This window comes from Pleurodeles waltl, chromosome 12 (genome assembly GCF_031143425.1).
Source record: "Pleurodeles waltl isolate 20211129_DDA chromosome 12, aPleWal1.hap1.20221129, whole genome shotgun sequence".
Lineage (NCBI taxonomy): Eukaryota > Metazoa > Chordata > Amphibia > Caudata > Salamandridae > Pleurodeles > Pleurodeles waltl.
This window is the reverse complement of record NC_090451.1, coordinates 679,970,581-680,258,938: the sequence shown is the minus strand read 5'-3', so window position 1 is coordinate 680,258,938 and position 288,358 is coordinate 679,970,581. Positions and strand designations below refer to the sequence as shown.

At 47.0% G+C, this 288,358-nt stretch overlaps 2 protein-coding genes across 2 annotated transcripts; both read right to left on the bottom strand.

Annotated features, from left to right (window-relative positions):
• Positions 1–91,537: 91,537 nt before the first annotated feature.
• LOC138267260 (extracellular calcium-sensing receptor-like) lies at positions 91,538–148,727 on the bottom strand. The gene is made up of 6 exons (XM_069216118.1): positions 148,630–148,727; positions 123,105–123,399; positions 103,595–104,422; positions 97,715–97,942; positions 93,813–93,936; positions 91,538–92,451 (listed from the first exon to the last, which is right to left on the bottom strand). Exons 1-6 carry the CDS (start codon positions 148,725–148,727, stop codon positions 91,538–91,540), a joined length of 2,487 nt encoding a protein of 828 aa, XP_069072219.1.
• A 12,009-nt stretch (positions 148,728–160,736) lies between these two features.
• On the bottom strand, positions 160,737–230,006 carry LOC138267259 (extracellular calcium-sensing receptor-like). Its single transcript, XM_069216117.1, has 6 exons — positions 229,746–230,006; positions 226,306–227,133; positions 194,678–195,229; positions 181,296–181,523; positions 162,775–162,898; positions 160,737–161,671 (listed from the first exon to the last, which is right to left on the bottom strand). The coding sequence occupies exons 1-6, from the start codon at positions 230,004–230,006 to the stop codon at positions 160,758–160,760; spliced, it is 2,907 nt and encodes a 968-aa protein (XP_069072218.1). The 3' UTR covers positions 160,737–160,757.
• Between the last annotated feature and the right edge of the window lie 58,352 nt (positions 230,007–288,358).

Genomic DNA, 288,358 nt, shown 5'->3' with positions numbered 1-288,358 from the left:
TCCTTCCCCCCTTTGGGCCAGCGAACATCAAGGTTAGCTTTAGAAAAGCTTTGAAGCCTCATTTGTTTTGTTAAGTGTGTTGACTTTATTTGGTCATTATTTTTCTCCTCTGCTCCATTTATTTTTCTCATCTGGTCCATTTATTTTTCTTCTCTGCTCCTTGTGATTTTGTTAAGACAATGAAATATTTTCTTTCTAAAAGTGTGCTCTACGACTAACGTAGTAAAACCAATATTGACAATGAAAAAAATAATAATGGGACTGCCACTATTCAGATTCCATTCTCTTTACACAACAGACCACACATTCCACAATTGCTCCAAAATATGAACACAAGATCAAATAAAAAAGGGAACAAATGAAAACAAAGCAAATGGAAACAAATGAAAAATGCAGCAACATTTATTTATGCATCTTCTTTAAGAGAAATAATTTAAAACTTAGTTATCATATTTTCTTTGTCTTTTTCACACCCTTGTTTTGGAATTACTCTTCCACTGAGCAGAATAATTCAAACTTTGTCTCCATTCTCGCCTGCTACTTCGTCTGTTCCTAAAGTTCTAATAAAAACTACCATCCCTCCCATCCCAACACAAATGTTATGTTATATTAAAGCATGGGTACTCGCAAACATTTCCCCGGGGGCAAAAAAACACTGTCTGTGGCATGCCCGAGGGCTGCACTGATGCCAGTAGGCCGAGAGTGGGGGTGATGGAAGGTGGGCACAAGGGCGGGGGGTGCAAAGTAAGGTAAAACGCTCATGCATTTATACACTTTTTTGAAGTGTGTTGACAGTTTATCATGTTCTTACATGTCTAGTGCAAGATATCTTTAAAACTAAATGTGTTCCTAAAGATAGGTTGTCTAGGCCACTCAGTTCATGTGCAAATAAAGTATGCCCATTTCACAGCTTTCTGAACTTTTCTGCTTTTGTCAAGTGAACAGGAACCCAGTGCTGCTGTTCACGAGGAGGCCGCAATTAAAGGTCAGGAGGGCCGCATGTGGCCCCCGGGCCGTACTTTGAGTATCTGTGTATTAGAGGTTTATTTAGTCAGCTGTGATACACCAACGTGAGTTTCATGGTCTATAAGGAGATAGCAAAATCCCCTACAATCAATAACCTACACCCAATGGGAGAACAGCCAGGTTTTTAAGACTTTAAGGAATATAAAGCGCTCTTGAGTGTCTTTCCTAGAGTGGGAAAGGAATTCCGCAGGGTAGGTGCCAAGCCAGAGAGAGAAGAGCCACCCAACCACTGACGCTGATAGTGAGGGGTGACTTGAAGACCTGCTTTACTTAAATGTATTATTTGTTTGGCTGTTTCTCCAACCCGACTCATGCTGAACAGCATGCAGGTGATGGTAGCAATTCATGGACAATCTGGTCATTTTGCTGCAGCTTTCTCCACAGCAGGTGCAAGAATGTGCAGTTGAGAACTTGTGATCAGCCCACAGTGCTAACCCCTTGAAAATATGGAGGAGAGGATGGCACATAGTCACCCTTGTTGGAATTTTTAATGTCATGTTTATTAATATGTTTGGTTGCTGGATACATAAAACCAGATTGAGTCATCTAGATATATATAATTAAGGAATGTTAAGAGAACATGAAGGAAGCCAACATACATGATTGTCAGATACACTGAATATTTGGTCACTGGACTCGGGCAATCTAGTGCTCCCATGTGTAGATCAGCACCAACAGTGAGTCCCACTGACACAACACCAGAGGGTGGGTGCCCATGCATATGTGGAATGAAGAGATCACAGCCAAACATAAGCTAAACCATACTCCTCGACAACTGAATAGTTGTTGTAGGAAGTTGGCCTGGTGTGGTGGACACCTGTGGTTTATCACCCAATACCAGGTCCAGGTATTCCATATCAGTGAGTGCAGGAAGTGCCTAGGAAGCCAGGGCTCTCTAGAGATAGCTGTGGATAAGCAGCCAAGACTTATCTAGGAGACATGCAAAGCTTATGCAATACCAATACAGTCACACAGCACTTACCTAGGTCCAGTTCAAGTTGGAGTGTTCGGTTGTGGCAGGAGCCACTACCCACCCTTCTGGAGATGCAGGACCAGGTCAACGGTCGATGAAGAAAGTCAGCAGCGCAGCACCGGAGTAGGTGAAGAGTTCCAGAAATAATGCAAGTTAACTCCCACGTCGGCAGTCGAGTTGCAGTCGGTTAGTGGTGCTGGAAGACCACCATCAAACCTTGGCAAACGTAGAAATCAAAGAAGAAGGTTTGCAAGGCTGAAGAGGACCAGCAAGGTCCAGGGTGGCCCTCAGCAGCTGGAAGAGTCACCAGAAAAGGAGGCAGCCCCCACAGGCAACCCACTGGCAGCAGGCATAGGAGTCACAGTGAGGCCCACTCAGCACACATGGAGAAGTGTCCCACGTCGCTGGAGGAGTAGACAGGAAACTTTGCATTGCAGGAAGAAGTGTGGGAGGCTGGGGCTACACAGAGCCTGAGGATTCCTTGAAGGAGGAGCAAGCAAGCCTTGGTAGCCTCAAGAGTCGCTGTGCACAGGGGTACTGTCCTGCAAGGAGAGGCAAGGACTCACCATCCTGCAAGTTGGACAGCTGGTTGAGAGGACCAAGGAGACCACTCCAAACCACCACCTGTGATGCCGGATTCATGCAGTTCCGGAGGAGAGAGGATCTACGCAGCCGGTCGCCATTGCAGTTGGTGCCTGCAGATGCTGGGGAGAGACTTCTTCACTCCAACAGAGATTTCTTCTTGCTTCTTGTGCATTCTGAAGGCTTGCTGCCCTCAGAGGATGCACAGCTGGGAACATGTTGCAGATGCTGGAAGGAGCTGGGGAAACAATGTTGCAGAGCAAAGTCATCTTAGGAGCTGCAGATTGTTGGTTCCTGAAGAGTCCAGTTGTGGTTCCAGTAGCCAGAAGATTAAATAAATGATGCAGAGGAGTGCTGGTGAAAGATTGCACATCAAATCTGAGGACCCACCTGTAGGAAGTTGGCTCTGTATGTACTATTTCAAAGTAAGAAATAGCATGCACAGAGTCCAAGGGTTCCCCTTAGAGGTAAGATAGTGGCAAAAAGAGATAATTCTAATGCTCTATTTTGTGTTAGTGTGGTCGAGAAGTAGGCTTATCAGAGGGTAGTGTTAAGCATTTGTTGTACACACACAGGCAATAAATGAGGAACACACACTCAGAGACAATTCCAGGCCAATAGGTTTTTGTATAGAAAAAATATATTTTCTTAGTTTATTTTAAGAACCACAGGTTCAAGATTTACAAACAATACTTTAAATGAAAGGTACTTCACATAGGAACTTTAGGAACTTTAAATTAGCAAAATAGCATATACAGGTTTCACACAAATGGCATATAGGTATTTTAAAACTAGACAGTGCAATTTTCCACAGTTCCTGGGGGAGGTAAGTGTTTGTTAGTTTTTGCAGGTAAGTAAACCACCTACGGGGTTCAAATATGGGTCCAAGGTAGCCCACGTTGGGGGTTCAGGGTAACCCCAAAGTTACCACACTAGCAGCTCAGGGCCGGTCAGGTGCAGAGGTCAAAGTGGTGCCCAAAACGCATAGGCTTCAATGGAGAAGGGGGTGCCCCGGTTCCAGTCTGCCAGCAGGTAAGTACCCGCGTCTTCGGAGGGCAGACCAGGGGGTTTTGTAGGGCACCGGGGGGGCACAAGTCAGCACAAAAAGTACACATTCAGCGGCACGGGGGCGGCCGGGTGCAGTGTGCAAACAAGCGTCGGGTTCGCAATAGGTTTCAATGGGAGACCAAGGGGTCTCTTCAGCGATGCAGGCAGGCAAGGGGGGGGGGTTCCTCGGGGTAGCCACCACCTGGGCAAGGGAGAGGGCCACCTGGGGGTCGCTCCTGCACTGGAGGTCGGATCCTTCAGGTCCTGGGGGCTGCGGATGCAGTGTCTTTACCAGGTGTCGGGTCTTTGAAGCAGGCAGTCGCGGTCAGGGGGAGCCTCGGGATTCCCTCTGCAGGCGTTGCTTTGGGTGTTCAGGGGGGTCAATTCTGGCTACTCACAGTCTCGTAGTTGCTGGGGAGTCCTCCCTGTGGTGTTTGTTCTCCACAAGTCGAGCCAGGGGCGTCGGGTGCAGAGTGCAAAGTCTCACGCTTCCGGCAGTAAACGTGTGTTGTTTCAAAGTTGCTTCTTTGTTGCAAAGTTGCAGTCTTTGTGGAACAGAGCCGCTGTTGTCGGGAATTCTTGGTCCTTCTAGATGCAGGGCAGTCCTCTTAGGCTTCAGAGGTCGCTGGTCCCTGTGGAACGCATCGCTGGAGCAGTGTCTTTAGAAGTGGGGAGACAGGCCGGTAGAGCTGGGGCCAAAGCAGTTGGTGTCTCCATCTTCTCTGCAGGTTTTTCAGCTCAGCAGTCCTTCTTTGTCTTAGGTTGCAGGAATCTATCTTGCTGTGTTCTGGGAGCCCCTAAATACTCAATTTATGGGTGTGTTTAGGTCTGGGGGTTAGTAGCCAATGGCTACTAGCCCTGAGGGTGGCTACACCCTCTTTGTGCCTCCTCCCTGAGGGGAGGGGGGCACATTCCTATCCCTATTGGGGGAATCCTCCCTCTGCAAGATGGAGGATTTCTAAAAGTCAGAGTCACCTCAGCTCAGGACACCTTAGGGGCTGTCCTGACTGGCCAGTGACTCCTCCTTGTTTTTCTCATTATCTCCTACAGCAGTGGGGCCGTGGCCGGAGGGGGCGGGCAACTCCACTAGCTGGAGTGCGCTGGGGTGCTGTAACAAAGGGGGTGAGCCTTTGAGGCTCACCGCCAGGTGTTACAGTTCCTCCAGGGGGAGGCGAGAAGCACCTCCACCCAGTACAGGCTTTGTTACTAGCCACAGAGTGACAAAGGCATTCTCCCCATGTGGCCAGCAACATGTCTGGTGTGTGGCAGGCTGCTAAAACTAGTCAGCCCACACTGGGAGTCGGTTAAGGTTTCAGGGGGCACCTCTAAGGTGCCCTCTGGGGTGTATGTTACAATAAAATGTACACTGGCATCAGTGTGCATTTATTGTGCTGAGAAGTTTGATACCAAACTTCACAGTTTTCAGTGTAGCCATTATGGTGCTGTGGAGTTTGTGCATGGCAGACTCCCAGACCATATACTCTTATGGCTACCCTGCACTTACAATGTCTAAGGTTTTGCTTAGACACTGTAGGGGCATAGTGCTCATGCACTTATGCCCTCACCTATGGTATAGTGCACCCTGCCTTAGGGCTGTAAGGCCTGCTAGAGGGGTGACTGATCTATACCTATAGGCAGTGTGAGGTTGGCATGGCACCCTGAGGGGAGTGCCATGTCGACTTAGTCTTTTTATCCCCACTAGCACACACAAGCTGGCAAGCAGTGTGTCTGTGCTGAGTGAGGGGTCCCCAGGGTGGCATAAGTCATGCTGCAGCCCTTAAAGACCTTCCCTGGCAGAGGTACCAGTTACAAGGGACTTACCTGGATGCCAAGGTGTGCCAATTGTGGAAACAAAAGTACAGGTTAGGGAAAGAACACTGGTGCTGGGGCCTGATTAGCAGGCCTCAGCACACTTTCAAATCATAACTTGGCATCAGCAAAGGCAAAAAGTCAGGGGGTAACCTTGCCAAGGAGGCATTTCCTTACACAAACCCCCCCCAAACGAAAGAGGATGAGACTAACCTTTCCCAAGAGAGTCTTCATTTTCTAAGTGGAAGAACCTGGAAAGGCCATCTGCATTGGCATGGGCAGTCCCAGGTCTGTGTTCCACTATAAAGTCCATTCCCTGTAGGGAGATGGACCACCTCAACAGTTTTGGATTTTCACCTTTCATTTGCATTAGCCATCTGAGAGGTCTGTGGTCAGTCTGAACTACAAAGTGAGTACCAAAGAGGTATGGTCTCAGCTTCTTCAGGGACCAAACCACAGCAAAGGCCTCCCTCTCAATGGCGCTCCAACGCTGCTCCCTGGGGAGTAACCTCCTGCCAATGAAAGCAACAGGCTGGTCAAGGCCATCATCATTTGTTTGGGACAAAACTGCCCCTATCCCATGTTCAGAGGCATCAGTCTGCACAATGAACTGCTTGGAGTAACCTGGAGCTTTGAGAACTGGTGCTGTGCACATTGCTTGTTTCAGGGTGTCAAAGGCCTGTTGGCATTCTACAGTCCAGTTTACCTTCTTGGGCAATTTCTTGGAGGTAAGTTCTGTGAGGGGTGTCACTATGGATCCATATCCCTTCACAAACCTCCTGTAGTACCCATTCAAGCCAAGGAATGCCCTGACTTGAGTCTGGATTTTTGGAGCTGCCCAGTCCAGAATAGTCTGGATCTTAGGCTGGAGTGGCTGAACTTGGCCTCCACCTACAAGGTGTCCCAAGTAAACCACAGTACCCTGCCCTATCTGGCATTTGGATGCCTTGATAGAGAGGCCTGCTGCTTGCAGAGCCTTCAAAACCTTCTTCAGGTGGACCAGGTGATCCTGCCAGCTGGAGCTAAAGACAACAATATCGTCAAGATAAGCTGCACTAAAAGACTCCAAGCCAGCAAGGACTTGATTCACCAACCTTTGGAAGGTGGCAGGGGCATTCTTTAAACCAAAGGTCATAACAGTAAACTGATACTGCCCATCAGGTGTGGAGAATGCTGTCTTTTCTTTTGCTCCTGGTGCCATTTTGATTTGCCAGTACCCTGCTGTCAAGTCAAAGGTACTTAAGTATCTGGCAGCACCTAGCTTATCAATCAATTCATCTCCCCTTGGAATGGGATGAGCATCTGTCTTGGTGACAGAATTAAGGGTCAGATGTAGCAAAACTAGGTTTTGCGACTCGGAAATTGCGACTCCGATCGACTCGCAATTTCCGAGTTGCAAAACCATATGCAGAAAGGTGTCTCAGACATCTTCTGCGAGTCGCTATGGGGTTGCAAAGACCCACCTCATTAATATTAATCAGGTGGGTCGCAATTTGCGCCCCCATAGCGACTCTGGGCACTCACGGGGATGGAGGCCTGCTGGGAACAGCAGACCTCCATGTCCGTGACTGCTTTTAAATAAAGCAGTTTTTTTTTTTCCAAGTGTAGCCCGTTTTCCTTAAAGGAAAACGAGCTGCACTTAGAAAAAAAAAACGAAACCTTTAGTTTCGGATTTTTTCAGGGCAGGTAGTGGTCCCTTGGACCACTGCCTGCCCTGAAAAAATAATTTTGGGTCCAGTCACAAAGGGGAAGGGGTCCCCTGGGGACCCCTTCCCGTTTGCGAGTGGGTTACCATCCACTTCAAGTGGATGGTAACTGCGACTCCATTTGCGACCGGGACGCGGTCGCAAATGGAATTGCATACCACTGCGACTCGCAAATAGGAAGGGAACACCCCTTCCTATTTGCGACTCGGAAATGCATTTTGCGAGTCGGTTCCGACTCGCAAAATGCATTTCTGCATTGCAAACACGCGTTTGCGACTCACAAACGGCGATTTTCGCTGTTTGCGAGTCGCAAACAGTTTGCTACATCTGGCCCTAAGTCCTCTGTAGTCCACACAAAACCTCATCTCTCTCTTTCCATCTTTGGTGTGAGGTTTGGGGATTAAGACCACTGGGCTAGCCCAGGGGCTGTCAGAGTGCTCAATGACTCCCAATTCCAGCATCTTGTGGACTTCCACCTTGATGGTTTCCTTAACTTGGTCAGACTGTTTGAAAATTTAGTTTTTGACAGGCATGCTGTCTCCTGTGTCCACATCATGGGTACACAGGTGTGTCTGACCAGGGGTTAGGGAAAAGAGCTCGGCAAACTGTTGCAGGACCTCCCTACAGTCAGATTGCTGTTGGCCAGAGAGGGTGTCTGAATAGATCACTCCATCAACTGAGCCATCTTTAGGGTCTGTGGAGAGGAGATCAGGGAGAGGTTCACTCTCAGCTTCCTGGTCCTCATCTGTTACCATCAACAGATTCACATCTGCCCTGTCATGGAAGAGTTTGAGGCGGTTCACATGGATCACCCTTTTGGGGGTCCTGCTAGTGCCTAGGTCCACCAGGTAGGTGACCTGACCCTTCTTTTCTAGCACTGGGTAAGGGCCACTACATCTGTCCTGAAGTGCCCTGGGAGCCACAGGCTCCAGAACCCAGACTTTCTGCCCTGGATGAAATTCAACCATAGCAGCCTTTTGGTCATACCAAAACCTCTGGAGCTGTTGGCTGGCCTCAAGGTTTTTACTTGCCTTTTCCATATACTCTGCCATCCTTGAACGTAGGCCTAATACATAGTCCACTATATCTTGCTTAGGCTCATGAAGAGGTCTCTCCCAGCCTTCTTTCACAAGAGCTAGTGGTCCCCTTACAGGATGGCAAAACAGAAGTTCAAAGGGGGAAAACCCTATTCCCTTCTGAGGCACCTCTCTGTAGGCGAAAAGCAGACATGGCAAGAGGACATCCCATCTCCTTTTGAGTTTTTCAGGGAGCCCCATGATCATGCCTTTCAATGTCTTGTTGAATCTTTCTACAAGTCCATTGGTTTGTGGATGGTATGGTGTGGTGAATTTGAAGTCACCCCACACTCATTCCACATATGTTTCAGGTATGCTGACATAAAGTTGGTACCTCTGTCAGACACCACCTCCTTAGGAAAACCCACTCTGGTAAAAATACCAATGAGTGCTTTGGCTACTGCAGGGGCAGTATTCGACCTAAGGGGAATTGCTTCAGGGTATCTAGTAGCATGATCCACTACTATTAGTATGTATTGGTTCCCTGAGGCTGTGGGAGGTTCAAGTGGACCCACTATGTCCACACCCACTCTTTCAAAGGGGACCCCCACCACTGGAAGTAGAATGAGGGGGGCCTTTGGGTGTCCACCTGTCTTATCACTGGCTTGACAGGTGGCATAGGAGACACAAAACTCCTTGACCTTCTGAGACATGTTGGGCCAATATAAGTGGTTGACTAATCTCTCCCACGTCTTGGTCTGTCCCAAATGCCCAGCAAGAGGAATATCAGGAGCTAAGGTCAGAATGAACTCCCTAAACTCCTGAGGCACCACCACTCTCCTAGTGGCACCAGGTTTGGGATCTCTTGCCTCAGTGTAAAGGAGTCCATCTTCCCAATAGACTCTATGTGTTCCTGTTATTTTTCCTTTGGACTCTTCAGCAGCTTGCTGCCTAAGGCCTTCAAGAGAGGGACAGGTTTCTTGCCCCTTACACAACTGCTCCCTTGAGGGTCCCCCTGGGCCTAGGAGCTCAACCTGATAAGGTTCTAACTCCAGGGGCTCAGTTCCCTCAGAGGGCAGAACTTCTTCCTGAGAACAGAGGTTCTCTTTTTCTTGTTGTGTTGAAACTGGTCCCCCAGATTTCTTTCCTTTTCTCTTGGAGGGTTGGGCCCTTTTTCCAGGCTCCAACACCACTTTTTCACCCTGAGCCTTGCACTGTGCCCTTGTCTTGACACACACCAGTTCAGGGATACCCAGCATGGCTGCATGGGTTTTGAGTTCTACCTCATCCCATGCTGAGGACTCCAGGTCATTTACAAGCAAACAGTCTACAGGGATATTTGAGGAGACCACCACCTGTTCAGGCCATTGACCTCTCCCCACTCTAAAGTTACCATAGCCATGGGATGTACTTTAGTCTGACTGTCAGCGTTGGTGACTGGATAAGTTTGTCCAGCCAGGTACTGACCAGGGGAAACCAGTTTCTCTGTCACCATGGTGACACTGGCACCTGTATCCCTCAGGCCTTCTACACTTGTCCCATTAATTAAGAGCTGCTGTCTGTATTTTTGCATATTAGGGGGCCAGACAGCCAGTGTGGCTAAATCCACCCCACCCTCAGAGACTAATGTAGCTTCAGTGTGAACCCTGATTTGCTCTGGGCACACTGTTGATCCCACTTGGAGACTGGCCATTCCAGTGTTAGCTGGAGTAGAGTTAGAAGTGGAACCTTTCTTGGGACAGGCCTTGTCTCCAGTTTGATGTCCTGGCTGATTACAGCTACGACACCAGGCCTTTTTGGGATCAAAGTTTTTACCCTTGTACCCAAAATTGGATTGTGAAGAGGCTCTGGGCCCTCCCTCCTGAGCAGGTTTTTGGGGCCCTATAGAAGACTCTTTACTTTTTCCCTTGGATGTCTCAACACTCTTCCCCTGGGGAGTCTTTGTGACCCCTTTCTTTTGGTCACCCCCTGTGGAAGTCTTGGTCACCCTAGACTTGACCCCATGGTCCGCCTTCTTTCCCAATTCTTGGGGAGAAATTGGTCCTAGGTCTACCAGATGCTGATGCAGTTTATCATTGAAACAATTACGTAACAGGTGTTCTTTCACAAATAAATTGTACAGCCCATCATAATAATTTACACCACTGCCTTGAATCCAACCATCCAGTGTTTTCACTGAGTAGTCAACAAAATCAACCCAGGTCTGGCTCGAGGATTTTTGAGCCCCCCTGAACCTAATTCTACTGTATACTCCTCAGTGAAGAATCCAAAGCGCTCAATCAGGGTAGCCTTCATGAGGTCATAGGATTCTGCATCTTTTCCAGAGAGTGTGAGGAGTCTATCCCTACACTTTCCAGTGACCATTTCCCAAAGGAGAGCACCCCAGTGAGATCTATTTACTTTTCTGGTTGCACAAGCCCTCTCAAAAGCTGTGAACCATTTGGTGATGTCAGCACCATCTTCATATTTAGTTACAATCCCTTTAGGGATTTTCAACATGTCAGGAGAATCTCTGACCCTATTTATGTTGCTGCCACCATTGATGGGACCAAAACCCATCTCTTGTCTTTCCCTTTCTCTGGCTAGGAGCTGTCTCTCTAAAGCCAATCTTTTGACCATCCTGGCTAACAGTAGGTCATCTTCACTGAGGCTGTCCTCAGTGATCCCAGAGGTGCTGGACTCTCCTGTGAGAGAAACAGCATCTCTGACTATCACATTTGGAGTCAGGGTTTGAGGAGCCCTGGCCTCCCTAACTAGGACGGGAGGTGGGAATTCCTCCACTTCACTAGCTCCCCCCTCTGGGAGGTCATCCTCAGAGGGGTTGTTTTTGGCAAACTCTGCCAAAAGCTCCTGGAGCTGTACTTTGGTAGGGTTTGAACCAGTTCTAATCTTTTTGGTTTTGCAGAGAGACCTTAACTCTGACATCCTAAGATTCAGGTAAGGGGTGATGTCGAGTTCCATCACATTCTCTCCTGCATTAGACATTATGGGGGTCATTCTGACCCTGGCGGCCGGTGGCCGCCAGGGCCACTGACCACGGGAGCACCGCCAACAGGCTGGCGGTGCTCCCGAGGGCATTCTGACCGCGGCGGTTCAGCCGCGGTCAGAAAGGGTAAACCGGCGGTCTCCCGCCGGTTTACCACTGCCCTTCAGAATCCTCCATGGCTGCGGAGCGCGCTCCGCAGCCATGGGGATTCTGACACCCCCTACCGCCATCCTGTTCCTGGTGGGTCTCCCGCCAGGAACAGGATGACGGTAGGGGGTGCCGCGGGGCCCCTGGGGGCCCCTGCAGTGCCCATGCCTATGGCATGGGCACTGCAGGGGCCCCCGTAAGAGGGCCCCGCAAAGTATTTCAGTGTCTGCTAAGCAGACACTGAAATACGCGACGGGTGCAACTGCACCCGTCGCACCCCTGCAACTACGCCGGCTCAATTCTGAGCCGGCGTCCTCGTTGCAGGGGCATTTCCTCTGGGCCGGCGGGCGCTCTTTTGGAGAGCGCCCGCCGGCCCAGAGGAAATGTCTGAATGGCTGCCGCGGTCTTTTGACCGCGGTGCGGTCATTCAGCGGCGGTACCTGCTATGTTTCAAAAAGTTGGAATACTTTTTAAGAATCTAAAACTATCTCTAGAACTTAATTCAAACTTTTACAAAACTTTTAAACTCTAAAAGAAATGCTAACAGGGACTAACACAAGGCCCTAGCAGGACTTTTAAAAATTTAGAAAAATAGCTTGGATTTCAAAAATCAGTTTCTAATGACAATTTTTGGAATTTAGTCGTGTGATCAGGTATTGGCTGAGTAGTCCAGCAAATGCAAAGTCTTGTACCCCACCGCTGATCCACCAATGTAGGACGTTGGCTCTGTATGTACTATTTCAAAGTAAGAAATAGCATGCACAGAGTCCAAGGGTTCCCCTTAGAGGTAAGATAGTGGCAAAAAGAGATAATTCTAATGCTCTATTTTGTGGTAGTGTGGTTGAGCAGTAGGCTTATCAGAGGGTAGTGTTAAGCATTTGTTGTACAGACACAGGCAATAAATGAGGAACACACACTGAGAGACAATTCCAGGCCAATAGGTTTTTGTATAGAAAAAATATATTTTCTTAGTTTATTTTAAGAACCACAGGTTCAAGATTTACAAACAATACTTTAAATGAAAGGTACTTCACTTAGGAACTTTAGGAACTTTGAATTAGCAAAATAGCATATACAGTTTTCACACAAATGGCATATAGCTATTTTAAAACTAGACAGTGCAATTTTCAACAGTTCCTGGGGGAGGTAAGTGTTTGTTAGTTTTTGCAGGTAAGTAAACCACCTACGGGGTTCAAAGTTGGGTCCAAGGTAGCCCACCGTTGGGGGTTCAGGGTAACCCCAAAGTTACCACATCAGCAGCTCAGGGCCGGTCAGGTGCAGAGGTCAAAGTGGTGCCCAAAACGCATAGGCTTCAATGGAGAAGGGGGTGCCCCGGTTCCAGTCTGCCAGCAGGTAAGTACCCGCGTCTTCGGCGGGCAGACCAGGGGGGTTTTGTAGGGCCCTAGGGGGGCACAAGTCAGCACAAAAAGTACACCCTCAGCGGCACGGGGGCGGCCGGGTGCAGTGTGCAAACAAGCGTCGGGTTCGCAATAGTTTTCAATGGGAGACCAAGGGGTCTCTTCAGCGATGCAGGCAGGCAAGGGGGGGGGTTCCCCGGGGTAGCCACCACCTGGGCAAGGGAGAGGGCCACCTGGGGGTCGCTCCTGCACTGGAGGTCGGATCCTTCAGGTACTGGGGGCTGCGGATGCAGTGTCTTTACCAGGTGTCGGGTCTTTGAAGCAGGCAGTCGCGGTCAGGGGGAGCCTCGGGATTCCCTCTGCAGGCGTCGCTATGGGGGCTTAGGGGGGTCAACTCTGGCTACTCACGGTCTCGTAGTCACCGGGGAGTCCTCCCTGTGGTGTTTGCTCTCCACAAGTCGAGCCGGGGGCGTCGGGTGCAGAGTACAAAGTCTCACGCTTCCGGCGGGAAACGTGTGTTGTTTCAGAGTTGCTTCTTTGTTGCAAAGTTGCAGTCTTTGTGGAACAGAGCCACTGTCCTCTGGAGTTCTTGGTCCTTCTAGATGCAGGGCAGTCCTCTGAGGCTTCAGAGGTCGCTGGTCCCTGTGGAACGCGTCGCTGGAGCATTGTCTTTAGAAGTGGGGAGACAGGCCGGTAGAGCTGGGGCCAAAGCAGTTGGTGTCTCCGTCTTCTCTGCAGGTTTTTCAGCTCAGCAGTCCTTCTTCGTCTTAGGTTGCAGGAATCTATCTTGCTGTTTTCTGGGAGCCCCTAAATACTCGATTTAGGGGTGTGTTTGGGTCTGGGGGTTAGTAGCCAATGGCTACTAGCCCTGAGGGTGGCTACACCCTCTTTGTGCCTCCTCCCTGAGGGGAGGGGGGCACATTCCTATCCCTAAGGGGGGAATCCTCCATCTGCAAGATGGAGGATTTCTAAAAGTCAGAGTCACCTCAGCTCAGGACACCTTGGGGGCTGTCCTGACTGGCCAGTGACTCCTCCTTGTTTTTGGCATTATCTCCTCCAGCCTTGCTGACAAAAGTGGGGCCGAGGCCGGAGAGGGCGGGCAACTCCACTAGCTGGAGTGCCCTGGGGTGCTGTAACAAAGGGGGCGAGCCTTTGAGGCTCACCGCCAGGTGTTACAGTTCCTGCAGGGGAGGTGAGAAGCACCTCCACCCAGTAGAGGCTTTGTTACTAGCCACAGAGTGACAAAGGCACTCTCCCCATGTGGGCAGCAACCTGTCTGGTGTGTGGCAGGCTGCTAAAACTAGTCAGCCCACACTGGTAGTCGGTTAAGGTTTCATGGGGCACCTCTAAGATGCCCTCTGGGGTGTATGTTACAATAAAATGTACACTGGCATCAGTGTGCATTTATTGTGCTGAGACGTTTGATACCAAATGTCACAGTTTTCAGTGTAGCCATTATGGTGCTGTGGAGTTCATGCAGGACAGACTCCCAGACCATATACTCTTATGGCTACCCTGCACTTACAATGTCTAAGGTTTTGCTTAGACACTGTAGGGGCATAGTGCTCATGCACTTATGCCCTCATCTATGGTATAGTGCACCCTGCCTTAGGGCTGTAAGTCCTGCTAGAGGGGTGACTGATCTATACCTATAGGCAGTGTGAGGTTGGCATGGCACCCTGAGGGGAGTGCCATGTCGACTTAGTCTTTTTATCCCCACTAGCACACACAAGCTGGCAAGCAGTGTGTCCGTGCTGAGTGAGGGGTCCCCAAGGTGGCATAAGACATGCTGCAGCCCTTAGAGACCTTCCCTGGCATCAGGGCCCTTGGTACCAGAGGTACCAGTTACAAGGGACTTACCTGGATGCCAGGGTGTGCCAATTGTGGAAACAAAAGTACAGGTTAGGGAAAGAACACTGGTTCTGGGGCCTGATTAGCAGGCCTCAGCACACTTTCAAATCATAACTTGGCATCAGCAAAGGCAAAAAGTCAGGGGGTAACCATGCCAAGGAGGCATTTCCTTACACCACCCAAGAGGGAGACCCTAAATAGGCCAGGAAGGGGTATTGGTCACCTAGCAGGGAGACCCCATATCAGGACGGGGCTATAATGTCACCTGTCTGACCAGGCCACTCAGATGCTCTCAGGGGCCTCTGCCCACCTTGGATTGAAGATGGAAGAATTAAGGGGCCACCTGGAGAAGCTCTGGGCACCACCCCTTGGGTCATGATGGACAGGGGAGTGATTACTCCCCTTTCCATTGTCCACTTTCAAGCCAAAGAAGACTCTGGGAGTCACTGAACTGGTGCAAACCGGTTTAAGCAAGGTGGGCACCAAATGTGCCCTTCAAAGCATACCAGTGATTTGGGGAGGCTACCCCTCCCAAGTCATGTAACACCTATTTCCAAGGGAGAGCGTGTTACCTCCCTTTCCCACAGAAAATCCTTTGTTCTGCCTTCCTCTGCCTGAGCTGGTCAAGGAGCAGGAGGGCAGAAACCTGTCTGAGTTGTGGCAGCAGCACGGGCTGCCTGGAAAACCCAAGAAGACTAGTAGGAGCAATGCTGGGGGTCCTCTAAGGAGCCCCTAGAGTGCATGGAATCATATAACTAATACTAGCAACAGTATTGGGTATGATTCTGACATGTTTGAAACCAAAAATGCTGGGGTTCGGAGATACCATTATGTAGCTGGACACAGGTAGTGTCCAGTACACGGGCAAAATGGCTTCCCCACAGTTACAAAGTCTAGGGAAATGGAGTTGGAGTTTGTAGGGGCACCTCTGCTTATGCAGTGGTGCCCGCACACACAGATACCTGCACCCTGCCCTCTCGGCTAGGAGGGCCTGCCATAGGGGTGACTTACAGTGACCTGGTGCAGTGTCATGTAGTGAAAGGGTGCATGCACCTTTTTATGCAGGCTGGAATGGCAGGCCTGCAGACACATTGTGCGTGGACTCCCATAAGTGGCACAATACGTGCTGCAGCCCATGGGGAACCCCTGGTGCCCCAATGCCCTGGGTACCTAAGTACCATGTGCTAGGGACTTATATGTGGGCATCAGTATGCCAATTGTGGGTGTAAAAAGGTTACCAGCAACCACATTTGGAAGTGAGAGCACAGTCACTGGGCTCCTTGTTAGCAGGATCCCAGTGAACACAGTCAAAACAAACTGACAGCAGGCAAAAAGTGAGGGTAACCAAGCCAAGAAGAGTGTACTTTCCTACAGTTGTGTTTAGCTGTCTGCCAGGGTATACTCCTTAAAGCCCACATACCTTCATCATAATCATACTGTTGTGTAGCCATTTTAGTTATAGCTCCATGCACGTTATTTTATCATACTAGGCCTGCCGCTGTGCACTTTAACCTAGATATATTTTATTCAGCTTAATTTTATTATTGTTACAGTAGCCACTTTTACGGTCTTGTTTTATTTTCTCTACCTGTTTCTTGCCTAGGCCAGTACTCTGTTCTTAAACAAGACATTCTTGCTCACTCTGTGGTTCTTCAAAGGCTGCAGCAAGATAGGTTGCCGATGAACGTGGTATGAAGTTTTGTCTCTGAGATTCATAGAAAACACACATCCTTACTTAGGGACATTTTCTCAGAACATCAGCTGTTTTATTATAAAAACACTTCCTTGTCCCTTAGACGTTAGAGGGAGATTCCAGCAAGAAAACCACGACTGAATGCTGATTGCTGAATGCTTCGGTACAGCTGCTTATGCAGACTCAAGGCCTTTACTCAGGTATGGGGATGATGTCTTCCCAGGGGAACCTGAAGGGCAGAATTAGAGCTTAACACGCTGTGCTCTATTATAGCCTAGGTAGGAATTAGTCTGTTGACTGCAGTGACAATATGGTAGCGTTATTTCTATGCTTCACTCTCCTTGTCATAATTTTAAGTTTGTCATGCTGTATTGTCCTGGTTATTGCAGCCCACGCTTTGCTACCTAAGATGCAGTCACTTCATTAAAATCATTATTGAAACATATACTGCCTTTGTTTGTCATTGTATATATGAGACTAATGTAACTGAGAGAAACGGATGGGACCTGAGTGACCACGGCTTCCTAGAGAAACCAGTTATATCATGCGCTTGTCTGCCCAATCACCCAAGCCCTTGGGTAGAGGGAGGCACGGCTAGTTAGCTGGAGCAAAACCTAGATTGGAGCGACAGGTGTCACCTGTAGTGGGTCAGACTCAGTCTCCCGCACCACAGGTGATTCTGTAGCTCAAAATCCAGTAGTCTTATTAGAATAATAAGAGCCTATGCAACAATACTATTACAATAATATTGTAAGCAGAGTGGGAGTCACACCAATGCCAGCATTTACCTCATACAACCATGAACCAGATGTACTAAATACTCAAATTGTGACTGTAAAAATGCGTATCTGATAGAGACTTCTAGCTGCAGCTTCCTTACCTTAGAATTCCCTGGCGTCAGCTTCGAATCTGGAGTTTTTTCTGAGCAGTACCCTGCGCACGCGCCGTTGGACGGCATCGTTCCGATCTGCGTGCGTCGACCAGCTCCGCGTGCGTCGTCAGCGTCGTTGGAGTCGTCTATGACGTCACGGTTGTAAATATAGACGCCGTCTTGGTGCGCGTACGTCAGTTCTTTTCCTTCCGCACCTGTTAAGCGCAGTTTTAGAAAGAGCTACCCTGCTTCGACGGTTTGTCGACGCTTTTTTGACTGTTTGGAGTCATGTCTTCGAGAAAGACAGGATTCAAGCCGTGTGGTGCGTGTCATCGCACCATGTCGGTGACGGATCCGCACTGAGTTTGCCTTTGGTGCCTGGACAAGGACCACAATTCCACCTCGTGCGCCGATTGTCGGGCCATGGCGCCGAAGGCCTTCAGGGAGAGATCCCTTAAGCTTCTTGCGGCCCGACATTCGTCTTCGGTTGGCGCGACTCCGCGGAGGTCACGGTCTCGCAGTAGGAGGAGGTCGCGGCACCGCTCCCAGAGCCCCAAGTCCTCTTCCTCGCATTCGAGGTCATCGGAAGGTAAGAGACACAAGAAGAAGAAGAAGTCCAAGCGGACTTCATCTTCGCCACGCCCGTTGACCGACGAGGCGTCTAGGGAACGTCGACGTTCCGAGCGCGGTTCTGCGGAGCCGTCACCAGGGTCGAATCCGCGTCTTCCCCCCTTTCCAGGGACCGGATCGACCCCGCTCAAATAAAAGAATTCCACGAGGCCATGCGTCTCGTCTTTGAGCGGGCTGTACCCTCAGGTGGGTCTTCAGGCCCCGCGGGGTCAGCAGGGGCCCCTTCGGATTCGACGCCGGCGACTTCGGCCTCGGCGCCGTTGGGGACCTCAGGATCCAATAACGGATCTGGACCGGCACCGGTCTCTCACAGTCGACCTCCTTCGGCGCCGGGTCTGACATCGACGATTCCGCCACCGGCGCCCACCGGTGGCAGCCCCATCCTTATTCCGGATGATCCGGAGCCGGAGCGACGTCGTACAACGTCGACTCCAACTTCGACGGAGCTGATTCGGCCCAGATCATTGTCTGAGCATTATTTGGAACAGCCAGACGCAGGAGAGGAATGGTAGGGGTCTGAGGACCCTTTAGAATCAGGATTGCAGCAGGACTGGTATGTGGATCTAGGGGAGGCCAGTGGACTGGACACATCTCCAGATACTGGTATGCTCTCTCCTCCTAATGTGGCTACGGAGGAGGGGGCTTCTTTCGCTATGGTGGTGCGTAGGGCAGCTGAGGTCTTGAACCTAGATTTGCCTACGGTGCCAGTCAGGACGAATATCCTGACAGAAGTGCTTCAGCCGGGGGTGTCAATATCGGAGCCGTTGTTGCCCTTCAATGAGGCTCTTACAGCCGTCCTTCTGGGTACGTGGTCCAAACCCAGCACAGGGGCTCCTGTGAATAGGACGGTCGGCCGCCGCCATAGACCCGCTCCCAGCGACCCTCGTTTCCTGACACAGCACCCCACTCCTGAGAGCTTGGTTGTTGAAGCCTCTACTTCCTGTGGTGCCTTCCCTTCCGCTCCCCCGGATAGGGAATCCAAGAGGCTGGATCAGCTTGGGAAGAAGATGTTTTCTTCCTCCAGCCTGGCATTGAGGTCTGTAAACACCTCTTGCCTATTGGGCTGTTATTCCCATACTTTACGGGATACGGTGGCGCATGTGCTGCCCCAGGTCGCGGAGAGCGTACGGGACACTCTCACCCAGGCTGTAAAGGATGGGAGAGATGCAGCCAAGTTTACAATCCGGTGTGGCTTGGACACGACCGACTCGCTGGGCAGAGCGATTTCATCGTCAGTGGCCCTACGTCGCCACACCTGGCTACGTTCTACTGGTTTTTCAGGGGATGTCCAGTCCTGCTTGATGGACATGCCCTTTGATGGCTCTCGCCTTTTTGGCGAAAAGGCAGACTCGGCTCTTGAAAGGTTCAAGGATTCTCGAGCCACGGCCAGATCCTTGGGCCTTTCAACGCTGGCACGACAGCAGTCTGTCTTTCGCCCCTTCCGAGGCTTCGGGAGGGGCGTGGTACCACGCCAGCCACAGTTTAGCCACCGTCCTCAGGCTTCACAGCATCCCAGAAGAGGACGTGGTCGTGATACCATCAGACCCAGAGGGTCTGGCCAGAGGTCGGCCGCCACACAGCCCCCCTCCACTGCGCCCAAGCCTTCCTAGTGTGGTTCTGCAGGATCACGTCCGTCCAGTTGGAGGGAGGATTAGTTTTCATCTCCCTCACTGGCTTTCCATCACCACGGACAAGTGGGTCCTGCAGATCATACGGAAGGGCTACTCCCTTCCCTTCCAGTGTTTCCCTCCTTCTATCCCTCCGACAAAGGAATGGCTGATGGAGGACCATTTAGCTTTGCTCCGCGAGGAAGTTACAGCTCTTTTGGCCAAGGGAGCCATAGAAAGAGTACCGATATCAGAAGTAGACAGTGGTTGTTATTCCCGCTACTTTCTGATTCCCAAAAAGAAAAAAGGCCTTCACCCTATTTTGGATTTAAGGGACGTCAATCTCTTCCTCAAGAAGGAGAAATTCAAGATGCTCACTCTTGCTCAGGTTTTGTCTGCCCTAGACCAAGGAGACTGGATGGTAGCGCTGGATTTGCAGGATGCGTATTTCCATATTCCTGTCCTGCCAAGCCTCAGGCGTTACCTGCGGTTCAAGGTGGGCCACGAGCACTTTCAGTTTACCGTGCTTCCTTTCGGTCTCACCAGTGCCCCTCAGGTGTTCACAAAGGTGATGACGGTGGTGGCAGCTCATTTGCGCAGGTCTGGGATTTCAGTCTTCCCCTACCTGGACGATTGGCTTTTGAAGGCTCCAAAGCCCCAGGCTCTCGTCACCCACCTCCAGATGACAGCGAACCTCTTGCATTCGCTGGGGTTCACTATAAATGTGCCGAAGTCACACCTGACTCCCTCTCAGAAGCTCTCTTTCATCTGAGCTGTTCTGGACACACTGCAGTATCGGGCTTATCCTCCCGATCAGCGGGTTCAGGATATTCAGGTTATGATTCCGATGTTTCGGCCTCTATCCTGGATTTCGGTGAGACACACTTTGAGGCTGCTGAGACTCATGGCTTCCTGCATCCTGTTGGTCAAGCATGCCAGATGGCGCATGAGGGCTCTGCAGTGGGACCTTAAGTTCCAATGGGCACAGCATCAGGGAAATCTTACCGACGTGGTTCAGATCTCGGAGAGGACTGCGCAAGGTCTGCAGTGGTGGTTAGTGAACTGCGAATGGGTCAAGGGCAGACCCCTCTCCCTTCCCCAACCAGATCTAACGGTAGTGACAGATGCATCCCTTCTGGGATGGGGCGGCCATCTCGGGGAGGTGGAGATCAGAGGTCACTGGTCTCCGGCGGAATCTGGGCTCCACATCAACTTGTTGGAGCTTCGGGCAATCCGGCTAGCATTAAAAGCATTTCTTCCTGTTGTGAAAGGGAAGGTGGTGCAGGTGTTCACAGACAACACTACCGCAATGTAGTACTGCAACAAGCAGGGCGGTGTGGGGCGTGGACCCTTTGTCAAGAGGCTTTACGCCTCTGGACATGGCTGTAACAGCAGGGCATGACCCTGGTGGTTCAACACCTGGCATGTTCTCTGAACTCCAGAGCAGACAAACTCAGCCGAAAATGCTTAGAGGATCACGAATGGTGTCTCCATCCGGAGGTGGCGCAAGGACTCTTTCAGCAGTGGGGAGAGCCTTGGTTAGATCTGTTTGCCTCCGCAGAGAACGCGCAATGTCAGCAGTTTTGCGCGTTGGAGTTTCCAAGGGGGCTATCGCTAGGCAACGCTTTTCGTCACAAGTGGAGTTCAGGCCTCCTGTACGCCTTTCCGCCTATACCACTTCTGCCCAGAGTTCTCAAGAAAATCAAGAACGACCGGGCCCAAGTAATCCTTGTGGCTCCGGATTGGGCACGGAGAGTTTGGTATCCAGAGCTTCTCAAAATGAGCATCGGTCCTCCAATCAGGCTGCCTCTTCGGGAGGATCTTCTGTCGCAGCAGCAGGGGAAGGTTCTCCACCCGAACCTATCAACTCTGCGCCTTCATGCGTGGAGATTGAGCGGCGACAGTTGATGTTTTATGACCTCCCTTCCGAGGTCTGTGATGTCATTCTGGCAGCCAGGCGTCCCTCAACTAAGTCGATCTATGTCTGCCGTTGGAAACGTTTTGTTTCTTATTGTTCAGAGAGGTCTATTGATCCTCTTTCTTCTTCTCTGTCTAACATCCTTTTGTTTATTTTGTCTCTCGCCCAGCAGGGTTCCTCCTTGGGGACTCTTAATGGCTATCTTGCAGCCTTATCGGCTTTTCTTCAGCTTCCTGATCAACCATCTCTGTTTAAATCACCTATAGTACAGAAGTTTTTGAAAGGGCTTGTACATCTGTTCCCGCCTGTGCCTTTCGTTATGCCCCAGTGGATCTTAATCTGGTTCTTACCTTCCTTATGTGTGCTCCTTTCGAGCCCTTGCATAACTGTCCTCTCCGGCTGCTCACTATTAAGACAGCCTTTTTGGTGGCAATTACATCTGCCAGGAGAGTGAGTGAGCTGCAGGCTTTATCTTCTAAACCTCCTTATCTCATGATATATCCTGACAAGGTGGTGTTAAGAACTCGTGCCTCTTTCCTCCCCAAGGTGGTGACCCCTTTCCATCTGGGTCAAAATATCACCCTGCCCACCTTCTTTGCACCACCGCATCCCTCTAAGGAAGAGGGGCGTCTCCATCGACTGGACCCAAAAAGAGCGTTATCGTTCTACCTTGACCGCACTAAAGAGTTCCGGGTGGACGACCAACTCTTTGTGGGGTACGTTGGTGCAAAGAAGGGTCGGGCAGTACAGAAACAATCCATTTCGCCCTGGGTCGTTCTCTGTATAAAAATATGCCACGCTTTGGTGAAGAAGCAGCCTCCTGAGGGCTTGAGAGCTCATTCCACTAGGGGGAAAGCTGCTACCTCTGCGTTAGCAAGTGGCGTACCGGTGGTGGACATATGTCAGGCTGCAACGTGGGCTTCTTTACACATGTTTGCGAAACACTACTGCCTGGATAGCCAGGTGAGAAGAGAGGGGCATTTTGCCCGTTCTGTCTTGCAGGACTTCCTTATATATATAAAAAAAAAAAAATTCTCCTTCAGACCCACCACCATGGGTAATAGCTTGGGTATCTATTCTAAGGTAAGGAAGCTGCAGCTAGAAGTCTCTATCAGATGAACAAGTTACTTACCTTCGGTAACAAGGTATCTGGTAGAGACTCTATCTAGCTGCAGATTCCTTACACCCGCCCAAGCCTCCCCGCTCTGGGGACATTTTTTCTCAAGTGGATATGTGTAGATATATATGTATATATGTTTCTAGGTGTACATATGTATATGTTTTGATTTTGGCAACTTTTGCCTTTCTTACAGGCATGAAAGTGTTTTTCTCCAAACAGTCAAAGAGGTTAAAAGTGTATTGGTTGGTTCTTCCATGACTCTGTGCTTCTGGCGTGGGAAGTTGTGGAAAAGAACTGACTTACGCGTGCCGAGATGGCATCTATATAGACAACCGTGACGTCATAGACGACTCCAACGACGCTGACGACGCACGCGGAGCTGGTCGACGCACGCGGATCCGAACGACGCCGTCCGACGGCACGCACGCAGGGTACTGCTCAGAAAAAACTCCGGATTCGAAGCTGACACCAAGGAATTCTAATGTAAGGAATCTGCAGCTAGATAGAGTCTCTACCAGATACTTTGTTACCGAAGGTAAGTAACTTGTTCTTTAAGATGTACTAATCCTATTTTAGGAGTCAGGAAAGTTTTTCTGACTCCTAAAAAGTGACTGTGAATGGACCAATGTGTTATCTGGAAGGGGTGAATTTTAGGCATCCCTTCCAAATACCAAATCTGAATGCTACATATCAATGTTTTGAGACCAAAATCTGTGATCCCTTCATCTTTATGAATTAAAAAACATTTTGTTGAGGAATAGGCAGGGGTCTATTGGACCACTGCAAATTCTCAAGCAAACAAAACAAACGCATCTGATAGAGACTTCTAGCTGCAGCTTCCTTACCTTAGAATTCCCTGGTGTCAGCTTCGAATCTGGAATTTTTCGGGTGAGCAGTACCCTACGCGCGCCGTCGGGCGACTTTGTTCGGATCCGCGTGTGTCGACCAGCTCGGTGTGCGTCGTCAGCATCGTTGGAGCCATCTATGACATGACGGTTGTCTATATAGACGCCGTCTCTGCGCACGCACCTCAGTTCTTTTCCTTCCACGCCGGTTAAGTGCAGTTCCGTAAAGAGCTACCCTTCTTCGATGGTTTGTCAAGGCTTTTTTGACTGTTTGAAGTCATGTCTTCGAGAAAGACAGGGTTCAAGCCGTGTGGTGTGTGTCATCGCACCATGTCGGTGACGGACCCGCACCGTGTTTGTCTTTGGTGCCTGGAGAAGGACCACGACTCCACCTCATGCTCCGACTGTCGGGCAATGGCTCCGAAGGCCTTGAGGGAGAGATCCCTCAAGCTTCTTGCGGCCCGACATATGTCATCGGTCGGCGCGATTCCGCGGAGGTCACGGTCCCGCAGTAGGAGGAGGTTGCGGCCCCAAGTCCTCTTTCTCACATTCGAGGTCATCTGAAGGTAAGAGGCACAAGAAGAAGTCCAAGCAGACTTCTACTTCGCCATGCCCGTCGGCCTAAGAGATGTCTGTGGAACGTCATCGTTCAGAGCGCGGTTCTGCAGAGCCGTCGCCAGGGCCGACTCTGTGTCTTCCCCCTTTTCCAGAGACCGGAACGACCCCCGCTCAGATTAAAGAATTTTGCTAGGCCATGCGTCTCGTTTTTGAGCGGGCTGCACCCTTGGATGGGTCTTTGGGTCCCGCGGGGTCAGCAGGGGCACCTTCGGATTCGACGTCGGGGGCTCCGGCCTTGGCACCGTTGGGGACCCCAGGATCCGATATCGGTGGTAGCCCAATCCTTATTCCGGATCATCCGGAGCCGGAGCAACGTTGTACGACGTCGACTTTGACGGAGCCAATTCGACCCAGATTATTGTCTGAGCATTATTTAGATCAGCCAGAAGCAGGAGAGGAATGGGAGGGGTCTGAGGACCCTTTAGAATGTGGCTTGCAGCAGGACTGGTATGAGGATCTAGGGGAGGCCAGTGGACTGGACATGTCTCTAGATGCTGGTATGCTCTCTCCTCCTAATGTGGCTACGGAGGAGGGTGCTTCATTTGCTATGGTGGTGCGTAGGGCAGCTGAGGTCTTGGACCTAGATTTGCCTACGTTGCCAGTCAGGACAAATATCCTGACAGAAGTGCTTCAACTGGGGGTAACAACATCAGAGCCGATGTTGCCCTTCAATGAGGCTCTTACAGACGTCCTTCTGGGTACATGGTCCAAACCCAGCACAGGGGCTCCTGTGAATAGGACGGTCGGCCGCCACCATATACCTGCTCCGAGCGACCCTAGTTTCCTGACTCAAAACTCCACTCCTGAGAGCTTGGTTGTCCAAGCCTCTACTTCCTGTGGTGCCTTCCCTTCCGCTCCCCCGGATAGGGAATCCAAGAGGCTGGACCAGCTTGGGAAGAAGATGTTTCTTCCACCAGCCTGGGATTGAGGTCCATAAACACCTCTTGCCAATTGGGCCATTATTCCCATACTTTATGGGATACGGTGGCACAGGTGCTGCCCCAGGTCCCGGAGGGCATACAGGACACTCTCACCCAGGCTGTCAAGGATGGAAGAGATGCAGCCAAGTTTATGATCAGGTGTGGTTTGGACATGACCGACTCGCTGGGCAGAGCGATTTCATCGTCAGTGGCCCTACGTCGCCACGCGGGGCTACGTTCAACTGGTTTCTCAGGGGATGTCCAGTCAAGCTTGATGGACATGCCCTTTGATGGCTCTTGCCTTTTTGGCGAAAAGGCAGACTCTGCGCTTGAGAGGTTCAAGGATTCTCAAGCTACGGCCAGATCCTTGGGCCTTTCTGCGCCAGCAACAGCAGTCTGTCATTCGGCCCTTTCGAGGCTTCGGAAGGGCTGTGGTGCCACGCCAGCCACAGTTTAGCCACCGTCCTCAGGCTTCACAACATCCCGGAAGAGGACGTGGCCGTGGTACCAGAGGTCGGCCGCCACACAGCCCCCCTCCACTGCGCCCAAGCCCTCTTAGTATGGTTCTGCAGGATCACGTCCATCCAGTTGGAGGGAGGATTCATTTTCATCTCCCTCACTTGCTTTCCATCACAACGGACAAGTGGGTCCTGCAGATCATATGGAAGGGCTACTCCCTTCCCTTCCAGTCTTTCCCTCCTTCTATCCCTCCGACAAAGGAACGGCTGATGGAGGACCATCTGGTTTTGCTCCGCAAGGAAGTTACGGCTCTCTTGGCCAAGGGAGCCATAGAAAGTCCCGATATCAGAAGTAGGCAGTGGTTGTTATTCTCGCTACTTTCTGATTCCCAAAAAGAACAAAGGCCTTCACCCTATCTTGGATTTAAGGGACGTCAGTCTCTTCCTCAAGAAGGAGACATTCAAAATGCTCACTCTTGCTCAGGTTTTGTCTGCCCTAGACCAAGGAGACTGGATGGTAGCGTTGGATTTGCAGGATGCGTATTTCCATATTCATATCCTGCCAGCCCACTTTCAGTTTACCATGCTTCCTTTCGGTCTTACCAGTGCCCCTCGGGTGTTCACAAAGGTGATGGCGGTGGTGGCAGCTCACCTGCACAGGTCAGGGATTCAGTCTTCCCCTACCTAGACGATTGGCTGCTGAAGGCTCCAAAGCCCCAGGCTCTCGTCACCCACCTCCAGACGACGGCGGACCTCCTGCATTAGCTGGGGTCCACTATAAATGTGCCAAAGTCACACCTGACTCCCTCTCAGAAGCTCACTTTCATCGAAGCTGTTCTGGACACAGTGCAGTATCGGTCCTATCCTCCCGAACAGCGGGTCCAGGATATTCAGGTTATGATACCGATGTTTCGGCGTCTATCCTGGATTTCGGTGAGAGAGACTCTGAGGCTGTTGGGACTCATGGCTTCCTGCATCCTATTGGTCAATTATGGCAGATGGCGCATGAGGGCTCTGCAGTGGGACCTGAAGTTCCCATGGGCACAGCATCAGGGAAATCTTACCGACGTGGTTCAGATCTCGGAGGGGACGGCAAAGGATCTGCAGTGGTGGTTAGTGAACTGCGATTGGGTCAAAGACAGACTCCTCTCCCTTCCCCAACCAGATCTCACAGTAGTGACAGATGCGTCACTGGGATGGGGCGGCCATCTGGGAGAGGTGGAGATCAGAGGTCACTGGTCTCTGGCGGAATCTGGGTTCCACATCAACTTGCTGGAGCTTCGGGCGATCCGACTAGCATTGAAAGCATTTCTTCCTGTTGTGAAAGGGAAGGTAGTGCAGGTGTTCACGGACAACACTACCGCAATGTGGTACTGCAACAAGCAGGGCGGTGTGGGGTCGTGGACCGTTTGTCAAGAGGCTTTACGCCTCTGGACATGGCTGGAACAGCAGGGCATGACCCTGGTGGTTCAACACCTGGCAGGTTCTCTGAACACCAGGACGGACGAGTTCAGCCGAAAATGCTTAGATGATCACGAATGGTGTCTCCATCCGGAGGTGACGCAAGGACTCTTTCAGCAGTGGGGAGAGCCTTGGTTAGATCTGTTCGCCTCCGTAGAGAATGCGCAATGTGAGCAGTTTTGCGCGTTGGAGTTGCCAAGGGAGCTATTGCTAGGCAACGCTTTTTGTCGTGAGTGGAGTTCAGGCCTCCTGTACGCCTTTCCGCCTATACCACTTCTGCCCAGAGTTCTCAAGAAAATCAAGAACGACCGGACCCAAGTAATCCTAGTGGCTCCGGATTGGGCATGGAGAGTTTGGTATCCAGAGATTCTCAAAATGAGCATCGTCCTCCAATCAGGCTGCCTCTTCGGGAAGATCTTCTGTTGCAGCAGCAGGGGAAGGTTCTCCACCCGAACCTGTCAACTCTGCGCCTTCATGCGTGGAGATTGAGCAGCGACAGTTGATGGTTTATGACCTCCCTCCCGAGGCCTGTGATGTCTTTCTGGCAGCCAGGCGTCCCTCTACTAAGTCGATCTACGCCTGCCGTTGGAAACATTTTGTTTCATATTGTACAGAGAGGTCTATTGATCCTCTTTCTTCTTCTCTGTCTAATATCCTTTTGTTTATATTATCTCTCGCCCAACAGGGTTCGTCCTTAGGGACTCTCAAGGGCTATCTTGCAGCCTTATCGGCCTTTCTTCGGTTGCCCGATCAATCATCTTTGTTTAAATCACCTATAATACAGAGATTTTTGAGAGGGCTTGTGTATTTGTTCCTGCCTGTACCTTTTGTTATGCCCCAGTGGGACCTTAATCTGGTTCTTACTTTCCTTATGTGTGCTCCCTTTGAGCCCTTACATAACTGTGCTCTTCGGCTGCTCACTATTAAGACAGCCTTTTTGGTGGCAATTACATCTGCCAGAAGAGTATGTGAGCGTGAGCTACAGGCTTTATCATCAAAACTGCTGTATCTCACAATCTTTCTTGAAAAAGTGGTTCTCAGAACTCATGCCTCTTTCCTCCCCAAGGTGGTGACCCCTTTCTATCTGGGTCAAAATATCACCCTGCACCACCGCATCCCTCTAAGGAAGAGGAGGTTCTCCATCGGCTGGACCCAAAAAGAGCGTTATCGTTCTATCTTGATCGCTCTAAAGAGTTCTGGGTAGATGACCAACTATTTGTGGGGTACGTTGGTGCAAAGAAGGGTCGGGCAGCACAGAAACGATCCATTTTGTGCTGGGTCGTTCTCTGTATAAAGATCTGCTACGCTTTGGCAAAGAAGCAGCCTCCCGAGGGCTTGAAAGCTCACTCTACTAGGGGGAAAGCTGCTACCACTGCGTTAGCACGTGGTGTACCTGTGGTGGACATCTGTCAGGCTGCAGCGTGGGTTTCCTTGCACACGTTTGCAAAATACTCCTGCCTGGATAGCCAGGTGAGAAGAGAGGGGCATTTTGCCCGTTCTGTCTTGCAGGACTTCCTGGTATAAAAATCTACTTCAGACCCACCGCCATGGGTTATAGCTTGGGTATCTATTCCAAGGTAAGGAAGTTGCAGCTAGAAGTCTCTATCAGATGAACAAGGTACTTACCTTCGGTGACGAGGTATCTGGTAGAGACTCTAATATCTATCTGCAGATTCCTTACACCCACCCAAACCTCCCCGCTCTGCGGATATTTTTATACAAATGTGTATATATATATATATATACATATATATATATATATATATATATATATGTATATATATATATATATATGACTTTGGCATTTTGGCATTTTTGCCTTTCTTGGCATGTAAGAATTTTTACTTCAAACAGTCAAAAAAAGAGATAAAATCCATAACTGTTGGTTCTCCCATGACTCTGCGCTTCTGGCGTGAAAAGTTGTGGGAAAAGAACTGACATACGCGTGCTGAGACAGTGTCTATATAAACAACCGTGACGTCATAGACGGCTCCAACGATGCTGACGACGCACGCGGAGCTGGTCGACACACGCGGATCCGAACGATGCCGCCCAACGAGTACTGCTCAGCAGAAAAATTCAGGATTTGAAGCTGACCCCAGGGAATTCTAAGGTAAGGAATCTGCAGCTTGATAGAGTCTCTACCAGATACCTTGTTACCGAAGGTAAGTAACTTGTTCTTCTCGTTTTAAACACAGGCTGGTTTCATTTAAGAAAAATGGGCTGCATTTGAAAGAAAATTGCTTTATTTAAAAGCAATCAGTCAGTCAATCCTTTATTCAATTTTGATTAAAAATCACAAAATTATATATAAACAACAGATACATCATAAAAGTGTTAAAAATATAAAAATGTCTTAAGCGACACAATGTAGAACGAAATATCAGTTTACATGATAAAACAATATTATATACTGGTTGCAGGACCTAACTAGCAATCAAGCAATCAAAGACGTGAGGTCTACTGACCCCAGCAGGACACTATTCCTTTGATGGCCTCCAATCATAGTGAGTCACAATTTAAGGCCTACCTCAATATTATGGATGAGGCAGGTCGGATTGTGACCCACTATGGGATGTTTGCCTGGAGAACCGACAGAAGACAGGAACCAACTTGCCAAGTCAAACCGACTAAGGTGTGACTTGGTCTCACTTGACAACTTGCCCGTGGTTCATATTTTGTGCTATTTGGCACTAAAAAGTCATTCGAACTTTAAAAATTAATGTCTCTGCTTCCCCTTATTGGGTGCTTGACTTTTTGGTGTCTATTTGTTCATTACAATTTTCTTTATTTTTATAAATATGACTGCAATTTTTATTGTGTGTGTTTTTTACTTTTTAACTGTTTTGGTACTGGCAAATGTTTTACACATTTCTCCAAAGTTAATCCTGTCTATTCTGTGCTACAGAGACTAAAGCCTGATTATGAGTTCGGCGGACGGTTTACATCGTCTGCCATACGAGGAGGTTGCCGACATACTGGCTACCTCCCCGCTGGGCCCATTAAGAGTTTCCTGCTAGGTCAGCGAGCCGAAACCTGAGTTTACGCCCACTAGCCTAGTGGGAAACAGCCTACAGCATTGTGTCCAGCTCGGAATCGAGCCAGCAGCAATGCTGTAGAATGCATGGTGCAGCAACACCCTTGCAATATTCACTGTCAAAGCAGACAGTGAACATTGCGGGGTGCTGACCGGGGGAGCCCTGCATTCATTCTACGCCAGCCTTGTCATGGCAGTGCTACTGCCATGGAATGGCTGGCAGAGATAGACGTTGTAATCCCCAGAGCAGTACTGCCACCTACCACAAGACCGCCGGGATCCCTGATCCTGGCAGTGCTTGCGGTCCCACTGCGCCCCAACCGCCAGGGTCGAAATATGGCACATGGACTGCTGCATTGGCGGTGATCCAACTACTGTCCACGAGTCTGGCAGTCTAGTGATCGCCAGACTCAATAATGAGGGCCTCAGGATTGAGATCTGGTTTAAATTATTGGAACTGTACCTAGTACAGGAATGTGTCATAAATACTTAGTGAGGACTCAAATCCCCTCCAACTAATAATCCATTTTCTCACAAGTGGAGAGTAGATGAGTGTAAATTCAATAAGGTTCTGGTCTCTTTCATGTAACTTTTGTTAAAAACAACAGAGGCATATAGAGGTTAGGCGTTAAGGACTTTGAGCAATTGGTCAATGGCTCCTCCATCAATTTCGGGAAATCTTTGTTTCGATATCACTACAATGTTAACCTTCTTTTGCTTTTTTGAAATGTAAGCAGACCTAGCTAATTTGTTGTCCACTCTCAAGCTTAGATACTCATATTAACTTGCTTCTTCAATATGATTGCCATGAATTTTCCATTTCAGTTGGCTTTCGGGCTAGCCAAAGGCCATCATTTGGGTTGTCCCCGTGTTCGTCTTTCAGCCATTAACTCTTTTGTATTCTTGAGTTTTGATAGCTGGGGTTGCAGGCCGGTTGGAGTTAGTCAAATAAATCACAATGCCATTGTGACCAGTTATTTGCAGTCACTTATTCATACATCTGGCTCTGTCTCTTTATTACCTTATTTCAGGCAACGTCTGATACCAACTGTTTTCTACAATTTGTGTACAAAACTACAGAAGCCCATGGATGATCTTGGTTGATTTGAGTGTTTCATGTTTGGCTCCCGTGTCATAGCTTGTATTAAATTACTCTTTGTTTAACAACTTTTTTAATACCAGCTACTTAAGCGTTCCATATGCATAAATTGATGTGGTTGGACCCAGCTATGTCTGCTCTTAAAATCAATCTATAATTCTAGAACACGCTTCTGTCAGTAAAAAACTCTTGCCGATCCAGTTGGCAATCCTCTACATTGAACAGCCTCTTCCATAGCTCTGAAGACTTTCATTGCTCTGGAGTGAAGGCAAAATATCGCTAGTGGTTTACCTGTAAACCCAGGCCCGTATTTATACGTTTTTAGCGCTGCATTTGCGCTGCTTTTTGACACAAAAGCCGCGCAAAGTTACAAAATACAATTGTATTTTGTAAGTTTGCGCCACTTTTGCATCAAAAAGCAGCACAAATGCAGCGCTAAAAAAGTATAAATATGGGCCCCAGTTTGTTAAAAAACGTGCATATCCATGGTGAATAGCATCTTGATAGAGGAAAGGCATCTGCAGTAATTGTGCCTAATTAGAAATCATTAGGTCAGCACACAGCCTTTAACATTCCTTTGGTTTTAGTTATGGCAACTGGGGAAAACCTCTCTCCTCGCTGTCGATTTTAACCTTTTGCCCAACTGCTTACCCTATGTGGATCCCTGCTTCAACCTGACCATGCACCTACAAACATTATACTCTACTCTAAAGCTTTCCTTAAAACCTCTTTGTACATCTCTAGCAACATATCACAGCTATGTTAATGAAAATGTAATGTTTACTCAGGGCTACATTAATCTAAAACTATTCATTTTCATTTTCTCCAATGTGCCAGACCTGAAATGGAAAGAGTTTGTTTGCCATAACACCTCTGACATATATGTAATGAGCTCACAGGTTGATGAGCCATCCCATTTACTTTGCCTACCAAACATACTATGTGGATTGCTTGTGGAACTGTGGAATAATCTTAAAACATGGTGGATCAAAGCCATTGTTTCCCCAAGTATCCCTAGTCATCATCAGCATCCTATTATCCCTGTCTCCAGTGTCTTTCTTCACTGTTTCTTCCAAATTAACCACCACACTTAACCTAACTCCAACAATTCTAAGCAAGTGACCCCTTCTATGACAAGCTCTGATTTTTGCCTGATGCTCAGTGCTGCATGAGGGAAGGAATGTAACCTCAGCTAGAAACAATATTAATTAACGGCATGCAATAACCCACACCCTGCCCAATCTCTCCTTCCTTATATTTGTCTTTCATCTTAACAGTTGTTTGCAGACTTTTGGATTATTTGCCTCTAAGTTAGAGTTTAGCACACTATGATTGGTCAAACCTTTTTAAAGACTTAGGCCCTCATTACAACCCTGGCGGTCGGTGTTAAAGCGGCGGTAAGACCGCCAACAGGCCGGCGGTAAAAAAAATGGAATCACGACCATGGTGGAAACCGCCAACATAGACAGCCACTTTAACACTCCAACCGCCACGGCAGTACAAACAAACAGCATGGTGGTCACCTCCAACAGACAGGCGGAAGACAATGTCCCACCCACACTATTATGACAGGCCAATCCGCCACCTTTTCTGGGGCAGATTCAACGCGAACAAAAACATGGCAGAAACAGGACTTGGAAGGGGAAACACTCACCTGTACACAACCCACGAGGAACCAGGATGCCATGGAGCCAGAACTCCAAATACTTCCTGCGATAGTATTCCTGCTCCTCTACCAGGAGCACGAAAGACGGCAGCGACGACCACGGTGAGCACTGCACCTACAACACAGGGGAGGGGGGGAGGGGGAGAGGGAAAGAGAGTGACACACACACGCAACACCCTCACCCTCACCCACAACAACATACACACAAATACATGCTGCAACATTACATTTACACCCCCCAACTCCCCCTGGAAGAATGCAATGACAAAAGGAAATGATTGTAACAATTGTAATCAATAAAAATCCATTAGTCAAAACTTTAAATACAGTATAAACAATTATGTACACCAACTATTCAAGTACGGGTAGTGCACCATTCATAGTCCGTGGAGCACTGGGCCCAAAATGCATGGGCGAGGCCCACACTCGATACCAGACTCGAAACGGAGAGAACACTGCTGGGGCATCAGATCGAAATGAAAGAGGCATCTCAGGGGGAAGGGAAGGGGGGCACCTCAGCCGGATGAGTGCACAACGCCAGCTCCACGAGGGGGCTCCATGCCCATTGATGTAACCCGGGGAATGCAAAGCCACAGTTTCTCAAGTCTTTTGAGTGGGTGGGTTGCCCACTGCTTTATCCTGGGGAGTGCAAAGCCGCTGTATCTCAAGTCTTTTCAGTGGGTGGGTTGCCCACTGCTTTATCCTGGGGAGTGCAAAGCCACAGTCTCTCAACTGGATAACAGTCTCTACTGGTTCCGGAAGGGGCTTTGTGCCCAGAGTGCTTCATCCTGCCAAGGACTGAGGTGGTGGATGCCTTTCTCCACTGGTTCTGGAGGGGGCTTTCTGCCCAGAGTGCTTCATCCTGCCAAGGACTGAGGTAGTGGATGTGATACTCCACTGGTTCTGGAGGGAGCTTTGTGCCCAGAGTGCTGCATCCTGACAAGGACTGAGGTAGTGGATGTATCTCTCCAATGGTTCTGGAGGGGGCTTTGTGCCCAGAGTGCTTCATCCTGCCAAGGACTGAGGTAATGGATGCCTTTCTCCACTGGTTCTGGAGGGGGCTTTGTGCCCAGAGTGCTTCATCCTGCCAAGGACTGCGGTAGTGGATGTATCTCTCCACTGGTTCTGGAGGGGGCTTTGTGCCCAGAGTGCTTCATCCTGCCAAGGATTGAGGTAGTGGATGTCTTTCTCCACTGGTTCTGGAGGGGGCTTTGTGCCCAGAGTGCTTCATCCTGCCAAGGACTGAGGTAGTAGATGTGATACTCCACTGGTTCTGGAGGGGGCTTTGTGCCCAGAAAGCTTCATCCTGCAAAGGACTGAGGTAGTGGATGTCTTTCTCCACTGGTTCTGGAGGGGGCTTTGTGCCCAGAGTGCTTCATCCTGCCAAGGACTGAGGTAGTGGATGTAATCCTCCACTGGTTCTGGAGGGGGCTTTGTGCCCAGAGTGCTTCATCCTGCCAAGGACTGGGGTAGTGGATGTGACACTCCACTGACAGTGGTGCAACATGCAAGCAGCCTAGGCTCCTGGAACTGGCCACCAGCCTTGTACGACTGACCATTGGGGATGGCAGCCATGTCTGCGGTGGTGCCACTGGCTCAGGATGTTGCGGAGCCACTGGCGGTGCTGGCGGCGGGGTCAGTAGCGGCGGTGCTTGCAACGGGCTCTGTGTCATCGGTGCTGGCCTTTGTGGTCTTTGTGGTCTTTGTGGCGGCGGTGCTGGTGGCGGCCTCACTGACTGCAGTGCTGGTGGCGGCCTCACTGAGTGCGGTGCTGGTGGCGGCCTCAATGAGTGCGGTGCTTGCGGCGGGCTCACTAACTGCGGTGCTGGCGGCGGTGTCAGTAGCGGCGGTGCTGGAGGCGGGCTCACTGACTGCAGTGCTGGCGGTAGTGTCAGTAGCGGCGGTGCAGGTGGCGGGCTCACTGACTGCGGTGCTTTAGAAGGGCACAGTGTCTGCGGTGCTGGTGAAGGGCTCAGTGTCCGGGGTGCTGGTGGCGGTGTGTGTGGCGGCGGTGCAGGTGGCGGTGCCGGTGGCGGTCTTGTCCGCTGTGCAGGTTGGCGTCGACGCGGACCTGCCTTTGATTTTCAGGCTCTTCCCCACCTTGGATGGTGGCGCAGCTGTCTTGCCACTTTCAACTTTTGTCTTGCCTGAGCCCTTGGTGGCAGGTGTTTTCACCTTCTCCCTCCGGGATGTGGGCAACGTTTTCAGTTTTGGAGGTGGCGGAATGTCCTTGCCCTCGCTCCTTGGCACACTGGCAGCCCTGTTGCTTGGCGCACTCCAAAATCCCGCTATTGCTGGCACCACTGTGCCCGGTGAGTGGTGGCTCAGGTGCTGGGTTGGGACCTGGAAAGGCGGGCCCTAGGGGACAGACGGGGGGAGGTGTAGGGAAGAGGTCAACATTACATAGGAAAAGCTTTTTAGACACACTGGGATGGGTAGATGGATGGGGTTTGGGAGTGGAGGAAGAGGTAATGGTTGTAGAAGGTGTTCGTTTGGTGACTTTGGGTGAAGGTGCATGGGCTGTAGGCTGTTGTGAGGTGGATGGCTGTTGGGTGGGTGTGTGACTGCGTTTGTGTACTTTGGGAGGAGGGCTCACAGACACACTGGTAGAGGACACAGGGAATGTGTGAATGGTAGTGGGGTGGTGATTGCAGTGAGCGGTGTGTGGTGTGTGGTGATGGGCGTGCTGGTGATGGAGGAAGTGGCTGAAGATGTTATGCATGCAGGTGTGAGTGGAGACGTGACAGGGAGGGAGGAGGGAGATGTGGAGGAGGGGGACCGAGTGGAGGCAGTGGATGTTGGTATGTGGGCATGGGTATGATGCTTGTGTGAGTGCCTGTGGGATGTGTTGTGCTTATGTTTGCCTGAGCCACCCTTGTGTGTTGATGTGTGTGCATGCTGGTCTGATGGTGTGCTTGGGGTAGGCTGAGGTACGGGGGATTGGGTCTGGGTGGAGGAAGTTGGAGGGGGGAGGCTGGACACATGGACAATGGCTGCCATCAGTGCAGAGGCCAGATCCTGAAATGCTCGCTGTTGGGCTGTGGCCAGAATGAATGCCCTCCAGGTATGCAGTTGTTTGTTGCAACTGCTTCTCTAGACCCTGGATGGCTTTCAGAATTGTAGACTGCCCAACAGTGAGAGATCTCAAGAGGTCAATAGCCTCCTCACTGAGGGCAGCAGGGCTGACTGGGACAGGGCCTGAGGTGCCTGGGGCGAAGGAGATGCCCACCCTCCTGGGTGAGCAGCCACAGGACACACGCTGAGGGGCTGCTGGGAGGGCGGTGCTGGTAAGGGGGTGGCGGCTGTACCTGTAGATGCGGTGGGCACAGAGGGGCCCGCCACCGCAAGGGAGCTCCCATCAGAGGAGGAGTCGGTGTCGCTGGTCTCTGCTCCTGTACCCACCGTGGAGCTCCCCTCACCCTCTGTCCCACTGGTGGCTTCAGACTCCGTTGTCTCGCCCTCCAGGGCCATGTGGGATGCAGCCCCCTCCTGCTCCGGTGGCACTGCTCCTCCACCTGATGATGCTAATGCACACAAGAACAGGGAGACCACAAAAGGGGGGGGGGGAGAAAGAAGAAAGACATGTTCAGTGCATGCAATACCGCTACCGTTGGCGGACACTACAGACCCTCTGCACTACGCCATGCACTTAAAGTTCCCTAATTATTCACAGGGACATGGGGTACAAGGCCTAATTGCTGGACACATGGAAGTCACAGGAGCCTGACTAGGTGTAGATGGCTCTTACCACTGGTGGGGTTGAGGTGCCACATAGCCTGTCTCACAAAGGGTCCTGGCCTACAAAGCTTGCCCTGGCCCAGGGTAACCCACTGCCCACCTCCCCCAACCAGACACCTTGTAATGCACGCAGTGTCAGATGGATGTGACAGTACTCACCCCCTTGTGGCTGCTGTGATGCCCTCAAGCGCCCATCCAACTCTGGATACGCCACTGCCAGGATCCGGAACATCAGGGGGGTCATGGTGCGACGGGCACCCCTCCCGCGTTGGGAGGCCATGCCCAGCTGGGCCTCCGCCATCTTCTTGCTCCAGCGGCGAATGTCCTCCCATCTTTTACGGCAGTGGGCGCTCTGTCTGTGGTGGACCCCCAGGGTCCGGACGTCTTTGGCGATGGCACGCCAAATATCCTTCTTCTGGTGGGTGCTGACCTAGAGGAATAGTACAGGGGAAAAGGAAAAACTTTAACCGTCAGGACCGTCACAGTCATTGTCCCACATTCCCACCCTTGCCCTGACGCACATACACTCACCGTCCGCTCATGCAGGCCTTAGTCTCCCACCCCCGTATCTTCCATCCGCGCCACTCCAAACAGGCATTGCTCATACAGCATGCTCACAGTGTACTCCCCTGTTTGTCTGGAGGACCATAGAGTAGCGTGTACTGTGGGAGGACCCCATCCACTAACTTCTCCAACTCCTCCGAAATGAAGGCAGGGACCCTTTCCCCAGACACATGAGCCATTGTCGCTTCCAGACACAGGTCACAGCAGCACTTGAAGTGTAGGTCCTCTCCTGTCGGTCAGGTATCAAGTGAGTGAACAGATAGAAAATGGCGGTCACGTCTGCGGCGGTGCGTACAGTCACCGCCGGCGTACATCGTCATTGGCTCCTGGGACCCATAGGGCCCAATGTTAACCAATGCAGGATTGCGCCGCGGTCTTCGAGTGCCTACCGCAACTGTGTACAACGCCAGCGCAGTTACCTCATATACCCTTTTCCCACATTACAGGTCAGGCAGCCGCCATTTCAGGGGGCCACATGGCATTATTTTTAAATGCGTCACACATATCTAGGCCTTGCATATACACAGAGACAGGCACATAGCGGATTGACAAATGTGTGCAATAAATTATTTTTTTACTACCTCAGTGTTGGCTGACTCTGTGCTCGCTGTTCTCGTCCATAGGGCACGTCCGCTGGGGCAGGTGAGGAGATGGCGGCATCCTCCGGTGTACAGACCGCTAGTGGACCTGTCCACAATGGAAGAGAGACATGTAATAGTCACCTACAGACTTGATCGTGCCACAATCCAGGAACTGTGTGCCTAGTTGGAGCCAGACCTGATGTCAGCTATCCGCCATCCCACAGGAATCCCCCCTCTAGTGCAGGTCCTGTCTCAGTACTTCATTTCCTGGCAAGTGGGTCTTTTCAAACAATAGTGGCCATTGCATCAGGGATGTCCCAGCCTATGTTCTCAAACGTGTTGTCCAGAGTGTTGTCTGCCCTGCTGAAACACATGCGAAGCTACATCGTTTTCCCTCAGGTGGAAGATTTTCCCACAGTGAAAGGGGACTTTTATGCCCTGGGACATATCCCCAACATCATAGGTGCCATTGCTGGGACACATGTTGCCTTGGTACCCCCCCCCGCAGAAGTGAACAGGTGTACAGAAACCGGAAGAGCTACCATTCAATGAATGTGCAGATGGTGTGTTTGGCCGACCAGTATATCTCCCATATGAACGCCAAGCTTCCTGGCTCAGAGCATGACGTTTACATGCTGAGGAACAGCAGCATCCCTTATGTGATGGGGCAACTCCAGAGGCACCGTGTGTGGGTAATAGGTGAGGACAAGGATCCTATACCCTGTGAATAGTTGTCTGGGTCTGGGCTTGTCCCTACGGGTTAGTGTGTGTCTAACAGTTGTCCCTCGACATTTGCAGGTGACTCTGGGTACCCCAACCTATCATGGCTACTGACCCCAGTGAGAAATCCCAGGAGAAGGGCAGAGGAACGCTACAATGAGGCACATGGGCGAAGGATATCGGCAACAGAAACAACATGATCCAGCAATACTTCCAGTGAGACACAGATAAGAAGACATCTCTGCCTCCTACATCTCATACAATTGTTAGACCTATCATATGTCTGTCTCTTTCACCCAGTGTATGGACCCTGAACTTGCACTTTGCCTTTCCATTTCACAGATGTGGGTCCCACTGTGTGACCTCTGCTATGTTACCTTATGGACTAGAGCTGTGTGACATAGACATAGGTATGTTGACATTACAATGGACATTGCTATTTTTGTTAGTTATAGCAAATACACATTTGTGAAAGCACAGACTGACTCCAGATTGTTTTGTGATTCAAGGGTGTTTATTTAAGTGCAAATTATTGGAGGGGGTTGTAAAATGGTAGGAGGTGATGGTGGAGGAATGTCCATGGCAGAGTTCAGTTATTTGTCTCACAGGTGCCTTGTCCAAATGGGCATAGGAAGTGGAGCTAGGGCAGTTTAAGGATGGACAGGGTGACGAAGTGGGACAGAAGGATGACATTCAGGGTGGTCTCATTTCTTGGCGGGGGTCTTGGCATTGTTCTCTGTCTTTGTCCTGGATCCCAGGGACCGTTTGCAGGGTGGTTCTCCGTCTGCAGGGGGTGGGGTGCTGGTGTCGTGGTCCTGTGGTGGTGCCTCCTGTCCACTAGCACCGGCGGAGGTGGTGGGCAGTTCATCATCGAGGCTAGTGTCAGGGGCCCCTTGTTGTGCAACAGTGTCCCTCCTGGTGCTAGTAACGTTCTTCAGCACCCCTACACTGGTGACCAGGGTGGTGTTGATGGACTTGAGTTCCTCCCTGATCCCCAAATACTGTTCCTCCTGCAGCCGCTGGGTCTCCTGAAACTTGGCCAGTACCGTTGCCATCGTCTCCTGGGAATGATGTTACACTCCCATGATGTTGGAGAGGTGCTCGTGGAGAGTGGGTTCCCTGGGCCTGTCCTCCCCCTGTCGCACAGCAGTCCTCCCAGTTCCTCTGTTTTCCTGTGCCTCTGTGTCCTGAACCGTGTGCCCACTGCCACTGCCCCCAGGTCCCTGATGTTCTTGGGTTTGTGGGTTTGCCTGGGTTTCCTGTAGTGGTGGACACACTGCTGCTTGACGTGTCCTGGGGACAGTGGGTGTGTGTTTTATATTGTATTGGGTGTGTGGGAGTGGTGTGTGTATGTGTATCAGGTGTGTGTATTTCGAATTGTCCAATTTGGTTGTGTTTTGTAAATGTGTGTGTATTTTGAGCGCGGCGGTGTGTACCGCCAATGGAATACCGCGGTTGAAAGATCGCCGCATGGATTCGTGGTTCGTGATAGTGTGGGCGTATTCCTGTTGGCGTGACGGTGGAGGTTTTGTTATCGCCAGTTTATCACTGACCTTTGGTGTGGCAGACTTGTGTGGGTGTCTAGATTTTAGCAGATTCCGAGCTGTGGGTCGTAATAGCTGCAGCGGAATTCCGGCGCCGCAGCAGTGTGTTGGCGGTCTACTGCACGGCGGTAAGTGGGATTTACCACCAATGTTGTAATGAGGGCCTCAGAGCCTGATTTAGAACTCGGCGGAAGGGTTACTCCATCACAACGTTGACGGCCATTATGTTCAATGGGATTTAGATTTCAGCGAATGAGATATCCATCATTGTGACGAAGTAAACCATCCACCGAATTCTAAATCAGGCCCTGAATTAGCAACCAAAAAGAAGGGTTCTCTCGTAGGGGATTTCCATGTATAGTCATAAGCACTGAATAGTTCCGCGCGCCTGCGGGGACCCCGGAGCACTGTTGTGAAGTATATTCTTAAGTGCAATCATCAGCCCCTTGACAAAAAAGGTCTGTGAAAAACACTTAAGAATAACAATGTGCAGCCTATGTGAACAGCTACACAGGCCAAATTGTTAGAAGAAAAAACAGTTGTAGTGTAAATTCACGTTTAAACCTCTATTTATTCTATAAATACATAAATAAATACATTCTCATATTTTATTTACACCTCTCATGAGAATAAAACAATGTAGGGCAGTGTAGCCCATAGGCTGCCATTATACAGAATGAAAATAGAGCTGTGCCTTTAAGAAAGTAAAGTCTTCCTGTTTCCCATCATGCACAGCAAAAGGCAGTTGCCTCAGTTCTTTTTTCCGGCTCCTTTCTGACAGGACCCTGAAGCATTGCGCTCTACCTCACAAAATCCTTTTGTGACAGAAATTCATTTAAAATCTTTTGAATTTCAATTTCACTCGAAGTTTTTAACATTGAGTGATCACTTTTTGCTTTTTTCTGTTGAATTCTGACAGAATTTTGAGGTTTTTCTACTTCAGAAATGTCTTCACTGTTTGACAAATGCCCTTCTTGTGGCAGAAAAAAGGCCAAAACAGATCCACATCGGATCTGTATAATTTGTCTTCCATCCAGCCACAAACTGGAGTCGTGTGACATCTGCAAAACTTTCTCCAGAAGGACCCTTCGTGACAGGGAGAAAATCCGACTCCAGGCGAAAGAGGACAGGAGGAAAAGTGGTCATTCTACCACAGAGCGAGGAGAAGGTCAGTCTTCTACCAGGGCTCACCCTGTTTCCTCTATAACTCCGACCAGACCTCCTCAAAAATGGCACAGGTCTCCGACGACGTCGAGGGCGTCGACGTCGAGACAAGGAACGGCGCCAACATGCTCGCCGTCGAGGAGTGGTTCGCCGGCGAGAAAGAGACATCGCTCGCCGTCGACAACTATTTCGCCGTCGAGAAGACGTGGACTCTCGCCGTCGAGATCTGGGTCGCCGTCGACACGGCGAGGACGTTCCACGTCGAGGAGATCTGAGTCCGGCTCGCTGTCGACACGGCGAGGGCGATCAACGTCGAGGGGGAGTGCTCGGCGTCGTAGATGTTCACCGTCACCACGGCGACGTCGAGGGTCGTCGTCAAGAGATTCTCAACGGCGAGAAGAATCGACGTCGAAGGGCACTCGCCGTCACCGTACTTCGACGTCGAGGAGTGTGTCGACGTCGAGACGACAATCAAAAAGGCCTAGAAGGGTTTATACAACGTCAGAATCCTCGGCCTCACTCATCCTACTTCCAGCGTCTCCACAACTCTCTCCTCGACAATCGCCATTGCCACAGACGCCGGTAACACCTACGGCGCCTCTTCCGGCTCCTCCATCAGAGTCTGTTTTGAGGACTCCAACGCGGTCTGTAAGACGTTCTGGACATTCCTCTAGACGCTCATCTTCCTCTCTGCACCACCGTCATGATTCACAGAGATCTCAGCATTCACATCACAGGCGTTCTTCTTCGTCTACACGGGACTACTCTCCAACCCTATCGGACTCACCGTCCCTGAGAGTGTCCCCCATAGATGATGTGAATACGTTCCAGGAGGTCTTAGTACGAGGGGCGACCAAGCTGAACATCCCGCTGGCGGTAACTGCCCCATCGACGTCAGTGATCTTCGAGACCTTACATCACAGGACATCTTCCAGACCTTTACTTCCACTGGTTCCAGGTCTCCTTGAACCAGCAATGGATATTTTCCTTGCACCGGCCGCAACAAAGTCTGCTCCCTCCAGACTTATTAAAAAATATCGTCCACCAGAACAAGATCCTCTATTCTTGAGGTCGGACCCAGCACCGGATTCGGTTGTCATAGTAGCGGCAAAGAAACTGCATTCAACTTCACCGTCTTCTTCTTCGCCCCCAGATAAAGAGAGCAGGAAGATAGATGCTGCAGGACGAAAAGTATGTTCTACTGCAGCCGTCACGATGAAGGCAGCCAGCGCTACTGTGTTATTAGGGCGATACGACCGGGCCCTCGTGGACTCTTTAATGCAGTTTGCGGAACATCTTCCTAAGGACAAAAGGGAAGATTTCCTGGAGGTCGTGGGTGAGGGAGCCATGGTTTCTAACCAAGTTATAAGTGCTGCAGCTGACTCTTCGGTGCTATCCGCACACAATTATGCTCACGGGATAGCTCTCAGAAGGCATGCATGGTTGAGACTTACATCACTCAAACCTGAAGCACAGCAGAGAATACAGAATTTACCTTTCTCGGGCTCCACCTTGTTCGGTTCTCATGCCGATGACGAGATGGCTAGAATGAAGGCTGAACTAGATACCCTGAAAGCGGTAGGCATGGAAAGACCGAAAGAACAAAGAAAGGTATTCCGGCCATATCAACGACGACTTTTCACCCACCGGTATCAGTCGCCACACTGGATGTCTTCGCGCCCCCAGCAGCAGCAACAACAGCAACATCAAAGGGGTTTCTCCACACAGCGAAGGTCGACAAGGGGTCGTTCAACACCCCAAACTCAGACAACTCGACAGGCTCCCACGTCTAAGCCCTGAATCTTTGCTTCCCCCTCCTCCGTTATCCACTCCGGTAGGGGGAAGTATCTCAAATCATCTGGACGAGTGGCTACGCATCACATCAGACGCCTGGGTATTGAATATTGTGAGACATGGTTACGCTCTCATATTCACCAGTTCTCCACCATCTGTTCCACCCAAAACAGCCAACCGCCATCTCGAAGCTCTTCAGTTAGGGGTCAATATCCTATTGCAAAAAAGAGCCATAGAACCCGTTCCGATCAGCCAGCAAGGGAAGGGGATTTATTCGAGATATTTCCTTGTACCGAAAAAAGACAAACAAGAGTTTCGTCCCATTTTAGATCTGAGGACAGCAAACAAATGGATTCGCAAAGAAAAATTCAGGATGTTAGCCTTGCACCAAATTTACCCACATCTACGTCAGGGCGACTGGCTCTGTGCAATAGACCTTTGCGACGCTTACTTCCATATCCCGGTGACCAAGAAACATCGAAAATTCCTAAGGTTCACCGTCGGAAAACGTCATTTCCAATTTGCAGTTCTACCTTTCGGCCTAAAATCAGCGCCGAGAACTTTTTCCAAATGCATGGCGGTAGTAGCCGCCCACTTGAGGAAACAGCGAATATTCGTCTACCCCTATCTAGACGATTGGCTCATAAAGGCCTCCAGTTATCTCGAGGCGCAACAACATTTCAAATGGACTCTACAACTGTTGCAGAAACTTGGTCTTCAAGTCAATCTCCTGAAATCTACAGCAACACCGGTTCAGAGGTTGCATTACTTAGGGGCCATTGTAGATACCAAGCTAGGAAAGGTGTTTCCTTCGGAGGAACGACGATTATCGATTCTCCAAAAGTGCAAACAACTGCAGGAAAGACCTCAAGCCACTGCAAGACTAATAGCTTCTCTACTGGGCTCGATGGCGTCTTGTATCCATCTTGTTCCCAATGCTCGCCTCCATATGAGACCATTGCAGGAAAATCTGGAGGATCAGTGGTGTCAACTGAGGGACGATTGGGAGAACAAAGTCCTTCTTTCCCCTCACACTCTACAATCCCTCAAGTGGTGGTGTTTACCCAGCAATCTCTTGGTGGGGGTTCCGTTCCAACAACTGCCTCCATCTCAAACCATCGTAACAGATGCGTCACTGCTCGGATGGGGGGCGCACATGGAACATCTTCGAGTCCAAGGCGAGTGGTCACAGAGAGAGAGTCTCTATCACATCAACCTGCTGGAACTTCACGCAGTCCAGCTTGCGCTCAAAGCCTTCCTTCCCTCTCTGAGAACAGAAACTCTCCTTCTCCAGACAGACAACGTGGCCACTATGTACTACGTGAACAAACAAGGAGGCACCAGGTCCAGAATTTTATCCAGAGAGGCTCAGACAATCTGGCATTGGCTTCTAGCCAGGAACCTGTCGCTAGTGGCAACTCACCTGCCCGGCATCCAGAATGTTCAAGCGGATGCCCTCAGTCGGGTAATGGACGAGAACCACGAATGGGTACTACACGACGACGTCGTTCATTCCATTTTCGCACTCTGGGGTACCCCCTCTATAGACCTATTTGCAACCCCAGAAAACAAAAAATGCCAAAACTTCGCCTCCAGATATTACCATCCAGGGACACTGGGGAATGCCCTGTGGATAAGCTGGTCAGGAGCATTTCTTTACGCCTTTCCACCGCTTCCCCTGATTCCGGCGGTCCTCCAGAAGCTGTCCAATGCTCAGACCAAAATTATCCTAATTGCTCCGGAGTGGCCACGCCAGTGGTGGTTCCCAGACCTTCTTCACCGGTCACTCAAACCACACATCAGGCTACCATATCGTCCGGACCTGCTCACGAAGTTCAGAGGGCAGATATCTCATCCCAACCCCTCATCGTTGAGTTTGGCAGCATGGCTCCTGAGATAGTGCAATATGGACACTTGAACCTACCTCAGGACTGTATGGAAATTCTGAAAGAAGCAAAGCGCCCTTCCACACGATCAGCCTATGCAAGCAAGTGGAAGAGATTCTGCATTTGGTGTTTACACAACAACATTGACCCGGTTTCCTGTGGAGAACAATCGATCCTGCCATACTTGTTAAGTTTGGCAAAATCGGGCTTTCAACTGTCATCAATAAAAGTTCACTTGGCGGCTGTAACGGCATACAGAAAGAGTCCTTCACAAACTTCCTTTTTTCGGATTCCGATTATTAAGGACTTCCTAGAAGGTTTAAAAAAGTTTTTTCCCCCCATTAGAAAGCCTTCTCCTCCATGGGAACTGAACGTTGTCTTATCACGTCTGATGCTGCCTCCATTCGAGCCGATACATAAGGCATCGCTGCAGCATCTCACATGGAAAGCTGCTTTTCTGGTGGCAATCACTTCAGCGCGTAGGGTCAGCGAAATCCAGGCCCTTTGCGCTCAGGAACCCTACACGGTTTTTCATTCTGCGAAAGTGGTAATGAGAACTCATCCAAAATTTTTACCTAAGGTAGTCTCCGACTTCCATGTGAACCAAACAATTTCATTACCGACTTTCTTTCAGAATCCAGCTACTCCTGCTGAGAGAACTCTGCACTCTCTGGATGTAAAGAGAGTCTTGAAATTTTACTTGGACAGGACAAAAAGCTTACGAAAATCACAACAGCTTTTTATTAACTATGGCCCAATCAGAACAGGTTTGGGCACGTCTAAACAATCTTTATCCAGGTGGATTGTTTCATGTATAATGTTATGTTATCAGTTAGCAAACAAATCCCTTGGTGGTAGGCCAAAAGCCCACTCTACCAGAGGGAAGGCAGCTACTGCAGCCTTGATGAGAAATGTCCCTTTGGCAGAAATATGCAAGGCTGCCACTTGGAAGTCGGTCCATACCTTTACTAAGCATTACTGCCTTGATACAGACGCTAGGGCAGATGCGCAGGGTGGACAGGCCTTGCTCAAGAATTTATTTGCATGATTCATGTTTTCTCAGTACTCTTCTGTCTACTCCACCGCGGTTATGGGGATGGGCTTGCTACTCCATTCAGTGCTTATGACTATACATGGAAATCCCCTACGAGAGGATTACCTGTAACTCCAGTTCTCTCGTAGGGGTATTTCCATGATAGTCATAAGCAACCCTCCCTCCTCCCCGGTGGAGTTGACATAGAACATGAGTATTATTGAGGTTGGTACTCCAACAAATGTTTTTTGTTTCTTCATGTCAGGTTACTAGCCTCCAAAAAAGAACTGAGGCAACTGCCTTTTGCTGTGCATGATGGGAAACAGGAAGACTTTACTTTCTTAAAGGCACAGCTCTATTTTCATTCTGTATAATGGCAGCCTATGGGCTACACTGCCCTACATTGTTTTATTCTCATGAGAGGTGTAAATAAAATATGAGAATGTATTTATTTATGTATTTATAGAATAAATAGAGGTTTAAACGTGAATTTACACTACAACTGTTTTTTCTTCTAACAATTTGGCCTGTGTAGCTGTTCACATAGGCTGCACATTGTTATTCTTAAGTGTTTTTCACAGACCTTTTTTGTCAAGGGGCTGATGATTGCACTTAAGAATATACTTCACAACAGTGCTCCGGGGTCCCCGCAGGCGCGCGGAACTATTCAGTGCTTATGACTATCATGGAAATACCCCTACGAGAGAACTGGAGTTACAGGTAAGAAACCATTCCTTATTGCTAATCCCCGTTGCTCTTGGATTTACCTCATGCCCCAGTTAATTATTTATAATTGTGAGTCTGTGTTTCCACACATGTCACAACATTCATAATTCAAGGTAAGCAACATTGACATCGCTACAGGTGTTTCTATAGACTGTGAGCCTCTGGGTAGAATGCATGTCTCCCTGTTTACAGTAACGTGTTTGGTTCCATAAACAGCAGCCACCCCTGCTTCTCCCTCATTCACATTGCTCATGGCATTCCTGGTGATTCTGGCAAATGATTAAACACTCTGTGTTCGCTGCGTCAGTGCTAAGGACATATACCAGCAGAAGTTTGTAACCAGTTCTCTCTGCTGCTTTCAAGAAACTGGAGGGTTGACAGGGCACTGTTCAAAGAAACGTGCTCCCTCTGTGTATCTGCACTTAGAAATACAACAATTACACATATGTTTCTGGATAAAATTGCAAGCAAATACATTATTATTCACACAGTCCATCTGGTATTCAGAAAAACATTACAACATACCTTAACATAGGAGGTTTTAGTACCCTATTTTAGCCTCCTTCTTAGGGCACCACATGCTGCTGTCCATCTTACACCACTGAGTTGGTTCTACGCTGTGCTGTAAGCCTCAGAATTTACTTCCCTGTTCTCAAACATGCTGTGTTCCTCCTTTCGTACACAATGTGCATGCATCATTACTAGGCAACCAGTAATTTTCTAGTTGTCCAGCAGCACTGGCCAGGTTCCTATTGAATTAATCTCAACCACCTGTATTGACCCTGGGACTCATTCCAGCCCAGCATTTAGCTCAGTGCTGAATATGATCCAGTGATTGCAGGTGGGGTCCACCAACACTCATTTTTGACCAGCACTTATTTTTCCTCAACTGACATTTCTTTGAAAAAGAGAGAAAAACACAAAAGAGAGAAAGGAGGAGGAAGAGAAAGATGGAAAACAGCAATGATTAAAAAGAATTTGGAAGATTGGGATAGAGAAGTGGGCAGTATATGCTGATGAAATAGAGGCAGGAGGTGGAATGAAGAGGACACAGCCTTGGTATTTGGCTTCCCTTCCTTCAATGGCAACCACCATGGGCCTCTGAACAAAACTTTGGACCCTGGCACTTATTATTTTTGCAAATTAAGCACTGCTTTACCTGACTGTAGTTTCACTGCGGACAGAGACCAGCTGCAGCCAAATCATCCTTGGCCATCCCTCCAAGGGACAATCAAGCCTAAACTGCTGTTCCACTTATACTTTCTGTACAGGAACACATGCAACACTTGTTTTGCGCTCATCAGTGTGTTGTCTGCCTTAAAATGCAACTAACTTGACAGGTATTATCTTGTCAGTTAGACCATCAGTCACAGTCCTACCACACTTTTACCTTCTTATTAAGGACTAGACGTGTCCAAATTTAGTCTGAGATATTTTGAAGATATATACATGTTTGTGTGCGTGTGTGTCTGTGTGTTTGTATAATACACAAATCAGGCAGGAAACAATTAAAATACCAACTAATTACATTTCAAAATATTCTTCAAACTTACAGAATTCTATAAAGAGTAACTTTTTTTCCAATCAAGTGTTATCAAACCAAACAATTTCACATCAATCAATGCAAATTTTAAAATCGATTATATCACAACAGTCCATTTGAGGTATCAGTGTTGATTAACATATCACACAGTCTTTTAATTGGATGTGTCAGCCATCCATTTCAACGTTGGCAGTTAATTTCAGTATTGATACCCAATTACGAAGTAAGCAGCCAACATGTGTTTCACAGAAAACTTTGCTTCTTCAGGGCCGCAAAATATTGACAATAATTCTCTCAAAGCTCTATGTACCTTTTTTTAGCATTTTTCTTCATTTGCCGGTTCCCTTTTCATTCCCAACACTCATCACTCCCTTATATTTCTTCACAATAGCTCCAGGTAATCCATCTATTTCATATTGAAGTCCATTTTCATGCACAGCATTGTCATATGTGTAATCCACAGGAAATGTTGTGTAGTGAAATAGAGGTTTCATTAATTCGAACAAATACCCATTACAATATCGGTGAGCACATCTTAACAATGTATCAACATCTAAGGACATGCTAAAGGGTGGCACATGCCGATATCTTTTGAAGAATGAGGGAAATGTCCATCTCACTACACAACCTATACTGTGGAAATACACATATGATTATGCTGTGCATGAATATGGGCTTCAGTTTGAAATAGATGGATTACCTAGAGTCATGCTTAAATATGCCTCTAGAAAACCAGTCATCAGCAACTTAGAAATAACGCCTGCCATCGCTATACCTGACAGGACCCATAGTGACCAATTTACAGGACAGCATGAAGATGGAGCTGGCAGTGCCCACATGAGCATTGCTGTATTCCTTTATGTGTATGATCTTCAAGATCCACTAGAACAAGTCTTACTCTGCACTGGGCACATATAACCTGCATATTTCACGAGGGACGTTCTTTGGGCAGTCATTGGTTACTAGGCAGTATCTGTGGTGGGTGCTGTCATTTACCACTGGTGTCTCAAGGGCTCTGCATTTGAACATGAATAGACAAGTTACAATTTTGAAAACTTGGCTGCCATAGGGCAGCAAGTCAAGCAGTCAAACAAAAAGATTGCTTTATTTAAAAGGAATCACAGACATGGTGGTCTGCTGACCCCAGCAGGCCACCATCCCTGTGATTTTTGCCATTCCCAATGGGTCGACCTACCTCATGAATATTTATGAGGTCGGTGTATTTGCTACCCACTGGAAATTGCAAAAAGCATCAAACACACTTCTGTGCATACGTGTTTGCAATTACCAAATAGCGAATTGCAAAAAAAAATTATTTGGTAATCGCAGACACTAACTTTTGCACATCTGGCCCAATGTCTCGAAACCGGTGGGGTGCATTAAAGTGTTTCTGTTTTCAGGAGCATATACAGAACTGAGGAGATCATCTAGCTCCAGCCAGTCGCCATTTGCAACTGGTGAATTGTCATTTCGGCTTAGGGTTAAACTGCAGATTTAGTATATAATCACTCAAGAACCATAAGGACTGCAATTTCATTTCAGTGCCTCTGTTAACAGGGTGGGTGAACCTGCTGGAATTCAAACCTATAAACATGTGACAAAAAAAGATCCCTGGAGCGGAAGCATTACTCCACTGAGCATCAGGCTTACTCGAAGAGACCTCTGTGGAGACTTGTGGTGGGGTATTTGCTGTTTTCCCTTTCTGGAATGATGCCTATTCCACAAAATGAGCAGCTGGGGTAGCAGTAAGCAGGCTGCCATGGACACAAAGACATACAGAGACAATCTTCACTGGAACCACTGTTTTGAACGCACAATCACTGTGCTCGCCAAAGGACACAATTCACCCTGCATAGGCTTAGAATCACACATTATGCTACAACAGGAAGAAAAAGAACAAGAATTTAATTGAGTGCATCCGGGTGCACAGGATGGGCCTAAACCTTCCTTTCTTGGGTCGCTCTTCTACTGAAGGTGTGATACGTTGAAGGCATGTTGCAAAACCTTTATTTTTCAGGTGTTTTCTAAACTGAAATTAACCATCTTTGGAGTTGAGGATAAAGGATGTTCAATGGTTAGTGCACAGTAGCCCCCAAGGCCCTCCACCAGGCTGTCAGCAAAAAAACAAGTAGTCAGATGCTACAAAGTAAAGTAAACAGCCATGTTTTCAATTTCAGCTTTATTTCGGTAAAACAATACCATAAAAGCATACCGACACAATTCATACATTTCTAAAAGAAAACAAAAGCAATTTGGTTTAAAACAGTAAAACCAGACCCATCATAAGATTAAAAAAAATAAAATCCAGGACTCCCCCAAGGTCATACAGTACAGTTAGATAAAAGAAAAGAATAAGCAATTGATCGATTAAAACACTGTAGAAATACACAGTACACATCACTTTACAAAACACCAAGAATATTATAGAATATCCATAAATACAATCTGTGTGCACAAAACAAATGGGATTGATATCTGACTGTTAATAGCAATGGCTGTGTACTGGCAAGAAAGTTCACTTGGTCTCTAGAACTATAAGTAAGCACAAATAATGACCATTGTAAAAATAGAATTTCGTGCTTCTTTTGTAAGACATATGTCCCTAGCATACCAAAGTGCCTCTAAGAATCTTGGCAATGTGCCTACCACCATCACATGTGGTCTTGTTTTGCTAGTTTTTAAGAGCTTAGTGAGAATCTCTAATGCCCAACGATTTCTTTTTCCCATACATGCCTATATTCGGCTGAAGGCCAAAAAAGGCAAACAATCAAGTATTACAAAAGACACATTATTCCAACAACAATTAATATTCATTTAGCTAGTAAAACCGACTGTCTGGATAAAAGCAAATATTAATCTTAAAAGCTATAAATAAGAATCAATTACAGTATTACATTTTTATAAAGCCCTTAGAATTTGCCTCCAGTGCCAAAAGGCACTTATTTTGCTTTGGTAGGGGAGGACTATTTAAAATAAAATGAATAAATAACTGAATCCTAGAGCCTTAGGCCCGCCTTGTCTCTAATAAATGAAATTGCTAGTAAAAACCGGCTTAAACCAAAAACAACATATGGTATCGTACTAGATCTCAAGAATCTTGCTGCTTCATTATAGTTCCTGATTCCAACGTTCCTGCAAATAGGTCGAAGCCATTTCCTCCTTGGTTTATCATAGGCATTGCAGTTTAAAAGGACATGGTCCGCCGTTTCAGGAGTCTCCATATTACACAGCCCACAAATCACCTCTTGTCTTCTCCCATTGGAGGGGCCCCATTTAGAAGTAAAAGCCTTAACCTGGAGAGTCCCATATCGAAGCTTCATAAATAAAACTTTTGCTCGTCTAGGTTGGATAGTATCTATCCATTCCTCAGCATACGGTAATGGTTTAATATCCAGGAAACTTAAAGTAAGTCTGCCTAGATCCTTGCTGTAGAGAGAGCTGTTAAGGGTAAAGTCCCCAAATACTTGTTTTAGTTGAATCTTAGATTGTTTTGTTAGTGTATGTGGTTCTTCCCAGTAAAATTTTAGGCCAAGAGTGTAAAAGCATTGTCTTATATAATGGAGCCACGGGAGGGAAATTGCCTTGTCCAAATCTATAATCTCAATTAGCGCTTGCCTATAATGGATTAATTCAGGGGTAGACCAGAGTCTACACCAATAAAGCAAGGGCCTCAAGGCTGCCAATTTACCTATTTGTTTCATGTTAATATCATAGGTTAAAGGAATCAGTGGAGTAGATGGAGGGAGACCCAGTACCCCCCTCATAAAATTATTTTCCTGGGTAACCAATGGGGTTAGATTTATGAATCCCCAGACTTCAGCACCATATAGGGCAGCAACCTGTGCTTTGCACCTATAGATCTCAAATACTGGTGAAACAATACTAGACCTTGAACATTTATAATTTTTGCTAATTGCCATGGAGCTATGCGCTAAGGAAATAGCAGCTTTGTTAACATGCGGTGCCCATGACAATTTAGCATCAAGGAGTATCCCTAGATAGTTGAAATTTGTTACTCGTTCCAATGCCTGCCCTCTAATCCCAATGTTTCTCTTGAGTGCTTTATGAGGGTTAACAGTCAGGTATTTGGTCTTGTTTGTATTGATTTCTAATCCCTTCCGGCTGCAGTACTCGCTAAATTTATCTAATAGAGTTTGCAAGCCCATGGGAGTTTGAGATAATAGGATGGTATCATCTGCAAAGAGGAGGGCGGGGACAGGATCACCGTTCAATCTTGGTGAGTCATGGTTGCTTTGCTTCAGATAGTGAACCAGATCATTAATGTATAGTGAGAAGAGGGTTGGGGCAAGCACACAACCCTGTCTCACCCCCCTCTTAATAGGTATTGGGTCTGTCAACTCACCCTTTGGCCCCCACCGAACCTTTGCAAATGTATTTTCATGTAGTCTCTCTAGCTGGCTCAAGAGGTTCCCTGGCATACCCTGTTTCCCTAGTGCAGCCCATAAGGAGTCTCTTGGCACTAGATCAAAGGCTGCGCGCAGATCCACAAATGCGATATAGAGATGGCCTTTCGTTAGTCTAGTATATTTCCACATTATCGTCAATAGCCTAAAGGCCTGATCGACTGTGCTCGTCTGCTGTCTAAAGCCAGCTTGGTATATAGTCAGTATGCTGTTTCCATCTATCCAGCTGTTAATCCTATTCAGCAGCTGTCTAGCATATACTTTTTGCGTGACATCTAAGAGGCTAATAGGTCTATAGTTCCCTGGTTCATCCCTGGAACCTTTTTTGAAGACTGGGATTATTTCTGCCCCTTTCCATGTCTCGGGCACAAGACCTCCCCTTGATATAGCGTTACTTAAAAGATTTAGATAAGGTGCCCAAATTTCTAAACTATGTTTGAACAGGTCCCCCGGGATCTTGTCCAAACCGGGGGCTTTCCCCAGCTTGATTGCTTCAATGGCGTTCACCGTCTCCTCCAGGCTAAATTGTAACTCGGGTAAGATGCCCTGAGTGGCTAATGTTTTATGTCTTGAGGGATAGAAATCAAGGCTGGGGGGATCAGAATAAAGGTGTGTAAAATAGTTAACCCATGTATTGGGATCTATATGATGATCAGTAGAAATTTTCCCCTCTTTGCTACCATGGGTAACTATTTTCCAGAAGATCCTAGCATCACTGGTTTTTGCTGCTTCCAGGAGATCTTGCCATTTTTTATCCTCCCAGTTACTTTGGGCAGTTGCCAGTGTTTTCTTATAACTGGCCCTTGCCTGCTGTATGGCCAATTGGTTCTTTTGCTTTAGAGCCTCTATCAGCTCTCTTTTCCTCTCCCTACATTTGGTAGTGTACCATGGGCTGCTTGGGGTGATCTGCACCTTCTCCTTTTTGGGCTTGTACCGTGGCTGTTTGGTCAGGAAGGGTCTTAGTGCAATACTCATTGATTGGTGGATGGCCGTGATGGGGATATCAGTAAGTTCATTTTCAACATAAGGCTCTAGGAGATTAGAATATGTATGGTAAATATTTGTCATAGTCTCCAGATTGCCTATTATTGCAGGCCATTTTATATCCCGTCTGTTGTTACTGAGGAAGGGTTGTAACTCCACCTTATTATGTTCTACATATTCCAAATCCAAATCTAGGAGGTGGGCGCTAAGTTCAATTATTAACGGGAAGTGGTCGCTTTCCCTTCTTTTATCTATTTTAAAAGTCATTAATCTTCCCCATGTACTTATACTATGTAAAATATAATCTATTTTCGAGGTAGAGTTGCCTCTCTGGAAGGTATCCAAATTAAGGCCTCCTTCACCCACTCTACCATTACATGCCCTCAGTCCATGTTTTAATGTAAGGCCCATAAGTTGCAATGCAGCCACTGTGCCTGGGACAGTTTTTTCTATTGTTAAATAAGGAATTGCTCTGGCTCGATCTTCTTCTTCTGCTAAATGTTCAAATCCAGTTATGGGTTCATAATTGCAATTAAGGTCACCCCCTATCATAATTGTCTCTCCTCCTGGGATCTTTTTAAGCAGGTCGTCTAATAGAGTTATTTCAGGCGACTCCAAGTTTGTCCTTCTAGGTCTTATATATACATTGAACAAGTGGGATATTATCTTATTTTTTCCCCCCATTACCAACCATAAAATGTCATCTGACTCTGTGGCTTGCATACGTATCTCAACATTTAGTGAGATTTTCACCCAAACAACCAGTCCCCCCGACGGTCTCCCTCTAGCAGCTGAAATTGCACTAATAAAGTAGGTTTTATATCCTAGCTTATACGGCGGGTCTTTAAGCCAAGTCTCTTGGAAGAGACAGACATGGTATTGATCAATATAGTCCTGCCATTCCGGGTCTGTAAGCTTATTTTTTAAGCCTGCTACATTCCAGGAGATCATAGTGATAGGACCCCTCCCGTTTGGGGTTGTAACATTAGAAGTAGGGCTCAAATATGCTGTCGAGTCTTTCCTACGGGGCAAAGACTCCACTATATTCCCTGCCCCTGTAACATGAGGATCAGACCCAATGAGGGGCTCACCTACTGTTGTGTTCCCAATTAGTCCCACTTGTGCCTGATCAATCTGGAGTAGTCAATCTACTCTTTCAAGATTGGAATCACAGTTTCTCTTTTGCGATCCCTCCATGACATTATACTTAGGCCTCGGGACTAGGGGTTTGGTAATGTAAGGATCCGAACTGAACCTCATGGCATTGATCGTGGGGACGGCGGTTCTCTGTTCCATGTCAATCAGGCCTCTGGATAAGCTTCCATCCTTAAATGTTAATGCAATAACATCATGTTGCCCCATCCCTCCTGAGATTCTTTCTGCCCTCTTTATATCTGAATGAATTATGGATAGACAGTGTCTTTTAGTCCTAATCCAATGTGTAAGCTTATTCTTTAGGGAATCTTCGTCTTCACTACTATCTATGGCCAATTTTGGGACATTTAACAGATAAACAACATTGGTCCTAATGGGAAACCTATCCCCCACAGAATGTCTATTCCATGTAGTATAATGGTTACGGTCATGAGATGCTTGGGGATGGGTGATCTGAGTAAGCTCCACATTCCCCTTTTGGGGCCCTTTTACCAAGCGGGATTCTCTTCGTGGATTCCCTATTTTTTGCCATAGATCACTAGCATTACTTCTAGGGTAATTGCGTGGACCAGTATTTTCCCCGTTTACCCCTCTCGTATATCCCTGCGGTTGCTGTAAAATCTTGGCTATAGCTGGGGTAGGGTTGGGGTTAGTATTTAAATTTTGAGAACGTGTGGATCTACCTTGTGGCTGAAATGATATAAGGGGGGTCTCCTTTTCGCACTGAGCTTTGTGGGTACCCCTACCCCCCTCCTTTTCCACAATATCTGATAGGGTTCTTACTTCAAGTTTCAGGTCCTTAACTTCCTGTATTAATCCAGAGAGTAGGTCATAGAGGTCTGCTATAGTTCTTGTTTTATGTTTTGGAGGATTCATTGGTTCTAAGTTGCATGGAGAGATCCTCTCTCTAGGTAACTGTACAATTGGAATAGTTGGGTATAACTCATTCAGCAATTCCCCCTCTTGTGTATTCTGTACTTTATTACTATCAAGTTCTGCCAAGACTGCATATTTATTGGAACATACAACTTCACACTCCTGCTTGTGGCCCTTCTTCCTAGTACTATCTAGGGTGCATGGATGTCTGGATCGAGTTGTAGCATCCTTAGGGCTACCAGTCCTAATATCGGGTGATACCTCCCCCTCTTGCTGACTAATAGTCTCTGTCACTATATCTTTCTCTAGTTTAACTTTTTTTGTGTAGTAAGAGGTGATCTTTTTATCAGGTCCCTCCCGGACAGTGGCCCTACTACATAATAATGACTCTACCTCCTCAATAAGATCATCAATTTCGTCTATAGTGCAATTCTCGCCCGCATTCCTGAGTTTTTTTGTAGATTTCTCTTTCCCCCTTGGGGGTTCTGATGCCTTACGTTTTCCCATGCTTTGGGCCACCTATATGATACTTCAGCTCTAATGAAACCAGAGCACAAATATGTATTTATGGACAAGAATAGAAGTAGGTCTAGTGGGGGTAAGCCTAAATGATAAATACTGACAATGAATATGACAAGTATTTAAATAAAAGTTTTTCACTCAAAAATTACAAGTAAACTTCTTGCAATAAAGTAGAGAGGCAACGACCCGGCCCGGCCCCACTTCAAATCTAGCAGGTAATAATGAGAGAAGCACTATGCTGGGAAAGGGTGAGTTCCGTCCTAAGGCCCTCTATAAAAGGACCTTTTTTAGGGGTAGGTATTGGCACAGTACCTTCAGGCGGCCAGCTACTTGTGAGCTGCCTAAACCGAGCGTCTTGATGTGAAAGTTAGGGGGGTGGCCCTGCCCTGCCTCTTCCTGGCAATGACGGGCAAGGACGGGCCCGCCCTTGGCCCGGGCTTCGCCCGGGCGCCGCCCGCGCGCGTCCCGCGACGGCGGGAGCGCTGTAGAAATTTAAAGGGCTCCTGCCCCCGGACACACCTCTCAATGCGCTTCCCGCGACGGCGGGAGCGCTGTAGAAATTTAAAGGGCTCCTGCCCCCGGACACACCTCTCAACGCGCTTCCATGTTTTCAGCTATCACAGAGATGAACAAAGTAAGCTGAGGTACAAATAGAAAGGGGCATAGAAGTCCAAAGTTTCTCTGCCACCTTCGAGAAGAACTAGCCACCATGCCTGACACGGTGTTTTGTAGCTAAGGAGAAAAGCACCCAAGAGAACTACAGAGCGAAGGGGGTTTCCAGTGATGTATTACCCCCCCTTCTTCAGGTCGTAATTTGGGATAATCACATTTTTGCAACCTACTACGCCTCTGTGGTTCCCAGTGCCATTTGAACCAGTGTATGCAACTCACTGCTTTCTAGTGCCACAGCTTTCTGCCGAGAGTCATTCTTTGGTATCTGGTACAGTCAGAATTTGCTGCTGCAAATGACACTCTAGTACCAATTCTCTCATGGCCCATTCAGTGAGTCTTCAACGGATCGCATGTATCTTTACCGTTTGGCTCAATCCACAATAGCACCTATTAACATGTTATACTACCTGGCAGAGGTCTATGCTATGTACACTAAAGGCATAGCTGGTGAAATCCTATTCTGCCTGCTGCAAGGTATACTAACTTGTGCCATTGTATAGATATCTAATATACTTCTACATTGGGTCCCTCAGTGCTGTCCTTTGATAGCCAGCACTACTGGAAATTAAAACAAATATATGTGTTTGTTCATTCCAGTCGATTCATACATAAGATATTTTCCTCACCTCAACCATTCAAAACTAAGATAGTTTATGTCAATATCGATATGATATTCCAAAATCACACAGACTTTTAATTCTAGGCATTTATGTAATTTGAAATTCGAACATTGTTAAAATTCACAAAGCTTTGAAACCCCAACCATAATCATCCATTTTTTTGTACATTTCTTGCTCGGTATTATCACCTGAAAGCTAGTGGAACAAGGCAGTGCAAAATACAAGAATATGTAATTTACCCTTAGTCTAATTTAGTGACAGTGCTAAAACTGAGGCATTACTATGAGCACTATTTTGGGACTACCATTGGAATGTTGTGGCGCCCACTGGTGTTCTATATGTAGTGCCCTCTATAGATTCTGTACAGAACAGTATGCTGTGCTCCTGGCTTCTTACTCTTTTGTGCCCCTACTGCCTTTTCCCCGTGATACATGATGATTATCCTCTTACCCTAATATCCCCCAACAAAATAGGAGGGGCAGAATTTGCTGGTGCATTATGTGGCTTCCAGGACCCTCTGGCCCTCATTATGAACATGGCGGTCCAGACTGCCATGCCGGCGGTGGCGGCAGAAATTACTGCCACCGGCATGGCGGTCTGGGCCGCCATATAATGAACAAGGGAGGGCCGCCACAAGCGGCCCTCGGCCACTGCCGGGCAACCGCCGACAGGCAGCCTGACAATGGCTGAATACTTTATCCGACAGGGCAGTGCTGCAAGCAGCGCTGCCCTGCGGATAAAGAACCCTTGTTCCTCCAGCCTTTCCCTGGCAGGGGGCTGGCATAAGGAGTGCTCTGGGCCCCCCTGGGGCCCTCTGCACTGCCCATGCACTTGGCTGTGTTCATAATGAATGACCCCCTCTGTGTGTGTTCCAAATCTTCTCCATCACTGTCCATACTCCTTATAGGGCGCAGGAGTGCAACCATTCCAGCATGCCCAAAGCCACCATCTTTGGGAGACAATGGACCTGAACATGTGTCTACTGTCTGGTTGCACAAAACACTGAAATCAAAGTGGAAGGAATTTCCCACAACACACTTTTGTCCTTCCAACACCTTCAATGGTGACAAATACTAGTGTAATCTAATACCTGTCAGACAGTCCTCTCACCTGGGGCAGCCTGTAGAGTCCTAATAGTTGGGCCATAGCCACTGTCTGGGCCATGCCAGCATCTCCGATGATAGCCAACAGCCTAGACTGAGAGTGCCGACATTGGTAGTTGACATCACCCTTCTCTTTCCTTGACGTCAGCTGTGTGATGCCCTGCAGTGCTCTTCTCACAATGTTGCACGAGTCGATGATCCCGAATCCCAGGGTGAGATTGGGCAAGAGAGCCGGATTATGGTTGATCTCGTTTATGGTGAAGAGCATGGAGAGGACCCAGCGATAGGACCTGAAGCCAAAGCTAAGAGTAGAACACAATGGTGTGTCAACATCGGGTGACATAAAAGTGTGCATGCAGAAGTAGACTGTTATTAAACAAGAAACAGCTCCTAAAAGAATTAATGCCTTATTTAGAGTTTGGCAGGCACGTACACCGTCACAAACATTACACATGTCCCTTATTACAAATGCCATTGACTATAGTGCACTTGTAATTTGGTGGATGAGACAGTCACCATGTTTGCGATGGAGGCCCATTGATATCACAAGCGGGTGCCCCGCAGTTAACACTGATGTAAGAAAGCCTAGCACTCTGTCATTACGCGTCAATGTTTGTAAAGACTTCCAACAACCAACAAGAGAGACATTGGGAGGATAGTGTGTAGCTGTTTACTTCTGTGCCATTTCTAAGCCTCTCTGTATTGCTGGTTTATCATTGGTCCCACTAGCTCTTCCCCACCTCTCTCCTTCTCTATCTCTGTTTCTCCCACAATGTCTCTTCCTTTCCGTTTCTGTCTCTGTACATGTCTTACAGTCTCATTCTCCATTCTTCCTCTCTCTGCTTTTCCCCCTCAACCTTTTGCGATCTTCTCCTTCTCCATCACTCATTCATTCCCTTTATCTCTGAATGCCTCTCTGTTCCACAATCTCTCTTCCTCCCTCTTTCTCTCTCTCTGTTTCCCTGTCTTACTCTGCGTGTCTCCCTTTCTCTCGGTCTGTGCCTTTTCCCCTCTCTACGTCTTTCCATCACTCTTGATTTCTCTTTATCGCTGTCTCCCTCTCTGTTTCATCATAACTCTCCCCTTTCTGCTCCCTGGTTCTCCCTCTATCTCTCTTCTGTTGTTACACTCTTGGGCCCATATTTATACTTTTTTAGCGCCACAATTGCGTCATTTTTTGCGCCGCTTTTGCGTCAAAAAGCGGCGCAAACGCGGCGCTAAAAAAGTATAAATATGGGCCTTGGTGTCTCATACTTTTAACACCTGGGCCCGTATTTATACTTTTTGACGCTAAACTGCGCTAACGCAGTTTAGCGTAAAAAAAATTTGCGCCGGCTAACGCCATTCCGAAGCACCATGCGGGCGCCGTATTTATTGAATGGCGTTAGCCGGCGCAAGCAGACCGGCGCTGCATGGTGTGCGTGGAAAAAAAACACGTACACCAGGCAGCGCCGGCGTAGGGAAAAATGGCGTTAGGGCGTCTTAAAAATGGTGCAAGTCAGGTTGACGCAAAAAATCGCCTCCACCCGATTTGCGCCATTTTTAACGACGCCCAGACGCCATTTACATGACTCCTGTCTTAGTAAAGACAGGAGTCATGCCCCCTTGCCCAATGGCCATGCCCAGGGGACTTATGTCCCCTGGGCATGGCCATTGGGCATTGAGGCATGTAGGGGGGCACAAATCAGGCCCCCCTATGCCAAAAAAAAAATATAAAAAAATATATATATATACTTACCTGGACTTACCTGAATGTCCCTGGGGTGGGTCCCTCCATCCTTGGGTGTCCTCCTGGGGTGGGCAAGGGTGGCAGGGGGGGTCCCTGGGGGCATGGGAGGGCAGCTGTGGGCTCATTTTGAGCCCAGAGGTCCCTTAACGCCTGCCCTGACCAGGCGTTAAAAAGAGGCGCAAATGCGGGGTTTTTTGCCCCGGCCACTCCCGGGCGTGATTCTTGCCCGGGAGTATAAATACGACGCATTTGCGGCGCAGTCATTTTTTTTTACGGGAACGCCTACCTTGCATCTCATTAACGCAAGGAAGGCGTTCACGCAAAAAAATGACGCTCTTTACTCATACTTTGGCGCTAGACACGTCTAACGCCAAAGTATAAATATGGCGTTAGTTTTGCGCCGAATTTGCGTTAAAAAAAACGACGCAAATTTGGCGCAAACGGAGTATAAATATGCCCCCTGATGCCTGTCTCTGGCCTCAAGAACCTTATGTCGCTCTAATGACAAAACATCTGAAGTCTCTCTGTTGGGCACAAATAGAAATTGAATAGGTTAGATATGTACAAGTCGGAAAAGATCTAGAACCAATGAGGCGGAAAGAGCTTGCAGATTTATGAGGCACATGTTTGTCAAACCCTTCACACACAGATTCATATCGTCTTAGACTCAACAGGAAATCCCATCTGTTGCAGGTCTCTGCCATATTTGCCGGCATAAGAAAGCTGGAGAGAAACTAAACCTCGTACCTACATGAGGAAAAAGCAGGAAATTGGTTGTGCCAAGGGGGGCTACTGCATGTCTAAACTAGAAGAACAGGCAGTGGATTCCAGCATGAAAATGATTTATTCATTTTTATGTGAAAGTTCAAGCACAAGTCAGGAAATTCCACCTGTATGTGGTTCCAAAAGTCACACAAAGGCCTTGGCATGGCTTAGTGCTGGCACTGTTGTCTGTATGTTTCTTCGCTAGCTGAATTAGTGAGACCACAACCGATGCACGGACTTTATAGCCTGATTGTGTAGGTGTTAATATGCTATCCATGTCTGGTTTATTGCTCCTGTCACTCTTTCACTAGGTGTTTCATTATATCGTTCAGTTTTCCTCTCTTTGAACAACTTTTGAGTCTTCTCCCACCTCTCTTTCATTACTTTGAAATAAGTTAATTTTCACCACAGTTGTGTTTCTTTCTCATTTCTTTTCTCCTCTTTCTCTACGTGTTTGTTTGCTCTTGGTCAGTACCTTTCGACTGCTGATATGTTTGCAGGTTAATGTTTTGAATGGAATCTGAAATCCGCTCAATAAATTGATTAATCCAGTGGTTTCGATTCATTTTATGGAGAAATGTGCCCTGTAGATTCAGTGGCTTATGAAAAAACACAGAATTCGCACGTCTGGCTGGACTAGGCAAGTCTTTAGTTTACATCTTGCAGATTTGCCACAAAGAAACAGTACAGAACCCACTCAAACTATTGCCAGATGTATACATTGAAGAACCACATAGAATTCATACTACTTTGGAAGCTAAAATATGTGGAGTAGAACGTCTTGCTTACATCTGGCAAACTGGTCTCTCTGGAGGTTCGGTGAAGAGAACCTTTGTCAACACTGTGCTGTAATGGATGGGGAAAATCCCACCCAGGATAATGTCTCCATCTTGAAAGAACCCCTCAACTCCTAGCGGTGGCAGGAGGCATCCAGGCGTGGACGCTGACGCTGGCGGTATGGACACAAGGAGCAGGAGGAAGCTGCACAGATACCAGGCCATCTACTGTGTCTAGTTAGTCCTGCAGGACCTCTGGGAGTAGATCTGTGAGGGACACAAGGAAAACTTTTAAACAGAAGGTGAGGCAATACAAGTAGTCCAAACTGTCTCAGGCCAATGAACTCAAAGATGATGGAAGAGAACACTGATCACCCAGACATGTTATAGGCACAAGTACTGGTTGGATTTCCGGGCTCATGTGCATGTCATAGGAACCCACGTTTCCCCTCAAATCTCATATGTGACGTTACAACACTGGGGTCTCTAAGGAAAGGCCAGGAACTTTGCTAAGTTATTTAATTACAGAATAAAATACAAAAGTGGTTTTAGCATTCTCACTGCTTCAGGTAACATTCGGATAACATTGGCTAGAAACAAGTGTTGCCTATTTAAGGACAAATAATGAATGGCTGAATAAACACTCATGGACTATTTTTCGTAAAGTTCCCACAATCACCAACTTTGTTCTGCAAGTTGATTTTAATTTTGTTTTATTCATGTAGAGCTCTCAAGTTTCCTAGGTCTTTGCGTGAGTATGTCAGCCAGTCCAGGTGTATTTTGGTACACATAGTTAAAATTATAATCTTACAAAAATAACTACAAGTACCTGAATAAAATCAAAACCCTTGGCTCCAGAGTAATTCAGAAAAAAGTGAATAAACATTGTTTGAATAGAAGGTTCAGATTGCAAAATATATTCAGGATTCCTGAAGAGGATAGATTCATGAATGTTATGGAGAGCAAGTGAGACATTAGGGGGGATTAAATAACATTAAATAACATTCAATACATATGCAAGAATGTAGAACAGTCCATGGTTTGGTCACCTGGTGAGATACAGTATAAAAATATGATAGACCGCAAGAGGTCTGCAAGGTTGTTCATGCACTAAGAACATCCTCTCAGAGTTAATTTAAAGAAATACATTTAAGATGTAGAAACGAAGGAGCCAATTGATGCACAAACGATAACACTGTGCAGAGAAAATGGAACTTGGCACAAAATATCGTGTCCAAACTATCGAGGACGAAATATTGAAACATAAGTAAACAGAGACTTTCTATACCTAATGTGGCATAGCTGTACTTTGACGATAAGTACATCTTCGAAGTGCATAGATGTGGAGTTAACAATAGTAAATCTATACTTTATATGCAATTACCGTTCAATATTGTGTCCACGATATTCTGAAACCCCGATATTCCTATGCTCCACCTTCCATAGAACAGTCGCTGTAACAGATAGTGAGGCGTTTGAGACGAGTCAAATAAGGGTGAAAATGAGAGGAACATGAATAAAAAGCTTGTTGACAGAGACACGTACAAAGAGCAGACACTAAAGACGAGAATAAGCAGGAAGTCAGATTGGTTTGTGAGGTTGAGTAGAAGAAAAAACAAACAAGATACTGAATGAGGTGACTCAACAAGAGGCCATGTGCAAAGTGAAGACCAGAAGTATGAATCCCAAACCTGGTGGACAGGCGAGGTGGTGAGAAAGAAACAGCAAGCGGTGTGGAGTGTTTGGAGACTCATTGGCTGAAGAACTAATTTCCATTACTTTAAAACGGTAAATAAATAGTGAGTATGTATACAGACACCAGCACAGAGACACTTGACAATAGAATCCAAGAATGAAGTAAGTTAACTACAGATTGTTGCTTCATCAGCATAAAATCGAGAGTGAAACCCAGGTGATGAAATTCTCGTGGAAAGTGGAATAATGCAAATAGAAAAGTGGCCCAGAGGTGGACCCCTGAGGAACCCTGCATGACAGAGTGAGGGGAGGAAAAGACGTACCCTTCCAAGAATTAGAAGCAGAATGTAATGAAATGTATGATAGAAAGTGGGCAGGGACAGCCCCAGTAATGAATGCCAATGGGCTGGCGGATCAGAGGTATCAAAAGCCGCAGATAAATCAAATTGGGCTAAGATAGGGGAAAGTGCACATTTCTGAGCTTTGTGTATATGCTGAGAGACAGCTGGAAAGGGGGTTTCAGAAGACTGGCCTGCATGGTATCCTGACTGCAGCGATTGAACTGGATCCTCAGAACTAAGAAATGTCAATTGCTGGAAGCGAAAAATCATGTGCAAGGACTTAAAAAACTAGGCGGTGGTGTTAGCCGGTTAATTAGATGGAATATAAGTGGTTGGTAGATGGAAGTGAATGATCAAGTAATTGACATTTTCAGAAGAGGAGGGTTATACATTTGAAAGATGTAGGGTGAGTTCCAGAATAAAAGGACGAGATAAACAGGCATGGACTCCAAGGGGGTAAATAATCGATAAATTGATTTAGCAATAGAGAGAGGCGATCTGTATAAGCAGTCGGGGGATAGGTATACGTGCTTTGTTTGTTATCAAGGGAAATGATCAGACTCAGAAACAGAATGAAAGAGGTCAGAGAAGGAGCAGCCCTTAAGAGTAAACTTGGAGGACTGAGGGAAAAAGTCACACATCATCTTCATTTTAGCCATAAAGCAAGAAAATTGTCCTTCGCAGACCGTGTGGTCACACTGATAGGTCAGGTAGAAAGGGAGACAGTACCCCAGATAGTTTTCTGTTTACTTTTTAACAAAAAAGACAAATGTCCTGTTCTAAAACTCATGCAGGCACATCTTATATTTCTATCAGAAATAAAACTTGTAGGAGTGTCCTCTTGGGCTCATTTTCTCAAAAGCGCAGGGTTTACAGTAGCTTATCATTAAATAATTACCCGCCCAATTTGAGAAAGGATTCCTCTGTTGTGAGATTAGCCTTTTAGCCTTTTAACTTTGAATTTAGTATTTATCTAATGGCCCCATAACCCTTGAATTTTAGGTTCGTGTGTTTCCCACACTTGTTATAGCATAGATTTTTTAAATTGAAAGGAACACTACTGAAAAATTATTTCATGCAGTAATTTTTTGATTTGAAATGATCTCAAGACGAGCGACATAGCTTCACACGTTTATTTGTTTTCATTTTTATAGAGGGGATGAAATTCTTTGATTGTTGAGAAACACGTATGAACCACGTGACTGTTACACTTGAAACCCCTCAAAGTCCACAGAGGTGAGTTCTTCCGATAACTAGCGCAATACAGCGTGACTGTCCTCTTCCATCTCGAGTGGACAACTGACCTGGATTGTCTGACTTCAATCGCAGCTTAGGAGACCCAACTGTCCAAACACACCGTGTGTGAGTTGATGTAAGTCCACCTTGTCCAACATCAGGAAGCCATGATGGCCAATGCCCTTGCACCATAACTTTTGTTATTATGATAGTGATGCTGCAGAAGATGCCGGAAACTGACATTAAAGTCGACCTTGCTTGATATGTACATGTTACTGGAGGTATATTTTTTGTGGTTAGGCTTTGAAACCACAGCTGGCACACTCACTGAAAACAAATTATGACCCCCATAAAATTAAAACGAATTTACAAAAAGAAGAATGTCCATGCAACAGTGAGGTGTGCCTTACCTGGTAGCCTGAGTGGATCACCATGGAGTCGGATTTTAAGCATACAGTCATTCTGCTTTTATCTATCTTCTCTTCTCAGCCGCTCCCAGTGGACTACTCAGCAGAGGTCCCCAGTGCACCTTCCTCTAGATCCCCATCTGTGCATGTATGCTTGTCTGCATGCTTGTGCGGGTAAATTGTCTTCGTGAACTGGATGGGCTGTCAGTCACAGATGAACCATACATTAATGGGAATCCTACTTTGGTTTGTCATAGACAGAAGTGGTAAGGATAATTAAAAGCTCCTGAAACAACCTGTGGAGCTGTGTGCAGAAAATACTGTCCAATTTCTGCACCCCAAGCATGCCCACATTGTTAAGGATAAAAAGTTGTGTCTTTCTCAAAAAACATTTCCCAAACCTACTGCTTTAACGTGCCATAGATGGACACTAAACAAAGGGCTTGACTTACATCTTGGTGGAATAGATACTCCATCGCAAAGGCCAAGACCTATTTAAACACAGGAGGACCTTGGGTTTAATCAGGACATACACTACTCCATCTCACCCGTAACTGAACCCCTCCAACAGCCTAATGGGGTAAGGGCCAATAAAGGTTGACCTTAAAATCTGATAGAGACTTCTAGTTGCAGATTCCTTTCCTTTGAATTTCCCCAGACGTCACACTGGATCTGGAGATTTTTCTTTGAGTAGTACCTCTGCGTGCCATCAGGGTGTTGGTCAACACCGCGGGTGTCATTGGCGTTGTGTTCACCGTGATGACATCATGCCACCCAGGTGCGCTGAGGTCAGTTATTTTCTTTCCGCGCCCACGCAGATCTGGAGAGAGCTACCTCAGTCATTTTTTTACTACAACAACACTTTTGTCGAAATCTTTTTGACAAGGTCGTGGATGTGTCGAGGGATATCCCGCAAGACTGGTTGTAAGCACTGTGACTCCTATCACCGAACGATGTCAGTGACGGATCCGCACCTCGCATGACTTTGGTGCCTGGTGTGCAATTATGATCCGAAGTTGTGGTCCGAGTGTCGGGCCATGAACCCGAAAGCTTTGAGGGAGCGGTCCCTAAAGCCAATGGTGGTCCGACACTCGCCTCCGCGGCGCTAGTGGTCTCGGTCGAGAGGAAAGCCTCGAGACCGGCCGCAGAGTCACCACCACTCTTCGTCCTCAACGTCATCCGGACATTCTGGTCACAAGAAGAAGAAGTCGAAGAAGGACAGTTCTTCGACTTCACCCCATCGCTCGGATGATACGGCGCGGGAAGAGCATCGATGCTCTAGGCCTCCTTCCTCGGAGCCTTCATCTGGGTCGGCCCGCGCTTCCCCGATTTCCGTGGAGCCGGAGCCACCCCTGCCCAGCTCAAAGAATTTTTATAAGGCAATGCGTCTCATTTTTGGGCAGACCGACCCGCCTTCAGTGCCCTCGGGCACAGGTGAGTTAGTGGGGGCCCCCTTGGGTTCAAAGTCGTGGGATTCGGCCATGGCTCCGGAGGGCTCCTCCAGATCTAATCGTGGATCCATCCCGACGTCGGTCGTGCCACAGAGACCTTCCCCGGCATCGGGTCAGATGTTGACGCTCCCAATGTCGGTTGGGCCCACAATCAACATGATCCTATTCTCATACCCGATGACCCGGAGCCGTAAAAACGTCGCTTAGTGCCAATTCTGTTCTCTATGGGCTCTCCTGGGCCCAGAATTTGGAGGGAACAGTCACCTCCCCTGACACTGGTATGCTCTCTCCTCCTACCGGGACTATTGAGGAGGGTGCCTCATACTCCATGGTGGTGAGAAGGGCGGCTGAGGTCTTGGACCTCGAGCTTCCTTCTGTGGAGGTTAGGCCTAATATCCTAACCGGCGTGCTTTATCTGGGGTCTACCTTTTCCAAACCCCTTCTTCCCTTTAATGAGGCACTGACGGACGTCCTTTTGGGTCTTGATCCAGACCCAGCACAGGGGGCTCCTGTGAATAAGACGATTGCCCGCCGCCATCGGCCTGCGCCAACAGATCCAAAATTCCTCTCACCCAACACCCCACGCCTCAGAGCCTTGTCACCCAGGCTTCCTCTTCATCTGGCGCATTCCCTGCCGCACCCCCGGATAGGGAATCAAAAAGACTGGACAACTTGGGGAAAAAGTTGTTTCCTTCCAACAGTCTAGCGCTGCGGTACGTGAACACCCCATGCCTTTTGGGGCGCTATTCCCAAGCTCTCTGGGATATGGTTGCGCAAATGCTGCCTAGAGTTCCGGAGGAGGCCCGGACTATCCTTTCCCAAGCCATAACAGATGGGAGGGATGCAGCGAAGTTCACGATTCGTTGTGGACTGGATATGACCGACTCTCTGAGCAGATCGGTTCCATCGATGGTGGCATTCAGACGCCATGCCTGGCTGAGAACATCTGGCTTGTCAAGGGATGTCCAGCAATCCTTGATGGACATGCCGTTTGATGGCACACGTCTTTTCGGAGACAAGGCGGACTCAGCGCTCGAGCGCTTTAAATATTTCTGAGACACGGCCCTGTCCCTTGGCATTGTGCCCGCTTCTAGACCCCAGCAGTCCGCTTTTCACTCCTTTCATGGCTATGGAAGGGGCACCCAACGGCGTCCTTTCCCCACTAGCCATCGACCTGCGCATGCTGTACAGCCCTTGTGCGGCGTCGGGATCCCATGCCCTTGGAGATCAGGGAGCCAGCGGGTCGCCCAGTCCACCCCAGTGCCCGCTTCAGCCTCCAAACCTTCCTAGTCTGGGGGTACACCAGGAACCAGTTGGTGGCAGGTTTCGCCATCACCTGCCCCAATGGCAATCCATTACCTCAGACAGGTGGGTCCTCCAGATTGTCCGAAGGTGCTATTCCCTCCCCTTCGAGACACCTCCTCCAGCCATGCCACCTTCATACAATCGAATATCGGAGGATCATATGGCGCTTTTCTGCAAGGAAGTCCAAGCCCTTTTGCCAAAGAAGCTATAGAGAGGGTTCTGTTGCCAGAAGTAGGTCGTGGTTGCTATTCCAGCTACTTTCTGGTGCTAAAAAAGGACAAGGATTTTCGTCCTATATTAGATTTTTGGTCCTTCAACCTCTTCCTCAAAAAGAAGAAGTTAAAAATTTTGACATTGGCTCAGGTCCTATCTGCCCTGGATCCCGGAGACTGGATGGTAGCGTTGGACTTGCAAGATGCATACTTCCACATTCCCGTCTTCCCGACCCACAGACGTTACCTACAATTCGTGATAAGTCACAAGCACTTTCCGTTTACCGTGCTCCCTTTTGGCCTTACCAGTGCCTCTTGGGTGATGGTAGTGGTGGCAGCTCATCTGCTTAGGTTAGGGGACCCAGTCTTCCCCTACCCCGACAATTGGCTGTTGAAGGTGAACTCACCCCAGACAGTCGTCTCCCACCTCTAGATTACAGCAAACCTTTTGCATTCGCTGGGGTTCACTATCAACGTGCCAAAGTCACACCTGACTCCTTCTCAGACGCTCCCTTTCATCAGAGCTGTTCTGGATACAGTGCAGTTTCGGGCATATCCTCCTGAAAAGCGAGTCCAGGATATTTGTGCTATGATAACAATGTTTCAGCCTCTGTCCTGGATTTCGGTGAGAATGACTCTGAGGCTGCTGGGCCTCATGGCCTCCTGCATCCTGCTAGTTCAAAAGGCCAGATGGCAAATGCGGGCTCTGCAGTAAGACCTGAAGTTCCAGTTGGCGCAGCATCAGGGGAATCTCTCCGACAAGGTCCAGATCTCGGAAGCAACTGTGAGAGACCTGCAGTGGTGGTTAACGAATCAGGATTGGGTCAAAGGCAGATTCCTCTCCTTTCCCCAACCAGATCTTACAGTCGTGACAGATGCGTCACTCCTGGCATGGGGCGGCCACATGGGAGAGGCAGAGATCAGAGGCCTCTGGTCTCCGGTGGAATTCAGGCCTCCTGTACGTCTTTCTGTCCATACCACTTCTGCCCAGAGTTCTGAAGAAGATCTGGAAAGACCGGGCCCAAGTTATACTGGTGGCTCCGGACTGGGCATAGCTCCTCCGATCAGACTGCCTCTTCGGGAGGATCTTCTGTCACAGCAGCAGGGGAGGGTCCTCTATCCGAACCTGTCCACCCTCTGCCTCCTTCTGTGGAGATTGAGCGGCAACAGTTGACATCTTTTGACCTGCCACCTGATGTCTGTAACGTTATATTGGCAGCCAGGCGTCCCTCAACCAAAACCGTATACGCCTGTCATTGGAAGAAATTTGTGGCATGGTGCATCAACAAATATGTCAATCCTCTATCTGCTCCTCTTTCTCAAGTCCTCCTCTTTATTCTTTCCCTTGCCCAGCAGGGTTCTACCCTGGGCAGTCTTAAGGGATATCTTTCTGCTATCTCTGCTTTCTTGAGATTATCAGATCAGCCTTACTTATTTAAATCTCCTATTGTTGGGAGGTTTTTTAAAGGTCTCACACATCTCTTTCCTCCTATCCAATTCATCATGCCCCAATGGGATCTAAACCTGGTATTAACATACCTTATGTGTGCCCCGTTCGAGCCGCTTCACAACTGCCCTTTACGGCTCTTAATCATCAAGACTGTCTTCTTAGTTGCCAATACCTCCCCCCGCAGAGTAAGTGAGCTCCAGGGTCTGTCATCTAAGCCACCTTTCCTGGCCATACATCCTGACAAAGTGGTACTTTGCACAAGGGCTTGTTTCCTACCTAAAGTAGTGACACCCTTCCATGTCGGACAGTCCATCACCTTGCCTACCTTTTATGCACCCCCACATCCCTCTCATAAGGAGGAGAGACTCCACCGTTTGGATCCGAAAAGAGCGTTGGCGTTCTACCTGGATCGTACCAAAGACTTACCGGTGGACGATCAACTCTTAGTGGGATATGTGGGAGCAAAGAAGGGGAAGGCGGTGCAGAAGAGAACCATTCCACAATGGGTGCTCTTATGCATCAAAATGTGCTATGCTCTGGCTAAGAAGCAACCTCCTGAAGGTTTGCGAGCTCACTCCACCAGAGCTACTGCTGCTACCACAACGCTAGCACGGGGCGTTCCAGTCCTGGACATCTGTCAGGCAGTGACGTGGGCATCTCTGCACACTTTTACCAAACACTACTGCCTGGACAGTCAGGTCCGAAGGGACGACTACTTTGGCCGTTTGGTCCTGCAGGACTTATTGGTGTGATCTTGGGTCGCAGCCCAACACCGGGGATGGAATTGCTCGGGTATCTATTCAAAGGTAAGGAATCTGCAACTAGAATTCTTCATCAGATGCACAGGTTTCTTACCTTTGGTAACAATATATCTGGTAGAGATATATTCTAGTTGCAGATTCCTTACCGACCCTCCCATCCTCCCCGCACTGCGAACTGATTTCTAGGGACAGGACCTTCCCCTAAAGGGCCCTAGTTTTGGCGCACCAATCTCAGTGTTCTTCATGGCTCTGTGCTACTGGCGTGGAAAGTCGTGAAAAGAAACTGACGTCAGTGCACCAGGGTGGCACCTATATACGACTGCAACATCATCACAGCAAACACAACGCCAACGACGCCCGCAGAGTCGACCGCGCAGAGGTACTGCTCGAAGAAAAATCTCCGGATCCAGTCTGATGCCTGGGGAAATTCAAAGGTAAAGAATCTACAACTAGAATATGTCTCTACCAGATATATCGTTACCGAAGGTAAGTAACTTGTACTTTTGGCAACCTAATTTAAATGGGCTGAATTGGAGGTCAGTTTTAACTACAAACTGCCCTTCTCACCATGGAGAGGACTCCCATGGCAAGGATGACTCCTCTGGGGAGGGGAGCATTGCCTTTTTATTTTCAAAAAGAACATCCCACTTCTAGATTTTCTTTTTTTAAATAAAAAAGAAAACAGTTTGATGTCTGGAACCACTTTGAAATTACTGCTGGCTTAGACGTCATTTCATAATTTGGCAGGCAGAGATGCAGTCAAGATGAATGAGCAAATTGCTCTGACTGCCAAACCGGCATCTGTCACATTATAAATCAGCACCAAATAATCAGTTTGCTCACAGAGAGCTACCACATCTTGTAACAACATCTGATATTCTTGAAATATACAAAGAAATTTCCCTAGTACTAATGGGAAACTGTGACCATTGCAGCTTCTTACGAGTATTGCCATGCATAAACGTTTGGAGTGTAGCAAATCGACTGATGTGTCAATGAAATGAAATTGTGCATTTACACTTCCTAACTTTTTTACTTTATCCAATGCAAAATATTTTCACTGAGGTAAAACCTAATATCCAGACACTCCTAGCAGTTTTGGGAGTGTTTCCTCCCAATTGCTTCCTTGAACACATTTATTTTTACCCCCAACGGGAGTAATCCTGTAACCTCTTTGAGAGTGGGAAACTCACTTCAGGTTTGTGAACACCCACAAATCTATATGTTTGTGGGACCACCTCCTTCTGGAGATGTCCACATGCTAAAACATTAAGTACAGAAGAACTATCCCTGGAAACTCCCCTCTGACTATCTGTGCGATTGTGTGTACATCTATCAGTGTGTAAGCATGTGATTGTGTATGATAGAGTCTGATTGTGCCATAATGAGGTACTAGTTGTAGGAAAGTGGCATGGTTACCTCCATTTTCTGCCTGTTGTCAGTGTGTTTGACTGTGTTCACTGGGATCCTGCCATCCAGGACCCCAGTGATTATGGTCTCTCCTCTAAATGTGGTTGCTAGTAACCTTTCCTTCCCACAATTGACATACTGGGTACCTAGGGAATTGGGGGTTCAGGAGATCCCTATGTACTGCAGCAGTTATTCTGCCACCCATAGGGAGCCCATGCAAAGTGTTCTGTAGGCCTATCATTGTAGTCTGTGTGAACCCAGTGCACGGTTTCACTACAGGTCACTGCACCAGGTCACTGTAAGTCACCCTTATGGTTGGCCCTCTCAGCCCAGAGGGCAGGGTGCAGGTACCTGTGTGTGAGGGCACCCCTGCACTAGTAGAGTTTCCCCCATGAACTCCAGCCCCATTTTACTGGACTTCGTGAGTGTGGGGATGCCATTTTATATATGTACTGGACATAGGTTACTATCTATGTCCAGCTACATAATGGTAACTCCAAACCTGGGCATGTTTGGTATCAAACATGTTGGAGTCATACACCAAAACTGTTGCAAGTATGATTCCATGCACACTGGGGGCTCCGCAGAGGACCCCCAGCATTGCTACCACCAGTCTTACAGGGTTGTCTGGGCAGCCCAGCTGCTGCCACCCCTCAGACAGGTTTCTGCCCTCCTGCTGCTTGATCTGATCAAGCCCAGGAAGGCAGAACAAAGGATTTCCTTTGGGAGAGGGAGGTAAGGCCCTCTCCCTTTGGAAATAGGTGTGACTGGCTTGGGAGTGGTAGCCTCCCCAAGCCACTGGTTTTCCTTTGAAGGACACATTTGGTGCCCTCCATGCATAAATCAGTCCACACCAATTCAGGGACCCCCAGTCCCTGCTCTGGTGTGAAACTGGACAATGGAAAGGGGAGTGACCACTCCCCTGTCCATCACCACCCCAGGGGTGGTGCCCAGAACTCCTCCAGAGAGTCCCTGGGTTCTGCCATCTTGATTCCAAGGTTGGCAGGGAAGGGAACTCTGGGAGCATCTGAGTGGCCAGGCCAGACAGGTGACGTCAGAGGCACCCTCTGATAGGTAGTTATCTGGTTAGGTGACCAAGCCCCCTCTTTGGGGTATATGGGGTCTTCCTCTGGGGTGGGTCCTCAGATTCGACTTGCAAGATTCCAGCAGGACTCTTCTGTTCTCCGGAACCCCGACTGGACCCTCCAGGAACCTACAAGCTGCAGAGCTACGAGGATGACTCTTCTGCAACATTGTATCCAGGGCTCCTGCCAGCTTTGCAACAGTTTCCTCGCCGTGCATCCTCAGAAGACTGCTACTCTTCAGCCTGCACAAGAAGAAGAAGGAATCTCCCTTGTGGTGAAGGCATCACTCCCCTGCAACTGCAAGTACCTGGCTGCACCGATGACCAGCTGCGTGGGTCTCCCTTTATCCTGAGTGGTGGTGATCCTGTATCATGGGTGGTGCTCCAGAGTGGTCCCCTTGGTCATCTCTACCAACTGTCACACTTTGGTGGTGGTAAGTTCTTTCCACCCCACGCAAGACAGTGCCCCCATGCACTGCATCCTTTGCAGCTGCCAAGGCTTGTTTGCTTTACCTCCAAGGAGAAGTGTAGCTTCAGCCCCCAGCCCCTCCTGCAACTCCTGGGCCTCTGCATGGTCCTCTGGCGACGTGGGAGCAACTTCTGTGGTGCTGCGTGGGCTGCTTCAGCAACTTCTGTGTCCCTGTTCTGTGAGACACCTGTGAGTGCTGCCTCTGCTCCTGTGCACCTTCTGCTATGTCGAGGGTCCCCTGTGACTCCCCGTTCTGGATAGAGTCCTCCTAGGCCTTGCTGGTCCCCGGCAGCACCTCTTTTCCTCCAACTGCAAATTTGCATTTGCTAAGGCTTGTTGGTGGAAATCCTTCACCGACGCCCATGTGCAGTCCAGCTTCTAGCGTGGGACACCTTTTGCATGCATCAGGAACTCTTCTCCAGCTTCTATGCTGCAGTGCTGAACTGTCTTTCTTTTACATCTACCAACTCCAAAAGGTACCTCTGGGTAGGTAGTATCTCTTACTCACCCTGGACGCCACAGGTCTCCATCTTCGGTAATCCACTGCTGATTTCTTGTAGGCTGTTCTGGGTGTCTTTTTTTCCTTCTTTTCATCCTCTGGGGTGGTTTTGGGGAAATCCAGTGTTTTACTCCTGCATTCCTGGTCGCTAGGGGGAACCGCATTTCTTACCTGTGTGGTTTCCTAGTACTCCCAGCTCCCCTCTACACAATTTACTTACCTAGGTAGAGGCTCTGTGTTCGCATTCCATTTTCTTAGTATATGATTTGGGCTCCCCCTGGGGCTACTATTGCTTATTGCTATTTTACACTGTTTTCTAACCTTTTATGCCTCTAGCTGTTTATTAGTGTGTATGTGTATATATATATATATATATATATATATTGCATTTACTTACCTCCTATTGGAGGGTTGCCTCTCTAGTATTTTCTGATACTGTGTTCCAAAATTAAAGTACCTTATTTTTGTACAACCAAGTGTTTTCTTTCTTGTGTGTAACTACTGTTTGACTGTTTGAATGAGCTTTGCATGTTTCCAAGATAAGTCGCCTTGGCTGCTCACCCACAGCTATCTCTAGAGAGCTTGACTTCTAGACACTGCTTACACGTCTCTGAGAGGGGACACCTGGACCTGTTTTAAGGTGTAAGTACCATAGGTACCCACCACACACCAGGCCAGCTTCCTACACTAGTGTTCATAGATGTTGCGTGTGTGTGATGTGTGTTTTGGACATATGTGTCCTTGTAATGTGTATTGGTGTTGTGTTGTGTACAATGGTGTGTGTGTTACTATAACTGTATATTTGTGCATGTATTTGGCACCTGTAGCCTGTGGGCATTTGATGTGCTGGTGAGTTTGCGTGGAAGAATTATAATTTATTATGTAAAGCTTCAAAACATTTTTTCTTGTTCTATTTAAAGCATTCTGATGGCCCCTGGATATAACTACCCTCAAGTTAAGGAATACATTATGTGATATTAAATATCTATAAGAGATATCGATCTTCTTTGGATGTTAAAGTCACGTAAACTACCACATCACACGAGTGTTTATATTCAAAAGTGTAACATGCACAAGAGTTGTCAATGCAAATGACCACTGACATTTTCTTTCCCTTCTCCAATGGAGAAAGATGCAAGAGCAAACACCGTAATAACTCTGCTTCGCACTGATGAAAATGTTTGAGTAATATGGCCTTCCTCAAAATGATCCAGTAGAATAAACATATGGAATCACTTCTTGTTGGCTGATAAGCTGAGGTAAAAAAATTAACTTGAAATAGAAGCACTGGCAATCAGCGTTATGGAATTCGTGAATATTTAACTGTGTTGCTCTCTTCCTAGCTGCATTTACTTTCTATTTTGCATATTTAAACTCTGTGCATTAAGCACCTGCTTCATCTGCATAATAAAAGAAACAACAGGTAAAACATTCATTTTTCAGCTTATCAAAAGTTCATGCAGAGCCAGAGGCAATTGAAATACCAAGCATCGCCATATAACCTCCATCTGTCTACTAGTCATGCTCAACACATTTCTCGTTGTTGGGTTGGAAGAGTCCTCTCATACACCCCTGCCCTGAGCACCCACCGTGACTGATGTCTGGATCCCTAATGCTGTTTTTGGTTGTCATATGGTCGTCTCATGGATTGTAGTCTTGTTGGACAGAGAGGGGCGCAGTGTGGTGATCAGTAGGGATGAACAGGTGCTTTTCACTAGTGTTAGTGGAGTGGGACATGCAGGCTCACTCATTTGCAAAGTTTTGCTGCTGTGTGTTCAACTCACCCTTGACCTACATGGTTTGTTGTGAAGTGCTGTGCAGAGCATAAGCAGTGTATCTGCATCGGATGTATGTGTGCCTGGTAAGGATACAATACAGGGATAATGCAGTACTGATCAGTGTGTGCATGTGCTGGATACGTGGATGCCTTTGAGTGGTACAATACACGAAGGGCTGTGCAGTGCAAGTACAGTGAATTCATGTACTGGTCCTATGTGTACCTATGAGTAGTACAGTATATGAAGAATACTGTGCTGTGCTGTTCGTGCATGGTCAATGCATGTGCTGGGTGTATGTGTACCTCGGAGCAGTACAGTACATGGAGTGTGATTAGCTATGTACCTGCACTGGTAGTATCAGTGCCTGTGGAGGGTACAATATATGAAGGTGCCTGGTTTCCATTTCGTTAGACCCAGGCCTGCATGGTGAAACATTAAGAGAAATAGAGAGCTCTCCCAAGACAGATTTGTGTATTACTGCATTCCTGTAAGCTGGGTGTAACACTCACTGGAGACAGGAGAGTCAGGCTTCCCCTGAACACTTCAAAGGGTGCTCCTTGTTTATTGAGAAGTCACAAGGAAGGTGCCTTGCCACTTCTCAGGAAGGAGGCAGAGTTGATAAGAAGATCAAAAAGAGTAGAGTTGGGGGCCATAGGCTAACCTTTTGATGCACATATCATTGTGGCTGACATCCAGCTAAGAACTCTAGTCACTCCCATAGCCTGTGGTGTGAGGCTATCCGTGTTAGGGACATTCTTGCTGTGGCAAAATGATTAAATGATTTTCAGATGAAGATAAGCAGAGAAGTGAACACTTCAAAAGAAACAGACTCCCAACAAACAACTTCAAAGACTGAGACCCTAAATCACAGTTGGGGCCATTTTTACAAGAAACTATCGCATAAGTGCTGATGCGCCATTTTTTTTGCGGCGCCCCTCCCCCACCTAACGACACCATGTGTACCACGTATTTACAATACGGCGCAACATGGCACATGTTAGGCCAATAGCGTCAACATTTTTGACAATACTGTGGCGCTTTGCTACACTAGCCTGGAGGCCTATTGATTACAATGATTGCATTACTTTAACGCCTGCTTTGAGCAGGCATTAAAATGACCCCAAAATTGGCACAATGAAATCTTGTAGATTTCACTGCGCCATTTTTGCAGGCCTCCTAATGCTGGAACGCCCGCTTGCATTTATTATGCCTGACGCAGGTGGTGCAAGGGGTTGCAATGTGGCGCAATGCATGCATTGCGCCACTTTGTATATATGGCGTGGCAAAAATGACTCGTTGAGACACATCAGCATAAAAAAATTTACACTAGTGTGGCGCAAGGAAGCACTAAGGCCTTGTAAATCTGGCCCTTGGTGTCTGGAAATGGACTATATGAAGGGGAGTTTGAGACCTCAAAAATGTCATCAGCCAAGCAGCCAGACGGCTTTGTGAGGAAGAGAAGCTCTGCAAGACTTTTGCCTGTGACCAGGATTATGGGCCAAGGCCTGCTAGTCTATTGACTGGGTGAAGGAATATCAGCCAGGGAATCCAAGATCACCTGCCCTAGAGCCTGGGGCACCAGCGCCTTTCTGCTTGCCAAGAACAGTGTGCCCTGTGAGGAAGACAAGGATGCTGGAGGAAGCAAGGTCCAATGGGGAGCCATGCCATGTGGCTTCCGTTTATGAGGTGTGAGGAAACTGCTGCTGCACATAAATGGTCATCGCCTGTGGGCAAGATAGAATTGGCGACACCCGTATGCCAGGGGAAGTCCACCATGAAGTGAACTGTGTGCTGCACTGTGCCAATCGGGCCAAAGCCTGTGTGTAATACGGAGTTGGACGCCCTGTAAGTCAAGAGGGGCCACCGTGAAAAAGACTGCCATGTGGTAAGGGCCGTTACCTTGTGCAGTGACAGGCCACAACCCCATATGTGAGAAGAGGCTGCTGCCAAAGACTTCATCATGCCAATCGGGATGGACCTGTGAATTATAAGATACAGTGACTAGGTATTCCAGGGGGGTAACTCGGAGCATCAAGAGCTGCGTTCTGTAGGAAGTTGGCTCTGTATATACTATCTCAAAGTGAGAGATAGGGTGCACAGAGTCCAATGGTTCCCCTTAGAGGTTGATGGTGGCAAAATTAGATAATACTAATGCTCTATTTTGTGGTAGTGTGGTCCAGCAGTAGGCTTATCAAAGGGTAGTGATAAGCATTTGTTGTACACCCACAGGCAATAAATGAGAACACACACTCAAAGACTTAACTCCAAGCCAATAGGTTTTTATATAGAAAAATATTATTTTCTTAATTTATTTTAGAACCACAAGATTCAGAATTCAAGTAAGTACATAAATTGTAAGGTACCTGGCATAGGTAAATATGGAACTTTGAATTACAACAGTGATGTACACAGTTGTGGCAAAAATGGCAATAAGCTATTTTAAAAGTGGACACTGCAAAAATCAACAGTTCCTGGGGGAGGTAAGTATTGGTTAGTTTTTCAGGTAAGTAAAGCACTTACAAGTTCAGTCTCCGGGGCATAGGCAGCCCATCATTGGGGGTTCAAGTTAACCCCAAACACCCAGCACCAGCAACACAGGGCCGGTCAGGTGCAGAAGTCAAAGTAGGGCACAAATAGCATAGGCACCTATGGAGAATAGGGGTGCTCCAGTCCCAGTCTGCTAGTAGGTAAGTACCTGCGTCCACGGGGAGCAGACCACAGGGGTTTGTAGAGCATGGGGGGGGGGGGGTCACAAACAGGCACACAAAATACACCCTCAGCGGCACAGGGGGCGGCTGAATGCAGTGTGCAAAGTAGGTGTCGGGTTGTAGATAGGAATCAATGGAGAGACCCGGGGGTCACTCTGGTGTTGCAGGCAGGGCACAGGGGGGCTTCTCCGGCCAGCCACCGACTGCAGGGAGGTCGTCTCAGAGTGTCCACATTGTGGGAGTCGCCTGGGGGTCTTCTCTGCAGTGTTGGTTCTTCTGGACACAAACCGGGGGCGTCAGGGGCAGAGTGTTGGGGACTCACGCTTCCACAGTGAGGCTGGAGTCCCTTTAAACATGATTGTTTCTTGGTTTCTTGGACAGAGCCGCTGTCCACAGGAGTTTCTTGGTCCATTGGGTGCAGGTCAGTCCTCTGTGTCCTCAGAGGTTGCTGGTCCCGCTGGATGCATCGCTGTGCAGGTTCTTTGAGTCTGGAGACAGGCCGGTAGGGCTGGGGCCAAATCAGTTGTCGTCTCCATCATCCGTGCAGGGCTTTCAGGTCAGCAGTCCTTCTTCTTGTTTCAGGTTGCAGGAATCTGATTTCCTGGGTTCAGGGTCGCCCCTAAATACTCAATTTAGGGGTGTGTTTAGGTCTGGGGGGAACTAGCCAATGGCTACTGTCCTTGAGGGTGTCTACACATTCTTTGTGCCTCCTCCCTGTGGGGAGGGGGCACATCCCTAATCCTATTGGGGGGAATCCTCTACAACAAGATGGAGGATTTCCTAAGGCAGGGGTCACTTCAGCTCAGGACACCTTAGGGGCTGTCCTGGCTGGAGGGTGACTCCTCCTTGTTTTTCTCATTATCTCCTCCGGACTTGCAGCCAAAAGTTGGGCTGTGTCCGGGGGGCGGGCATCTCCACTAGCTGGAGTGCCCTGGGGCAATGTAACACAAAGCCTGAACCTTTGAGGCTCACTGCTATGTGTTACAGTTCCTGCAGGTGGGAGGTGTGTAACACCGCCACCCAGTGAAGGCTTTGTTTCTGGCCTCAGAGAGCACAATGGCTCTCACCCCAGGGGGTCAGAAACACATCTCAGTGGCAGGCTGGCACAGACCAGTCAATCCTGCACTGAAGGATTGGGTAAAATACAGAGGACATCTCTAAGATGCCCTCTGTGTGCATTTTTTTAATAAATCCAACACTGGCATCAGAGTGGGTTTATTATTCTGAGAAGTTTGATACTAAACTTGCCAGCGTTCAATGTAGCCATTATGGAACTGTGGAGTTTGTTTTGACAAACTCCCAGACCATATACTTAATATGGCCACACTGCACTTAAAATGTCTAAGAATGGACTTAGACACTGTAGGGGCATATTGCTCACACAGCTATGCTCTCACCTGTGGTATAGTGCACCCTGCCTTAGGTTTTTAAGGCCTGCTAGAAGGGTGACTTACCTATGCCACGGGCAGTATTTTGTGTGCATGGCATCCTGAGGGGGATGCCATGTCGACTTTGCCTTTTTCTCCCCACCAACACACACAATCTGCCATGACTGTGTGCCTCTGTTAGGTGAGGTGTCCCTTAGGGTGGCACAACACATGCTGCATCCCTTGGGGAAGTTCCCTGGTCACAGGGCCCTTGGTACCACTGGTACCTTTTACAAGTGACCTATCTGTGTGCCAGGGGTGTGCCAATTGTGGAAACAATGGTAAATTTTTAGTGAAAGAACACTGGTGCTGGGGCCTGGTTAGCAGGGTCCAAGCACACTTCTTAGTCAAGTCAGCATCAATATCAGGCGAAAAGTGGGAGGGGGGCACTGCAACACGGGGCCATTTTCCTACAGACCTGATCTGCCACTCCTGCAGGAGAAGTGAGGACACTGTGGAAGCACATGCCCACCCTCACCAAGGTGACTAAGAGTGAGGGACTCTGCATCCGCAGAGTGCAGCTGCCTGGGCCATGTGCGGCAGACTCACCTGAACTCAACCTCAGTTGCTTTGAGCGCCTGCAGATGGGGAACACTCAGGAACTCCAGACGCTCCACACCATCTGGTATGGGTAATAACGTGTCGCTAGTTAGCACGGTAACGCTGGAACACTATTGACTTTAAATTAGATTTAAAGTAGACTTTTGAGACTTGGATTGATACTGAGACACACCCTGGATGTTACTAATAGTGTATGACCATGATTGTAACATGAGGAGGGTTTGAGGCAGGGAATTGCCAAAGGCACACTAGAGCCCCAATCTTTGTGCTGGTAGTTGAGAAAACAAAATACTTCTCTTTTTTTTTAAAGCGGAGAAGAGAAGTCTGGTGAAAGTACTTACCAACATAGACACCTGTAGAACTTTGTTTCACACTTACACCAGCATTTTCTGAGAGAAATAAGCAGAAAGCAGCATGATGCTGCTCAAATAATTTGATGCGATTAGATAAGTACAAATCAGCTTTGGAAGCCTTGCTTGGTTGAGATATGATGAGGAATTTATGGCGAGGAAGGGGTCACAGCAAGTAGTAAACAAGTTTGGCTTCAGCAGATGACTTCAACTCGGCTCATCCCAAGAGTATGTACTGCCAGTAGCTTACTGCTCTGGTATGCACCCCTTCTGGGTCTGGGTCATTTCAGATTCAGGATAGGAGTAATGTGAAGAAACGCCCCCACAGTGCAGTGATTCAACAAGCAGGAAAGTGATACAGGCCCGGGGGAAGAGGAATGCTGGGTAGAAGCCACTACACCAGTCAATGGTATGGAGAAAGCATTATGGTTGATATATGCTGCACAGCTGCTGCATGAAGGATTACATTAGGTATCTGATAGAGGCTTCTAGCTGTAGATTCCTTTCCTTTGAATTCCCTGGCGTCAGCTTAAAATCAATAATTTTTTGCTGTGCAGTACCCTGTCATTCGGATCCACTTGCGTCATTCAGCTCCGCGTGGCGTTGTCAGCATCCTTGGAGCCGTTTATGACGTCACGATCACCTATAAAGGCACCACCCCGGCGCGTGTATGTCAGTTCTTTTCCTTCTGTGCCGGTTAAGCCCAACTCCGGGATCAAGCTACCCTTTTGTCAAAGATTTTTCGTCTGTGTGAGATGTCATCGAGGAAGATGGGGTTCAAGCCATGTGGTGCCTGTCATCACACCATGTCAGTGATGGACCCTCACCAGGTATGTCTCTGCTGCCTTGACAGAGACCACGACTCGAAGTCGTGCTGCGACTGCCAGGCCATGGGCCCAAGAGCTTTGTGAGAGCGGTCTCTGAAGCTCATGGTGGCCCGGCAGTCGACGTCAGTAGGTGCGACTCCTAGGATGTCACGGTCCCGCTCGAGTAGGTGGTCGCGGGATGGCTCCAGGAGCTCCAAGTTCTCTTCTTCTCATTTGAGGTTCTCCGAACACTCAGGAAAAAGTCACAAAAAGAAGAAGTCTAAGCGGACTTTGACTTTGTCATGGCCGACGAGGTATCACAGGAATGTTGACGTTCTGAGCACAGTTCTGCAGAGACGATGCCAGGGCTTACTTCATGACTCCCCCCCTATCTAGGAGCCAGAGTGATCACCGCTCAATTTAAAGATTTTTACAAAGCCGTGCGCCTTGTATTTGAGCGGTCTGCCCACGTGGGTGGATCTTTCTGCCCTGCAGGATCTGCAGAGGCCCCATCGGGTTTGGAGCCGGTGGCTTTGGCCCCAGCGCCAGTTCCACACAGTGAGCCTCCTCTGGCATCGGTCCCAACATCGATGCTCCCCCTACTGCCGGCGCCCACTGGTGGTGATAGATCCAACCTCATTCCGGATGATCCAGAGCTGGAAACATGTCGTACGACACCAATTCCGACTTCGATGACGCGGACATGGCCCTGATCAGTGCCTGAGGCTTATATCAAACAGCCAGGCACAGGTCAGGAATGGAAGGGGTCTGAGGACCCTTTAGAGTATGGTTTGGAACAGGACTGGTATGAGGATCAAGACAAAGCCAGTGGACTGGATACTTCTCCAGATACTGGCATGCTCTCACTTCCTTCTGTGGCTAGAGAGGAGGGAGCTTCAAATGGCGTGGTGGTGTGTAGAGCAGCTGAGGTCTTGGACCTAGAGTTGTCTACGGTGATGGTCAGGACTAACATCCTGACAGAGGTGCTTCAGCCGGGGGTTGGTACATCAGAGCCGATGTTACCCTTCAACAAAGCCCTTACTGATGTCCTGCTGGGGATATGGTCCACACCCAGCACAGGCGCTCCTGTAAATAGGACAATCAGCTGCCGCCATCGACCAGCTCCTATTAACTCTAATGTCCTCATCCAACACTCCACCACGGAGAGCTTGGTGGTCCAAGCCTCCACTTCTCATGATGCTTTCCCTTCCACTCCCCCTGATAGGGAATCCAAGAGGCTGGACCAACTTGGGAAGAAGATGTTTTCTTCCTCCAGCCTAGCATTGAGGTCTGTAAATACTTCATGCCTATTGGGCTGTTTTCCCCATAGTTAATGGGATACGGTGGCACAGGTGCTGCCCCAGGTCCCGGAGACGTACGGGACACTCTCACTCAAGCTGTCAAAGATGGGAGAGATGCAGACAAGTTTATGATTCGGTATGGTTTGGACACGACCGACTCGCTGGGCAGGGTGATTTCATCAACAGTGGCCCTTCGTCGCCACGCCTGGATTTGTACCACTGGCTTTTCAGGCAAACCTGATGGACATGCCCTTCGATGGCTCACTTATTTTTGGTAAAAAGCAAACTTCGCGCTAGAGCGGTTCAAGGACTCTCGAGCTACGGACAGATTCTTGGGCCTCTCGTCTCCTGCTCGCCAGCAGTCTTCCTTTCACCTCTTTTGAGGCCTTGGAAGGGCATGGTACCATGCCACTCACGGGACAGCCACCATCCTCCATCATCACAGCATCCCGTGCGAGGACGAGGTTGTGGTACTTTCAGACCCAGGGGGTCTAGCCAGAGGTCAGCCACTACCCAGCCCCCCTATTCCACAGCGCCCAAGCCCTCCTAGAATGATTCTGCAAGACCATGTTCGTCCAGTTGGAAGGAGGATTCAGTTTCAACACCCTCACTGGTGGTCTATGACATCGGATAAATGGGTCTTGCAGATCATACAGAAGGGCTATTCCCTCCCCTTCCAGTCTTTTCCTGCCTCTGTCCCTCCATTGAAAGAATGTCTGATGGGGGATCATATAATCTTGCTCCGTGTGGAAGCTATGGCTTTCTTGGCCAAGGGAGCCATAGAAAGGGTCCCGATGTTAGAAGTAGATAGTGGTCGTTATTCCCGCTACTTTCCGATTTGCCCTAGCTTGGATTTAAGGGACGTCAATCTCTTCCTCAAAAATGAGAAATTCAGGACGCTTTCTCTTGCTCAGGTCTTGTCTGCCCTAGACCAAGGAGACTGGATGTTAGCGTTGGACCTGCAGGATGCCTATTTTCACATCTCCATCCTGCCCGCACAGAGGCGTTACTTGTGGTTCAAGGTGGGCCACGAGCACTTTCAGTTTACCGTGCTCCCCTTCGGTCTCACCAGTGCCCCTCGGGTGTTCACCAAGGTGATGGCAGTGGTAGCAGATCATCAGCGCAGGTTAAGGGTTTCAGTCTTCCCCTACCTCGACGACTGGCTGTTGAAGGCTCGTATGCCCCAGGCTCTCGTCCGCCACCTTAATACGATGGCGAACCTCTTGCATTCACTGGGGTTCACTATAAACATGCCAATATCACACCTGACACCCTCTCCTAAGCTCCCTTTCATCAGAGCGGTTCTGGACACAATGCAGTTTCGGCTTTATTCTCTAGAGCAGCGAGACCACTATATTCTGGGTATGATACAGATGTTTCAGCCTCTATCCTGGATTTCGGTGAGACAGACTCTGAGGCTGTTGGGACTCATGGCCTCCTGCATCCTGTTAGTCAAACATGCCAGATGGCATATGTGTGGTCTGCAGTGGAACCTGAAGTTCTAGTGGGCGCAGCATCAGGGAAATCTTACCTACACGGTTCAGATCTCGGAGGGAACTGCAAAAGACCTGCAGTGGTGGTTTGTGAACTTCGATTGGGTCAGAGGTAGACTCTTCTCCCTTACCCAGCCAGATCTCACAGTAGTGACAGATGCATCACTTCTAGGTAGGGTGGCCATCTGGGAGAGCAGAGGCCTCTGGTCTCTGGCAAAATCCGGACTCCATATCAACTTATTGGAGCTCCGGGCGATCCGACTGATATTGAAAGCATTTCCTCCTGTTAAAAAAGGGAAGATAGTTCAGGTGTTCATGGACAACACCATTGCAAGATGGTACTGCAACAAGCAGGGCGGTGTGGGGTCATGGACCCTTTGTCAAGAGGCTCTGTGTCTCTGGACATGGCTGGGACAGCAGGGCATAACCCTGGTGGATCAACACCTGGCAGTTTCTCTAAACACCAGGGCTGACGAACTCAGCCATCAATGCCTAGCGGATAATGAATGGTATCGCAATCCGGAGGTGGCGCAAGGTCTCTTTCAGCAGTGGGGAGAGCCTTGTTTAGATCTGTGCGTCCCCGCAGAGAACGTGCAATGTATTGCACGTTGGAGTTTCAAAGGCGGCAATCCACTCGGTGACGCTTTTCGTCATGAATGGAGTTCAGGCCTCCTGTACTCTTTTCCGCCCATACCACTTCTTCCCAGTGCTCTCAAGAAGATCAAGAACAACCGGCCCAAGTCATCCTAGTGGCTCCGGTTTGGGCACGGAGAGTCTGGTATCCTGAGCTTCTCAAAAGGCTGCCCCTTCGGGAGGATCTTCTGTCGCCTTAGCAGGGGAGGGTTCTCCTTCTGATCCTGTCAACACTGCACCTTCATGCGTGGAGATTGAGGGGGGGCAGTTGATGGCTTTTGACCTTCCTCCCAAAGTTTGTAAAGTTATTTTGGCAGACAGGCATCCCTCCACTAAAACGGTATACACCTGCCTTTGAAAATGCTTTGTATATTATTGCACAGAAAGGTCTATTGATCCCCTTCCTGCTTCTCTTTCTGATATCCTTCTCTTTATACTATCCCTTGCCTAGCAGAGTTCTGCCTTGGGTACTCTCAAGGGCTATCTATCTGCCTTATCGGCATTCCTTTGGCTGCCTGACCAGCCTTCACTTTTCAAATGCCCCATTGTACATAGCTTCCTCAAAGGGCTTGTACATATGTGTAGGAAAGTAGCCTCTTTCTAGCTTGGTTACCCCCACTTTTTACCTATTTGTCAGAATGTTTGACTGTGTTCACTGGAATCTGGCTAACCCTGGTTAGGTGACCAATCCCCCTTTCAGGGTTATTTAGCATCTCTCTCTTGGGTGGGTCCTCAGATTCAGCTTGCCAGATTCTAGCAGGACTCCTCTACAACCTTCACTTCGACTTCTGGCCTCCAGAACTGCGTCTGGAACCTCTAGGACTCGAAAAGCTGCTTCAAAGAAGAAAGGACTCTTCAGCAACATTGTTTCCAGGGCTCCTGCCAGCTTTGCAACAATTTCCTCACTGTGCATCCTCAGAAGACTGCAACTCCTCAGCCTGTACAAGAAGAAGACGGAATTTCCCTTAGAGTGAAGGAGTCACTCCCCTGCAACTGCAGGCACCTACCTGCTGGTCCCCGGTAGCACTCCTTTTTCACTACACACGAGTTTGCCTTTGCCAAAGCTTGTTAGTGGAAATCCTGCACCAACACCCATCTGCAAACCTCATTCTGCTGTGGGACATCTTCTGCATCCATCAGGAACTCTTCTCCGTCTCCAGGGCTGCAGTGCTGACCTGTTCTTCAGTACCGTCAACCAACTCCTGCATCCACAGCTGGGTGGGTAGTACCTCCTACTCCTCCTGGACTCCACTGTGACTCTTGGACTTAGTCCCCTTTGGGTTGTTTGGGGAAAATCCAGGTTTTTACTCCTGCATTCCTGGCCACTGGGAGGTGCCAGGTTACTTACCTTTGTGGTTCACTTGTGCTCCCAGCTCCCCTCTATACATTTTACTTACCTAGGTTGGGGTACCTTGATCACATTCCATTTTTTTAGTATATGGTTTGTGCTCCCCCTAGGGATACTATTGGTTGCACTGTTTTCAAACCTTTACTATGCCTATTTCTGATTTCTAGTGTATATATTCAGTGTATTACTTACCTCCTAAGGGTGACTTGTCTAGTATTTTTGTGGTGACGTGCCAAAAATAAAGTACCTTTATTTTTGTGCAACTGAGTGTTTTCTTTCATGTGTGTAAGTGCTGTGTGACTACAGTGGTATTGCATGAACTTTGCATGTCTCCTAAATAAACCTTGGCTGCTCATCCACAGCTACCTCTAGAGAGCCTGGCTTCCATACACTGCCTACACTTCACTAAGAGGGCATACCTGGACCTGGTATAAGGTGTAAGTACCATAGGTACAATCACACACCAGGCCAGCTTCATACAATATGTTACGCCCTACGCCCTTTGTTATGCCGCAATGGGACTTAAATCTGGTCCTAACATTTCTTATGTGTGCTCCCTTCAAGCCTTTACAAAACTGTCCCCTCCGATTGCTCACCATCAAGACAGCCTTCTTAGTGGCAATAACATCTGCCAGGAGGGTGAGTGAGATGCAAGTTCTATCATCAAAGCCACCTTTTATCACTATTTATCCAGACAAGGTGGTACTCGGAACTGATGCCTCTTTCTTCCCCAAGGTGGTGACCCCATTTCGCCTGGGTCAGAACATCACCCTGCCCACCTTCTTTGCTCCACTGTATCCCTCTAAGGAAGAGGAGCGACTCCACCGACTGGACCCAAAAAGAGTGTTGTAGTTCTACCTTGACCGCACAAAAGAGTTCCGGGTGGATGAACAACTCTTTGTGGGGTACGTTGGAGCAAAGAAGGATCAAACCATTTTGCTCTAAGTCGTTCTCTGCCTTCTGAGGCCTTGAGGTTCATTATGCCATGGGCTAAGCTGCGCTAGCTCGGGTGTTCCAGTCCTGGAGATTTGTCAGGCAGCAACATGGGCATCTTTGCACACGTTTGAAAGACATTACTGCCTGGACAGTCAGGTACGGAGAGATGTACTCTTTGCCCGTTCAGTCCTACATGACATTTTAGTGTAGTAGAGGTATCCGCAGCCCACTGCCAGGAGGTTATGACATGGTATCTATTCAAAGGTAAGGAATCTGCAGCTAGAAGTCTCTATCAGATGCACAAGTTACTTACCTTTGGTAACGCATTATCTGGTAGAGACTCTATCTAGCTGCAGATTCCTTACACCCACCCATGACTTCCCCTTTCTGTGGATATTTCTAGTAGGGTTAGGGTTTATCCCTTTCAGGGCCCTAGTTTTGAACAAACAAACTGCTGGCTCTCTCAATGACTCTGCGCTTCTGGCGTGGAAGTTTGTGGGTAAAAGAACTGACATATGCGCACCGGGGTGGGGTCTTTATAGGTGACCCTGACGTCACAGACGGCTCCAACGATGCTGATAACACGACTCAGAGCTGAACGATGCACACGGATCTGAATGATGCCACCCGACGGCACGCAAAGGGTATTGCTCAGCAAAAAATCTCTGGATTCGAAGCTGACGCCAGGGAATTCAAAGGTAAAGAATCTGCAGCTAGATAAATACTCTACCAGATAATGGGGGTCATTCTGACCCTGGCGGCCGGTGACCGCCAGGGTCACCGACCACGGGAGCACCGCCAACAGTCTGGCGGTGCTCCCTCGAGCATTCTGACCGCGGCGGTTCAGCCGCGGTCAGAAACGGAAAGTCGGCGGTCTCCCGCCGACTTTCCGCTGCTCGGGTAAATCCTCCATGGCTGCGGAGCGCGCTCCGCAGCCATGGGGATTCTGACACCCCCTACCGCCATCCTGTTCCTGGCGAGTCTCCCGCCAGGAACAGGATGGCGGTAGGGGGTGCCGCGGGGCCCCTGGGGGCCCCTGCAGTGCCCATGCCCATGGCATGGGCACTGCAGGGGCCCCCGTAAGAGGGCCCCACTGTGTATTTCAGTGTCTGCAAAGCAGACACTGAAATACGAGACGGGTGCAACTGCACCCGTCGCACCTTCCCACTACGCCGGCTCCATTCGGAGCCGGCGTCCTCGTGGGAAGGTAGATTTGCCCTGGGCTGGCAGGCGGCCTTTTGGCGGCCGCCCGCCAGCCCAGGGCAAATTTCAAAATACCCTCAGCGGTCTTGTGACCGCGGAGCGGTATTTTGACATGGGAACATTGGCGGGCGGCCTCCGCCGCCCGCCAATGTTAGAATCACTCCCAATGTGTTACCGAAGGTAAGTAACTTGTTCTTTAGGATACCATTCAAGGGTCCATAGGTGAGCCGTTGAGCAGAAAGTAGGAAATCAGTTAAGGATTTTACAAATTTAGTATAGGACAATGTAGGAAAGTGCCACTGTTGGCATGGTTACCCCCCACACACACTTTTTGCCTAGTGTTGATGCCAACTTTGATTGAGAGTGTACTGGGATACTGCTAACCAGGCCCCTGTGTTTGTTCCCTAAAACTGTACCTTTGTTTCCACAATTGGCACACCCTTAGGACACAGTTAAGTCCCTTGTAAAAGGTACCCATGGTCAGGGAAGGTTTCTAAGGGTTGCAGCATGTATTATGCCACCCTGGGGACCCCTCACTCAGCCCATGCACACTACCTTGCAGCTTGTGTGTGCTGGTGGGGAGAAAAAGGCAAAGCCGACATGGCACCCCTCTCACGGTGCCATACCCACAAGCCACTGCCTTTGGCATAAGTAAGTCGCCTCTCTAGCAGGCCTTACAGCCCTAAGGCAGGGTGCACTATACCACAGGTGAGGGCATAGCTGCATGAGCAACATGCCCCTGCAGTTTCTAAGTCCATTCTTAGACATTGTAGGTGCTGTGTAGCCATATTAGGTATATGGTCTGGGAGTTTGTCATTACGAACCCCAGCGCACCACAATGGATGCACTGAATACTGGGAAGTTTGGTATCAAACGTCTCAGCACAATAAACCCACCCTGATGCCAGTGTGGGATGTATTGAAAAATGCACACAGAGGGCATCTTAGAGATGCCCCCTGTATGTTAGCCCAACTGCTAGTGTTGGACTCACCAGTCTGTGCCAGTCTTTTTCTTTCAGACGAGTTACTGACCACATGGGGTGAGTGCCTTTGTGCACTCTCTGGTCATAAACAAAGCCGTTCCTGGGTGGAGGTGCTTCAGACCTCCCCCTGCAGGAACTGCAAAACCTGGCAGTGAGCCTCAAAGGCTCAAGCCTCGGGTTACAGTGCCCTAGGGCACTCCTGCTAGCGGAGATAACCGCCCTCGGGACATAGCCGACCTTTGGCGGCAAGTCCGGTAGGAAAAGTAGGGAAAACAGGGAGGAGTGACACCCCAGCCAGGACCACCCCTAAGGTGTCCAGAGCTCAAGTTACCCCCTCCCTGAAGAATCCTCCATCTTGGGTCGGAGGACAGGGACCAATATGGATAGGAATGTGTCCCCTTCCCCAAAGGGAGTGGGCACAAGGAGGGTGTAGCCACCCACAGGGACAGTAGCCATTAGCTGGTGCCCTCTGACCCCTAAAACACCCCTAAATCTTGTATTTAAGGGCTCCCTGAACCAATCTAGAGAGATTCCTGGTAACCTACAAAGAGAAGAAGGACTGCTAAGCTGAAAACCCCCACAGAGAAGAAGGAAGACAACAACTGCTTTGGCACCAGCCCTACTGGTCTGTCTCCTTCTTCAAAGAACCTGCAAGAAGAATATCAACGCATCCAGCCAGCCAAGTGACCTCTGACAACTCCAGAGGACTGCCTGTACCCCAAAGGACCAAGCACTCCCGAGGGCAGTGGCACTGTCCAAAATAAACTTTCAACCAAGGACTCCCACCTCACTCCAGATGCGTGTGTCCTGACCCCTGTGCACCCAACGTCTACGGCCCGTGTCCAGGTGGTCCACCCTGCAAGAAAGGTCCCCTACGCGATTGGGAGCAAGAGCCCACCCGGGGTTGAACCCTCTAAATCTCCACGCCGCCGCCTGCAGAGAGAATCCAGAGGACCCCCATGAACACGAGCTCCAGACAAAGATATCCGACGCCTAAAGGACCCACTGCACCGCAGCCCCCAGGCCTTGGAGAACCAGTCCACATGTGCAGCATCGACCAGCAGGTGACCCTCTTACCTGTCCGACCTGTGGTGTGCCGGAGACACCCACCAGGCCTCGCCTGCAGCCTCTAAGTGACCCACGGGGTCCCCTCTTAGAGTTGCATTGGAAACCCAACACCCTGGTTTCACCCTGCACCCGGCCGCCCTAGTGCAGCTGAGGGTGTGTGTTTTGTGCCTACTTGGGGCCCCTCCAGTCCTCTCTTGAACCCCACTGGTCTGCCCTGCAAGTCACGGGTACCTATCTGCTAGCTGACTGGATTCCGAGTGCCCCCATCTTCATAGGAGCCCACGTTAACTTGGCTCTCCTTTGACCTCCGCACCCGACCAGCCCCGTGTTGCTGGTGGTGGGTGTTTGGGTGTTGAACCCCCAACGACGGACTACCTAAAAGCCGGAGATAAGAACTGTAAGTTGAACACATACCTGTAAAACTGTACAACCTTTTCTTCCCACAGGAACTGTTGAAAATTGCAGTTGGTCTATTTTTAAATAGCTTTTTGCCATTTTAAAGAAAGCTGTATACACTGTTGATTCCATCCAAACTTCTAAGTATAACTATGCAAAGTACCTTACATTTTATGTATTTACCTACATACTGAACCTTGTGGTTCTAGAACTAAACAAACAAAATATATTTTTCTATATAAAATCCTATTGGTCTGGAGTTAAGTCATCACATGTGTGTTTCTTCTATTGCTTGTGGGTGTACAACAAATGCTTTATTAGACCCTCTGATAAGCGTAACTGCTCAACCACACTACCACAAATAGAGCATTAGTTTTATCTATTATTGCCTCGGTCAAGCCTCTGGGGAACCCCTGGACTCTGTGCACACTATATCTCACTTTGATATAGTATATACAGAGCCAGCTTCCTACACCAACCATTCCTTTTGAATTGAGAAGTATTGTGTACCTAGGCATCACTAAACAGTTTCATGCAGTGGCTTTCCTGTTTTGTTATCTTGTTCCATTGGTTGTGACAGCACTGTAGAAACTGTATCAGAATCTGTGTATTTGCTGACTGCCAACATGAAGTCACCCTGTTGGGGTGCTAATTAAAACTTTTAACAGGGAAGTCAATCTGAAAGTGCTATTATTTTGTAAACTCTTACACATTAACCAGTATCAAGATCAATTCCAACAACAATTTTTTGTATACCCTTGGGAAGGAATGTTCTCTACTGCTGCAGTTTACCAAACATCAACTCAGAATTCACAAGATGGTTTGTTTTATTCTCTACAGTCTGTGAGCAACTCTTTTATTGTTTTATCTCTTCTTGAAGATTTTGCTTCCCAGGAGATACTCTCTGGTGTTCATGTCTGGTCTCAGTAGGATGATGTAGCATTTTGGAACAAACATGCACATGACCAAGCCGGTGCTTGATGCCAAGATAGCAAATATCTCTACAGCAACCATATGCTTCCCACGCGTGCTTAGGTAGGCCGGTATGAAAGAGATCCATACACTTCCACACACCAACATGCTGAAAGTGATATATTTGGCCTCATTAAAACTGTCAGGCAGCTTCCGGGCTAAAAAGGCAATCACAAAGCTAATCCCTGCAAGTAGGCACATGTACCCCAGCATGCACCAGAAAGCTTTTGTTGATCCTTCATTGCATTCGATGATGATCTTTCCCAGCTGAGATGTTATATTCTTTTCTGGGAATGGTGGCCAGCAAGCCAACCATGATATACAGAGCATCACTTGAAGAAGGGTGCTGAGGAGGACCACACTATTTGGCAGCTTGGGGCCAACACATCGCTTTAGTTGGCTATTCGGTTTTGTGGCTTTAAATGCAAAGACCACGACAGTGGTTTTGGCCAGTATGCAAGAGAGGCTGAATGTAAACATGATTCCAAAAGCAGCTTGACGCAACATGCAGTTCCAGATACTTGGCTGTCCAATGAAAATCAAGGAGCAGAGGTAGCAGGCAGCAAGAGCCAGAAGAAGGACATAGCTGAGAGTTCTATGGTTAGCTTTTACGATGGGTGTGTCCTGGTGCTTGATGAAGATCAGCAAGATGGTAACCGGTAACAGCGAGCCAGTGACAGCCACACTTGCTAACAAGGCACCCATTGGTTCAGAGAATATGAGGAATTCAATTTCCTTTGGTACACATTTATCTCGGCTATGATTGGGCCATTGGTCCTCTGGGCATTTCTCACAGTCTGTTGAATCTGAAAGATTAAAAATGAAAACATTATTTAGTTTTGATGAAGACTAGTTCTTTTCACAGCCGTGACAGTACAAACAAGTGTGCCAAGTTACCGATTTCAGCATGGATAGACATTAGTGAATTGTAGTCTTGTTTTCTTTATGAGGTTTTTTCACGCATTTGTAGTGTAGTATTTGCTGTAGTGCCCTTATTATGAGCATTACGTGGAATAGTCTTTTCTGTTATGAGCATTAATGATGCAGGATTCTGTGAATCCTACTAAATGTGTTTTTTGTGCTCCACAATGCTAAGATTGGGTTTGCAAAATCACTTACTGCTTTGTGACCTGACCTTTGATATATCTGGTCAATTAGGTGCTCACTGCATTTGTGCTCAAGAACCTCCATCACACCCCACACATCATAAAATACTGCAGTTCTGAGTGCTCATCCAAATAATGTTCCTGGAAAAATTGTCCTACTAGGATTATTGCAACAAAGGGACACAAATATTGCAGCAACAGGTTTTAGTAGACCATATTATCTTTATTCATAATAAATGGAGGTGTATAGACCTAGAACCAGTGTGTGTTCACAATATGGATTCAGGTCAGCGGTATTGAGTGGGAACCAGAAGCATAATGGTAAAACATCTCGGGGGTTGCTAGCGGGTTGGCCAGAAAAACACAAGAGTGATGTGGTGAGTCTCAAACTATTGTGAAATAAGTGAAAGATATTTTCCAGTCCAACCACAAGATGGTTTCATCATCCCAGTTAGTGGCTGACTAAAGCCTGACCTGAGAAAGACTTGCGGATTGAAAAGCAAGGATGCTATTCATTTAAGTTGGGGTTTGAATATGGCAGGCAATTCTTCTAAATGTCAACGGATGCACATGTCTAGAAACACTGAAGCTCTTTCGATCAAATCCTAAAGGCCATAACTGGACAACTTGAACAACACCTTTGTGCTGATGGTTGATGGTCCCCGCCTATGACTTTTCCATTGGTCTTACCTGGGGCACTGGAACTGTCAGTGCCAGGAATTTCAGGGATTAACCCTGGGAAAAGCATATTAGGAAAACTACATCTTCCTTTCATTACAAGAATATATACAGAAAAAGAATGCATTATTACAGACCATAGAATCCATTGTAATTATCTCACCTGGGAAATATATGATGGACAAAACAAAGACATCTTCTTTCCACAAAACTCAATCGATCTTGCTTCAAAAAATGGGCACCCAGGGATCACTCTACAGAGTGCCATAAATGATTCAATGGAAACACCCTTTTGATTGCGACATTTATCTGAAGCCATTAAGAACTTATGACTCATCTGGTTTGAGTTTCTATCACACAACAGATTTCAGAAAACAACTCACCGGATTGGTTGGCAATTTCTCCAGCCGAGCACGGGAGGCAGTCGAAGCAACAGGCTGGTTCTCCTCGACGCTCAACTTTCCTGTATCCGGGACTGCAGCTTTCAGTGCACACAGAGCGTGTGAGCTGCAGGGAAAAGCAAAAGGCACACTGTAAGCACTGGGATGGTATACGAAAACACTGTGGAAGATTGGAACTGCATCGTATTTTACCCATGCATGCGTTTCATGAAAGAATCCCCGGTAAAAGAAGGTATATTAATCATCTTGTCTCAAAATTAGGATTGTTATTTCATTGTATTGATTTCAAGTGCAGCCATACCCACAATTACACACACCCACAACAGCAATCACGTTTAAAGTAGCCAATACAATTTATAGGAGGAAAATCGGATTGCTTTTAGCAGAAACCTTCACTGTTCCCTGTGAGTACTAGAATGCTAAATAGGAGACATTTCATACTCTAGAGCATGGGTACTCACGAACTTTTTCTTGGGGGCCAAAATTGCAGTATGGTTTGCGGCCGAGGGCCGCACTGAAGTGACAGCGGGGGTGGGAGGGGGCGGGGCTTATAGGGGGGCACAACCACCCGCCCCCTTTTTCAAAACATTGCTAAACAATGCTGCATTTTGAATCCAGGTATAACTACAAACCTACCCCAGTAACACACACAGTGCACACACACACACACAGCGCCATCTGCACACAGCGTCTTCTGCTCTCACCCCTACCCCAGTAACACACACAGCGAGATCTGCACACAGCGCCATCTGCTCTCACCCCTACCCCAGTAACACACACAGCGCACACACAGCGCCATCTGCTCTCACCCCTACCCCAGTATCACACATAGCGCCATCTGCACACAGCGTCTTCCGCTCTCACCCCTACCCCAGTAACACACACAGCGCCATACACACACAGCGCCATCTGCTCTCACCCCTACCCCAGTAACACACACAGCGCGCACACACAGCGCCATCTGCTCTCACCCCTACCCCAGTAACACACACAGTGCACACACACAGTGGCATCTGCTCTCACCCCTATCCCAGTATCACACACAGCGCCATCTGCACACAGCGTCTTCTGCTCTCACCCCTACCCCAGTAACACACACAGTGCCATACACACACAGCGCCATCTGCACCCAGCGCCATCTGCTCTCACCCCTACCCCAGTAACACACACAGCGCACACACACAGCGCCATCTGCTCTCACCCCTACCCCAGTAACACACACACAGCGCCATCTGCTCTCACCCCTACCCCAGTAACACACACACAGCGCACACACACTGTGTCATCTGCTCTCACCCCTACCCCAGTAACACACACACAGCGCACACACACTGCGCCATCTGCTCTCACCACTACCCCAGTAACACACACACTACATTAAAAACAAATAAATAAATAATCAAAGAGCCTTACCTGCCTTAACAAAAGAACTGTAAAGATGCCACAAATGTACAACGGCACGGCAGGCGGGTGGCAGACGTGGAGACGGTGACAGGAAGCAGACAAAAAAGCCCCGTAAAAGTTAGCTGCAAGCGCTAACTTTTAAGGGGCTTTGGCTTCCCACCACTAGCCAGGATCGTCATGGAAACGCCATAACTAATGGCCGACGTAGGTAAACATAGAGGAGGGCCGCGGGAGCATGCGCGAAGTAGCCACTATTGCGCATGCTCCTGCGGCCCTCTTCTATGTTTATGCACTGTGGCCATTATTATATGGCGTTTCTCTGACGTCCGCGGGCCGCCAAGATAGATCCGTGGGGCCGCTGGCGGCCCGCGGGCCGTACTTTAAGTAACGTCGCTCTAGAGTCTGAACTAAAATTGCCCTACCTCTACAAACTATCTTAAATCCCTGCTCAATATTGCCATCGTGTTTACAAAAACAGAGTGTGAGAGCAAGAATCTATAAATTAAAAACAATTTGTGTTCTGCATTATGGACTTCTTTCATCTCTATATCCTTAGAGCATTGGGAGGGGGGCCTTATTTACAAGCCCTGAGTCCCGCGGAACGTCACTTTTTTGATGCTCCTGTGGTGCACACTGCAGCGCCATATCTATGAGGCCACGTAAAGCCACCCTTCATGGCTTTTCATGGCCTTGCAGCTAAGGAAAGAGGAAACGCAGCACAAGTCGTTGTGGTGCATGATACTGCGACAGGGAGGCGTTCCATGGGCACTCATGGCATTTGACAGATTCACAGATTTACAAGCTTTTGGCTTTTGACCATTGGGAATGCATCAAAAGCTGAGGCATAAGGGAAGGGCAATGAGGAGAAATAACTTTATTTCTCCTGGTTTTTCCTCGTTTCCTCGTTTTCCCTTTTTTCTATGTGTACTGCATTGTGCAGCACACATAGAAGGAGGACAAGGTATCCATTGATTGTTTTTTTGGAGTAAGGTGCCCCTTCCTGCACAAAAACAATCATTTCTACAATCCAGACAGCCTTGCACCATGGTGCAAGGGTGCCTGCGTTGGCACATGGCAGCCCATTTTACGCCAAAATATCTTTTGGTGCAGGGCAGCACAGCAGCAATCCTTGCAACGCTGTTCTGCTCCAAAATCCCATAAATGAAGCCGTGGGGTTCTAAATATTAAAGAGCTGTGTTACATGTAGAAGAATTTACATGCACTTACTAACTTAACGTAAATGAAACCTGTTTCTGCCATGCTCATGCTAGCTTGCTATTACCACTTGAGCCTCATATGTCCTGAGTTCTGGCACAAGAGATGCAAACATTTGGAACCAGCTTACTCAGCTGAACTATTTACATTTTTATTACTTTTGAAGACATATTTCTCGGGAGTTCACCTAAGTACATGTTTATTTTTATCATGTGACTGATAATAAACCTGTGTGTACAGTAGAGTACATGCTGGGGTTCTATCTTGTTTTGGGGAGCTGTGCTTCATTGTTGGTGTATTGGAAGTACCTGATCAGCAAACTCTGTCACTATTAATTTTAGTGCATATGCCTCTGGACAATGAGGCTGGAGAACTACTGTTATTGTTAGGTACCACTCCCTTTTCTCTGTACCTGGCAACACCCCTTCTGAGAAGGCCACTAACCAGTCCCTCGATCAAGGGGTGACTCAGTCATGCTGTCTGGGGTCTGCTTTGGAGGTTGCTCTAATCATTCCAGGGCGGGGAAGCAGGAGGTACAAGTGGACCCCTGATCTACAACTGCCCCCCAGTAGCCTGTCTCCAGATTAAGGGTCTTATCACAAATAATGGTTTGTCAGCTCACACCTCTAATGCAGACAATGCTTTTCAAAATAACTGATGTGAAGCATGAAATACACCTCCCTGAAAAACCAACATTCCGAGAGAGAGTTGTGTACTCAGTGGCAGAATGCAGCATGTAGGAAGCTGGCCTGGTGTGTGGTGAACACCTATGGTGTTATCACCCTATACCAGGCCAGGTATCCCCTATTAGTAAGGTGTAGTCAGTGTCTAGGAAGCCAGGTTTCCTAGAGGTAGCTGTGGATGAGCAGCCAAGGCTTATCTAGGAAACATGCAATGATCATGCAACACCACATACAGTCACACAGCACTGACACACATGAAAGAACCACTCAGGTACTTTATTTTAGTGACACAAATACTAAAATACTATATAGGCAATACTCTACTAGCAGGTGAGTAAACACACTATTATAAACATCTCAGTTGTTAGGAATGAGCATAGAAAGTAATAGAAAACAGTGCAATTTGCTTTGCATTGTGTTACTCTAGATTTGTCAAGGCGCATAGGGTCATGCAAGGTGGCCTTGTGTGGCCTGACAGCCTAACTTAGCAGTTGTGTTGCCCTTGTGCCCCCTTGTGTGGCGCAAGGGCGACACAACTCAATGATAAATTTGCCCCTCATTTTCTCATTAAATTCTACTAACCTGGTGGCTGCCACCCTTCCACAAGATGGCACTGTCATTGATAACAAGATCCAGGCCTCGAGGGGCTGAGGTGTCGAAGGAGCCCACTTTGATGAAGTTTACCAATCCATTTGGCTTTACTTGCCAGTTGATCACATCATAAATGGGTGGTGTATAGCCGTTGGCATCAAAAAAGATGTCCTCTTGGATGTTGGCCTGGAATTGGACCTGCCTAACATAGTGAAGAAGCTGGGTGGGAAGAAACAAGAACAGCTGGTTATGACCTACATACATCTGTTGACTGACAGCAGATACTTTCTACTGGCACTTTCCATAGCTGTACATTGAAACACATGAGTTATTGTTCCTAGTGCAATTAATCAAGGTGTTTGGTTATAAGGGAAGGTAAGCACTGTTGCTGATCTTTAACTGTGCCCTCCCACAGAAATAGGACTTTGTCATGGTGGAGATTTAGTATAGTACCAAATTCTATACATGGGTTGATGAGCATATTATGCAAATGTTCTCGACATGTTGATTGTTTAGCTATATCAGACCCACACAGTGGAGATATAGGCCCTCATTATGAACATGGCGGTCTGGGCTGCAGTGCTGGTGGTGGCGATAATTACCACCGCTGGCATGGCGGCCCAGACTGCCAAATAATATATGTGGCAGAACCACCATTATTGTAACTCCGCCACCGCCAGGGTTCCGCTGCCAGATAGCCTGCCGATGACAGAGTTACACATCTGACAGGGCAGCGCTGCAAACAGCGCTGCCCGCCGGATAATGAGGCAATTTCCACCAGCTTTTCCCTGGCGGTTTACCCCCCCAGGGAAAGGCTGGCTGAATGGGTGCCTCAGGGCCCCCCTGGGTTTTACTGCTCGATTTACGGGCAGTGAAATGTGCGATGGGTGCTGCTGCACCTGCCCCACTGCTACATTGCCACCGGCTCCTATGGGCACCGGCGTCAATGTTCAGGCCCTGCATTCAGCTGGGCCGGCTGGCAGAAACACTTTTTCCGCCCCCCGGCCCAGCTGAATGTACATTATGTGGCCGGGGGCTTCTGCGTGCTGGAGGTCTTTTGTTGACCACCAGCACCAAACTCATAATGACCCCCATAGTGTGCACAGATTCCAGGGGCGCCCCAGAGGCTTGATAGAGGCAATAATAGATAATACTAATGCTCCATTTGTGTTATTGTGGTCAAGCAGTTAGGCTTATCAGAGGGTAGTGTTAAGCATTTGTTGTACACACACAAGCAATAGAAGAAACACACACTTAATGACTTAACTCCAGACCAATAGTCCTTTAGATAGAAAAATAGGTTTTGTTAATTTATTTCAAGAACCACAAGATTCAGTTTGCAGGTAAGTACATAAAATGTAAGGTACTTTGCATAGTTATAATCAGAACTTTGAAGAGAATCAACAATGTATACAGTTTTCTTTAAAATGGTAAAAAGCTGTTTTAAAAGTGGACACTGTGCAATTTTCATCAGTTCCCGGGGGAAGAAAAGATTGTACAGTTCTACAGGTAAGTATTCAACTTACAGTTCATATCTCTGGGTTCTAGGTAGTCCGTCATTGGGGGTTTCGGTTAACCCCAAACACCCACCACCAGCAACAAGGGCCGGTCGGGTGCAAAGGTCAAAGAGGCACCAAATTAACATGGGCTCCTATGGAGACAGGGGGTACTCGGAATCTGGTCAGGCAGCAGGTAAGTACCCGTGACTCAGAGGGCAGACCAGGGCGGTTCAGGAGAGCACTGTAGGCACCAAACACACACCCTGAGCGGCACTAGGGTGGCCGGGTGCAGGGTGAAACAGGGTGTCGGGTTCTCTATGCAACTCTATGAGGAGACCCCGGGGCTCACTCTGAGGCTGCAGATAAGGTCCAGGGGGGCTTCTTGGGCAAACCACCTGCTGGTCAGTGCTGCACTGGGGGTCAGGTTCTCCAAGGCCTGGGGGCTGCGGGTGCAGTGTGTTCTTTAGGAATCCGATATCTTCGCCGGGGGTTCGCAGTCAGGGGGGTCCTCTCAATTCCCTCTGCAGGCGTCATCATGGAGGTTTGGAGAGGTCAACCCAGAGTGGGCTCTTGCTCCCAATCGCCTGGGGACCCTTTCTTGCTGTGTGGACCACCTGGACACGAGCCGTGGGCGTTGGGTGCACAGGGGTCAGGACTCACGCATCTGGAGTGGGGTGGGAGTCCTTAGTTGTAGGTTTCTTTTGGACAGGGTCGCTGTGCTCTGGAGTTCTTGGTCCTTTTGGGTGCAGGGCAGTCCTCTGGAGTTGGCAGAGGTCGCTGGGCCCACTGGACGCATTGCTGGTTTTCTTGCAGGTTTTTTGAAGCAGGAGACAGGCCAGTAGGGCTGGGGCCAAAGCAGTTGTCATCTTCCTTCTTCTCTGTTGGGGGTTTTCATCTTAGCAGTCCATCTTCTTCTTGTAGGTCGCCAAGAAACTGGTGAACTGGGTTGAGGGAGGCCCTTAAATCCTAGATTTAGGGGTGTGTTAGGGGTCAAAGGGCAGTAGCCAATGGCTTCTGTCCCCGAGGGTGGCTACACCCTCCTTGTGCCCATTCCCTTTGGGGAGGGGAGCACATTCCTGTCCCTATTGGTCCCTGTCCCCCAAACCAAGATGGAGGATTCTGCGGGGAGGGGGTCACCTCAGCTTTGGACACCTTCTGATTGGTCCTGGCTGGGGTGGTCACTTCTCCCTGTTTTCCCTAATTTTCCTGCCTGACGTGCAGCCAAAAGTGGGGCTTAGTCCGATGGCGGGCATCTGCACTAGCTAGAGTGCACTGGGGCACTGTAACCTGAGGCTTGAACCTTTGAGGCTCACCACAAGGTGTTACAGTTTCTTCAGGGGGAGGTGTGAAGCACCTCCACCCAGGACAGGCTTTGTTTCTGACCACAGAGTGCACAAAGGTACTCACCCCATGTGGTCAGAAACTCGTCTGAAAGTGGCAGGCTGGCACAGACCGGTCAGTCCTACACTAGCAGTTGGGCGAATATACATGGGGATCTCTAAGATGCCCTCTGTGTGCATTTTTCAATAAATCCCACACTGGCATCAGTGTGGGTTTATTGTGCTGAGAAGTTTGATACCAAACTTCCCAGTATTCAGTGAAGCCATTATGGTGCTGTGGAGTTCGTAATGACAAACTCCCAGACCATGTACTCAATATGGCTACACTGCACTTACAGTGACTAAGAATGGACTTAAACACTGTAGGGGCATATTGCTCATGCAGCTATTTCCTCACCTGTGGTATAGTGCATCCTGCCTTAGGGCTGTAAGGCCTGCTAGAGGGGTGACTTACCTATGCCACAGGCAGTGGTTTGTTCGCATGGCACCCTGAGAGGGGTGCCCTGTTGACTTTGCCTTTTTCTCCCCACCAGCACACACAAGCTGCCAGGCAGTGTGCATGTGCTGAGCGAGGGGTCCTCTAGGATGGTGCCCTTAGAAATCTTCCCTGGATACAGGGCCCTTGGTACCATGGGTACCTTTTACAAGGGACTTAACTGTGTGCCAGGGCTGTGCCAATTGTGGAACCAAAGGTACACTGATGCTGGGGCCGGGTTAGCAGGATCCCAGCACACTTTCAATCAAAGTTAGCATCAACACTAGGCAAAAGGTGGGGGGGCACCTTCCTACAGGCATGCAAACAAAGCATTTATAGTGTGGATAGATGCCTTAGACCAAAGCTTGTATTGATATGGTGCATAGTGATTATCTTGAGCATTGAATGTGATAGTGTGGAGGTGTGCCCAACAACAGCTGTTCTCTTACATGTTTTACAAAACTATGCAGTCAGCACAGAACAAAATAGTTGTGCATCAGGCAGGAGCCAGAGTATGCCACATTGAACCAAAACATAAATTCCACTGTGACATGTGGCCCAGTTTTCTACATTCCATGGGGCATCATATTCAGTGCTAGACAATGGAAGCAAAACTATTGTTGAGGAGATATTTTCCACGTGTGGAATAGAATCCGGATGTCAATACATCAGAAGTGAGACTGAGGGTGGACATAGCGAATGCATTATGAAGCTGAAATTTCCACAAGTAGCAGCAGTGGAAAGATGTAAATCAACGTGCGTTTACTAGACCGGGATGGGAAACAGTGGCAGCTGATAACTGTGGCAAAGCCTTCGATGTTGTGCACATTGTGCAGGAAATGAGGCTGACCAAAGTGGCGCCAGACACTGATTTTGACAAACTCACTGGGAAGAAGATGAAATGGGAAATGGTGGGGAGTGTTGGGCAGAGCAGAGAAACTTTGTAAACCTGGTAATAGAGGCACCATACATGCCATGATGAACAAGCATTTGCCATGCAACAGGTCTCGCGTTTGCTCGTGTTAAAGCTATTAGTGTGGTAAACGCCTAACCAGACTTTTCTTGCCACATAAACCAGTGCTTAATTTGTGCTTATTGTTTCCGGTGCTAAGCACCAGAACTTATTTGTGAGGGCCGGGGCTTATTCTTATGCCTCAAGCATTTGCTGCGAGCAAAAGACACATATGTGAAAGATGGAAGAAGGAAAAACGAAAAAGCGTCATAAAGGGAGAAAGTAGAAAGTTGCAGGATGAGCTGAAGGGGCAGGGGTGGCCGTAAATGGATTGAAGAGGCCTGAGACGGCTTCAGGATTACACTGCCTCCGTATTCAGTGCTTGCAGATTTAATTACAGCAGCCTTGTGTTTAAGAGAAACGCTTTGAGCACTGGCACCTCCTAATTTACAAATTAAGCACTGACATAAACTAATAATGAAAAGTAAAACAGTTTCACATATGCGAGCCGATGGTCGCCGTGAGGAGACACAGAAAAGAAAACAGAAGTTACCTCGCAGTGAAATGTATCGGCAAAAGTGCAATTATCCATGTTACTGGCAAAAGTGCAATTATCCATGCAAGCAGCAAAAGTGCAATTATCCATGTAACAGGGTCGATGTCATGCAAAGCGCTCGACTACTGCCCAGCAAGATCGCGCTGCGCAGGAAATGGAAACATAAAGTAGTAAAGAAAGCAGCTGAAAACACAGAGCCTCGTATGTTTTCAGTCCTTTACCGGTGCGCTCGAGGAGGGCTAAACACCTGAAAAGGCAGGACGTATGCATGCCTTTCACAAATGGAATCAATTGATTTTTAAAAGGCAAGCACACGATCTAATGAAAGTGATGGGCGTGAAATGGACATGGTTAGAAGCCCACAGAGAGATTACAAGATGGTCCACAGCGCTTGCGTGCGCTCGACCCTAAACAAAATGAGGCATGAATGGTCATTAACTTAACATGGACTCCTAATTAGAGTCAGTATTCATTATTTTGGGTGATAATTGTTACAAATTTCTCAGGTCACCCTGAAGGTATGAAGGACTAATTCTGGTTATAGGTAATGATCTCACCTGAAAGTAATGTCAATTTTAGTTATCTAAATTGAACAAAAAAGTGTGGCAAATAATTGTCAAAACGTCTTTGGAAGAGGTGAAATATTAATTAACATTAATTACTTTATGGTCGATCCATGCTGTTGAGAATGTATGACGTTTTTTTTCATATTCTAATAAAATAAATGAATTTTTGTACTTTGATATCAACCTGTCTGCTACCTGTCTGCTTCCCAGATTGACAAAGTGAAAACTTCAGGCTAGGGAACAGCAACAGTTTTCTTTGTGCTGTTCTAGACAGCGATTCTGTGGTTTCTGATGCCTTATTTTGTCTTTGAGATGAGGAGAGACATTTTACAGCGATTACAAGTACCTATGCTTCTTTGTGTTAATCTCAAGACTCAGTGAGATTGGGTGAATTGTCTGAGATCACATAGTCAGGAAACAGTGACAGTTAGTTCTTCTAAGCATGTATCAATGAAGACATAAGCATGAAGACACTTTTCCTACCTGCCATGACTTATACTTGTCAGAGCTGGCACATGACCCATCAGCAAATGGACCGTGTCCTGGATGACATGAAAGCATGTTATGCAGCGCATGAGCTGCAGCATAGGCAGACTTGTAGACATTGTAGGTCACTCTCAGGTCATCAATGTCAGAATAGATTCCTGTGTCACTCAGGTTCTCCATCCCTGAGCATGGTGAAGGTTTACCTTCTGTGCTACCATTTACTAATAATTGTCCTCCAGAAAACTCAGTCCATTGGCAAGCAAATACCTCCTCCCAAAACAGTTTTATGTAGGGGTCCTCTGAAAACCTGGATGGCTTCAGGCTGAAAACAAATTCTTTGAACCCTGGCATTTTTCCATTCCGGATCACTAGGCCTAGAGTACCATCCAGTGCTTTTATAAGGTTCTTGCTGGAAACACTTGGTGCCTCTAAAGCTATCCAAATCTTCCCCTTGAGATCCAGCTCAGCAAGAACTTCCATGAAGGGGTTGACATAGACATCAAATGACAAAATTGCGATCACCTTGGCTGAAGAAAATTTTACCGCTTTCAGAATTTGATCAGTCCTGGCCTTGGAGAAGGTGGTCGGGATTATTTCTGAGAAGGCCACACAAGCCCCACTATCCACTATCTCCTCCTTGAAGATCTGGGTGCTCAGCCTTCCATAGTCACCTTCTTGACTGAGTATTCCCACCCAGGTCCATCCAAAGTAAGCGACCAGACGTGCCAGTCCATAGGCCTGCAGATAGTCTGCAGGGGCAATGCTGAAGAAGGATGGGAAGAGATGCTTGCCATTTGAGATGGGTATTGCTGTGAAGTAGCTGACCTGTATAAAATTAGATTTGTTTCATTGAAGTAATTGTTTTGTGTGGTATTACATTTGTTTTTCTCCTCTTAGATTGACCTTCAATGCTTTCTAGCACTCCAGACACATGCTTTAATTATAAGACACTCCCGTCCGGTATGCTTTGTCCACATCCAATTTATCAGTGTATATTGCTTCTGTTCTACTGCAAAGTGGTGAGAGGGGAGAACCTAGCCAAAGTTGAGTTTGTCTTATCAAACCTTATCACAGCTTCAGTCAGGTAGTAGATCGAGATTCTAGGGAAATGAACACCTACGGGTAACAGTATCTTTTAGGGCTCATTTTAGCAAGGTATATATTTTTGGCATATTTGTGAGCGTACAGAGATAGGTGATTAGTTACTATGGGCATGCTAGGAAAAGGATCTGCGTTACGGCTTTCAGATCACCAGCCTATTGTATCCAGTGCAGTGTTTTCAGCCCTCTATATTTCGTGCCCATTCCAGTGCTTAATTTGACCCTGTAGTGTCATGTGGCGCCTACCAGCACTTATTTTTAGGGGACCGCTACTTATTTTTTGCTCAAGGAACTTTCAACCACAGCAAGAAAGAGAAAAACACAAAACGGGAAAAGGAGGATGTAGGAAGCTGGCCTGGTGTGTGGTGAGTACCTAAGGTGTTACCTTATACCAGGTCCAGGCATCCCCTATTAGTGAGGTGTAGTCAGTGTCTAAGAAGCGAGGCTCTCTAGAGGTAGCTTTGGATGAGCAGCCAAGGCTAATCTAGGAGACATGCAATACCACTGTAGTCACGCAGCACTTACACACATGAAAGAAACACTCACTGTTATTAAAATAAAGGTTATTTATTACAGAAACACGATTACTAAAACACTAGATAGGCAATACTCCAATAGGAGGTAAGTAATCACACTATATATGTACAATAACAGTCAGGAATATGCATAAAAAGCAGTGGAAAACAGTGAAAAGTAATAGGCAATACTGAAGACCTAGGGGAAGACCACACCATGTACTAAGAAAGTAGAATGCAAAGGTTGGGTCCCCACCCAAAGAAGTGGAATCAGTAGAGGGGAGCTGGAAGTACTAGGAAACACCAAATGTAAGTACCAGAGTGACCCCAGCGACCAGGAGAAAAAAGGTAAGTTACTGGTTCTCCCCAAACCCACCCAAAGGACTTCAGAAAAGAATATTGCAAGATCCAGACAAGACTGCAAGAAACCAAATGTGGATCATGGAAGAGGAAGACCTGGAAAAGAATGGGACTAAGTCCAGTTTGCATTGGAGTATCCAGTGGTGGCAGAAGCCACTACCCTCCGATCAGTGGATGCAGGAGTTGGTCAACGGTAAAACGAATACGGTCAGCAATGAAGCACTGGAGCAGATTAAGAGTTCCTGGGTGATGCAGTCCACACCCCAATCCAGATGAAGGATTGCAGTCAGTCTGTGGTGTGGATAAACCACCAACAAGCCTTGACAAAGGCAAATGTTGCAGTAGGTGGAAAAGTGGAGCTACCGGGGACCAGAAAGTTCCAGAGGGACTCAGCCCATAGGGGGGAGTCCCAGGCGACCCTCAGCAGTACAGAGAGTCTGAAGAAAAAGAGGCAGCCTCCACAGAAGACCCACAGGCAAGAAGCCAAGGAGTTGCAGAGATGCCCATGCAGCACACCTGAAGAGAGGTCGCAGGAGAAGCATGCAGAGGGCTGTGCATCGCAGGTAGGAGTGCTGGTAGTTGGGGGTACACGGAGGCTGAAGATCCCTTGAAGGAGATGCCGACAAGCCTTGGTAGCTATAAGAGATGCAGTGCATGGGGGTACTGTCCTACGTGGGAAGTTAAGGGCCTACCTTCACCAAAGTTGGACAGGTGGCAGAGAGGAACAAGGGGACCACTCCAGACCATCACCCTCGATGCAGGATCCTCGCAACTCGGAGTCTTTAATGTTATCGCACTTTTTGCTGAAAGTGTAGACTCTCAATTATTAAGGTTGCAACCTTACTCAACACATAGAGGAAGCCAATTGGGGAGAAGTCACTACAAAAAACCATGCCATTCTCAACAGCATAATTGATCGATATGAGGGGGACCTAATTCAAAGAAAAAATCGTAAGTTCAGAAGGGATCTCTATGATTATCAACATGGGAGAGTCTACACTTTCAGCAAAAAGTACGATAACATTAAAGACTCCAACCTTTCTTTGGATATACAAAATTGTCCAGATACCCTCCCGTAGTCAGAAATTGAATCCTCTGATGACTCTGAAAGAAGTCTATCAAGTAGACCCCAAGTAAATTTTTCAGAAGAGGCAAGACGTTATCGCCTGGGAACTCTAAAAGACATACAAGCAAAACCACCAGATACTTCAATGGAAGTACCAAGTACATCAGGCATACAAATGAGAGCTTGCAGAAAACCCACCAGACCATGACATATGACGAACAATTGATAGTTAATCTCTCTGATCATGAACTTTCCTCAACTGACCAATCGATTTTGAACCGAGGTCTTTCCTTCTGTCCCACCAATCACTGGAATATCACCCAAACAAAAACTGACTTATTTAAATGTATATGTCACCTAAAACTCAAATCTTTCTTTTCTACCATTTCCCCTCTTTCCACTCCATCATCACTCGCTCAAAGCTCGAGTGACTTTTCTGTTCAGGACCTAGAAGACATTGCTCTTTTATGTAATCTATCCAACACTGTTGAACCAGACCTCCCACTTTCTTCAATAGCTCAAGAACTTGATCTTGACACTAATCAATATCACCCCTTTGATTTAAGACCTAAATCCATCTTCACCCCCATCCTCCCGGCAGGTAATTTTGCTGACCTATTTTCAACAGCTGTTCTGAGGGACCTTGAGCGAGAATATAAACGGTACTGTGATAAACGAAAATACCTACCTTCCAACACCAACAGAAATCAAGCACTGGCTATATCACAACTGAGCAAAAATAGTCATATTATTATCAAAGAGGTTGACAAAGGCGGGAATATTGTTATTCTCAATACCCATGACTATCTGCAGGGAGCCTATCGACATCTTCAGGACACGAACTGCTATAAAAAACTTTCATATAATCCAACAGCTGAAATTCAACAAAGGCTGTCTGACCTTCTGGAGTACTGGTACTCTTGTCAAACCCTCTCAAGTAAAGAAAAAAATGTTCTCCTTCTTCAGTTTCCCACCATCCCTATACTATGGGGGTCATTCCGACCTTGGCGGTCATGGACCGCCAGGGCCGGGGACGGAGGAAGCACCGCCAACAGGCTGGCGGTGCTTCTGGGGCAATTCTGACCGCGGCGGTAAAGCCGCGGTCAGAAAAGGGAAACCAGCGGTTTCCCGCCGGTTTTCCCCTGCCCCAGGGAATCCTCCACGGCGGCGCTGCAAGCAGTGCCGCCATGGGGATTCCGACCCCCTTCCCGCCAGCCTGTTCCTGGTGGTTTACACCGCCAGGAAGAGGCTGGCGGGAACGGGTGTCGTGGGGCCCCTGGGGGCCCCTGCAGTGCCCATGCCACTGGCATGGGCACTGCAGGGGCCCCCTAACAGGGCCCCATTAAGATTTTCAGTGTCTGCAAAGCAGACACTGAAAATCGCGACGGGTGCCACTGCACCCGTCGCACACCAGCAACTCCGCCGGCTCCATTCGGAGCCGGCTTCATCGTTGCTGGGGCTTTCCCGCTGGGCGGGCGTGCGGCCTTTTGGCGGTCGCCCGCCTGCCCAGTGGGAAAGTCAGAATGACCGCCGCAGTCATTTGACCGCGGTACGGTCTTTTGGCGGGCGGCGCCCGCCCCCCGCCGGGGTCGGAATGACCCCCTATATCTCTTACCCAAAATTCACAAAAAAGGCCACCCACCAAAGGGCAAACCGATATTATCAGGCATTAACTCCACGTGTTCCAATCTGGGCACTTTAATTGATAAGGAGCTACAGCCTTTTATGACAAACTTACCCTCCTTCGTCAGAGATACCAAAGACATCTTACAAAAGTTACAAAATATCGATTGGCAACCTGATTACTTTCTTGTTACCACTGATGTAGTCAGCCTCTACACATCTATAAAATACAGCGATGGTTTAGAAGCCGTCCGAAAATGTCTTTTACCAAATCCGTGAAATACATGGCACGCAACTCTATGATATTGGAGATGTTGAAATTTTGTCTAGAAAACAATTATTTTCTCTTTGACTGTCAATACTATCTACAACTTCAAGGGACAGCGATGGGGGCGAAATTTGCACCACCGTATGCCTGCATCTTGATGGGAGCAGTGGAAAACTCCTGGCTTTGGAATGACCAAACTGAGCATCTTTCACAGCATATAATCTTTTAGGGACGTTATATTGATGACATTTTGCTAATTTGGCAAGGCCAGAAGGATCTTCTCAACCAATTCTTACAGATACTAACACCCAATAGATGGGGCATTTAGATCACATATCAAATCTCCAAATCCTCAGTGGAATACCTTGATCTCTTGATTTTCATTCAAGATAACAAACTACAGACCAGGTTTTTCCGGAAAAAAACAGCGGCCAATTCAATTCTTCACGCTACCAGTTGTCATCCTCCCAGCACCATCCGTAATATCCCTCAAGGTGAATACAGGAGAGCGAGACTGAACTGTACCAACACATCCGATTATGAAATCACTTCCACTCAAATGACTGAGAGACTGACAGCCAGGAGTTACAACCGCATTTCACTTAATATCACGAAGGACAAACTGAGAGACATGGATCGTAACAAGTTGCTAAATAAACCCCATCAGACCAGTAAGAATTCGGTCATTCAGTTCATTACAGAGTTTCACAATGGCAATCACCTCATTCGAAAACATTTGAGAAAACACTGGTACTTGCTACAGAATAATCCTTCCATTAACCAACATATAACCAATTATCCATAAATAGGTTTTAGACGGGCTCCCAACCTAAGAGACAAACTATGCTCATCTTTCTTCCACGTGAAGTCACCTACTACATTTCTACCCCCAAAACCAAAAGGTTTCTACACCTGCGGCAAATGTTCTATTTGTAAACTGGGTCTCTCCAAATCTAGAACAGTCATCATAAATAATCATAGCCACCATATTAATGACTTTATAAATTGTGAAAGTTCTAATGTTGTCTACGCAATCTGGTGCTCCTGTAATCAAGCCTACATCGGCAGCACTACCCGTTCACTCAAAACTAGGACCCAAGAACATTACCGTAACATACAGAAACTGGATATGAAGGCCCCACTAGTAGAACATTTTTCTGAATTTCATCCTCATCAACGTATCTTTACTTTCAGTGGTCTTCGACGAATTACAGCATCCCCAAGAGGTGGCAACTTACTTGTACGACTGCGCCAGGAGGAAAGACGTCTGATAATTCAATATGATACAGTAAATAATGGACTTAACAAAGATCATGAGTGGCATTTTTGGCTAATGTAAAATGTTTGTTATGCATTGTTATCTTTTGGTGATTTTTCTTGCCAGACAGGACTACTTTTCCATTTCCTCCTTCTAATAATATACTTTTGTTGCTGTCGTTTTTCTTTATGTTTACATCAATTAGTCATTAGGCATCAACAACTCTGATGTACTTTGCCCATTGTATTACATTAGTGTTTCTTCAAATTACCAGGTTGTTTTCAGACCTGGTTTCAACCTAAGAGGTAGTATAATTATTATTATTGACTTTTATTATATATATCTCTTTTACCCACATCTTTTCTTAATACTCTTACTGTTCACTCTCCCTTCATTTCCTTTCTTTCTCATCAATTTTCTCATAAATTTTTTCATTTCCTTTTTCCTTTTTTCTCCGTCCGCTCCTCGGACGAAGGTAAACACCAGAAACAAGATGGTGCCGCCCATTACCTAAACTCAAGATGGCGCCGCTTATTATTGCTGTAGACAGTCCTTTTTCTTTGTCCACACCTCATCGTCAACACTGAGGTAGGACTTTCAGTATATTGAAACACATTTAAGATGCGGAACCAGGTAGACGCGTCAGCCTCCGGTTTAAAAATTAAGGCAACGGACGCGATTGCCTCAATATTTAACTGCACCGAATTTACACAGGTGAGACTGGGGCTCCGATCCAGTGCCCCCTTTTGTCTAACTCTATGTAGCCATTATTAGTCTCATGTCGGGTTAGTCTCGACATTCCAATTCTTACTATATTGTTATTACTTACCGACTTCGCATAGTTATTAGCTTCCCAAAAAGGAGCAACTCATGCTTTCCCTCGAGTGACGTCGTGTTACTTTTGCGTTTTGTTAAGACTCTCGCATCTCCCATAGCAATATACTACATCATTCTAATTAAGGCTGCTAATATGAGGTGTCACTTCCTTGTCTGCTTTTCAATAATGATATTTTTCGTTGACCTTTCACAATATTGTTCAACTTTACTGTAAATGTTACATGTCGACTTTATTTATTTATCTTGCAGATAAGCAGAATGGAATAATGCTTATACAATTGTTTGTTTTGCAAGCTGCATATTGTATATATGGTATGTTTATAGTTACATGTTGAGTTATAAACTTTTTTGACAAAGTCATTCTTCTCTAGTGTAACACCAATTAGTATACTTATCTCCACTCTCCCTTCCCCAATTTATACACGGTAATAGGCACTACTAACCTTCCTTTCAAGATAATTATTTGTTGTTTTCTCTGTCCATATTCCCTTTAATAACTAGCAGGTGACTTTTTCATGCCTCCTCTCTTATCACATTCTTTTAATTCACATCTCTCTTAGCTTGTAAGGATACAAGCATAAGCACTTGTAACTACCATCCTGATTTAATTGTTCACTCTCCAATTCTCTTGCATTCTTCACCCTTTTCGGACCACCACTTATTTGGTTAAAGTGTTTTTGAGAACAAAATTTTGCTGCACGATCTCGGGCTTCTAAATCCTGGTGTTGCTTTCTCTTATCATCTTCTCCTTTTTTAAAACAACCGTATTATATCTTCTCTAGTCACAAATTGTTTTTCCTCTTTTCCAGCCTTGAGAAAGCCTTGGTGTAGGCGTCTGTGGGGCGAAACACGTGTTGGCTGACCCTCGGTTTCTTCTAAAGAACACATCCTGTTTTATCTCAACTGGGTGTCACATATCTACTGAAATAAAAATTCTCATTGGAGCAACAAAGAGTTTTGGCGTAATCTCGTACATCAAATTTACTGAACTTATGGCATATTGACTTTAAAAAGACTGTTTAAGTGGGACCTTACCTTCTCTTTATCAGTGTATTTCGTTTGGAGGACTTGGGTCCATGTCCTCTGGTCAAGCTCCCACGTTATTAATAAGGCATTCTACACAGGAAGTTTGTGTCTTTGGACCCTCTCCTTTTTGGAGTACCTCTTTGTTATTAAGCAACAGGAGGACATAAACTTGTCTGTCTGAGAGGTGGCAGGAGTGTGGGCAGCCCGGAACACCTCAGAAATCTGGGAGGAGCAATGCTGCTGAGTGCATGGAATCATACAACCAATACTAGCAAGAGTATTGGGGAATGATTCCGGTACCATTGATACCAATTATGCCAAGGTTCGGATTTACCATTATGTAACTGAACATACGTAGTGGCCTATGTTCAGTACATGCATAAAATGGCATCCCCACACTCACGATGCCCAGAAAAATTGAGCTGTAGTTCGTTGGGGCACCTCTGCTCATACAGGTGCACCCTCACACACAGGTACCTGCACCTTTCCCTCTGGGCTAGGAGGGCCTACCATGGGGGTGACTTACAGTGACCTGGTGCAGTGACCTGAAGTGAAAGGGTGCATGCACCTTTTCACGCAGGCTGCATTGGCAGGTCTGCAGACACATTTTCCATGGGCTCCCATGGGTGGCATAAGACATGCTGCAGCCCATCGAGAACCCCTGGTGCCCCAATGCCCTGGGTACCGGGGTACCGTATACTAGGGACTTAGACGGGGGCACCAGTATGCCAAATGTGGGGTGTTTGTGGTCCAAGCAACCAAGTTTAAAAGGGAGAGAGCACAGTCACTGGGGCCCTTTTTAGCAGGATCCCAGTGCACACAGTCAAAACATACTGACAACAGGTAAAAAGTTGGTACTTTCTTACACAACTCCCCCCCAAATGAGGGACAATAAGGCTAATCTTGCCCAGGTGAGTCTTCATTGTCTAAGTGAAAATATCTGGGGAGCCCCTCTGCATTGGAATGGTTACTTCCCGGTCTATGTTGCACTGTATAGTCCATTCCTTGAATGGATATGGACCACCTCAACAATTTCGGATTTTCACCTTTCCTCTGTTTTAGCCAAAGAAGGGGCTTGTGGTCTGTTTGAACAAGGAAGTGAATGCCAAATAATTATGGCCTCAGCTTCTTGAAAGCCTAAACCACAGCAAGGGCCTCCCTTTCTATGGCTGGCCAACACTTTTCCCTGGGGGGTCAGCCTTCTGCTTATAAAAGCTACATGTTGGTCCTGGCCCTCTGTATTACGTTGTGACAGTACTTCCCCAACCCCTGCCTCAGAAGCATATGTCTGTACTATGAATTGCTTGGTGTAGTCAGGGCTTCTTAGAATAGGTGCAGAGCACCTGGCCTGTTCTAGATCAGCAAAAGGTTTTTGGCAGCTAGCTGTCCATAAAACTTTCTTGGGCATCCTTTTTGAGGTGAGTTCATTAAGAGGGGCTACAATGGGGACATAGTTCTTAATGAACCTCCTGTAGTATCCTGCGAGGCTAAAAAGGTTTTAACCTGGGTCTGGATAGAAGGGGGAGTCCAATCCAAAATGGTTTGGATCTTCCCCTGCAGTGGCTGAATCTGGCCTCTATCTACCCGGTGGCCCAAATATACCACTTTCCCCTGCCCTATCTGGCACTTAGAGGCCTTGATAGTGAGGCCTACTTTTTACAGGGCCTCTGAAACATTCCACAGGTGGACCAGGTGATCCTCCTAGGTGGAGCTAAAAACAGCTATATCATCAAGATAAGCGGAACTATAGTCTTCCAATCCTTGGAGAACTGGATTTACCAGCCTTTGGAATGTGGCAGGTGCATTTTTCAGTCCAAAGGGCATCACTGTGAAGTGATAGTGCTTTCCAGTGGTAGGAAATGCTGTTTGGGCTTTAGCATCATTTGGTGTCAGTGAAAACATTTCTGAGAACTGTCCCAGGAGATTTCTGAAGTCCTCTTTCTGGGACTCAGAGAGGCAGTCAGCAAGTACTACCCCATCAATTGAGCCATTATCTGCAGTGTGCGAGAAGAGGTCAGGTAGAGGGTCACTCTCTTCTTCCTGTCCCTCATCAATTGCCATGAGTAGGGTCAGATTAGCCCTGTCATAGTAGGGCTTAAGGTGACTTACATGAAACACCCTAAGGGGGCTTCAGGAAGTGCCAAGATCTACCAGGTAGGTAACCTCACCCTTTTTCTCCAAAATGGTGTGGGGACCACTCAACTTGTCTTGGAGTTCCCTGGTAGCCACAGGCTCCAGGGCCCACACATTCTGTCCTGTCTGGTACACAGTCAGCACAGCCTTCTGGTCATGCAATTGTTTCTGCAACTGTTGGCTGGCCTGAAGGTTTTTAGTGGCCCTCTTCATATACTCAGTCATCCTTGATCTGAGCCCAAGTACATAGTCCACTATGTCTTGCTTGGGAGGCTTGGGAGGTTGCTCCCAGCCTTCTCTAACAAGAGCAAGGGGACCCCTAACAGGGTGCCGAAACAGAAGTTTAAATGGGCTGTAGCCCATACCCTTCTGAGGGACCTCCCTATAGGCAAAGAGGAGGCATGGTAATAGGACATCCCACCTCCTTCTGAGCTTCTCAGAGAGTCCCATGTTTCTACCTTTGAGAGATTTGTTGAACTTGTCTACCAAACCATTGGTTTGGAGGTGGTACGGGGTGGTGAACTTATAAGTAACACCACACTCCTTTCACACTGCTTTCAGGTATGCAGACATGAAGTTTGTACCTCTGTTTGATACCACCTCTTTAGGAAAACCCACTCTTGAAAAGATTCCAAGAAGGGCTTTGACCACTGCAGGAGCTGTAGTAGTCCTAAGAGGAATAGCTTCTGGGTACCTGGTGGCATGGTCCACCATTACCAGTAGACATCTGTTCCCAGAGGCTGTGGGAGGGTTTAGGGGGGCAACAATATCCACCCAAACCCAGTCAAATGGTACCCCAACCACTGGAAGTGGAATCAAGGGTGGCTTTGGGGTGCCACTCGTCTTGCCACTGGCTTGACTGGTGACACAGGAGCGACAATACTCCTTTATGTCTTCTGGCATGTGGGACCAGTGAAAGTGAGGGACAAGCTTGTCCCATGTTTTGCTTTGCCCCAGGTGACCTGCCAGGGGAATGTCATGTGCCAAGGATAACAGGAATTCCCTATACTTCGTAGAGACCACCAATCTCCTGGTAGCACCGGGTTTGGGGTCCCTTGGCTCTGAGTAGAGGAGACTTTCTTCCCAGTACACCTTTTGAGTGCCACTGACATCCCCTGCCTCTTGAGTGACAGATTGATGCCTCAAGCCCTCCAGTGTGGGACAGGTCCTCTGTTAACTACTGAACTCCTCCCTGGCAGGCCCCCTGCACCCAAGAGCTCAGCTGTGTCAGCTTGCAGCTCCTCTGGTGTAGGTTTTCCCAAGGAAGTGAATTCTTCCCCTTCTGGGGTTGAATCCTCACTGGAGATTGGGGTAGGGGGCACTTTCTTACCCTTCCTACTCTTGGGTTTGGATAGATATTGGGCCATTGTTCCAGGCTCTTTCTGCTTTTTGGCCTGTGCTCTTGTAAGGGCAACAATATGCCATGGGATGCCCAGCATTGCTGCATGGGCTTCCAACTCCACTTCAGCATAAGCTGAACCCTCCAAGTCATTCCCTAGTAGACATTCTACAGGTAGGTCTGTAGACACTACAACCTTTTTAGTGCCAGTAACCCTCCAAATGTTAATCAATAACTGCCCTGGAGTGGCACCAGTGCTTAATTTGTAAATAAAAAGGTGCTGGTGCCTAAAACCCTCCTCTTAAACACGGGCTTGCTGCATTTAAATGTGCGAGCACGGAATTCTGAGGCAGCATAATTCTGAAGCCATCTCGGGCCTCTTCAATCCATTCAAAGACACTTCCTGCACCTTCAGCTCACTCTTGCAGCTTTCTGCTTTCTCCCATGGTGACTATTTTTCTCTTCCTCCACCTTTCCCATGTGTCTTTTGCTCGCAGCATATGCTTGAGGCAGAAGAATAAGCCCCGTCCCTCAAAAATAAGTGCTGGTGCTCAGCACCAGAAACAATAAGCACAAATTAAGCACTGGGTAGCACACAGTGGTATTGTGAGCATCCCTCCTTTGGTGCTGGTGACCAAGTAGGTTTTGCTCAGGAGACACTAGTTTTTCAGTCACCATTGTGACACTGGCACCTGTGTCCCTGTAGGCCTCAGCCTCAACATCATTTACCAGAGGATGCTGCCTGTACTTACCCATGTTAAGGGGACAGACAGCAAGAGTGGCAAGTACGATGGCCCCATCAAAGACTAACTCTGCCTCAGTGCTCTCTCTAACCAACCCAGCCCCTACTACAGTCCCTAAGGTGAGCCCAGCTACACCCCTGGACTCACTACTGTTAGTAGTCCCCCCACTATTGCTATTGCTAGGGGCATTAGGAGTGGGAGTGGGATTAGAAGTGGTGGTTGGCTTGGTGCCTTTCTTAGAGCAGGAGCTGTCTCCTGGAATATGGCCTTTGTTTTTACTCATATAGCTCTGAGGCTTTTTGAATCTGGGGAAAGAGGATTTGTCCCCACCCCATAGGAATTTTGTGGGCCTGATGAAGACTCTTTAGATTTTTCTTTGTCCCTACCCTTCTCCTGATGCTTACCTGTCTCTCTTTTTGTGGCCACCCCGTGTGAGTTTTCCTACTCACCCTGGTGCGGACCCATTTGTCTGCCTTCTTCCCCAATTCTTGGGGAGAGGTCAGATCAGAATGCACCAGGTAGTGATGCAACAAGTCAGACATACAGTTATTCAAAATGTGCTCTCTCAAGATTACGTTGTACAAGTCCTGATAATCACTGACTTTGCTCCAATGCAACCAGCCTTCCAGAGCCTTTACAGAACAGTCCACAGAATCTACTCAATCTTGGGAGGATGCTTTCCTGGTTTTTCTGAACTTGATCCTGTACTGTTCCATTGTGAGACCAAACCCATTTAAAAGTGCTGTTTTCAGAACTGAGTAGTGGTGTGCATCCTCTTCCCTGACAGTAAGGAGTCTGTCCCTCCCCTTGTCAGAGAAGGAGAGCCACAAAATAGCTGCCCACTGCTTTTGGGGGGACCCTCTGTACTTTACAGGCCCTCTCCAAAGCAGTGAGCCATTTGCAAATGTCATCCCCCACTTTGTAAGGGGAACTACCTAGTTCAGGTTCCTGGAATCAAAAGAGTCCTCCCTGACCCTAGTGTCCCGGAAACCAAAACTGCTGCCACCATGGGGTGCTAACCCCATACCCTGCCTCTCTCTCTCCACTGCCAAGGCCTCCATATCTTGGGCTAGCTGTTGCTGTTGCAGCCTCAGCCTGGCCTCCTGCAGTCTCAGTTGCCTGAGTTCCCTATATAGGGAGTCCTCACCTGAAGTTGAGCAGCGTGTCCCCTCAGATACTGAGGAGACATGAGAGTGGGCAGAGGAGGATATGTTCCTATTCTTGGTCACCCTCTCAACCAACCTTCTGGGCACAAAGGGGGGCCTACTTGTATGGCTTCCCCTCCCACTACTAGTAGTGCTCCCAGCATGGCTAGGGGGTGTTCCTAGGTAGTATCTAATCCTCCTAGGGACCCTCTTGACCCTCCTCAGTGTCTAAATCTACTCTTTCCAACACTGGGGAGTCAGACTCCATATCTTTCTCCTCCTTGCTGTCAGCATTGTCCTGGTCAGCCTGGTGGTGCAAGTCCAGATGCAGACTCTTGTTAGGGTTCCCCCCTGTCTTCAGTTTCCTATCAGAACACAACTCCCTCAACTCTTGAAAAATGAGGCCCACATATGTTGAGTCCAGGGCTTGAGATGTGTTCTCCACTGAAGACATGGTGTCTAGCTAGAGCGGTATAGGTGTCCCTAACTACTCTAACTACTAGGCTCCCTAAAGAAGTTTGAAGCACGAGCTATGCCAGGCCCCCAGCTTACCCAAATTTAAGAGACTAGATCCCTGATACTACTTACAGTGTGTACCCCTAGTTAGCAAGTGGTCTTTCCTGTGGAAAGTACCAAGTGACAGAGTGGTAAGTGCTTGTCCCACCACTGCACCATCAATGTAGGAATCTGGCCTTGTGTTTGGTGAGTACCTAAGGTGTTATCACCTTATACCAGGTCCAGATATCCCCTATTAGTGAGGTGTAGTCAGTGTCTAGGAAGCCAGGCTCTCTAGAGGTAGCTATGGATGAGGAGCCAAGGCTTTTCTAGGAGACATGCAAAGCCAATACAATACCACTGTAGTCACACAGCACTTACACACATGAAAGAAACACTTAGTGTTACGAAAATAAAGGCTCTTTATTACCGTAACACAATTACAAAAAAAAAACACTAGATAGGCAATACTCCAATAGGAGGTGTGTAATCACACTATATATGTACAATAGCAAGCAGGTGTAGGCATAAAAAGTAATGGAAAACAGTGAAAAGTAATAGGCAACACTGAAGGCTTAAGAGGAGACCAAACCATATACTAAGAAAGTGGAATGTGAAGGTCAGGTCCCTACCCAAGGAAGTGGAATTGGTAGAGGGGAGCTGGAGGTAGTAGGAAACCCCAAAGGTAAATACCAGAGTGCCCCCAGCGACCAGGAGAAAAGAGGTAACTTACTGGTTCTCCCCATCCCACCCAAAGGACTTCAGAAAAGAATATTGCAAGATCCAAGACTGCAAGAAACCAAAGGTGGATCCTGGAAGAGGATGACCTAGAAAAGAAGGGGACCAAGTCCAGTCCACTAGCCACCTGTCTGTGGATGCTGGAGTTAGTCGACGGTGAGACGAAGACGGTAAGCAATGCAGAACTGGAGCAGGTGAAGAGTTCCTGGGTGATGCAGTCGACATCCCAGGCCAGATAAAGGATTGCAGTGAGTCTGTGATGTGGAAAAAACACCAACAAGCCTTGGCAAAGGCAAATGTTGCGGTAGGTGGAAAAGTGGGGCTGCAGAGACCAGCAAGTTCCAGAGGGACTCAACCCATGGTGGGAGTCCCAGGTGACCCTCAGCAGTGCAGAGTCGGAAGAAGAAGAGGCAGCCTCCACGGAAGACCCACAGGCACGGAGCCAAGGAGCAGCAGAGAGGCCCACTCAGCACACCTGAAGAGAGAACCCACTTTGCAGGAGAAGCACACAGAGGGCTGTGCATCGCAGGGAGGAGTGGTGGGAGCTGGGGCTACACGAATGCTGAAGGTCCCTTGGAGGAGATGCCAGCAAGCCTTCGTAGCTGTAAGAGATACGGTGCATGGGAGTACTGTCCTGCGTGGGAAGGTAAGGGCCTACCTTCACCAAATTTGGACAGCTGGCAGAGAGGACCAATGGGACCACTCCAGGCCACCACCTGTGATGCAGGACCCACACAGCTCAGGATGAGAGGAGATCCACGCAGCCAGTCGTCATTGCAGTTGGTGCCTGCAGATGCAGGGAAGTGACTCCTTCACTCCAAGGGAAATTCCTTCTTGCTTCTTGTGCAGACTGAGGACTTGCCACCCTCGGAGGATGCACAGCTGGGAAAATGTTGCAGTTGCTGGAAGAAGCCTGGGAAACAATGTTGCAGGTCGAAGTCGTTGCTGGAGCTGCAGATTGTAAGTTCCTGTGAAGTCCAGATACAGTTTCAGTGGCAATAAGTCAAATTAAACAGTGCAGAGGAGTCCTGCTGGAATCTTGCACGTCGAATCTGAGGACCCACCCAAGAGGGAGACCCTAAATAGCCCTGGAAGGGAGATTGGTCACTTAGCCAGGTGATCAGCCATCAGGATGGAGCTGTGACATCACCTGCCTGACCTGGCCACTTAGATGCTCCCAGAGGCCTCTGCCCACCTTGGATTTAAGATGGCAGAATCAAAGGGCTATCTGGAGGAGCTCTTGGCACCACCACTGGAGTGGTGGAGGACAGGGGAGTGGTTACTCCCCTTTCCATTGTCCAGTTTTACACCAGAGCAGGGACTGGAGGTCCCTGAATGGGTGCAGACTGGTTTGTGCAAGGAGGGCACCAAATGTGCCCTTCAAAGCATACCAGTGGCTTGGCAAGGCTATCCCTCCCAAGCCATGTAACACCTATTTCCAAAGGGAGAGGGTGTTACCCCCATCTCCCAAAGGAAATCCTTTGTTCTGCCTTCCTCGCCTTGAGCTGGTCAAGCAGCAGGAGGGCAGAAACCTGTCTGATGGATGGCAACAGTTTGCGGTGCCCAGAAAACCCCAGAAAGCTGGTAGGAGCAATGCTGGGGGTCCTCTAAGGAACCCCCACAGTGCATGGATTCATACAACCAATACTAGCAACAGTATTGGGGTATGATTCTGACATGTTGGATACCAAACATGCCCAGGTTCAGATTTACCATTATATAGCTGGACATAGGTAGTGACCCATGTCCAGTACACTTGTAAAATGGCGTTCCCCCACTTTTGAAGTCTAGGAAAATGGAGCTGGAGTTCGTGGGGGCAACTCTGCTCATGCAGGAGTGCCCCCACACACAGGTACCTGCACCCTGCCCTCTGGGCTAGGAGGGCCTACCATAGGGGTGACTTACAGTGACCTGGTGCAGTGACCTGAAGTGAAAGGGTGCATATACCTTTTCACGCAGGCTGCAATGGCTGATGTGCTGACACATTTTACATGGGCTCCCATGGGTGGCATAATACATGCTGCAGCCCATGGGGAACGCCTGGTGCCCCAATGCCTTGAGTACCTGAGTACCATAAACCAGGGATTTATAGGGGGCACCAGTATGCCAACTGTGGGGTGTTTTTGGTCCTAGCAACCAAGTTTAAAAGGTAGAGAGCACAGTCACTGGGGTCCTGGTTAGCAGGATCCCAGTGCACACGGTCAAAACATACTGACAAGAGGCAAAAAGTGGGGGTAACAATGCCAAAGGTTACTGTCCTACAGAGGAAGAGAAAGAAAACAAATACAGGGACAAAGTAGGAAAGCAGGGATGAAAAAACCTGCAAGAATGGGAAAAAGGGACAGAGAATGTCTCTTGGTGGATTAAAGAGGCGTGAGTTGTAATCAGGACTATACAGCGTTAGTATATTGCTTCCCAGATATGTGATAGTGCTGGCTGCGGGCTTCTGAGTGAAACTTTGGACACATGCTCTTACTCTTTTACAAATTAAACACTGGCCCTTTCACAGTGGAAATTAAGTTGATTGGTTTCTTTTGACTTTATGGTAGTATTTCACATCCATTTAATTGTCTTATGCCTACTTCCCTACTGAGCATCTTAGTTCCTATTCCACAGGGACTCTTATGAGATGCCTAAAAGTGACATTGACTTCCAGAACCTCAGTCACAAGGATAGTCACCATCATGATCACACCTGCAGCAGATCTGATTGCAAAGTCTGAAATATTTGACCCTATGCTCAGGACAAGGGCTATGTTTGGATATTTGATATCTAGATAATCCAAATAACAAAACTGATAATTGAACAATTACCTTGTTAATTCTAGGATTGTCTCTGAGATCAGCCAGAATTATGTGGTCGTATTGAGATGTTTCAAGAATGTGCAACAAAATGGAATAATACATATCCATGAGTATAAAAATGGAAAAGAAACTGAAATACAAGAATTTTCAAAATAAATTCTAAATCATTCAAGAAGAAGATTACAACATTACATGATCAGGTCAAAACATGAGTCTGTCACTTTCTGTTTATTAGACATGCAGGTCTCAGAAAGAGGCTTTGGTCATCATCATGTGCCATAATGAATTATATTGAATCTTATGTTGGGTTTTTCCTAGTGTTATTAGGTTTGTACCAGACATTTGTTATAGTAAGTAACCACATGTTTGTTATACCTTGCATTGTATAATATTTGATTTTGCGGTCAAGCTTTATTTTGCCTGTAGAGTGCTATTACTACATATTCATATATTTATTATTTTAAGATATTTGAACGGTGGAAACCTAACCATGGGTGCAATATACTGCTTTACAAGTATAAGGCTGACAAAGTGATTTTAGAGGTGGCGTTTTAGATCAACAAATTATAGCAGAATTATTCATGCAACAGTTTATCAGGCTTGTTTAAAACAAAACAGTGCCATGGATCCCTATTTTTTTTCAGATTTCCCAGACTGATGGTCCATTCTTCCCAACCAGGCTTTCTGAGTGAGTATAGAAGAGCAAGCATATGTTCCCCTTTTTTCTATTGTATGCTGGATAGTGCTAGCTGTTATGTTTTTGTGTTACCCACTTACAATTTGGGAGTGTGTGTTCTCTTGTTCCTCATTCTTAGTTTTTTCCAAATTTTGTTACCTATTGCTTCGTATCTTAAAGTTCCACCATTAATGTTCTTTTGCTTCAATTCTCAGGGTTCTCTATTGTGCACTCTATTTTGCTCTTTTGTTCTTTCAACCTTACCCTCAAGTGATGCTATCCATGAAGACATTGTTATCCCTGTTGCACTTGTTTATTGCTGTTTCTTCTGCATCATGGCTGTTCCTCCTCTCTATAGCAGAACCACATTACTGGAGAACTTTATGTGTGGTAGAATGGAATTTTTCATCTTAGTCTTGGGATTTCCTCAACAAAGGTGGTGAATACTAGTCTTACTTCCTCTGTCAAATGCCCTCTGCACCTTTCCGTGTCATTAAAGCGTGTTGGCCCTATTCCGGAAAGTAACTTTGATCATAAACATAAGCTACCATTTTCACACCTGCTTGGAATCCACAACGGATGCAGGATTTATTACTGCGCAGAAATACACAATAGTAAATCCCACTCAAGGGGCAGCTAATGTCAAGGCATGGTTTTCCTTGGAAGTTTTGGAACACTCACAAACATGTACATTTGTCTCCATTCTAAATTCCTCTCCAACCCCATCCCCTTTGTACCCTGAAAATGGTAGATGATTTACTACCCTTCTAGGATGGGAGACTTGCTGGGGTGTAAGGGAAAGGACTTTCTAGACAGGGGAAAATGTTTTCTCCTTGAAGAAATAAAACTGCACTTCCACAGATGGCTCCATTTTTCGAGAGCAGTGTCCTCGGCTAATGAGAATTTCACTCACAGGCAATGTAGCCCTTTCAAAAAGTCACATAACATTTTTAGAATTATGCCTGGAAACCAGTACCAGGTTTACATCTGGGAATGTTTGTGAGCAGAACAAAGATGTAAAAATAAGGTCCCATAAAGATGTAACTCTCTGCCTGTACTTTACAGCATTTGTTATGCATAAGGTCTGATGTGTTTAGGTAGCAAGAAATAGGTGAACATGCCAAACATTATTGTTTCAGCAAAGCATGCCATCTATTTTTCTGTGCCCAAAATGTTCCACCCTCCACCAAACAGTAGACCGGTTCACATCAGAGATCTCTTCCAGATATTTCTTCCTGAACAAAGTTCTATTTCATTACAGCACAGTAGTCCAACAATTCTTGACATTGCGAGTGAAAGTAATTTCACAAAACACTTGATCCATACAGAGGCCAATGAATAAGTAAAGTTATAAATCAGTGGCCCCTACCATCAATCCTACCTGTGGTATCCTGTAAATTCCAAGGTGCTGGGCCATAGCTACTGTCTGTGTCATGCCAGCATCTCCTAAAACGCCCAGCAATCTGGAAGGAGAGTCACAGTACTCATAGTTTAGGATGGTGTTCTCCTTCCCTGTGGTCAGACGTATGATGCCCTCCAGTGCCCCTACCACCGTATTGCAAGAGTCGATGATCCCAAATCCTAGCGTGAGGTTGGGCAACATGGCCAGATTGTTGTTGATCTCACCAATGGTGAAGAGCATGGAGAGGACCCAGCGATATGCTCGGAAGCTGAAACTAAGGGATGTCAAAATGGTATATTTTAAGAATAATCCATAGATTCATTAATTCATGCACAACTGTACTACTCTCTAAGGGAATCTTTGCATATTTCAGAACACAATACAATAAAAATCTAAATTAGACTGCAGCCAAGATTATGATGATGATTGCAGTGACATTTTTTAAGGAAATATCTTGCTTACGTCTCACAGGTCAGTCTTCCTGGAGGTTCGGTGAAAGAGATATCCCGGAACACTGCCTTGTAGTGAATGGGGAACATCCCACCAAGTATAACATCTCCATTTTGGAAGGCCCCACCCACTCCTAGCTGCTCCAGGTGGCAACCTGACATTGATGTCCAAGCTGTGGTGATGGGGAGCAGAAGCAGGAGCAGTAAGCGGCTGGGCATACACCACGCCATATGCTGCACATATCCAGCACTGCAGAACCGATAGAAATAGATCTCTGTGTACAACATAAAGCAACCACTGAACAGAGACAATGCAAAAACTATTACACCTCGTACACACCTCTAAGCAACCCTTTCTGGCATGTTTTCAACATGTTTTCACCAACATATAACATGTGCATTTCTGAATTAAATCTGCTTTATACCCTATACCAAAAAAAGCAATGCTTTCAGGCTAAAAAGTTACAATGATCATGTAGACAAAAATACATAAATAAAAAGTTATACGCACTTAGACATTAAAAAAATGAATAGATATTCCATCTTCTGAACACTCAAAGGAATCCAAGGCACTTTTGAACAGAGAGGATCTTAGTTCTCTCCTGACACAGATAAGCAAGGGAAATAATTGTCATTTGATGGAGAAAGAGTTCTTGAGTTCAAGTAATCACAGAGAACGCACGGCTACAAAGAAACATTGTGTATCGCTAAACAGAGGAAGTTCTCTCACTGTGTCACAGAAGACCCTCTAACAAACTCTACTTTGACTGATGGAGGTTTTTACTAATTTTGAGATTTTGAAATTGGAGTAACTCTATCAGACCTCCTTTTACTTGGTATTAAATTGGTTCTAAGCTGAAGACAATATTGAAATGCATCAAACCAAGAGATTGATACAAAAAGTGTAATCACCACAAACAAGTTGTTGTATAGTTTGTGAGAAAATACACGATTGCACTGGTCTTATGAAGCCTAATCAGCCCTATGAGTTCTGAAATGCCCAAAACAGATTGCCTCATGTACACTTTTGAAACGTACATATTAAAAAAATTAAACAAATTGAAGGTCTTGCTTAATTCCTCTTTCACCAAATATCTAACCAGTTGATGTGAACTGTCAAATGATTAGAAGTCTAAGGAGGTGATTTAGAGTTTGACAGGGTACTCTTTGAGAAATGCAACAAACTACCCTGCCCATTAAACTGACAATCTGCCCACCCCATTTAGAGCAGAAAGACTATCAGTTTTCCTTTGACAGAAAGCTACCACCGTCTGCACGATGGATAAAGGGTCTTTGGAGTAGTCACCACTCCTTCCTTCTATTTAGACTGGATTGTCTGATTTATTTTCCGTCTGTCACTCCCAGGGAAAATCTGGTGATGATGGACAGTAAAAAAATAATCACCACCACACCCTGGGAAGAAGCCTCCGGGGTAGGAAAGGCAGTTATTAGTGTTTTCATTTTCCAATAATGACCACTTTGGGAGTTTTTATAGAAAAACAAAAAATGTCAAAAATGTGATGGAACGCCATCCACCAAACATTTTTCATCCTTGAAGGGGACCGCTGTGATGGCGATTGCTTTCAACTTGCTTTCAAGGTATAGAGATGACCCCTTGGCTGCTTGTCATCTCTAAATACGACGTATTATTGTCCATAGGGTGGGGGTGTTAAGTTTTCTACGCCTCTGATAGATGTTAATCCATTCGTCAGAGTCTAAATCGGGCCTCAAATCTTCAAATAAAAGTTAAAATCAGATATGTAGGGAGCTGAAAATGTCTGCATAGTGAGAGGCATCTTAGGTCACATATTGATGATAGGCGGTTATCGTCATGGTATCCAGAGGGCTATCATGCACACTGAAAAGGTTTGTCAATTACATTCTAAAACTGACAAAGTAGGAGAATCACTTAATAAGCCTTCTTTCTTTTCACTTTTAAAACCCCAACAACGAAATAATTCGGGCAGTGAACAGCATGGACTTACATAACGAAGTACTGTACAAAGCATTTATAGCCCTGGCTGACATTCTTTTGGCACAGCATTGACAATGGACTGGAAGTTTATGTTTTACTTCTTAGAGTCACGATTCTACAGGAATGAGCTCTACCTAATTTTCATTTTATTTCACCAACTTGAGTGAGGTTACTTGATGAAACTTAACGCCATCTGTCATGTTGTGTTATTATTTAAATCCTGCTTCCATTTTCATGAGGAATTTCCAATTTTTGTCATTTTTCTTCTCAGCCACTGTATCTTCCTTGTTTGTGAATGCCTTTGTGAAACAAGACAAAAAACTAGACAAAGGTCGGCATGCCCTTTGCATCCAGGGTCTACCTGACAGCCAGACAGAACAGGATACCCAGTATCTCAGCAAACACCCAGGAGGGCATTAAAAGAATTGGAATGTGACTTAGGGAACATGTGTCTAAAGTGCCTGTGTCAGATCAGATGGTCTGCAGCTCGAGGAGAAGTCTGGGGACCCATTACCTCAATCCAAGTTCTGTCTGAAACCACATAGGGCCCAGTCCAGAGATATTCAGAGTGAAGAGAACACAGCACTGAAATACTCAGGGCCTGATTTATGAAATTTTAGCTCCGCCTTTATGTTATTTTTTTACACAAAAGCTGCGCAAACTTACAAAATATAGTAAGTTTGCCCCGCTTTTGCATAAGAAAATGACATAAAGGCGGTGCATACTTTTCATAAATCGGGCCCTAAGTGTCAAAACACCCATAGCCAAGCATGTGCTGGGTGTCTTGCCAACATTGAGGTACTCAATGTCAAGCAGGATGACAATGAGAAAATTACAGCCTCTTGTTAGACAGCAAGCCTTTGACGCTGGAGCGTTCTCCTCGAGGGACATGCTTTTGCAGCCCAGGACATTAGGATCATGGGTGTCAGGTGAAAACCAATCAGTCATTTTGACATCAATCTGGTCACCTTTTTCACCAAGACCATAGAAAAAAGACACTTCTACTATGTGGAGTGGAGTTCTGTGCCTGCACAAGAGACAAGGCATTACCCAATGCTTCCACAAGAAGCACAGGGGAATGGACCTGAAGACTTTAGTAGAAGAAAAATGGGGTTCCACACCCACACCAGTGTGAAGGTGCATCCCAGTTCTTCCACAACAAACACAAGAGGGTGAACCTAGAAGCTCTCAGCAAAGCAGACTGGTGTTCGACACTAGCACCGGGGTGAAGGGACTTGTCGATGGTTCCACAAGAAACAGAGGCGGATGGACCTTTGCTGATTACATACAATCACTGGATATGTCTAACAGCTTGCATGATTACAGCCAGTCTTCCAGAGAATGACCTTCTATTTTCAAGTCAGCCCACCATAGTAATACTTACAGTCTTCAGGAAGTGCCACCCTTCTTTCAGACATTTACTGAAACTGAACACGAAACGTCACAAAAATATTCCCTACATGGGATATTCTGTGGGTTCTCAGTCACTATGATGAAGCTGCCAAGCTCAATAGTGCTCTTGTATTGGTATGATTTGCCTTGCAGGAAATTGTGCAGAGACTTGCTAAAAATGTGCTTAAAGACAAAATTAACGAAGCAGTTGACTTAAATGAAGCAATGCTGGTCTCCAACCAAATTATAACACATCAGTTGATGTGACAGATTCAATCACCCATGGATAATGCAACAAAATGCGTAATAAAGCATCTGATCAATATTTGGTCCTGTGATAGGTTACTCCTCAGAATTAGTAATAGTGGAGGCCTTGATATCACCAGAAGCGGAATCCTTCAAGGTGAAGAAGAGTTCAGCAGCCATCAGTCCTAGCTAGGAAGCCCTGTGAAATAGTAAACAATGAGTGCTCAATTTCACCATCACTGTTGTCCACTCTGATAAGAGGAAACATTGTTAATTACCTCGGAACGGTGGGGGGGTGGGGGTAGACAACAAATAGTTGTCTCTATTGTGACAAGTTTCAAAAATACACAAGGATACAACTCAGCTGTGCAAATATGACAACACAGCAAAAACGATGCAGATTCTGGGATTGCACATCACCTTTGACAAATGAACAGCCTTTAAAGTGCAAACGGTCCATTATTTAGCATAGTTTAGCAACCTCTGCGCATAGTCTACGAAGATGTTGGCAATGTAGCCTTCTTTGCCATGGGGTGTGGCTTCCACTATCCATAGGTGTTTGTAGATCCAGCCTCTGTTGAGCTGGTAGCTTCATCGTGTGCTAATAGTTTGTCCTGTTGCAGGGGAACACATTCCTGGAGTGGCCCTTGGGGAACAGGTGAATGATGTTATGGGGGGAGTGACCATTTTGAGGTGGACACAGCAGTATTTTATGTGAATTAGGCTGATCACCTTTACTCACAAATAAGGCACTGTAGCAGACATCTTGATGTAGATACCACATTAACAATATAATCCTCATTGAATAATTGGGAGCACATGGGACGTGGAATCGCAATTGATCTCCACAATGTATAGCTGAATGTGAATATGCTGCACTTTTGAGAAACATGGCTCAGCTCCATTGAACTCAGTACTAGGCATCTCAAAGCAATGACATTGGGCTTACTAGAGGAGGGATGACTGGATGTGATGACTGATGCACTAGTGCGTGCATGCAATGTTGATGGGCACCCTGCGCTGCATCAATCCTATATGTGTAACCAGTATCACTACAGGTGATTATTCCTACACTGATGAGGTAATAACCCTACTTGACAACACCACGTTTCTGGCATTGGTGTGCATGGCTCTCTGCTCCTTCTGGAGACTGTGAAAACAGTATTTAGAAGCAGATGATGGGGAGGCATCACAGGGCAGGTGGGGATGTAGGCTGAGCTTTGACCTGTCCGAGCAGAGCTTTACCAAGGACGATCAATCAGCACAAGACTGGTGCCTCTGCAAAAGTAAATCAGTACAGACATCAGACTTATCCAATCTCATCAAGAAACAGCTCATAATAGAGAGCAACAAGTATACTAAAAACTACAAAAGCTAATCCTCAAAAAAACAATAATGTGTCCAGACACTCATAAGCTTTGTGTCAGGGCAGTGTAGAGTATGAAACAAATATCAAATGAAACACAAAATGTGTGCTGTCATATAGAAGGGCCATCTCTAAAATGCAGTGAAGCAAAGTAACTTGGAGGACAGATATTACAGAAACATTGTTAGAATACTTGGTCTCACAACTAGAACTGAAAAAGCATTATGGGATGGTTCCTGTCATAATTCTCACATTGTTGCTCACAAATTCAGAACCCTTGTTGGACATCTTTGTGTATCTATGACAAAGGGTCTTTACACAGAAACAACCCCTGGGAGCAACCTCCAAAATAATAAAGATCCACTTGCAAAGTAATTGAGATAAGACTTTGTCAGGAGCACATAAAGAAGGTAATATTATTAGCTGTCATCCTCCTATACATTTACCCTGACGTGGGGCTGAGACACAGATGTTGATGAAATCTTATGTTGAGGTTGCAGGAAAGGCTGAGGGAGGGAGCCTCACTTCTCTGCCACCTCCCTAAACTGAAGGTTGATTTGATTTCAGTGGTAAACATCATTTATTTGCCTCCTCATCCAAATCCATGTTGTTAATTGAATCCTGCTGTTGGCTTCTCATATATGACGGTTCGTGTGGTTGATTAAGATGCATAGGCTAAACAGCTGGGTGGATGCAACCTTGATTATTAATTTAGTGGCTTTACAACATGGTGATTGTTCCTTGTTTTTTAGGGGAGGATGCTGTACCCCTGAATGATCATTCAGGTCTAGGCAATACTCGACTGTCATTCGAGACACTGCTTCCAGTGAAGATGCACCTGATTATAGATTCTCTGTTGTTCATTTGTGTGTAAGGAGGGCTCACTGAGAAGCAGTGCATTATTTTCAACTGTGCTACCATTGCTGCAGAGTTAGAAGAAGGTACATCACCGTGTGAGCGGGGGCGAGGGAGCTATAACAACGTATGTTACAGTTACATCGTGGGCCTCCATTGAGATGGTTTTGAAGTCAAAGAAGCAATGAATTGGTGCGGCAACTGCAAAACGATTGTATCAGATGGAGTGTGCGGTTGCTGTGTGCATCATAAATATATGAAAACAAAAGCAAATTAAAATGTAGGTTAGTCTCAAATAGCAGGAAATAAAAGATAGCTAAAAAATGTGATAGAAGACTATCCATATTGTTTGGGATGGGATATTAGTAGGCATGGCGAGATGGAAACGGTTGTAAAAATGCCCTAAATCCAAAGTTTCGTTTTCCATGATCCCAAAAATAATTCGAAATAATTTAAAATGTTAAACAATTTAAAAAGCACTAATGAATCGATGCAAAAATGTCTCTGGGGCACAATTAAACCCACATTGAACTACCAAATATAAACGATTCTATCAAAATCTCAGGAAAGTGGATAATGCCCCGGACACATGTTCTCTTGTGGAGTGCTGTGGGACTTCTCTTGCAAGTGGAACTGTTCGGTCTTCAGGTACACGGTGAAGAGTCTCACGATGCAAAAATACATTTCCTTTGTTTTTGCCAAACAGACTGGTCGTCTTTCTTTCGGACTACGAGGCACTGGAGGCACTGGAGGCCGTACATCATCCCACGAGTCTAACCTGTATCTTGTAGTTAAACACAGAACACTACAGCAGATCCATCAGCCACTGAACTAGGTTACTTGCTGCTCCGACCGTCTTTTAGAGGAGAGGGAGGAGCCTGATTAGTGTTCTAGTAATATACAGTGCGGTGTTCCACCCCCATGTTGTAAATCCGGCAGATTTAACACTGCTCACCCATAAGGAACAATCCAACCAGATAAGTGTGCTACCAAAAATACCACCCAACAGAAAGCAATTGTTAAATATATTAGGGGCATGATGTGGGGTTTTCTCAAATAAAATTCCATTCCACCAAATGATTATACTACTTCGGCGACTGTGCTTTTCCTCAGCAAACTAAGGTGGGACACCGAGGAACAGAACTGCAGACCAGCATCCCAAACCAAGCAGCTAAAAAGTGCGGCTCAGACGGAATGTGCACTGCCCTCACTGACACGTTGTGCTGCTCAGATTGTGCACTGCCGTCACTGACGGGTTCTGCTGCTCAGAATGTGCACTGACAGGATGCGCGGCCGTATAACGACTGGCCATCCCAGTGCAAGCGGAAATACCACAGTATTGCAACACATGCTTTTGCAAACAGTTTACTACCGCGATGGCGGTAAACTATAAACACAGCTATATTTACACACCTCGAGACTCAAAACTTTGTACGACAGCCTATTTTACACGGTCTAGCCATTTTAAACAGCCTCTGGTTTCACCCAAGTGCCCAGAAACGAATCATTGTTCACTTTGCACTATGCAAGTAAGATCCTCCAAATCCTTATTATTTAATTATCAGCAATAATACATTTACCCGTTCAGAATATACCAATACAAAAGTAAATATACAGTAACATATGCACATGAAAAAATAAGTAGCATTGACACTTTCAAAACAAGACAAAAAATAGCATTTCTGGAATCAAGAACTCCCTTCTTCTTCTAGTTACCTACAACAAAGAAAGCATACGAATGTAAATCTTAATTACTCCTTCGTTAATAGCTAAAAGCATTTTTAAACACGTCTCAAAAAGCCTGGTGAAAAATGTTACTGATCTATTCTGCCACTTCTATTTATACCGGTCACATCACAATTATATACACATTTTAATAATTATCGGAAGCTTACTTGGCGAAAAACCTATCTCCAAACCATAACCTGCAAATTATTGAAGCATTATATCAAATAACAATCCTCTGCATCCTCCAATACATGTACTATTGCTGTACACAATAGTTTAAAGGGGTTAGGTAGAGGATGTAAAGGCAAATATATGGGTGAAAGTACTTCCTGTTGTCATTATAAGGATATTGCAAGTCACTGAGGTGTTCACTGGCCCTACAAAAAAATGAGCCTGAAGGCCTAATTCCTTTATAGAGTCATGGTAGTCTGAGTTGAACTTCAAAATCTTTTTATTGTATGGAAGAGGGTGTTTTATTCCTTATAATACATGGTCACACCATCAACCTTATCACAAACAACTTAAAAACTTGGGTTCAGATTTATGAGGGCCTAGCACCATTCCAATACTACATTGTGTCACTTTTTTTACGCAAATGTGGCGTTAGAAGGCCAAAAATGCCGTGCCGTATTTACAAAGTGGCGCAATGTTTGCATTGCACCACTTTGTAACCCTTTGCGCCACATTATGCCTGCACCTAGCATAATGTATGCAGGGGGGCATTCTGGCGCTAGGGGCCAGAAAAATGGCAAAAAGAAATCTAAGAGATTTTTTTGGTGTCATTTTTAATCTGCATTTTTAATGCCTGCTAAGAGCAAGCATTAAAAAGAGGCTCCCATTGTTTTCAATGGGCCTCTGGGTGCTTTGTAGGATTAGCGTCAACATTTTTTACACTAATCCTGCAAAGCACTGGACTAGCGTGAAAAATTATGACGCTAGTTCCCCTAACTACCACCATGGTGCGCCGTATTTTAAATATGGTGCACACATGGTGGCCTTAGGGGGCGCTAAGGTGTGCAGGAAAAGTGGCACTGCACTAGGTGCAGCACCACTTTTCATAAATCTGGCCCTTGGTGTCTTGCTTGCTCTTTCATGTGTGTTTCAGACAAGAAGAATAAAAACAGAATATGTACTGCAAAATTAAAAGCACCAAAAAGCGGTTAATCATTTTTTTAAAAGATATTAGAATAGGTTTAATGAAAATCAAATGACAATGCTGTTACTCAAATTGTATGGAAACATGCAGAGATTCTGTTATTCTGATAATGACCTATGGCATGAAAAAAATGTCGTGCAACTCCAAGGTGACTTGCATCATCCTTATGTATGACAGAGAAAATTCCTTATTAAAAGGGGTCACACCATTATCCTTCCTTGTTTCGCAGGAAAGAAATAGATTGTTTTCAGACATGAAGACTAAAATAATCTATAGTACAAAATTAAACACACCAAAAAGCAGTTAGATACTTGTTGCAAAATACATTAGAATCAGTGTAATAATACAAGTCAGATTATTAAAACAAAACGCTGAAGCTCAGAATGTGTAGAAACATACAGAGAGATTCTATTGTTCATGTAATTACCCAAATCATGCAAAAAATAAACATGTTGCCATAAATATCTCCATCCTGTTAATCACTGTTTATCTAGAAAAACAGAGACGAAAAGGGAAAAGCATGTCCCCGTTTTTTGTTGTTTAAACTGAAGCTTTACTTATACTTTGTGTCCTACCTTTCATTCTGGCTGCTGGGCCTGGCAGCTGACATTATGACATCAGAACTCAAGTGTTATGTTATTATAGTTGAACAGATATGTCATGTTTTTATTACAGAAAACTAGAGTTGCCACAAGTTGTCTGTAAAAAGAAAATGAGTGACAGACAATTATACAGAGATTGCAAGCTCCCACTGTATTACATATGGGATAACGTACCCCCTTCTGTACATTATAAAAACATGGCAAGTCTCTGAGGAGTTCCATCACCACAGAAAGGAACGAGGGTGAAGACTGAGTTTCCTAATGAGGTAATGGATCTCTGAGGTGACTTTAATATCTTTGTGATGTACAGCAGAGGGTATATCACTCCTTAAAATACCCAGTCACACCATCACCCGTAGCACAAATCTAGTAAATCCTTGGGCTCTTGTTCATCCATGTTCATTTCAGACACAAAGAATAGAAGCAGAATCTGAACTGTAAAATTAAACAGTTCAAATAGCAGCTAGTATTTTTTGCAAAAATGTATTGACGTAAATCATATAAATAAAATGATGTTTCTTGGATTGTGTAGAAACATGCAGACATTAGTTTTTTCTAGTAATGACCTGTGGAATGGAAACAAACTAACTTGTTGCCATAACTATCTCCCTTCTACTGATCATTTTTTTTTCTTTTTAGAAAACACAAATTCCCATTTTTCATGCTTTAAGTGCAGCGCTTAATGAGGTTTCAAAACCTGCCTTTCACTTTGGCTGCTGACCCTGGCATCACGCATTGTGATGTCAGAACTCAACTATAACAACGTATTACATTTCACAAGTGCTGGTCTGTCCCTGGCAGTCACCCGGTGACCTGATAAAACCATAATCCCTCCCTGTTGCTTAGTCTTATTAGGAAATATTTGACATTTTATGTTGTGCAGTGGATGTTTCTGGACATTTTTCTGGGTGTGCATTATGCTGGACAGTTATTTTCTCTTGCCTACCCATGCATGAGCATAGACCTCACCAAGTTTATGAATTTTGGAATTTTAAATTCTTTCTGGCTATAGTTTGTGGTGGTCATTTAATATTAAGTGTATGTTGTACTGGTCACATCAGTGGCTTCGAAAGCTTCACACCCACTGACTTGACAATGTTTCGTCTTGTGAGGGAATCGAGCACCAGTACATGTTTTATTATTAACTGCAGCATTGCTGTGCACCTCTTCTACTTCCGGGTCCCAGTTTATTAATGCACATTGCCTTTCGATATGGTTCTTATTTTCTTTTGCACCATGTTCCTCCACGCAGTCCTATGGCAGGTTCCTTTCTTCCTCCTTGGGGTCAGTACATGTGTAGGGGGCTTCGCAGGGACCCCTCTGTCCTTAAACCCAGATGCCCATGCTCCTTTTTCAGTGAGGCCATCACAAGGCCTTTTTGAAAGGCTAAAGTCAAACGTTGACACCTAGTTGGTTTGACCACTTAAATTTAGAAACTGGCTAAGTACTAGGCGCTATAAATATAAAACCTGAAATTTGCACTTAATTTCATTTAACTCTAAATCCACTCCCTACGCAAATGGATACAAAATTCAATTATTTGCACCAAGGGTAGGCTGTACCTTACCTGGCAGCACTTGTGGAGCGTCATGGAGCCTGTGTGCCCATGTTCACCTGCTCTGCTTTTATGCATCCCTCTCCAGCCTCACTCCCTTCTGGATCTCATCAGAAGTCCCCGGTGGAGCTTGTAAATGAGCCCCACATGACTGTGTGGTGCATGCTCTGCTTGGATATCTCCCTCCCACATCACTTCCAGAGGAACATCTACCACTGGAAAATTGGAGCTTGGGGATCTGTACTGAGTCCACATACAGTGGCAGGTCTCCACGCTGTTATGTGCATCAAATCTCCTCATGAGCACTTATTTGTCATGGGTGGAAATGCCCCCGTAGGGGACCTGAGCACATTTGATACCAAAATGTAAGCCCTGTGGCCAAGAGTTACTCTATTTTTGCTCAGAAGCTTATATGATGTTAAGTTGCATAAAAATACAACAGTGATCATCTTGTCATGCAAAAGGCCACTTGACTCCTGTTAATTTATGCAAAGTAGGGTTAATGTTGCGCGGAACTGCACACCACCTCCAGATCAAACAAAGTCAGACACAAATGTGAGACCTGGCTATGCTTGGAAGAGAAAATTGTGTGGTATCTTTATCTACATATGTACTAGGTTTAATTTTCATGCAAATTACTCACGTTATGTGATGCACCCCTGGCTAGTTGTCAGCGCAGAGACAATTGTACTGCAGGATGTGCTTCGAGTAAAACACACTGTGTAAAGCGCCTCTTGCTCTCGTTGGCGCAGCAAAGCATCGCTAAGTCGGCACTCAGTATATTGTAAATACGATGCAACACATTTTTTGTTGTTCGCGCAAGGGAAGGTTGTAGATATTCTACACAAACTAACATTGGTAGATTTACGCCAAAGTGTCTATTATGACCAAGCATTGTTTTTTTGTGTGGTAATCTTTGTGATGCAAACCCAGTTTTACAAATCATCCTCGTTCTCCTGTCTAATGATGCCAAACAAAAAGATATGTTTTGTAAAACACAGGAACCACCACGATAAGAGTTCGTTGCAGTGGACAAATTGCAGTGCCTTAAACAGGGGTCGACCAGAGGGCTCCCGAAGCTAGACAAAGCCTAATTCCTGAATTGTCTTAAAAAGTAGAAAATATCCCAAATGGGCTTTAAAAAGGTTAATGTTTATCTGTAGTTCGCAAAATCAAAATATATAGGGCCAGATGTATCAAACGTTTTTGCGTTCGCAAACGGTGCGAATCGCAAAATTCGCCCGTTTGCGAATGCGAAAATGCCTTTCACAATGTATGAAAGGCATTCGTAGTTAAATTTTAAGGAATTGCAAAAATAGCGATTCCATAAAATTGTGACCCCATTTAGAGAATCGCAAATTGTGATTCTCTAAATAGGAAATGGCAAATAAGGAATTCATATTTGCGATTTCCAAAGCACATGTATCAAGCATTTCCTAAATGCGAATTGGGCATTTAGGAAATGCAAATACAACAAACTCGAGTTTGATGGTAAGCATGTGCAATTTTTAAAAATGCATTATAAATGCTTCACATGTCTTCAAATATTTTTTGTGGGTGCATCAGAGGGGGCCTTAGGCCCCCAGCACCCTGGGGTTTGCATTACCTAATTTGCGAATTCCTAACTGGAATTCACAAATTGGGAAATGGAAAGCCATTCGCACTTATGGGCCTACAGGAACATAGGGATGAATGGAGTTGCAATCTCTATTTGCGATTCGGTAATAGCGTTTGTGAATTTTAAGAAATCGCTATTACCGAATTGCACATTTCATACATCCCATTTCGCATTTCTTAAATAGCGATTTCTTAAAATTAGCTATTTAAGAAATGTAAAACGGATCTTTGATACATCTGGCCATGATTTCCTACATACACTGGAATGAAATGAACAATTAAGAACTTGTAGCCTCAGGGTGCCATGCCTACAACCCACTGACTGTGGCATAGGTAAGTCACCTCTCTAGCGGGCCTTACAGCCCTAAGGCAGGGTGCACTATACCACAGGTGAGGGCATAGCTGCATCAGCACTATGCCCCTACAGTGTCTAAGCCAATTCTTAGACATTGTAAGTGCAGGGTAGTCATAAAGAGTATACGGTCTGGGAGTTTGTCAAATACGAACTCCAAAGTTCCATAATGGCTACACTGAATACTGAGAAGTTTGGTATCAAACTTCTCAGCACACTAAATCCACACTGATGACAGTGTGGGATTCCTTGCGAAATGCACACAGAGGGCATCGTAGAGATGCCCCCTGTATACCAGCACAACTACTAGTGCTAGGATGACCGGTTTCTGCTAGCCTGCCACATCCAGACAGGTTTCTGGCCACATGGGGTGAGTGCCTTTGTGCACTCTGTGACCAGGAACAAAGGCTGTACTGAGTGGAGATGCTTCACACCTCCCCCTGCAGGAACTGTAACACCTGGCGGTGAGCCTCAAAGGCTCCAGCCTGGTGTCACAGCGCCCCAGGGCACTCCAGCTAGTGGAGATGCCTGCCCCCCAGACACAGCCCCCACTTTTGGTGGCAAGTCCGGAGGAGATAATGAGAAAAACAAGTAGGAGTCACCCACCAGCCAGGACAGCCCCTAGGGTGTACTGAGCTGAGGTGACCCTTGCCCTAGGAAATCCTCCATCCTGCTTTGGAGGATTCCCCCCAGTAGGATTAGGGAGGAGGCACAAGGAGTGTGTAGCCACCCTCAGGGACAGTAGTCATTGGCTACTTCCCTCCAGCCCTAAACACACCCTTAAATTGAGTATTTAGGGGCGACCCTGAACCCAGGAAAACTGATTCCTGATGACCTGAAACAAGAAGAAGGACTGCTGACCTGAAAGCCCCGCAGAGACGACAGCGACAACAACTGATTTGGCCTCAGCCCTACCAGCCTGTCTCCAGACCCAAAGAACCTGCAACAGTGACGCATCTAGCGGGAACAGCAACCTCTGCCGACTCAGAGGACTGTCCTGCAGCCCAAAGTACCAACAAACTCCCATGGATAGCGGCTCTGTCTAATCTACAAAGAAGAAACCATCTTTAAAGGGACTCCAGCCTCACTCCGGAAGCATGAGTCCCCAACACTCTGCACCGACACCCCCGCTTCGTGTCGAAAAGAACCAACACTGCAGCGAGGACCCCCAGGCGACTCCTACAACGTGGACACCCTGAGACGACCTCCCTGAACCCTCACAGCGATGCCTGCATAAAGAATCCAGAGGCTCCCCCTGACCGCGACTGCCCTGTAACAAAAACACGCCCCCTGGAAGAAGCACTGCACCCGCAGCCCCCATGCCCAAAAGAAACTAACCACCAGTGCAGGAGTGACCAGCAGGTGGCCCTCATCATTTCCCAGTCAGTGGCTGGCCCGAGAAGCCCCCCTGTGCCCTACCTGCATCACCAGAGTGACCCCCGGATCTCTCCATTGATTCCTATCTAAAACCCGACACCTACTTTGCACATTGCATCCGGCCGCCCCTGTGCCGCTGACAGTGTTTTTTGTGTGCCTGTTTGTGACCCCCCTGTGGTCTACAAAACCCACCTGGTCTTCTCCCCCGAGGACGCAGGTACTTACTTGCTAGCAGCCTGGAACCGCAGCCACCCTAGTCTCCATAGGAGCCTATGTTATTTGGGCCCTACTTTGACCTCTGCACCTGACCGGCCCTGTATTGCTGGTGCTGGGTGTTTGGGGTTGACTTGAACCCCCAACAGTGGGCTGCCTATGCCCCGGAGAATGAACTTGTAAGTACTTTACTTACCTGATTAACTAACTTGTTCTTATCTCCCTCAGGAACTGTTGATTTTTGCAGTGTCCACTTTTAAAATAGCTTATTGCCATTTTTGACAAAACTGTGTACATTACTGTTTTAATTCAAAGTTCCATATTTACCTATGCAAAGTACCTTACAATTTATGTATTTACTTGAATTCTGAATCTTGTGGTTCTAAAATAAATTAAGAAAATAATATGTTTCTATATAAAAACCTATTGGTCTGGAGTTAAATCTTTGAGTGTGTGTTCTCATTTATTGCCTGTGTGTGTACAACAAATGCTTAACACCACGATAAGCCTACTGCTCGACCACACTACCACAAAATAGAGCATTAGAATTATCTAATTTTTCCACTATCTTACCTCTAAGGGGGAACCCTTGGACTGTCTCAAAATGTGAAGAGGGTGACGATATCACCAACTGGTTCACAGCTTTTGAGAGGGCTTGTGCAACCAGGAAGTTAAACAGATCTCACTGGGGAGCTCTCCTTTGGGAAATGTTCACTGGTAAGTGTAGGGATAGACTCCTAACACTCTCTGGAAAAGATGCAGAATCCTATGACCTCATGATGGCTACCCTGAGTGAGGGCTTTGGATTCACTACTCAGAAGTATAGAATTAGTTTCAGGGTGGCTCACAAAACCTCAAGCCAGACCTGGGTTGATTTTGTTGACTACTCAGTGAAAATACTAGATGGTTGGATAACTGGCAGTGGAGTGCATGACTATGATGGGCATTATAATTTGTTTATGAAGGAACACCTGTTAAGTAACTGCTTCAATGACAAGCTACATCAACATCTGGTAGACCTAGGTCCAATTTCTCCCCAAGAATTAGGAAAGAAGGCAGGCCATTGGGTCAAGACTAGGGTGACCAAGACTTCCACAGGGGGTGACAAGAAGAAAGGGGTCACAAAGCCTCCCCAGGGGAAGGGTGGTGAGACATCCAAGGACAAAAACAAAGAGTCTTCTCAAGGGCCCCAAAACTCTGCTCAGGAGGGTGGGCCCTAGCCTCTCCACAGTCCTCAAATGGGTATAATGGTAAGATCTTTGATCCCAAAAAGGCCTAGTGTCACAACTATAACAGCATGGACACCAAACTGGAGACATGGCCTGTCCCAAGAAACATCCCACTAGCACTACTCCAGTTCACATGGCCTGTCCCAAGAAACATCCCACTAGCACTACTCCAGTTCACACTGGAATAGCCAGTCTCCAGGTGGGATCAAAAGTGTACCTAGAGCAAATCAGGGTTCACACTGAAGCTACTTTAGTCTGGGTGGGTTGGATATAGCTACAGTAGCTGCCTGGCCGCTTAACATGGAAAAATAAAAGCAGCAGCTCTTGATAAATGGGACAAATGTAGAAGCCCTGAGGGATACAGGTGCCAGTGTCACCATGGTGACAGAGACACTGGTTTCCCCAAGACAGTATTTGGCTGGACAAACTTATCCAGTTACCAATGCTTACAATGTGACTAAGGTCCACCCCATGGCTATGGTGACTTTAGAATGGGGAGGGGTTACTGGCCTGAAACAGGCAGTGGTCTCTTCTGCAATCCCAGTAGAATGTTTGCTAGGGAATGATTTGGAGTCCTCAGCATGGGCTGAGGTAGAACTGAAACCCCATGCAGCCATGCTGGGTATCCCTCAAATGGTGTGTGTGATTACCAGAGCACAGAGCAGAGCACAGGGTGAAAAATAAGTATTGGAGCCTGGAATAGTGGCCCAACCTTCCAAGAGAAAAGGTAAGAGGACTGGGGGGCCAGCCTCTGAACAGCAAAAGAAGGAAGACCTCTCTTCTCAGGAAGATGTCTTCTCCCCTGAGGGAACTGAATCCATAGAGCTGGAAACTTACCAGGCGGAGCTCTTGGGCCCAGGGGGACCCACAAGGAAACAGCTGTGCCGGGGGCAGAAGACTTGCCCCACTCTTAAAGGCATGAGACAGCAAGCTGCTGAACAGGAAAAGGGAGATGTCAGTGGCTCCCATAGGGCCTATTGGGAGGATGGAGTCATTTACACTGAGGCCAGAGATCCCAAACCTGGTGCCACTAGGAAAGTGGTAGTGCCTCAAGAGTTTAGAGAGTTTATCCTCACATTGGCCCATGGCATCCCCCTAGCTGGTTATTTGGGACAGACCAAGACCTGGGACAGACCATTTCTATTGGCCCAACATGTCCCAGAAAGTAAGGGAGTTTTGTAGCTCCTGTGTCACCTGTCAATCAAGTGGCAAGACCGGTGGCCATCCAAAGGCCCCCTCAACCATTTCCAGTGGTGGGGTACCCTTTGAGAGGGTTGGTGTGGACATTGTGTGTCCACTTGAACCTCTGACAGCCTCAGGGAACCAATATATACTGGTAGAAGTGGATAATGCTACCAGATACCCTGAAGCAATTCCCCTTAGGTCCATTACTGCTCCTGCAGTAGCCAAAGCCCTGATTGGTATTTTTACCATCGTTGGTTTCCCTAAGGAGGTGGTTTCTGACAGAGGTACCAACTTCATGTCATCTTATCTGAAACACATGTGGAATGAGTGTGGGGTGACTTATGAGTTCACCACACCATACCATCCACAAACCAATGGACTTGTTGAGAGATTCAACAAGACATTTAAATGCATGATCATGTGGCTCCCTGAAAAACTTAAAAGGAGATGGGATGTCCTCCTGCCATGCTTGCTTTTTGCCGACAGAGAGGTGCCTCAGAAGGGAGTAGGGTTTTCACCTTTGAACTTCAGTTGGTATTTTTACCAGAGGGGTTTCCCTAAGGAGGTGGTTTCTGATAGAGGTACAAACCTCATGTCAGCTTACCTAACACACATGTGGAATGAGTGTGGGGTGACTTATAAGTTCACCACACCATATCATCCACAAACCAATGGACCTGTTGAGAAACTTAACAAGACATTGAAGGGCATGATTATGGGGCTCCCTGAAAAACTAAAAAGGAGATTAGATGTCCTCCTGCTCCTGCCATGCTTGTTTTTCGTCTACAGAGAGGTGCCTCAGAAGGGCTTAGGGTTTTCCCCCTTTGAACTTCTGTTTGGCCATCCTATAAGGGGGCCAATGGCACTTTTGAAAGAAGGCTGGGAGAGACCTCTCCATGAGCCTAAACAAGATGTGGTGGACTATGTTCTTGGCCTCCAATCTGGGATGGCTGAGTACATAGAAAAGGCATCCAAAAACCTTGAGGCCAGCCTACAACTCCAGAAGTTGTGGTATGACCAAAAGGCTGCAATGGTTGAATTCCAGTCAGGGCAGAAAGTCTGGGTTCTGGAGCCTGCGGCTCCCAGGGCACTTCAAGACAGATGGAGTTACTCATACCCAGTCCTAGAGAAAAAGAGTCAGGTCTCTTACTTAGAGAACCTGGGCACTAGCAGGATACCCAAGAGGGTGATCCTGTTAACTGCCTGAAACTCTACAGTAATAGGGCAGAAATAACCATGCTGATTGATCAGGAAGCAGAGAGTGAACCATTCACTTACCTCCTCTCAACTGACCCTAAAGATGGATCAGTAGATGGAGCTGTCTATTCAGACAACCTCTCTGCGTAACAGCAAGCTGACTACAGGCAAGTCCTACCGCAGTTTTCTGAGCTCTTCTCTATGACCCTTGGTCAGACACACAACTGTGTACCCATGATGTGGACACAGGAGGCAGTTTACCTTTCAAGAACAAAATCTATAGCCAGTCTGACCAAGTCAAAGAGAGCATCAAAGTAGAAGTCCACAAGATGCTGGAATTAGGGGTAATAGAGCACTGTGACAGTCCCTGGGCTAGCCTAGTGCTCTTAGTCCCCGAACCTCATACCAAAGATCGCAAGAGAGAAATTAGGTTCTGTGTGGACTACAGAGGACTCAATTCTGTCACTAAGACAGATGCACACCCAATACCCAGAGCAGATTAACTAATTGACATGTTAGGTGCAGCCACATTTCTAAGTACCTTTGAGTTAACTGCAGGGTACTGGCAAATTAGATTGGCACTTGGAGCCAAAGAAAAGACAGCATTCTCTACACCTATCAGTTCACTGTTATGCCCTTTGACTTAAAGAATGCCTGTGCCACCTTCCAAAGATTGGTGAATCAAGTCCTTGCTGGTTTGGTGTCCTTTAGTGCAGCATATCTAGATGACATTGCTGTCTTTAGCTCCAGCTGGCAGGATCACCTGGTCCACCTGAGGAAGGTTTAGCAGGCCTTGCAAGCATCAGGCCTCTCTATCAATGCATCTAAATGGCAGACAGAGCAGGGCACAGTTGTTAACTTGAACCACCTAGTAGGTGGAGGCCAAGTGCAACCTTTACAACACAAGATCCAGACAATTCTGGACTGGGAGGCTCCAAAAACCCAGACTCAAGTCAAGGCATTCCTTGGCTTGACCGGGTACTACAGGAGGTTTGTGAAGGGATATGGGTCCATTGTGACTCCCCTCACTGAACTGACCTCAAAGAAGATGCCAACGACGGTAAACTGGACCCTTGACTGTCAAGGCCTTTGACACCCTGAAAGAAGCAATGTGCTCAGCACCAGTTCTAAAAGCTCCAAATTATTCCAAACAATTAATTGTGCAGACAGATGCCTCTGAACATGGGATAGGAGCAATCCTATCCCAAACCAGTGATGATGGCCTTCACTAGCCTGTTGCTTTCATTAGCAGTAGGTTACTCCCTAGGGAGCAGTGTTAGAGTGCCATTGAGAGGGAGGCCTTTGCTGTGGTTTGGTCCCTGAAAAAAAGCTGAGGCCATACTTGTTTGGCACTCAGTTTGTTGTCCAAACTGACCACTGACCTCTCAAATGGCTTATGCAAATGAAAAGTGAGAACCCTAAACTTTTGAGGTGGCCCGTATCCCTACAGATAATGGACTTTGTAGTGGAACACAGACCTGGGGCTGCCCATGCCAATATAGATGGACTTTCCATGTTCTTCCACTTAGGCTATGAAGACTCTCTTGAGAAAGGTTAGTCTCATCCTCTTTCGTTGCGGGGGGGTTGTGTAGAAAAGTGCCACTGTTGGCATGCTTACCCCACCACACCTTTTGCCTAGTGTTGATGCCAACTTTGATTGAAAGTGTAACCCCCTCCCTGCAGAATCCTCCATCTTGGTTTGGAGACAGGGACCAATGGGGATAGGAATATGCCCCCCTCCCCAAAGGGAGTGGGCACAAGGAGGATGTAGCCACCTCCAGGGACAGTAGCCATTAGCTACTGCCCTCTGGCCCCTAACATGCCCCTAAATCTAGGATTTAAGGTCCTCCCTGAACCCAGCTCACTAGATTCCTGGCGACCTACAAGAAGAAGAAGCACTGCTAAGCTGAAAACCCCAGCAGAGAAGAAGGAAGACGACAACTGCTTTGGCCCCAGCCCTGCCGTCCTGTCCCCTGCTTCAAAGAACCTGCAAGAAAACCAGCGACTCGTCCAGCGGGCCCAGCAACCTCTGCCAACTCCAGAGGACTGGCCTGCACCCAAAAGGACCAAGAACTCCTGAGGACATAGGCTCTGTCACAAAGAAACCTTCAGCAAGGGACTCATACCTCACCCCGGATGCGTGATTCCTGACCCCTTTGCACTTGACACCCACGGCCCTATCCATGTGGTCCACCCAGCAAAAAAGGGTCCCCAGGTGATTGGGAGCAAGAGCCCATTCTGGGTTGAACCCTCCAAAGCTCCCCGACAACGCCTGCAGAGAGAATCCAGAGGACTCCCCTGACCGTGAGCTCCGGACGAATACATCTGACACCTAAAGGACCCACTGCACCTGCAGTTCCCAGGCCTTGGAGAACCTGATCCCTGGTGCAGTATTAACCAGCAGGCAGCCCTCTTCTCTGTCCGACCAGTGGTGTGCCTGAGACACCTCCCACCCCTGGACCTCGCCTGCAGCGTCTGAGTTAGTCCTGGGGTCTCCTCATATATCTGCATTGGAAACTCGATGTCCCATTTGCACCCTGCACCCAGCCACCCCTGTGCCGCTCAGGGTGTGTGTTTGGTGCCTACCTGTGGCTCCTCCAGTGCTCTTCTAATCCCCCTGGTCTGCCCACCGAGTAGCAGGCCTGCTAGCTGACCGATAGGAAAGACAAAATGAGGCCCCCCACACTTTAACACTTATAAATTGGTATGTGTGTAAAGTAGATTAAATATCAGTTCATTCCACATCAGACAAAATTCCAAAAACGTCCGGTACAATCCAGTGATTAATTGAATTAAATCTTCACATCAAGCAGCCATTGATCCAAAGAAAATTGCAATTCCAGCCAACACGTGTTTTGTCTTGGGAAATTCTGCATCTCAAACGACTTCTTCAGGGCTTATTTATTCATCAAGATACAACATAAATGGGTATTTTTGTCCATCCAGATGTATCCGTTATCACACTGCGTTATATATCAATCAGATTATCCACATCCCGTTTGAAAGGCTCGTACCAGAAGATGGACGGCGTCTCCGTGTTAGGATGCCAATATGCGAGTACGCTCACCGATAGGAGCCCATGTTAACTTGGCTCTCCTTTGACCTCTGCACCCGACCGGCCCTGTGTTGCTGGTGGTGGGTGATTGGAATTAACTTGAACCCCCAACAATGGACTACCTAAACCCCGGAGATAGGAACTGTAAGTCGAATATATACCTGTAAAACTGTACAATCTTTTCTTTCCCCAGGAACTGTTGAAAATTACAGTGTCCACTTTTAAAATCCTTTTTGCCATTTTAAAGAAAACTGAACACATTGTTGATTCCATTCAAAGTTCTGATTATACCTATGCAAAGTACCTTTAATTTTATGTACTTACCTGTAAACTGAATCTTGTGGTTCTAGAAATAATTTAACAAAATATTTTTTTCTATATAAAATCCTATTGGTCTGGAGTTAAGTCATTAATTGTGTGTTTCTTCTGTTGCTTGTGTGTGTACAACAAATGCTTAATACTACCCTCTGATAAGCCTGCTCGACCACACTACCACAATTAGAGCATTAGTATTATCTATTTTTGCCTCTTTCAGGCCTCTGCGAAACCCCTGGACTCTGTCCACACTATGGGCCAGATGGATCAAGGTTTTTTGCATTCGCAAACGGTGCGAGTGCCCCTTTTGCGAATGCAAAAAGCCAGTTCAGAATGTATGAAAGACATTCTGAACGCAATTTTAAGGAATCACAAAAATAGCGATTCCTTAAAATTGCAACTGTGTTTAGAGAGTCGCAAACTGCGACTCTCTAAATAAGAAATCGCAAATAAGGATTCCTTATTTGCGATTTCTTAGCACATGTATAAAGCCATTCCTAAATGCGATTTGGGCATTTAGGAATCGCTATTTACCACCAGGTTGAACCTGTTGGTAACCATGTGCAAAATTTAAAAATGCATTTTTAAAATGTACATGTAAAGCACACATGCCATTTTGGCATGTGTGCACCTTACATGTCCCAAAAACTAATTTTGGGGTGCAGCAGAGGGGGCCTTAGGCCCCCAGCACCCTGGGGTTTTCATGTTCCAAAATTGCGATTTCTGGTTAAGAAATCGCAATTTTGGAAATGCAAAAAATTTGCAGATATGGGCCAACAGACCCATAGGTGCGAATGGGGACAGATTCTCTATTTGTGATTCGGTAATAGCATTTGCGATTTTTAAGAAATCGCTATTACCGAATCGCAAAAATCATACATACCTTTTTGCATTTCTGAAATAGCGATTTCTTAAAAATCGCTATTTGAGAATCGCAAATCGGTTGTATGATACATCTGGCCCTATATCTCATTTTGATATAGTATATACAGAGCCAGCTTTCTACAATGTCCAACTATTTGTAGGGTATGTGGGAGCAAGGAAATGACGGGCAGTGCAAAAGCGAACCATTTCGCGCTGGGTCATTTTCTGTATCAAGATCTGCTACGCATTGGCCAAGATGCAGCCTCCTGAGGGCTTGAGGCTCATTCTATCAGGGGCAGAGCTGCTACCACTGCATTAGCACAGGGTGTTCCAGTCCCAGATATCTGTCAGGCAGGAATGTGGGCATCCTTGCACATGTTTGCAAAACACTACTGCCTGGACAATCAGGTACGGAGAGACAGACATTTTGCCAGTTCGGTCCTATAGGACTTTTTAGTGTAAGTAGATTTATTCGCAGCCCACCGCCAGGAGGAGATGGCTTGGGTATCAATTCAAAGGTGAGGAATCTGCAGCTAGAAGTCTCTATCAGATGAACAAGTTACTTACCTTCCGTAACACATTATCTGGTAGAGACTCTATCTAGCTGCAGATTCCTTACACCTATCTATGCCTCCCCACTCTGCGGATATGTCTAATATGGTTAGGGATTGTCCCTTTCAGGGCCCTCGTTTTTTGCACAGGCGAACTGTTAGTTCCATTCATGGCTCTGCACTTCTGATGTGGAAGTTCTGGTAAAAAGAACTGACGTGCGCATGCCTGGGTGATGCCTTTATAGGCGACCATGACATCACAGACGGCTTCAACGACCCTATACGGATCCAAACAATGTCACCCGACGGCACACAAAGGGTATTTCTCATCAAACATTCCGGATTCCAAGCTGACGCCAGGAAATTCAAATGTAAGGAATCTGCAGCTAGAGTCTCTACCAGATAATGCGTTACCGAAGGAAAGTAACTTGTTCATTAATCCTTGTTACACATGCTCATGCTTACCTCCATCTTCTCATTAAACCAGGGACAGAAGTTGGCTTGTTTTGAGTCGCCTCGTTCATGAACCACCACCGGGTTTAATGAGGAATTAATCGGTATGTAGGGAGTTCATTACCCAAGGCCTGGAACAATAGAAGCCTGCAGCATTGGGAGGGTGGCAGGGTGTTATTGCTTAATTAAAAACAATTGAAGATCTCTCTCCTCCTCTCTCTCTTGCGCTCTCTCTCTCTCTATATCTATATATATATATATATATATATATATATATATATAGAATTATATATATATATATATATATATATATATATATACACTTAGTTAAAAAAAAACAAAGGTTACAGGGACGTAGGAAATAGAATTAAAATAACCATAGAAATTCACTGAAAAAACAAGTTACAAAGTTACAGGGACGTGATAGATAGGTTCTGAATTTACTTGTACAAAACCATAGAAATTCACCTGTTATAGTTAGAGTTATGTAAAGTAACAATAACTGGTGCCCTAAGGTAACTATAACTCACGCCCTGCAATGCATGGGCATCTGAATAATAAGTTTACTGCAGATGTTACAGTGACTTTATCAATAGTGTTATTAAAGATGTCATGAGTGCTGTAAAGCAGTGCATGGTCAGGGTGCGTGTTAAAATTGCCTTAGGGCAACAAAACTTTTTTCACACACCCTTCATCTCGGCCCCCTCTTGATGGATCACCCCTAAACTTTCCATGTGCAACACCTTTTTTATTGGAATATGTTGTTAAGATTCGTCAAAGAGTGCCAAAGATATAGGCAAGTGAAATAAAACTTTTTAAATGGAAACATGGCCCTAACTACAACCACCTACATATATATGTAATGTTGTCACAAGTCCTCTCAGCATATATATATATATATATATATATATATATATATATATATATATATAGATATAGATATATATAGATGTGTTTGTGTGTGTATGTTTGTGTGTGTTTATATATATATATCTGTTAGAGACTTCTACCTGCAGATTCCTTACCTTAGAATCCCCTTTCGTCAGCTTCGCATCCATCATTTTTCTGCTGAGCAGTACCCTGCTCCGTCTTGATCCGCATGGCATCATCAGCGTTGTTAGAGCCGTCTGTGATGTCACGGCCTTCTATATAGCACCACCCCGGCACGCATACCTTAGTTATTTTCTTTCCGCGCCAGTTAAGCGCAGATCCAGAAAGAGCTACCCTTTTTTTTTTCAACATTTTTGTCGAGGATTTTTCGATTGTCTGAGCGATGTCTTCGAGAAAGACTGGATTTAAACAGTGTGGTGCATGTCATCACACCATGTCAGTTACAGATCCACACCAGGTGTGTCTCTGGTGCCTTGAAAAGGACCACGATTCGAAGTTGTGTTCCGACTGTCAGTCCATGGTTCCAAAGGCCTTGAGAGAGGTATCTTTCACACTTTCTGGCAGCCGTCTTCAGTTAGTGCGACTCCAAGGAGGTCACGGTCCCGCTCTAGGAGGAGGTCGCGGCAACGCTACAGGAGCCCCAAGTTGATTTCCTCACATTCTAGGTCTTCAGGGCATTCAGGTAAGAGGAACAAAAAGAAGAAGACTTCTAAGCGGACTTCGACTTCGCACATCTGTCAGCTGATGAGGCGTCTACGGAACGTTGCCGTTCCAAGCGCGGCTCCATGGAGCCGTAGCCAGGGCCGACTCCGCGTCTTCCCCCCTTTCCTGGAACCGGAGCGACCCACGCTCAAATTAAAGAATTTTACGAATCTATGCACCTTGTTTTTGAGTGGGCTGCACCCTCGTATTTGTCTTCGAGCCCCGTGAGGTCAGCAGGGGCCCCATCGGATTCAACGTGGGCAGCTTCGGCCTGCATGCCGTTGGGGACCCCGGGGTCCGATAGCAGATCTGGACTGGCGCCGGTTTCTCACAGTCGACCTCCTTCGGCGGCGGGACCGACATCGACGCTCCCTCCACCACTGGCGTCCACGGGTGGTGGTAGCCCCATCTTTATTCAGGATGATCTGGAGCCGAAACAACGTCATACGACGCCGATTCTGACTTCGACTTTATGGGATACTGTGGCACAAGTGCTGCCCCATGTCCCGGAGGGAGTACGGTACACTCTCACCCAAGCTGTCAAGGATGGAAGAGATGCAGCCAAGTTTACCATCAGGTGTGGCTTGGACACGACTGACTCGCTGGGCAGGGCGATTTCTTCGATAGTGGCCCTCCGTCTCCATGCCTGGCTACATTCTACTGGCTTTTCGGGGGATATCCAGTCGAGTTTGATGGACATGCCTTTTGATTGCTCTCGCCTTTTTGATGAGAAGGCGGACTCTGCGCTTGAGAGGTTGAAGGATTCTCGAGCTGCGGACAGATCCTTGGGCCTTTCAGCGTCGGTTCGTCAGTAGTCTGTCTTTCGTCCCTTTCAAGGCTTTGGAAGGGGCGTGGTACCACGCCAGCCACAGGTTAGCCACCGTCCTCCGGCTTCACAGCATCCTGTGCAAGGACGAGGTTGTGGTACCGTCAGACCCAGAGGATCTGGCCAGAGGTCGGCCACCACACAGCCCCCCTCTTCCCCAGTGCCCAAGCCCTCCTAGTATGGTTCTCCAAGACCGTGTCCGTCCAGTTGGAGGGAGGATTCAATTTTATCTCCCTCACTGGCAGTCCATAACATCGGACAAATGGGTCTTGCAGATCATACAGTAGGGCTATTCCCTCCCCTTTCAGTCTTTCCCTCCCTCTAGCCCTCTGGTAAAAGAATGGCTGATGGAGAATCATTTGATCTTACTCTGTGAGGAAGTTACGGCTCTCTTGGCCAAGGCAGCCATAGAAAGGGTTGTGATGTCAGAAGTAGGCAGTGGTTGTTATTCCCACTACTTTCTGAATCCCAAAAAGAACAACGGCCTTCGCCCTATCCTGGATTTAAGGGACGCCAATCTCTTCCTCAAGAAGGAGAAATTCAAGATGCTTACTCTTGCTCAGGTCTTGTCTGCCCTCGACCAAGGAGACTGGATGGTAGCATTGGACTTGCAGGATGCGTATTTTTACATCCCCATTCTGCCCACCCATAGGCGCTACTTGCGGTTCAAGGTGGACCACAAGCACTTTCAGTTTACCATGCTCCCCTTTGGTCTCACTAGTGCCGCTCGGGTGTTCACCAAAGTGAAGGCGGTGGTGGCAGCTCATTTGCGCTGGTTAGGGATTTCAGTCTTCCCTTATCTAGACGACTAGCTGTTGAAGGCTCCGACACCCCAGACTCTTGTCACCCACCTACAGACTACGGTGGACCTCTTGCATTCGCTGGGGATCACTATAAACGTGCCGAAATCACACCTTATTCCATCTCAGAAGCTCCCTTTCATCTGAGCTGTTCTGGATACAGTGCAGTCTCGGGCCTATCCTCCCAAGCAGCGAGTCCAGGATTTTCAGGTTATGATACTGATTTTTCGGCCTCTACCCTGGATTTCGATGAGACAGATTCTGAGGCTGTTGGAACTCCTGGCTTCCTGCATCCTATTAGTCAAACATGCCAGATGGCATATGAGGGCTCTGCAGTGGGACCTGAAGTTCCAATGAGCACAGCATCAGGGAAATCTTACCGACATGGTTCAGATCTCGGAGGGAACTGCAAAGGATCTGCAGTGGTTGTTAGTGAACTGCGATTGGGTGAAAGGCAGACTCCTCTCCCTTCCCCAACCAGATCTTACAGTAGTGACGGATGCGTCACTTCTGTGATGCGGCGGCCATCTGGGAGAGGTGGAGATCAGGGGCCTCTGGTCTCTGACGGAATCCGGGTTCCATATCAACTTATTGGAGCTCCGGGCTATCCGGCTAGCATTAAAGGCATTTCTTCCTGTTGTGAAAGGGAAGATAGTGCAGGTGTTCACAGACAACACTACCGCAATGTGGTACTGCAACAAGCAGGGCGGGGTGGGGTCGTGGATCCTTTGTCAAGAGGCGTTATTTCTCTGTACATGGCTAGAACAGAAGGGCATAACCCTGGTGGTTCAACACCTGGCAGATTCTCTGAACGCCAGAGCGGACAAATTCAGCTGGCGATGCTTAGCATATCACGAATGGTGTCTCCATTCGGAGGTGGTGCAAGGACTCTTTCAGCAGTGGGGAGAGCCTTGGTTAGAACTGTTCACCTGCGCATTGGCGATTCCAAGGTGGCTATCATTAGGCGGCGCTTTTTGTTGCAAGTGGAGTTCAGGCCTCCTGTACGCTTTCCGCCCATACCACTTCTGCCCAGAGTTCTAAAAAAAATCAAGAACAACTGGGCCCAAGTAAACCTAGTGGCTCCGGATTGGGCACGAAGACTCTGGTATCCAGAGTTTCTCAAAAAGCGCATCTATCCTCCAATCAGGTTGCCTCTTCTGAGGAATCTTCTGTCGCAACAGCAAGGAAAGGTTCTCCACCCAAACCTGTCAACTCTGCGGCTTCATGCATGGAAATTGAGCGGCAGCAGTTGATGGTTTATGACCTCCCTTCCAAAGTCTATAATGTCATTCTGGCAGCCAGGCATCCCTGTACTAAGACGGTTTACACCTGCCGTTGGAAACGTTTTGTATTATATTGTACAGAGAGGTCTATTGATCCTCTTTCTTCTTCTCTTTCTAATATCCTCCTTTTCATTCTGTCACTCACCCAACAGGGTTCCTCCTTTGGGACTGTTAAGGGCTATTGTTCTGCCTTATTGACTTTTCTTTGATTGCCTGATCTACAGTCTTTGTTTAAGTCTCCTATTGTACAGAGATTCCTAAAAGGACTTGTACATATGTTTCCACCTACGCCTTTTGTTATGCCCCAGTGGGACCTTAATCTGGTGCTCACTTTTCTTATGTGTGTTCCTTTTGAGCCTTTACATGATTGTCCTCTCTGGCTGCTCACTATCAAAACAGCCTTCTTAGTGGCAATCACATCTGCCAGGAGAATAAGTGAGATGCAGGCTTTATCATCAAAACCCCCGTATCTCACAATACATCCTGATAAGGCAGTCCTCAGAATTCATGCCTCTTTCCTCCCCAAGGTGGTGACCCCCTTCCATCTGGGTCAGAACTTCACCCTGCCCATCTTTTTTACTCCCATGCATCCCTCTAAAGAAGAGGAGCGTCCCCACCGTCTGGACTCAAAAAAGCAGTGTTGTTCTACCTTGACCGCACAAAAGAGTTCCGGATGGGTGACCAACTCATGTGGGGTACGTTGGAGCAAAGAAGGGCTGGGCAGTCCAGAAACGAACCATTTCGCGCTGGGTCATTTTTTGTATTAAAATCGGCTACGCATTGACTAAGAAGCAGCCTCCTGAGGGCTTGAGAGCTCACTCTACAAGGGGGAAAGCTGCTACCTCGGCGTTAGCTCAAGGCATGCCGGTTCTAGACATCTGCCAGGCGGCAACGTGGGCTTCCTTGCACACGTTCACAAGACACTACTACCTGGATAGCTAGGTGAGAAGAGAGGGGCATTTTGCTCACTCGGTCCTACAGGACTTCCTTGTGTAGAGTATATGTTAGCAGCCTACTGCCTGGAGGTTATGGCTTGGGTATCTATTCTAAGGTAAGGAATCTGCAGTTAGAAGAGTCTCTATCAGATGAACAAGTTACTTACCTTTGGTAATGAATTATCTGGTAGAGACTCTATCTAGCTTGCAGATTCCTTACACCCACACAGGCCTCCCCGCCCTGCGGATATTTTCTATGACTTTTCAGATTTTTACCCTTTCTCCAGGGCATGTCATTATGCTCAGACAATCAGAAAAAAGTTGGTTCATCCATGACTCTGCGCTTCAGGCGTGGGAAGTTGTTGAAAAGAACTGACGTTCGTGCGCCGAGGTGGTGCCCATATAGAAGGCTGTGACATCACAGACGGCTCCAACAACGCTGCCGGACGATGCACGTTGAGCCGAACAATGCCACCTAATGCCGCGTGCAGGGTACTGCTCAGCAGAAAAATTACGGATTCGAAGCTGACGCCACAGAATTCTAAGGTAAGGAATCTGCAGGTAGATAGAGTCTCTGCCAGATAATTTGTTACCGAAGGTAAGTAACTTGTTCATTTTTTTAAATTAAAAAAAACTGAAATTCACTAGTTATATTTATGTCAAGTAACTATAATGTGTACTCTACAATTACTTTACCTCACAACCTTGCCATGCACATTGTTGTTAACAATGATGCCATTTCAGATGTCATGAAGGATGTTATCAATGCAGTGTTTGAACATGTCATGAGTGATGTAATATGCAAGGTAGAAGCCACTTTACACATTTGTTTTGGCAAGAAGAGATTTACTGCAATATTCAAAATGCTGAACTCAGGATTCAAACTATTAAAAGTGAGAGTTTTTAAACAGGGACACATTCCTGCCCTGCACTGATGAGAATGCCATTAGTGAACAAAAAGGCAAGTTAATTGTCATGGGTACCCTGTTTGTGGCCCAGAGTCTTATTATGTGCTAATGCACAAAAAGAGAGGCTTGTTGAAATAACGTATTTGTCTAGCATCACACAATTAGGTCAAGCACGGAAGCTGGGATGGATCCCATATTTTCCTACAGTGCAATTCAGCCACTAGATGGGTATCTCTTTGTCGCATCATATGATAATGCTTTATTCTTAAATCTTGGAGGGTGGGATTGGTGCATGGCTGTCAGCCAGAATCCACATTTTTTTTGTAGTTTCACATAGAGCTAACCATGCCCAAGGACATAAGAGAACATCACAAAAGAAACATATTACATGTCCATTTTTATCCTCACAGGGAGATTTGCTAGGATTTACAGGATGCTAAGTCTCAGATTCAAACGTCGATCCCCATGTTAGACGGATTGCAGCTGTAGCCACATGGCCACATTGTCGCCAGTGAAAACTCGGTTTCTTTTGGGTTCAGCTAGAGCTGATTCAGAGTCTGGCTGAAACTTTGAATGGCTCACCCACCACTACATGTGCATATTATGGTGTTGCTCTCTCTCCCTCTCTGTTCAGCAGTGTGCTATCTGTGCAGGTCTCCTCAATCAATCAATCAATCAATCAAGGATTTATAGAGCGCACTAATCACCCGTTAGGGTCTCAAGGCGCTGGGGGGGAGCTACTGGTCGTAGATCCATGTCTTGAGGCGTTTCCTGAATGTCAAGAGGACTTGGGTCTGGTGAAGGTGGAACTGTAGGGAGTTCCAGGTCTTGGCGGCTAGGTGAGAGAAGGATCTTCCTCCGGCGGTGGTGCGGCGGATGCGGGGGATGGAGGCGAGGGCGAGGCTGGCGCAGCGAAGATTGGGGGTGTGGAAGGTGAGTCTGTCGTTGAGGTAGGCTGGGCCTGTGTTGTGGAGGGCCTTGTGTGCGTGGATGAGGAGTTTGAAAGTGATCCTCTTTGATACTGGTAGCCAGTGAAGGTCTCTGAGGTGGGAGGAAACGTGGTCACGGCATGGGATGTCCAGTATGAGGCGGGCGGATGCGTTCTGGATTCTTTGCAGTTTTGTTAAGAGTTTGGTTGTTATTCCTGCATATAGGGCGTTTCCGTAGTCCAATACACTGCTGACCAGGGCGTGGGTGACAGTTTTCCTGGTTTCGACAGGAATCCACTTAAAGATTTTGCGGAGCATGCGGAGAGTGTTGTAGCAGGAAGAGGAGGTGGCATTGGCCTGCTGAGTCATGCTGAGTGTGGAGTCCAAGATGAAGCCTAGGTTGCGTGCATGGGTGGTGGGTGAGGGCGCGGTTCCTAGGGAGGTGGGCCACCAGGAGTCATTCCAAGTTGAGGGGTTGGTGCCAAAGATGAGGATTTCTATCTTTTCTGTGTTTAACTTGCGGTGGCTTGATTCCATCCAGCAGGCGATGGCGTGAAGTCCGTTGTGGAGGTTGTTCTTTGCAGTTGTAGGGCCTTTCGTGAGGGAGAGGATGAGCTGAGTGTTGTCTGCGTAGGAAACTATGTTGATGTGGTGGGTTCGTGCGATGTTGGCGAGGGGGGCCATGTAAACGTTGAAGAGCGTGGGGCTGAGCGAAGATCCTTGGGGAACGCCACAGATGATTCCGGAGGCTTCTGACAGGAACGGTGGGAGGCGGACTCTCTGGGTTCTGCCTGAGAGAAATGATGAGATCCAGTCGAGTACCTTGTCGCGGATTCCAGCATTGTGGAGGCGTGTGCGGAGAGTGTGATGACATACCATGTCGAAAGCTGCGGAGAAGTCCAGGAGGATGAGTGCTGCTGTTTCTCCTTCGTCGAGCATGGTCCTAATGTCGTCTGTGGCAGCAATGACTGCAGTCTCAGTGCTGTAGTTTCTGCGGAATCCGGATTGGGAGGTGTCGAGTACCTTGCTGTCTTCCAGGAACCGGGATAGTTGGCTGTTTACAATTTTTTCGATGACCTTGGCTGGGAAGGGGAGGAGGGAGATCGGCCGGTAGTTCTTGGGGTCGTCTGGGTCTGCCTTTGGTTTCTTTAGCAGGGCGTTGATTTCTGCGTGCTTCAATCTTTCTGGGAAGGTGGCTGACTCGAAGGAGCTGTTGATGGTTTTGCAGAGGTGGGGGGTGATGATGATGTTTGCCTTATTGAAGATATGGTGTGGGCAGGGGTCCGATGGTGATCCGGAGTGGATGGGGGCCATGGTGGTGGTGGTGTCCTCTGTGTTGATGGGGGTCCAGGTGTTGAGGAGGTGGGTGTTGCTTGGAGCATTGGGTTCTTGGGTGTTTGTAGTCAGCTGGTGGGTCTGGGGTTTGAAGCTATTGTGGATTTCTTCTATCTTTCGACGGAAGTGGGTTGCCAGTGAGTTGCAGAACTCCTTTGATGGCGGGGGTTCATTGGAGCAGGTCCTGGGGGTGGAGAGCTCATTGAAATGCCGAAGAGCTCTTTACTGTTGTGAGCGTTGGCGTCAATGCGGTTATTGAAGTGGGTACTTTTGGTGGTGGGGATCAGTTGGTGATGTTTGCGTAGGGCATCCTTGAAAGCGATGTGGTTGGAGTTGGTAGGGTCAAGGTGCCAGGTTTTTTCCATTCTGCGACATAGCCGTTTGGATTCCTGTAGTTCTGGGGTGAACCAGCTGGCATTGATTCTGTGGGAGGTGTCTGTTTTTTTTTTTAGCAGTGCGAGGGTGTTGGCGCAATCTTCTATCCAGCGATGCAGGTTGGTGGTGGCTATGTTGGGGTCCGGGGTCCCAGGGGGTGGGGCCCGTGCGAGAGTGGAGATCAGTTGATCCGTTGATATTTTGCTCCAGTTGCGTCATGGGGGTTGTGTGCGGTGGTGGCGAGTGACTGGTTTTTGGTAGGAGAAGTGGATGCAGCGGTGGTCTGTCCAAATGAGTTCGGTGGTGTGGCTGAAAGAGACGTGGTTGCTGGCTGAGAAGATGGGGTCGAGTGTGTGGCCTGCGGAGTGGGTGGGTGTAGTGACGAGTTGCTTGAGGCCGAAGTTGGCGAGGTTGTCGATTAGGTTGGTGGTGTTGATATTGTTGTTATTTTCTAGGTGGAAGTTTAGGTCACCAAGGAGGATGTAGTCTGTTGAGGCGAGGGCTTGGGAGCTGATGGCGTCGGCGATGTCGTCACAGAACTGCGGTCTGGGTCCAGGGGGTCTGTAGACCAGTGTTCCTCTGAGTGTGTTGTTGGCGTTGATGTGAATTTTGAAGTGGAGGTGCTTGGCGGAGTTGATGGTGTTGTGGGAGTTGGTGGAGACTCTTATGGTGTTTTTGTGGACTACGGCGATTCCTCCTCCTGGTCTGTTGGTTCGGTCTCTTCTGGTGATCTTGTAGTTTTCTGGTATGGCTATGGCTACGTCTGGTTCTGAGGCCGAATTCTTCCAGGTTTCGGTGAGGAATGCGACGTCGGGCGAGTATGTGGTCAGGAGGTCCCAGAGTTCAATTGCATGTTTGTGGACGGAGCGGGTGTTAAGTAGGATGCATCTTAGGCGGTTTTTTGTTTTGATTTGGAGTTTGGAGGTTAGGTTGCAGGTGAAATTGCAGGCTTTGCAGGAGAAGGGTCCTTTGGTGCGCGTCGGTGTGGACTGGAAGCAGATGGAGGAGCGTCCTGGATTAAGGGCGTGGAGTTCGTTGGCAGTGTAAAGGTGTTTGGTGGTGCGGGAGGCGTGTTGGCCAGGGGGTCTGGCGCTGGGCGCGGTCTTGGCGCGGACAGGCGCAGACGGGCTTGCCTTTGACGCGCCTTCGGTGCGCCAGCGGCGCGTCCGCACTGTGACCGGCATAAGAGGGGAGGTGGGAGGGAGTGGCAGCTGGGAGGGAAACCTCCAATGGCAGTGCGGGGGGCGGGTGCAGCAGGAGTCAGGAGCAGGAAGAGCTCCGAGGAGGAGGGAGGGGGGGGCGGGGCCTTCCGGGAGAGGAGAAGCCAAGAAGCCCAAACAAGCCCAAACAAGCCCAGACAAGCCCAGACAAGCCCAAACAAGCCCAAAACAATGGCAGCACTTACCGGAGCAGTGGTGAGGCGGAAGCGACCTCAGAATGTACTGCCTTCTCCCTGCACCAGGTCCATAGTCACCTGGTCATGGAACGGGAAGAAGAAACATTCCAGGAGAATAGAAGCTAGATTGTGGCAGGAGAAAAAGACAGCCACCCCGGAAAGACTGCAGTACCTCAGCTGTGAACTAGTGCACGCTGTAACTTGTTGATGTGCTTTTCAGTGACATGGAGGGCAGCTGTACAGTTTAACCAGGGAGGACCTTGAATATGCAAATTAAAAATTACATCTCACTTGCCCATTCTTATTTATGGCACCTTGTGTCCCTACCCACTACAAATCACTTCCAGAGACGTCACTGGGTACTGAACCACCATTTAATTTCCTCTGTGGTTCACGATTCCCCTCTGAGTATGTCCCTGATGCTATGGTGTATATCCAGGTAAGAAGGGACTCTTTAGAAGTCATTTTGGGCTTGTAAAACGGACCATGGAAACCGTCTTGTGGAGTTGAACATAGATGCAACATGTGGCTGACCGGATGCTCTTTATCATTGATTTAACTGACTTGCCATTCTTTAGTAGCACAATAAAATCCAAGCGCATGTTTGTGGTCGGGAGAGGGGTTGGGGGTTGGATTGAAGGGAATAAAAATCTCCTGGGAATGAGTAAGCACAGAATCCAGATGGCTCCGATGCGCATGGCTATCATAATCATGGCAAGATCTGGAAGCCACGCAAAAGACCTCCTGAGCATAACTAGCAGCCTGATTTATATATTGGTGATAAGCATAATCTGTCGTAACGGAGACGGAGCACTATTACCACCAATATAATCACCGTCATCTGAATGTATATGAGGGGGGACCACAGTTTTGACAATGATAGAATTATATCTTTTATATTGTTAAACAATTACTTTGGATGCTTTTAATTCACTGAACCATCACCCACCCTGAACACCATCCATCCCTGCCCCTAAAAATGACTCTTTATATATAAACTATACCCAAACCCTAAAAGACTTTTCTAACCCTAAACTCCACCCATCCCTGAACTCCAGAAAACCCTCACCACACCTAAAGTCAAACCATCTCTGACACCTAAACTCCACCCATCCCTGAACCCTTAAAGCCCTTTCTACTCCTAAACTCTACCCATTGGGCAAAAACACCTTCACTATCCCTATACTCCACCCATTCCTGAACCATGAAACCACCTTTTTATGCCTAAGCTATATCCATCCCTTAAAGTCCTGCACCACCCCTAAACTCCTCTCATTGCTATACCCTAAAAAAAAAACTCATAACCCATGAAAAACACCTATTCATGACCCCTAAAACACCTAACCTTCACCATCCCTGAACCATAAAAACCCTTGCTACATATAAACTTAGCCTATCCCTGACCCATTTAAATCCCACACCACCCTAAACTCCACCCATTCGTGAACACTAAAAATCCTTCACCACCTCAAAACTTTATCTATCACTGAACATTAAAAGCACTCACCAGCCCTAACCTCCACCTATCCATAAAACCTAAAAAACCTCAACATCCTTACATGCCACTAGTCCCTAAACCCTAAACAACCCTCACTACCCATGACTCTACTCATCCGTGAACCCTAAAATCCCCTAAAACCCCTCATCAACTCTACATATTACCCAACCCTCAACCCCAAAAACCTTCAGTGTCCAACCCTGAACCCAAAAAAACTTCACTGCCCCTATTCTTTCATCCAAGTGTGTGATTATGGATGTTTCCTTTAAATTATCTTTAAGATGTTTCCTTTAATGTTAGATTTATTTGTATTTCCTTAAAGATGTCTTTCCTTAAAATTGGTTTTCCATCATTTGGTTTCCTCACCTGAAGCAGTTGTGGATTCTCTTTTGACATAAGTGAACAGGCAGACAGGCACAGTCCCCATCTCACAAAGCTCAACATCTATCTTGATTTGTTTACTTGAGCAAGTTATTTTCCACTTTTGCTCCATTCTTTAGCTGAAGCTCCTTCCTCTCTTTCCTTTGTTTTTTCATTTTTTTTTTCCTCTTATCCCCTTTAACTTACAGTGAGCCTTTACTAAATGCCACTGCGAGCGCGCACAAAATCCTAGCTATTATCAATACTGAATAGTGGATCCTGCGCTTGAGGACAATGGATCGAAGCAACATAGGTTTGAGGGGATGTCACCAATGGGAGGTGTGAGGACCATCAATATCAACAACATTCAATACCATAGAGCTTCAGTCAATAACTACACCAGTTTAGTAGTAAGAATTCATAGATTTATTTCCCTATATTAACAATGCTAATAACTCTCAAACACAAATGATAAGATCAATAGAGGTTGGTTAAAACGACGGATGTATCTCAATTTGAATAATACAATTAAACAAATTATCTCAAAGAGAATCACACTTATTAATAATACAAAATACTGGTAATAATGGCAGAGTATACATTAATTCAGCATCTAATGATCTCAAAACAAACCATAAGCATATCAAGATTAATTCCCTATCTAACCACAAATTACCATTAAAATGTTGGGCTGCATGTGAAAATAATTTAGTAACACAAATTTAGAAAACGTCTAACTTGATTATAATATAAAAAAAAACTATTAATTTGCAGCAGTAAAATCATTAGTTGCAGCTGGTACCTGGAAAGCAAAAGAGACACAATTCACATTTAATAACATACATTACCACAAAGGTAGTAACAGCAAATGACCTGCTTCAGCTTGACGACACCATCAGTTATATCATCAGAAGATTTGGGCCTAACAACAGCTAATCTCGAACCATCAAACTCAAACCTCGTCTGCTCTCCAACTCAATGACTAAACACTAGAAGAAGAAGTGCGTCTAACAAGAAGAACCTTCTCCTAATCACTCTACCCAGGTTGTTATACTAAATTCTAATTAACTCCTGATTGATCAGGCTATTGGGTGGTTTCATTTCAGCCAATCGACAACTAAATTGATGACCTGAACTCAACAAATCTACGCTAACTATAACATTTTCTTTTGTTGTATCTCTGCTTCTCTGTCTCATCTCTAACTCCATTTTATCATCACCTCTCGTGTATCTTGTTCTCAGGAAGAAACTTTTACTGTTTTTTTTACTTCCATCCTCGAGGAAAGACCAGATATTAGTAACATTCTCAAACAATAGGACCTTTCAACTTATGCAATGCTTGGTTAATACAGGACCTTGTAAGACATAACACTGCAACCCACTAGGGGTAGCTGTGGATACGTCTACACAAACTTCGAAAACACTTATTATGAAGACCCTGAATCATGTAAAATAACCACACTAGCCAAGAACAGGAAAACTGACTTTTCAAAAGTTTCTCGTTTTACAAGTTAGTTCATGACACATTTTTATTATGAAAATCATTATTAAACACATTAGAAAATTTACGCTCACACAACACCTTTACTAGACACCAATGGGGCAATCAGCAGATAATGTGTTCTTTCTGTCGTAGATTCTGAGAGGAGTACCTTTGTTGTTCTATCTCTTCTTGTTGGTTTTACTTCCCAGGAGGTATTCTTTAGTGTTCATATCTGGTCTCAGGAGGATGATGTAACATTTTGGAACAAACATGCACATGACCAAACCCGTACATGATGCCAAGATGGCGAAGATCTCTACTGCAACCATGTGCTTCCCCCATATGCTTAGGTAGGCTGGGATGAAAGAAATCCAAACACTGCCACACACCAACATGCTGAAGGTGATATGTTTGGCCTCATTGAAGCTATCTGGTAGGTTTCGGGCTAAGAAGGCAATCACAAAGCTGATTCCAGCGAGCAGGCACATGTACCCCAGCATGCACCAGAAGGCTTTAGTTGACCCTTCATTACATTCGATGATGATCTTTCCCAGTTGAGATGTCATATTTTTTTCTGGAAATGGTGGCCAGCTTGCCAGCCAAGAGGTGCAGACCATCACTTGAAGAAGAGTGCTGAAGAAGACCACACAGTTGGGCAACTTTGGGCCAACATATCTCCTCAGTTGACTGTTGGGTTTTGTGGCTTTAAATGCGAAAACCACTACAATAGTTTTGGCCAACATGCAAGAAAGACTAAATGTAAAAACAGTTCCAAAAGCTGCTTGACGCAGCCTGCATGTCCATACACTTGGGCGGCCGATAAACATCAGGGAGCAGAGAAAGCAGACAGCAAGAGCCACCAGAAGGGCATAGCTGAGAGCTCGGTGGTTAGCTTTGACAATGGGTGTATCCTGGTGCTTGATAAAAATCAGTAAGATCGTGAATGGCAACAGAGAACCAGTGACAGCCACACTGGCTAATAAGGTGCCCAGTGGTTCAGAGAAGGTGAGGAACTCAACTTTCTTTGGCAAGCACTTGTCTTGTCGTAAATTGGGCCATTGGTCATCTGGACATTTAATACACTCTGTAGAATCTGAAAGAATGAAAATTAAAGAACATCTTTACTCAAACAGATTTTATGTTATTGATTAATTAAAGGTCATATCTAAGTCTGGTAATGTCTAGTTGGGCATACATTGATCCTGGTAAGTGACAAATGACACTTGATTAACACCAAAACAATAAGGTTATTTCACAACAGAAGGATCCTGTAAAACGAGAGCCCAAATATGAGATGAGAGTAGGGGAATGTGTATACAGGGTAACAACTATATAATTGTGTTAGACTCACCAGCACAAACCATAAAACATAAATTATTACTGCTCATAGCAATCTAAAAAGCCAGTATATTTTATAAACGTTCATCTCAGTTAAGCACATACATGGTGTCTTTACTCATGTTCTCCGACGAATTAACGAAGGGATGAGAACGTCCCATTACTGCTCTTGTCTAAATGAGGGCATACGGTATATTTTGCACTTCATTTACCAGATATATTATTGATCCCAGTAGCTAGTGGTTGAATGAAAAGTGGCAAAAGAACATTGACCACCTGGCCAAACATAATAAAAATAACAATACAAAAAAACACCAATAACAATATCAAAAACAATAACAATATCAATAACAATGCCAAAAACAATAACAATCGTAATAACTGCAATGAATGTCACAGGCATAAATAGGGACTATTCTATGCATTCACAGATCACACGTGTACAGTTACAGATCACAGATGAACTTCTGCATATCAACCTCAGGGTAAACATCTTGAATACTGAAGGTTCGTTTTTCTCATGAATTTCTACTAGCCTTGCCTGGGTAAAACCTAGAACCTTGAAGTCTTGTTATTAAGGAATTTCGACGATTGATAAAAACCCTTGAGAATCAAGACTTCTCACCCTGTGCTTTTAATGCTTTCAAGAGTATGATAGGGAGAACACATATACATTTGCATTCTAAGGATCTTACCTAAGAATTATCAGTTAGAAACATAATGAAACATTCTCCCCAAAGATCTCTGATGGTCTTGCATGTAAAAACCTGAGGAACTGAAGGGTCAGAGGCTGATCCTGATTGGTTTTTAGTTTGGTTAGAGTTCCACCCACAAACAGAATGCTTTGTTTCCACTCACCGGATTGGTTTGCAATTTCTCCAACCGAGCACGAGAGACAGTCAAAGCAACAGGCTGGTTCTCCTTGACGCTCAAATTTCCTGTTTCCGGGACTGCAGCTTTCAGAGCACACTGAGCGTGTAGGCTACAGAGAAAAGGGCCAAGACAGGCTTTAAGCTAGATCTCTGAGAGAATATTTTAATAGAAAATTGTAAAGTGGGAGAAAAACAACACACTGAAAATGTATTGACAGCACTGTGTGTAAGAATGTCAGATGTTCTAAAATAGCACATGAAATGAACATAAAATGACCATTCTATTGTTCTCAAACAGAGATAGTCTAGTTGCAAAGAATTGCTCTACAAGGCAATAAACACAACTTCACTTCTTAGATGCATTTATCCCACACTTTCTTGGTACCACCACCATGCAAAACACTGTGCAGATGTCAATATTTTCTTCTCATACATGTACACCACACACTGCTGAGTGTGGAGTGGATACAGTTACCAACATTGGGCAACCGTATTCAATTGACTCTGAGGCACAATCAATACTGGCTTCCAACTCTCCACATAACTCCCAACAACATATTAATTAGGCAGTACCCTGTGGTAAATGAAGTCCATGTGGAAAGGAAAAGTAGGATAAGCTGAAAGAGCTTAAAGGTCATTACAATAGCAGATGCAAGCTTTATTTTTTATATCTATTTATTGGTTTTCAAAACGTAGCATATGCAGTTTTTTATATTACCCTTGTCTAGCACAAGTGCAAGTTTCATAGAAATACAGATTCATTGTGCAATTATCTTGCCGCATCTTGATGTATGATAATACTAGCATACATCAACATCTGAGTTGTGCAGGATTCATCTCAGAGTACTGGCAAAAGCAAGTGTCAGCACAATGCCTATGGAGCAGCTTGCAATACCATACACATCCCTAACCAATATAGGAAGGTCAAAATATCAACAACAACCTGCAACAAAAGGAAAAGTCTTGCCCATTAGCAACTGATATGCTAGTTGTAGAACTCTATAAAATGCTCACAGAACAAAATGAGGAAGGGGAAGGAGGCCGTGGGGCCCATGTAGGCTACCCCAACTATGTTTCAACCCATCAACGCATGTGCCAGACGTGCAGTTGACATGGCTCCAATAATTCGCTGCTCACCAGTCCCAAGGCGCCTAATGCGGGTGATACAGTCGTCTTTTGCCTACAGGCAGCGCTTTGGTTTTGTATTCCATGAATCTAGTGACCACCTCTGCCCACAGGTCTGCAGTGGGTTTTGTACACAGCTCTCTGTATCCCTCAGCACGCATCGCTGGCCCCTAAGCAGAATCCCAGGTCTCCACCTCAGTGCGCCACCTACTGTGGGGAAAGCATGTGGGAACTTTCAGTGAAAAGCAATAGCTCTGCGGGCTATCTCCAATGCCAACTCACTGAATCTGTTACTGGCTTTTTTTTGTTTTTCTTGGCATATAGTCTAAGAAGGCATATTTCTATTGTGCGTAGCTGGCTTAGGCCGAATGTGTGTTCCAGGTCAGATGCGAAGCGGAACCAAAACTGGATTATGATAGGGCAGCTCCATACCACATGATGGAAACCCACGTCGGAGAGGGCGCATCTGGGGAAGCTGAAGTCTGTGGTGTGCCGGATTACAATAAGCCTGTGGGGAGTAATATATGTACAGTGTATATAGTTAAATGGACTCCTGGGAGTGTTTGCACCTCTGCCCAGGGGGGCAGAATACTGTCTTGGTGGCAGCAGCTGCAAGCTTGCAGCCATAGCACAGAAAACAAGGGTAACTTGGTGGGCAACCTCTAAGGCTGCTTTTTGCGTCCTTGCCACATCGCCCTCGACCCGAGATTTATGTTAGGGGTGAGAAGGCATGTTGTTTGATACCAAACATGATCCACTATGGCGGAACCATAATGGAGCTGGTGTCTTCGGGTCTGTCCGGGTGCCAGCCCATGTTGTCCTCTGGACTGTCAGTCTCTTATAGTAGCCTTCAATGAGAAAGGCTACTATAGGGACATATAAGCTTGCACTTATATGTCCACACATTTAATATAATGCACGCTGCCCCCTACACTGCTCCTGCAGTGGCCAATGGAAGGCCTGCTTTCAGTAGTTTGCTTGGGTCACCATAGTGGCACAAACAGTGCTTCAGGCCCGGGTAACCCTTTAAACACCCATGCCCTGGGTGCCACTATTACCACATACTAGGGATTTATATGGGGTTGGAGTACTTGCCAAGTAAGGATACCAATTCACAGGTACCGATTTAGGGAGAGAGCACTGGCGCCTGTTTAGAAGGCTCCAGTGCACTTTCAAAGTCATAACCAACAGCATCTAGAGCCAATCATGGGGGGCGGGGGTGACCTCCCAAAAAAGGCACTTTCCTACAGGCTTTAATATACATTTTGCCAATATTATCATCTTGATGTTAAGTTAAAGTCTGTTGTATAGATGGCTGAGAAATCTAATCTGGATTATTACTTGGTGTATGATTCTAGATCAGGCCAATTTGCAGTGTTGAATAAAAACAGATTTTCTACCCAGAAGAGTAGCTATATAACATGAATATAATATCTTGATTCTTAGACAAAACCCACTCTCTCCTGATCAGGAGGTACGGTGTGCTATAAATTTCCCACAAAGAAACTAGAAAGAATGCATCCCATGGTTTGCTATGCGCACAAGATTATTCCCAATAACACTGGAATAACAACTAATTTTGGGAGTCAGAGCTGCCCGGTGTAAAGCGCTTTGGCACCTCGTCAGGAGTAGTAAGCACTACATAAATGCAATTAGAATAGAAAAAGAAAGTAGAGTAAAGGAACAGTGCACTTTTTCATGTTATATATCTGAGTGTGTTTTCAGGGGGCTAGGAATTATTTCATGTCAGGGATTTTTTTTTAAACGAGGGTATTCGCCATGTGGCTTTTTTAGTCAACTTTTTCTTAGCTCAGGCTTGTGTACTGCATGTCTGGGTGTTGATTATATGGGCAGAACTCTCTTGGGTCACTCTCCGGTAACACTGACACTCAAACAGGCATAGAGGAGACCTTGTATACCGATGTAGCTACTGAGGACGGAGGCACTACTAGATGGAGAGTACTTTGCATCTCTCAGGCAAACAATAACAGTTTTTTTTACACAAATAGGGGTTTGACAAGCAAGGGAGCCATTGAATGGGAAGCAATGATGGTAGTTGTTCGGGGGCTGCCATCGGTGAGATGGTGGGGGTGGTTGGTCAGCACGGGGAGCAAAAGGCAAAATACATGGAGGCTGGCTTGCCGCAGACAGGAGGGGATGCGCGAACCTTAATGTAGCAGAAAGACCTCTTCACTGATGCATATGATAGGTTCGACAAGTTTTCTCACAAAATGTATAGGCAACGATTGCTTAGACAAGGGGACAAGTTAATGAGTGATGTTGGCCTGATTGCTCAGGAGGGAGCTTAATAGGGCTACTATAATGTCTATTGCAGACACAAGAAGGCGTGTTTATAAAACACAGGAAGAGATAAATAGGGCTTTTTTGAACACCTTTCAGGGGTATACACATGAGGGACTACACCAGATAGGGGACACCTGAGACAGTGCCTAGAGAGGGCAAGTCTACTGAGACTTTCACAGGATGCTGTGGATTAACTGAAACAGGGAATGACAGGTGTAGAGTTATGGGGGGCAGCTGAAGACTTGCAGAATGGGAAGACTACTGGCACTGATGGACCCCCCCCCTGAATTTTGTAAACTAGGTCCGGTCCAAATGATGGACAAACTGAGGTAGCTTAAGAGGCTGGCCGAAATGGCTATCTTCAAGACCCAATGAGGGAGTAATTAATTTTGATGATACCAAAGCCGGAGAAATACCCTGGGGAAACTGGACCAGACAGGCCCCTCTATATGATCAACACAGACACTAAGGAGCAGATTTATCAAATATTCATGCAATACAGCAAGCCATCTTGCTGTGCTGCGTGAAACTGAGAGGGCAGGAATTTGCCATTTTTAACATTATGCAGTGCATTCCTTCTCTCTACTTGGGCTAGGGCACACACTGCTGCCTAGCGACTATGCAGGCACCCTTGCACAATAGTGCATGGGTGCCAGCGTTGCAGGCAGGGTTGTTTTTGTGCAGGAAGGGATACTTTCCTTCACAAAAACAACCAACTTGAGACTTTTTACTCTTTCTATATGTATTGCAGAATTTAGCACATGTAAAAAGTGGAAAAAGACTAGGAGAAATATGCATATTTCTACTTGTTACATCTTCCCTGCGGAGGCATAGCATTTTCACATATTTCCAGGTCTACCGCTATTCTGGGAATGCATCAAAATCCATAGGTGGATGCGTGGGAACACCTGTGCTCCACCCATGCAATGTCTCCCTGGGGCAGACTAACACAAGGCAGCAACCTGTGCTGCCTTTCGTTACTCCAGATTTACTGAGCACCATGAGGCCACGTGGCTTGGTAAATCTGACTTTAGTGTTGTGTTGCCCATGCGTTACTTTGCGTGCTGCAAGGAAAAGGCAACTGTGATAAATGTGGACTTTAGATCCTTATTAAGCTGTTAACTAGACATTTGACTAGAGTCGTGTCTGTGCTGGTAAGACCAGACAGAATTCACCCGAAACAGAAGCACCATCTTTAATCTTCGTAGGCTAGTGCATGTAGAGCATTATTTGTTTAGGATTCAGGACCTGGATTATGTAGTGGCTTTACTCGATATTGAGAAAGCCTCTAACACATTTTGTTGGGAATATATGTTCCAGGTCCCTGTGCTATGAACTTTTGGCTTTTGTTCGTGCGCTGGGTGCGACTGTTATATACCCAGTCAGTGGCCAGGGTAAAAACTGGGAAACCTGTGTTCCAGAGTTGGGAATTGAGTAGAGGTACACACCAAGAGTGCCTCTTGTCACTCCTGCTTTTTTCTATGGCTAAGGAACTGCTGGCTAGTATTTTGCAACTGGAAATAACTGAGGAAGTGATAGTGATAGGAACCACAACACATTTGGTGTTGCTTTATGCCTGATGTAGATGAGGGACCCAGAAAGAGCCGTCCCGTGTCTGTTGAAACAATAAGAAGATTTCAAGACATGTCTGGGTTAGGTTTGAATACATTCAAGTCACTACTACTTCCAATGGGAGCTCTGGGTCCAGCAGGACATTACCAGACTCAGGAATGCAGTGGCAACCTGTCTCTTTTAAATATTTGGGGATGCAAGTAACTCACACAGTACAGGAAAACATAGACTTTAGGGCCTGATTTAGATTTTGGTGGATGGGCTATAAGGCAATGTTGTGACGAAGTAACCCATCCGCCGAAATCTAAATCAGGCCCTTAATACTGAAAAGATTATACAGGGCATGGAGCGGTTCCTTCCTTTTTGGTGAATGCTTCCATTTTCAGTCGTGAGAAAGGTGGCTCTGAATAAAATGATACCTTTTATGGTGCCTCTGCACTTTTCAGGGTGTGAAGTGTTTACTGCCCAGAACTCAATTCTGGAAAATAGATGCAATACTGACCACCCTGCTATAGGAAGGACCTTATCCTAGGATCAAGCTTAACACCCTGAAACATCTGTGTGAGAAAGAGGAATTGGCGCTCCCTTACTTTGAATGGGACGATTTGGTACCTCAGAAGCAGCATTTGCCACTCTAGAGAGATAAGAGTGCCAACAGGTAATGCCACTTTCAGGCGGGATCTTACCCTCTCGAGTCTCTGGGGTCAGTGCATGTAGTATTAAGGCTGTAGATCAGGCAGCCCCCTACCTTGTGGAGTTGATATCACAGATATGGCATAGGTATTGCAAACGCCTGGTAGGGCGAACCCCTTTACTATCAGGGATGGGAAAATGGTACTTCGCGCACTTCCACAAAATAAAAATAAAAATGGCAGAAACTTCAGGGTGGATTGACGTAGGGTGCAGGGAACTGGGGGATTTATATGAGGGAGAGAACTTTGCAACGTTCGCTGAGACTAGAACATTTTTTCAAGTGGGTCTAGTGCAATTTTTTACATTTGCCAAGATGACATCTGTGGCTTAAGGGTGCTGGGGAGGATTCCTGGAGTGTCCTCCGGAATTGGCTATAGGTAATTGCCTATGACGTTGGTAGATGTGTCTCTCCTGTATATAGAGCGATTTTGTTAGAACGTCTGATTGATGCTGACTAAGTGGGACAGGAACTAGGATGCCCCATTTTCAGATCTTGAGTGTGTTAGAGTAATACAGTATCACAACACGGTTTCTAGAAACACCTTCTTTTGCCTGACCCAGTTTAACACACTCCAATGGGTTAATCTTACCCCCCACACTCTCAGCAACATATATCCCACACATTCGGGTGAATGCCGCTGATGCCATCGAAGTGAGGTGGATATTTTACATATGACTTGGACCTGCCTGGTGGTAAATGACTCATGTGTGAATGTGATGGAGGCTTTGTCATTGGTTCCAGGGGTACAGATTAAGTGCTTTTTGACACATTGCATATTGAGATTACATTCCAAACATAAGAGGGGAAAAATATATGTTAAGATTATGGACCTCATTACGAATTTGGCAGTACCAGGACTGCCGTGTTCATGGTGATGGTCGCACTGCGAACAGGCCGGCTGAGAAGACCATATTATGACCATGGCGGAATTCATAACAGAATAAACCAAAGCACCACCGGCACCGCCACGGACGACGGTAGCTACCTGTAGACCGGCAGAGACCATGTTTCCGCCGGACAGATTATGAGGTTGCACACCACCAAGGTTTCTGCTGTGGTTGCACCACCACGGAAACCCAGGCGGAAACCAACTTCATAAAAGGAGACATTTACTTTCAGGAAGCCATACTCGTGCAGAGCCGCCATGGAACCCATACTACACGTCTTCCCTGCTCATACTCGTCCAGAGACACCGGAATCAATGCTGAAAATGACAACAGCAACCGTGAGTACACACACACTTACCTTTCAATGTTGTAAATTGACAAAGTTCGTACGCTCACACAACATACCAATCGGGAACGGGGCGAGGGCGACACACACATGTAACCTGGACACTGACACACACACTCACAGACAGCCACATACACACACGCACATACACAGTACACACACTACGGCCGTCTCACACACACACACACCGTAAACACACACCCACTCCCAGAAAGACAGCACGGGCACAGTCACACACAACAACACTCAACACCACAAAATGTCATTACAACACCTCAACCGCAGCACCACCAATGCATTGGTAAGCACCCACAATAGACACTACACATTGACAAATCACACCTACAACACAACGTACCACCAACAGGGAATGAACACACACAATCACACAACCATACAACGCAGCATTCGACATACCCAGCATACACACATCACAACGTATCTGGCATACCATTCACCAAACACGCACACAGTCAAAGCACATACCACACACCACTCAATACTATGACAACAACATGTACCCAACATACACATGGCCATCACACACCCATCACTGGGGACAAATGCACTGCTGACTAGTAGCACAAGCACCACTTACACACAAATACTCACACACAAACAATGTCAGCCAGTACCAAATATGCCCTATGAAAAGAAATGCAGGACAAATATGTAACGTCGAAACCAACAACTGGTTGGTCCAATTATCTATTAAAAGTGAGAATGAATATGAAAAAATGTCCAAGGTGATAAGCCAGTCCAAATAGAAATAGTAAAACATGGAATTGATTCACATATGAGTGCCCCGAACTTGACTCCTGACTGCCATGTAACCTCCACAGGTAGAGGCATCAAGGTGGCAGGCAGGCACCTCAGTGATTATCGGGGGCAGAGGGGGTTTGGGCTTAGGCTTGGGAGGAGGTCCTATGGATTGGGCTTGGGGGGGTTTAGGTGTAGGCTTAGGGGAGGGTTGAGTTCTCTCATGAGGGGTAGACTTCTTGGCAGGGGGAGGGGCATGGGTACTTGCAGGGGAGATAGCGGGGGCCTCGGAGGTGATAGGGACGGGCCTGGGGAGGGAAACTGAGCATTTAGGAGTATCATAGGGGAGGAAGAGGAGTATGGAAAAGATCAAAATATGAAAGGAACACTTTTTTTAGGCACATGGGGATGGTCATCAGAAGGGGGCTTGGCAGTGGAGGGTGAAGGAGTGGTTATCTGACGTGTTGGTGTGGTTGCCGTGGGTGCATGTGTGTGGGAGGTACACTTGTGGGTGTCTGTTGGGAGGGTGAGTGAAGGCATTTTATGTATACAGGAATGAGGGGGGTGGAGGTGCTGGGGGGTGTCTGTTGTGGTGGTGACTGCAGGTATGGTGGATGTGCTGCATGTAGGAGTGTCAGTGGTTGTGATGTCTGTGGGTATGGTGATTGGGGTGGATGTCTGAGGGTCTGCTGTGATGCTGTCTGGGGATTGGATTGGTGTGGTGGCTGGATCTGTGAATGTTGGTGTAGTGCCTGCAAGTGTATCAGGTGTGCTGAAACTGATGCAGAGGGTGGTGGGGATGTCAGGGCAGGTAGTGACTGTTGTTTAGTGTGCAGGTGTATGTTGCTTGTGTGCATGCCGGTGGTGTGTCTTGTGGTGCTTTGTTTGTCTGAGCTAACCCTGGATGTTGAAGTGAATGCATACCTGTCTGTCTGTGTGCTTTGGCTAGGTCAGGGAAGAGGGGTTTGGGTTTGGGAAGAGGAAGGTGTAGTGGGGTCGGGAGACAAAGGGTGACAGGCTGCCATCAGCGTGGAGGCCAGAGCCTAAAAGGATCTCTGTAGGTGAGCCAGTGCACCGTGAATGCCCTTCAGAAACGCATTACTCTTTGTATTTGAGTTGCAAGTCCCTGGATGGCTTTCACGATGGACGACTGACCCACAGAGATGGACCTCAGGAGGTCAATAGCCTCCTCACTGAGGGCAAGAGGCCTGACAGGGGCAGAGGTGTCTGCTGCAAAGGAGATGCCCACCCTCTTGGGTGAGCGGGACCGGCCAACTGGGTGGGGAGCTTCAGGGAGGGCGGGATGTAAGGGGGGTGGCGGACTTAGATGGTGCTGGGGTGGTCCCAGATTGGTCTGCCCCTGCCAGGGTGTGTCCACTGGAGGAGGAGTCCGATGATGAAAACGTGGATCCAGTCTCTCCTGTGGCACTCCCGTCGCCCTCCGGGCCACTGGGTGTATCAGTGGTCTCAGCACTCTGGGTCCAGTGGTCAACAGTTTCTCCACACGGCTGCGCCCCTTCTCCTTTACCTGCCGATGCTGATGCACAGAAACAGAGAGAGAGAGAGAGAGGGTCATCACATTCTTAACATACACATACATTACAACATACACAATAGTAACAAAACATCTATGTCAAATAAAGCCCCAGGTAGAAACCCTTCAGAGCCTATATCATGTCACACCTAGATACTTCAAACATTCCCATATCACTACAGTCTCACCCACAACATAAGCCAACTACCTGACAACTACATCACCATCCCATCAATTCACCAGTAACTCAAAAGAATCAGGCACAAGATGAATTGAATACATCTAAAATCTCTCCCCGTACAGATCATCATTGTCTATCAACAAATCATTTTAAGGAAATGCAGTTTACTGACAACACAATATCATGCCTCCCCCTACTCCACACCTGCCCAATCCATCACCAGTAGTCATTTCCATTAAATTAAACTCATCTCACTTCAAATACAACACAGCATGTTGCTTTTCAAACACATGCCTACCTTATCATTCTGTACACAACTTACACAATGTCAGACACCTCAGATGAAGAAACTACATATGGCATACCCAAACAGTGTGCCTCACAAAATGGCATAGCACGTCATTGAAAAATCTATCTGAATACTATGAAAAGAATCATAAAGAGTATCTGGACCCACTTATCTAACTCATTGACACATAGACAACTATTCTATGTCCTGCAATAGAGGCCTACTTAGCACACAAGATACAACCACAGACAACCACAGGGACATTGCATAGTAACACCACCAATTCAATGGACACCAAACAATGTGCATGAAGGGCTCATAACATTCCACCAAACATGCTGATTAGAAACCTCTACATGACTAAATCTAAACACCCTAATCACTAACAACTGTCCAGACATGGGATTCCTATTACCTTAGTCCAGAACTAACACTTAAACAACTAATTACTAAGGTAACCCTGAATGACACATACATCTAGAGTCAAGCAAAATGAATGACAAACTATCCCATAACACCAACATGTGTATGTCAAATGGAACACCTGCTACAGCATTAAGACAGGCAGAAATGAGCAGATCCATAACTAAAACTGTATAATCAGCCTCAGATTCGCAAAGGTAAGTCTGACAAAGAAGAGGTTTCAACATTATAATAGCCACAAAGTATCAATTGACACATGATGTAGGTAGGAAATAGTTTTTGTTGCAGTCATATAGTTAGGGTATTGCCTTATGTAGCATGGACAAAGTATATGGGCTAAGAGATCTGCAAACAAGCCATTTACTTTCTCATATCTCAAAAATCATATACATTAGACTAAAAGATATTAGTACACATGTCAATAATATGTCTTGAAATGTTAATGTATTATTACCAATACGATTTCCACTATGTAGGATGTACACTCTGATCAAAAGTCACCTTTCCCAATATATAAATCTGACCTGACTATGGGGATACCTTCTCAGACGTCATAGGGAGTGTAGTGAGTTTGAAATAGCTAAATCCTGCTAGTAGTGACAGCCTCACATGATGTTTCCATCTATTTCAGGACACAGGATTACTTGGCCTGTTACTCATCTGTCAGACCCAATGTTGCACATAGTGCAACATTGAGTGGAATACAACTGATCTGAGACCAAAGAGCTATACAACTGATCAATTGTGTAAATTGACTTGGGAACACTAGGTGGGTAGGATGACACAGCTGGTTACAAATATGTATGGCTGATTAGAATTACACATATGACACAGTCACATCTACAGCTCCACATGCAGTCATTCTATTTGGTTAACATAGGTTATGAACATATCCCTGTACACAATACTATAGCCATATCTGTGTTTCTATGTTGCTAACTGGAATACTGTGTCTACCTAGGTGACACTTTATCTGTATGACTTACCACATTGTCACAGATAAGATACGTATACATCATACACTGAACTTGCAGAGGCATGTACATGGATTCAGTCAGTACTTAACCCCTTGTGGCTGCTGTGCTGCCTTCAAACGCCCATCTGCCTCAGGGTTGGTCATCGCCAAAATATAGGACATTAGGGGGTCAAGGTCTGACGGGCACCCCTCCCTCGTTGAAGGACAGCCCCAGCAGGGCCTCTGTGGAATTCCGGGTCCAGCGTCTCAGGTCCTCCCACCGCTTCCTACAGAGGGTGCTCCGCCAGCTGTGGACCCGCAGGGTCCGCACTTACTTGGCGATGGCACACCAAATTCCTTTCTTCTGATGGGTGTTGACCTGCATGGATGACACAGACAAAAGGAAAAAGTCATGTCCCCATGACCCATACCAATAGTAGTGGACAGAACACTTCAGTGACAGCAAGTAGGCAAACATTCCCATCCTCTCAGCTCACACTCATTTACAAATTAGCATCTGCATGCATCAACAAATTCACTACTTTTCATTTCAGGTACACCATCATACACCACACCTATCACACATTGGTGTTGCATTGGACTCACCTGCTCCTCTAGTGCACCATGTAGCTGTTCATACAGGGGTAGGACCTCCTCCACAAGCTTATCCAGCTCTTCCGGTGTGAAGGCTGGGGCCCTATTACCGGCAGCAATGTCTTCCAATGGCGATTTCCACCACGGTTGTGACTGCCTACTGCCCTGGTGAGTTCCGCTGGCAGACTTAGGTCACTTCCACATATCCAGTACAGTAGGTCAGGCGGTTGCCATTTTAGGCACATTTCATGTATGGAAGAGTTTTAAACTGCATCATGAACTATACCCCATATTGTGCAGTATGTCCGTAAGTACTGCCTTCATGTTTAGTTCTCTATTTGTGCATCTGTGCAGTAAATGTGTAACTGGAGGGCATGTGGTGATAGCAGTGTACACCTACTCTGAGGTTCCTATGTGCTTTTAAAATGTAGATAATGTGCAACAGTATGTGTAAGACTTGCCAAGTCGGTGGGGATTACAAACGTATTCAGCAACAGATTAATATGTATGTGTAGTTCAATTGTTAGTTGAGAGAATGTGCACCAAGGAGGGTGTCGTCGGATGCATAGCTATGTGCTGTACTGTAGATGTCAGAGGTTGTAACCAACCTCAAAAGCAGATATGTGTGAGTTGTTTATTTAACTTTACATGATGTGTGCATGCTGCATGTCACATTCTTTAGTTTCATCTTTTCATATAGTTACCCTGCCATGCGGAGAGGATGACAACCACCAGTGTACCGTCCACTAATAGACCTGCACACCATGGAGGAGAGACATTGTATCCAGACATATCGGCTGAATCGGCACACTATCATGGATCTTTGTGATCAGTTGGAGCCAGATCTGATGCCTGCCATTCGCAATCCCTATAGCATACCTCCCATCGTTCAAGTCTTGTCAGTGCTACACTTTCTGACCACTGGGTCCTTTCAGAATCAGTGGCCCTAACTGCAGAGATGTCTCAGTCCATGGTCAGTCTGGTGTGCATTGTTGAAACACCTGGATAGCTACATCAGGTTTCCCCAAGGTGAAGATTTGGCCTATGTGAAGGCTGAGTTTTATACAATGGGACACCATCCACATGTGGTTGGAGCCATGTATGGTACGCATGTAGCCTTGGTTCCCCCCAGTGCCAATGAAAAGGTGTATAGTAACAGGAAAAACTAACACTCCATAAAATTGGTGTGTCTGGCAGACCAGTACATTTCACAAGTCAGTGCTAAGTTTTTAGATCAGTCCATGATTCCTTCATCATGCAGAACAGCAATGTCCCACTGCTATTGACACGACTCCACATAGAGGGGGCCTCACTGGTTGGTAAGTTACAATTGAAATGTGTGTTTGCAATGTGTGTTTCCTGCCATCACAATGTTGCATATCCCACATATATGTTTGTGTTGCATACCAAATTGTTCACAGGTGACTCTGGCTAGCCAAACTGTCCTTGATTGTTGACACTGAGGTACCCAACCACACCAGGGGAAGTCCGCAACAATGAGGCCCACAGGAGGACAAAGCATGTCAGTGAGTGGACGTTTGGGGTCCTTAAGGCGAGATTTAGGTGCTTGGACATGTCAGGAGGACACCATCTCTATTCACCCAACAAAGTATGTCAAATAATAATTGCCTGCTGCATGCTCCACAATCTTGCCCTAAGACGACAGAAACTATTTATACCAGATGAGAGGGAGCCAGCAGAACCTGTGGGTGGAAATGCAGATTTTCCAAGTGATGAAAAGCCAGAGGAAGATGAAGCAGGAGACTCTGGGGCAGATCTCATCAATCAGTACTTCAGCTGACTAAAAGGTATGTGAAGTTGACGTAATGATGTTATGTAATTTTGTAACCTTCCATCATCTGTGGGGTTGTAGATAGCTCCAATGCCTATCATTGAGTTGTGCATTCAGACTGAACGTATGTATTGTGTACAGGACAGAGTGGTCTACCGTATCATGTATTGTTATAGCAGATGCAAAGTCACACTTGTGGACATGACTTCTCTGATTTGAGGAGTGTATTCTGCTATGTCCTATCCCTTTTCTCTTTGAATCACAGACTTGCCTAGATCTTGTTTGGCTCATCATCCTTGACAAATGACAGACAATGTCAGAAGTAGATGGGAATTGCAGATAGACATGAGAAGTGGACAAGACTGAAACCAGGTACTATTGGTCTTGATCATGTGGAGTGTAACAGGCTTTGTTAGACTCCCAGAACACTGGGGTGGTAATGTGGTTTCCCGTCAAGTTCACCTGTAGGGTACAGGAGTTTGTCAAATGGCGTCATTTGTGTCTGGATATGTGTCAGGCAAATGTGTAAATGTAGGACCATAACCTCTACCATCACAATGATTTCTGTTGTATGTAAACTACTGTGAACCTAGCTATCAGTGTGTTCCTGCTTTGTAGACCAATGTGCATGTCACTGTGGACTGACATAAGTGAATGACAAGCCCACAGGTATGTGACCAATGTAAGTGAAAGGTTCCAGGACTGGGGACATCAGTACTTATCAATGTCTGTACAATGGGATATGAATATTGCGAAGCTATGGTAGGGGTATGTGATAAGACTTTTCCATGTGATATAAAGGACCAATCTGTGTGCCTCCTGCCTTTTTAGTAGACTAACATTACCCTAACTTCTGTATGCTGTGGTTTAGCTTTGTGTGACACCTTAGCAAACATCCTAATGCGACTCTCAGTCATGCTCTATGTGCTGTTTGCATAACTATAAATGATTGTGTGTGTTGTAGTTGACAACTTATTTGGGAATCTGTCCTGTTACTATTGTATTGTAATGACTCTCCTGCTGATGGAGTCCATGTTTGATGTCCATAACAATGGGTGTACAATACAGAGGGACATATTCAGATTAGAGTTGGCATGCATAACTATTGCACATAAATAACACATACACAGGACCTGTGTTTAAGAGTGATTTATTGTGGAATTAAATCAACATATGTGACTATTTACGTAAAAAACACACAAAATAAATAGTGATGGGTTCAGTCATGGTGGCTGGGATTATTATGGTAGCTGCTACACCATCAGGATACACAAGTCCAGTATCCTTGCACCATAGGAAAATGGAGATTGGTTACAGAACAGCCAACAGGGTGTATCTGTGGCACAAAAGGGGCACAAGTCAGGAGAGGTTTACTTCCTGGCAGTGGGTTTAGTCTTGGTATCTGCTCCTACTGGATGTTTGGGTGGACATCCACGTTTGTGTTGGGGGGTTCTTCAGCTACAGAGGGTGGGGTGTCTAAGGCACGTCCTTCCCCAGGCAGGGCCTCCATTCCACTAGCAGCCGCTGATGTTTCATTGCTAGTGGAAGGGGCTAGATGTTGGGTACAAAATCTACTCAGTGTGGTATTGATGTCTCTCAGCACCGCTGCACTGGAAGCCAAGTGGGCATTTTGTGCCTGCCACTGCGGCATTACTTCCTGGTGGTTGTCCCTCTGAAACTTTTGGATTTCCCCAACATTGTGATAACTTGGCCATCATGCCTTGGGAACTTTGGTAGGCTCCCAAGACTTGGGAGATGGCTCCCTGGTCAGTATTGTCCCTTTGAGACCCCATCCTCTAGCCCACAGCAACCCTCCCACACACCCTACCCCATGTGCCTGTGCCCCTGGCACAGTGTGCCCACTGCCAGTGGTGGCAGGTCCATCATTGTCAGGGGTCGCAAGGTTAGGCTCAGTTACCTGTACTGTGGGGCACATAATGGACGAAACAGTGCTTTGGACAGGTTTGGGGACAAATGATTGCCTGTGTTGTAGATGCAACAGGGCTGGCAAGAGTTGATGTGGGCAGGGAGAGGCTGACAGTTGTTGACTGACCAGGTGTCCCAGATGGGCCAGGGGTGTTGTCCTCACTGGGACCTTCATCCAGAGGGATAGTGACAGTCTCTGGTATCCCCTCCGTGGTGACAATTGGAAGGTTACCTGTAGAAGGAGTGAAAGACAGAGTTCAGGTTAAATTGAGGGTATTGTTGCAGTTGTGTGAGATGCAGACAGTGCCTTAACATGATCCCCAGCAATGACATTGACAGTTTCTGCACAGAATAACTTAGTACAACATACAACTCTGTGACTTGAATTCCAAACTCCATATATTGAGTTGCTAGACTAGGTCGGTACTGTTTGTATTGCTGATGCCATCTAATATTGTCTGATTATTGATATAACTGTACACCTCTGTTACCTAGTGAACTGTCTGGCATGATAGATGGCCCAAATGAGAGCTGGACAATGCACATTGATGTCCTTGTAGGAACACAGTATGTGAGTAAGCAATGGACATTGACCTGTATCAGGATTTACTGCATGTGCATCCACTCAACCATTGAATATCCATACCAGGTGAGTATTTTTCTAGGTTAGGATTTTTCATCTGTGGTCATTTTAACTGGGCACTCAGCTATCGCTGTGTTTTTGCTTGGGATGCTAGTGTGAGTGAGCCATTGCATTGCTATCATTGCCATGTACTGTTCCACACTAGAACAATCAAGATGGTGTAGATAGAAAATTGATTTAACATGCATGACATGTAATATTTGGGACATAGTCCAGGTTTTGTAAATGCTGGGATATTGCATTCTGGGAGTTGTAGTGCTATAATTAGCCAGTACTTCATGTGCCATTTCCAAAGGCTGTGGGGCCAGATGAATTTAGGAGACATGTGGCATGCCGGAGAGGGGTATTAGGTGATTAGGAGAGAGTTGTAGTGGGTGGGGTGTTAATTGGGGTGGGTTTAGGTGGTGAAAGAGCTTGCCGGACTAGACAATTGGGTGACATGAATGTTGTGGGTACTTACCAGACTCCACTCCCCCATGTATTCCTGTTAGGCCCTCAGGGTGCAGGATGTCCAAGACCTTCTCATTCCAAGGTGTAAAAGTAGGGGGAGGAGGTGGGGGCCCACCGCCAGTCTTCAGCACTGAAAGCTGGTGCCTGGATTCCATGGAACGGACCTTCCTCCTAAGGTCATTCTACTTCTTCCTGATGCCCTTCCCTGTGCGTGGATAACTGCCTACAGGATTCAACCTGTCTACTATCTTTTGCCACAACTCCATTTTCCTGGCAATAGATGTTTGTTGGACCTGTGCTCCGAACAGGTGTGGCTCTAACCTGACAATTTCATCCACTGTGACCCTCAGCTCCTCATCAGTGAACAATGGGTGTTTTTGTGGGGACATGGTAGTGGTTGAGAAGACGGTGTGGTTCTGTTCAAAGTGAATGGGTACAGTTAGGTAAATGGTGAGGTGTTGGTGCTAAGATGTGAGTGGGTGTCAGGTGTTGTGGATTGTGTGTGGTACTAACATGTGTGTTTAGTGTGTTGTACAGGTGTCTGAAGTGTGCATAGTGAAGTGTGAATGGGTGCCTATTCTTGCTAATTTGAACTCTCTGGGATGTTGGTTCTCTGTGGCTATGTGTGGCATTTTGAATGCAAAGGATTGTGGGTTGTGTAGGGGTGTGTTATATAGTGCAGGGAGTAAGTGTATTGGGTGTGTGGATGTGCATCAGGTGTGGGGTATTCTAACTATCCAATATGGTGTGGTGTTCAGTGTGATGTGAATTGAGACCGCCGCGATTTCCACAGCCAATGGTTTTCTGCCATGGAAGAACCGCTGTCGAGATTTGTGGATCGTAATCTGATGGGAGGATTTTTGTCAGGCTGGCGGTGCTGGTGATGGGACCACCTTTTTTTTTTATTTCTCCAGTGCCCTGGTGGCTTCAGAAATGTGCCTGTTTTTTGGCAGAATTCACAGTGTAACTCTTAATACAGCGGTCAGATTACCGCTAACATGGTGGTCTTTTGGCAGCCGCCACAACTGCGGTCTTCCCAAAAGACCGCCAAACTCATAATGAGGCCCTGCATATTGGTGCAAGTCAAGCATAGGATCAGGATTCACTGGAGACAACTGCAAGACACTTCTTTGTAATTGTGGTATAAAGATGTCTTTGGCAGAGGAAGTCTGGATGAAGATGGTACCGACAAAAACCTACAGGAAGATTTATATGAGTGGCGAAAAATGACAGACATACTCCTGGAGAAGATGGATGAACTTAATGCCACATAATCCTCCCACACTTCACAACTGGGAATCTATAGTGCTCATAGGAGAGTTTGGCAGTGCACATACTCATATTAAAACCTGAATGTCTTATTTGTTTCTGTATCCATGACTTTGCTCTTGATGGCCATTAAATGCTGGTCTTACAATGGTATTACTGTATAATGATGTAATCTGTTATGAACAAATACAATGTTTTTTAAATATGCTGCTGCTAACTCCTTCTCAAATGCAGAATAAATTCAAGAGCATTGTAATATTTGTTGAATTTTCATGGTGGTGAATAACTGTTATATTCAATAGTAGTTACCTGCTAATGTCCATCCACCACTTCAAGGCATTAAATCGCACATCATATGAAGGAGCCAGGAGAGTCGTGGTTCACGTCATGGATTGCGCATTTAATTTCAGTGAAGGGTACAGAACATTCTAGAGCATGGCCTTGAGAGCATCAACATAAGAAAAACCATATAAATAATGGGTACAAGTAGAACTCATTCACACTTGCAGGGGTGTCTGAACTAGGCATGGATCTGGCACATTTATTTCAATGTTGGACCACAGTGCCCAGGAGGAGGAGTGGCACAAAGTTATCCACAACAAGACATACACCGGGTTCAAGAGTGAATTAGAAATGTGATTGGCCAGCTGGTAGCTTGATGCATTGATTTTTCCATAAAAGTGTGATCGCTAGGATCCACTATCCTGAAAATGAAACATTGCCCAGAGTGTTGCATAGTTAATTTAGCATTAAATTTGACCAACCTTCTGGTCATCGCTCTTCCACAGGATTGCACTGCTATCAATGAAAAGATCTTGGCCTCGAGGGGCAGACGTGTTGAAAGTGCCCACCTTGATGAAACTAACAGAGCCCTTGGCATTCATCTTCCAGTTGATGACATCAAATAAAGGTGGTGTGTACCCATTGTCATCGAAGTAGATTTCCTCTTGTAGGTTGGCTTCAAAGCGGACTTGCCTTACATACTGTAGAAGCTGGGTGGAAAAAAAGAACAGATGGTGATAGACCAACATATGTCTCTTGGATCATGCCAGATATACTGTTTGGACCAAAGATGATTTGCATAATGCTGATCTCTAATTAGAGCGGCACAGTGGGAAAATAACAGTTGACTGTGTTGCAGCCCCTGCATTGTTATTTTATGCAGATAGTTTTTAGCCATTTTATATAGTTGTAAATTTTGAATAAATGTGGATTTCTTGTGAAATTCATTCTAAAACTATTTGAAGTAATGGGTGCATGTCTCTGTGCGGCACACAGACATTATACTGTTCCATGAAGGCAAATGGAGTGGAACACCACCTTCCATATATTAAATGCTCCCCAATGGCAGAGTAACCACCACAGACTGCCTATCTTAGTGAAAAAAGGCCACCTTTTATCTAAAGCAAGCTGAGCTCACGCTTACACAATTGTGGTTGAGCTGTGCAAATTAATATGCCTCATTCAACAATGTAACATTGATTATCTCTTCCAACCACCCTCTAAGCATTTCCCACTCCTAAATTCCCCTCACCTCTCTCTATATTTCACCTCAAACTTTAAATAAGCTTCACTGATTCACCAGCGTGCTTCAGGGCAAGGTCTATTTCATGGTTCACCTTTCCTTCCTTTCCTTCCTTTACTCCCCAAACTCCTACCTTTTCCTGTTGCCTGACAACCAAATCTTCTTCTTGGAACCAACTTACCATCATTAGAATAGCATTTCCCCAAGATGCTTCTTCTGAACCCCACCCTCAACATTGACTACTCCACCATCTTTCCAATACTCCAGTCAAGTGTTCCGGGTATAGCTTGTTGCCCTGCAAACACAAGTGAACACCATTTTGTCTGAAGAGTACCAGATAGTTGAATATGATATCCATGAATCTGACCACCTCAATGCCCTTACACCAACAAAACACAACACTTGCACTGCCATCCTCTCAGTAGTACAACTCCAAATGTTACCTATGAAATCGTTTCCTCATCACTTGCATGCAAATTCACACCTTTTTTAGCCACTACTCAGTACAAACTAACATCATGGACAAAAAACAGCATTCACTCTTGCTCTTTGATCTCCTTACCCCTGCTTGCACATAGGCCTGTGTTGGGAGAGGAATGTCCATTTATGGTGGAAAGGTGTATACTCTTGTTGTTGTTTCATGACTGCATGTGAAACTGGTATCCTGACTTTTTGTTTGGTCTTTAGCATCAAGCTAATCTAGTGTGTGTGCAGAGACGTAGGCCTGTCCCTTGTAATTCGAGACCCTAAACCTGGTCTGTCCCTTGTATGCAACTTGTTCTGTCATCATCAGGGGTGCACCAGCTGTACCCTTATTGTGGGCATTAAACTACTGTTCATGACCTGGGTGCATCACATAGAGTGGTGGTGGAAGTGCACTATGCTCTTTGAATCTGTAGTTTGACCAGAGCCTTTTCTCTTCATTAAAGAGTGGAAAGCCTGCTGGGTCCAATTGTCTAAAATGTTGCTGCAATGTGAAACCCAGGACCTTGCACTGGTATCCCATGTCTATGTGTATGTAGCACCTGTCAGACTGTAGGACTCTGTGTGTGGTATAAGCCTGTGTACTGGAGCTAGTGGGATTTGTTTTTGGATGCCCCTGGTTTAGCAAGGTGTAAAATGAAGAAAGAGGACATCTACCACCAGAATTGGAAGTGTATTGCCTGTATTCCTATTGCACTGAAGTGAGGGAGGATGCAAACAATTAAAAATGAAAAGTTGCAATGTTGTTAACAAAAGGATTCTGATTTGTTCCTGGGCTCTGCCATTTGGTTGATGGTAGGGGTGAGGGGTAGGACTGCAGTTTCTGTTGTTCAAGGTGAGGAATTTTCTGGGCAGGGACTCCAGTTTTGTCTGTCTTGAGTGTTCCTTCAGGAAGGGCAGGAACAGGTATGTCTATAGATCTCACACTTCACTGTTACCATGCTGTGTGAGACTCCTGTTTAGGGCCAGCCCTCTTGCTACCTGCTATTAGATCCATTACCTTGCTGTCTATTAGGAACAGCCAAAAACTGACATTTGAAAGAAAACCAAATTAAACCAGTTCTGACACCTTAGGCAGTGAATCCATATCCTTTACCAGCCCAGCACCCCCAGTGACCCACAAACCGGAACTTCACCCCTGTCACAGTGTCCTTTCCTCAGGATCTGCACGTTGCTGAACAAAAGGCCCACCTTCCAGCATCACCAACTCAGAAAGCTATTATAGCACAGAGTTATGATGAAGCCAGTCAGGGGGGAGGGAAGTAGGGTAGGGAACAGCAGGGAGAGAGATCTGAAAAGAAAAGGTTAGAACAAATATGCATTTACTCATTCATAGAAATATAACTTATCAATAGACTCTTGACTCAAATGCGTCTCCGATATCTGATGGAGACCCCTTTTGAAATGAGGGCAAAGCCCCTTCTTTGAATCATGGAACAACAATAAACTACTTCCTCCGAACCAAGAGATGGCAAGAGCTTTAGACTATGATCATCATGGAACAAGAATAATCTATGACCTCAGAACCAAGAGATGGCAAGAGTTTTGGACTATGATTATACTAAGAATATCAATCCTGTAACATCTATGCATTCATAACATAAACCTTTGATCATGACCTAGAAAATCTCATAGAATTAAATATGCTTATCACATATTATGCTTTCCAAAAAACAATGAAAACTATGATTTGCTTATCTCCAGAAATACTTTCACATTCACAACTATAAAAGCCAAAAAGTTTTTACTCATTGAACTTGAAGCGCTTTACTTATGTGGCCTGAATCACTTTGATTGTTGTACCAAGAACCTTTTATTCCTGTGGATTGAATCGCTTTGATTGCCTTGCCAAGAGCGCTTTTCGTCTGTGAACTGAAGCACTTGAATTGCCGTGCCAAGAGCGTTTTACACCTATGGACTAAAGCGCTTGAATTGCTGTACCAAGAGCGTTTTACATCTGTAGTCTAGAACGCCTGAATTGTCGTGCCAAGATCACTTTACATTTGTGGACTGAAGCGCCTGAACTGCCGTGCCAAGAGTGCTTTATATCTGTGGACTGAAACGCCTGAATTGCCGTGCCAAGAGTGCTTTACACCTGTGGACTGAAGCGCTTGAAATGCGGTGCCAAGAGCGCTTTACATCTGTGAACTGAAGCGCTTGAATTGCCGTGCCAAGAGCGCTTTACACTTGTGGACTGAAGCGCCTGAATTGTCGTGCCAAGAGTGCTTTACATTTGTGGACTGAAGCACCTGAATTGCCGTGCCTAGAGCGCTTTACATCTGTGAACTGAAAAGCCTTTGATCATCGCGCCTAGGCCTGGGTAACTTGGAAACTGGAAACGCTGTGATCGTTGTGCTAAGTGTAGGAGGCTGACCTGGCTTATAGTGGGTACCTTGTGGTACTTACACCTTGTGCCAGGTCCAGTGATCCCTTATTAGTAGATAAGAGGTGTTATAGCAGCTTAGGCTGATAGAGGTAGCTATAGCAGAGCAGCTTAGGCTGAACTAGGAGACATGCAAAACTCTACCACTTATATCACTTAGCACTATATCATAAGAAAACACAATACTCAGAGTTACCAAAAATAAAGGTACTTTATTTTAGTGACAATATGCCAAAAGTATCTCAGAGGACAAACTCCCTTAGGAGGTAAGAAAAATACACAAAATATACACACAAACCAAAATCAGGTAAGTAAACAGTTAGAAAAGTAGTGCAACCACTGTAGACACAATAGAATGCAATAGAAGATAATAGGCCCATGGGCAACACAAACCATATACTCCAAAAGTGGAATGCGATCCACAAATGGACCCCAGGCCTAGTGTAGTGTGTAGAGGGTCGCTGGGAGTGTAAGAAAACACTAAGGGTGTCCAAGATACCCCACCCCAAGACCCTGAAAAGTAGGAGTAAAGTTACCCTACTACCCCATAAAGGCAGTAAAGTCGAGATAGGGGATTCTGCAAAGACAACAACTGACTGCAAAGCACTGAAGATGGATTCCTGGACCTGAGGACCTGCAAAGGAAGGGGACCAAGTCCAAGAGTCACGCAAGTGTCCAGGGGGGGCAGGAGCCCACTAAACCCGGGATGAAGGTGCAAAAGGGCTGGCTCCCGGTGGAAGAAGCCGAAGACTCTGCAACAACAGAAGGTGCCAGGAACTTCTCCTTTGGTCAGAAGATGTCCCAAGGCAGAGGATGCAGAGTTGTTTCCACGCAGAAGGACCGCAAACAAGCCTTGCTATCTGCAAGAGTCGTGGTTGAGGATTTTGGGTGCTGCCATGGCCCAGGAAGGACCAGGAGGTCGCCCCTTGGAGGAGGAGACAGAGGGGGCGCTCAGTGACACAGAGAGCCCACACAGAAGCAGGCAGCACCCGCAGAAGCACCTGAACAGGCTTTCAGAAGATCTGAGCACGACGGTCAACTCAGCACAACAAAAGTGGGTCCCACGAAGTCGGAGTCCAACTCAGAGAGTTTTGCAATGCAGAACGGAGTGCTGGGGACCTGGGCTAGGCGTGCACGAAGGAAGTCTTGCAAAAGTGCACAGAATCCCTAGCAGCTGCAGTTCACACGGTACACAGGATTACTGTCTGGTGTGGGGCGGCAAGGACTTACCTCCACCAAATTTGGACAGAAGGGCCACTGAACTGTCGGGGTCACTTGGATCCAGCTCCTGTGTTCCAGGGACCACGCTCATCAAGTTGAGAGGGGACCCAGAGGACCAGTGATGCAGAAGTTTGGTGCCTGCGTTGGCAGGGGGAAGATTCAGTCGACTCACAGGAGATTTCTTCTTGGCTTCCAGTGCAGGGTAAAGGCAGACAGCCCTCAGAGCATGCGCCACCAGGAAACATTCGAGAAAGCTGGCAGGATGAGGCGCTACAATGTTGCTGGTAGTCTTCTTGCTACTTTGTTGTGGTTTTGCAGGCGTCCTGGAGCAGTCAGCGGTCGATCCTTGTCAGAAGTCAAAGAGAGAAGTGCAGAGGAACTCTGGTGAGCTCTTGCATTCGTTATCTGATGAGAAACCCACAGGAGAGACCCTAAATAACTCTCAGAGGAGGATTGGCTACAGAGAAAGGTAAGCACCTATCAGGATGGGTCTCTGACATCACCTGCTGGCACTGGCCACTCATAGGTGTCCATTGTGCCCTCACACCTCTGCATCCAAGATGGCAAAGGTCTGGGACACACTGGAGGAGCTCTGGGCACCTCCCCTTGGGAGGTGCTGGTCAGTGGAGTGGTCACTCCCCTTTCCTTTGTCCAGTTTCACACCAGAGCAGGGCTGGGGGATCCCTGAACCGGTGTAGACTGGCTTATGCAAGGAGGGAACCGTCTGTGCCCTTCAAAGCATTTTCAGAGGCCAGGAGAGGCTACTCCTCTCAGGCCCTTCACACCTATTTCCAAAGGGAGAGGGTGTAACACCCTCTCTCAGAGGAAATCCTTTGTTCTGCCTTCCTGGGAGTGGGCTGCCCAGGCCCCAGGGGGCAGAAACCTGTCTGAGGGTTGGCAACAGGGGTAGCTGCAGAGAAAACCCCAGAGAGTCAGTTTGGCAGTAACCGGGCTCTATGCTGGAGCCCCGGGGATGCATGGAATTGTCACCCCAATACCAGAATGGCATTGGGGTGGGTGAAAATTCCATGATCCTAGACATGTTACATGGCCATGTTTGGAGTTACCATTGTGACGCTACATATAGGTATTGACCTATATGCAGTGCACTGGTGTAATGGTGTCCCCGCACTCACAAAGTCCGGGGAAATTGCGCTGAACAATGTGGGGTCACCTTGGCTACTGCCAGGGTCCCCTCACACTAAGTAACTTTGCACCTAACCTTCACTAATTGAGGTTTAGACATATAGGACACTTATAAGTTACTTGAGTGCAGTGAAAAATGGCTGTGAAATAACGTGGACGTTATTTCACTGAGGCTGCAGTGGCAGTCCCGTGTAAGAATTGTCTGAGCTCCCTATGGGTGGCAAAAGAAATGCTGCAGCCCATAGGGATCTACTGGAACCTCAATACCCTGGGTACCTAGGTACCATATACTAGGAAATTTTAAGGGTGTTCCAGTGTGCCAATAAGAATTGGTAAAAATAGTCACTAGCCTGCAGTGACAATTTTAAAAGCAGAGAGAGCATAAACACTGAGGATGTGATTAGCAGAGCCTCAGTGATACAGTTAGGCACCACACAGGGAACAAATACAGGGCACACTTTATGAGCACTGGGGTCCTGGCTAGCAGGATCCCAGTGACACAGGCTAAAGCAAACATACATACAGTAAAAATGGGGGTAACATGACAGGCAAGATGGTACTTTCCTATACAAAGGGGCGCTTTACTTCTGGAAGTAATGACTTCCTCCAAAATTGAAGTCATCAAGGCCTTACCCCTACGAGTACGACCTACTCGTTTTTGAATTCACCATGGAAACAAGGATACTTCGATTGGATGCCACTCTGCCAAGCAGGAACTCTGCTCTTCCTCAGAGAATCCCCCACGAGGTCTGACTGCATCGAAGTCTTCAAAATAGTGAGCAACGTGCTTGGCTGTGGCTGGGCTTTATAGGCCTGCCACACCCCAAGATGGCTTCTGCCTCTAAAAACATGGGAATTGTAGTCCCTTCATGGAATGGCACTGATAAGAGCATCTTGTCCACCAATGTCCTGAACCTGCAGCTCTATGAGCTTTGCCACAGGGCAGATAACGTTGATGGCCACCTTTGGGGCAAGAGGGGATGACAAATGGTGCGCAGAAAGTGCCACAGAGCCGCGCAGCGGAGTTTCGAGCAGGACCTGGACAGTGCATGGTCTTATTCCTGACAACCCCACATGAGGTCACTCTTACATCTCCTGACCCTCTTCAACTTGCCTTCTGTCAGACCTACTCGGTGCCTAATCTAAAGGAGTGAGTGTCAGCCTGGCTGCCTCTCAACCATGCCTTCGTAGCCATTTTTAAAACACACAAAGATCTTGTTTGTCAGTCACCTTTATACCCATATCATGCAGTAACAAGGGACTTGGTCCCTTGCCTCTCATCCTCGGAAAGCTCTGTAACAACTGCACTGAGCACATCTCAGCTACTCCTGAGAACCTTATCCTCACTTCATTTCCCATTACCTGCTGCTCTACCTTACACAGTCACACCTAAACACTCATGTCATCCTCTGTCACATCCTCCCTCCTCTAACACCTGAATTCCTTCACCCACACTACTTCTGACACTTGTCCCAAAGAACAGAACTAAAAAGATCACCCTAAACAACCAGAATTCACAAGTGGACACGTGCAAATCTTGCTTGGACCATTTCTAGTTTCACCAATGCCCACCAATTTTCCTGAAATGGTGATAGGTGCCAGACTTTCTCTCTTTGATGCATTAAGAAAATTGCCATATCTTTCTGCACCCCTATCAGGCCTCTCCTCTCTCTGCTCCTTCTCCTTGCTTTGGAGAGCAGGAACTCTCTCTACTGCCTGTATTCCCTCCTTGTGGATGTTGCCAGTGACTTCTCTGCCAGCTGCCACAGTCTTACAGCCCCATCTTTTACATCTCATGAGACACCACCATTGTCTGTAAGCCTGCTTTGCCGTTTGCAACAAGAAAAAAGCATTTTGGTATGTACAGACTAATTTTTACGATTTGGTAATCTATTTACTGAATCACAAAAAGGGTTTACGAGTCGCAATTAGGAAGGGGCGTTTGCGTTTCGAGTTTTGATGCGTCGAGGGATGTCCTGTAGGACCGGATTTAAGCCCTGCGACTCCTGTCACCACATGATGTTAGTGACGGATCCGCACCTCAAGTGCCTTTGGTGCTTGGAGCGTGACCGCGACCCAAAGTCGTGCTCCGAATGTCGGGCCATGAGCCCGAAAGCTTTGAGGGAGTGGTCCCTGAGACTCATGACATTCCGACACTCGACTTCATGTTGTTCCCGGTCCTGTTCGAGAGGAAGGTCAGGAGACCAGTCGCTGAGTCACCACCATTCTTCTCCGTCTAAGTCATCTGGACATTTGGTAAGAAGAAGTAGAAGAAGGTGAAACATTCTTTGACTTCACCCCGACGCTCGCACGATGCGATGCGGGAAGAACATCGATGCTCTAGGCCTACGTCTTCGGAGCCTCAGTCTGGGTCTGCTCCGTGCCTCCCCAAATTTCTGAGAGCCGGGGCTACCCATGCCCAACTTAAGGAGTTCTATGAGGCCATGCGCCTCATATTTGGGCAGCCCGACCCACCCTCGGTGCCTTCGGGCCCAGGGGAGTGGGTGAGTGCCTCCTTGGGTTCAAAGTCAGCGACTTCGGTCCCGACTCCGGAGGGCACCTCAGGATCCGTTTCTAGATCTGTCTCGACACCGGTCGTACCAACGCGACCTTCCCTGCGTCGGGTCAGACATCAACGCTCCCGGTGCAGCACCACACAGGGTTGATCCTGAACACTATTACTATGGGTATGGATGCGGGGATAGTGTAGAGGGGTCACTGAACCCTTTAGAAAGACCAGCTTGAGCCTGAACTGCACTTTGCAAAGGATTTGGGTGATGCCAGTGGATTGGACACCTCCCCTGACACTGGCATGTTGTCTCCCCGTACCTTGGCTACGGAGGAGGGAGCGTCTTATTCTATTGTGGTGAGAAGGACGACTGAGGTTTTGAACCTCAAGCTTCCTTCTCTGGAGGCTAGGCCTAACTTCCTCACTGAAGTGCTTCAGCTTGGTGCTTCCATCTCAGAACCCCTTCTTCCCTTCAACAAAGTACTTACGGACATCCTACCGGGGACCTGGTCAAAACCCAGCACAGGGGCTCCTGTAAATAGAACAAGTGCCCGCTGCCTTCGGCCTGCGCCGAATGACCCAAATTTCCTTACTCAACACCCTACGCCTGATACCCTTGTCATCCAGGCTTGTTCATCCTATGGCGCATTCCCAACTGCTCCCCTGGACAGGGAATCAAAAAGACTGGACAATTTAGTGAAGAAGATGTTTTCTTCTGCCAGTCTAGTGCTGCGGTCTATGAACACCGCATGCCTTTTGGGCCGCTATTCCCATACTCTCTGGGATACTGTCGCACAAGTGCTGCCCCAAGTTCCAGAAGAGGCCCGGAAAATTCTCTCCCAGGCTATGCCAGATGGGAGAGATGCAGCCAAGTTCATGATCCGTTGTGGACTGAGGTTGGAGTCCCTTGTTGTAGGTTTCTTTGGGACAGAGCAGCGGTCCTCAGGAGTTCTTGGTCCTTTTGGGTGCAGGGCAGTCCTCTGGAGTTGGCAGAGGACGCTGGGTCCGCTGGACGCGTCGCTGGTTTTCTTGCAGGTTCTTTGAAGCAGGAGACAGGGCAGTAGGGCTAGGGCCAAAGGGGTTGTCGTCTTCCTTCTTCTGTGCCGGGGTTTTCAGCTTAGCAGTCCTTCTTCTTCTTGTGGGTTGCCAGGAATCTGGAGAGCTGGGTTCAGGGAGGCCCTTAAATACAATATTTAGGGGCATGTTAGGGGTCAGAGGACAGTAGCCAATAGCTACTGTTCCTAAGGGTGGCTACAGCCTCCTTGTGCCCACTCCCTTTGGGAAGGGTGGCACATTCCTATCCTTATTGCTCCCTGTCCTCCAAACCAAGATGAAAGATTCTGCAGGGAGTGGGTCTCCTCAGCTCTGGACACTTTAGAGGTGGTCCTTGCTGGGGTGGTCACTTCTCCCTGTTTTTCCTAATTTTCCCGCCGGACTTGCTGCCAAAAGAGGGGTTTTGTCCGGGGGGCGGGCATCTCCACTAGCTGGAGTGCCCTGGGGCACATAATCCGATGCTTGAGCCTTTAATGCTCATACCAGGTGTTACAGTTCCTGCAGGGGGAGGTGTGAAGCACCTCCACCCAGGGCAGGCTCTGTTTCTAACCACAGAGTGCACATAGGCACTCACCCCATGTGGTTAGAAACGCGTCTGAAAGTGGCAGGTCAGTCCTACACTAGCAGTTGGGCTAACATACGAGGGACATCTCTAAGATGCCCTCTGTGTGCATTTTTCAATAAATCCTACTCTGGCATCAGTGTGGGTTTATTGTACTGAGAAGTTTGATACCAAACTTCCCAGTATTCAGTGAAGCCATTATGGTGCTGTGGAGTTCGTAATGACAAACTCCCAGACCATATACTCAATATGGCTACACTGCACTTACATTGTCTAAGAACGGACTTAGACACTGCAGGGTCATATTGCTCCTGTACCTATGCCCTCACCTGTGGTATAGTGCACCCTGCCTTAGGGCTGTAAGGCCTGCTAGAGGGGTGGCTTACCTATGCCTCAGGCAGTGGTTTGTGGGCATGGCAGCCTAAGAGGGGTGCCATGTCGACTTTGCCTTTTTCTCTCCATCAGCACACACAAGCTGCCAGGTAGTGCGCATGTGCTGAGTGAAGGGTCCCATAGAGTGGCATAATATATACTGCAACCCTTAGAAACCTTCCCTGACCACAGGGCCCTTGGTACCATGGGTACATTTTACAAGGGACTTAACTGTGTGCCAGGGCTGTGCCAATTGTTGTAGCAAAGGTACAGTTTTAGGGAAAGAACACTGCTGCTGGGGCCTGGTTAGCTGGGTACCATCACACTTTCAATCAAAGTTGGAATCAATACTAGGCAAAAAGTGTATGGAGTGGTAACCATGCCAACAGTGGCATTTTCCTAAACACACCCCCCAAACGAAAAAGGATGAGACTAACCTTTCCCAAGAGAGTCTTCATAGTCTAATTGGAAGAACCTGGAAAGTCCATCTGCATTGGCATGGGCAGTTCCAGGTCTGTGTTCCACTACAAAGTCCATTCCCTGTAGAAATATGGACCACCTCAAAAATTTAGGGTTCTCACCTTTCATTTTCATAAGCCATCTGAGAGGTCTGTGGTCAGTTTGAACAACAAAGTGAGTGCCAAACAAGTATGGCCTCAACGTTTTCAGGGACCAAACCACAACAAAGGCCTCCATCTCAATGGCACTCCAACGCTGCTCCCTAGGGAGTAACCTCCTGCTAATGAAAGCAACAGGCTGGTCAAGGCCATCATCATTGGTTTGGGATAGGACTGCTCTTATTCCAAGTTCAGAGGCATCTGTCTGCACAATGAATTGCTTAGAATTATCTGGAGCTTTTAGAACTGGCGTCGAGAACATTACTTCTTTCAGGGTGTCAATGGTCTTTTGACAGCCAAGGGTCTAGTTTACCTTCTTTGGCATCTTCTTTGAGGTCAGCTCAGTGAGTGACGGGAGTCACAATGGACCCATATCCCTTCAGAAACCTTCTGTAGTATCCAGTGAAGCCAAGGAATGCCCTGACTTGATCTGGGTTTTTGGAGTTTTCCCAGACCAGAATTGCCTGGATCTTGGGTTGTAAAGGTTGCACTTGGCCTCCACCTACTAGGTGGCCTAAATATACAACTGTGCCCTGCCCGATCTAGCATTAAGATGCTTTGATAGAGAGGCCTAATGCTTGGAAGGCCTGCAAAACCTTCTCCAGGTGGACCAGGTGATCCTGCCAGCTGGAGATAAAGACAGCAATATCATCTATATATTGCACTAAAGGACTCTGCCCCAGCAAGGACTTGATTCACCAACCTTTGGAAGGTGGCAGGGGCATTCTTTAAGCCAAAGGGCATAACAGTGAACTGGTAATGCTGTCTTTTCTTTGGCTCCAGGTGCCATTCTAATTTTCCAGTACCCTGCAGTTAAGTCAAAGATACTTCGAAATTTGGCTGCACCTAACTTGACAATTAGTTCATCTGCTCTGTGTATGGGGTATGCATCTGTCTTAGTGACAGAACTGAGTCCTCTGTAGTCCACACAGAACCTAATTTCTCTCTTGCCATCTTTGTTATGAGGTTTGGGGACTAAGACCACTGGGCTAGCCCAGTGGCTCTCAGAGTGCTCTATTATCCCTAACTCCAGCAACTTGTGGACTTTCACGTTTATGCTCTATTTGACTTGGTCAGACTATCTGTATAGTTTGTTTTTGACAGGTAAACTGTCTCCTGTGCCCACATCATGAGTACACAGGTGTGTCTGACCAAGGGTCAAAGAGAGAAGCTCAGTATACTGCTGTAGGACTTGCCTGCAGTCAGCTTGCTGTTGGCCAGAGAGGGTGTCTGAGTAGACAACTCCATCTAATAATCCATCTTTAGGGTCAGTTGAGAGGAGGTCAGGGAGAGGTCACTCTCTACTTCCTGATCCTCATCACTAACCATCAGCATAGTTATGTCAGCCCTATTGTTTCAGGCGGTTAACATGTATCACCCTGTTGGGTGTCCTGCTAGTACCCAGGTCCACTAAGTAAGTGACCTGTCTCTTTCTCTAGGACTGGATAAGGGCCACTCCATCTGTCCTTACGTGCCCTGGGAGCCACAGGCTCCAGAACCCAGACTTTCTGCCCTGGCTGGAATTCAAACATTGCAGCGTTTTGGTCATTGCAGCCTGCTGGAGTTGTTGGCTGGCCTCAAGGTTTTTGGATGTCTTTTCCATGTACTCAGCCATCCTAAAGCGGAGGCCAAGCACATAGCCCACCACATCTTGTTTAGGCTCATGGAGAGGTCTCTTCCAGCCTTTTTTTTAACAAGTTCCAGTGGTCCCTTTACAGGATGACCAAACAGAAGTTCAAAGGGGGAAAACTCTACTCTGTTCTGAAGCACCTCTCTATAGGCGAAACATAAGCATGGCAGGAGGACATAACATCTCCTTTTGAGGTTTTCAGGGAACCCCATGATCATGCCCTTCAATGTCTTATTGATCCTGTCAACAAGTCCATTGGTTTGTGGATGGTATGGTATGGTAAACTTATAAGTCACCCCACACTCATTCCACATGTGTTTCAGTTAAGCTGACATGAAGTTGGTACCTCTGTCAGAAACCACCATCTTAGGGAAACCCACTCTGGTAAAAAATACCAATTAGGGCTTTGGCTGCAGTAATGGACCTAAGAGGAGTTGCTTCAGGGTATCCAATAGCATGATCCACTACTACCAGTATGTATTGGTTCCCTGAGGCTGTGGGAGGTTCAAGTGGACCCGCAATGTCCACACCAACCCTCTCAAAGGGTTCCCCAACTACTGGAAGTGGTATGAGGGGGACCTTTGGATGCCCACCTGTCTTACCACGGGCTTGACCTGTGACACAAGAGCTACAAAACTCCCTTACTTTCTGGGACATGTTGGGCCAAAAGAAATGTTTCACAAGTCTGTCCCGGGTCTTGGTCGGTCCCAAATGCCCAGCTAGGGGAATGTCATGGGCCAATGTGAGGATAAACTCTCTAAACTCCTGAGGCACTACCACTCTGCTAGTGGCAGCAGGTTTGGGATCTCTGGCCACAGTGTAAAGGAGTCCATCCTGCCAATAGACCCTGCGGGAGCCACTGACATCTCCTTTTTCCTGTTCAGCAGCTTGCTGTCTCAGGCTTTCAAGACTGTGACAAGTCTTCTGTCCCTGGCAGAGCTGGTACCTTGTTGGTCCCCTGGGGCACAAGAGCTCTACCTGGTAAGGTTCCAGCTCCATGAACTCAGTTCCTTCAGGGGAGAAGACATCTTCCTGAGAGGAGAGGTCTTGCCTCTTCTGGTGTTCAGAGGCTGGTCCCCCAGTCCTCTTACCTTCTCTCTTGGAAGGTTGGGCCATTATTCCAGGCTCCAACACGTCTTTTTCACCCCGTGCTCTGCTCTGTGCTCTGGTTTTCACACTCCCCAGTTCGGGGATATCCTGCATGACGGCATGGGTTTTGAGTTCTACCTAAGTCCATGCCCATCATAGTCATGCACTCCACTGCCAGTTATCCAACCATCTAGTGTTTTCACTGAGTAGTCAACCAAATCAACCCAGGTCTGTCTCGAGGTTTTGTGAGCTCCCCTGAACCTAATTCTATACTCCTCAGTAGTGAATCCAAAGCCCTCAATCAGAATAGTCTTCATGAGGTCATAGGATTCTGCATCTTTACCAGAGAGTGTGGGGAGTCTATCCCTATACTTACCGGTGAACATTACCCAAAGGAGAGTTCCCCAGTGAGATCTCTTTAACTTTCTGGTTGCACAAGCCCTCTCAAAAGCTGTGAACCACTTGGTGATATCATCACTCTCTTCATATTTTGAGACAATCCCTTTGGGGACGTTTTGGATGCCAGTGTGCTCTCTGACCCTATTTATGTTGCTGCCACCATTAATGGGTGCTAAGCCCATTTCTACTCTCTCCCTTTCTATAGCTAGGAGTTGTTGCTCCAAAGCTAACCTTTTGGCCATCCTTGCTAAAAGAATGTCCTCTTCATTGAGGCTGCCCTCAATGTTCTCAGAGGAACTGGACTCCCCTGTGGAAGATCCAGATCCAATAAGTACTATCTTTGGAGAGAAGGTCTCCCTAGTTAGGTGAAGAGGGGGGAGATCAACCACCTCATCTCTAACATCTTCCCCTTATGAGGGGAGTTCTTCCTCCTCAGTAGGGTGCTCCCTGGTGTACTCTACCAAGAGCTCCTGGAGCTTGACCTTGGTAGGGTTGGAACCAGTTCTAATGTTTTTCAGCTTACAGAGAGACCTTAGCTCTCCCATTCCGAGATGGAGGTAAGGAGTGAGGTTGAGTTCTATCACTATTTCCTCTGAGCTGCTCATTATACTACTAAAGTTGGAATTACTTTTTTGAAACTAAAAACTACTTCTAGTAACTAAATCCTAACTTTTACAAAATGTTTAAAGTTGAAAAGAAATGCTAAAAGGGACTTAACGATGGACCTAGCAGGACTTTTAAAAATGTAGAAAAAATAGTCAAATTTAAAAATCAGTTTTCTAAAGGCAGTTTTGGAATTTAGTCATGTGATCAGGTATTGTCTGAGTAGTCCCGCAAATGCAAAGTGGTAGACCCCAATACTGATCCACCAATGTAGGAAGCTGGCTCTGTATATACTATATCAAAATGAGATATAGTGTACACAGAGTCCAGGAGTTCCCCAGGGGCTTGACAGAGGCAAAAATAGATAATACTAATGCTCTAATTGTGGTAGTGTGGTCGAGCAGTTAGGCTTATCATTTGGTAGTGTTAGGCCTTTCTTGTAGACACACAAGCAATAGAAAAAACACACATTCAGTGACTTAACTCAAGACCAATAGGATTTTATATAGAAAAATGGCTATTGTTAATTTATTTCTAGAACCACAGGTTCAGTTTGCAGGTAAGTACATAAAATGAAAAGTACTTTGCATAGGTATAATCAGAACTTTGAATGGAATTAAAAATGTATACAGTTTTCTTTACAACTATTTCTAAAAAACTATTTTAAAAGTGGACACTGCAATTTTCAGTGGCTCCTGGGGTAAGTATTCGACTTACGGTTACTATCTCCGTTGTTTAGGCAGTCCATCGTTGGGGGTTCAAGTCAACCCCAAACACCCAGCACCAGCAACACAGGGCCGGTCAGGTGCAGAAGTCAAAGAGGAGCCAAAATAACATGGGCACCTATGGAGACAGGGAGTGCTCCAGTTCTGGTCTGCTGGCAGGTAAGTACATGTCCTCGGAGGGCAGACTAGGGGAGTTTAGTAGAGCACTGAGGGGGCCCAAGTAAGCACACCAAATACACCCTCACACCCTTCTGAAACCTTTGTTTTTACTACATGGAAGCCGAACTTCTAAGCAGGCTATATCTCTTTGTCTAAATTCTCCTGATATTATAGTCTTGGCTTGATAGAGGATTTTTTTTCAAAATAATTGAAAATTCACTCAAGAACGGTAGGCATTGTGAACCATTTAGGCCCTCATTACAACCCTGGTGGTGAGTGATAAAGTGGCGGTAATACTGCCAACAGGCTGGCGGTAATAACCGCCAAATTATGACCAGGGGGTGATAACTCCCATAGACAGCCAATGTACCACGCCAACCGGCAGGGCGGAAACAACACTCACCACGGCGGTAGCCAACAACAGCCAGGCAGAAGACAAAGTACCGCCCACCATTTTAAGACACATCATTCCGCCACCTTTTCCGGGGCAGTATCAACGCCATCAAACGTCTGGCGGAAACGCATCACAGAAGAGAAAGGACTCACCATTGGAGACTCAGGGAAGAACAACGGCTCCATTGAACCCTACCTGCAAGTCTTTCCAATGATCTTCTACTTAATGCTCCACCTGGAACACCAATGCCTACGAAGACAACAATGGTGAGTACAGCCACCTAGCACACAAAGGAGGGAAGGAGGAAAACAAGAGTGACACACACACGCACGACACACACCAGGCACACACACACACACGTCCAGCTGCACACGAAAAACAATTTGTCCATGACAAACGGCAGAACAATGCAAGGACAACAGGAATGGATGAAAGTGATTGTAATCAGATCAACATCTAAATAACTAATTCAATTTGTCAATGAAACAGATATGTACACATGGACACAAAAGGACACTACCCAGTCCAATGTTCAAGGGGCCCACATGGCCACTGGCCACAGTCTAAGGCCCAAATCAAATGCTGACCACATCCGGATAGTACACTGCAGGGGCATCAGTTTGTAAATGGGCAGGCACGTTAGGGGGAGGGGGTGTACCTCAGCCGGATGCGGGAACAAGCCCACTGGTTCTGGATGGGGCTCCATGCCATTCAAACTGTCCTGGGGAGTGCAAGACAACAGTATCTGAAGTTGGTGTCTTTCTCACTGGTTCTGGATGGGGCAACTTGCCCACTTCTCAGTCTTGGGGAGTGCAAGGCCACAGTCTCTCAGGTGGGTGCCTTTCCCATTGGTTCTGGATGGGGCAACTTGCCCATTTTTCTGTCCTGGGAAGTGCAAGGCCACGGTCTCTCAGGTGGGTGTCTTTCCCACTGGTTCTGGATGGGGCAACTTGCCCATTTCTCTGTCCTGGGGAGTGCCAGGGTGCGGTCTCTCAGATGGGTGTCTTTCCCACTAGTTGTGGAGGGGGCAACTCGTACAGCAGCCCCTGGAGTCTGGCCTACATGGCTTCCGCTGGCATTGATGGCTGCAGTGTGTTGGCGGATGGAGGGGCCTCCTGGGCTGCCTCTGCACTTTCTGATGGCTGCAGTGTGGTGGTGGATGTAGGAGCCTCCAGGGCCACAACTGCTCTTTCCGAAGGACCAGGAAACTCCAGAGAACAGCGGCACTGTTCAAAAACTGCAACAACTTTGCAACTTTAAAGCAACTTTCAAAGAACTCTCTCTTCCTGCCGGAAGCGTGAGACTTCTCACTCTGCACCCGATGCCCCTGGCTCGAGTTCAGGAGAACTAACACCACACAGAGGACTACCAGATGACTACGATGACGTGAGTACCCTGAGTCAACCCCCCTGCACTCCCACAGCGACGCCTGCAGAGAGGATCCAGAGGCTACCCCTGACCGCGATTGCCTGGTAACAAAGGAATCCGACGCCTGGCCCAAGCACTGCACCCGCATCCCCCAGGACCGTGAGGAACCACCTTCCAGTGCAGGAGTGACCAGCAGGTGGCCCTCTTCCTAGCCCAGTCAGTGGCTGGCCTGAGAAGCCCCCCTGTGCCCTGCCTGCATCGCCTAAGTGACCCCCGGGTCCCTCCATTGCTTTCTATAGCAAACCCGACGCCTACTTTGCACACTGCACCTGGCTGCATAGGGTGTGTTTTGTGTGCCTGCTTGTGTCCCCTCCAGTGCTTTACAAAACCCCACTGGTCTGCTCCCTGAGGACACAGGTACTTACCTGTAAGCAGACTGGAACCGGTACACCCCTGTTCTCCATGGGCGCCTATGTGTATTGGGCCCTCCTTTGACCTCTGCACCTGACCGGCCCTGTGTTGCTGGTGCGGTGGCTTTGTGGTTGCCTTGAACCCCCAACGGTGAGCTGCCTATGCCCAGGAAACTGACTGTGTAAGTGCTTTACTTACCTGAGAAACTTAGCCAAACTTACCTCCCCGAGGAACTGTTGATTTTTGCACTGTGTCCACTTTTAAAATAGCTTATTGCCATTTTAACCTAAACTGTGTGTAGTACTGTTTTAAATCAAAGTTCTATACTTTGCCTTTTATGTACTCACCTCAAACCTTGAATCTTGTGGTTCTAAAATAAATTAAGAAAATATATTTTTCTATATAAAAACTATTGGCCTGGAGTTAAGTCTTTGAGTGTGTGTTCCTCATTTATTGCCTGTGTGTATACAACAAATGCTTAACATTACCCTCTTATAAGCCTACTGCTCGACCACACTACCACAAGATAGAGCCTTAGTATTATCTAATTTTGCCACCATCAGCCTCGAAGGGGAACCCCTGGAGTCTGTGCACACTATGGGGGTCATTCTGACTTTGACGGGCGCCGGAGGCCGCCCGCCAAAGTCCCGCCGGCAGAATACCGCTACGCGGTCAAAAGACCGCCGCGGTAATTCTGAGTTTCCCGCTGGGCTGGCGGGCGACCGCCAGAAGGCCGCCCGCCAGCCCAGCGGGAAACCCCCTTCCATGAGGATGCCGGCTCCGAATGGAGCCGGCGGAGTGGAAGGGGTGCGACGGGTGCAGTTGCACCCGTCGCTTTTTTCAGTGTCTGCTTGGCAGACACTGAAAATCTTGGTGGGGCCCTGTTAGGGGGCCCCACGACACCCGTTACCGCCAGCCAGGTTCTGGCGGTCAAAACCGCCAGAACCAGGCTGGCGGTAAGGGGGTCGGAATCCCCATGGCGGCGCTGCTTGCAGCGCCGCCATGGAGGATTCCCCTGGGAAGCATGAAACTGGCGGGACACCGCCGCTTTCCCGTATCTGACCGCGGCTGTACCGCCGCGGTCAGAATGCCCATGGGAGCACCGCCAGCCTGTTGGCGGTGCTCCCGCGGTCGTTGGCCCTGGCGGTAGTCTACCGCCAGGGTCAGAATGACCCCCTATCTCTCACTTTGAGATAGGATATACAGAGCCAACTTTCTACAATTCTAATGCTCTATTTTGTGGTAGTGTGGTTGAGCAGTAGGCTTATCAGAGGGTAGTGTTGAGCATTTGTTGTACACACACAAGGTGTCCCAAGTAAACCAGAGTACCCTGCCCTATCTGACATTTAGATGCCTTGATAGAGAGGCCTGCTGCTTGCAGGGCCTGAAAAACCTTTTTCAGATGGACCAGGTGATCCTGCCAGTTGGAGCTAAATACATAAATATCATCTAGACATGCTGCACTAAAGGACTCCAAGCCAGCAAGGACTTGATTCACCAACCTTTGGAAGGTGGCAGGGGCATTCTTTACGTCAAAGGGCATAACAGTAAACTGATAATGCCCATCACGTGTAGAGATTCTGTCTTTTCTTTGCTCTAGGTGCCATTTTGATTTGCCAGTACCCTGGTGTCAAGTCAAAGGTACGTAGGAATTTGGCTGCACCTAATTTGTCAATGAAGTCATCTGCCCTTGCGTTGGGGTGAGCATCTGTCTTGGTGACAGAGTTGAGCCCTCTGTAGTCCACACAAAACCTCATCCCTCTCTTTCCATCTTTGGTGTGAGGTTTGGGGACCAAGACCACTGGGCTAGCCCATGGACTGTCAGAGTGCTCTATCATTCCCAACTCCAGCCCCTTGTGGACCTACACTTTGATGCTTTCTTTTACTTGGTCAGACTGTCTGAATATTTTATTCTTGACAGGCATACTGTCTCCTGTGTCCACATGATGGGTACACAGGTGTGTTTGACCAGGGGTCCAGGAAAAGAGCTCAGCAAACTGCTGGAGGACCTTCCTGCAGTCAGCTTGCTGTTGGCCAGAGACAGTGTCTGAGTAGACAACTCTATCTACTGAGCCATCTTTAGGGTCAGTGGAGAGGAGGTCAGGGAGAGGTTCACGCTCTGCTTCCTGATCCTCATCAGTAACCATTAACATGTTTACATCTGCCCTGTCATGATAGAGTTTAAGGTGGTTAACATGGATCTCCCTCTTGGGGGACTTGTTAGTGCCGAGGTCCACTAGGTAGGTGACCTGACTCTTCTTTTCTAGCATTGGGTAAGGGCCACACCATCTGTCTTGAAGTACCCTGGGAGCCACAGGCTCCAGAACTCAGACTTTCTGCCCTGGCTGAAACTCAATCTTAGCAGCCTTTTGGTCATACCACAACTTCTGGAGTTGTTGGCTGGCCTCAAGGTTTTTGCTCACCTTTTCCATGTACTGTGCTATCCTTGAGCAGAGGCCTTGCACATAGTCCACTACATCTTGTTTAGGCTCATGGAGAGGTCTCTCCCAGCCTTCTTTTACAAGTGCCAGTGGTCCCCTGATAGGATGGCCAAACAGAAGCTCAAAGAGGAAAAACCCTACTCCCTTCTGTGGCACCTCTCTGGAGGTGAAAAGCAGGCATGGCAAGAGGACATCCCATTTCTTTTTGAGTTTTTCAGGGAGCCCCATGATCATGCCCTTCAATTTCTTGTTAAACCTTTCTACAAGACCATTGGTTTGCGGATGGTATGGTGTGGTGAACTCGTAAGTCACCCCACACTCATTCCACATATGTTTCAGGTAAGCTGACATGAAGTTGGTACCTCTGTCAGCAACCACCTCCTTAGGAAATCCCACTCTGGTAAAAATAACTAGGAGTGCTTTTGCTACTGCAGGAGCAATAGTGGACCTAAGGGAAATTGCCTCAGGGTACCTGGTAGCATGATCCACTACTACCAGATTATATTGGTTCCATGATGCTGTGGGAGGTTAAAGTGGACCAACTATGTCCACTCCCACTCTCTCAAAGGGGACCCCCACCATTGGAAGTGGAATGAGGGGGTCCTTTGGATGGCCACCTGTCTTACCACTGGCTTGACAGGTGAAACAGGAGGTGCAAAACTCCTTAACCTTCTGGGACATATTGGGCCAACAGAAATGGTTGACTAATCTCTCCTAAGTCTTGGCTTGTCCCAAATGCCCGGCAAGGGGAATGTCATGGGCTAAGGTCAGAATGAACTCCCTAAACTCCTGAGGCACTACCACTCTCCTAGTGGCACCAGGTTTTGGATCTCTTGCCTCAGTGTAAAGGAGTCCATCTTCCCAATAGACCCTGTGGGTTCCACTGACATTGCCTTTTTTTGCTCAGCTGCTTGCTGTCTTAGGCCTTCAAGAGTAGGACAACTCTTTTGTCCCTTACACAGCTGTCCCCTTGAGGGTCCCCCTGGGCTCAAGAGCTCAATCTGATAAGATTCCAGCTCCATGGACTCAGTTCCCTCAGGGGATAGAATATCTTCCTTAGAAGAGAGGTTCTGCTTCTTTTGCTGTGCAGAAGCTGGATCCCCAGTCTTCTTTCCATTCTTCTTCGAAGGTTGGGCCATTATTCCAGACTCCAACACTTCTTTTTCACCCTTTGCCCTGCTCTGTGCCCTTGTCTTGACACACACCAGTTCAGGGGTACCCAGCAGGGCTGCGTGGGTCCCAAGCTCTACCTCAGCCTATGCTGAGGACTCCAGATCATTCCATAACAGACTTTCTACTGGAATTGCAGAGTAGACTACCACCTGTTTCAGGCCAGTGACCCCTCCCCATTCTAAAGTTACCATTGCCAAGGGATGGACTTTAGTTTGATTGTCAGCATTAGTGACTGGATATGTCTGTCCAGCCAGGAAGTGTCCTGAGGAAACCAGTTTGTCTGTCACCATTCTGACATTGGCACCTGTATCCTTCAGGGCTTCTGCTCTACTCCCATTTATCAAGAGCTGCTGCCTGTATTTTTACATGTTAGGCGGCCAGGCAACAAGTGTGGCTAGATCCACCCTACCCTCTGAGAGTAGTGTAGCTTCAGTGTAGACCCTGATTTGCCTTGAGCATACTGTTGATCCCTCCTGGATACTGGCTATTCCAGTACTAACTGGAGTAGTTGTTGCTGTGGGACTTTTCTTTGGACAGGCCTTGTCTCCAGTTTGGTGTCCATGCTGTCTACAGTTTTGATACCAGGCCTTCTTGGGATCAACGTTTTTACCCTTATACCCATTTGTGGACTGTGAAGAGGTTCGGGCCCAACCACCTGAGCAGGTTTTTGGGGCCCTGTAGAAGACTCTTTACTTTTGTCCTTGGACGTCTCACCACCCTTCCCCTGGGGAGGCTCTGTGACCCCTTTATTTTGGTCACCGCTTGTGGAAGTCTTGGTCACCCTAGTCTTGACCCAGTGGTCTCCCTTCTTTCCCAATTCTTGAGGAGAAATTGGACCTAGGTCTACCAGATGTTGATGCAGTTTGTCATTGAAGCAATTACTTAACAGATGTTCTTTCATAAATAAACTATACAGCCCATCATAATCACTTACACCACTGCCAGTTATCGAACCATCTAGTGTTTTGAATGAGAAATCAACAAAATCAACCCAGGTTTGGCTCGAGGATTTGTGAGCCCCCCTGAACCTAATCCTATACTCCTCAATTGAGAATTCAAAGCCCTCAATCAGGGTAGCCTTCACGATAAGATCCTGCATCTTTAACAGAGAGTGTGGGGAGTCTATCCCTACTCTTTCCAGTGAACATTTCCCAAAGGAGAGCTCCCCAGTGAAATCTGCTTACTTTTCTGGTTGCACAAGCCCTCTCAAAAGCTGTGAATTATTTGGTGATGTCTTCACCTTCTTCATATTTAGTTACAATCCCTTGGGGATTTTTAGGATGTCAGTATTCTCTCTGACCCTGTTTAAGTTGCTGCCACCATTTATGGGACTTAAACCAATTTGTTTCTTTCCCTTTCTATGGCTAGGAGCTGCTTCCCCAAAGCCAGTCTCTTGGCCATCCTGGCTAACAGGAGGTCCTCTTCATTGAGGCTGTCCTCAATGCTTACAGAGGCACTGGCCACCCCTGTGGACGAACCATGGTTTCTGACTATGATTTGTGGAGTCAGGGTTTGGGGCACCCTGTTCCCCCTAATTGGGACAGGAGGGGTTAGTTTTTCCTCTTGTTCACTAATTTCCCCATCTGAAGGAGTATCCTCCACATCAGAGGGGTGGTCCCTTGTGAACTCTGCCAAGAGCTCCTGGAGCTTCGCCTTAGTAGGGTTGGACCCAGTCTATCTTTTTTATTTTACAGAGAGACCTTAACTCTGACATCCCTAGATGCAGGTAAGGGGTGAGGTTGAGTTCCATCACCATCTCACCTATCTAACTCATTATCACTCTAAAAGTTGGGATTACTTTTCAAGAATCTAAAAACTACTTCTAGAACTTAAATCCTAACTTTTACAAACGTTTAAACTTCAAAAGAAATGCTAACAGGGACTTACACTAGGCCCTAGCAGGACTTTTAAAAATGTAGAACAATAGTCAAATTGCAAAAATCAGTTTCTAATGACAATTGTTGGAATTTTAGTTGTGTGATCAGGTATTGGCTGAATAGTCCATCAAATGCAAAGTCTTAGACCCCACCGCTGATCCACCAATGTAGGAAGTTGGCTCTGTATATACTATCTCAAAGTGAATGATAGTATGCACAGAGTCCAAGGATTCTCCTTAGAGGTTGACACTGTCAAAAATAGATAGTTCTAATGCTCTAATTTTGTGGTAGTGTGGTCAGGCAGTAGGCTTATCAGAGGGTAGTGTTAAGCATTTGTTGTATACACACAAGCAATAAATGAGGAACACACACTCAAAGACTTAACTCCAGGCCAATAGGTTTTTAAATAGAAAAATATATTTTCTTAATTTATTTTTAGAACTAAAAGATTCAAATTTGAGGTAAGTACATAAAATGCAAGGTACTTCACACAGGTAAGTATAGAACTTTGATTTAAAACAGTAGTACACACAGTTTAGGTTAAAATGGCAAATAGTGAATCCTGCAAAAATCAACAGTTCCTTGGGGAGGTAAGTAAACGTTAGTTTCTCAGGTAATTAAAGCACTTACACAGTCAGTCTCCTAGGCATAGGCAGTCCACCGTTGGGGGTTCAAGGCAACCCCAAAGCCATAGCACCAGCAACACAGGGCCGGTCAGGTGCAGAGGTCAAAGAAAGGCCCAAAACACATAGGCACCTATGGAGAACAAGGGTGCTCCGGTTCCAGTCTGCTACCAGGTAAGTACGTGCTTCCTCAGGGACCAGACCAGGGGGGGTTTGGAGAGAACTGGGGGGACACACACAAGCACACAAAACACACCATCAGCGGAACAGGGGCGGCCGGGTGCAGTGTGCAAAGTAGGCGTCGGGTCTTGTATTGAAAACAATGGAGGGACCTGGGGGGTCACTCTGGTGATGCAGGCAGGGCACAGGGGGGCTTCTCAGGCCAGCCACTGACTGGGCTAGGATGAGGGCCACCTGCTGGTCACTCCTGCACTGGTAGGTGGTTCCTCCCGGTCCTAGGGGCTGCGGGTACAGTGCTTGGTCCAGGCATTGGGTTCCTTTGTTACCAGGCTGTTGCGGTCAGGGCGAGCCTCTGGATCCTCTCTGCAGGCGCCACTGGGGGGAAGCTGGGGGGATGCAGGGAGGTTGACTCAGGGTGTCCACATCATTGGAGTTGCCTGGGAGTCCTCTCTGCAGTGTTTGTTGTCCTGAACTCGAGCCGGGGGTGTCGGGTACAGAGTGTGAAGACTCACGCTTCTGGAGGGAAGCGAGAATCTCTTTGAAGTTGCTTTTTGTTGTTGTTTCTGGACAGAGCCACTGTCCTCTGGAAGTTTTTGGTCCGTCCTCTGAGTCCTCAGAGGTCGCTGGTCCCACTTGATGCAGTGCTGTGCAGGTTTTTTTAGTCTGGAGACAGGCTGGTAGGGCTGGGGCCAAGTCAGTTGTTGTCTCCGTCATCCCTGCGGGCTGTCCTGACTGGTGGGTGACTCCTCCTTGTTTTTCTCAGTATCTGCTCCGGACTTGCCGTCAAAAGCGGGGGCTGTGTCCGGAGGGGCGGGTATCTCCACTATCTGGAATGCCATGGAGCACTGTGACAACAGGCATGAGCCTTTGAGGCTCACCACCAGGTGTTACAGTTACTGCAGGAGGAGGTGAGAAGCACCTCCACCCAGTGCAGGCTTTGTTCCTGACCACAGAGTGACAAAGGCACTCACCCCATATGGCCAGAAACTCATCTGGTTGTGGCAGGCTGGCATGAACTGGTCAGCCTAACACTAGGAACTGGACTGGTATAGAGGGGGCATCTCTAACATGCCCTCTGTGTGTATTTTTCAATAAATCCCACACTGACATCAGTGTTCATTTATTGTGCTGAGAAGTTTGATACCAAACTTCCCAGATTTCAGTGTAGCCATTATGGAACTGTGGAGTTCGGTAATGACAGACTCCCAGACCATATACTCTTTATGGCTACCCCGCACTTACAATGTCTAAGGTTTGGCTTAAACACTGTAGGGGCATAGTGCTCATGCAACTATGCCCTCACTTGTGGTATAGTGCACCCTGCCTTAGGGCTGTAAGAGAGGTGACTTACCTATGCCATAGGCAGTGGGTTGAAGGTATGGCACCCTGAGGGGAGTGCCATGTCAACTTAGTTATTTTCTCCCCACCAGCACACACAAGCTGTGAGGCAGTGTACATGTGCTGAGTGAGGGGTCCCCAGTGTGGCATAAGACATGCTGCAGACCTTAGAGACCATCCCTGGCCACAGGGTAACAGTTACAAGGGCTGTGCCAATTGTGGGAACAAAGGTTCAGTTTAGGGAAAGTACACTGGTGCTGGGCCCTAGTTAGCAGGGTCTCAGCACACTTTCAATCATAACTTGCATCAGGAAAAGGCAAAAAAGTAGGGGGTAACCATGCCAAGGGAGGCATTTCCCTACAATTGGCCAAAACCAGAAACACACATCTGACACTCACACACACACCACACCCATACATCAACAGCATTATAAAACCCACACCCACTTTACATTCAACCCTTTACTGATACCAAAAAGTGCCACAATACTAACACGAAGACCACTGAGACAACTGCACACACTCACCACAAACACCCATCCATTTGTCACCCACCCCACATCCCACATTTGTCACCCATCCCACACCCCACCACATCACTTAACACCCTATGCACAACACACACCACACAACACCCATGTGCCCACTACGGCACCCCCGTTTCACTGATGAGGAGTTGCGGGTCATGGTAGAGGAAATAGTCAGGGTAGAGCCACAGCTGTTTGGAGCACAGGTACAGCAAATATCCATTGTCAGGAAGATGGAGCTATGTTGGAGTATCATGGACAGGGTGAAAGCCGTTGAACAGCATCCAAGAAGGAGACGACATCAGGAAAAGGTGGAACAACCTACGGGGGAAGGTACATTCCGTGGCAGCATGGCACCAGCCTGCCATCCAGAGGACTGGCTGTGGACCCCCACCTCCTCCCCCTCCACTAACAACATGGTAGGAGCAAGTCTTGACAATCTTGCATCCTGAGGGACTCACTGGAGTTTCCGGAGGACTGGACACTGGTGAGTCAATATTTACTACTGATTACCCCCCATACCTGCATGCCACCATGACCCCTCACCCTGACTCCAATCACCCAACTCCATCCCACACAGTGCACCACCCCAATTACCAAACCTAAATGGCAATCCCTGCATGCCATACCCACTGCATGCACATCCATTCCAGCTCTGCATGGACACCCATCATTAAAGCATGCACAGCATGGAGAACTAATAAGCATACAATGCATCACCATACACAAACAAAGGTGGCAGGGCAAAAGCAACAATAGAGGGGAAGCAAGGGATGTACAATATGTCACAGACATGAAGTATAAAACATCACTTACATCACCACAGGTGCCCCAGCCAATCTCAGCAGCAAGGAGGTGCCACAACAAACTAGTCCCCCGACAGAAGATGCCCCCAGTGATGACAGTAACTCTGGACATCTGGATGAACTACCTGGCCCATCAGGGACCCCTGGTCAATCGGCCTCCCCAGCCTACTCACAGTCCACCACAGAGCCTCCCCATCAGTATACAACACCACAGCACCCACCCAATGTCCCCACAACTCTGTCCCCAGGACACGTCAATCAGGAGTGTGGCCACCTGTACAGGGACCCCAGTCCACACCTCGCTCCCAAGACAATCAGGGACCTGGGGTCAGTGGCAGTGGGCACACCGTTCATGGACAGGGGCACAGGGGAACACTGGGGGGGCCGCTGTGCGCCAGGGGTAGGACAGGCTCAGGGAACCGACTCTCCAGGAGGCACTCACTAATGTCCTGGGGGCTTACCAACAATACCAGGACAAGATGGGCCAGATCCTTACCCAAATGCAGGAGAACAAGCAGCTCCAGGAGGTACACCATCAGGAGATCATGGAGGATTTGCAGGCCCTCAACACTACCATGGTCTCAATAGCAGGGGTTCTGGCAGATATGCCCAACATCATGAGGGAATGGACAGCACACCAGTGGGCCCCTACCACTAGCCAGTCTACTAACCATCCCACCACTTCTGCTGCAGCTAGCAGGCAGGAGGCCCTGCCACAGGACCCCCAGGCCACCAGCACCCTTCCTCCTGCAGAAGGTGAACCACCCCGCAAATTTCCCTGCGACTCAGACAGAAGCCAGATACACTGTCCTCAGGGCCCACTGCTGCCACAGGGGCATTTCCAGTCTACTCCTCCTGCAGATAAGGCACAAGTCGTCTGAGGGCCAGGTTGTGCAACATGCAGCATGCCACTATTATCTTTCAGACCTTCTTAGGTGAGTAGCACAGGGATCCACCTGTCAGATGGAGGCATCTGAACCTGGTCTTCAGGAGGCCAAAGGTGCTTTCAATAATTCTCCAGGTTCACCCATGTGCATCATTATAACAATTCGCAGCCCCTGTCCTCACAGGGGTCTGGAGCTACGATAGGTTTGGGTAGCCAGAGTCACCTGCAAGTATTGAGGGACAAACATTAGCCTTACACAATGGTATAGGGTCAACACCAGAAGGCATACACTGACATACATTGGGTGGGGATTCAGGCTCACCAATCAGCCACACCCTGTGCCTCTGTAGTTGTGCCATCAAATTTGGGATGCTGCTATTCCTCAGGACGAAGACGTCATGCACCGAACCAGGATACTTGGCAGTGACGTGGGAGATGTACTGGTCAGCCAGGCACACCATTTGCACATTGAGTGAGTGGAAACTCTTCCGATTCCTGAACACTTGTTCATTCTGGCAGGGGCGGGACAAATGCAACATGTGTATCATCAATCACCCCAATAATGTTGGGTATATGTCCCATTGCATAGAATTCAGCCTTCACAGTAGCCAAATCTTCCTTCTGGGGAAAAGCAATGTAGCTGCACATGTGTTTCACCAGGGCAGACAAACCCCTTGCAAGCACGATTGAGAACATTGGCTGTGACATTCCTGCTGCCAAGCCCACTGTCACTTGGAAAGAGCCAGTTGCCAGGAAATGGAGCACAGATAGAACCTGCACAAAAGTGGGGATCCCAGTGGGATCACGGATAGCAGATATCAGATCAGGCTCCAATTGAGCACACAGCTCTATGATTGTGGCCCTGTCCAGTCAATAGGTTAGTATTATGTGCCTGTCTTCCAGTGTAGCCAAATCCACAAGGGGTCTGTACACAGGGTCTTGCCTCCTCCTCCGATTCCTCTGCAGTGGTATGTAACTTAAGGACACAAGAGTGAATAGGCTGTCACAATCTGAACAATGGAACCACCACCTCAGTGTCCATAGAGCAGTAACGTGATGGGACATTGGTAATGGCAATGTATGTGCAAAATATAGAAATGATGCAGTTCTCCATTATCTGAATATTCTCCACCACCATAAAATGTAGACCGCCTGTCCTGTACGTAGGGACAGGTGAAAGTGAGGTAACTCCGCCAACGTTGCGCGTCATGGCGGAAGGCGGTCTTGCACCACCATGCTATTCCTCATTGGAAAACAAGGGGCTCTATGGAGTACAGTGGCCAATGGGGATCACCGTTGGTGGTGTCGGTGTGCACCGCCGCTTACGGAACCGCCATTTTCTGCCTGTAACCTCACTTGTTTCCTGACTTTCCACAGGATAACTCCTACACTGCGTGTGCTGCTGTGACTTGTGTCTGGATCCTGCCATGGCCCGTGTAACCAGGGAAAGGGCCAGTGCCTTCACTCGGAGGAGTTGGAGGGCTTGGTAGATGGGGTCCTACCCCAGAATGGCCAGCTGTATGGGCCTCCAGACCAACAACTGAGTACGCCTTGGGCACGAGGCATCTGACAAGGTTGCATGGAGATGTGTGTGCAAGCATTGTGTCATTTGGGGGGGTTGTATGTCTGGTGGTGGTGTACATGGTGGGCGCTGGGTGATGTGTGTGCCTATGGGTATGGAAGGGGACTTGTGGGCCATATGCGTAACAGGCTGGATTATCTGGTTAATGGTGTCCTCCTGTCTGTGTTTCCTCTGCAGATCAGCGCCCATCAGAAGCAGGGATTGTGGTGTGCCATTGGCAAGGACGTGCAGACCCTGGGGGTCTACAACAGGCAGAGCACCCACTGTAGGAAGAAGTGGGAGGACCTGAGATGCTGGGCCCGGAAGACTGTGGAGGCCCAGCTGGTGATGGCCTCCCTACGAGGGCGGGGTACCCGTCAGAACCTGACCCCCCTGATGGCCTGCATACTGTCAGTGGCCTACCTAGAGCTGGATGGGAGCTTGAGGGCATCACAGCAACCACAAGGGAGTGAGTACAGTGTGTGTTACAACTATGATTGGTAGGTGGCATGGGAACTGGTGGTGGATGTTAGTTAGTAGATGCCCCTTACTGCCAGCTCAGAGAACACAGCGTGATCCAGCTCAAGAGTAATGGATGAATTGCTAAATCTGGTAACCTAGCTAGGTTGCATTCAATGTCAGACAGGGCTTAGTGACTCCCAGGAGGGGTGCAGTTGGCGGTGTTTTGCTCTCATCTTGCTGTGGTACCTAGCAAATGTGATGCCTGTGCGATGCATGGTGCTCAATCCTGATTCCTATGTGTGACAGTAAGGTGTATGCCATCTGTGGTGTTGGTGCTGTAATTGACCCATTGCTCCCTTTCTCTCTCCCCCCTTTTTTCTTCTGTCATCCTGTCCATGTGTGCATTAGCATCATCTGGCAGAGGAGCAGGGGCACCAGTGACAGAGGGAGCTGCATCCCAAAGGACCCAAGAGGCAGAGTCCACTGACGCCGAGGGGACAAGTGGAACGGAGGGTGAGTGGAGCACCATGGCGGAGACAGGAGGTGACAACACTGACTCTGATACCTCCTCCGATGGAAGATCCCTGGTGGTGGCAGACACCTCTGGGACCACCCCAGCTACAGGTACAGCCACCACCCCCCATACCAGCACCGCCCTCCCAGTAGCCCCTCACAGAGTTGCCCTTGCCCGCTCACCCAGGAAGGTGGGCATCTCCTTCACCCCAAGCACATCAGGCCCTGCCCCAGTGAGCCCTGCTGCCCTGAGTGAGGAGGCTTTTGACCTCCTGAGATCCATCTCTGTAGGGCAGTCAACCATTGTGAATGCCATCCAGGGGCTGGCATCCCAGATGCAGCAATGCAATACATTCCTGGAGGGCATTCATGGTGTATTGGCGGCCCAACAAAGATCGTTCCAGGTTCTGGCCTCCTCTCTGATGGCAGCCATTGTCCCTGTTCCTACCGTCCTCCCTCCAACCACCACTTCCCAGTCCCAATCTCCTCAACCCCAACCCATCCCATGCACACATACAAACAAGCATGCACACAACAATATCACACAAGAGTGGCACAGACAAACACAGGCAGCACTCTTCAGGCCACACACACTCACACATACAACAGACAGTTGCACACACAACAACATCCACTGCCTCCACTGTCTCCCCCTCCTCCTCCTCCTCCCTCACTGTCACATCCGCACTCACACCTGCATGCACTGCATCAACAGCCACCACCACCATCACCACACCAAGCGGCACACACACCTCACTTGCAGACACCTCCACAACATCCATCCACATCTCCCCTGTGTCCTTTCACCCTGTCAGCCCCCCTCCTGAAAGACACAAATGCACGCACTCAGACACCCAACAGCCATCCACCTCACATCAGCACACTGCCCATGCATCTGCACCCAAAGTCAGCAGACATACACCTCCAAGAACCACTCCCTCAACCTCCACTCCCATCCCTCCTCCCTCATCCCGTTCCACCATCCCTAAGAGGCTTTTCCTTGCCCAACTTGACCTCTTTCCTCCCCCACCCCGTCCTGCCCGTAAGAGCAGGGTCAAAATGACCCAGCCCAGCACCTCAGCCAAACAGTCCACAGGGACAGTGGAGGCACCTCCTAGCTGTGGAGGCAGGAAAGGAAAGGATCCCACTCCACCACCCAAGAGGGGGAAGGATCCCACTCCAACACCCAAGAGACGGAGGGATCCCACTCCACCACTCAAGAAGGGGAAGGATCCCACTCCACCATCCAAGAGGGGGAAGGATCCCACTCCACCACCCAAGGGAGGGAAGGACCCCACTCCACCACCCAAGAGAGGGAAGGATCCCACTACACCATCCAGGAAAGGGAAGGTTCCCACACCACCAACTAAGAGAGGCAAGAGGCCCCCTCCAACAGCAGGGAGCAAGGAGCCCTTACCTCCAGCTGGGACACAGCAGCCCTCACCTCCAGTTGCGACACAGCAGCCCTCACCTCCAGTTGGGACACAGCAGCCCTCACCTCCAGTTGGGACACAGCAGCCCTCACCTCCAGCTGAGACACAGCAGCCCTCACCTCCAGCTGGGACACAGCAGCCCTTACCTCCAGCTGGGACACAGCAGCTCTCACCTCCAGTTGGGACACAGCAGCCCTCCCCTTCAGCTAGGACACAGCAGCTCTCACCTCCAGTTGGGACACAGCAGTCCTCACCTCCAGCTGGGATACAGCAGCCCTCACCTCCAGCAAATGGCATGTAGGCCACCCTCCAGGGACTGTTGTACACAGAGCCCCCTCCAGAACCAGTGGGCAAGTCCCCCAACTCAGAGATGGTGACCTTACCCTCCCCAGCTAATTGTAATGAGTATGGAGCCCCCTCCAGAACCAGTGGGCAAGACCCCAACTCTGAGACTGTGACCGTGCACTCCCCAGCAGATTGTAATGGGCATGGAGCCCCCTCCAGACCCAGGGGGCAAGTCCCCCAACTCAGAGACTGTGATCTTGCACTCCCCAGCAAATTGTAATGGGCATGGGCCACCCTCCAGAACCAGTGGGCAAGTCCCCCAACTCAGAGACTGTGACCTTGCACTCCCCAGCTAATTGTAATGGGCTTGGAGCCCCCTCCAGAACCAGTGGCCAAGTCCCCCAACTCAGAGTCTGTGACCTTGTACTCCCCAGCAAATTGTAATTGGCATGGAGCCTCCTCCAGAACTAGTGGGCAAGTCCTCCACTTCAGCTGAGGTGCCCCCCACCCCCCTTCCCCCTGAGGTGCCTTGCCATTCCCAACATGATGCCCATGCACAGTGTAGTGCGGATTACGTCAGGGAACAAGTTGGGCCTTGGTCTGTGCCCTATGGCCATGTGGGCCTTTTGTACTTTGGACTGGCCATTGGCCCTTTCGGAACAGTGAATCATGTATTTTTTGTCATATGTACAATATGGTGGCTGTTTGCATCCAATTACACTATCAGTTCTGGAATGATGTAGTCCTTGTATTATTATGACGTGGGTCCTGTGACATTGGTTTTCCTCTGCAGCTGGTTGTGTGTATGGTGTGTGTGTGTGAATGGTGTGTGTTGTGCGTGTGTGTGCCACTCTCCGTTTCCACCCTCCCTCCCCTGTGTGCTAGGCGGCTGTATTCACCGTCATCATCTTCGTCGGCGTTGGTGGTCCAGGTGGAGCATGGCATAGACGAGCATCGGGAAGACTTGAAGTTCCGGTTAGCGGCGTTGATCTTCTCTGTGTTTCTGGTGGTGAGTCTTCTGTGTTCTGTTTCCACCAGGCTTTTGAAGGCATTGGTACCGTCCCAGAAATCCTGGCGGTTTGCAATGTCTTAATATGGTGGGCGGTACTTTGTCTTCTGTCTGGCTGTTGATAGCTACCGCCGTTGTCAGTGGTTTTAACACCTTGGCAGTAGGTGTGGTACATTGGCTGTCTATGGGAATTATCACCGCCATAGTCAAAATTTGGAGGCAATTACCGCCAGCCTATTGGCAGTATTACCACCACTTTAACAGTCACTGCCAATGTGATAATGAGGGCCTATAGCTCACTTTGATACACTATATACAGAGCCAGCTTCCTACATCCAGCAATCCTTGATGGACATGCCCTTTGATGGCACTCGTCTCTTAGGAGACAAGGAGGACTCAGCGCTGAGGCGCTTTAAGCATTCTCGGGCTACAGCTCGGTCCCTTGGCCATGCAGCTGCTCCTCGCCCCCCTCAGCCCGCCTCTCGCTCCTTTCATGGCTACAGAAGGTGCACCCAACTGTGTCCATGTCCACCGAGCCACGCGCATGCTGCACAGCCCTTGCATGAACGCGTGCGCAGGATCCGCCGTCCCTTCCTCTGCCTCAAAACCTTCCTAGTCCGTTGGGACATCTGGGACCAGCTGGGGGCAGAATTCGCCATCATCTGCTCCACTGAGAATCCATTAACACGGACAGGTAGGTTCTACAGATTGTCCGAAGGGGCTACACCCTCCCCTTTGAGATATTTGTCTGCCATCTCTGCCTTCTTAAGGATACCGAACCAACCTTCTCTTTTCAAATCTCCCATTGTTGGGAGGTTTCTTGAAGGCCTCACTCATATGTTCCCTCCTGTTCCATTCATCATGCCCCCGTGAGATCTAAACTTGGTCCTCACATACCTCATGTGCGCCCCTTTTGAGCCGCTCCACAATTGTCCTTACAGGTCTTAACACTTAAAACAGCTTTCTTGGTTGCCATCACCTCTGCTCTTAGAGTAAGTGAGCTTCAGGCTCTTTCTTCGAAGCCACCATTCCTAGCACTGCACCCTGACAAAGGTGCTTTGTACGAGGGCTTCCTTTCTTCCCAAAGTGGTAACGCCTTTTCACATAGGCCAATCTATCACCTTGCCTACTTTTTACACACCACCACATCCCTCACATGAGGCGGAGAGACTCCACCGTCTGGATCCACAAAGAGCGTTGGCGTTCTATATAGATCGTACCAAAGTTTTCCAGGTGGACGATCAACTCTTTGTGGGATATGTGGGTGCGAAGAAAGGGAAGGAGGTGCAGAAGAGGACCATCTCATGATGGGTAGTCCTCTGCATCAAGATGTGCTATGCTTTGGTGAAAAAGCAACCCCGTGAAGGTTTGCGAGCTCATTCGACCAGAGCAACTGCTGCTACCACAGCATTAGCACGCTGAGTTCCAGTCCTGGATACCTGCCAGGGCACAACATGAGCGTTCTTACACATGTTCACCAAGACCCACCCATCCTCCCTGCTCTGAGAATTGTTTTCTAGGGACAGGTACTTCCCTCTAAGGGCCCTAGTTCTGGCACATCTTTCTCAGTGTTCTTCACGGCTCCGTGCTACTGGCATGGAAAATCTCCGGATCCAGTCTGACGCCTGGGGAAATTCCAAGATTCCAAGGTAAGGAGTCTGCAACTAGAATATGTCTCTACCGGATATATTGTTACCGAAGGTAAGTAACTTGTACTTTTTAACTACTAGTTCATTGACAATTATATTATTAAGATTAACAACCAATAATATTTAAACATTATTTACCTCCAAAACCGGTAGGCTTATCTATGATATTTGTGCATCACAATATTTGTGATTCACAATATTTATTTTCTAATATTTCTGCTTTATTTTGTTCAGACATTACCTCCTCTGTAGTTATCAGTTTTTTGCATTTTCCAAATAAACCTGTACTTCCCACTGAAATATCAAACTAATGCAGCACCGACACACACATCAACACTGCCCTCCACCCAATCCAAAAAAGTGCAAACTTCCTAAACACTGAGCATGCCACTGAAGATCACATAGGCATCACCTTATTGATAAAGAATTGGCCTTGGAATTGCATGCGTAGCAGCTGGAAAGCGTAAGAGTGTACTGGCTACAAACAGAATACTGACTTAAGTTCCGATTTGCCCTTTTCTTTTCACTTCCTCACCTCCGCACCAAAGTAACTGCTTAACGAACATTGGTGCACCAGAGAGAGGATTCGCTCTGTTCAGAGAAATCATTGACCAACCCCTCTTCTTAACAAGATAGAGGGTGAATTAGCTGAAAACACCCCCCTGTACTTTTTCTTGGGGGTGAAATGATCACCCCATTCGGGGTGGGGGGGCGAAAGGACCTGCCATAAACCTGCCCTGTGCTTCCTTAATCAATTTATTTTGTATTATCTCAATCTTTTCTCATAACCCCTATCTGTGATTCTGCCTCTGCCCCCATTCCCTGTGCCATGTCACCATCACACTGAATTACGTGCCTTTGCCCCGCATGTTGAGCAATCATGCGGGAACTTGCAGGGGTAGTTATAGAATGCCCCATTGTTGAGGTTCCAACAGGTTCTCACCCATCCCATTCTACTCACGTTCCCCATCTGCCCAGGGTGCGATAACAGGCAAAGGTCATGACCAACAACAATAATGCACTTGCTTTACTTTTTGTGGGCATGGGTTGTGTCTGTGTCATTAATTTAAACTCACTTTGTTATTCCCCCATGGCTTTTCTGGATTTACACTCTTCCTAGGCATAATTTCCTCAACAAGCCACAGTCATGCCAGGCCAACAAATACATGATATCTGTATTGCATCCATGCAACAGTGGTACCCCTGCTCTCTGGTGACTTCTTGTATATCATGGTGCAAGAATCATGAACGTTGCTGCCCATGTGCATATTTTAGTAAAAAGTCTCAGTTGCTTGGCCATATCCCTCTCCTCCACTTCAACCCCTCCTTACACCTAGTCTCCCTGAGAAATAACCTAAATATGTCAATATACTGGTTCTCCTGTATCTTCTCTATGGGGGTCATTCTGACCCCGGCGGTCCGAGACCGCCGGGGCCAGGGTCGGCGGGAGCACCGCCGACAGACCGGCGGTGCCCCGCAGGGCATTCTGACCGCGGCGGTTCGGCCGCGGTCAGATGCGGGAAACCGGCGGTCTCCCTCCGGTTTCCCGCTGCCCTGCAGAATCCTCCATGGCGGCGGAGCGCGCTCCGCCGCCATGGGGATTCTGACACCCCCTACCACCATCCTGTTCCCGGCGGGTCTCCCGCCAGGAACAGGATGGCGGTAGGGGGTGCCGCGGGGCCCCTGGGGGCCCCTGCAGTGCCCATGCCAATGGCATGGGCACTGCAGGGGCCCCCGTAAGAGGGCCCCACAAAGTATTTCAGTGTCTGCATAGCAGACACTGAAATACGCGACGGGTGCCACTGCACCCGTCGCACCTTCCCACTACGCCGGCTCAATTCTGAGCCGGCGTCCTCGTGGGAAGGTGGATTTGCCCTGGGCTGGCGGGCGGCCTTTCGGCGGCCGCCCGCCAGCCCAGGGCAAATCCCAAAATAACCTCAGCGGTCTTTCGACCGCCCGCCGAAGTTAGAATCACCCCCTATGTTATTTAGTAACACTAGCCCCCACCCAAAGGGGTCCGCCATCCCATAAGTGGGAACTTTACTACGCGCCCATCCTCCTTCTTGGCCTTCCTTCTTATAATTTCTGTCCCTTTCTATCTCTAGACATCTTTCTTTGAACTGGGAGCCCACTTGGGCCTTTGTCCATTCCCTTTTTGATACCCTCCTCTCTCCTTTACAATCCACTGGCCCCTTGCTTGCTACCTTGTCACCTCAGTCAGCCCCTCCTTCCATTCCTGGCATCACTGTTTCGAGCTCTTATTTTGCTTCTGTGGCGTCTTGCCTTCTCTGTTCCAGATACTTGTCCACAGACACCCACCAGGCTCTCTGAAATATCACCAACTCTGTATCATCACCACATTTACTTCTTCCTTGTCCTTATGCCTTCCATCCACTGCCTGCATCATCTATGAGCCTGCCATCCACACTTCATGCATCTCACCAGTTTCCTGTATACACAAGGTTGGGTTCCTAACTCTTCCAGCCTCTTTTTGATGTGTCTCCTTCTGTCAACTGACCAGTCTACAGGCAGCTGTATCTTGTCTCTTTGCACCTTCACTGCATACCTAACTGGACTGGCACTCACTGCCCGTCTGTGACAGGGCTCTTCTATTTCTTCAACCGAACCTTGACTGCTCCCTCTCCCCTGTGGGGACCATCTGCCATCTCTCTGGGTCACCAAGGTCCTCCCGGGTTCTGCTGCTCTCCCTTGCCAAACTTGTCAACTCATTTTCCTCAGATGCCTGGCTATCTGTTTCATCATTCTGGTTGTCCACTCCATCTTCCTCGCCTCTTTCAATGAACCCATTTGGCTGAAGGAACACCTTCCTCCTCAGGCCTCTAGTCCCTTGCCATTGATTTTGCCCCATGGCCTGTCCACTGTAGTGTCACCCATGGCGAACTTGTAGCAGCCCTGTGTGCCGCGCCATGCTTGGTACCCCATCCCGTAGCACCTCATTCCCAAGTCCTTTGTTGTCTTTTCTCTGGAAGGAAGTTCATCTTGAGAAGGCAGGGGATGCACACTGTACCTCAGCCATCTTTGGCTCCTGCAAGTCAGCTGCCCCTTTTGATGACCTTTATGCACTGAATCCAGGACGCATGCCTTTGTCAATCTGGCCCGTCATATTGGGTTCCTGGACTAAAGAACTACAACTTTGGCCCCTCATGACGTCTGCCATTACCATCACACACCATCCATTTCCATACTGGCCTGTCTTGCATCATCTCCATTCCATGTCGGGCCTGCTAGATGCATACTACTTCCCAGATCTGATAGAGACTTCTAGTTACAGATTCCTTAACTTTGAATTTCGCCAGGCGTCAGACTGCATCCAGAGATTTTTCTTCAAGCAGCACCTCTTTGCGTCATCAGGTGGCGTCGGTCAACTCCACGGGCATCGTTGGCATAGTGTTCTGGAGCTAGAATATGTCTCTACCAGATATATTGTTACCAAAGGTATATAACTTGTACTTCTGGCAGCCTCCCAACTCAGCAATGGTGCTCCGGGTACCCATGTACAGAAAACATCCCCCTATGCTTTCTTTGTGTGCAAACTCCACTTGTGATCTCCCGGGTTGCTTCCTTGCTATTCTAAACTTTGTTCCCCCCAAACAGCTTGACTAGACTCCCACGTCGAGACTTCTATAATAGCCTCCAGAGTTACCCCCGCTTCTGGGGGTGTTTCCCACACCGACCCATCCACTGTCCATCTCCTTCCCCAATGATGTGAGCTGTCAGCCTACCTGAGCCCCTTCCTGCTTCCAGTGAAACGCAACTTGCTTGATATTTGTCCCCCTTCTCCTCTTGAAGCTGGTCACCCTGTGTGTTACTGGGGCCCCACCACCTCTAGGTGCCTCATCCCTAATCTCTCCCAAGTGGATGTACCTACAGAGGGCTTTTCATCCTTCCCTCCTGTAGAGGGTGTGCTGGTGCTTGCCTTCCACATTGTGCTCCTTCCCCGTGTTTGGAGAGGCCGCAAGCAAGCATAGCTGCTGGGACCCTTACATATTTCACCCAACTTTGCCTACCTGAGGGTCTTGGTGCCACAGGTGGTACCAATGCAGCAGTCAAGGCACTATCGTCCTGTGGCATTAGGACTGCCACTAGGGTACCTCAATTTCCTATGAAGATGGAGTGTGGCACATTGCCACACTCCATCTTCTGTTCAATCTGAGTGGTGGACAAATAAAGCCTGTAGGAATCTGGCTCTGTATATACTGTATCAAAATGAGATATAGTGTGTACTGAGTCCAAAGTGCTTTGCCTAGTAATAGTTGAGACTTGAATGGATTCAATATTGTACACAGTTTTCATTAAAATTTCAAAAAGCTATTTTAAAAGTGGACACTGCAATTTTCAACAGTTCCTTGGGGAGGTAAGTACAGTACAGTTTCAGAGGTAAGTACCACACTTACGGGTTCAATCTACAGGGTATAGGTAGTCCACCGGAGGGGGTTCAAGGCAACCCCAAACACTCAGCACCAGCAATACAGGGTTGGTCAGGTGCAGAGGTCAAACAGGAGCCAAAATAATGTGGGCTCCAGTCTGCTGGCAGGTAAGTACCCGTGTTGTCGGAGGGCAGACCAGGGGGGTTTGGAGGAGTGCTGGAGGGGCCCCAAGTAACCACACAAACCACACCCTCAGCGCCACGGGGGCGGCCGGGTGCAGTGGGCAAACAGGGCATCGGGTTCGCAATAGAACTCTATGGAGGGACCGGGGGGGTCACTTGGGTGCAGCAGACAGGGCACAGGGTGGCATCTCGGGCAAGCCACTGACTGGGCAAGGGTGAGGGCCGCCTGCTGGTTGTTGCTGCACTGGTGGTCGGTTTCTCATGGGCCTCACGGCTGAGGGTGCTGTGCTTCTTCCAGGCATCGGATATCTTCGTCCCAGGCAGTTGCAGTCAGGGGGGTCCTTGGGATTCCCTCTGCAGGTGTCGTCATGGGGTTGCAGGGAGGTCAGCCCAGGGTGGAGACGTCGTCGAAGTCGCCTGGGCGTCCTCTCTGGATAGTTGGTTTCTCTGGACATGGGCCGAGGGCGTCGTGCAGAGTTTTGGGGACTCACGCTCCTGGAGTGAGGTGGGAGTCCCTTTAAAGATGGATGTCCTTTCTTCTTGTTGGGCAGAGCCGCTGCCCACAGGAGTTCTTGGCCCTCAGTGATGCAGGCAGTCCCCTGGAGGCTTTTCAGAGGTCGCTGGTCCTGCAGAATGCTTTGCTTCTGGGGTGCAAGGTCTTTGAAGCAGGAGACAGGCTGGTAGGGCAGGGGGTAAGTCAGTTGTCGTCTCCTTTTCTTCTCTGTGGGGTTTTCAGCGCAGTAGTCCTTCTTCTTCTTGTGAGGTCATCAGGAATCTGAAGCGCTGGGTTCAGGATCGCCCCTAAATACTAAATTTAGGGGTGTGTTAGGGTCAGAGGGCAGTAGCCAAGTGCTGCTGTCCCTGAGTGTGGCTACAATCTCCTTGGGCCCACTCCCTGTGGGGAGGGGACCACATCCCTATCCCTATTGGTCCTAATCCTCCAAAGCAAGATAGAGGATTTCTCAAGGAGGGGGTCACTTCAGCTCTGGTCACCTTAGGGGTGGACCTGGCTGAGGGGGTGACCGCTCCTTGTTTTTCTCATTATCTCTCCGGACTTGCCACCAAAAAGTGGGGGCTCGACCGGGGTGTTGGGCATCTCCACTAGCTGGAGTGCCATGAGGCATTGTAACACAAGGCTTGAGCCTTTGAGGCTTACCGCCAGGTGTTACAGTTCCTGCAGGGGGAGGCGAGAAGCACCTCCACCCAGGACAGGCTTTGTTTCTGACCACAGAGTGCACAAAGGCACTCACCCCATGTGGTCAGAAACTAGTCGGGAAGTGGCAGGCTGGCACAGACCAGTCAGCCTTGTACTAGCAGTTGGGCTAACATACAGGGGCCATCTCTAAGGTGCCATCTGTGTGCATTTCTCAATAAATCCCACACTGGCATCAGTGTGGGTTTATTGTACTTAGAAGTTTGATACCAAACTTCCCAGTATTCAGTGTAGCCATTATGGTGCTATGGAGTTCGTAATGACAAATTCCCAGACCATATACTGAGTATGGCTACCCTGCACTTACAATGTCTAAGAATTTACTTAGACACTGTAGGGGCATAGTGCTCATGCAGCTATGCCCTCACCTGTGGTATAGTGCACCCTGCCTTAGGGCTGTAAGGCCTGCTAGAGGGGTGACTTACCTATGCCACAGGCAGTGGTTTGTGGGCATGGTACTCTGAGGGGAGTGCCATGTCGACTTTGTCCTATCTCCCCACCAGCACACACAAGCTGCAAAGCAGTGTGCATGCACTGAGTGAGGGGTCCCTGAGGGTGACATAATACATGCTGCAGCCCTTAGGGACCTTCCCTGGCCACAGGACCCTTGGTACCATTGGTAGTTTTTATGAGGGACTTAACTGTATGCCAGGGCTGTGCCAATTGTGGAAACAAAGGTACAGTTTTAGTGAAAGAACACTGGTGCTGGGCCCGCTTAGCAGGGTCCCAGCACACTTCCAATCAAAACTGGCATCAACACTAGGCAAAAGGTGGGGGGCGACCATGCCAACAGTGGCATTTTCCTACAAAGACCATCACAGAAACAATCACAGTCGATGCACAGCCGCCGCATCATTGCATGATGTCTTCCCACTTCCGTTTCCAAACTTACCAGATGGAGAGCACAGAACCCTCCACTCAGCCCTGGACACACCTTGTATACACTGCACCAGATGAAAGACAACTCTTTGCCTCTTCCCTATGAAGCTATGTAATTCCAAGGATATATGAAGAACCTGGTACCCAACCTCTCTTGCATCTCTCTTAGGTGATGTTTGAAGTTTCCTCAGAGCTCTCAAGATCATACTTAACATTGCAGAGGAAATCCCTTAATCTCTCCCTGCCTAAAAAACATAATCTGGCCTTGTGTAATGTAATGTGGTGCTCCTGTAAAGTGCTACAATGCCCTTGAGCTCAGGTTGCAAAAAACAAAAGAAACCCAAAAGTCTGGTGACAATGGTTACTAAAGCCTGTTCCCTGGAGAAGATGACATTTTGGCATAGTTCAATGAGCAAGCAAACTTCCTTCGGTTCCTAGTATCAGTAGAGACCTCACCCTATGAAGGCCACAAGACTGAGAGACAATATGGCCTGAGCTACCAGTGGCGTGAACATTTGTTTTGGTTTGGACACCATTTCTAGAATGTTACTAGTTAGAAATGGGGTCTTTGGTTGACAGTCAGGTTACCCCCCGTTCAAGCAAGGACCCTCACTCTAGTCATGGTAAAAGAGAATCACCCTCAGCTAAACCCTGCTTACCCCCTTGGTAGCTTGGCAGAGCAGTAGGCTTAACTTCAGAGTGCTAGGTGTAAAGTATTTGTACCAACACACACAGTAACTTATTGAAAACACTACAAAATGACACACAGGTTTAGAAAAATAGGAAATATTTATCTAAACAAAACAAGACCAAAAATGCAAAAATCCACAATACACAAGTCAAGTTATCAATTAAAAATCAAAAAGAGTCTTTAAGTAGTTTTAAACACATGCTTCCTACCTGGTGCACATCAAAAATAACCCAGCACGGGCGGGTGTGCGTCAAATAGGGCTTGCGATGCATCGATATCACTCACGAGCGAGACCTTGCGTTGTTTCCCCCTTCTGTTGGTCCGCACACGGGTCCAGGCAGGCCTTGCGATGTTTTTGCACGCACAATGATGGTTCGCATTAGAAATCCAGCTGCACGATGACCCGAAAACCACGCAGCGCGGGTTGCGATCTCCCAGCCTCCGTCAGCGATGCTGTGCGTTGTTTCTCCTGCTCCGTGCGTCAATCCTTTGGTCGCGTTTCCGGTGACAGTTGATTTTCAGCTTCAGAGCCAGCGGCACGTCGTTTCTTCAGCCGCAGATCGGAGTTGCTTCGATCTTTTCCCCGCATGGCGCTCTGTGCGTGGATTACTTCCTCTTAGGCTGCCAGCTTCTCCTTTCAGGGTCCCAGGATCTGGATGGGCACCACAGGGCAGAGTAGGAGTCTTTCCAGAGACTGCAGGTGCTGGCAGAGAGAAGTCTTTGCTGTCCCTGAGACTTCAAACAACAGGAGGCAAGCTCTAAATCAAGCCCTTGGAGATTTCTTCTCAAGATGGAAGGCACACAAAGTCCAGTCTTTGCCCTCTTACTCTGGCAGAAGCAGCAACTGTAGGAGAGCTCCACAAAGCACAGTCACAGGCAGGGCAGCTCTTCTTCCTCAGCTCTTCAGCTGTTTTCCAGGCAGAGGTTCCTCTTGTTTCCAGAAGTGTTTCTAAAGTCTGTGGTTTGGGGTGCCCTTCTTATACCCAATTTCTCCTTTGAAGTAGGCCTACTTCAAAGTAAAGTCTCTTTTGAATGTGAAATCCTGGCCCAGGCCCCAGACACTCACCAGGGGGTTGGAGACTGCATTGTGTGAGGGCAGGCACAGCCCTTTCAGGTGTGAGTGACCACTCCTCCTCTCCCTCCTAGCACAGATGGCTCATCAGGATATGCAGGCTACACCCCAGCTCCCTTTGTGTCACTGTCTAGTGTGAGGTGCAACCAGCCCAACTGTCAAACTGACCCAGACAGGGAATCCACAACCAGTCAGAGTCACAGAAATGGTATAAGCTACAAAATGCTCACTTTCTAAAAGTGGCATTTTCAAACACACAATCTTAAAATCAACTTTACTAAAAAATGTATTTTTAAATTGTGAGCTCAGAGACCCCAAACTCCACATGTCCATCCGCTCCCAAAGGGAATCTATACTTTAATCAGATTTAAAGGTAGCTCCCATGTTAACCTATAAGAGGGACAAGCCTTGCAACAGTGAAAAACGAATTTAGCAATATTTCACTGTCAGGATATATAAGCCACATTACTATATGTTCTACCGTAACCATACACTGCACCCTGCCATTGGGGCTACCTAGGGCCTACATTAGGGGTGTCTGACATGGAAGAAAAAGGAAGGTTTAGGCCTGGCAAGTGGGTACCCTTGCCAAGTCGAATTTACAGTTAAAACTTCACACACAGACACTGCAATGGCAGGTCTGAGACATGATTACATAGCTACTTATGTGGGTGGCACAACCAATGCTGCAGGCCCACTAGTAGCATGTGATTTATAGGCCCTGGCACCTCTGGTGCACTTTACTAGGGACTTACTGGTAAACCAAATATGCCAATCATGGATAAACCAATTACATACACATTTTGTAAAGGAGCACTTGCACTTTAGCACTGGTTAGCAGCGGTAAAGTGCCCAGAGTAACAAGAAACAGCAAAATCAGAGTCCAGCACACATCAACAACCACGCCAAGGATGAAAAGTCTAACAATTACTCTATTCTTTAATTTTATTGATTTGGAAGAAATTGTTTGTCTGGTATGATGCAGTCTATTTAAGAGGTACAGCTCCATACATTGGCATTATCCTAGAGTCATGGCCAACTACAATAAGAGTCTCATGCACTGAAGAACATTCCATGACTGCGGTATCTGTTGGTCTGTGTTTCTGCGATGATTCTGTAACATCTCCCCTTATCAATATCAATGGGCATAAATAATGGCAGAAGGAGCTGGGTGCACACTAGTGAGAGAGCCGGGCAGGGAAGATACATATGATGTTTGAAGCGATGAAGATTGATAAAACAGTAGGACAACCCGATACCAACAGCAGTATCGTACAATAGTGGAGGACAGAAGGAGGCAAGAGGGAATGATATGCTTTACTCAAGATGGGATAATGTTCCACTTAGAAAGATTTAGAGGACTCAAAATAATGATTATCTGGAGACCCAGCAATACAGCCCTTTCAGCATACTGCTTGAAGCTCCCTGAAGCCCCCATTAGTCCCTGCGTAGAGACTCACAGCTACTGTGAAGTGCTAACAGGTTCGAGCAGAATAAAACAAACAGACGCATAAACATGGTATAACAAACAACGTTAAGTTGTGAACATATTTCTGGGGTATTCAGTATTAATCAGTTGGTAGATCACTTTTCACATAAAAGCTTTAGAATCAATTTTCTGATGGAAACCGCTAGGCACAGATTCCACGCCTTTTGAACCTTTTACATACAGTCTTTAACTATCTATTATATTTTTGGTTTGCTCGAATGAAAGTCACCTGCGAATCTGCTTGTTATAAATACTTTCATGTATTCATGTGGCTATCTTTATTGGCATCATTTGCTTTCTCAGTGCAGGTGAATGTTCCACTTTAGAGACCACCTTGGCCATAGCATGCCAAGACCTTTGAGTATTAATAGCTACATATTATTAGGCTCTCACGCAGGCATCACCATTTTGCAATATGCTCAATATAAGCAGAAAATCGCTTTTCCTACCTGCCATGACCTGTAATCATGAAAGCTGGCACATGACTGATCTGCAAATGGACCGTCCCCAGGAAGACATGAAAGCATGTTATGTATTGCATGGACTGCAGCGTAGGCAGACTTGTAGACATTGTAGGTCACTCTCAGGTCATCAATGTCAGGATAGATTACTGTGTCTCTCAAGTTCTCCGTTCCTGAGCACAGTTTTTTTTTTATCTCCATGATACCTTTCCCTAATGACTGGTTTGCAGAAAACTCAGACCATTGGCAACTAAACACCTCCTCCCAAAACAGTTTAACAAAAGGGTCCTTTGGAAATCTGGATGGCTTTAAGCTGAAAACAAATTCTTCGAATCCTGGCATTAGTCCGTTGCGAATCACCATCCCCATAGTACCATCCACCGCTCTTGCAAGGTTCTTGTTGGAAACACTAGGTGCCTCCAAGGATATCCAAACCCTGTCTGTGAGGTCTAGCGTGGAGAGAACCTCCATGAACTGGTTCACAAAGACCTCGAATGACAAGAGCGCAATCACCCTGGCTGAAGATTTTTTTACCACTTCCAGAATTTGATCTGTTCTGGTCTTAGAGAAGATGGTGGGGATGATTTCTGAGAAGGCCACACAAGCCCCAGCTTTCATTATCTCTTCTTTGAAGATCTGGGTGTTCAGCCTGCCAAAGTCACCTTCTTGACTGAGTATTCCCACCCAGGCCCATCCAAAGTAAGCAACCAGACGTGCCAGTCCGTAGGCCTGCATGTAATCTGCTGGGGCAATGGTGAAGAAAGATGGGAAGAGATGCTTGTTGTTTGAGATTGGTATTGCAGTGAAGTAACTGACCTGGAGAAAAGTACATTTAGTTTACTAGACTACAGTTTATCCTTTCATTAATATTATTATGATTTCGAATATAATAATGCAGGCATGACACATTTTAGCATTTTAAGTGAATACCTCATCCCTTCCACTTGCCCAATAAAATCCTATGGCCTGAATTCGAACTCGCGGATGGGTTACTCGGTCACAACAGTGACGGATACTCCGTCCACCGAACTCTAAATCCCATTCTAACCTGTGAGATTTAGATTTCGGCAAACGGGATATCTGTCACAATTGTGACGAAGTAACCCATCTGCCGTGTTTTCTATCAGGCCCCAAGTTCATTACACACTCCAATCAATGATGAGACTCTTCCATCAGCTATGTCAGGTTTAAACCTAATAGGGCTAGGAGGCTCAGCCTTTTTAATCGTGTTGTACAGAATTGTTGAGGACCCATTTGAACAGGAGTGGGGTGATAGACAATTTATGTGAAAAGCCTTGTACAGTTTATTGGTTATTTCATGATTTATGTCTCCATGGTGATGGTTTTGCATACGTGTAAAGGCCAGACTAAGATACTATTCAGGACTGTAAGTTGCAAAACTATTGCAAGTTTGTATACCTGTGCACAGTGCATGTGTTTTTTGTTTTTTTTGTGGATGCTGTTAAAGGACCCGAAGCACTCTCTAAAGTTGATAATAACCTCTGCAAAGAAAGTATTGATTTTTTTCCCACACTTTTGCAACCACTTCAAACTAAGCCCAGTGTCCAGTTCCGGTAGTGTACCCTTTTTAAACAGGAAGAGAATAGCTAGGGTTTTCTTTCACTGGGATTGCTATAGTGAGTCCCACCTCATGCTTGCACACTGGTTCACAAGGGTGTCAAAACATTTAATCCGTGAAACATATAAGATCGGAAACAAATGCTAAAGAAGTAGTTTTTGACACCTGGAATCTGTTTGGAACACAAATATATAATAGATTGCAGTGAACAAAATGCATAATGCAACCATGACCTCATATGAAGTTCATTACACCACAGCTGGTTGAAACATGTTGATTGTTGCTGAAGAACTGTTATTAACTGTCCTTGAACAGAACTCTAGGATTTGCCACGAGAGCTGAATTGGATCAAACTCAGATGGTGTTGGAGTTACTTCTAAAAGTATCATGATTATCTACATAACAATTTATGTTGTTTTTTATGTTTATTCATGTGGTGCTTTTTAATGCTTTTAGATATTCAATATGGAACTTTTGAAAAGTTCAGAGGTTCCACATTGAATATCTATAAAAACATTGAAAAGCAACAAATGGTAGGTGTTAGTGGAGCTGTGGAGCTGACCTGTCTTCTTGAGATTTGATATTAGATGTTGGTAAAGCCTTACTCTGGTAACAGAGAAAATTCATAGACAGTGTACCCTTAAATTGTCTAGGAGTGTGCCTTAAATTGCTTCTAGAGTACTACAAATGTTTATTTTTTATTTATTTATTCTAATCTGTAATGCAGCTCAGACCTAGACTCAGAAGTAAAGATTTGCTTTGCACCATAAAAGGTTTACACTATGCCGATGTCGTGAAAACCAATAACACAAGAGTCCTGGTGGCTCAGTGACTCATCCATACTCTTACAAGAACTGTTGTTTAATAAAACAGTTGCCTGGTTATCCCTACTGACTATTACTTAAAGTTCCCAGTTTAAGAGACCTTTGTTGATGACTGGGCAATCCAACATCTATGGTTTGCAAAGACACACATGCCACTGATACAACTCAAAAGCTATATTTTGATGACAGACTATGGGCCTTATTACAACTTTGGAGGACGGTGTTAATCCGTCCCAAATGTGACGGATATACCACCTACCGTATTACGAGTTCCACAGGATATAATGGATTCGTAATACGATAGGTGGTATATCCATCACATTTGGGACGGATTAACACCGTCCTCCAAAGTTGTAATAAAGCCCTATGTGTAGTAGTGGTGCTGACACCGTTATAGGAAAGAACTAAGAACTGCTAGAGCATGCTGAAGGCAATTATTCTTTGCTACGCTGTAAATGCTTGCTTTCTGATCTCCCTGTTCCACTTCTGTGCTGCTTGATTTCGTTTTGTTCCAGCTGTGTTCCTCAGTGCTGTTATCTCCAGGGGTCTTTAAGTAGTATCCATTAGTGATTCAATCATAAGTGTTCCCCTGTTGTGCCCTCTTGTTTCTACTAGCACTTCCCTTTCTGGTGTTTACTCTTCCATGGCCTCTACAACCAGTACCCATAAGCTTCTGTATTATCCATGCCACTCTAATTTATTGCTATTTCCTCTGAATCACAGCCTCTTTCTTGCCAACTGACAGTAGAGGTGAGATTTATGTGTGGTCAATGGCCGTAATTTACGTTACCTCATTAGGTTTCTTCCAAAACAGTGGAAGATGCAAACTTTACCTAACCAAGTGAAGACCCTGTATACTTGTCTCTGACTTTAGGTAGTATTTGTCAAGAATATTGGACTTAAAGCAAATACGCAATATGTCTATTTTTCTCTCTGGCACTTGACTCAGGTCAATACTACTCAGTATTTAGTTAAAACGCTACCATCTAAGGGGCTGAACACTGGAATAATGTCAGCAGTCTTACCTGAGGTAGTCTGTAGAGTCCCAGAAGTTGAGCCATGGCTACCGTCTGTGCCATGCCGGCATCTCCAATGATGGCCAAGAGTCTGGAAGAAGAGTCCTTGAGCTGGTAGTTTAGAATGGCTGCTTTCCTTCCTGAGGTTAGATGAGTGATACCTTCTAGTGCTACTCTCACCGCATTGCAGGAGTCGATGATCCCAAATCCTAAAGTGAGGTTGGGCAACACACCTGGATTGTTGTTGATCTCATGCACGGTGAAGAGCATAGAGAGGACCCAGCGGTAGGCCCTGAGGCTGAAACTAAGGGAGGACAAGATGCCTTTTAGTAGTATAGAAATAAATGTATTCATGCCAAAGAATATCACCCTTGATTAAGAACTCTGGATCTTAGTAAACTATGGACATCTTTATATCAGGGACAATACCTTTCGCAATACAATTCTCACTGCCTTATATTTTATATTTTATATGCTCTGATGTTTTCACAAATTTTGTAGAAGAGAACCCCTTGCTTACATCTCACAGGTCAGTCTTCTTTGAGGTTGGGTGAAAGAAATCTCATGCAGCACAGTCTTGTAGTGGATGGGGAACACCCCACCAATTATAATGTCTCCATCTTGAAAGGACCCCCCGACACCAAGCTGCTGCAGATGACATCCAGATATTGATGTCCAGGCTGGGGAGATAGAGAGTAGCAGCAGAAAAATGCGGTATGTAGACCATGCCATTTGGCATACATGTCTAGAATCGCAGGACTGTGGAACTGGATCTCTGTGAAGAAACAAATCAACATTGAAGACAGAAAGAGGTAATGCAGGACCCACCTAATACCAAACACTTGTGTATGATTAAATAAACAAAGCAGCAGCAGACTCTTAGTCCAGAGTCTTTGGGACAGTTACTTATTTTGTTTGATATGGGTTCCATATTTTATGCTAAGTCTTATGGGACAAGATATACATTGCACCTTGTTAGGAGATACCTTTCTCAAGGTAAATCTCATCACTACTTTTAGTGTGAATTATTTGAAGAAGATCTCAGGTACAATGTTCAATTCTGGTTGGTGCCTAAAATGTACTTGAATGGTTCATATTGTAATCACAGCAGTATTTAGACACCCCCTGAACATACTATGGGTCTTATTTAAAGTTTGACGGACTGTACTATGTTCTGCCAGGTCATCACAGGGATGTACTCCTTGATCCCGGTGAAGGGCAGTTCCCAACATTTAGAGATATCTGCCAGGCAGAAGGGGATCCTTGTGCCTTCAGTAGAGCTGCTGTCACAGTGGGTCCACTGAAGGTACCAAAGTTTTTCTTTCAGGTGCCATGTTCCATACCTTACCCAAGTAAGCTGTTTTGTTGATAACAAACTTCCAAACCATGGGTTTGTTGTGAAAAACAAAAAGTTATTGGGCCTGATGGAGTGGGAGTTTTGGGAGGAATGCGAGAGTGATTAATCCTATTTCCTGTTTGGAACTGCCCAGTGTCATTTTAAGGATTTCGGGGGCCCTGTTTAGAACAGCTTTAAATAAATGATCCAGTTTCAGCTTGTTGCCAGGTCACTGACAGTGCACAGATACACTGGTCCAAATTCTAAATGTGTTTATATCTAATATTCATGGAAGGTGATGTGTGTTTTCAATATTGTAATACAGCAGCAGCTCAATAATATTACTGCAAATAATATCTGTGACACCCTCCCATTTCTCAGATATGAGGTTCTGTTTAGATCTAAAAGAAAGCTTTTTATGGATGTTGCATAAACATAAACATACATTTCTCTGCAAATATCGGAAATAGACTCTCACACATCACCCAGATCAAAAATAAATGAAAGGATAACAGTATTCAAAACAATCTATTTTAAGAATTATCAAAGGTCAGGTGGGCAAAGCTTTTTCCAAAACAGAGCTGATTCTAACGTGGGACCCCCTGAAAGGCTGGGGCCCTGGGGCGGAGCCCACTTTGTCTATGCCTTAAAACGTCTCTGGAACTGCCTGGGCTTCCTGGTGATCGCCCATCGGTGGCCTAAAGTTCATTGGAGCATGGGTCAATGGTTTCAGCCAGCGGAACCAGTATAGCCTCTGCCACCGGAAGCATGGACATTCCCCCACCCGAAATGCAGTTTAGGTGGACGGGTTACTCCGCCCCGTTTTTGCTGGCGACCCTGATCTGCCAACCCCTAAGTAAGACATTGAGCAATCTTTAAACCACCAGCAAGCTGTGAACTGACTGCAGTTGATTACGACCTATGCAGAAGTGAAAGTACTGGAGTAAAGAGGCTGTTGTCTTGAATATACCAGAATGCATCTATGTTCTCCTTCAGACCTGTAGGTGGGGCAGCTTATACCCTAACTGTAAATGTGGATAATGGTAATAGAAAACCTCACTTATTTTCTCTGCATTTCTCCAGGAATTATGATTTGAGGCGAAAGTTTCCATGGCCATTCTTCTTCCAGCATAACACTGGGCCCAGTTATATGGGTAACACCTATGTGTTAGCGTGGAATTAGAACTTTGTTATTCCTGTACAGATTCCATCAGCCATGCTTTCTAGTCGCGTCAGTTTGTGCTTTGGCCTTGCACACTATCGGTTGAACAACTGTGCAGTGGATTTTTTGTCATTTGTAGGATTTTAAATGGGGCTACTCCTTTCTCCGGGTAAAGGTAGAGCCCTGGAATGATGTTGGAAGGTGACGCCACCCTAACATTAGCCAGGTGTGCAGGTTGCACGAATCATGGGTACTTCTGGTGATCCCAGTGGGTGTGAACCTGCAACCCAAAATGTACATTCCCACTTTGAGAATGTTTGTTTTGTATCAAAATAATGAATGCAATAATTTCACGGTTACATACAAACACATCAAACAGATAGTTGTGAACATATTTCGTTGATATTTTCCACCACTTATAATTTACACCTAAGACACATTATGTTAATGCGCATTTTGCAGCCCTACCACCATCCCCCGGAGCTAGCTGGAGAAAAACTTATCACATACATGTGTGCTCTGAATGCATCCATTATGTGAAATGTAGACATTCACTCATGTCATTACACTGTTTGTTTTGGGCCCTGCACGGCAGTTATTCCACAAGATGTGCTAATAATGAGTTCTGTGACTATGTCCCTTCCCTGCTAATTTAAACCCTGTGAACAATTTGTTCAATTTTTGTGTCTATTCAGTGGCCACTGCAACTAGCTCTACAAGAGAGGGTCACTAGACGTTCATGGGCGTTCTACCGGGCATGCATTAGGTTGGTATTTTATCCTGCCCTGACTGTGGCTGCACGGGGACAGACCACAGACGTGGACTCCGAGTTTTTTAATTCTCTGTTTTAAAATTCCTTAAACTACAGTTTCATTTAATTGTGATCTTTTCACCTAACATTTTAATCACCATATCTATGGCTTTGGACGTCAAAGATTTCCCGTCTACACTTGGTCCACGTTTTGTCTAGTGGACTAGGCACCAGATCACATGCATGGATCTCTTGTATACTCTCAGTATGAGGGGAAACCGCAATTGAAATCATACCCATCTGGAACAAGCTGATGAATCAGAACAACATCACTACTTGTTACGACCACGGTTTCTACTGGATGCAACACTTTGAGATCCTGGTTCTGGGAGAGGGACAGGGTTCAATGTGCCACCTTTCAAATGATCTTCCAACCTAGGTGCCCCACCATACAGTACACTTAAGGTCCGAACCAGGGAATGATATTTGATGCACAAATGTCCTTATTTAGTCAGTATAGTGGTCAAGGGCATCAATACACAGCTCTCCTTCCTCTGGAAAATACTGACTTCAGTTTGATCATTTGCACGACTTACAGAGAGCTTGGTGATAGCACTCCTGGCTACTCCAACATTGTTTACACCAGACACCAAAATAACTTCTTTACATGCTGCACAAGCTTCAAAATCTGGCGGCCTGATTATACCTCAACATGCAAAGCTATACCAAACCAATAATGGAAGCGATGCACTGGCTCCCAGTAGATGCGAGGAGCAAGTTCAAACTTCACTACACTGTCCACAAAGCCCACTGAGGCCAGGGCACCTACAATAACTCACTCTCCACTATGCTCCCAAAGGAATCCTGCATTTGACAACGCCACATCCCATTACCCAACACACTTTCAAATGGCTGAAATATGATGGAAGATCACTAGGAGCCCAAGCTGGTGAAGCACACTGAATCTAAGCATGCAGAAAGAGCCAAATTCAATGCCTTTCAGAAAAGGCATACAAATCACACTGTTGAACCTGTGCTTCAATTCCACGTAAGTTGGGGTGTCAATTCATGCACTTGAGATTGATATCTGCAACTGTACTGATTGTTCTCTGACTTGCACAACTTCACAATATCTAGGGTCTTACTAAGCTGCAGGACATTAATGTAACCAACTTAAAAAAAAAATCTGCCTAAAACCTCTTATTTGTCAGAATCGTCTTCTAGTATTTTACAGCACTTTCTGAGAATCTCTTCCATTCACTGATGGCCTTGAATGCAGTCCACTGTCAGGTCATTTCAACATCCTTGGGTAAAATCTAGGTGGCTATCCGTCTTCAGAATGGCCACTCTTCACCCTTAAACCAAGATAATTGTGCTCCTTCTGCAATTATGCCATCACAAGGATTGTTGGCGTGGGCAGAAACCACCAGTTGAAAGTCCCTCTTAACCTCAAAATATGGTTGACTATTAAAAAACTAGATATTTATAACTATTTCCATTCATTGCTTTATATTTCCTCCCAGCAAAGTAACACAAAAGTGGAATATTTGTGTCATGAGATGGCCTAAGCCTTACCTGACATCTATGGCGGAGCATAATGGGGTCTATGCTCTTGTGTTCACTTGCTCTGTTTTTATCCACCTCTCTTCTGCATCAATTCCTCCAGGCTACTCGCCAGAGGTCCCAAATTAAGTTAACAAATTATCTCCACCTGTGCAGGTTTTGGATACATCTGTCGATGATTTCTCACTGGAAACCTCCATTCAGCCCTCAAACCCAAAGGGACATCACCCAATGGGGAATCAATGACTTGAGCCTGCTTCATCTGATGTTGCAGAGGCCAGCTGTGTCCTCATCTGAATTACCATTATCTTAAAATTCACTCTTGAGACATTTCTGAGGACGTTGGGAACAAAAAAGCAAGCAGTTTCCTCTTGGATTTGAAATAAACACAAGTAGGACGGAGTGTTGAGTTATTTTTTGCACACTTTGTTGTACTCATTCCATTTTACATATCCTTTTTATATCATCACATCATCCCTTTTTCTTTATACTGTGTTTAATTTCACATATTTGTCAGAGCTTTGATGAGGGCTTCTCTTGAGATTGCCTTCAAAATGATAACACGTGGCTGGACCGAGATAACCTTGTAGCTCAGTGGTTCTTAACCTGTGGTCTGGGGAACCCCGCGGATCCATTACACCTACTCAGAGGGTCTCCGACTCTGTAGAAAGTTAAATATTATTAGCAGATTAATAAAGTGCATGTTAAAAAGATAAACTGAAAGTTTTAAAACACTGTGTAAATATGAAGGAATTTGAAACTTGAATCTATAAATTGGTATTCTTAGTTTGAGTCATAGGACCAAACCAAGTATAGCAAACAGAATTCAGTATGCACTGGTATGAGTCTACAAAATGAAACGATGCATTAGGAGCAAAAGAAGATAAAGTGCTACATTAGAGCCTAGCACATTGCTTCTCCTTTTAGAAATAAAACTACATTTTGAAAAGGGTCAAACTTCCAGTTAAAATTTTATTTTTCAAATTTTTTGAAGTGGTAATTAAGTATTATGTTTCCTAATTTGTGTATTTGTTTGATATAAAGTTGCTTTAAGTTTCTGTGTATTGTTTTGAGGTTCAATATTGCTTAGGGAGGGGTCCCCCGCTTCCAGTAGGGATCCATTGGGGGTCCACAGAAGTCTTAAGAACCGCTGAAGTGTAGCCCATCTAACAAGATTGGGGGAATTCACTTTCACATGCTTCCAGGCCTGGAGACCTCCTCTTACACATCACCCTCACAGAACCTGGTCCCTCACTGAACCTGGTTTGTCTGTCTAAGCATGCAATATCTGCTCAGTGGCTGATGAACTTGAGCAATGATGTCTAGCCCGTTACTTCATAATCCACATCCCAGTGTACTGTTGCTGCTCCTCTTGCCTCGTAAGAAGGCTGTAAAATACTGATATAATGAAGTTCTACAGCACCAAATGAAAGGAGGCATTATATCAGGACCAAGGTCTCAAGTTGCTGTTTCCCATAAACTTTGGAAAAAGCCTACATGCAGAGAAGACCCTGTGACGGGGCGGTGTATGGAAGACAAGCTTCTAGACTCTTCTGAGAGGAGCTGTCCAGACTAGGAGGAGAAGGACAAAGCCCAGCTGATGTAGACATGCAAACAGGATGGCTTGCTGAGAGATACTGCCAAAAGGGCTTGAAGGTCTGAAGCCTAACTGCTCTCAGTGAAACATTATAGAGATGAAGAACTGTGCCTGTTGCCAAGCCTGCATTTTTCTCTAGACTTGCAACCAGCACACCTTCTGCATAAGCTAGTAGTCAACACTTTGACCCTCAATCATGTGATAGAGAAGATATGACAAGGGTGCTATGCCATCCAAATTTAGAAGTGCCTGCTGGCCCAGTGGACATCTCTTGCATTGGCAGGAACGATTTCTGTCAATGTATTGAACATTTTACAGGTAGCTGCGTCAACATGAGGGTGCTGTACAGCCCATCCTCTTTGCAGTTCAGAATGGGTGGCAAAATGCACTTTGCAACTCTTGATTTTGCAGTCACAAACCCTGTTATTTTGTTAATCTTAGGCCTTGAAGTTTCAAAACTAATTTGTGCAATGGGCAAAAGGTACCTCTGGCAGTGCTGACACATGCATGGAAAAACTAATTGATACTCTGCTTGTTACGACTCGGTCGTCCCATTTCCAGGGGGCGCTGTAAGGGGACTGTCAGAAGCCTGGGAATCACCTTGAACACCTACCTAGAGTCCCTTGCTGACTCCTGTTTGTTTCACTTTTCACCATGGTACACTAGTGTAGGACTACATTTGCTTCTTGGGACTGCAAATTCCATAATGCACAGCTTGGTAGTCAGGAAAACCCGGATTCTGTTTCCCATTGTTTTCAATGGGAGAAGTCCAGTTGCTCCTTTTCACTGGATCCTCTCCTCCAGGACTTGCAAGTGTCCGAAACCACACACACCTGAAACCTCTCCTGTGCAGCCCAGCTTGGAACTGCTTATAAGCAGCCATTTCCTCAAGCTCTCCGTCGTGCATCGGACTTCAATTCCTTTGTGTTACAGACCCCTTGTCGGATGGTGTTCCAGTTTTGTTCCTGTTCTGTTCCAGCCTGATCCTGTTTTCTGTTTCTCTGCCCTGTTCCTGATTGTTCCAGCCAGAGTCTGCTCCCTACTTCTTAGCCTTGTACCTGTTTGTTTCTTCCAAAGCCTGCTCCCTGTTTCTCTGCCCTGCTCCTGCCTTGTTTCAGCCTGAACCTTCTCTCTGTTTCCCAGTCCTGTTTACTGCTCATTTCCTACTCCCTGTATTCCAGTCCTGTCCTTGCCTGTTCCAGCCAGAGCCTGTTCTCAGTTTCCCAGTCCTGTCTCTGTCTGTCCCAGACAGAAGTTTGCGCCCTGTTTTCAAGTCCTAGACCCGCCTTTGCTTCAGCCTGAGCCTGTTCCTAGTTCTTGCCTCTGCCTCTTTGTTTGTTCCCTTCTATTTCTGTTTCTTCTTGGTTCTTTGTGTCTGGTAAGTGTTCTATCAGTCTTCACCAGTGTATACGTGTCCTCCTGTGTACTGGGGTTGGCTCCTGGTTTCCAGGAGGCAATTCCAGCCCCCATCCTTGTCCAGTGTTATACGTTGTATTTTGTGCCTAACAGTGACAGTGTGCTATTGCTGTTTTCTCAGGAATCGCCACTGTGTTTCGAGCTGAACCAACAAGAGCGTGTCCTGTGTATGTAAGTATTATCCTTGTTTGTGCTCTAGGGTCCAGAGACAGAATCACTTCTGCTGCCTCCTTTCTATGGGGCTGGCAGGGTGACTATCTGTAAGAGCAAACTGCACAGAGGCCTTGAGATTCCCTGTCACTGTGGGAGGTTCTGCGCCTTACTCTGTGTACAACCCCAGCGTGTTTGTCCACTGGTAATCCGTTTCCTGTTTGTTCACACAAGGGTTGCTCTGCTTTTACTTTCCTGTTTCCTGTGCCTATCCATAGCTGTCCTTTCCGTGTATGCCTTTAGCTGCTCCTCTGCCCCAGTGTACTACCTCTTTAGGATATTCGGTGACCTCAAGGGGTGTCCCAACCAAAGTCTTGATCAGACCCGCCCGAAACCGTGACACTGCTATGTTGTAGAAATATTCATTGCCTGCTCTACTGAACCTTTCTCAAGGTCATAAGACAAATACCTTGACCAGTCCTGGAAAAAGCACACAGATTTGAGTGCCAGCTAAATAACCAAGTTGGTGGTTCATGTGAAATGGGAAGAAAATGAAGTCCAGAAGGTCCCAGAGGTTGAACGTGGCCTGGAAGATCAAGGAATCCAGTTTCTAGTTGCCTTTGTGTCAGCAAACAGAAGAGAACCAAACTGACATTTAGTTGACCAGTTCCGGAAGATACTCCACAATCATTACATGAATGTTGCATAGATTGCCTCTGGTGCTTTGGAGGTTTTCAAAAGCTTTCATTCTGGTGCTCCTGCGCCTGTTGACAATTTTCACACATGTAGGTTGCTAATGCTGAGGACACAACAATGTGTTTTGGGCTTGGCCACACACTTGAAGGTTAAGGTGTCGGCAAAAGGACCCATTTCAAAAACCACATTGACACCAACGCTCACAACAGTAAAGAGCTCTTCGGCATCATCAAAGAGATCTCCACTCCCAGGACCTGCTCCAACGAACCCCCGCCATCACAGGAGTTCTGCAACTCACTCGCAACCCACTTCTGTCGAAAGATAGACGAAATCCACAACAGCTTCAACCCCCAGACTGACCAGCTGACTACAAACACCCACAAACCCAATGCTCCAAGCAACACCCACTTCCTCTACACCTGGACCCCCGTCAACATAGAAGACACCGCCAACACCATGGCCTCCATCCACTCCAGATCATCATTGGACCCCTGCCCGGACCATATCTTCAATAAAGCAAACACAATCATCGCCCCCCACCTCTGCAACACCATCAACAGCTCCTTCGAGTCAGCCACCTTCCCAGAAACATGGAAGCACGCAGAAATCAACGCCCTGCTGAAGAAACCAAAGGCAGACCCAGATGACCCCAAGAACTACCGGCCAATCTCCCTCCTCCCCTTCCCAGCCAAGGTCATCGAAAAATTCATGAACAGCCAACTATCCCGGTTCCTGGAAGACAGAAAGGTACTCGAAACCTCCCAATCCGGATTCTGCAAAAACCACAGCACCGAGAACGTACTCATTGCTGCCACAGACGACATCAGGACCATGCTGGACGAAGGAGAAACAGCAGCACTCATCCTCCTGGACCTCTCCGCAGCTTTCGACACGGTATGTCATCACACTCTCTGCACACGCCTCCACAATGCTGGAATCTGCGACAAGGCACTCGACTGGATCTCGTCATTTCTCACAGGCAGAACCCATAGAGTCCGCCTCCCACCGTTCCTGTCGGAAGCTTCCAGAATCATCTGTGGCGTCCTCCAAGGACCTTCGCTCAGCCCCACGCTCTTCAGTGTTTACATGGGCCCCCTCGCCAACATCGCACGAACCAACCACATCAACATAGTTTCCTACCAGACGACACTCAGCTCGTCCTCTCCCTCACGAAAGACCCTACAACTGCAAAGAACAACCTCCACAACGGACTTCACGCCATCGCCAGCTGGATGGAATCAAGCCACCTCAAGTTAAACACAGACAAGACAGAAATCCTCATCTTTGGCACCAACCCCTCTACTTGGAATGACTCCTGGTGGCCCACCTCCCTAGGATCTGCACCCTCACCCACCACCCACGCACGCAACCTGGGATTCATCTTGGACTCCACACTCAGCATGACTAAGCAGGTCAATGCCATCTCCTCTTCCTGCTACAACACTCTCTGCACGCTCCGCAAAATCTTCAACTGGATTCCCGTCGAAACCAGGAAAACTGTCACCCACGCCCTGGTCAGCAGCCGATTGGACTACGGAAATGCCTTATATGCAGGAATAACAACCAAACTCCAAACAAAGCTGCAAAGAATCCAGAAAGTATCCGTCCACCTCATTCTAGACGTCCCACGCCTCAACCACATCTCCCCCCACCACAGAGACCTACACTTGCTACCAGTATCAAAGAGGATCACCTTCAAACTCCTCATCCATGCACACAAAGCCCTCCACAACACAGGTCCAGCCTACTTCAACAACAGACTCACCTTCCACATCCCCACCCACAATCTTCGCTCCGCCAGCCTCGCCCTCACCTCCGTCCCCCGCATCCGCCGCACCACCGCTGGAGGAAGATCCTTCTCTCACCAAGACCTGGAACTCCCTACCGCTCCACCTTCGCCAGACCCAAGACCTCTTGACATTCAGGAAACACCTCAAGGCATGGCTTTACGACCAGTAGCTCCCCCCCCCAGTGCCATGAGACTCTAATGGGTGAGTAGTGCGCTCTATAAATCCTTTGATTGATTGATTTATTGAATAGCTCTAATGCGTTGATGCAGAAGTTCTGTTTCATCAAGGTCCATGCAGATTGCTCCTCTGCCTATCCTTCTGGTGTCAGATGTGATAGGAAATTCTAGAGCAGTACAAAACATGGTTTTGCCATTCTAAGATTCCAGGTTGGACAACCACCAACTAAGCCTGGAACAAGACTCCTAGTCTCTGAAGGTGTGGTCTAAATTAGGGAGTCCCAAGAGGAGTCTGGGTTTCCAGCGCTGAAACACTTGGCAGTGGATCGGATTGGAAAATGGCTTGAAATAAAGCATCCAATAGGCCTATAAGGCATGAAAGGCTCCTCAGGAGATGCAAGTGGGACAATAGGGCCGAGTTCAGGTTCCACTTGTCCGAAAATATCTTAGGTGGCAGTGCCTTAAAGGAACCTGAGTGGGCCACCTACAAAGTACATGGAGGGCTCCCCCAACCCAGTCAGGAGCTCTCAGGCCAGGGGCCCACCACACATGTACAGTGTCGGCTGTGCTGAAGGGCCCCCCTGGAGCTTGATGCCCACCCACACCTTTGGCGCTGCAGGGGCTAATGTTACACCACTATTCGGTGGAAGTTTCAAGGTGCAAAAAGAGGTGTCTACTTTGAATCCTAACATTCTGTTGCCCAGGAAGTACACAAAAATTTCCCAGTGTTGACAAGGAATCCCAGCATATAAAATGAGGATTTGTCAGTCCAGATGATGGAACAACACAATGGGGTAAAGGTGTACGTGAGAAATTGGGTTGTTGGTTGACTTGGGTGTGAGCCCTGATCAAGCAACAGACACAATCCTTTGCAGGGTGAACCACAAAAAGTCAATAAATTAACCTGTGCTTTACCCAGGGTAGCTTGGCACAAAAAGCAGTCAGGCTTAACTTAGAGGCAATGTGTAAAGAATTTAAGCAGCACACAAACAGCAATGCAGTGAAAACACAACACAAGAAAACCCCCACAGCAATTTAGAAAAATAGAGTATATTTTAATTAAATATTTGACACACAAACCATCAAAGTACAATTAGTAGAACCGGAGTTGTGAATTTTGAAAGTTTAAGGTCCAAAATAGTAAGTTCTAAGGTTTAGAAAATGGCCACCTGGGCACCTTTAGCACCACAACTAAGGATCCAGGAATGGATGGAGAGCTCTTAGGGGGTGCAGAACTCACTCTGGATGGGCCCAGGTGCTGGTTTAAGATGGTTAACCTAGCCCTTGGAGTCACTTCTGAAGTCCAGGTTGCAGGTGGTAATGCAGGGCTGTACAGGGGGGCTGGCTTCTGAAGGTTTGAAGCAGGTTCCAGGCAGCAAAGCAGTCCTTCCAGATACAGCAGCAGTCTGGCAGAGTGCACAGCAGATCACAGCAGCTGGCGGTCCTCTGAGAGCCCTTCCGCAGGTCCAGTAGTGAAATTAAGAATGGATCTGAGAGGCCTAATTTTATACCCTAGTGCCCTGCTCCTAGAAGTTGGGAGAAGTTTCCAGAAGGCTTCTCTAAAGTTCCAGGAATTTCCTGCCTCCCCTGCTCTGGCTTCTAGCTGGCTGCACTGACAATGCAGGGTCATTAAGACTATTGTGTGGTGGCAGAGCCCCGCCTCTTCAGTTGAAAGTGGGGTTGTGCTAAGATCCGCACCCCATCAAGTTAGTTTATGGCCTATTAAGGCTCTACTAATCCCTCTATTGTGTTACTGTCTGGGGTAAATTCACAAAGCCTCAACTGTCAGTTACACCCAGTCATGTGAACTAAGGGAGGCTACAGGCACAGAGGAATAAGGGCAGGGAAATATCAATTTTTTAAAAGTGGTATTTTAAAATTTGTAATGAAAAATCCGACTTTACTATTAAAGAGGGTATATCTTTACAATTAATAGATACCAAACATAAAATATCTAAAACCTCCAGTTTAGGAATTACCACTTATTCATTTTTATAAGGAATCCCAAATGTTACCTTATGGGAGCAGTAGGCCTCTCAGTAGTGAGAAAAGGAATTTAGGAGTTTTTCTCTACTAGGATATGTAAAACTAAAACATATATGTCCTACCTTTTCATTAAACATCACCCTGCCCTATAGGCCACCTAGGGCCTACCTTAGGGGTGACTTATGTCTAATAAAATTAGAGTTTAAGGCTTGATAAAGGGTTTAAAATGCCACGTTGACATGGCAGTGGCACACTGCCTTCAGGCTGCAATGGCAGGCCTGGGACAAGGTTTAAGGTACTACTTAAGTGGGTGGCACAATAAGTGCTGCAGCCCTACTGGTAGCATTTAATTTACAGGCCTTGGGACATGTTATACCACTCTGTAAGGGACTTACATATAAATCAAATATGCCAATCAGGTGTATGCCAATCAAACCACATTTTAGGGAGAGAGCACACGCATTTTAGCACTGGTTAGCAGTGATAAAATGCACAGAGACTTAAGGCCAACAAGCAAAAATGCAGCAAACAGTAGGAGGTAGAAAGCAAAAAGTTTGGGGTGACCCTGTAGAGAGGCCCATTTCCAACAGTATATCTGGAAGACTATGTCCAGATAAATGATCATGGAAAGCTAGACATTGCATGTGAATCATTACTGGTTGCTGAGAGCAAGTTACCTGATGACAAATTGGAAAACCCGAGAGATGATATGAGAAATGAGCATGAAAAGATGATGGGTGCCAACACCAACCATCTGACACAGTCCTGCTACCAACGAAGAAGATTTGGTGGCTACCTATGTGAGTTTGAGGCATTCACACTGCCTCCATTTTGAAAGACTGCAAGCTCTCTCCTCCTTTTTGAAGAACTTTAATTCCTTGGCACTTAATACAGGAGGTGCATGCAAGTGCGAGGGAGTGACTGATCGGAGATCCTAGAACATCATTTTTATTTCAATGCATAGTGGACCCTGGTGCCTTCCCTCCTTTTCTCCTCTTCTACCTCTTCCTGGGCCTGAATGGTGGAGGCTCGATAACCACATTTCTGTGCTTCTGCCTCCAGAGAGATGCGAGCTTCAGCTTGTGGTCACTGATGGTTCTGCGGTCCTGCTGCCTGAATAGTTGCCCTTGGGGTTTGTGGCGGGGCCAGAACCAGATCTACTTCGATCTGGGAACCTCAACTGGCTGGTACCTGTGTGGGCTGCTTGATGGGAGAGCCCAAGCTTTGTACCTCCACAGAAGAGGATTATGTGACCCTGGGAGGCCTTTACAGATTGATCCTACCAGAGGAGGACGCCTTATGCCTAGGAAGCCTCTGAGGGCCCTACAAGTTGACTAATATTTTCATTCTGGCATTGTCTACTCATCACCTCAGAGCCCTCATACGACCTTTAGACAAGGGCCTGGTGGGTTGGGGAACAATTGGAATGGTGGCTGAGGATGGCTTTCTGGTTGCTCAGAGACAAACTGGCAGGGACAAACCTCTCCGCAAGCAGGGAAAACTTACAAAATTCACAAAGGATGTGCAGCATTTCAAGATTTCCCTGCCAGCTGAGAAGGTACACATGGAGGTAAAGAGGTGCTCCTCAGGGTGCCCAATACACCATTAACAACCAAGTTCTTGAAACTACAATTGCCAAAGTTGGAGTAGATGTGGTCCTCCTCAGGCAGGACCATCATAACACTGCTAGCCATGTCTTGGATGCCAAAAGCAAAACACCGTACTAGAAAGCACTGTTAAAGACCTTCACATGAGCATTCATCAACTGCAGAATTCTGCCAGTGAGACAGCTGCAAGAGTGGAGGATGCAGTAGGCTGTGTATGGTGCAACAACTTGCACTTCAAATGCCTCCTGGAGGGGATTGAGGGGGCTCCCACAGAACAATTTTTGGTATCCTGGATATGTGAATTCCTCCCAGCAGACCAAATGTCTTCCTGCTTCCTAATTGATAGAGTACATTGAGCGCTGATGCAGAAGCCCCCACCGGAGACACTTCCCAAGATCGCTCATTTTTTAAATACAGAGACCAAGATCTCATCCTCCATATTGTACAGGGATTGGGGAAGGGTCAGTATTGCTCCTACACAATTATGATCTTCCCTGACTGTATGAACCTGGTAGAGGAACAAAGGAAATCAAATGAACTGGTTAAACAAAACTTTGAGTCATGAAGATTTGGTACATGTTGTTGTACCCGGCAAAACTCAAAGTTATTTACCAAGGGAAGACATTGGTGTTCACCATGCAGAACACGTGAAGGAGTGCGTGGAGAAATGGTTTCCACTTACCTCTAGACAGAACGTGAAAGCAGCAGTGTGTGAGAGGTGCAAAACTGATCCCCATGACTCATCGGATTCCAAGTGGTCCCTTTGTAGAAGATTAAAAAGTGCTGGGTGGCCCACAAAGCAGAAAGAAACCTTCCCTCTGGATAGTGCAGCTCCCATTACCAACACTTCAGACTTGGAGGAAGGCGGGCCCCTAGCAGTTTCTCCCAGGCCTGGGAGCAGAGGCACAGGATGAACTGAAGATACATTAGTGAACTGATGCATATGTTTATTCCGTATGGTGTTCCTCTATTTCGGCAACATTGGCTGTGATGGGAACTAACTAGCAAACTTGTTAGTTGTTTCAGGAGTGACAGAGGCTTCAATTGAGGAACTATAGGGTGGGAATTTGGAGGTTTTTCCATTGAGCATAGTTTATGTTAATTGAGGCATAGCTTAGAGTGCTGGACTTGCCAGTTGAGAATTTCGATTGCTGCAAGGCAGGCTACAATGGGCCCTCAAAAATGCTATAAGATCATTACTTGGAATGTTAATGGACTACTAGATAAGGTCACGCGGGTGCCCTCATGATATATGTTAAATATCATGCCCACAGATTTAGCTTTTTGTTAGGTAATAGATGTGACTTTATCAGCCACCACAAGGTGAATCATTCTAGGTCCGCAAGAGGCTAATGGGAGGGGCAATTCTTTTACATTAATCCTTCCCTCTTGTGTACAGTTAGACTTACCCTGATGATGCAGGTCAATACATAGTTGCTGAGGGCGTGCTGGAAGGGCTCTATGATCCATGGACACTCTGTAGTATACTTGCTCCTTCCACCATAGCTGGCTCTACGTTGCAGATGGTCCTTCTTCACACCTCAGCGTAGATGATTATGATTGAGGGAGATTTTAATGCTGTGACGATCCCCTCTCCTGAACACTCAGACCAACAACCCTGCCTGCATTGGTTAAATCTCTGGGATAGAGGATGACTAGCATAGGTGGAACACTTTCATGAGGCAGTACATTAATTATTCACCCTCTCATTGGTGAGATTCCCATCTTGATTACTTTTTCCCCAGCAATTCACTTGAGGGCTGGCCAAGAGGCTAGAATAGTGTCCTGATGTCTATTGGGTCATGCATTTGTACAGGCCTTGTTGGGCCTGGAGACAAGACATTTGTGAACTATCTCTGAGAGGCCATCAATGTCTATTTCATGCTCTATGCCCGGTCTGTCTCCTCTTCAGTCACTGTGTGGGAGATGTTCATGGCCATCATTTTGGGGGAAGGCCTTTCCATATGTGATGGGGTGGGAGAGACTGGTTGAGGGCTATTTTCAATGCTGCAACAGCCTCCACCAAGTGGAGTGCTCCAAAATGAAGAGCACACAGCTATCTCTGCTCCAGCTGGAATTAAGGCAGAAACTAATAGACACTCTCCAAATACTGAATCAGAGAGTGACTGATCTCTTAGAGATAGCAGCAGTCCTCACCCACACTCACAAGGCACTGCACAACATTGGACCAGAATACATCAACAGATGGCTCTCCTTCTATACCCCGACCCAACAGCTTCGATCCGCCGACCTTGTCCTCGCCACCGTCCCACGCATCCACAGAATGACTGCTGGTGGCAGATCATTCTCCCACCTCGCTGCCAAGACGTGGAACACTCTTCCCACCCACCTGCGCCAAACACAGGACCTACTTACCTTCAGGATACATCTCAAGACATGGCTGTTTGAGCAGTAGCAACCCCTACCCCCTCCCCTCAGCGCCTTGAGACCCTTACGGGTGAGTAGTGCACTTTACAAATACTCTGATTGATTGATCATTTCCAATAAATTGTAGAGGATTTTGCCTTACTACTGAGCTGTTTTTGTTTGTGAGTACCTATGGTGTTATCACCCTATATCAGGTCTAAGTATCCCATATTAGTGAGGTGGAGTCAGTGTCTAGGAAGCCAGAATCTCTGGAGGTAGCTGTGGATGACCAGCCAAGGCTTATCTAGGAGCCATGCAAAGCTCATGCAATACCTCTTATAGTCACACAGCACTTACACACATGAAAGAACCACACAGTATTCCAAAAATAAAGGCACTTGATTTTAGTGACACAAATACTAAAATACTATATAGGCAATACTCTACTAGTAGGTGAGTAAACACATTATTATATACACCTTAGTTGGCAGGACTGAGCATAGAAAGTATAGAAACAGTGCAAAACAATAGACAATAGTGACCCTAGGTGGAGCCCAAACCATATACTAAAAAAATGGAATGCGAACGAGGACCCCCACCCAGGCAAGTGGAATCTGTAGAGGGGAGCTGGAGGAACTAGGAACCCTAAAAGGTAAGTACCAGAGTGTCCCCCAGCGACCAGGAGAGAAGATGTAATTACCTGTTCTTTCCCAAACCCACAGAGAAACTTTGGAAAAGGACTGTGCAAGACCCAAGCAAGACTGCAATAAACATAAGATGGATCCAGACAGAATAGGACCTGCAAATGAATGTGACCAAGTCCTGTTCCAGTTGGAGTGTCCGGTTGGGGCAGGAGCCACTACCCACCCTTCTTGAGATGCAGGACCAGGTCGACGGTGAAGACCAGGAGTCGGCTATGCAGCACAGAAGTAGAAGGAGAGCTCTACGAGTGATGCAGTTGATGTCTCATGTCAGAAGAAGAGTTGCAATCCATCAGTGGTGTGGAAAAAACCCCAACAAGCATTGGCAAAGACAAAAGTTGCAGAAGAAGATTTGCAGAGCTGCTGGGGACCAGGAAGGTCCGAGGGGACTTAACCCATGGAGGGAAGTCCCAGGCATCCCCCAGCGGTGAGGAAAACAAGAAGTCATGGATGCTGCCCCCACAGGCAACTCACAGGAAGCAGGTACAGGAGTCGCAGTGAGGCCCCCTCAGCACACCTGGAAAGGAGTCCCACCTTGCTGGAGCAGCAGGCAAGAGACCACGCATTACAGGGAAGAGTGCTGGAGGCTGGGGCTACAGGGAGTCTGAAGATCCCTTGAACGAAGAGCTAACGAGCCTTGGTAGTTGTAAGAGTTGCACTGCAAAGGGACACTGTCCTTCAAGGAGAGGCAAAGACTCACTACCTCCAAATGTTGGACAGCTGGTAGAGGGAGACCAAGGGACCACTCAGGACTACCACCTGTATTGCAGGATCCACGCAGAGTTTTCAGTAGAGAGGACCCACACAGCCGGTCGTCGTTGCAGTTGGTGCCTGTGGATGCAGTGGAGTGACTCCTTCACTCCAAAGGAGATTCCTCTTTTCTTTTTGGTGCAGAGTGAAGACTTGCTGCCCTCAGAGGATGCACTGCCTGGGAAATGTTGCAGTTGCTGGAAGGAGCAAGAGAAACAATGTTGCAGGGCGATGTCATCACTGGAGTTGCAGATTGTAGGTTCCTGTGAAGTCCTGTTGCAGTTCCAGTGGTCAGAAGTCGAAGTAAATATTTCAGGGGAGTCCTGCTGGAATCTTGCATGTCGAATCTGTGGACCCATCCAAGAGGAAGACCCTAAATAAACCTGGAAGGGGGATTGGTCACCGAGCAAGGTGACCACCTATCAGGAAGTGGCTGTGATGTCACCTGACTGACCTGGCCACTCAGATGCTCCCAGAGGCCTCAGCCCATCTTGGTTTCAAGATGGCAGAACCAAGTAGCCACCTGGAGGAGCTCTGGGCACCACTTCTGGGGTGGTGATGGACAGGGGTGTGGTAACTCCCCTTTCCATTGTCCTGTTTCACACCAGAGCAGGGATGGGAGGTACCTCAACGGGTGCAGGCTGGTTTTAGCAAGCATGGGAACCAAATAAGCCCTTCAAAGCATACCAATGACTTGGGGAGGCTACCCTCCCAAGAAATGTAACACTTATTTCCAAAAGGAGAGGGTGTTGCCTCCCTCTTCCAAAGGAAATCCTTTGTTCTGCCTTCCTGGGCTTGAGCTGTTCAAACAGCAGGAGGGCAGAAATCAATCTGTAGGATGGCAGCAGTGCGGGCTGCCCAGAAAAACCCTGTAAACTGGTAGGAGCAAAGCTGGGGGTCCTCTAAGGAGCCCCCAGAGTGCATGGAATCATACAACCAATACTGGCAACAGTATTGGGGAGTGCATCCGACGTTTTTGATACCAAACATGCCTAGGTTCAGAGTTACCATTACGTAGCTGGACATGGGTAGGTACTACATCCAGTACACGACTAAAATGGCTTCCCCGCACTCACAAAGTCCAGGAAAATGGAGCTGGAGTTCGTGGTGGCACCTCTGCTCATGCAGGGGTGCATTCACACACAGGTGCTTGCACCCTGACCTCTGGGCTAGCAGAGCCCCTATGGGTGGCATAACATATGTTTCAGCTCATGGGAACCCCTGGTGCCCCAATGCCCTGGGTACCTAGATACCATATACTAAGGACTTATATGGGGGCACCAGTATGCCAATTGTGGGGTGTAAAAAGTTAGGGACAACCAAATCCAGAGGAAGAGAGCACAGTGACTGGTGTTCTGGTTAGCAGGATCCCAGTAAACACAGTCAAAACACACTGACATCAGGTAAAAAGTGGGGGTAACAATGCCAAAAAGAGGGTTCTTTCCTACAATAGTCACTTCTAAGGAAGGCCTCCTGAGCCTAGAAGGCAGGGTGCATTATGTTAAGGGTGTAGACATAAAAGTACATGCTTATATGCCCCTATAGTTATCTTTTCCATTAAAGGCTAAAGTGAACAACAGTCCATAGGATAACATGGGCTGGCACACGGGCAACCTTAGGTCTCCAGCTCCATTATGGTACTGCCAAAATGGGTCATGTTTGGTATCAAACAATGTGTCTTCTCACCCCGACATGAATCTTGTGTTGCAGGCGATGTGGCATTGACCATGAGAGCAAGCTTAGAGGTTGCCCACAAAGTTACCCCAGATTTCCTGTGCTGTGGCTGTCGGCTCGCAAAAACTGATCCCCTGGGCAGAAGTATGACCACTCCCAGGAGTCAGTACTTTGGCATAGATGGGAAGGAGGTCATACCTCCCTCCCTCCTTCCCTCCCTCCCTTCCTCCCAGGGAGGCTAGTGAAATGGCACATCAAGGAAGTGAGCTTCAAAGGACACAATGCCTCTGAAATGCAAGCAGGCTGTCCCCCAGTGGAGGACAAAGCCATCCTGGTTAGGCAGGAAAAATAGTTAGTCAGGAGGCGTACACCCCCAGAAGGCTAGCCACACGTCTAGGGTGACCAGCCTGGTATGTACAGCTAAGGAAGTCTTCTGTCATTTTGAAAAGCGGCAAAAATAGAGGTTTCTGGGTAGAAAAGGTGCCACAACCCATTGTTTGTGGTCATCTCAAGGGCGAATTAGCTGCTGGGGCTAGTAGCGGATTGGCTACTGCACCCACACTCCTAAGGCTGATAAATCTAGGATTTAAGGGGCACCATCAGAACCTGAGGTTTGAAACAATTTGCACAGATAGGACAAGAAGATGTCTGCATCGATGACAAAAAGAACTTGCACTTACAAAAGGCATGGTACCTTGAATCTGTGGCAACCATCCTGGAACTGTTCGACCGCTGCTCGTCCTCTACCAAAGACTGATTGCCCTAGCAAGAGGAAATCCTTTGTGAGCCAAAGGAAAGACCAGACTCCCTTGGACTAGTCGCACTAGTCCCCTGCCCACTGCAGGTAAAAAGCACCCACAAGATGTGAAGAAGTGCTAGTCATCAGGCCCTCCGAGGGAATCACCCAAAGACACATGGTCCAGTGCATTATGGGAAGTGTAGTCCAGCTCCCTGCCAAGTTATAGCCGGCTACCATTTTCCACTGGACCTCTGGAAGGGGAGCTATCTTCTTCTCCACCTTACCACTGCAAGGCTTGTTGGTGGTCAGTCCAGTCATCACCACCATCAGTCGACGCTGCAACTCAAGAGCACACCGTAACACCTTCATCCAATGTCACAGCTATAAAGAGTGAAAATCTCAAGCTTCTGCTGCAATCCCTGTAAGGGCTAAACTCCAGCCTGGGTTCTAACATGGGGGCATCATATGGGACTGCTGACTGATCTCAAGGAAAGATTTCCAGGACAGACAACAGGAAAGCACTTTACATGATATAATCCATGATTTTCATTTCTGTTCCTGAAGAGGCCTGCTAGAGGGATTAAATGGTCAGATGCTCTAAAATACTGGTTGCAAATGTAGTCACAATTGCCCACTGACCTTTTGCTACCAGTGTTTAATTTTATGATGCCACCTATATACAAATAGGTTGCATTGCGAAATCAGCAGTTTCAGGGTGTTGCAGTACAACCTGTCTAATGAATATTAATTAGGACTGTTGCTGTTGGTTAGAAACAGAAAGGTAGCCTGCAAAGAACAGCTGACCATTATCCCTACATTTGCATTACCAAAAGAGAACTTTCTTTTAAAAGTAGCCCATGGTCCTTAAAGAAACAGTGATGTTCTTTTTTTTTTAAAACAAAGGTTTCCCAAGTTGGAAAACACAGTGCAGAGCAGGAAGTGGCCCTGTAGTCCCTCAAAGCACCTGACATCACTTGCAAAGGAGAAGGTGCCCCCCCTTTGCAAATCAGTTACTACCTCTTTTGAAGTGTCATAAATTGATCATCCATCAATACATCTCAGACCAAATTACAATTAAGGAGGGCTACCATTTCATGTTCTTCCTAATTGCAACTTGGTACAGATCACTACACCCATTTTGCAAGCAGGAAAGGCAAAATATTGAGGGTGTTCTTTCTGTCATAGAAATTATGGATAGTGCTCCAGGTGGTTAAAATGAGAATACATTTTCTATGAGTTCTCAAATATGTGATGTCATAAGTAGTGCACAATATATATATATATATATCCGATCAACAGTTGCTCCTTCTGGAGTCAGTACCCATGGGAGGTGGCACATTTCCACCAGCGGAGCATACAGGCAATCAATTCTAACGTCCAAATATAAACAAATAATAATGCGCTCTCAAGTAGATGCCTTCATAGCGTTTATTACTTGCAAAAAGTTTCACCCGTGAAACGGGCTCGTTCACATAGCAAGTTTCTCATCACCCTTCCCCATTTAACTCTGTGATATACAGTAAACATAACAGAAGGACTAACACATCAGGGCTGTACTTGGCAGACATCTTAGAGGAGTATAAAGTAAAACACAATGTCAATATCACACATTGTAAACATATAAAGTTAGAATAACCTCGTCATAATTAAGGGATAGGTACAACCTTTGTAAACATGTATACAAAATAATATAATATCATTATCATATACCCAAGACTACTTAGGCAACTGTAAAGATAAATTGATTACCATACATGACATGAATGACAGACTATTAGGAAACTGTCAAAATGAGAGACCTCTTACACATATATCAGTCATATGATCGTCACCTACTTAAGGGGAGATGTCCTTAGCAACTAGTTGCCATTTCCCTTAGATCAAAATATGCAACACTGATATAACAGTGCACACCATTATGGTATATTCCCATTTACATGTCATCCTGCTAAACTTTATTATTGATACTAAAAGACATACCGCATAACGTCACTAATCGATTCAATTTAATTGTCATGTCAAAGACATTTTCTACATACGTTCTTGGGTACATCATTAAAGTCAATGCATAGTGCAACATTCATAATTATTTCCTCTTCAATGTCTGACATCCCACTGTTAGTTTACAGTCTCTATTTGTTCAACACTCAATGTGGCAACTTAAATGTTCTTATATGATCACTATAAAGTTGTCCAATCCACCAAATTCTATAATGTGTTAATCCCCCGTATCTAAGAAAACAATCATCTAAAACCCTTTTCTCTAAAAACATTGCTACTTGAACTCATTATGTATGACATATCCCTTAATATATCTTTTTCATTCTACATGGAGATGAATTCCCAATTTCTCATCCTGATTAAGACCTATAGGGGTCTTCGTTTCAAAGTCTAGTATCAGCCTAGATTCCTGCTGTCTGAATCTAAGTTCTCGATTACCACCTCTTGGACTCAATGGTATATGTTGAATAGCATAGAGGGATAGGAGTGAACTCTTACTCCCATGTTTATCCAGAAAGTGTCTAGCTACCGGATAATGCAGGTCACATTATTGATTGCCCACATATGTTCCATCACTCTCTTTTTCACCATGAGTGTAGTGCTGCCGATGTATCTTAATTTACACAGACTTTCCAGTACATAGATCACATAAATGGTACTGAATGTTAAGAATTGATTGATAATCCATTCATCACTCCTCAAATTGTGTGGGCATTTTGTGACCTTCCGCACCATCTTACTATTACAGCAAGCTTTACACTGTCTGCATGGAAAAAAGCCTGTAGGAAGTTGGCTCTGTATGTATTATTTCAAAGTAAGAAATAGCATGCACAGAGTCCAAGGGTGCCCCTTAGAGGTAAGATAGTGGCAAAAAGAGGTAATTCTAATGCTCTATTTTTTGGTAGTGTGGTCGAGCAGTAGGCTTATCAGAGGGTAGTGTTAAGCATTTGTTGTACACACACAGGCAATAAATGAGGAACACACACTCAAAGACAATTCCAGGCCAATAGATTTTTATATAGAAAAATATATTTTCTTAGTTTATTTTAAGAACCACAGGTTCAAGATTTACAAACAATACTTTAAATGAAAGGTATTTCACTCAGGTATCTTAGGAACTTTGAATCATCACAATAGCATGTACAGTTTTGGCAAAAATGGCAATAAACCTTTTTAAAATTGTACACTGCAAAAATCAACAGTTCCTGGGTGAGGTAAGTATTTGTTAGGTTCACAGGTAAGTAAAGCACTTACAGGGTTCAAAGTTGGGTCCAAGGTAGCCCACCATTGGGGGTTCAGGGCAACCCCAATGTTACCACACCAGCAGCTCAGGGCTGGTCAGGTGCAGAGGTCAAAGTGGTGCCCAAAACACATAGGCTTCAATGGAAATAGGGGTGCCCCGGTTCCAGTCTGCCAGCAGGTAAGTACCCGTGACTTCAGAGGGCAGGCTAGGGGGCTTTTGTAGGGCACTGGGGGGGGACACAAGCAGGCACAAAAAGTACACTCTCAGCGGCACAGGGGCGGCCGGGTGCAGTGTGCAAACAGGCGTCAGGTTTGCAATACGTTTCAATGGGAGACCCAGGGGTCTCTTCAGCGATGCAGGCAGGTAAGGGGGGGGCTCCTCGGGGTAGCCACCACCTAGGCTAGGTAGAGGGCCACCTAGGGGTCGCTCCTGCACTGGAGGTCGGATCCTATAGGTCCTGGGGTCTGCGGGTGCAGTGTGTTTACCAGTCGCGTTAGGGGGAGCCTCTGGATTCCCTCTGCAGGCGTCGCTGTGGGAGCTCAGGGGGGTCAACTCTGGCTACTCAGGGACTCGCAGTCACTGGGGAGTCCTCCTTGTAGAGTTAGTTTTCCGCAGGTCGAGCCGGGGGCGTCGAGTGCAGAGTGGAAAGTCTCACGCTTCCGGCGGGAAATGTGTGGTCTTTAAAAGTTGCATGTTTGTTGCAAAGTTGCAGTTTCTTTGGAACAGGGCCGCTGTCCTCGGGAGTTCTTGGTTCTTTTAGATGCAGGATAGTCCTCTGAGGCTTCAGAGGTTTCTTGACCCTGGGGGACTCGTAGCTGTTGCAGTTTTTCTTGAAGTGGGGAGACAGGCCGGTAGGGCTGGGGCCAAAGCAGTTGGTGTCTCTGTCTTCTCTGCAGGGCTTCAGGTCAGCAGTCCTTCTTCGTCTTCAGGTTGCAGGAATCTAGTTTCCTAGGTTCTGGGGAGCCCCTAAATACTGAATTTAGGGGTGTGTTTAGGTCTGGGAGGGCAGTAGCCAATGGCTACTGTCCTTGAGGGTGGCTACACCCTCTTTGTGCCTCCTCCCTGAGGGGAGGGGGGCACATCCCTATTCCTATTGGCAAAATCAAGATGGAGGATTTCTAAAGGCAGGGGTCACCTCAGCTCAGGACACCTTAGGGTCTGTCCAGACTGGTGGGCGACTCCTCCTTGTTTTTCTCATTATCTCCCCTGGACTTGCCGCCAAAACTGGGGGCTGTGTCCAGGGGGCGGGCATCTCCACTAGCTGGAGTGCCCTGGGGCATTGTAACACGAAGCCTGAGCCTTTGAGGCTCACTGCTAGGTGTTACAGTTCCTGCAGGGGGAGGTGTGAAGCACCTCCACCCAGAGCAGGCTTTTCTTTCTGTCCTCAGAGAGCACAAAGGTCCTCACCACATGGGGTCAGAAACTCGTCTCTCAGCAGCAGTCTTGCACAGACCAGTCAGTCCTGCACTGAACAATTGGGTAAAATACAGGGGGCATCTCTAAGATGCCCCTTGTGTGCATTTCTTAATAAATCCAACACTGGCCTCAGTGTGGGTTTATTATTCTGAGAGGTTTGATACCAGACTTCCCAGTATTCAGTGTAGCCATTATGGAGCTGTGGAGTTCGTTTTTGACAAACTCCCAGACCATATATTTAATATGGCCACAACTGTACTTACAGTGTCTAAGAATAGACTTAGACACTGTAGGGGCATATTGCTCATGCAGCTATACCCTCGCCTGTGGGATAGTGCACCCTGCCTTAGGGCTGTAAGGTCTGCTATAGGGGTGACTTACCTATGCCACAGGCAGCATTTTGTGTGCATGGCATCCTGAGGGGGATGCCATGTCGACTTTGCCTTTTTCTTCCCACCAACACACACAATCTGCAATGGCAGTGTGCATGTGTTAGTTGAGGGGTCCCTTAGGGTGGCACAACATATGTTGCAGCCCTTAGGGACCTTCCCTGGTCACAGGGCACTTGGAACCACTGGTACCTTTTACAAGGGACCTATCTGTGTGCCAGGGGTGTGCCAATTGTGGAAACAATGGTACATTTTAGGTGAAAGAACACTGGTGCTGGGGCCTGGTTAGCAGGGTCCCATCACACTTCTCAGTCAAGTCAGCATCAGTATCAGGCAAAAAGTGGGAGGTAACTGCAACAGGGAGCCATTTCCTTACAAAGCCCTTAAGTGCAAAGTCCCTCAAACTTTTGTAAACTGTGATGTCATTATGCATGATCATGTCTCTCAAATTGCGAACCCTCCTATAGGTCACCTTAGGATGTATATCCACTTTGTTGCCAATGTGGGGACCGTTTTTAATTATTCCCCAATGTTCACATAAAGTGCCTCTGATATCATCTGCCTCTTGGCTATAATCCATAATAGCGTGACTACTGACCTGCTGCTCTTCCTTCCTCATAATCTGTTCACTCAAAATGTAATTCCTGTTCATTTTGCTGACTTTACCACGGGCCTGTTTCAAAACCCATTATGGGTAACCCCGCTCAGTAAATCTCTTCAACATGATTTCCTCCTCTCGTTTGTACAGTTCCTCATTGCTACAATTCCTTTTAGCTCTTAATAGTTCTCCATATGGGATGCTCCATTTCAGATTTGTAGGATGGTCGCTTAGAGCATGTGGAAGATTGTTACCTGCAGTCACTTTTCTGTGGAGCTTGGTCTCCAATCTATTATTGGTAACTTCCACTTCTACATCTAAATAAACTACCCTATCTTTACTAATCTATTCTGTGAAAAGTAGATTGAATACATTATTGTTCCATTTCCAAACAAAATCTTTAGCATCATTCATGGTTCCATTCCATATTATAAATAGGTAATCAATATATTGTCACCAAAGTATAACATTCTGCATTTGAGGAGAAAGATCATCATCATTACCTCCCGTCCCTCCCTCGCCTTCCTTTAAACCAATGAGGCTTCCTGCCTCCCACTAGACCCTCCCTTCCCCTTTTAAACCCCCCCCACCCCACCCCCTCCTGCTCTTTTTGTCTAGCCCACGCTAGACTTTCCCTTTTCACTTACCTTCACGGCGGGGCCTGGAGGTCATCGTTGGATGCACTCCTCGGGAAGCGGAGCTCCGCGAGGTGTGCTTCGGCCGGGCGCGTCTTTTCTGAGCAGGCGGGGCTGCTCGTAAGACGCGTCCTGGGAGGCGGCTGGCGGGGTCAGCCGGCTCTTGGTGGCTGGGGCGTTATGTTCCGGTTTTTCTTCGCCGCGGAGCCGCGGAGGGATGCCGAAGAGTGTTTTTTGGTTACTGTGCGGGTAAGACGGGCATTCTGCCCGCATTTTGACTGAAATTCTTGTTTTGACCTTTATATGGATTGGTTCTGGGATATTGTTCCTGGGCCCTGTCTATTTGGAGGTGTTTTTTAGGTTGGTGACAATGTGTTCTGTGGATGAGATCGTGCCTACAGATTCAGTTAATGGACGGAGGATTATTTCTTCTTCCTCCTCAAGGGAGGGAGGTGCTGATGGCATTTCCACTCCTGGGAGCCCCCAGATTCAGGGTGGTGGTGCTGCGCCCATCATGTCCAGGGAGGAGGTGCAGGAGATGTTCGAGGGGGCTGTTTCCAGAGCTCTTCATGCGGGGATGGCCTGGCCTAGTGGGGCTAGGGCTACCCATTCTCCTGCAATTGCAGGGAAGTCCTCCTCAGAGAGTGAGGAAGGGGATGCTCCATCTACGTCCTCTGGGGGTGAATATGGCTCCAGGAAGGTGATGTGGGTTGTGATGGCACATGTACGGGACTATTTGGGGTTTCCTGTGTTTAGTCCTACCAACTCTGGCTCTCACTTATTTCCACAATATCAGATGCTGTCTGAATTTTCCATGCCTTTTCAGGGACCTGTGAAGGATATGGTGTTTCGAGAATGGAGGATGTGGATATGGCTCAGGTTCCACGGTTCATTTAGATATGTTATTGACTTGAGGGTGAGGAGGTATGGCCTCCCTCGGTCCTCCTGGATTCCCGTTTGGCTACCCTGATTGGCAAAACAGCTGTCAATCCGGAGGATTGTGTGCCTACTGATGCCACAGCCCGTAGGGTGGACTCAGGGCTTAAGAGGGCTTTTGCGGCTGAGAATCTGGCTCTGAGGGCAGGTATTTATTCTGCTTATGCGGCCCAGTCGTTGGTGCAGGACTTGGATGAACTGGCAGTGGCTGTTCAGGATGGGGCAGAGTGTTCGGAGCTCCTGGCTGGTATGGAGCAGCAGGCCAGGTTGTTGGCAGATGTGTCTTCAGATGTGGTCCGTGCTTTGGCTCTGGTGTCTGGTGCTTTGATTGGGGCCCGGAGGTCCCTCTGGTTCCGAGCCTGGAAGGCCGTCCCGGGGGGGTAGTCTGCCTGGCTGAGACTACCTTTTGAGGGTCATAGCTTGTTTGGGGTTCATTTACCTTCCATGCTTTACAAAGCTTTTAAGGAACGGAAGCATGCTTTGCCTTATAGGCAAGGAGCAATAGCTCAGCGGCTGTGTCATCTGCCTCTGGTGCTGGAAGCTCCCCAGGACAAGGGTTCGTATCCCGCCACGGCTGGTCAAAACACATGTTTGGAAGAAGCATTCCTGTTCTTCTCCTAGGATGGAGGCCAAATCTTTTTCTTTTAGGAAACGGCATTTTCAGCCGTGTTTTTCCCCTAAGATGTCGGCGCCTTCAAACCGGGGTGGGTTCGAGGTGGGGTCCTGACAATCACTGTGGGCCTGGCGTAGGGCTGGTTGGGGGAAGGCTGAGCCCCTTTCTTTCGTCTTGGAAGGAGAGTGTCAGCGAGCGTTGGGTGCTGGACATTGTGGCCAATGGTTACGTCTTCGATTTTGTGGTGATGCCTCCAGATTCGGGGTACGTCCCACTCCTCTGCCGGCTGGAGGGTAGTGGAGAAAGGCGTGGTTGGATGGTGTCCGGGACTTGCTGGTCAAGGGGCCGTTGCCCGCGCCCCGCTGGAAGTAAGGGGTCTAGGCACTTATTCGGTCTTATCTCTAGTTCAGGAAGTATCTGGGGGGTTTCGACCTGTGCTCGATATGCGGGAGGTGAATGCTTGGATCAGGATGGTGCATTTCCGCATACTGTCTATTTTGACTGTTTTTCCCTTGGTCAGTCACAGGGACTTTCTGGTGTCACTGGTTCTGCAGGATGCCTTCCTGCTCGTGCCTGTGGCAAGGCCTTCGCGGAGGTTCCTGAGGTTTGCTGTGGATCGGGTGCACTATCAGTTTTGTGTACTGCTGTTCGGCCTCAAGTCTTCTCCTCAGATTTTTACGACGGTGCTGGCTCCCCTGGTGGCTTTGCTACATTCAGAAGGGGTGTTTACTCATCCATATCTGGACGACGTTTTGATCCATTCTACCTCGCAGGCCCTATTTCAGAGGCAGGTAGCCCAAGTTCTGGTGTCCGGCAGAACCACGGGTTTTTAATCAACGGGGGGCTATCGGTTTAGTCCCATCCCAGGATCTGGTTTTTCTAGGGTCTCAGTTTCGGACTCTTCTTGGCTTGGTGGCAGTGTCAGAGAAGAAGTTTGTGGTGCTCCGGTCCATGGTGTGGATGGTTGTGGTACAGACTGCCCTCCGTGCTTTTCTATGGTTGCGGATGCAAGGTCATTTGGTGGTTCTGCGGTGCTTGTTCGGACAACGTAGTGGCCAGGGCTTATGTCATCCTTCAAGGGGGGACCTGGTCAAGGGCTTTGTTCAGTCTGGCCAGGAAGATTTGTGTGGGCTCAGGAGTGGGTTTCTGCTCTCAGGGCTGCATACATTCGGGCATTGTGCGGGCGGATCTGCGGAGCGGGGTGTTACTTCCTCTCAACTTTTCTCCCTCCAGAGATCACTGTTTCTTCATCTGGTTCAGCTCTGGGGTCTTCCAGTGCTGGATGTGTTCGCGTCCAAGAAAAACGCGTAGCTCGGTCACTTCGGCTCCCGGTTTTCGGTGTCCCCAAGCCTGGGAGGTGGACGGGATGTCGTGTCCTTGGCCGAGGGGCCTTTTGTATGCGTTCCCACCGTTTCAGCTACTCAGGCCTTTGCTGTTAAGGGTGCGGCTTCTGGGGGACAGGGTTATCCTGATTGCTCCCCATTGGCCTAGGGCGAATTGGTTCCCATTGCTGCGGCTGAGGGCATCCGGTCGGATGTGGCCTCTTCATCTGTGTCCGTCACCCCTGGAGTTTCCCTGCCTCTCATTGAGGTCTTGGGGGAGGTTACACTTGACGGCCTGGAAGTGGCCCGCCGAGGTTTGACGGGTCTGGGGGTGCCAGTGGCTTTAAGTTCTACTTTACTGGGTTCCAGGCGGCGTTCCACTTTACTTTCTTAGGGTAGGCTGTGGAAGGTTTTTTTTTTCTTCCTGATGCTTGAGGCATGTATTGGATCCTACCGGCACGTCTCTCTTTGATGTGATGCAGGTCTTGCAGGACGGTGCACAGTTGAGGTTGTCAGGGGTGTCTCTGCTGGTACAGTGGGCGGCTATTCAGGCATTTAGAGGTCCGTGGCGCAGTCTTCCGGATAAGGGTCGTTTGTTGCCGGGATTTTTTCAGGGGCTTCTTCATTTGTTTCCTCGCCCTGTACATTCTTTTCCTTCAGGGGATCTTTCTTTGGTATTGGATGTTTTAACGGATTAACCTTTTGAACCTCTGGGGGACTGTGTTTACGTCTTCTTTCCTTAAAGACGTTCTTTTTGGGGGCCATTGCTTCGGCTCGCCGTTTAGGAGAATTGGGGGCCTTGGCCTGTTCCTTTCCTTTTTGGGAAGTTTTTCAGGATCGGGTGGTTCTGGTTCCGGTACCTTCTTTTATCCCGAAAGTCAATTCTTCTTTTCATGCTCGCCAGGAGGTCATCCTTCCTTCCTTTTGTCCGAATCCCGCTTCGGTGGAGGTGGTTCGTTTGCATTCGTTGGATGTACGCAGGGCTTTGTTGGAGTGCCTGAGTGTGGTGGCTCCTTTCCGTAAGGGTGATTCGCTTTTTGTAAATTTTGGGCCGGCCCGTAGTGGAGATGCCTTCCACGGCTTCCTTGAGTCGGTGGGTGAGATCATTGATTCTGTTTGGTTTTTTCCTTGATAGGGGTTGTTCCTCATCAAGGGGTTCAGGGTCGTTCTACCAGGGGTATGGCGGCTAGGGTGGCAGAGTCTCAGGGGACTTCAGTGGTGGAAATTTGCAGGGCCGCCACTTGGGCCTCGCCTTTGGCGTTTGTTCGGCATTCTGGCCGGTCGGACTTGGGTAGTTTGGAGTCGGTATTGGTTCACCGGGTCTTATCCTCTATGAAGTCTTAGGGGTGGGGTTTTGGTGGCCTTTGTGCATGATATTGAACTTCTTGCAACTCAGTGTCCGTCTCCTGTGTGTTTCTTGCTATGTCTCATTGGTTTAAAGGAAGGCGAGGGAGGGACGGGAGGTAATGCGTCCATTTTCTTGCGATAATGGCATTACTCCTAGTCCTACTCCCTCGCCTTCCTTTCCGTTCCCTCCCACCCTCCCGGTACGGACTGTCTGAGTTGCTGCTTGGGCTTGGTTTTTGTACAGGAGGGGGGTTTTAAAAGGGGAAGGGAGGGTCTAGTGGGAGGCAGGAAGCCTCATTGGTTTAAAGGAAGGCGAGGGAGTAGGACTAGGAGTAATGCCATTATCGCAAGAAAATGGACGCATTACTCAATGATCTTTCCCACCATCCTAGGAACAGATTACCTAAACTTGGGGCAAAGCAAGTTCCCATCGCCACCCTAAATTTTTGTCTGTACAGTACACCATTAAACAGAAACATATTGTTTTTCATACAAAACTCTATCATCTGTAAAAGCATTTCAGTATGTAAGAAATTTTTTATCGATTCTTGAAGAAATATCTACATGCATCTATCCCTGTTCGAAGGTCAAAGTTGGTGTACAAAGAACCAGTGTCCAATGTCATCAGCATTTACTCCTCACTCCATTGTAAATTATGGATCTTATTCAAAAGGATTTGGTAGATCTGTAACATAATCTCTCAGAAAAAAATCCACATATTTCGAAATATTCTCCAGGGCACTATCCCTGAAAGATACAATAGGTCTACCTGGTGGATTGGTAAGATTCTTGTGAATCTTAAGTAACATGTATAAAACTGGAAGTTTAGGATATTCTTTTTTTTTAAAACAAATTTCCTCCCAGGCCAATATGCCCCTATCCTTCCATTCTATAAACTTGTCATGAATCTCAATTATACTCTGTGTGTAAGTTTCCCTAGTGATGACCTCATAGACATTTTAATCACCCCAAAAATCTCTCAGAAAAAAATCCACATATTTCGAAATATTCTCCAGGGCGCTATCCCTGGAAGATACAATAGGTCTACCTGGTGGATTGGTAAGATTCTTGTGAATCTTAAGTAACATGTATAAAACTGGAAGTTTAGGATATTCTTTTTTTTAAAACAAATTTCCTCCCAGGTCAATATGCCCCTATCCTTCCATTCTATAAGCTTGTCATGAATCTCAATTATACTCTGTGTGTAAGTTTCCCTAGTGATGACCTCATAGACATTTTCATCACCCAATTGGCGCATGGTTTCCTCTATGGATTGTTCCCTAGACAGGATTACAATATTACCCCCCCTTATCCGAGGGTATAATAACGATCCCATCATCCTCAGCCAGGGAAATAATCCTTTTCTCTTGTTCCTTGTTCGTGTTATGTCCCTTCCTATTTATTTTACTATTGTACTTCAATGATTTCAGATCTTTCACAACCATGTCATGAAAAGTGTCAATATTATAATGTGCCATAACGGGACAGAATGTAGATTTCAATTTGAGGCCGCTGTTACTAGCAAGATCATGTGTAATACCCATCTTGTCCAAACATCCAGTTATGGCTTGTGGGGAACTCCCCATATTATCATCCATACTTTCTTCCTCTAGTCCTTGCATCGAAACCAAAAATCAGCGCCCCCTATGTTCCAATCAACATTAGAGTCAGTAACCGGTTCATTTATCATCTTAGGTTTTCTGTTGTTTTTTTTTTGCTCATGCCATTTGTTAAATTGTAATTTTCTCACAAAATTGAACAGATCAATTCAGGTGTCTGCATAATGAAAGTGCCTAGTGGGGCAACAGGATAGACCCAAACACAGAGTCCTCTTATCGAGGTCAGTGAGGATCCTATCATGTAAATTCACAATTGTTTTATTTACCATATCTGTATCCATATTCCTAGTTATTGATTCATGTTCGAGCTCCTCATCATAATTCCTGTGTACTCTCTTTTTCCCCTTGTGGGAGCCCTGTTTGAATCTCCTTTGTCTCTTCCTGCTTTGCCTCTTCCCCTTCCTCTTGTTTTGTTGCCTGTCCCAGCACCCCTGCCTCTCATTTTGGGACCCGTATGATTCCAGTTCACTTGTCGCCCCTGGCTTAAAAGTCGATATTCGGCTAAAAAAGTGCCAAGTTTGATATTGCCATCATTACCAGACATCCCCTGATCACTATCCACGGATATGTCTAGTTCATGTATCCTTGTCACTGCACGATTCGGTTCTTAAGTCAGGGTTACTGGTTTGTGTTGATTCTTTAGTTTTGAGAATACTGTCATATTTCCTGTTAAAGGTATGGATACGCCCCCTCTCATAGTCACCATAGTCTCTCTGTAACTTTCTTTGCTTCCTGTCCATAATATTGTCGCGTGGGCTCTCATTGTCCTAAATGAGACTACTGGATTTCTAGGTAACAGGATTGTTCACGGTGTGGGGGACTGAGTCTGACCCACTTGGAAGGACCTCTGTCACCCTAAATCCGGTTTTGCTCCGGCTAACTAGCAGTGCCTCATCTCTCCCAAGGGGAAGGGATGATTGGGCAGCCGAGCGCATGACATCTTTGGAACTTCTCAGGGAAGTCGTGGTCACTCAGATCCAAACCAGCTCTCTCATTTACAGTATGATCTCATATACAAATGACAAAGGCAGTTTGAGTTTTATAGATTGTTTTAATAAAACGAGTGCATTTTAGATATTAAGGCGTGAGCCGCAATAACCAGAACTATACAACACAATAGGATTGAAATAGTCACGAGGAGAGTGAAACATAAGAATAACGCTATCATGGTGTTAATAATTTCTACTCTCTCAGCTAGTTCTATTTCGAGCACAGGATGTTAAGCTTCTAACTTGCCTTTCAGATTCCCTGGGAAGCCATCAACCCTCATACCTGAGCAAAGGCCTGTGATCTGGTTCAGCATCTGCAACGAGGCATTCAGCGTCTAGTTGTGGTTCCCTGGTCGGAATCTCCCTCTTGCGTGTATTAGGACAAGGAAGTGTTTTTATAACCAACATGTTAGTGTGATCACAAAATGTCCCTACGCAAGAATGCCAAAGACTAAACTCCTACCATGTCTATCGGCAATGTACCAGACTGTATCCTTAACTGAAGCACAGAGTGAACAAGAATGTGTTATTGAGAACTCCAGTGCCGAAGTAGGCTAAACAGTGTGATATAAAAAATAAAACAAGACCGTAGAACTGGATATTTGAAAAATAACAGTACGAAGCCGAATAAAAAGCATTTAGAGCAAAGTGCACAGAGGCTCTAAGCTGCGAGCAAAGGAATAAAATACATCCAGGGCAAAGTGCACAAAGGCCTAAAGCCTGAAGCTAACACGCAAAGGATACATAAAACTGACCACACTACAATATCATTCTCATATTTCTTTAAACGTAAGGTCATCGCTTTCAGAAACTCAGACCACGCATATTTAACTAAAATTTGCAACATTCTCACAGAACTAGCTTTCGAGTTCTCAGCCCATTCCTCCAACATTTTAGGATTCAGTGATTCATATGAAGGGATGGTATAGATGCTCAAACCCATCGGTACCATGTCTACATCAAGATAAGTTTGTAATGACATGGCTTCTAACCATTTAGAGATCTCGGCTCTATTTAGTTTTTCCAATCTTTTAAGTTGATCTTGTAATGATAGTTCCATGGTGGTGCCCATATTCAAGTCAATTTCTCCAATGGGGCGTCTGGAAAATATTGCTTGCACCTTTGCTTGTCTTTCTAATTCATTGGACATGGCCATCATAATCGAGTTCAGCAAGTAATGTAAAACACTAGGATTGCACACCATTCCCACCCTTCAAATAGGGGGTTCCCCCTGCTTACGCTTTTCCTTCTATAGGGATCCAACGATTCCATTCAAATCGCCTTACTGCCACACCACTGTTATCGAGGCATTGTTCATTCACAGTACTCCTGTGCGTCTTTTCTTAGTGATCAGACCTCTTTATATGTTGTCTACATACCTATTTGTTGTGCAATAATCCTACGCTTTGTATGCTTCCTCCGGGGGCTCAATATCCGTTTCCTGATAAATCAAAATCCGTTGTGGCTCTCAGAGGAAATCGCGCTTCCGGTACTTTGTGACTTCTCAATTCTAATCCGACCAACAGTTGCTCATTCTGGAGTCAGTACCCATGGGGGGTGGCACATTTCCACCAGCAGAGCATGCAGGAAATCAATTCCGACATCCAAACATAAACACATAATAATGCGCTCTCAAGTAGATGCCTTCATTGCGTTTATTACTTATATAACGTTTCAACAGTGAAATGGACTTGTTCACATAGCAAATTTCTCATCACCCTTCCCCATTTAACTCTGTGATATACAGTAAACACAAAAGAAGGACTAACACATCTGGGTTGTACTTGGCAGACATCTTAGAGGAGTATAAAGTAAAACACAATGTCAATATCACACAGTGTAAACATATAAAGTTAGAATAACCTCGACATAATTAATGGATAGGTATAACCTTTGTAAACATGTATACAAAATAATATAAAATCATTATCATATACCCAAGACCACTTAGGCGACAGTAAAGATAACTTGATTACCATTTGGTCCCGTTGCTGATACTAGACTTTGAAACAAAGACCCATATTGGTCTTAATCAGGATGTATAGATGTGTGTGTATATATATATATATATATATATATATATATATATATATATACATACTTATATGCAGAAACAATGTAAATCTGACTTTGTATGTATGTGTGTATATTTATATAAGCAAACAAACCTGCTTTGTAATGAAAGGTAGCTGGGCAAATTAATGTGCGGGGCAATGTGCAGAGTCTATTTTTTCTGGGTCATCTCCTGGCACATTCAGCTGCTGTGGTAGTGGGGCACAAGGGGCAGAGGCAGGACAAACAGACTGGGACACAGGCCCCATATGCTCCTCACCCGTCTAGAGACGCCACTGATTCAGGACTGACATGCTTGTGTTTTGTGTTTAGGGTGTTTTCTCTCAGGATAACCTGAGTTGCTGAAGTGACTTTGAAAGTGTTTCAAATGTGTTAAAGGAGCAAATGCAAAAGGAACAGTCACATACAAAGCTAGATCCACAAAGTGAGTGGGAGAGCAGTAACCACAGGCTATTTCTTATTTTCAAAGCATGTACTTGCACCCACCACTGGCATAGCACGATCGCAGAGTGATCGTGCTGCAGGAATGCCCACTAGACACCAGGGAGTTTTTTTTTTGTTGGGGAAATTACATGAGGGGAGCGACCCCTTTGGCAAGGGTTGCTCCCCAAGGCATACATTTTATCTAAGGCCATTTCTGCCCCCCTCCGAGGGCAGATCAGTCTATATTAATTAGGCCGATCTGCCTCCGGGGGGGCAGAAGTCATTAGACACCAGGTATGTTTTGTTTTTGTTTATGTGTATAAGTGGAGCAACTCCTTAGGCAAGGGTCACTCTCCAGGGGGCAGTTTTATTATTAGGCCTTTTCCGCCCCCCCAGGGGCAGATCGGCCTAAATTAATTAGGTTAATCTGCCTCTGGAGGGGTCAGAAGCCACTAGACACCAGTTTTTTTTAATTTTTTTATATTGATAAGGGGAGCGACCCCTCAGGCAATGGTCGCTCACCAGGGGGGGGGGGCAAATTCTTTTTTGGCCATTTCTGACCCCATTGGGGCCAGATCGGCCTATTTTTATTAGGCAGAAATCACTAGACACCAGAGATTTTGTTTTGCGCCAGTTTCACACAAGGAGAGCGACCCCTTAGGCAAAGGTCACTCCCCTTGGGGGCAAATTTATTTTAGGCCATTTCTGCCCCTCCGGGGGCAGATCGGCCTATTTTAATTAGGCTGATCTGCCCCCAAGGGGGGCAGAAACCACTAGGCTAAGGGATTTTTTTTTTTTTTTTTTACAGATGGGTAGCAACCCTTTAGGCAATGGTCGCTCCTCTGGGGGGCAAATTTATTTTAGACCATTTCTGCCCACCTTGGGGGCAGAAGAGTTTATTTGTCTTAGGCCAATCTGCCTCCAAGGGGGGCAAAAACCACTAGGCACCAGGGTTTTTTTTTGCGTGAATTTCACACAAGGGGAGCAACCCCTTAGGCAACGTTCGTTCCCCCGGGAGGCAAATTTATTTAAGCCATTTCTGCCCCCCTTGGGGCAGGTCTGCCTATTTTTGTAAGGCCCATCTGCCCACCTGGGGTGCAGAAGGCCCACCAGACACCAAGGAAGATTTTTTTTCCAAAAAAGAGGGTGTGTGCATGGCCATACCCCGCCCCAAATAAATGGGGTCAAAGTTTGTCTGCCCACCGGTTGGCAGATGGGGCAATTACCCCTGATCCACTCCCTGGGGAAACAGAGAGCCTACTAGATGCCAGGGAATTTAAAAAAAATAGTGGGGTGGTGGCTACCTACCAGTATGGGCATGGTTATGCCCCCACCCCAACTGAAGTGGTAATAGTCTTTCAGCTCTTCTCCCGCACATCAAAATACCTTATCCTAAAGACAGGCAAGAGGACATTTGATTATTTGGGGTTTTGGTTTTACATTTGGGCCATGAGAGCTTGTCTAAGTCTCAAACTCGTATCACTTGGAATGGTGAGGGTTGCACTTTTTAGACTTTGGGACGCTGCCATGTAGAAAAATCTACGAGACCTAGACACATCTGAAAACTAAACATCTGGGTGAGCCCATGGTGGTGTGCTTCACATGCACCCCGCACCATTTTCCTACCCACAATGCCCAGCAAACCTCCAACTTTGCTTGAAATCACATATTTTCCCTATATTTTAGTGATGGGACCTTCCAGAATCTGCAGGAATCCACAAAATTCATACCACCCAGCATTGTTACACCTACACTGATAATAATTCTGCCCCACTTGTCGGCCTAAAAACATTCTTTAACAAACTGCCCTTTTGGACCTGCTTTGGTTCCCCCTCATTTTCGACATGTTTTTGGCACTTCCCTCTCACAGGCACTTGGCCTACCTACACATGTGAGGTATCATTTTTATTGGGAGACTGAGAGAAATGTTGAGTGGTAGGAAATTTGCGCCAGTGCTGTGATCCCACATAGAAATGTGTGAAATATTTGATTTTTTAAGCTAAATTTGAGGTTTGCTGAGGATCCTGGGTAAGAAGATACTGGGGGATCCATGCCAGTCATACCTCCCTGGACTCCCTCAGGTGTCTAGTTTTCAAAAATGTCTCGGTTTGGTAGGTTTTCCTAGATGACTGCTGAGCCCAGGACCAAAAAAGCAGGTCCCCCCCACAAACAGGTAGTTTTGTATGTGATAATTGTGATGTCTCCAAGTAGTGTTTTGGGGGCATTTCCTGTTGGGGGCACTGGGCCTACCCACACAAGTGAGGTACCATTTTTATCCTGAGACTTGGGGAAATGCTGGGTGGAAGGAAATGTGTGGCTCCTCTCAGATTCCAGAACTTTCTCTCACTGAAATGTGAGGAAAAATTGTTTTTTACCAAATTTTGAGGTTTGCTAAGGATTCTAGGTAACAGAACCTGGTGTGAGCATCACAAGTTACAACCATCCTGGGTTCCCCTGGGTGTCTAGTTTTCAGAAATGTCCAGGTTTGGTAGGTTTCCCTAGGTGTCGGCTGAGCTAGAGGACAAAATCCACAGCTATGGACTTTGCAAAAAACAGGTCTGTTTTCTTCAGGAAAATGTGATGTGTCCATGTTGTGTTTTGGGAAATTTCCTTTCGCGGACACTAGGCCTACCAATACAAGTGAGGTACCATTTTTCTCGGGAGACGTGGGGGGATGCTAGCTGGAAGGAAATGTTAAGCTCCTCTCAGATTCCAGAACTTTCTGTCACCGAAATGTGAGGAAAAAGTGTTTTTTGGCCAAATTTTGAGTTTTGCAAAGGATTCTGGGTAACAGATCCTGGTGAGAGCCCCACAAGTCACCCCACCTTGGATTCCCCTAGGTGTCTATTTTTAAAAAATGCACAGTTTTGGTAGGTTTCTCTAGATGCCGGCTGAGCTAGAGGCCAAAATCCACAGCAGGGCACTTTGTAAAAAACAGGTCTGCTTTCTTTGGGAAAATGTGACGTGTCCATGTTGGGTTTTGGGGCATTTCTTGTCACGGACACTAGGCCTACCCACACATGTGAGTATCTGGAGACTTGGGGGAATGCTGGGTGAAAGGAAATGTACGGCTTCTCTCAGATTCCAGGACTTTCTGTACCGACTTGTGAGGAAAAAGTGTTTTTTTGGGCCATATTTTGAGGTGTGCAAAGGATTCTGGGTAACAGAACCTGGTAAGAGCCCCACAGGTCACCCTATCTTGGATTCCCCTAGGTGCCTAGTTTTCAAATATGCACTGGTTTGGTAGGTTTCCCTAGATATCAGCCATATTCCACTGCTAGGCGCTTTGCAAAAAACAGGTCTGTTTTGTTTGGGAAAATATGATGTGTCCATGTTGTGTTTTGGGGCATTTCCTCTTGTGGGCACTAGGCCCACCCAGACAAGTGAAGTACCATTTTTATGCTGGGTGGAAGGAAATTTGTGGCTCCTCCCAGATTCCAGAACTTTCTATCACCGAAATGGTGAGGCCAAAATCCACAGCTAGGCTCTTTCCAAAAAACACGTCAGATTTCAATGTAAAAATGTGATGTGTCCATGTTGTGTTTCCTGTCGCGGGCATTAGGCCTACCCACACAAGTGAGGTACCATTTTTATCAGGAGACTTGGGGGAACACAGAGTAGCAGAATAATTGTTATTGCCCCTTGTCTTTCTCTACATTTGTTCCTTCCAAATGGAAGAGAGTGTGTAAAAAAGATGTCTATCTGAGAAATGCCCTGCAATTTACATGCTAGTATGGGGACCCCAGAATTCAGAGATATGCAAATAGCCACTGCTTCTCAACACCTTATTTTGTGCCCACTTTGGAAATACAAAGGTTTCCTTGATACCTATTTTTCACTCTTTATATTTCACCAAATTATTTGTTGTGTACCCAGTATACAATGAAATCCCATTACAAGGAACAGCTCCTTTATTGGCTCAGGGTACCTAGAGTTCTTGATGAACCTACATGCCCTATATATCCCTGCAACCAGAAGAGTCCAGCAGACATAACAGCATATTGCTTTAAAAAATTCTGATATCACAGGAAAAAGTTACAGAGTGAAACTTGGAGAAAATGGCTGTTTTTTTTAACCTCCATTTCAATATTTTTTATTTCAGCTGTTATTTTCTGTAGGAAAACCTTGTAAGATCTACACAAATTACCCCTTGCTGAATTCATAATTTTGTCTACTTTACAGAAATGTTTAGCTGTCCTGGATCCAGCATTGGTTACACACCCATTTCTGTTGCTAACTGGAAGGAGGCTAAAAGCACACAAAAAAATTGTAAAAATGGGCTATGTCCAAGTAAAATGCCAAAATTGTGTTGAAAAATGCGGTTTTGTGATTCAAGTCTGCCTGTTCCTGAAAGCTGGGAAGATGGTATTTTAGCACTGCTTCCATTTTCAGGGAAAAAAACACAAGCCTTCTTCTGCAGCCCTTTTTTCAATTTTTTTTTTAAACGAAATTTTTGCTATATTTTGGCTCATTTCTTGTTCTCCTCCAGGGGAACCTACAAACTCTGGATACTGCTAGAATCCCTAGGATGTTGGAAAACAAAGGTCACAAATTTGGCATGGGTAACTTATGTGGACAAAAAAGTTATGAGGGCCTAAGCGCAAACTGCTCCAAATAGCTAAAAAAAAGGCCTGGCATCTGACAGGGAAAAGGCCTGGCACCGAAGGAGTTAAAGCTATTTTATTTAGTTGTGTATATTGACCTAAAGTAGATGGCTGAGCAATACTATCCTACTCATTAGCTCTGCACATTTAATTTTGTGTTTTTCCCTGAGTGTTCAACCAAATCAAGCAAAATTTCGTGAATGTTTACATTTGTCACCTTTTTATTTTATTTCAATGCAAGAACTTGCATGAATATTTACATTAACACTTTTTTTTACTACACTCCAAGTTGCTATCAGTAGCAGTGGCATAGACCCCAGTACAGCTTTACTGCCACAGTACAATCCACAAAAAGGCACCAGGTAGTGTCCTGTCTGCCAGTAACCTCACCAGTTGACTTGAATCCTGAGGGGTATGCTGGACCAGGGAAGGTTAAGGTGAAGAGAAAAATAAGGTCCACTCAAATTAAGACCAACCCCATATTTTTAGGACCCACCCAGTCTGTCAAGCTGTGTTTCCTTTGTATGACCCCACAACATAATGTTTGAGAGTGGTGGCCATTTTAAATCACGGGAAACCTTCCAAGAACCAATAGGAATGCGACAGCACTCTTTCTTAGCTGCACAACTGACATGGGCGGAGCTCAAGCCCTTCTGTCAGTAGTGCTTCTAAAACTCTTTGCTCACATAAGGTCTAGCAACAACTACAGAGTCCAGACAGACCTAAAAATGAGTATGTGGTAAACCCAGCTCGAGTGCAATATTAATGAAGTTCCTTGAATAACAGTGGTTAACGATAATGCCCACAAGGGATACTGGCCAGTACTTTCAGCCTCCCCTCAGGCTTGGAAAAATGACCTCACAACTTCACTTTTTTAATGGAATTTCCTGCCAATTCATGACTGTGAAAGTTATCAATATGTACTGTGCCAAGTGCATATATGCCAACATTTTATAAGAGGAAAGTGGGTGATTTAAAAAAAATAATCAGCAAAATCTACTTCTCCCATTGACTTCTATTGAAGCAGAGGAAGGTGGTGGACGGCCAAAATGAAGCATTTTTGGCTTCAGAAATCTGGAGTCTTCCATCTGAGTCAGGTCTATTGGCATGTATGCAAGTGTGAGATGTTTGAACCGTCTGGGTCATTACATTGTTTGTGGATTACAGTACTTGTTTGTACTTGTTTGTACTTGTTTACCACTGAAAAACTTAAACTACATGCACCAGAATGCAAAGCGACATGGAGTGAAAAGCCAGGGTTGGTGGGGCTTGTTTTGCCATGAACGGGCTAGCTTGGATTATCTAGGATCATTTACGTTTGTGACATTTTGTTTCCACCTTAGGTATATCGTGTTCTTTAATTGGTGGTAGACCTATTGCACTTTTATCATGGCCCTAAGTCCATATACAGGGAGTGCAGAATTATTAGGCAAGTTGTATTTTTGAGGATTAATTTTATTATTGAACAACAACCATGTTCTCAATGAACCCAAAAAACTCATTAATATCAAAGCTGAATATTTTTGGAAGTAGTTTTTAGTTTGTTTTTAGTTTTAGCTATGTTAGGGGGATATCTGTGTGTGCAGGTGACTATTACTGTGCATAATTATTAGGCAACTTAACAAAAAAAAAATATATACCCATTTCAATTATTTATTATTACCAGTGAAACCAATATAACATCTCAACATTCACAAATATACATTTCTGACATTCAAAAACAAAACAAAAAGAAATCAGTGACCAATATAGCCACCTTTCTTTGCAAGGACACTCAAAAGCCTGCCATCCATGGATTCTGTCAGTGTTTTGATCTGTTCACCATCAACATTGCGTGCAGCAGCAACCACAGCCTCCCAGACACTGTTCAGAGAGGTGTACTGTTTTCCCTCCTTGTAAATCTCACATTTGATGATGGACCACAGGTTCTCAATGGGGTTCAGATCAGGTGAACAAGGAGGCCATGTCATTCGATTTCCTTCTTTTATACCCTTTCTTGCCAGCCACGCTGTGGAGTACTTGGACGCGTGTGATGGAGCATTGTCCTGCATGAAAATCATGTTTTTCTTGAAGGATGCAGACTTCTTCCTGTACCACTGCTTGAAGAAGGTGTCTTCCAGGAACTGGCAGTAGGACTGGGAGTTGAGCTTGACTCCATCCTCAACCCGAAAAGGCCCCACCAGCTCATCTTTGATGATACCAGCCCAAACCAGTACTCCACCTCCACCTTGCTGGCGTCTGAGTCGGACTGGAGCTCTCTGCCCTTTACCAATCCAGCCACGGGCCCATCCATCTGGCCCATCAAGACTCACTCTCATTTCATCAGTCCATAAAACCTTTGAAAAATCAGTCTTGAGATATTTATTGGCCCAGTCTTGACGTTTCAGCTTGTGTGTCTTGTTCAGTGGTGGTCGACTTTCAGCCTTTCTTACCTTGGCCATGTCTTTGAGTATTGCACACCTTGTGCTTTTGGGCACTCCAGTGATGTTGCAGCTCTGAAATATGGCCAAACTGGTGGCAAGTGGCATCGTGGCAGCTGCACGCTTGACTTTTCTCAGTTCATGGGCAGTTATTTTGCGCCTTGGTTTTTCCACACGCTTCTTGCGACCCTGTTGACTATTTTGAATGAAACGCTTGATTGTTCGATGATCACGCTTCAGAAGCTTTGCAATTTTAAGAGTGCTGCATCCCTCTGCAAGATATCTCACTATTTTTTACTTTTCGGAGCCTGTCAAGTCCTTCTTTTGACCCATTTTGCCAAAGGAAAGGAAGTTGCCTAATAATTATGCACACCTGATATAGGGTGTTGATGTCATTAGACCACACCCCTTCTCATTACAGAGATGCACATCACCTAATATGCTTAATTGGTAGTAGGCTTTCGAGCCTATACAGCTTGGAGTAAGACAACATGCATAAAGAGGATGATGTGGTCAAAATACTCATTTGCCTAATAATTCTGCACTCCCTGTAGACACTTTCATAGTCCTCACCTTTTAGCCAATAGCATTTTGGGATTTGTAGTTTCACTACTTTCTTTTAAGTAAATGTCTAAATTCAGCATTCAAGGTGTTACTGGCTAAAAGAAAGAAAAAAACAGGTCATGACGTAGGAACAAATGGGCGCAGTAGTCCACATGGCTGCCAAGTGGCTGTAGCTGAACGGTCACCCGTGATCACTTTACGTACAACATTCGTATTTATTCCTGAGTTTTTAGCCGATAGGATTTGGCCTCAGACCTGCAGTTTTGCTTTGCCTTGTAGGTGTGCACTTGGTTAAAAATCGTGGTCTGGTCGAAGGTGATCTTCGTGAACATTCGACCAACACAGTGCTTAATTTGAGCCAGTGGTTTCCGGTGCAGGGCACCGGCACTTATTTTTCTCATCAGGCATTTACTGCGAGCATAAGACACGTATGCTAAAGACGAGGAAGAGAAGGATGGAAAAGCGTTACAAAGGGAAACAGAAGAAAGCTCCAAGAGTGAGCTGAAGGGGGCCTGTAGTAGCTTCAGGGTTACGCTGCCTCGGTAGTTCGTGCTCGCGCATTTAGTTACAGAACCGAGTGTTTCAAAGGAGAGCTTTGGACACCTGGACGTTTACAAATTAAGCACTGGGCCAACATCTGATGTTATATGTTTTGGTGCCACCAGAGTGGTAGGGAGGAGAGTGAAATGAAAAGCAGATTTCCTTGCAGTAGAATTTTTCGTTGCCACATAGAGGCAGTGCTTATTTAGCACTCAATGTCTCGCTATTTTTTTCCTGTTTGAACAATCCCTCAGTGACCCCTCTTCTTCCTCTCCCCAGTCGCCTGCTTGTTTTGGAAGCTGTCAGAACATTGCCGTCCTCCATGTGTTTCCAAATGATTTAATGCAGGCGGGCAGCACCTGTGCCCTGATTGCCGCGCGCACGGGGAGTCCAATTACACCTCATTACCGGGTTGTATCTTTCCGAGGTAGACATCGTGCGCTCCCGGCACTTCTCCCCCGAGAAGCCCTTGGCAGGCAGCTGGCCCTCGAAGGAGCTCTCGACTGGTCCCGTCGCAGGGCTCGGGCTATCATTTTCATTTTGGCCAGCGCAGTAATTACAAATCCTCTGTTCTATTGCAGAAATAAGTTTTAACTTCTACGTTGATTTTGGGTTGCCGCTTGGTGAATATTTAGTTGTTCTGTTGTATGTGAAGACTGGGGAAAAACAAAATAAACTCTATCAAAAGCCGACATAAATTCACAATTGAAAAAAAAGGATTATATGCCCGTCAAGCACACTTAAAATATAAATAAAAGTAGCAATTGCACAACCCTAGGCTGACACAGGCAGTTAAGACAATGACATTATATGAATCACTTGTTGTGAGAGAATTTACAAAAGAGAACACTATTTAATTAATAGAGAGTGGCCGCATAGCAGCCGGGTTTCCTAGGACCATGTGTGATGTGCTCCTCGGTCCATGGTTTTTTCGTTGAATTGTGGGACTTGTCCGGTTTTACAATGGGCAACTAAAACAATACTCTAAATCCCCACATGCAAAAAAAAAACCTGGACTGGAGCTGCCTGTCTCATTTGGATCTGCTAAACGTGCCAGGGCTACGTCCCTCTCTGTAGTGCAGTAAGCAAACATGATAACCAACAGTTAAATGTGTCTTGTGTAGTAAAAAACACACAGACAATGCTACATTTGGATCGCACGGGCCAAGCCTTACTATTACCAGAGACAGCCTAAAACAAACTGCAGATCGACTGAATAGGAACCTGATTCAAAGATTGCTGGTAGAGGCCTCCCCTGATTCAAGTGATGTAAACCCAGCTTTACCATTCCACGGCACCCTTCTTGCATTGCAAAACTACCCCTCTGAGGGGTTAGGGTCACTGTTCACATCTATTGGGGCCCTTCTTATTTATTTTACATTAAAAAACAGTTCCCCAGTATTGAAGAAAATCCTACCCCTTAGCTGCCAAATTTCCTAGGTCCATGCGTGATGCGCTGCTTCAGTTTAGATTTTTTCCTTCAAATTCTGGGACTTGTAGTCCTATGTTAGCATGGAATAAATAAGATTACAAATCCCAAACTTGAACGAAAAACCCTGGACCGGGGCAGCACATCACTCATGGCTACTACCCAGTTCCAGAGAAATTGCATTTGACGTGTATAGATCATCTGGCGTTGCCAAGCAATGCAAGAGACCATTTGGTTGAAAAGTCAGGTTGGCTGAGACAGGAACATGGAGCTGATGGGGCTCTGACTATTGCAAAGTATACTTTATTGAATGCTGTTGTGTCTGTGTGCCCAGTGAAAACAGACTGAACTAAGATTTCAAATTGTAAGCATAATAAGGGACAATTGCCCCCAGAGTACCGAGAAAGGTTCAAGGGTGTGTTTGCATTGCCCGACTGAAGGTGATGCCTAAAGACCCATAAGTGATGCTTCTATGAAGGGATTGCTGCCGAATGTGTGGAACGAGTTGATGACTATTTGTATTGGATAGCGAACCAAAAAAACTGAATGAGTTAGTAACAGTTGTAAATCATTGTGTTACGTCACAGGAAAGCAAGAAAAAATCTGCAGAGTCTCATCTGATGCTTTTTAAATTACAGAATATGCAACTGGATATAAAGGAAAGGGGACAGGGAGCTAACCTTAGGGGGAGAAGGCAGGGGTGTGAACAGGTTAGGAGGTGAGTGTGGAGAGGAAATGGCGAGGTAGGAGTGTGAGGGTCATGCTTTGCTTATGACCAGTTATGGCTTGGAGAAGAGATTGCCACAATACAGGATATAATGGAACTTATAATACGGCGGGCGGGATATTCGTCACTTTTGGGATGGAGTAATCCTCTCCGCCAAGGTCATAATCAGGCCCAAAGTGTTTTGGTACCAATTACTAACAGGTGTAATACTTGTATACTTCCTAACAAAGCAGACGGAAGGACCAATGTTTACTGTGATTCCTAACCCCACTATCTTTATTTCCGGAGTTGATGCCGATACCCAGTGGTTTAGGGTGGTAGATGTCTGCTTTACGTTTTTCTCCATACCCATCTACGCAGAGAGTATTTGTGGTTTCATTCAACAGATTTCAGCTTGTGGGAAAAAACTTACTCATTGATTTACAAAGTAGCCTTCAATCTTTTCACAAGCTTTAAATTAGGATTTAGACACCCGGATATTTCCCGGAAGCTCTACTCTAGTAAAGCATGTTGATGACATTTTGCTAGTTTGTGTTACTTCAAACCGCTGTAAGCAAGACTATGTTTACCTCCTCAGTAAATTGACAATTTCTAAAATGAGACACTGCAATTTTGTCTCCCCCTGCACACTATCTGGACCACAAAATCTCTGCAGGAAAAAAAGCCTTGTCAAATGGAAGAACAGAAGCCATTCATAAGTTACCACGTCCAGTAACTGTCTCTCAGGTACAAAGTATCTTAGGTATGGCTGGCTATGCATCTATGGCAAAGTCCTTGCAAATGTATGTTAGAAAGAATCCTTGCAGTGATCTAAAGAAGCCAAACGTGATTGTATAAATAAAATAAGCTCTTGCTTTTTTGGCCACTTAGACCTTCTTGTTTATGCAAAACCTTTTACTTTGAATATGATGGATTATGACCTTGGACTACTGATACAAGATAATAGTGATCAGAAAAGACTTATAGCATAATATTCTCCACTTTAGGCTTTCTATCATCAAGGCTCCCTTTGTCTTCCCTCTATAGCTGTTGCTGCCCTCCTTGTTGAAGTCTCTGAAAACATTGTATTGAACGATAAATTGATTGTGGCTGGCCCCCACTTTGTTGAGACCTGACACCTTTCCCCTGGTAGATGGTCCTGATACAAGTTTTTACTGTTGTCCGTCTCCCATATCACCCTAATCCGTTATCCTACTCTGAACCCCACAGCTTTAATGCCTAGCACTGATCTTACGGCTGCAAAAGTTGAAGGAGTGTTTTCTGTAGACAGATCATGTCTTGGGGATGATAAAGGTGCGCTGGTACAGGGATATGCTGTATGTTCTGTATCTCAAACTGTTGAAAGCCACCAAGATCTGCTCAATTTGCTGAACTTGTTGCCTTTACACAACTATGTATTCTTCCTGAGAAATATACGTGTGTGTTTATATATATATATATATATATATATATATATATATATATATAAAATATTTTATTAACCTTTTTTGTACGTAAAACCATATAACAATAAATGTTGTTAAAAAATTACAATAATTCTCTCTGATACTTTAAATAATTATTATTGCACATTAAAATAATGTTTCTCTAGGAGGGAATTTAGCTTTTAATTGAATCTCAGAAAAAGAATTTTATTTTAATTTATAATATTTCCATGTATTAAAGTTTTATTTTAAATAACATTTAAGAGTGCTGTAGCATTTTTATTTTGTTCTACATTTAAAGCAAACATATACAATTAATGTATATTACTAATTAAATTAAAGTATGTTTAATGTTTATTTTTGGGGTAGATAACTGTTATAATTTGCATTAATAATTATTAAAAGTGTATGTAATGAATCAAGTTAATTTTATTTATTTTCTGTTAGAATTTGTTTTTATGTTTTTTTAACATTCAGATAAAATATTTTATAATTAAATAATAAAAGCATACTATTTTTTATATGTTTGTAACAATTGATATTCATTTATATTTTTAATTATTTTTAATCATTTAATTTCATTTTACATTATTTCCTATTAGATAGTATTTTAAGTCCATATCTTCATTATTTTCCAAGAAAGGATTTTGCATTAACAGTGGTTGAATATGCAGAGTACTGGGCTTAGTCCCATTTTTTTGTAGTAACTTACACTTGTAGTTTGTGAATAGCGAAAGTAATTTGCCTTTATAAATTAAGCCCTATACTGTTAATTAAATGCATACTATTTAGTAGTTAGTATGTGCAATTAAAACACTTTTCCTTTTAAAAAGAAAAAGCACTGACTGAACAATAATGTATTGAATGAGGTTGTTGATTTCCGGCGAGTTGGAATTGCTAGCCCACACCTCATCACCTAAGTAGGCCTTTGACTACTCTGCTCCACTACCCTGAGAGAGTCAAGTGCTACAATGGGGCATTTGATTCCCAGTAAAACAACAATTGCAGACAGATTACTTGCTCAGGACTCACATCATTCATAACTAATCACCCAGTTTCTTACAGCTTCCCACAGCACTCATTCTGCCACTCAGTTCACTCAGACACCACATTACAAAATACACACTACACTGTGCTTTAGTGCATTGCCACCTAACCTCAGTTGAGATATAGTGCTCCCTCAGAATTCACACTGAACCAACAGCTTTTATGCTTCATCCAACAGCACTCACCCTGCATATCACAGCAGAGAGAGCAAACCAGATTTCACAGCCACGAACCAGGCTGCACTCACAATGCACCTGACTACATTAAAACCCACCCTGCAGCATGCTGTATCTGCTATAGTTTAATTTATATAGCACTTCTTACTCCTGACAAGACACTGAAGTGGATTTGCTGATGGGCAGCAGATTACTCAGCGACAGTGTCTGTCTGTCATGTGGCCGCTGTGGGTAGTGTGTTGATGTTTGAGCGTGAGGACCAGAGTTGTGTTCTTATTATTATATGTAACAATGAGTCAGATAGAGGCAGCTTAAGCATGAGATTGCTAGTGTATGGTAACGAGATAAAGTCACTTCTGGCCAGCCTCCAATCAGAGAAATATTCGGGCCTGCCAACTTGGATTTGGAGTCATTCTTGGACAAGCATTGCTGCTCACAAGCCATACATGCAAACAGTGCATGTTTCTTGACTGTGGAACGCTGACTGCAGTGGTGTGTTCTTGTCTGGGTGCATTTCAAGAGTGGGAGCCCACCAACAATTGCCCAAAGGCGTCTGAGACAACTCTCCATTCTCAGTCAAATCCGGCAATAGAATCATCTTTCCGTCTGTAAACTCTATGTGAGTCTTTTTCTCGTGCAGAGGCCACTGGGCTGTATTCATTGTGTACAGTCATTTTCCATGAGCGTCCCACAGGTTTAGGAACAATTGCACGTCGATTTAAGAGCCAAATTTCTTCCTTTGTACACATTATTCTTTAAGTAACCAGCCAGACAAGTAGTCAAGGTGTGCTCCAGGAGGATTTCTTATTATTTATTTTGACAACAGACCTCAGGACTCTGTCCACGGGGTACACAGTTTTACTCACAGTACAAGATCACTTTGTAACCCTCGTGTCCCGCTATCACAGAGGAGGTGCTTCCTGATGTAGCACTGGACATCTTTGACTCATTTCCCATTAGATCCTTCAGATCCCTCTCCTTCTGATCGGCAGTTTCTATGCGCAGGGGTACATCAGATACCTGCCTGGAACAGAAGGTCAGTTCTTTCCTTCGAAGCCATCTTTGGTCAGCCCCTCCTGGAAGTATTGTTGAAGTTTCTCAGGTTTTGGTCCTGAATCAGTCAAGGAGCACTGATGGTGGATATCACAAGTATCGAGCACAAAATAGTTTTTTGGTGACCACTGGGGTAGATACCCCAGATTCTGGTCTGGAAATCTTCCCAATTTGGTTGAAAGCTTCTGTCCCATGTTTATATTAAGGACCAGTCTGCTCTGAGACTGGTTTTGCGCAGTTTTGTTATTTTGCTCATTCCTCTCAGACTGATGCAGCCGCAGCCTTTGTTACAAGTTACAAGCAGGAAGGAGGGGGGGGGCAGTGGTCTCAAGGAAGGAAATCACAAAACAAGGGCACGAGAGAAAAGAGGACTTTTTCACATACTCTCTCTGTAAACATGTGAGTGGTAGCCCTCTGCAAAACAAAACACACCCAAAGGGTAGGGGAACTCTTTCTAGCTTCAATGGTGCACTCTTCCTTCTCTCCTCCACACTGAAAAGTCTGACTCACTGCAAAGGATGCTGCGGAAGTCCCTGACATTAAGATCTGCTGGATGTCGCAAATGCAAATTAGATGACATTGACTATTGCCACGTGTATCACATACGCTCCATTCACGCATCTTTCTATACATCCAGAAAGATGCATACATACACCATCCGTGACCCATATGGATGGGCAAAGGACCTGCTTGCACGGGACTGGCAGCTCATTTTAAAAAGATATGAGAGGCGAGTAAGCAATGCTTCAAAGGCACCTGCTTTGCCATTATCAGTGGTATGGATGCCGCCATTCTTAGTCATTTACAGCTCAGGAAGCCAATGCTAATCGCACTTAGTACAGGAGGGTGCACATAGTGTGCATCTCCAGACCACAAAGTCCTGCTTTGGGTCTCAGTCAGTGTCATACCTCCAGCAGACAACCATATACATAGTGTTTGATAATGTGGGAGTCAAGAAAGCTTCAGCTTGCTATAATAAACTTAAGGCGGGACTATACTCCCTAAAGACCCAGGCAGGGGACCTTTCTCCATACCCAAAACGCTGGGGCTTTACACTTTCTTCCCAGGCTTTTCTAAAGGTAAAAGTAGGGCTGATTCAAAATTGTTAAGTGAACATGAAAGTGGATTTCACCTAGACATCCATAGCAAACGACCTTCAATTGCTAGGTGATGCCAAGAACCACTCAGGTAGGGGATCTTTTATAGTTAGACATGGACAAATTGTCAAACGGTGCATATGTGTATCCCCCCAAATTCCCCCCTTCACCAGCACCTCACATCCCTCCATTCATCATACACCTTCGGAGTTTTGGCCTTCGGCAGTGTACCTTCAGCATTTACAGCTGCAGGAAAGGATGAAGGTCCTTGAAGGGTACACTCTCCAATTTTCCCATTTTGTGCATACAATTACAGTGTCGCCCATAGGACACCATACCTGCAGAACGCATCACAAATATGAAAAGTGAAACATAGCAAAATCACATTCATATCTACAACGTTTTATTGTGCTTCTCTGTGACATTTCAATGTTTCCGATTTGTGTGACATTTCAATTCCTTAGGTGTGACACTTTCAGTGACACTATCACGGGAGGAGCAAAGCAGTTATGTCCATGTACGTAGCTACATTTCCCAAATCACCCCTTTTTGCACACTGTGATCTATTTACCGCTTTAAAACAACTGCAACGCCTCTGAAGTGTTATGTTGTGTCTGTAACATACTTCTTTTTCTAACTGGATCGCACTGAAAAAAAAACGTTATTGCGCCTGCATAAACACAAACGCAGTGACCTTACAGAGGGAAGTGTGGTGTGTGGGTTCACAGTCTGAGAAGAGACCTAAGAGAGTGCCATTAACTTCTGTGTTAATAACACCTGTTATACACAGTGCTTAGAAACGAGAGAAATGCAATATGAATCACTGTATTAAAACAAGTTATTATAGCTTCATGGCAATTTTTGGGACAGTTCTGCAGCATACAGCCCACATCCTCCAATAAGTTAGATATAAGACGCACATCATGATGAAGTGAAAGGAATGCTGCATGCCACTAAGCTTTGGAAGCAAGGTGAAACCATTCACATTGCGACCCGAGATCAACTGTTAAGGGAAATTCAGATTATTACATGAAAATCTTAAATACTAGTTCATGCCACCTTTAACAGCTGACTAGCATTGGATGAAGCTGTTGCTGCAGCCATCCACAAACAAGTTTCTGAAGAGACCAAGCTGTCTTACTTTAAATGTGAGCAAGGATTTCATTTCTTCATGGTGACCGCATGTTGACCCATGAATGATTATGTCAAATGAACTATTTGTCGCCTCGGCCACAGCATCATTGTTACTGCAGTGAAGAAACCTGTAACAGCTGGTGCTGCTGCCAGACAACATGCACTCTGTATAAGTTAATCATCTTATCCTGATCAGCCTTGCCAAGTACCACTCTTGACTAAGGCCCTCATTACAACCCTGGCGGTCGGTGATATAGTAGCGGTAATTCCTCCAACAGGCCGGCGGTAATAAATGTGAAATTATGACCACGGCGGAAACTGCTCAGACAGACAGCCACTTTAACACACCGACAGCCAGGGCAAAGTCAGCAGGCACCACATCGGTAACTGCCTTTAGCCAGGCAGAAGACAATGTCCCGCCCCCTGTCTAATGACACACCAATCCGCCACCTTTTCCGGGGCGATACCAACGACATGAAAAGCCTGGTGGAAACACTGCACAAAAGGGAAACAACTCACCTCTGGAGACTCCAGGAAGAACCACGCCGCCATGGAGCCCGAGTTGCATGTGTTCCCCATGATCTTCTATGTTCTGCTCCACTACGAACACCAATGCCCTTGAAGACGACCACAGTGAGTACTGCCGCCTAGCACACAGGGGAGGGGGGGGAGGAAAAAGAGAGTGACACACACACACAACACACAACACCCCCACCCCCAACACCATACACACAAGCAGATGCAGTAACATTACATATTCACCCCCTACCCCTCAGGAATAATGCGAGGACAACTACAATAGAGTAAAAAGAATGTAATAAGATAAATATAGTAGTAATACATGCATCCAAATCAAAAAGTATATACATATTCACAAATCAAGGGTCACTGCCCAGTCCTCAATGTTCGTGGGCCACAGAGCCACATCACAAAGTCCAAGGCCCCACCTCACTCCTGCAACAACACAGAGAGAACTCTGCATGGGCATCAGTTCGAAAATAGCCAGGCACCTCCGCTGGAAGATGGTACAGCGCCACTAGTCCTGGAGGGGGCAACATGCCCATCGCTCTGTCCTGGGGAGTGCAAGGCCACAGTCTCTCAAGTGGGTGACTTTCCCACATGCTCTGGAGGGGGCAAAATGCCCATTACTCTGACCTGGGGAGTGCAAGGCCACAGTCTCTCAAATGGGTGACTTGCCCACATGCTCTGGAGGGGGCAACATGCCTTGTGCTTGGTCCTGGGGAGTGCAAGGCCACAGTCTCTCAAGTGGGTGACTTGCCCACATGTTCTGGAGGGGGCAACATGCCCTGTGTTATGGTTCTGGGAAGTGAAAGGCCACAGTCTCTCAAGTGGGTGACCACTGGTTCTGGAGGGTGATCGTGCCCTGTGAGCTTCATCCTGGGGAGGATGGGGTGAGTGGATGGCTTGTCCACTAGTTCTGGAGAGGGCATTGTGCCCTGTGAGCTTCATCCTGGGGAGGATGGGGTGAGTGGATGGCTTCTCCACTAGTTCTGGAGGGCGCTTTGTGCCCTGTGAGCTTCATTCTGGGGGGGATGGTGTGAGTGGATGGCTTCTCCACTGGTTCTGGAGGGGGCATCATGCTCTGTGAAGCAGATCTTGGTGAGTGCACGGTCACAGTCTCTCACCTGGGTGTCATACCAACAGGATTTGCAGGGGCCAGGCCGCACAACAGCCCATGGATGCAGGACTACACACTGTCCGCTGGAGGTGACGGCTGCTCAGTGGTGGCAGTGGTGCTGCTGCTAGTGGAGCTGGCAGTGGTGGGGGGAGGCTCCAGCCCATCCCCTGCAGCCTCGGACGGCTGCCCAATGGGGCTGCCGCTGGCGGTTCTAGTGGCGCTGCTGTCAGTGGTGGGGGGAGGTTCCAGCCCATCTCCTGCAGCCTCGGACGGCTGCCCACTGGGGCTGCTGCTGCTGGTGGAGGCGCTAGTGGTGGTGCTGGCAGTGGTTGGGGGAGGCTCCAGGACATCCCCTGCAGCCTCGGATGGCTGCACCACCATGATTGGTGGTGGTGGCTCCGACTGAGTCCCAGCACCAGTCCCCTTGTCTCTACTGCCTGCTGTTGCAGACCCCTTGCCCTTCCTTCCTGCAGCTGGGGCTGCCTCCTTGCCCTTCCTTCCAGCAGCTGGGGCTGCCTCCTTGCCCTTCCTTCCTGCAGCTGGGGCAGCCTCCTTGCCCTTCCTTCCAGCAGCTGGGCCTGCCTCCTTGCCCTTCCTTCCTGCAGCTGGGGCTGACTCCTTGCCCTTTCTTGACGCACTTGGGGCAGGCACCCTTTCCATCTGGCTAGCTGGTTGCCGGGATCCTTACCCATCTGGAGTAGCTGGGAACACTACTGTGCCCGTGGACTGGGTGGCTGAGGTGCTTGCCGGGGTTTTGACCACCCTGGCCTGACGTGAGGGACTGGGAGGAAGGGCTAAGGAAGAGGTCAATGTTGGCGAGGAAAAGCTTCTTAGGGACATTGGAGTGGGAAGAAGGAAATGATTTGGGAGTTGAGGAAGAGGGAGAGGTGGTAGGAAGTGTCAGTCTGCTGTGTTTGGGTGCAGGTGCATGGGCTGAATGCTGTTGTGAGGTGGATGGCTGGTGTCTGAGTGCTTGCGTTTGTGTACTCAGGAGGGGGCACAGACAGTGGGAGAGGACACAGGGGATGGTGACTGACAATGAGGGGTGTGTACTGATAGGTGTGCTGGTGACGGTGGTAATGGATGAGGACGTGGTGCATGCAGGTGTGAGTGTAGATGCAACTGGGAGGGAGGTGGAGGACGAGGAGGAGGGGGACACAGTGGAGGCACTGGATGTTGGTATGTCTGATTCTGGATGTTGTTTGTGTGAGTGCCTGTGGGATGAAGTGTGGTGCTTGTGTTGGCCATGTCCACTCTTGTGTGTGTCCTGGGTGCCTGCTCTTCTGCCTGTGTGCTTGGGATAGGTTGGGGTTGAGGGGAATGGGATTGGGTGGAGGAAGTAGGGGGGGGAATGGGAAACAGGGACAATGGCTGCCATCAGAGAGGAGGCCAGAGCCTGGATTGATCTCTGGTGGGCTGCCAAGCCAGTGTGAATGCCCTCCAGAAATGCATTGGACTGTTGCATTTGGGCTGCCAGCCCCTGGATGGCATTCACAATGGTTGACTGCTCAAAAGAGATGGATCGCAGTAGGCCAATAGCCTCCTCACTCAGGGCAGCAGGGCTAACTGGGGCAAGGCCTGAAGTGCCTGGGACGAAGGAGATGCCCACCCACCTGGGTGAGCGGGCACGGGAAACTCGCTGAGGGGCTGCTGGGAGGGTGGTGCTGGTACGGGGGTGGCTGTACCTGTAGCTGGGGTGGGCCTAGAGGTGTCCGCCACCACCAGGGAGCTTTCATCAGAGGTGGAATCTATGTCCGAACTGTCCCCTTCAGTCTCCGCCCTGGTGCTCCCCTCACCCTCCGTCCCACTGGTGCCCTCACTGTTGGTGGATTCGGCCTCATGGGTCCTGTGGGATGCAGCTCCCACATCGCCGGTGCCTCTGCTCCTCCGCCAGATGATGCCAATGCACATAAGGATAGGCTGACAAAACAAAAAGGGGGGTAGACAAAGGATACACTTGGTCAATGGCGGCAACACCACCACCGTTGGCGTACACAACACACTCACACACAGGGAACAGCCCTACGCATTAGGCCATGCACTACCAGTTACAATGCCAGTCACCAGCCCATGGAGAGGGACATCTAACGCAAATTGCAGCCTACCTGAGACCCACAGACCCCCGCCCAGTAGTGGATGCATACTTACTTGGTTGGAGGACTTTCACATCAGAATCCTGCACAACATGGGACCTACTCTGCAATGCCAGGCCTGGCCTAGGGGCAACCACGGGGCCCACCCCCCCACCCGTATACCACCCCACCAGGTATAAGTTGTAAATAAGGGCACTGTACTCACCCCCTTGTGGCTGCTGTGATGCTCCCAAGCAGCAACTAGCTCCAGATAGGCCACCACCAGTATGTGGGCCATCAGGGGGGGTCAGGGTTCGACAGGCACCCCTTCCTCGTTGGAAGGCCATCCCCAGCTGGTCCTCCGCCTTCTTCCGTGCCCAGTGTCTCAAGTCCTCCCACCATTTCCAACAGTGGGTGCTCCGCCTGCCGTAGACCCCCAGGGTCCGCACGTCCTTGGTGATGGCACGCCATATACCCTTCTTTTGATGGGTGCTGACCTGCAGGGAAATAGACACAGGGAAAGGTATTAGTCTGACCGTCCTGCCTGTTACACTCATGGCCCACCATGCCCTTTCCCATCCCCATTTACACACAGCACTCCATGCACTGACGCCCCATGCATCATACTCATGGTGTACTCACCTGTTGGTCTGGAGGCCCATACAGCAGTCGGTACTGGGGTAGGACCCCATCCACCAGTCGCTCCAACCCCTGCGGGATGAAGGCAGGGGCCCTTTCCCCAGTAACACGAGCCATGGTCGGTTCCAGACACAGGTCACAGCAGCACTTGCAGTGTAGGTCCTCTGCTGTTGAAGGTCAGGTAGCAAGTGAGTGCACAGATAGAAAATGGCGGTCACGTCTGCGGCGGTGCATATCGTCACCGCCGGCGTACATCACCATTGGCCACTAGACCCCATAGGGCCCAACGATAACCAATGAGGAGTTGCACGGCGGTTCTCACCCGCCTCCCGCAACGGCGCACAATGTCAGCGGATGATTTCCTCCACCATGACCCTTAGCTCCTCCTCAGAGAACTTGGGGTGTCGTTGTGGTGCCATGAGTGTGGTGTGAGTGGTGTGGGTGAGGGTGTGTAGGGTAATGTGTTGGGGTGTGTTTTGTGAGGTGCTTGGGTGGTGTATAGGTGATGGTGGTATGTGGCTCTGATAGTTTGTAGTAATAAGGAGTTGTGGGTAATGTGGGTGTGTGTTTTATAGTGGTATGGGTGTGTGGGTGTGGTGCGTGTATACGTGTCAGGTGTGTGTTATTTAAATTGACCAATGTGGTGTTGATTTGTATTTGTGTGTGTGTATATTTTGAGCGCGGCGGTATGTACCGCCAATGGTTTACCGCCATTGAATATCTGCTGCGGTGATTCGTGGGTCATAATGTTGTGGGCGTTGTTCTGTTGGCATAACGGTGTGGGTTTGGATACCGCCAGTTTATCGCTGACCTTTGGGCTGGCAAACTTGTGTGTGTGGCTGTATAGTGACGGATTGGTATGTGTGTGTCTTAATATGGTTGGCGGATATCCGCCACGGCCGTGGTATGTTGGCACAGTCGGCATGGCAGTAAGTGAGATTTACCGCCAATGTCATAATGAGTGCCTAAGTCTTTCCTTGCCGGGATACAGGAAAATGAGTAAAATGCGTTATTCTGACTGAAGATGTGTGGCACTTGGCATGGCTGCACAGTTAACACACCAATGGAAGCAAACATAGAACCTCTGTTATGGAGAGTCTGATAGGTCCTGAAGCAGGGGTGTTCCAAAACTTAAGGGGGCCCCCCTGCAAAATACATGGAGGAGGCCCCCCATGCTCCGGATCCAGTCAGGAGTTCTCAGGCCACGGGCCCACCGCACGTGCACAGTACTGGAGAGAAACGCCTGGAGCTCAGGCCCCCCGCACCACTGGTGTTGCAGGGACTATTGTGATGCCACTTCTTTTCTAGAGGAACATGTGTTAAGCATTTCAGAACTCCAAGATCGATGATAAGTAATTGAAACAACTCAAAAGAAACACAACACTCATTTGTAAAAATAAAGCAGATTTTTATATTAATTTAGACACCAAAACAAAGTAGATCAGATATGTATACCCTGAGTTCTGAAATTTCAAGTGAAAAATGAATCAGTACATTACAAGCTGTCAAACTTTTACCATTTCGGTCAACGGAGATAATCACTAGTAACACTAGTCCACTTGCGGGGTGAGTACAGAGGAACCCACTTGTAGTTAAGGTGATGCGTATTCCTGGACCAAGCTTCAACAGTCAGACCAATTTTACCTGGCTCGTGGGGCCCGGATGCAGAGGTGTCTTCTCTGTCCTTGGTGCTGAACGTGGGAGCAATGGGTGCTGGAAACAGTACTTGTGACACTTGGACACTTGCAGGTCAAGTTCATTGGAGCCTACTGGGGGTTAAGCTTGTGTGGGCCCCTGGACTAGGATTCACCAGACAGAACAACTCCACTTAGTCTTGGTGTCTCGAGTGCAGAGGTGTGCTTGGCTATCCTTGGTGCTGAACGGGAGCTGTAGTTGCTGGTTTTACCACTGAGAAGGTGCAGGTGAGGAAGCAGATACAAGAACTCAACAACAAAGTCACAGGTGAAGTCAGATGAATGTGTTGCAATGTGT

Excerpts from the sequence above, each read along its gene's own strand:
- LOC138267260 (XM_069216118.1), bottom strand. The coding sequence starts at position 148,727 with ATGCAGGCCGAAGCTGCCCACGTTGAATCCGATGGGGCCCCTGCTGAC. Across the intron at positions 97,943-103,594 it reads ACAAGTATAAGTCATGGCAG|CTTCTTCACTATGTTAGGCA; the intron begins GTAGGAAAAGTG and ends CTTCCCACCCAG. Across the intron at positions 93,937-97,714 it reads GGAAGGGTGGCAGCCACCAG|CTCACACGCTCTGTGTGCAC; the intron begins GTTAGTAGAATT and ends TTTTCCCTGCAG.
- LOC138267259 (XM_069216117.1), bottom strand. The coding sequence starts at position 230,006 with ATGCTCTTCACCGTGCATGAGATCAACAACAATCCAGGTGTGTTGCCC. Across the intron at positions 162,899-181,295 it reads GGAAGAGCGATGACCAGAAG|CCTACACGCTCAGTGTGCTC; the intron begins GTTGGTCAAATT and ends TTTTCTCTGTAG. Across the intron at positions 161,672-162,774 it reads AGAAATTGCAAACCAATCCG|ATTCTACAGAGTGTATTAAA; the intron begins GTGAGTGGAAAC and ends TCATTCTTTCAG.